Source organism: Rhododendron vialii, chromosome 6a (assembly GCF_030253575.1).
Source record: "Rhododendron vialii isolate Sample 1 chromosome 6a, ASM3025357v1".
NCBI classification, from domain to species: Eukaryota; Viridiplantae; Streptophyta; class Magnoliopsida; order Ericales; family Ericaceae; genus Rhododendron; species Rhododendron vialii.
This window is the reverse complement of record NC_080562.1, coordinates 36,671,594-36,956,878: the sequence shown is the minus strand read 5'-3', so window position 1 is coordinate 36,956,878 and position 285,285 is coordinate 36,671,594. Positions and strand designations below refer to the sequence as shown.

The window sequence follows — 285,285 nt, the reverse complement described above, 5'->3', positions numbered from 1 at the left end:
GTTATGCTTGAGAAGAAAAAGGGCTACATATTGTGTTTCTCCAGAGAAGAAGGGGTGTGTGTGCGCGCAATGCAAAACTTCATTCTATCACTAGAAACCTAGTTGAAGAGAGAAGGAGAGAATGATGATCAAAATGGAATAATTATGCGTGTTGCTAATGTCAAAATTAGTTTTTGTTAAACCAAAATTATAGTGCATAAAAGACTTGTATGATATGCAAAACAATTTTGGCGCTAATTTAACTGATACAAGAGATGCTAGTAGGTGGAATTTGCTTTTCCAGAGGGGGCTAAGGGATTGGGAAGTTCGTCTATTCAATGATTTGCTTATGAGGTTACAACGTGTGATTTTGGATCAATCCAAACATGATATATTGAGTTGGAGATGGGCTTCTGATAATTGTTTCTCTGTAAAATCTATTTATAATAGATGGGAATGATAGGTGTGTAAATTTGCCTATTTACGCCTCCTAACTTAGGCTTGTTATGTCCGTTTAGCACGTTATTTGGGGTTTGATATTTGTTAATTGCGTTTCAGGACTCTCGATGCCGATGAATAATATTTAGAGCTAAAGTGCAATTTTGAAATCTACTTGGTGTCAAAGCAAAATTGGGCCGAGGAAATTGATCAAGTTACTCGATAAATGAAGGAAATGCACTGGAAATCGGGTTATGACTTAATTGGGCAGGCTTCTTTAGAAGGCAGGCCTAATAATTATTTGTAATATGGACTTAAGGTTGGGGCACAAGATTTCAACAATTGCAGTACATGGCTAAGTCAACTCTCGGCCCACAAGGGTCATTATTTACACCCACGAGGATTATAAAGGAGATGAACGGTTTTGATTAGGGATCACTTTTACTTTACACGAAAGAAAGAACGGGGCTTCCGTCAAAAGAAAAAAAAAGACTTCTGGAACGCAGAAACGGGGAATGAGCTCGGCACTATCTCGGCGGCTCACGACTGAAACAGAAGAAGATGAAGGCTTCGGGGTTTATTCTTTTACTATTATTTCAATGGAGTTTCATACTTGCTTGATTATTTGTTCGGATTTTATTTTACAGCTTTAGACGTACGTTCTTTCATTCAAAGTTATTTTCCGTTAAAGTTCTTAAAGTTTTGTTCAATTATTTACCTTCCAGTAATTCGTACTACGTTTTGTTATTAATTATAGTTATTTGTTTGAGTTATTTTGGTATTAATCTTTTGTTTATTTTCTCTTTTGCGTAATAGAACCATGTTTCAATTTAGGGTTTCTTTTGTTTATTGCATAATGATTAGTGAGTAGTCATTTGGGTAGGGTCGCAGGGTGATTAGCAAACCGTGGCTGGTTCGGATGCGTTCTGCTCCTCTTTTGAAATAAAAAATGTAAGGAGAATAATTTTAGATTGGTAAAATACTTCCCGTGGACGAATCTGGGCATTGTCGGAGCCCATGTGAACGGGGGAATGGGGGTCCAAAACTCATTTTTCGCTGCGCATGGGTAAACGGCGACCCTAAGGTTTCGCATCTTGCGGGGTATCTTTTTCAATGTAAAATTGAACGTTTTTAAGAACACTGAATGGAGCAGGTAAATCCATATTGGTTGCGAGTGCTATGAACCCTACGACCATACCTCCTTTAATTATTTGAAAAGAAAAATTGTTTTCTTAAGTTTTAGTTAATCTCAAACAAAACAATAAGGGGTGGCTACCTAAGAGCCCGTTTAAATTATAACAACCCGAGTTTTTAGTTAGCACACATCACCGTCCTTAGTGGATTCGACTCCGGTCTTACCGGATATTGTGCTACGTCGGTCTCCGCCCTACGCTTGGGGCAACCCATTATTTTAGGTCTAGGAATCGGTCAAGCATTTTTGGCGCCGTTGCCGGGGACGGTAACGTGTGTTAAAGAATTCGGGTAGTTAGTTTTATTTTCATTTTTCTTTTTAGTTTTGTTTGAGCCATCATAGGGAGAGGTGTGCAATCCTCCATTGTAGGAAAGCAATCACCTTTAAAGCCTAAGTACTACCGAGACAATACCAGGCGTCTCGTAGCCATTGAGAGAGAGCAGAGAGTAATCGTGGAGGGAGAGTCTTTTAGTGGTGATTCTTTTGATATCAGTGCCCTTTTTGTTGATTGAATAATTGAGCCACCAATAGCAGAACCACCGATGTCGATGCGTGCACACATGCATCCTGAGAGGACCACTCCTCTCGGTCCAATAGTTTTACCAACCGAGACGGTGGAAGCACGTAATGCTTTCACCATTAAACCTGGTACGCATAATGCCCTTCCCTTGTTTTGTGGGAAGGAGAATGAGGATCCGTATGAGCACGTCCGTCATTTCGAGGGCTTGGTGCACACCCTGGCCACCACTACTCAGTGGGAGAATGCTTGCCTTAAGCTTTTCCCAGCCTCGCTCAGGGACAATGCAGATAAGTGGCTACGGATGCAGAAGCCACAATCTCTCACGACGTGGGCTGCTGTCCGAGATTTATTCTACAAGAAATATTTCTCAGAAAGTAAATCGAAATACCTGACTCGCCAAGTCCAATCGTATAAGCAGAAAGAGGGCGAGTCATTTTTAAGGTGCTGGGAGCGGTTCAAGGACTTGCTGTTGTCCTTACCGCATCATGGTTTCGTGAAACACCAGTTGGTGTCATTTTTCTATTTGGGCTTGAATGTTGCTACGGTCCAACAAATGGAGTACCTCTGTAAAGAGGAGGATTTTCTAGATAAGTCCCCGAAAGATGCGTGGGACTTTCTCGATGAGTTGGCCGAGAAACACCGAAGTTGGGAACCTTCCGACCTCGGTGATAGGGCCATGGCTGCACAGGGACCCAGTGGGTCTAGCATTTTTCCTTCTAGTGTGCGAGAGCACAATGTCCAGTCTCAGCTGGACAAGATGGCTAAACAATTAGAGGACTTGAAGCTTAAGCAAGTCCATCAGGCGAATGAGGTGAGAGTCGAAGAGGTGTGTGCGTTATGTGAGTGTCCGGGGCATCTTGTCACTGCTTGCCCTGCATTTCCCATTGTCAAAGACGCATACCATAGTAACCAGGCTGAGGTGAACGCACTTAACCAGCGTTGGGATCCTTATTCAAATACCTACAATCCAGGGTGGGCCCAAAACCCACTTTTGAGTTGGAGGGATCAAAAAGCCCCGGTGCAACCCCAAGCACCACCTCAGCCACAAGTTCAGCAATTCCGGCCTCCTCAAGGCCAAATGACCCAGTTTCGTTACCCACCTCAGCAGCAGCAGGGGTTCGGTCCTTCATCTTTTGGACCACCCCCAGGCATAAACCATCCCCCGCGGGATAAGCAGACTGATGAGATGATGAAAGCTCTCATGCAGTCTCAGTTAAGCTTCACTGAACAAACCAAACAGGCAATTGGTGACATTAGGACCCAATTGACCCAGTTGACGGCGGCAGTTGGACAAGTCCAACAGGAGAAGGGAAAGTTTCCTTCTCAACCTTTAGTCAATGCCGCTGGTACCCATTATGTGGGCGATTCTTCTGGCCCAAGTAATCCGAATCTCAGTCTGGAAGATGCTAAGGCGATCACCACTCTCAGAAGTGGGAAGGTGATTGACAAAGATTTGCCGCCAAAGCAGAAATCGGTGCCACCTCTGGTGCCGGTAGCTATTCCAGCAATCATTCCAGATTTGGGAAGTGTTCCTGAGGTAAAAAAAGAGACGGAGTCTCCTGAAGTGGTGGTGCCTGCAATTGCGGCCCATGCGACTCCAACGCCACCCGTTGCTCCATATCCAAATTGCTTGGTGGCGAAACCTAAGGTCAATGTGAACTTTCAAATGCTTGAATTATTCAAGAAAGTTCAGTTTCCTATCTCTTTAATGGAAGCCATTGACGCAATTCCTCAGTTTGCGAAGGTCTTGAAGGATTTGTGTACGTCAAAGCGGAGAACTAAGAGTCAGGACAAAGTGCTTCTGACGGAGCAAGTGAGCTCCATTCTCCAAACTGAGATCCCCACCAAGTGTAAGGACCCTGGTTGTCCCACCATCCCTATAGCGATCGTAGGCCAAAAGTTTGATAAGGCTTTGCTGGATTTAGGAGCGAGTGTCAACCTGCTCCCCTATTCAGTATACTTAAAGCTTGGCTTAGGCGGTTTGAAAGCCACTCCAGTCACGCTACAGTTGGCTGACCGGAGTGTGAGAATTCCAAAGGGGGTGGTGGAGAATGTTCTAATTCAAGTGGGCGAGTTTCTTTTTCCAGTCGACTTCATTGTATTGGATACATGCCCAATACCAGAGGTCTTTGAAAAGACTCCTATCATCCTAGGCCGTCCATTTTTAGCCACCTCTAGTGCTGTCATGAATTGCAAAACTGGACAAGTCCAACTGTCGTTTGGGGACTTGAAAATGGAGGTGAATGTTTTCAACGTGGATAGCCGGGTTGAGGATGATGAGGAGATATATGAGGTGAGTTTGATCGACACGCTCGTGCAAGAGCATGTCGATAGTGTGTTATACAAGGATCCTCTGGAGATAACCTTAACCGCCGAGGAGGCGTCATTTTTAGATTCTCCAGAGGTAGGAAGTTTAATGGAGATGCTTGCAGTGGAGGATGTGTGTGGCGCTGCTTGGAACCCAGTTCTTGAGCCGCTGGGCGCCCCACTTCCTATAGCTCTCCCATCGTCTGTCCAGCCACCTAAACCAGAGCTAAAGCCTCTGCCGGACACACTTAAGTATGCCTTCCTTAAAGGCGATGATACTTTTCCGGTTGTGATCTCTTCATCCCTTGAGGTAGATCAAGAGGCTAAGTTGCTTACCATGTTGAGAAAGCACGTGGGTGCGATAGGCTGGACAATAGCAGATTTGCAGGGTATTAGTCCAACGGTGTGTACACACCGCATTTTTCTAGATGAGGATGTGAAGCCTACTAGGCAACCTCAGCGTCGTCTGAACCCCAATATGAAGGAGGTGGTTCGGGCTGAGGTGCTGAAGCTTTTAGATGCGGGTATTATTTACCCGATAGCCCATAGTGAGTGGGTGAGCCCAGTGCAGGTGGTGCCTAAGAAAGCAGGAGTGACCGTCGTGAGAAACGGCGAGGGCGAACTAGTGCCGACCCGTGTTCAAACCGGGTGGCGAGTTTGTATCGATTACCGGAAGCTCAATGCGAGCACCCGGAAAGACCATTTCCCTCTCCCATTCATTGATCAAATTTTGGAGAGGGTGGCTGGCCGGGCATTCTATTGCTTCCTGGATGGGTACTCTGGCTACAATCAGATTGAGGTAGCCATGGAGGATCAGGAGAAGACCACCTTCACGTGCCCTTATGGTACGTTTGCCTACCGTCGCATGCCCTTTGGCTTGTGCAATGCTCCCGGAACCTTTTCAAGGTGCATGATGGGAATATTTAGCGACATGGTAGAGAAGATCGTGGAGGTGTTTATGGATGACTTTTCAGTTTTCGGGGATTCGTTTGACGAATGCCTCGAGAACTTAGGAAAGGTCTTGCAACGGTGCGAGGAGAAGCAGCTTGTGCTTAACTGGGAGAAGTGCCACTTCATGGTGACCCAAGGGATTGTGTTGGGACATATTGTCTCATCCAAGGGTATTGAGGTGGATAAGGCGAAGATTGATTTGATCGCAAATCTTCCCACTCCAAAGTCTGTAAAAGACATTCGATCTTTCCTCGGTCACGCCGGTTTCTATAGGCGTTTCATTAAGGGATTCAGTGCTATCTCCCGGCCGTTGTGTCATTTGCTGTCAAAAGACACCCCATTTGTGTGGTCTAAGTCGTGTGAGGAGGCATTCCAGACATTGAAGCAGAGTCTCACTACTCCGCCGATTGTTCAACCTCCGGATTGGAGTTTGCCCTTTGAGTTGATGTGTGACGCCTCTGACTATGCAGTCGGAGCGGTTTTAGGGCAACGACGAGGGAAAGATCCCTGCGTCGTGTACTACGCGAGCAAGACATTGAACGAGGCACAGATGAACTACACCACTACCGAGAAGGAATTGCTCGCAGTGGTGTTTGCCTTAGACAAGTTCCGGTCCTACTTGGTGGGTTCGCAGATTGTGGTGTATACCGATCATGCGGCCTTGAAGTATCTGATGACCAAGCAGGATGTGAAGGCTCGCCTTATCCGGTGGATTCTTTTGCTGCAAGAATTCCACCTCGTGATTAAGGATAAGAAATGGGTTGAGAATGTAGTGGCCGACCACCTGTCTCGTATCGAGTTTGAGGACCCCACCTCTCATCTCCCCATTGTGGATTCTTTCCCTGACGAGCAGTTGTTCGCTGCTAATGTGTGCCCATGGTTTGCAGATATCGCCAATTATTTGGTGACTGGGCAAATTCCACCCCATTGGTCCACAGCTGAGAAGCAGCGATTTTTGAGAGAGGTCCGGCAATATATTTATGATGATCCATATGTGTTCAAGTATTGCGCGGACCAGATAGTGCGCCGGTGTGTCCCCGAAACTGATCAAAGGGGAATTTTAGAGTTTTGTCACACCGAGGCGTGCGGAGGTCATTTCTCCGCAAAAAAGACCGCCGCCAAGGTCAGTGAGTGTGGTTTCTTTTGGCCGAGTCTTTTTAAGGATGCGTACGTCTTTTGTAAGTCGTGTGACCGGTGTCAGAAATTAGGCAAGGTTGGCCCGCGGAATATGATGCCCCTACAGAACATTTTTGTGATAGAGGTCTTCGATTGTTGGGGTATTGATTTCATGGGCCCGTTTTCGGTGTCATACGGTTATGAGTACATTCTCTTGGCGGTGGATTATGTTTCCAAGTGGGTTGAGGCAGTCCCCACTAAGACCAGTGATTCTAAGGTCGTGCTAGAGTTCTTACGAACTAACATTTTGTCAAGATTTGGCATGCCACGTGCCATTATCTCTGATCAGGGCACACATTTTTGCAATAGGTCTTTTGGGGCATTAATGAGTAAGTATGGCATCTCTCACAAGGTGTCTACTGCCTATCACCCTCAAACCAACGGTCAGGCTGAGCTAGCAAATCGTGAGATTAAGGGGATTCTAGAGAAGACCGTGAACCCGAATAGGAAGGATTGGTCACTTCGGTTGACTGATGCCTTGTGGGCCTACCGCACTGCTTACAAGACCGTGTTAGGTGCTTCACCCTACCGGCTCGTTTATGGTAAGGCCTGCCACTTGCCCGTTGAGATGGAGCATAAGGCCTATTGGGCAATTAAAACGCTAAATGCGCGTTTACCTGAGGCGGGTGCCCATAGGAAGCTCCAGTTGTGTGAGCTTGAGGAAATTAGGAATGACGCGTATGAGAGTGCGAGTATTTATAAGGCTAAGGTTAAGGCGTATCATGATAGAAATATTCAGCGCAAAACCTTTAGTGTTGGTCAGAAAGTGTTACTGTATAACTCGCGCCTTCATTTGTTTCCTGGTAAGTTGAGGTCCCGTTGGGATGGTCCCTACGTTGTGCATAAGGTTTACCCGAATGGTTCTGTAGATATTTGTGACCCGAAAAATAATAATATTTCCAAGGCTAACGGTCAACGTCTAAAACCATTTTTGGAATATGTAGAAATAGGTGAACCTAATGAGGTTTTGGTCGATCCTGTTTATTCGGATGACCCTGTTGTGTAGCCGTTGGGCTATATCCTGACGGATAGCTTTTGCGTACCACTCTCTTTACTAAGAAGTGGACCCGGCTCCTAGCGATAGGGGTACCCATCATTGACTTGGGTTTTAGGCACAATATCTGTATACTTGTTCTTTTATTTCTTGTTAATCAATAAAATCCGAAAAAAAAAAAAGTGGAAATTGGAAAAGGAAAAAAATTAGCATAATGGTCTGGTATAGCCACCTGGTCAAAGCTATGTATGTAGTACTTACGAGGTTGGGTCTGACGGCAGGCGCGTAGTTAGCAGCGAGAATTCTGTCTGAACCATCTGACTTTAATGTCCAAACTCTGTGGAGATTGCTTCACAAACGGAGTGATGGGTAAGGAATCTGGCAGCCCCAGAGGGAGTGACAGCCTATTAGATGATGGCACTACTTCTCAAGATATCGTTGAATCCTATGCATACTGTCCTTCCAACAGATAGGGAACCACAGTCTTTGGCTAGGGAGAAAAGTAGTACCCGTGTCTTTCGCGTGAAGAAAGTGGACGGTTTAATTTTGTGTCTTTCATTTTATTTCTTGCCTTGTTTATTTCTTTTAGTTATTATTATTATTATTTTTTTTTTTTTTTTTGCTGTCTTGGAGGCTAACATTTTGCAAGTTGTTTGATCCAGTTGGGGGGTCTTCCTCTCTCTATAGTTTACTCTGTTTAGCCCCACTTTTTCAAGGTGATATCTATCCTCTCTTTTATATTTATGTCCTATCATTATTTTTCATGCTTTCAATGTGGACATTGAATAGTTCCAGTTGGGGGGAAGGATCACTTTGTTCTTTATTTTGTTAAGTTAAAAAAAAATGAAAAAAAAAAGGTGAAATTCTTTTTGCATGAGACTTGAAGGCTGTTGAGATTGGCTCTTAGTTGATTGAGTTTGTGATGTGATAGTCATTGTTTTGATATTGTGGTGGCATAGTAGTTCTTTTTACTAGCCTGTCCCGAAGAATCTGTCATGGCATTTATTTTTAGCACATTTACACTTCACATCTGTTTGGGCTTTGGTTGCTTGTGAGCTGTGACTTGATTATTCTTGATTGCTAGTTTAGTGGAGACTTATGCCCCATGTGAGTTTAGAACCTTATCTTTTCTTGGAGTGGTGTCAAATAAACTCTTATTGTCACAAAAGAGCTAATTTATTGTTGATCTCATTATTTTTGTCGTCAAGTGTTGGGAATATTGCCTACTTATCTCTTGGGTTTGGAAATTGCATGGTTGTATTGCTCATTGGAGAGGATTATAGGTCATCTTTGATATCTTGAGCCAGTTCGTTTATTTCTTTTCATATATTCATCCATTATGAGCCCATTTGAGCCTCATGCATACAGCCTTTTTCTTGTTAAGCTCCACCATCTATATTGTGTCTTGAGAAGGCTTATTAATTATGTGGAGGTGAATTATTTAGAAAAGAAAGGGTAAACGTTGTAAGAATTGAGTTTTACTGATTGGTGATCTTTCCCATAGAAAAAAAAACATAAAAAAAAGAAAAGAAAAAAAAAGTAAAAAGGGAAGACACCAACTTATTGTGAAAAAGAGAAACAACTTAATGTGAGATTGTATTAAAGGTAGAAGAGAGAGATGTGGTGGAGTTGAAAAGAAGGAAAAAATTAAAGAAAAGGGGCACGCATTGTTTTATTTGCCCTATGTGAATTGTTGTAGGCCTATTCTCAGACACTTGAATTTTTATCTAACCTTGAAATACTTTCCCTTACCTAACGTTATAACCGAAATGAAAGTCCTATTTGATCCTAGGGGCAATGGGCTGTGAATTGGTGGATAAAGAGAGTTTCCAATACTTGGCATTCCATTCATGAGATCGTGTGTCCACTTTGTAGAGCTTTCTTTTTGTGTCAACTTGTGCAGAATATTTTGTTTTCAGTTACATAATTTCCGACTGCACATACTGAGAGTAATATGCACCTTGTTTCGAGTGATTTCATTTGTTGAGTGCATGACACGGTGAGATTTGAAGTCGAGACTCGGTCCGGAGAGAATTTTTGGTTATTTTTCACTTGTGACCGAAGCCCTTGTTCACACACGCTAAGTATAGGTGCCATGAGTTATTTTTCTGATTTGATAGTATCTAGAACTGCTTATGCCTGTTATCTCTTTACGATGGCTACATGTTCTTCATTTGAAATATCATTGAGCTGTCTTACAGGTTTTTGGGTTTCATGGGGAAAGGATTCATGGTATTTTGTGGGTAATCACTGCTGAAAACCCTCACGAGACTTCACTCGTTCGACCGGGACCACCCGGGGGTTTAAAAGATCTATCTCTTAGTTAGTTGTTTTATTTTATTTGTTTTTATTATCTTTGCTAGGGACTAGCAAAGTGTAAGTTGGGGGATGTGATAGGTGTGTAAATTTGCCTATTTACGCCTCCTAACTTAGGCTTGTTATGTCCGTTTAGCACGCTATTTGGGGTTTGATATTTGTTAATTGCGTTTCAGGACTCTCGATGCCGATGAATAATATTTAGAGCTAAAGTGCAATTTTGAAATCTACTTGGTGTCAAAGCAAAATTGGGCCGAGGAAATTGATCAAGTTACTCGATAAATGAAGGAAATGCACTGGAAATCGGGTTATGACTTAATTGGGCAGGCTTCTTTAGAAGGCGGGCCTAATAATTATTTGTAATATGGACTTAAGGTTGGGGCACAAGATTTCAACAATTGCAGTACATGGCTAAGTCAACTCTCGGCCCACGAGGGTCATTATTTACACCCACGAGGATTATAAAGGAGAGGAACGGTTTTGATTAGGGATCACTTTTACTTTACACGAAAAAAAGAACGGGGCTTCCGTCAAAAGAAAAAAAAAGACTTCTGGAACGCAGAAACGGGGAATGAGCTCGGCACTATCTCGGCGGCTCACGACTGAAACAGAAGAAGATGAAGGCTTCGGGGTTTATTCTTTTACTATTATTTCAATGGAGTTTCATACTTGCTTGATTATTTGTTCGGATTTTATTTTACAGCTTTAGACGTACGTTCTTTCATTCAAAGTTATTTTCCGTTAAAGTTCTTAAAGTTTTGTTCAATTATTTACCTTCCAGTAATTCGTACTACGTTTTGTTATTAATTATAGTTATTTGTTTGAGTTATTTTGGTATTAATCTTTTGTTTATTTTCTCTTTTGCGTAATAGAACCATGTTTCAATTTAGGGTTTCTTTTGTTTATTGCATAATGATTAGTGAGTAGTCATTTGGGTAGGGTCGCAGGGTGATTAGCAAACCGTGGCTGGTTCGGATGTGTTCTGCTCCTCTTTTGAAATAAAAAATGTAAGGAGAATAATTTTAGATTGGTAAAATACTTCCCGTGGACGAATCTGGGCATTGTCGGAGCCCATGTGAACGGGGGAATGGGGGTCCAAAACTCATTTTCCGCTGCGCATGGGTAAACGGCGACCCTAAGGTTTCGCATCTTGCGGGGTATCTTTTTCAATGTAAAATTGAACGTTTTTAAGAACACTGAATGGAGCAGGTAAATCCATACTGGTTGCGAGTGCTATGAACCCTACGACCATACCTCCTTTAATTATTTGAAAAGAAAAATTGTTTTCTTAAGTTTTAGTTAATCTCAAACAAAACAATAAGGGGTGGCTACCTAAGAGCCCGTTTAAATTATAACAATCCGAGTTTTTAGTTAGCACACATCACCGTCCTTAGTGGATTCGACTCCGGTCTTACCGGATATTGTGCTACGTCGGTCTCCGCCCTACGCTTGGGGCAACCCATTATTTTAGGTCTAGGAATCGGTCAAGCAGGGAACAACTGAGTTTCTCAACCAATCGGGTGATGGGCTTGATTTGGACTAGTATTAGCCCACCCAAGGTGGAAATTTTTTCGTGGCAAGCTCTTCAGAATAGAGTGACTACAAGATTGGTACTCCTCCTCAGAAATTTGATTCCGGAGGGGCAATCGATTTTGTGCCCTTTCTGTTCTTTTCATCTCGAAACTCCGGAGCATCTTTTCCTTCACTGTCAATTTTTTTGAGATGTTTGGTCTTTGATGATAGACTGGTGGCATGTTTGTTGGGTGTGCCCTAGCTCTCTGCTAGACCTATTTACATGGTGGATAGGTAGTGGCTTCAAAAATCTGAAGAAATATTTGTGGGAAACAACATTCCATGTTACAATTTGGTCCGTATGGTTGGCACGGAATGATATTGTTTTCAACAATGCGTCTTGGCGAGTGGAGGATTTTGGGGAACTAATTAAAAAAATAGTAGCAATGTGGGTCAAGATGAAGTTCGATATTAAGGTGCACTCGATGGAAGATTTCAAGGGCTATCTTGAAGGACTGAGGAAGGAGATAATGTAGCAAGTGTAGCTTGCTATGAGGGTTGGTGTGATCCAATTTTCTGTTAGATGGTCCACTGTTTTATTTTCCTGCTTTGTTTCCTTCACTTGGTAAGCTTTTGTGTTTAGTGAGTTCCTCTCTCTATGTACCCGTTTCGAGTCAATAAGATTTTCATTTTGCCGAGCAAAAAAAAAAAAAAAAACACAGTTGCGGTATTACCATTTTGCATAATTATTTGTTGTTCTTTGGACCGATAAGTACTAAACCACACCTTATGACACGGTTGCTTTTCACCCGGTCGCTTTCTAAATTTTCTGATTGTCAAAAAGTTTGATGGCTACATATCTTTCTTCTTTTTGATCGGCCATACATCGAGAAAACCCAATACAAAGATTATTAGGAAACTCGACAATGACTACATATCTTCCTGGCTAAGGAATGAGAATTCGGTTATGAATCTTCTATTTATTGGAAACAGATTTTAGGGTTTAAAAAACAAAAACTGAAGTGCATTTAAATGGCCGGCGCATACACGAAACAGATTCTAGGGTTTTAAAAATGAAAACTGAAACATATGTTTAGAGTTTAGAAAACAAAAACAAAGAAGCAGAGAGAGAGAGAGAGAGAGAGTGCGTGTGTGTGTTCGGAAGAGAACTGCCAAGTTGGTCTTGTCGGAGCGACCAAGAAGAAGAAACATATATGAAAGAGAAATAAAAAAGGATTAAAACAGTCCCTGTATTAATACTAATCCCAGACCACAAAGCGGAAACCAAATGAGGGAAAACATGGGATTGGACGCATTTAGTCAAATCCCAGACACCTAATCCCTGAATCCCTGAATCACATGAGGCCAGTGAGTGTAATTAGGCACAATTTTTTTTTTTTGAAACATCAAAAATGTTATTAATAAGAAACTCGATAATAGGTACATCGAGAGAGTTTAGGCACAACTATTTAATTGAATCAATTGAGCAAAGGAACCAATTTTTATTAGCCAGTATTGTATTTTAATTTAGGACAAGACTGAAAAGCATGTTCGGTTTCTCCACATTGGGTTGGGAATAGGACCTACCACGTCTTCTTGGTTAAAATTTCATTGTAGCAACCGAAGCTTATTGTTTGCTTTGGTTCTCGTTCTCAATTTCAAACATGTATAATTTATTCATCAAATAAAATATACGGTTATTTTCATCTGCAAGAAAAAAAGAAAAAAAAACTTATCAATCTTTGAAATGAATTACAAAGATTGAACGAACTCAGAGCATTATGGCATCACAACGAGTACAAGCATCCCAACTAGGTTGACATCTTCGCACACCGACAGTCATATGTCCGTGTTAAAAAAACAATTACTATGTCACACAGGGCCGGAAAGAAAAACATGCACCACATGGTGGCAAGTTGCGCCAACCTAGCTAAGACAAATTGTCACAGTTTAATGAAATTGGCAGACGTATATCTCCATGATAATGTAAATTCTTATTACTTTAATATTTGATTGTTTTCTTCACATTTTTTGGTTTTAAATATGTATAATTCAAAGTAAACTAAAATACGCTTCATAGATAGATAATATTTCAAATAGGTTTGGATTTTATTTTACATTTTACGAATATTAATGCACTTCATAGATATCATGACAGTACTTTTCTCGAATATCAATTTACTCTTACCTATTATATATACTCCGCTCTTAAAGATAAGGTTAGCATTTTCATAATCAAACAACCAAAATATTATTGCTTTTGGAATTGAAAAACATTGAAAGGCGCGCTATTGCCGTAAACCATAGTAGAATTATTTGTCAGTCATCTGGAGCCTACTTTATCAAAGAGTCTACATTTGTTGAAGGCCAATGGAATTACAAAGCCAAATGATTGGTGAAATCATTTTTAAGAATTCTAACTGTAAAGTGCATTTATGCTTAGGTTCGTTGGAAATTTGTATAGATGAGTCAACATAGGGTAGAATTGGTACGGAGTTGATGCATGAAAAAGGTGACAAATTATTTATAAATTGCCCTTGAAAGTACCTTTTAATATCCAAGGTGAGGGGTGGGGACAGATACTTGGGTGATCAGAGGGCTAATTATGAATTAACAAGATTAGGGAAAACCATAAATAGTCCTTTTTCCCACAGGTTTATTTAAAACTTTAGGGGGTTTTATTAAAACATTACATGATGATTCAATTTTTAAATTTTTTTTTATCGGCAATTCAATTTTGTAATTAGCAAGAGGAGCTTTTAAATTTAAATTCAATGCTTCTTTATGGTAAAATAATTGTCAATCCCGGGCCCACTTCCTCGTTAAAATGGCGACATTGAAGAATAGTATGTGTGGAATTAGACAATTGAATGGTTGGTGGATATCCTTCCTAAATGGGGATTAAATTCTGTCCACCACATGTTGAAACCTAGGGTTTCTGCCACTACCTTTAGATCTAAACGTGTAAACTGAATCACTCATCAATCTTTTAGAGAATGCGGAGTAGTTTTTTGACACAAAAAATCAATTCGATCAAAAATCGTGTACATGGAGAAACTTCCGCGAAATCTACGGAAAGGTTCATTCACAAGCAATGCTATTCACTGCGAATTCACATGAGATTTTTACATACTACGTACTATGTTGTAGTGTGTGCTCGCACTAAGGAGGGAATTTAATTTAGGAGATTAAAGAAAACTTGTGTATCTTTTTGTTTGGCGTTGAATGGAAAAGAAAAGAAAAGAAAGTGGAAAACAGTGGCGCGGGGCCAGGATTTAAATTCGGTGTTTACTTTTCCCTTTATTCTTTCTACTGTTTTTTTTTTCTTGTCTTTCAAACATAGGCTTTTTAGTCCTGTTTCCGCGAAATTTGTTCAAACCATTTGTGGTGATGAGATCAAGAAGTCACGGGGTCCATTAACGGTCTAAAGTCTCGGGGTCCATTTCCACCTCCACAGAGATGTAGACCATTTGAATGCGCAGAAATTTCAAGACAATTTCTTGGATGCCAGTCTTGTACTGTCTCTGTCTTAGATTATACTAACACTTGTAGCAGCGTTTAAATACAATGTGCCGGGACAACCACGTACGTCGGCAAATATTTACGTCGTCTTTTTTAAGCGTCGTATGTATGTGGCGGCTATTGAAAACGCCGGAACATATATTCAGTGGATTGATAGCGCACTCACTTGCCTTATTGTACACGCTAAGCCACTGTTTGTATTGGCGTTGTTTGACAAAAAAACGCACCTTATTGGACTTTTTATGGCATTTCCAAAAAAACGTCGCGTAGCAGTTGAGGGTTACCACTGAATATACGTTCCGGCGTTAGCGTAATGCCGGAACATCCAACAGGAAAGGAAATAGCTGTCCGTCCGAGTGCTCAAAGGGGAGACAAGTGAGTACGCTATCAATCCACCCAGACGGGATTGATAGCGGACCGGACATTTATTTTTTCCTTATTTTGGTGACGGAAACTTGTGAAATGGAGTGACAGCTATTGAGAGGGTGATCAATGGAAGTGAAATTTTTATTGATTATATATATACACACACAGGGTTAATTAATTCTTCTCGTCCGTCAAATGTCATTGCGTAACCATCACAAACTTAATTAATTAAGGACATATAAAAAAATCGCACGCAGATAGTATATATATACATCAAGATTGATACACAAAAGATATTTTATTTATTTATTATTGAACTGGGTAATGATAAACTTAAATACACATCCGCGCAATAAGAAGAATTTAAAGACAACAAAAGTATTACTCTTTCCATCCTAAATTAAATGTCCGATCCGTAAAATGAGAACTTAATGATAATACAAAATTTTCAAAAAAGCGCAAACTTTTTTTCAACAATTTACTAGATATCCGTGAGTTCTCTTCATTTATGAAAAAAGAATTGAATTTTTCCTTGAAGCAAATATATTATTTGGAAGTCATCGTTTTACAGATCAGACATTTATTTTGGAACGGAGATAATATTACAATTAAAATCGAGTTTTGCTAAGATATTGACGCAGTGATTGGCCTCCCGAATCACATGCTTAACTTCCGTTTGCAACTTCTACAGTAGCTAGCGACCCGCAATATTCGCAAATGCAATTCCTGAGCACATATATGATTATCGAGATCAAAGGAAATTTAGACATAGATGTTGGGAAACAAATGCGTGCGGAATAGTAGCCGGATCTACTCGGAACATATATATGTGTCCAAAAGTATTGTCCAATAATAAGTTTAGACCAGGCGGAAGAGCCGCAACGAAGGAGAAGGAAAAGAAGAAGAAGAAGAAGAAGAAGTGGCGGTTAATAACAAGGCCCAAAAAAGAATAGTGAGAGCAGAGGCGATAGAAGCCAGGGAGGAGCAACCGAACAACTTCATCACAAGATGCTGCCGGGAATGACTACTTTTGTTTGTAGCAGTGTCATCAGAAGTGGAGTCATGGATCAGGAGGGCAGAGAGAGAAAAGGCGAAGGCAAAGATGAGAGAGAGTAGAAAGACGTGGAAGGTAGAAGCAGGGAAGGAGTTGAATATAACGGTTGGAACTAGGATTTTCGATCCTCCTCTTTCGTCGTCTTCCTTGTACTCACGCGGGAGCGCGAACAGAATGGCTGCCATTGTGAACGAAGTCACCAAAATGGACTCGAGATGGCTTCTGGAAATTAATAGTAATACCATCGTCTCTCGTTTTCCTATAAGGTGGGAATATTTTAATCTGGACGAGCCACATTGTCTTTAATATGGTAGTAAAACCAAAAAAGGACCCACATGGAAAATGTCGGAGGACAGCTGGTTGGGTGAGAAATTAGGCTGTGGTTGTGAGGCACCGCCCTGTGGCATCCCAACACCCGTTTAACATGGCCTTGGAGCATCAAATTTCAAAGGGGAAAAAAAAAAAAACCCAAAGGCTCTGAAAGGACCGTTTTGCTTTTCAGATAACTTCCCACTTTCAGGCTTGTTGCATCGCAGTGAGGCAAAATGAGGTCTTCATATTTCTTCTATCGGATGGGCCAAAACGTCATTACGGTTGATGGGCCAAATGGAAAATGGCACGGTAAGCTTGGTGGACTGGGGAAGGCTGGGCCAAGGGCTTTTTGCCCCAGCCCTTGGAAAAGGCAGGTTGATTACTGTTGGGCCGAACAGTGGACTAGGCCCAGCCTACCGGTACAAAGTAGTAGTATCATGGGCTTTTCGTGGGCTAAGACCGAGTCCTAGGAATTTTAGCTTCCAAGAGAATATTAGGAACCTCGTAAGTTTGATGAAATTAGATATGCAGAAGAGGAGTTTTACAGTGTCCTTGTGATAGACAACAGACAGAGATCTAGATATATATATATATATATAGGAGTCGGTTCTAGAGACAATACATTTGACAATACTTTTGACAATATATTTTTCGGAGCCCCGCACAAATATGACAAGCACTGCAATTTCTTGGAAGGTTTTGCAGATTGGATATCCACTTTTCAAATCGCGTAATATCTTCTCTTGCGTGCTTGTAGGCTCTCATAAAAGTCCACAATAAAATATACTGTAAAGGCTTTGTTTGATCTTTCATTATTAGGTCTCTACACTCTTTTTCGCTATTTTAAATTGTGGGTAGTCATCATTTTTAGTAAGAATTACAATAGATTATACCGTAAATGTATGAGAGTCCAACGACATATATTCACAATCATACAACTAATTAGTCAGAAATCACAACATCAACAGCTCAAATAGATAGAGACGCAGCCATGATTTCATATACGAGGAAGCCACAACATGATCATAATAAAATTCTGAAATTTCAAGATTCAAGAATTCAAAATACTTAAGTTTCTTAAAACTTGGATCATGCATGTTTGTTGCCAAGGGACGGGATTGCGGGTCTCTTTATTAGTGCCTGGTGCACAATTTTGTATAAGAAGATTCATTTTAGGTGGTTTCCCTAATCAAACTAGAAGTTCTTCTTTCAAAACCCTACCCTACATGATGCTTATTTTGTCCGAAGGACTGAATAATTACAATTATGATGATAGTATATTATTTTTCCCCTCGTTTTAAAGGGTGACACGTAGAGGTGATTGGTTGGTTTTGTTGACTTTTCCTTTTTATAGAAACAAAAGGAGATCTTATAGGAAACCGAAATATTAAAATCTTTAAAAGAGGAAGAAAAAATGAATCAAGAAAATTTTCTTCTTTTTGAATTCTAATTTTTAGCTTTTGAAAATGAATAAATGGACTATTCTTTTGTCAAAAAAAAAAAAAAAACTAAATAGTAACAAAATAAAAGTTTCTCAATGTGTTATCTCAATCATATAAAATTTGGAATCTAATTTTTGTTATTGCTATAGAAATACAAGTGATTCATGTCCTGCTATATGTACCAATCCTGCCTCCATCATTGTTTTTTTTTTTTGGGTTGGATAAGCTCCTGCCCCCATCGTTGTTTGTGTTTGTAGCATTTGTTTTACACTAATTAAAAGATGACAAAGGACTATGATAGTGTCTTAATTACACATTAGAATTGTCCATGGCAGCAACTTTAATTTGTCATCTCTCATTTTATAAAACAGATAAGCCACATGTTGAGGGCCAGGCCAGGGGGACCGCTAATAGCGACACAATGATTAATTACTGTAATTGATTACGAGAGAAAATTCCATGCACGTTAAAAGTGGTCGTTGATGTAGACACATGCACGCACTATTTTTGATGTCTGATATTTATCATCACTCAACGTGCCTTTATCCACAAATATATATCAACCCCCCAAAAGTGTCTTCCACGTGAACACCCCAAAAGTGTCTTCCACGTGAACCGGATCGGCTTTGAAATTCTCGAGGGCTAAGATGAATTTATAAGGGAAAAAAATATTCATATAGAAAAAAAAAAATGGAGGCTTATAAGACTTGAACCATAACCTTTGATATAGAAACTAAGATTTCCACTGGGCTAGCTAGCTTATTTGTTATATAAGTGCTAAAATAAATATATATTATATATCTAGCTATACTTATCTGGAGCTTTAATTTTGATCTAAAATTCGGAAGCTTAAGTCTGCCGCCTTGCTCGTCTCGGTTCAAAGCCGGCCCTGCACATGGGCCATTAGGTATATGTGTATTGAATTTGAACTAGTGGCTAAGAGGGTGTCTCGGAGAGCTTTGGTGGGGCGGGGTGGTGGTAGCGGCCGGTTCGAAGAGTAATTTCTTCGAATGGTAAGGGTAGTATAATAATCAAAGTCTTGTCGTTCATGGTTTACTCTCAGGTGGTTTGGGTGGTTAAGAGTTTAATTCTTTTTCGGAAATTTTTTATTAAAGTTCGGACTGTCAAAATACTTTTAGACGATCGCAATTGGTTGCTACTGTAAAAAACTTATTCACGACGGAACCGTAAATAAGTTTCTCTCAATCTGAAAACTAACGAGAATTAACATATGGGAAGGTGCTAGGAAACCCCCCACCATCATAAATTACGCGGAAACATATAACCCACAGCTCATGATTCACGTTTCTTTTTTGAAATATTTCATGATTCACTTCTTCTACGACCTCCTAAATTTCTATTTGCCACCCATGACTTTCTGAGCACCAAACCTTTAAAATAGTCTGGGGCAGATTACGCGTCTAAATCGTGTACACTAAAATTAACATATTATCCCTATATAACATTTGATTTGGAGAATTCTGAAATAACATCTTGATATTATTTCATAAATAAAAGTTTGTCCTTCCGAAATTGGCAGAAAACAAGTTTCGAAAACTGTCATTTAAAGTATTATCCAAAATAATAGTAATAATAATAATTTGGAAACAACCAAACGACACCTAACTTGAGTTGCATTGTCGCCGGTTATATTGCTTTGTTTCATTAGTCCTGCTTCAGTAAAAGCTTAGCCACTTCTTTCACATTGATCAGATTAATATTCAGAAGAAATGAGTAGAGAGATGGATATAGAAAACAGGTGCTTTCTTAGGATTAGGAGATGCTATATAGAGGGTGGTTTTGGATTAAAAAGTTAAGTTGACTTTTTTTTATTCAAAAAAATTCCGTATTTGTTAGTTTTGCGTCAAATTTTTATGACTTGTTGATTCATTTTGACGAGAGGAATCGGAAAAGTAAAAAATTATGATTAAGACTCATAATTTTTTTCAAAAAGATAAAAATAAGTAAAGAAAAATTGGAACTCATAATTTTTTTAATAAAGACAAAAATAAGTACAAAAAAAAGAAGATAATCTGTTATGAATCAATAAGTCATAAAATTTTGACGCAAAAAAATTAACAAATGTGATTTTTTTTAATAAAAACAAAAAATAAAAAGACTTTGTAATCCAAAACTATAGGTGGGTAATTATCATTGAGAGGATAATACAAGTGTTGCTCTTTTTGACCAAAACTTTTCCTTCACACGAATATTCCGCGATATCCTCGATCGCTTTAACTTCTCTTTCTTCGTTTTTAGATCAAGGAAAGGAAACGCAGTGCTACGGACAAAGGTTTTATGTGGTGGGTCATTTCAGTTGATCCAATTGGCTTCTAAGAACAAATTAAACATTATGTATTTGTTATGATACCTCGATCACTTACCCCTTCAAACTAAATTAAAGAGTCAATACGGGAAAAAAAAACCCCAAAACTCCCTTCATCAGGCTCTCTTCCTCCCTTTCTACTTTGAAAAAATTTTAACTTTGCTATAGTAACTCATTTATTCCCATGAGTCAATGTTCATCAAGTCATCCCTTTATTTTAATCAGCTTCCAAACAGAACAGCGGTAATAGTTGCGTGGAATGGGCGGTGATGTATTCCAAACAGAAAGCTGAAGATGATGAAGATGAGAGAGAGAGAGAGAGAGAGAGAGAGAGAGAGAGATTTTTCAATGGGAAGGCTTTTGGAATCTTTTTCTTTTTCTCTTTTCATCAGAGTTTTTGGGAATTTCAGTCTTTTGCTTTTGAAGCTTGCTGGTTTTGCTTCCAACGGTCTGGTTTTCTCTCTCTTTTTTTATCCGGTTTTGGTTTTGCTGTTTTGGGTTTTTTTTTTTGGAGTTGGAGTTTTTTAAAGTATGAATATTTAATTGAGCAGAGAGTGAAAGTAAAAAGTCTGATATAGTAAATATTTTAAAAGTGAGTAGCTAAAGTAATAAAGTGACATTTTAAGGAGTAATTTGGTCCAAAATGTAAAGAGGCTGGTGCGGATGCTCTAATTAGAGAAACATATTACACTCTCTTGTCCCACTCTAGTACTTTTTTTTCTTTGTTACATCAAATACTAAAAATCAAATAACAGAGATTATTCCACCACTGCCACTATAAAAAGAACGGCTTTGTTTGGTTTCTATCTTTGGGTATTTTAGTTTTGGTAGGATGTGGAGAGAGAAATAAGGTAATGATTGGAGAGATGGATAATGAGTAAAGAAAGATAGAGAGAAATGAAAGTAATAATTAGACAAATAGGGTAATGATTGAAGAAAAAAATTGAGTAATAATTAGAAAACAAAACAAAGTTAAAATGAAAAACGAACAAAACAGTACTTAGGGCCCGCATTAGAAATGTGATAAGAGAGAGTTTCCAGGCGCTTGGGGCCACTTCACTATTTCTCAAATATTTCACAGGATAAAGGAAGCTTCGCAGAAACCTCAGTTGCAGCATTCTTAAGCCTTAAGAATTGCGGACTCAGAGGATCCTGTGGTGCAAGGGGCTACTTGCATAAAATTAATTGTACTAGTTGCCATTAAGTGATAAACAAAATGCAGAATTTAATCTTTTTGGTTTGTGACTTAAAATTTAGAATTACCTTTTACTCGTCTAAACAATCTGCAAACCAAATTTAAAAAAATTATAAAGACTAATGGCTATGATTATAATCAGCTGCAAACTAAATTCAAAATGCAGAATCAGACTCGTGTGGTATTTTTGTCAACCTCGACAATATTTTGAAAGAAATAAAGGATCAAAGGTTATTTATTTCAGCAATTTTAGTCAAAACCGAAAATTATAATTTCAGGAATGTTGAAATCATTGCTTTGATTGTTCATACCACAACAAAGGTGAACCCCAATACACTTGATTAAGTTTCAATGGAATCAGTTTTTTCGCCTCTGGGTCAATTCTTGTAACTTAATGTTGTATTGCTCTCTATTAAATTAAAGAACTAAGCAGATGGCCTTGCCTAAAGTCACATCAGAATGTAATTAACATAGTCTCAACTAAATAAATTATTTTTTTTATCCACAAAGCATCAATTATCATTTTGAGTCATTGATTCTTGACTGGTGGCATATCAATTGGGTTTGCCCTGCTTCACTGATAGATCTCTTTACTTGGTGGCTGGATAGTGGTTTCAAAAATTTGGAAAAGTATTTATGGGAGACAACGTTCCATGCAACAATTTGGTCTGTATGGTTGGCAAGGAATGGTCTGGTGTTCAACAATGATTCATGGCGAGTGGAGGATCTTGGGGAGCTGATTAAAACTAGAGTAACTATGTGGGTCAAGGTGAAGTTCAATATTAAGGTGCACTCGGTGGAAGATTTTAAGGGTTATCTCGATGGAATGAGAAAGGTAAAAGTGTAATTTTTTATGAGGAGTGGAGCGGTCCAATTATCTGTTGGATGGCCTTTTGTTTGTTTTTCTGTTCTTGTCTCCTTTTCTCGTTAAGCGTCTGTGCTTAGTGAATTCCCCACTCGATGTATCTCTTTCGAGTCAATAAATCTTCGTTTTGCCGGGCAAAATAATTATCATTTTAAGATATTTTCATATTTGATCATTAGAGACAACAATTACGTAGAGATATATTGCTTAAAGAGTAAGAATATAAATAGATAGATTTATGAGGAAAATATTCCTCTGTATCTTTTAAAAACAAGAAATGATTTAATAGCTAAAAATTTAACAGAAAGTGACATAACGGTTATAAAGATTGCTTTTGTTTATTACTTCTTGCATGCCTAGAACATTTAAAAAAGTGGCAAGCCACCTTCGCTCTCGTTGGTAAAAAGAGTGTTTTGACTTTTGATTTTTTTGTTGTTGGTATTTTCGTAAGGAGATATTTATTCACGGTAGAGCCATAAATAAGTTTTTTATGGATGAAATAAATCGCGACAGTCTAAAACACTTTTGGATAGTCTGAATTTTAATTACTTTTCTCCGAAAAAGTTTTTTTAACATTCGGACCGTCCAAAATAATTTCAGACGATCGCGATGCACCTTCGTAAACTTTTTTACGGTACACTCCGTAAAGAAGTTTTTCTCATTTTTTTTATTGAGAAAAAGATACGATTAATGGTCGCAGTGGTCCATAAAGAGAAAAAGTTCCAAATTTACTGTCGACGCGCATCTTTTCTCTCCTACAATCCAAAAACTATAGACCACGTACTGATACACACCCAAAAGTATTGATTTTTGGGTGGGACCAAAACGTATATAACATAACATTGAATATCTCTCTCCACCTGAATTATTTCTTATATCCGAGTGCCGTCCATATTCGCCTTCTATATATGTACTCCAAACAAACGGGCAGTAATCTCAACCCCAAGTCAATCACCAGCTTTTCAACGGTTCAAACTACGCTAAAATCGCATTTCGAGTCTATCCGTATTGAGCCCGCAAAATTTAGCATGTTTTTAAGTGTTAAGAATGCGCAAGGGAGTGCGCCTGAGGCGCATAACGATATGCCTGGGGCGCAGTAAAACTTGCTGGTAGACCAAACTTTGCTTGCTTGTCCTGAATGATCTGAAATTCAGATTTTCGTGTGGTTTGAACTATTAAAAAACTTGAGTCCCATTTGGGAGTCCGTGACACTTTTCAATTGATTATATCCTGCAATTTATAATCTTTTAAGTAATTTTGAAATCATCTTTGAAAAGAATTTATTGAGATCTATCAAATAAGATCTATATTGCATACAAAATTACAAACAGAGTTGGAAATTTATGAAATTTTCAGATGAATGAAATCGAAGCTCCCTGGGGCACCTAGCTATATTGCGTATTGATTAATTTTGGGTTCAGGATTACGAGTTTAGGGTTTGGGTTTTTTTGGGTTCCTACTGTTTGTCCAATGTTGTTTTTATCCATTTTGTGACGAGATACAGTTGTCTAATTGGGCACTCAACCATTTCTCCATCTCTTTTTGTTTAAAGCGAAGAAAGAAAATTATTAATATATAATAGAAAAACAAGAATGCACATTGAGCAAGAATTAACAAGGCAACAACAGAGGCATCACAACCAAAGGCAAACATACCCACTAGGTCGATTGGTACCTAAGCCACAACCAATCATATGCCGACCATGTCTAGTACTGGCTACGCCACCATCATACCACTGGTGTCATGTGAACCCACATACCTGCAAATTGTGTTTGGACCCATCTAGAACCTTGTTCATTTGGGATTTCATAGGAGGTTCTTTGAGACCGTGTTCAAGAGTTTTGATTCTCCAAACAAATAATGCTTGATCGATTCCTAGTCCTAAATTAATGGGTTGCCCCAAACGTAGGGCGGAGACCGACGTAGCACAATATCTGGTAAGTCCGGAGTCGAATCCACAGAGACAGTGATGTGTGTTGACTAAAAACTCGAGTTGTTACTTATTTAAACAGGCTCTTAGGTAGCCACCCCTTGTCGTTTTGATTGATTAACTACAACTAACAGATAACTTGCTCAAATAATTAAAAAAAGAGGCACGGTCGTAGGGAATCCAGCGCTCGCTACCCAATCAGAATCCGCTCGCTTTTCAAGGTTCTAAAAAAATGGTTAAATTTAGGGAGAATTAGAAACTCCGAAGGATGCGAATCCTAAGGTTGTCGGTCCCGTACACAGCGGCGAACAAGTTTTGGTCCCCTGTTCCCGCTCACATGAGCCCTGGCAATGCCTCGGATTCGTCCAACGAACGTAGTTTTCACCAACTAAATTATTTAATTAAAATAATGTGCGAAAAATTGCGAGACGAATCCTAATTGGGTCGCGGTGCACCTTTACCCAGCGACCAAACCTCAGAAAAACTACTCACTCATTATTAAAAATAAAAAGAAAGAAACCCTAGAATTAATCATGCTTCTATTACCCGAAATGAAAAATAAATAAGAAATATCAACTAATTAATACCAATAAATAACTTTTATAAAGAACTAAAAATAAAACGAATTATCGAAATACGAATATTTGAACAAGACTTTAAATAACTTGAACGAAAGAAAAACTCAAAAGAAAACTACAAAAGCCTCGGCAGCCTCCGTTGTTCGTGACTTGCGGCCCTTTTTTTCTCTGTTTTTTCCACTGCCAGAACTCCCATCCCAAAAGCTGCCGAAAATAAAATTCAGAAGGAGTCCTCGATGTGCGCACTCGTGGGCCGTGGGAAATATATCCTTTTAATATGTTGCTGATTGCCGACATAAAGAAAACCCTATTTTCTTTTTTTTTGTTTTTTACTTCCAGCGGACTTCTATTTTTCCTTTCTTGGCCCACCATGTAGTCAAACCAACTAATTAACATTGGCCCAGTCAATGGAATTGCAACCTGTTGATTAATTAGTAAACTCTTGACTCCAGATGATCTTTCAACGGTTTGCTTCAAACACCATTTATTATTCTTAATTTTGTGCTTTTTTTTATCAAACCCTTTAAAAACCTACAACACGAGAATAAAAGCATAAAACTCGGAGTAATAATATAAATAGACGTAACAATGATAAATTAAATGACGCGTATGTAAACATTTACGCGCCTATCAAATAACTTCTAAATGTTCTAAAAAATCTAGAGGCTGTGATGCCTCCACCCCAATAATCCAGTATGTTTGAACTTTGGACACGTCATGCTGATACAAAAGCAAACCCCATGCACCCACCTACCAGAAACCTCCGTCTCCCACTCTCTTTTTTCTTCGTTCTTTCACTTTTTCATCAGTGTAAAACTCAGTTAATCAATTGAAATAGAACCGCGTGTAAATCAAACTCGAGGCAAATTCTTTCGAGAACCGAATCTAGTCGATTAAAAAGTTCAAACCTTTTTTTTTTTTTTTTGTGTGCGCAAACTGTAGTATAGATGTTGAGTGACAGACACAAAATTTGCAACTAGCAGGGTCCAATTAAATTACATGTCTTTTTATACTGACAACAAAAAAATATGTTTCACGTAACTACTTGTGAGGTCAATAAAGAGACGAGATTGTGGGTATATGCGTAAATGTCATTTATGTTTATACATGCAAACTAAAAATGAGTGATATCTTGAAATTTTAGGAATCTTTTCCACAAATGTCAGTATTTTTGGAAAAAATTTGACCTAAGGATTTGTATGGGCCAATTCCATAGAATTTTTTAAAATTAACCACAAAACTAATATAATATATATACCTGCATTTTAATCAGACTTCTAGTTGTGGTCGGAGAAGTGTAATTAATTTACTTGTCAATTTTATTATAGAAATATGGTGAATATGACAAATGTGATGCTACAAAATTATTGAGTGACACCACTAATCCCAATTCCTAGAGTCGCCACTGGCCACATCTGTTGAAAATTATCTTACATCGGTTAATTATCTCCTCAAAAACAAGTATATGAGTCTGAGCGGCATCTCCTTTTATTGTCAATTGGTTTTAAGGTTGATGCTTTAACATCGCCTGGGAAAAAAAAGAAAAAGAGGTTGGACAATGATATTTCTCTATATTTTAAATTTACGTCAAACATAAGGAAGGTGTGCGGAAGGATCCGAAGACAAAAAGCAAAATAAACCGCGTTCAGACATGAATTGGATTTTGAGGCCACCATTTTGGTGTTGATTTGAATAATGATATCTATGTAGTATAACTATCTTCGTTTAGTTATGAGAAATTTAATTTAACATGCTCTCATCAATTTAGCTTAAGATACTTGTCTATCTAGTTTAATTACGAATTATAAATTACTTCCTTTTTGCTGGGAAATTAACGAGAATTAACGGTTGGGAAGTTGCTAGGAAATTACGCGCAGCCCAAAAAAAAAACCCCCACAGCTCATGACTCGCTTCTATGCCTCCTACTTTCTATTTGCCACCCGTGAATTTCTAAGTACAAAAGCTTCAAAATGGACTGGGCCAAATTACGCGTCTCAAGTGGGGTTAAATAAGCATAAATTGGGTGTAATCTAGTACTTTTACTTTCTGCATAAATACAGCCTCGGTACAAGCGTTTTTTCCCACTCATCGCCTCTTTTTATTACCACCAACACAAAAAAACAAGCCAAAACCCTAGCTAGGAACTGTAATCTATACTTGTTTGTTTATCTATCTTAGATTCTTAGAAAACGGCAATCATCAAAGCAACGAAAACTGATTTCCCTGATCATTTTCGTTGCGATTTTGCCGTTACTTCCGATCACACGGCCGAAAGCGGAAGAGGGTTCGGGGACCAGCAACGGAGCTGAGGGTCATCCAGCTGACCATACATTGATCCCGGCTCGCGCCCTGCTGGCGTCCTCTGCCGCGCCTCGCGATCATGATGCTGCATCCGCGTCGTCCTCCTCGCCGTCGGCCGGAGGGACGGCGTGTCCCCTCCGACCAACCACTACCGCAGTTAGTGGTAGTAATACTACGAGTACTAGTACTACTAGTGGTTCTGCTGCTCCTACTACTTGTATCGTTGCTAGTTGGAGAGGCGGAGCCTTCAACATTGAGAGACCGAGGGAGGGGCCACGAGACAGCAACGATGCCGAGAGACCAAGAGAGGGGCCACGAGACAGCAACGATGCCGAGATACCAAGGGAGGCGGAGGGGCCACGAGGCCGCAACGATGCCGAGATACCAAGCCGGAAGGGGCCACGAGACCGCAACGATGACAACAACGGTCCCTTCAAATTGGCAAAAACATTTCTGGGCCTGACTTTCCAAGCCGGCTTGGCTCTAATGATTTACCGGGAACAGCCACCGCAGGGCGATTCGTCCACTCATCTGTCGTCACTGTCGTCTGCTCTGCTTTCTACGGTTTGGGCAACCATGCTTTTCGCCTTCGCGTTCACTATGTCGGGGATGATGCTGCAGAGACACCACCCGAACGTGGCGAACTTTTGCAGCTACGCCGGCGTTCTCTTGGGCGCGCTAGGGTTTTTCTTCATGATGGACATATTCGCCGCCGAGGGCCTGGTTTGGTTGGTTTGGGCCGTCGGCGGCGTTCTGTTTCTGGTGTTTGCATATACCCTTCGCAGAGAGCTCGAGATATAATCTCTCGTTCAATTGTTTCTCACAGGTCGATCCAGGCAAAAATGATGATTAATACGTACGTAATCATCAATTGTAATATTTCTTTTATTCAGTTTACTTACATATAGAGATAAAGAGGGAGTGGGAAAGAGGAAGTGGTAGCTAGCGCGCCGGTGGTGGTGGTGGTTAAGGCTAATAGTGATGACTTGGAGGACTAGCCTCGTTGGTTAGTAAAGAATGAGGCTAAAGTCCTCGGGCCTACTGGAGGTCAAATGTATAATCCACTCTTTTTCTGTTTTATTTGTAATAATATGCTTACGAAATGTAGAAATGTCAATACTAATCTACTTAGTTGTCATGAACTTACCTGGGATTATGAATTCACTTATCTTTGTGTTGACAATGTTTGAGTAACACATTTTGAATATCATGTGATGTGTCACTATTGTATTAATAGAATATGCTCGATCTATTTGTCATGTGATGGAGCCGAAAACATTTTTCATACCTTAAATCGCCATGATCGGATACTGTCATACCGGTTGCTTTGATTTCGTAACGCGATTGTCTTGAGATAAATGAGTTTTTATCTAGTGTTGATAACTTTTTGTTCAAAATAAATGGGTTCCGAAATCATATTAACCGTATTCTATCATCACTGATGATAAAAAAAACGTTCACTTTGTAGAGCTCGTCGAGTAGAACAACTCTGCAAAAAATCAGCTCAATCAAATATCATTAAATATCTAATCGAAACTTTTTATCTTGAAGAAATGGATTCGAAACATTGAATCAAATCCATTGGAACCCATTATTGGCAAGTTATATATGTTCCGATTAGACACTTAAAAATATTTGATTGAGCTAATTTCTTGCAGACTTGTTCTGCTTAATGAGCTCTATGAAATAAACGTTTTTTATCATCAAAGCGAGACCGAAGCAGATTCCGCTTGATCAGGACAGCAGAGCCCCGTTCCCATTAAAACCCGCCTCGCCGGTTGCTATTCCTACCTACTAGCCGTCAACCTACTCCGCGACTTACCTTTCTGTATGAGAGAGAGAGGAGGGAGCAGATTGGTCAAAATCCAGGACTTTTAAATCTCCTAATCTAATATTGAATGGCTTTCATTATAGGCTTTTGATTACTTAATTGACGTACGTGTGGACTGGATATAGTATCATAGTATGATAGTAAAAAATAGAACCTTTTATTTTGGAGAAGTGAATCTTTTCAAAAACTTAATTATGCAACATGGACCAAAAAAAAAACATTGGGTAAGAAGTTAAGTTAATCAAGTTATAGACCAAATTGAAAAAAAAAAAAGGCTAAGAGAAAAAATTCAAATAACATTCTAGTGTTTTTATTTTTATTTTTTGTCTTTAGTGATTTCAATCCCCAAATTGAATTCATACTTTTTTATTTTTCCTATCATCCATCAAGACTAAGGCCGTGTTCTTGTAAACTTTTAAGTTCAAAACTTATTTCAGTATTTTTTACTTTAATTTCGTAACTTTTTGTTTAGTTTTTTGTCGTAATTTTTGAATTTAATCGAAGTATAAGAATATGAACCAATGTTGAAAAAAATTCAAATAATATGACACTTTAAACAAATAAAATAGCTGTTTGATACTTTTTTCGTCTTTAGTGAATTTTTTTGTACTTTTGGTCATAATTTTGTACTTTTTAGACTCATCTCACTAAGATGGGTGATTAATCCAGAAAATATCATGCAAATTTAATAAAAACACAAAAAAAAAAACAAATTAAACACACAAAAACAAATAGAAAAATAAATTTACGAGAATGAAGTATTCTAATTGAAGAATATAGTATGTAATCTTCTAAGGCCATCCACAGTGGTATAATCAAAAAAGGATAATCAAAAGTTGACACATCAGCTTTTGATTATTCATTTAAGAGGTTGTTAAGCTTAACAATGTTAAGCTTCACTATGGTCACTTCTAGTCCATAATCAAAATATGGGGTCCACTACAATTTCATTCTCTCTCCCTCCTGTTTTCCGTCATTCACTTCCCTCCATTTACGTTTTTTATGAGTTAAAATATATCGATTCCCTTTCTTAATTTTGAAAAAAAAAATCGGTGACTTCCTTGCCTCCTATTATGATTTTTTCCTTTTTTTTTTTTTTGGGGGTGGGTAGTAGAAACAGGAAAGAAGAGTGAAACACCTTAATCCGGCGACGATGGATTGAATTGTAGATGATCGAGAGATATGAGTTTCACTTTTTGAGGAAAAGAAAGAGAAATAGTTTGTTGGCGAAGTGAAAAAGATATAGAGTAGGGAAAAAGCTTGGCTACATAAAATTTTTATTCTTCAATTTTATTTTTTTAACCAAAAAAAAAAAAGAGTGGGCGAAAAAGGGAAGAAGAAAATACTAGTTGAAACACGTGTGTATACAAATTTTGGAACTAGTTAACTTATGTGGTGTAGGATCTACAAATTTTGATTATTGAAAAAGGTTGTTAGTTTTGGTTATCCAAAGCCCAAAATTTGATTATTTCTAAGGATGTTGCTAAGTTTGATTATACCATTGTGAGTAATCTTTTGCATCAACATTATTAATTTTAAAAATAATTGACATTTAATTATACCACTGTGAATGACCTAACAAAGATTCATAAAAGCCCACAATCGCCTCCGAGCCAAAAGCATTCAAAAGCTAGAGAAAGTCTTCATGCTTATCGGTGAAGCAAAATATGTCATGCTTCGACAGCCGGTCCACGTCATGCCCGCGAGAATTTATTCGCTCATCCCGAATCACCACCTAAAATTTTATTTTTTTTTACTTTTTTTCAAAAATTTTGGAAAATAACCAATTTTAGAATAGAAAAAAAAAAAGTTGACTTCTTTTTGTTTGGAAGTGGTTATTTTTCAAAATATTTTAAAAAATAATATAGTATCATCCAAATTTAATTCATTTTTGTTGTTGAAATAAAATCATAAGACTTCCATTTTATAAGCTCGTCTTAGAGGCTAGGATCGAGCCCGAAAAAAATCTCACTGGTTTCTTCGTATATAATTTCCTAAACTTTGATGTAACATTATGCTTGGAACATCATATATATATATCAAGGAAATCGACCAAACTAGAAAACCTCTATTTTTTTCACTTTCTTGAAACATATCAATTTCATTATAAAACCTAATAAAGAGAAGGTAACTCAGGGCCCACATAAGAAATGTGATAAGAGAGTTGTCGGGGGCTTGGGGCCATTCCACTATATATTTCTCAAATCCTTTACGGAAACAAGAAAGCTTCGCGGAAATCTCAATTGCAGCATTCTTAAGCATTAAGAATTGCGGACCGAGGACCCCGTGGTGCAGGGTTACTAGAACATATAATTAATTGCACTAGTTGCCATTAAGTGATAAACAAACTGCAGAATTTAATTTTTTGGTTTGTGACTTAAAATTTAGAATAAACTTTTATTCGTGTACATAATCTGCAAACCAAATTAAAAACATTATATACACACTAAATGGCTATTATAATCTGCAACCTAAATTCAAAATGCAGAATCAGATGATCGTGTGGGATTTTTTTCGACCTCGACAATCTTTTGAAAGAAATAAGGGATCGATTAATTAAAGGTTATTTCAGCAATTTGAGCAATTTGAGTCAAAATCGAAAATTATAATTTCAAATTTCAAGTTTGATGAATTTCATAACGTTGCTAAACAAGGAGATTTTCGAAGAACTTATTTAATCCTATGAAGACACATTGGCAATCTCCACCCACTTTCACGAGCAAGAGTAAGCAAAACGACTTTTCTTGTATTTTTTTTTTTGGTCTTTTTTGTTACTTTGTTTTTATGGTCATAATTTTGGTTTTACAAGACAAATACCTAAAGATATGCATAAGGAACTTATTTTTATAGTTTTTAATTAGTTTTATTATAAGAAATTTTCTAAATCATGAAACCCACTAAAAATCAAAATATATAAACAAATTTAAAACATGACACGTCTATTAGAAATGGACCAAATAGAACAGCAAACAAGGACACAGTGGCAGCTCCACCAGTGGTGTCAGGCGAACCCACTGGCGTACAAATTGCCATATTTTTCGCCGTATTTTTACTCCTGTTGAACATTTCTAGTGACATGTCACCCCTGAAAAATTATCTTTGAACCCATAGATGTTCTAAAAACAGAAAAGTTTAAGGAACCGACGGTGCCCATATTGACGAGGTATCGATGGCCTTGTGGGACTCACTACTGGTCTCGCATGGGAAATCAAAGTCGTATAATAGTTTAAAAAAAATTGAATGGGCATCGTGAGAAATCAACTCAATTCGATATGTGCAGGTACTCGATCCAATTTTTTAATTTTTTAAAAATCGGCAAAAATTGAAAGATCGGATGAAAAATGGGAAAATTAGATCGAAGTATCTATACATATCGGATTAAACTGATTTTTTGCGACGCCCACTCCGCTTTTATTTTAAAGTTATTGAACGACTCAAGTTTTAAGTGTGAGACCTGTAGTGGATCCTGCGTTACCTTCAGTACCCAATCAATATAGGTACCGTCGGTACCTAAAGGAACTCTTCTAAAAAATCTAGAGGCTGATGCCTCCACCCCCAATGTATTTGGATTTTGGACTGAATTTGGACACGTGATACTTGTACAAAAGCAAACCCCACCGACAAAACCCAACCCCCCCCCCCCCGCCCCGCTCTCTTTCATTTTGTTTTCCTATCCTCAAACTCGTTTCTTAAACTCATTACCAGTATGACTGGATTTTGGACTGAATTTGGACACGTGATACTTGTACAAAAGCAAACCCCACCGACAAGAAACCCCCCCCCCCGCTCTCTCTCTCTCTCTCTCTCTCTCTCTCTCTCTTTCATTTTGTTTTCCTATCCTCAAACTCGTTTCTTAAACTCATTACCAGTATGACTTTGGACCAAATTAGATTATTGAATTCGGAAAAATAACTCAACCTTATCCTCGATAACACCACACACACACACATATGGAGAGAGAGAGAGAGAGAGAGAGAGAGAGAGATTCATTCTAAACTAGCTTAGTTTCATCCTAAGTTCTTAACCGCAATTCAGAAGTATGAAACAATAACTGGATAAAAATTACCGATTCCAATTTTTCGAAACCATAACCATGCTACTAAACCACATAATTAGTCCAAATAGAGTGGTTAGATTCGGATGAGTTTACCGTTTTCTCCGTTTTACAAGTCTGTCATCATGATTTCATGTTTTCAAAAGACAAGTCCATAAAGAAAATACGTCTTTGGTTTCTTTTTGCCCATGTATGTACATATAATTTTCGGAGACATTATATCCATGGTCTATATCTCCATGAGTGGCAAATACGGGATATAAATCATTTAGATATGCTATTCAAGGTGATAAAATATTTGCTTCTGATATTCCGTCGACCATTAGGGTGTGGGTTTTGGTTCCTATTAGTATTTGCCAAATGTTGTTTATATCCATTTTTGTGAAAAAGCATAGGGCGTGACATAATAAACGTGACGGCATACAGTTGTCGGCCATTGAAAAATTTCTCTATCTTTTTTTGTTTAAAACAAAGAGACAAAATTGTTACTAATAATAGATTTAAAAAATAATAATAATAATACACAGAGAGCGGAAACAAGACAACAATAGAAGCATCACGATTGACGGCGAACATCCACACTAAGTCAGTACCTAAGTTGCAGACAATCATATGCCAACACCAAAAATCAATCCACGGACAATCTTATTTTCTCACTACTTTTAACTTCAGAAAAGGGTAGAATCCATTGAGGAGGAACGACAGAGCTCTCAATTTTTTAAGGGATTATTGTTAAGTGTTTTGGTTTTATCTTTGTTTTCTTTTAAATTAAATGATTCTATGTATCTGGAGATTCGGAGGGTTGTCCAATCCATATAAAATGCAAAAGGAGCAATTTAGGAGTTTTGTCATGGTTTTTTTTTTTTTTTTTTTTTTTTTTTTGAGACATATCAGATATTCAGAACAACTTCTTTACGGAAGCACAATCGCGCGAGTCTAGAGTATTTTTGGACGGTCCGGATTGAAAATCAATTTTCACAGGTCAAAATTGAAAAGCAATCTTAAACATTAATTGCGCGAATGGACAGGCGAAATTGCGCGGAACCATGAAGATCTTATTCACGGCTTTCCCAACTTACCATGCAAACTTTCTATTAATACTGAAAACAGTAGCAAAAGATAGCATTACAAATCTTGTACGTATTTGTTAGCATTAATAATTGCACGAGATTGATTTTAGATGAATGATTTTAGAGGAATGATAGGTACAGGGAAAAAAAAACCCCCCGGGAATTACTTTGAACAAAGTATTTATGACAGGTAATAAACCATCGATTGAATGATGATACAACTGAAATGAGATTACTAGAAGCCGAAACAAACCACAAAAACCAAACACCAAATTAACGAACACCCGAAACCAAAAGAAATCGCAGCATCAGAGTGCTAATTCAAAGCATCCAGAGCTCCCCATCAACAAGCATCATCAACACCAGCCAAACAAAAAGACCAGCAAAAGCCAGCCAAGCACAATTAGGGCTATAGACGAGTCAAATCGAGCCGAATATTAGAATGTTCAGATTCGTTTATTAAGTTTTTAGCGAACTCGAACTCGAGCCGAATTCAATGAAAATTATGATGAGCTGAACTCGACCCGAGCTTGCTTAGGTTTGGGTCGAACTCGAACTTGTTCACGAGTCTTAACAACCCAATAATATTATATATTTATGTTCTCATATAGATCTAAAGTTGCAAATAAATTTTTTAATATGTACATAAATACGTTCATATACATATAAAATGATAAAAATATATACATAAGTAAATTTTTAGTAGTTATAAACGTTTAGACTTGTACAAGTTTTAAAATTTTCACTATATAACTATATAAAATTCCCATGATATACATATACTCTAGGTTCGCGAGCCTAATCGAGCCGAATTTTGCTACGTTTATGTTCGGCTCATTTATGAAACAAACCTAAAATTGAGGTTCAGGTTCAGTCCATTTATTAGATGAATCGAACTCGAATGAACCTTTACCGAATAGAGCCTAGAACAGTTCACGAATGACTTAGTTCATTAACAGCCCTAAGCACAATCAATCCAGCAGCAATATATCTCAGCAGATTCAATCCGAAAAACCTGAGCTCAAATACATTAGCCAACCGCAGGATAAGTTAAAAGAAATTTTTTTATTAAAATTTGAACGGTCCAAATTTTTTTGAACACGTGAGATTCATCCATATAAATCTATTTTCATGAAAACCTCCGACATGATTCTCAATATAGACCAAAGCTGACTTCACCCGCACATACAAAACCCCAACCACTCCCAGCTAGCGTTTGGAACAGACTCCAAACTTGTCAACGCTTGACAAGTGGCACGAGAATGCCGAAAATGATTCCGATCACACCATAACGGAGCCTGGGGTTTTCTACACCATATTTCTCAGCTCGGTGTAAATTGTTTGACTTCTCGGTACATCTCAAAAGAATGGAACAGATAATATGGGAGAAATTAATTTCAATTTTATTTTCAAAACAGTACACAATTTCATGATTCACCAATAAGATCATATAGAATAGTGTTAGCCAATACGATTAACTAGTCAATTGAGCTAGCTAGCTAGCTAGCCAATCGAATTCTTCCCAAGAACTACTAGTAAGTTTTCCATAGACTTTCCCATATAAAGATGCCAATTCCAAATTTCACTAGAATTAATCTTGAATTTCATTTCTCACAGTAAGGCCGCGGGACCACACGGAAAAAGGTGGGACCGTGCCCCACTATTAACACCCTCACGCTACCCCCCCTAGCCTCAAAGTTCTACTACGCAAAACACAGCAGCATCTTTTTCCCCCTCTCTCTCTCTCTCTCTCTCTCTCTCTCTAGATCTTCCGTTTGAGCATCTTCCCACCCCCCCCCAAAGATCTTCGGTTTGACACTACAAGAAAAATGAAAATTGGTGACGAAAAAGTGGCGACGAAATTTAATTTCGTCACTAAATGAGTATATTTTGCGACAAAAAAATAAATTCGTCACTGTTTTAACAACTTCCGTGACAAAATAATTTCATCACTAATTATACTTGTTTAGCGACGAAAAAAATATTTTCGTCACCAAAGAGTACCCATTTGGTGACGAAATACATTTTTCGTCATCGAAAGCTTAGAAAAGGTGACAAAATTATTTTTCATCACCAAAGATAATCATTTGGTGACAAAATATATATTTTGTCGCCAAATGAGACCAATTTAGTAACGAAATAATTTTTTCGTCACCAAATGCTTAACTTGGGTGACGAAAAATAATTTCGTCACCATTTTAACGTTTTCAGTGACGAAAAATATATTTCGTCGTTAAATGTGTACCTTTCGTGACGAAACTTATGAATTGCGCTTCGTCACTAAACATATTTCGGACATAACTCTTTACTAAAAACTCCGATTGAGATAATTCAAATTGGGTTTGAACAATAACTCAATTGCCTACAACTTTCATGTTTATCAAAATTGCTAGTTTTAATGTTTAAAGGTTCAAAATTACATTCGAAACATATTTTTATGTTAAACATATGTGTTATATATTAGATATTTCAAATATTTACTGAAAAATGTGAGTGGTGCAGTTGGTCGCGGCTTATGCGAAAAACTCAAGAGACTCGGGTTCAAAACCCGATAGGAGCAAGAAACAAGTATTTTTTTCCCATATGAAAACGTCTTTTGCAACGAAAAATTTCGTTACCGATTTCTTATATTGGTGACGAAAATTTTCGTCACCGATGTGACCCATAGGTGACGAATTTTTTTGTCGTCAAATAGCACAATAAGCGAGAAAAAAAATTTCGTCACCAATTATTCACTTTTTGGTAACGAAATATTTCGTCATCAAAAGGCACTATAGGTGACGAAAAATAGATTTCGTCACCAGGTAGGAATCCTCGACAACCTTTAGTCGACAAATCTTTTTTCGTCACCTATATTATTTGTGACGAAAAACATGCAATTTATGACAATTTTCATTCGTCGTCCAATGTAATTTTTCTTGTAGTGCATGATGTTCTCTTTCTAGAAAGCAAATACTCCAGAAAGCCGAAGCTAAGCAGAAACCATTTCTAAACCCTGGAATTCACTCTTTCACTTAATCAGGTCTCTCTCTCTCTCTCTCTCTCTCTCTCTCTCTGGAGTTTGCATATTAGTTTTCAATTGCTTGTATGGTATGATATACATATAGGTGGAGTATATATGTATGTGCGTTTCTTGATGTTTAAAGTGATACTTATGCAGGGCGGCCCTAGACTAAAACCCGTGGTTTGGCCGTTTTAAGCCTCCAAAAATTAATCCAAAATTCGGCCTCAATTTCCAGACAAGAACTTTATATGTATATATATACACACATAGGATCAAGTCAAGACTCCTGAGATAAGCTTAGGTCCGGACTTTTGATCCTAGTTGTTGGATTGTGTTTTCAATAGTTCGGATCTGCGGAAGGTTTATTAGCAGTCATAATTAACTTTTTTCCAAAAAAATTTCATTAGAATTTGAATCATTGAAAACATGATCCAACAATTGGGTGATTGTCCGGACCTAAGCTAGCTATATATATAAGTTGTTCCTGATGTTGCAAGTTAGGAGTGGCAGCACTGCTGGTTCGATAATTGTTATTAAAGCAGCACTTCCTGGGTTCTACTCTCAAAAGGCCTTCTTTTCGCAAACTAATTATTTTTTATTATTTTCTCTAGTTAGATCTAGGTAGATTTATTTATTTTGAACTATTTATTTATTTATTTTAGAACTAGGTAGATAATGACAATTCTTCCATCACTTGTATTCTAAATTAATTATGCTTAAGTGACTGTAGATTTACTTAAAGCACACGATAAATGTTTTCATAAGGTTTTTTTTTTTTACTTCAGTTATTTCAATTTTATTTTTAACTTCTAATATCAAATTCGCAAATAAAATACTTTTTACTATAAATAAATTAAAATAATTAATTTTCACTCAAAAAACTCTGATGAAAAAAAGATTTAGGCTCCGTTTGTTTGGGCGTAAAATATTTTCCGGTAAAATATTTTATCGATTTTTCGGTGTTTGGTTGTATAAAAAATGAGAAAAATATTTTACATGTAAAACATTTTTCATTAATTGGATGAAAATGACTTATTCTTAAATTTTTCGTAAGTCATTTTCCGAAATGAATTTGCTACCTTATACTGCAATCTTTACTGCTTAATTTCCTCGATTGTCAATCCTGATCCATGTTCAATTTCAATATTCGCAAACCTCTCCACCGTTTAAGCCTCCTGTCACGACCCCGTGACCGGCCAACAAGGCCTTCTTACATAACCAAATGGGCTCAAGAAAAAGTGCTCTAAATAAAAAAAAAAATGAACATTTGAGGAAGCGATTAAGAAAACTTTACTTAAATTTATGGAGTCTATTAATAAAAGTAACCATAAACAAGTTTAAGCAAAATGAACACAACCCATTTGGTCTAGAGCATGCATACATTGATAACTTTCATGATATCATAATTACATTAGTATGAACATCCATAACATTTCCCTAAAATACATATATAGCTTACGTACATCACTTTGTAAAAATATATACCTCCTTGATCATAAGGGAAACAAGTACAAAACACGCCTAAAAATACAAGTATTCTTTCTACTTCCTTTCTATATGCAAAGCGATTCCATGAAGCCCAAACTTGCACAAAACATTGTACCTATAAGCCATCATACTTTATCCCCTGAAATTGGTAATTAAACCGTCAGCTGAAAGCTTAGTGAGTAAAGCTCACACTCTAATTTGGGTTTTGAATATTCAACACACTAGTTACGAACATTTAAAAGAAATCCAAAAGATATTTTACATGAAAGCATAAAGTACTTAAACACATTTACATAGCTAATACCGCCAAGTTTACTACATACATATACATACATGACACATATCGAGATCCCGGTTTATTATTGGTACCCATCGACAATAGCACATACCTGGATATTATGAAACCCTCAAGGAAGACACATACCTGGATATTATAGAACCCTCTAGGGAGGCACATAATGCTAATTATTATGGAACCCACTAGTGGACACATACGATATAAAACAAGGGCATGGCGTACATACTTCATATACTAAGACTTATAACATACATGGACTTGTAACATCTTAAAAAGCACATTGAAAACCATTCCACATTATAACATAACACTTAAATCACGTAGACATATTACTTCATGGCATAGGAAAAACAAACCAAACTTCATAGAAAAAGAAGTTTATAAAATTTCTCATTTCAAAGTATGAGGCTACTCACTTTCCTTTGCATTTCAAGTAAACATCAACTTGTGTACCTTATATACTTTTCTTGTTCACCAAATCCTATATATTATATATGAACACACATCATTTACATAAAGAACTCATAAAATAATACACATGCATGATCCCAAAAAAAAAAAAATGACAAGTTAACCATGACTCGTTCCAACTATTCTTGAGAATAAACAACAATGAACTAGGTCTAGAAAATTTTAAAACATAAAGAGGACTCATATGCACATGGTATCAAAATTTCTTGAGAATTTACGTGACCAAGAACTTCCCTTACAAATTAGAAGAACAAGGAACAAAATTGCATATTTCAGGATTATTACTCATAGAACACAGCTTAGTGTATGAATTGTTTAAAATTATTTTCTTTGAATTCTACTCCGATTTTTGGACACAATCTACTAGACACATATGGGTACCTCACATAAAAGTTACAGAAAATAAAAAGATGAGAAACTAGATCAAACACACCAAAAATCGAAGGCCAAAACAGAGATTCTGTAGCAGTAATAAACAGAGTGCAGTCTAGTGCGAGATTTTTCCTGACTTCGTTTTAAGGAGTCTTAATTCCAAATTTTTACACAACGTTGTAGACCCATAGAGGAACATCCTATAAAAATTTCATAAAATTTGAAGATGATTTACTATGTCTAAAAATTCGTGGCTTAGGGTACAAATCCAATAAATTTCTGGACAAATTTCACTTCAAACTCACTACAAAAAAACTTATCTCTTTTAGGTTTAAACCATAGATTGAGAGAGCTTCAAACACTTGGGTGAGAGATAGGTTTGAGATTGAATCTTGCTACAAGAACTTGATTGAACCCTAGAAGCAAAACCCTAAAAGTAGATGATGAATGAGACTTCTTGATTTTTTTTTTTCTTGAGAAGAGAGAGAGAGAGAGAGAGAGAGAGAGAGAGAGAACATTGGAAGAATGAGAGGGTGGGGGCCGATATTTTTTCTTCCTTCTAAGTCTGGATTTGTCCAGAAGAGGTGTGGTCTAATTATCAAATGAATCATCACATAATTTTATCTTCAAATAAGGACCCAATAATATTTTCACATTGACCCATAACCTTGTTTTATGACTCTTTATGTTTTGTCTTAGGAAATTTGACTCATAACATATAAATCATATACATGGCATATAATTCAAACATAATTTGTGTGTGTCGCATAGCACATAAAGAACACGTAAGCACTTAAAACCACATAATTTAACATTTATAATTAACTTATGCTTAAACAAGCATAATTAGCATACTTAAATACATTGGGTGTTAAACCCCCTCTCTCTATATATTATTTTGTCGATTTCTGAAAATATTTTTCAAGTGCCAACTAAACACCAGAAAATAAAAGTTTAAACTTTGTTTTCTGAAAAAACATTTTACATCGAAACAAACGGAGCGTTAATGTAAACAATTCTCTCATTGCTAAAAATAGCATTCCTATTGTTAAAGTTAATAACATGATTAATTAAAAAAAATGCAGTGTATGAGTTATATTTCGTTATGTTTGATTTTTTGTTTTTTTTGACCCCTTATCAACTTGCGGGCTGAGATGCAGATGATTATCGCGGGACAAGGTACCCACATTGTTGGGATATTGTCTTTGCGTTGTGATATTTTCTCTTGATTTTTTATCTGTACTATCTTTTTCTCTTCTATTTATAAAATTCTTCTTTGCTGTCAAAAAAAAAATTTGTTTGATTTTTTTTCTATTGGTATAAAATATTTTAAAATTTTATTTTAGTTAAATTACGAAACTACCATGTTTAATATTTTTACCTTATATTAAACGCCTATTTTTTTTTTATTAGAAAACCTAAGGCCTCAATTTTGAAAGTCACTTTAAGTCTCTAAATTTTTTGGGCCAACCCTGTACTTATGTTCTAACCAACTATGATTAGTTTAGTTGGTCACTCAAACGGTCCACTTGGCATTTTTTTTATAAATAAGAGGGCAAATATATGTGAGGGCGGATATAACACCACCTCTTCCCATTCGGATTATATCTCCAAGTGACATACAACATATCCGCTTCTTGTATCTCGTCCACAAAGGGACCTCTTTAGAGTGTGGGTTTGGGGTTCCTACTATTTGTCCCAATGTTGCTTTTATCCATTTTTGTGAAAAATCATAGGGCGGGACACGGATCATCAAAGCTCCTGAAAGTGATTCCAATCATGCGGAAAGCAGAAGAAGGATTGGGCGCCAGCAACGGAGCTGAGGGTCATCCAGGCGATATATTGCTCGCGGTTGACGCGCTGTTGGCGTCTTCATCTGCGCCTCGCGATCAAGACTCTGCGTACGCGTTGCCCTCTGCATCCGATGAGCTGTCCGCCGGTGGGACGGTGTCTCACCCACAACCAATCACTGCCACAAACGTTAGTCGTCGTGCAGCTCCTGCTGCTCCAAGTACTAGTCTCCTTCCTACGAGATCAGGTGAAGCCTTGAGCATCGAGATACCAAGCGAGGGGCCGCGAGACCGCAACGATGACAACCAGGGTCCCTTCAAATTGGCGAAAACATTTCTGGGCCTCACTTTCCAAGCTGCCTTGGGCTTAATGATTTACCGCGTAACTCCACAGCAGGGTGATTCGTCTACTAATCTGTCCCCGCAGGGTGATTCGTCTGCTAATCGGTCATCGTTGTCGGCTATTCAGTTAAACACGGTTGGGGCGACCACCCTTTTCAGCTTCGCGTCTACCATGTCGGGGATGATGCTGAAGAATCATAACCGGAAGGCGGCGAACTTTTGCAGCTACGCCGGCGTTTTCTTGGGCGCGCTGGGTTTTTTTCTCATGGTCAGCATATTCGCCGAAGAGAGCTTGGATTGGTTGGTGTGGGCGGTCGGCGGCTTTCTGTTGCTGGTCTTTGCTTATACCATTCGCCGAGAGATGGGGATATAATCTCACGTTTCAATTGTTTTTTTTTTTTTTGATCCGCCACGTTTCAATTGTTTGATCCAGGTAAACAATGATGATTATACAAAAATGCTATTTGCACAACCATTGTGTTGGTTGTGTGCGTAATTTTGACCTTCCAGATGTATTTGGATGGTCAAGATTTTAAATAAACTCTTCCAAGAAAAAGTCTAACTTTTATGGAAAAAAGTTTGAGTGAATTCTGACTATTTATTACAGTAATGGATGGCTAGAAATTAGTTGTGTGTTGTGTTCTACACAACCGTTGTTTGTGTAGCACTTTTGATGATTATAAGAGCATCTCCGATTCTTACCTATTTTATTATTTATATTCAAAATTTGAAGATAAAGTTTAAAAATTCATCTCTAATGTTATACCTATTCGCCTACCTATTTTGAGTTCGACCAATTTTATCACCTAAATTTGAGAAAACTCAAATCCATACCCATTTTTTTCAAAGCATATTTTCACTCTCATTAATTACAAGTTTGTCACTCATTAATTATAAATGTTTCATTCAATAATAGATTTGGGTACAAATATGGGTTTAACGTCGGATATGTCTTACCCAAATTAAACTTTTGACTCAAATTTCTATCCAAATTTGGTGAAAAAAATGGTAAGAATTGGAGATGCTCTAATACTATACACATACTCTTTGCCATTCAAAAAAAGAAAACTCTTTGCTGTTCAAAAAAAAAAATACTACTACTACTATATATATATATAGACACACACACACACACATGTACTCATCAATTATACAATATTTCTTTTATTCTGTATAGGTTTGGTCAAAATAATGGATTGTTGACTAAAAGAAAGACTTTGACCAACCACTTACAAAGTGACACATGGAGGTGACAAAAGAACGGAATACACGTAGTCGATGCTATGATAAGAACCTCAACGCCAGATGGCGCGAGGAGGGTCCCATGCGCAGACATAGCGCGTGGGGGTGGACCTCAAAGAAACCAAGTAAACGATTAAGAGGGTTAAAAGGGGAAAAAGATAGTGAGAGTCATTGCGTAGAGGAGATAGGTCCGCGCAGGCCCCAGGAAGCCAAAGAGCACGAAAGGGACTAAGATACCTAAAGATCGATAATAGAGCGCACCCAGGTCAAAGGCAGGACCAAAGGGTTTAGCGAAGATGCGATCGTTGCGGGTCGCGACCCTGCTTTAATGGGAATTGAGGAAAATCTAGTGGCTCGGTGGCTAAGGAAAGGGGGTCCGTCGCGGGGTGGCGCGCGGGGGCGCGAGCATGATGACGTCACCCTCGCAACCTCGGGAACAGAAAGGACACGTCTCAAGGTTAGATTGGGCTGCCCTGGGAACCAGCTTAGGCCCAGAGGCCTATAAATAAGGGTCCGACATTCCTTTTTTTGATATATATATATATACGCACGGACGGAGACAAAAAGAGGTTTTAGAGGGTATTGGACAAAAGAAGGAGAACATTCTTCTCAGACTAATATCATCCAATCCATCTAGGAAAACCCATATGCGACATACTGCTTTTGTCCTTTCTGTTCCCGTGCCCTTGTCCTTCACGTCACTAGACTATTCTTCTTTCCCCATTCTGTTAACCACTAACCAATTATACCTTTCCAGCTCACGTAAGATCTACACATCAGCTATCTAGCGCAAAAACACGAACCTCGGGAATGACTTCGGTGTCCCCGGTCATTTTGGGGACACCGTAACTTTTGGCATAACAAAATATTATGAGTATAACCAAAATTTATTACAAACATAACAGAACCATAGCAAGGCATAACCAAAATCATAGCAAGGCATAACTTATTTGTTATGCCTTGGTTGGGTTTAGTTACGCCTTGGTTGGTTTTATGGATATTCCTTGGTTATGCCTTGTTTGGGTTCTGTTATGCTTGTAATTGATTTTAGTTATACTCCTAATGGTAAACTTATGCCAAAAATTATGGTGTCCCCAAAATGACCAGGGACACCATAGCATCATCCCATTCTGTATACTTACATTTATAAAGAGAGATAAAGAGGGAGTGGGGAAGAGGAAATGGTAGCGGCACCGGAAAAAGAAGAAAAAAAAATAGAAGGCTAAAGTCCTCGGGCCTAATCTTTCTTCTGTTTTATTTGTAATACAGTATCTCAATATAGTAATGCTTATGAAATGATGAAATGTCAATGCTAATTTAGTTGTCTCGAACTTACGAATTAACTTATTTTTCGGTGACCATGTTTGAGTATCACATTTTGAATACCACATGATGTGTCACTATTGATCATATAATGTGCCATATTTGTCATGAGGTAAAACTCATTCTACAAATGCAGAGGTGACACCTCACATAGTACCTGAAATGTGGTCCTCAAACATGATATTGCTCAAACGAATTTTGGATAAATTACGGGTCAGTTTAGGTAATTGGCCTAAATTCCGAATAACTTCAGCCAATTTAAAAATGCACCATCAAGGAGAGGCCCACACTTTTCTACCTAGACTTGCAAGTAAATAAAAATGGGTCATACTCTTTAATAAAAAAATATTAAGGGACAGTTTTTGGACTGATCCGTAATTTATCCATGAATTTTTCGTTGCTGGAAGATGTTGTAGTACACAAGTTTCTATCTAGGAACAATAATATCATCTCCAGACTCCAATCCATACAATGGACTAGACAGTCTAGTTTCGACCCTTTTTGGGTTCTTCCTAGACCTATTCTAATGATCCAAAACGTTCATAGTTTAGAGCTCTTCGAAAATATTATCCATTTGAAAATCGCCATGATCGGATACTGCCATCTATACCAGTTGACATGAACAATTGGGTTCCGAAACCATATGAACCGGTATTCTATCATTGCTAATTTTAGCTCTAAAATATGAACAATTTGTATTATAAATAATAAAAAAAACCCGAAGGAAATAAAAACAGAACCGAAGAAGATCCTGATCCTTCTATCCGAAGTTAGTATGAAACAAAAAAGCCAGTGGGATCCAGTGCCCCCACTTGTCCTCAACCTACTCCGCCACAGATTCGTAAAAAAGGTAGGACTCTTAAATCCTAATCAAATTGAAGGGCTTTCATTATATGCTTTTGATTGATGTGTGGATATATAGTATCATAGTATGAGAAAATTAGAACTTTTTATCCTGATAGGAACTTTTTATTTTGAAGGAGTATGAAACATGGACAAAAAAATTAACTTTGGGCTTGATTGAAAAGAATAACATTGGGTAAGAAAAATTCAAATAACATTCTAAAGTATTGGTTTTTGTCTTTAGTAATTTCGTTCTCCAAATTAAATTCATACATTTTTTTTTCCTATCATCTGTTAAGACTAATTGAAGAAATACAATCTTTGAAAAGATTCATAAAAGTCCATAATAAAATATACTGTAGCGCTTTGTTTGATCTTTAATTATTAGGTAGATCTTTAATTATTAGGTCTTTACACCCTTTTTTTGCTTTTTTTAAATTGTGGGTAGTCATCATTTTTATTTTAGTAAGAATTACAATAGATTATAATGTAAATGTATGAGAGTCCAACAACATATATTCACAATCATACAACTAATTAGTCAAAAATCACAACATCAACAGCGCCCCAAATAGGTAGGGACATAGCCACGATTTTATATATGAGGAAGCCACAACATGTACACGCATGTTTGTTGTCAAAGGATGGGATCGCGGGTCTATTTATTATTGCCTATTTGTGGTGCACAATTTTGTGGAAGCAAATTCATTGTCAGTGGTTTTTTTTTTTTTATAAGCACCAAAATTTTATTAGAATTCGACAATGGGTATATCGAGGAGGCCGAAACTCAAGCTACAATAAGAACCTTGAAGCAAAAGGGAAGGCCAAAAGGAAAGAAAAAACATCCAATGAAAATTGGATGAAGCCACAGACAGACGAGTGGCATCCACCTAACATCAAAACCATATTGTCACGTTTTCACTGGATAACAACAATCAACTGATTCTTTAATCCATGACAGGTAGGGGTGTCAAATGGGCGGGTTTGGGTCAAAATGGGTAAGTTGCAAATGGGTTGGGTCTTTAATGGGTCATTGACCCATTTAGACCCATTAATTATGAGTTTAATTACCCATACCCAACTCAACCCATTTATTTAAAAGCAAACCCGACCCGCCCATTAACCCAATTACATACTATGTACTAAAATACATATGTAACTAAAATGACCATATTACCCCTATAAATTTAAAGGACTAAAATACCATGTACACTAAAATTACCATAATATCCCTCTACTACAAATGACCAAATTACCTCTATACACTTAATTACCATATTGATCGCTCTTAATTACCGAATCGCAACGTATCCAAGTGGCTTATTTTTTTGGTCATTATTCAAATATTTTTTGCATTTGTTAGTTTTTTGTCAAATTTTTGAGGATTATTGCTTTGTTATGACGAGAAGAATCTAAAAAGTAAAAAATTACGATCGAAATTCATATTTTTTTGAATAAAGACGAAAAAATTGGCTTATTTTTGTCTTCATTTAAAAAATTTAGGTTTCGATTATAATTTTTTACTTTTTAGATTCCTCCTGTCGTGTCGAAGCAATAATCCACTAAAAAAATTAATGAAAAACAAACAACTAGAAAAAAAATTGAATAAGGACAAAAAAAAAGCCACGAACAAGTCAACTTTCCATTCATAAGTTGAATTTTCCATTCGATCAAAATCAAAACTAGCCTGTTGCGAGATGCATATATCTTTTTTGTCTTTATTCAATTTTTTTTCGTATTTGATAATTTTGCGTCAAACTTTCGTGACTTAGTGATTGGTCTTGTTGAAAAAAAACGAAAAAGTAAGAAATTATGATCGAAACTCATAAATTTTTTCAAAAAGACAAGAATAAGTTTTTTTTTTTTGTCTTATTGACTTATTTTTGTCTTTATTCAAAAAATTATAAGTTTTGATTAAATTTTTTTACTTTTCCGATTCCTCTCGTCGAAACGAATCAATAAGTCGCAAAAGTTTGACGCAAAACAAAAAAATGCAAAAAAGATTTAAATAATGACAAAAAAATAAGTCACTTAACTTTTTAATCCAAATCTTATGCGGGACTAAATACCACGAGAGAAACTTAATTCATAGCGGAGCCGTAAATAGTGAATACGCGCAATTTCACCAGTCCATTCGCGTAATCAATGGATGAGATGTGTTTTCAATTATGACTGGTTAAAAATAATTGTTACCAGTCACAATTGATTTTTAATATCGTCCAAAATATTTTTGGACGCGAGTGATTTTGCACAAAAGAATGAAATATACGGTACACAGAGAGAGAAAGAGAGCTCTTCTTCCCATGGGAGAATCTTTTCATTCCTAGACATTGGAGTACGTGAAAGCCATGGATTCCTAGACAATGGAGCTGCCATTCAGCTTTAGTTTTTTTGGTGGATTACTTTCATGACCCATTGGGTCATTTAAGTTAATTCAATTGCTATCCAATTAAAATTCATTTAATAATGGGTTAGTTGGGTTTGGACCCATTTTTACCCAACTAATAAATGGGTTAAGTTGAATCTATTTTTTAGTTAATTGGTATGAATTTGTTAATAGGTCTTGGTTCAATTTGTCATCTCTAATGACAAGCAATATCCATGGCCCAACAACAGAACCAGAGTCATGATGCTCTTCAGATCAAAATCAGCTTATAAGTTCTTCTTTCAAAACCCTACCCTACATAATGCTTATTTTGATAAAGGACTGAATAATTAGAGCATCCACGGTGGAATAGTTAAAAGTTGTCACATCATCTTTTGATTATTTATTGAAGAGATTGTTTAAGTTAGCGATGTACGTAGAGGTCCACAATGGAATAATTAAAATTGAATAATCAAAACTTGTCACATCACCTTTTCAATTTATAAAAATCTAAAATTTGTGACATAAAAAACAAAATTTTGAAAATAGTTTTCCAACTAATAAAAACAAGTTATTAGAAAAAGAGAAAATAGTTTTTTGAAAACTTTGATATAAAAAAACAGTTTTCGGGAAAAAGTTTTAAAAAAACAGTTTTTGAATTTAAAAATAGCTTCTGAAAAAAAAATTAAAAAGAACAATTTTTGGAGAAAAAGTTTTAGTAAATAAACTGTTTTGAAATAAACTATTTTTGCAACAAAAATAAACAGTTTTGGAAAAAAATAAAATAAAATAAAATAAAAGTTTTGAAAAAAAATAAAAACTGTTTTTAAAAGTATTTTTCTTAGAAATATGTTGAATATGAAAGAGAGAATTTTTGTGTAATGATACTCCATAGTGTACTTAATTGAGAATATGTGGAGACAACTAAATTTGGTTATTATCCAAAGGTTACTAATTTTCAATTCCAATTTTTAGGTTTTGAAAATGAAAAAAATGGACTATTCTTCTCTCAAAAAAAAAAAAACTAAAAAGTAACACAATAAAAGTTCCTAATGCATTACCTCAATCATATAAAATTTTAAAATTAATAAGGAAAATGTTAACTTCCACCTATTAGGCACAAGATTATGAGTAGAAAGTGTATCAGTACAAAAATATATATCAATATCCATAAAATGTATTGATATCCAAAATTGTTTGTCATTATATCATCTATTTGGTGACCGGAGATTAGCAAGACCAAATTAATAAAATAGTAGTAGATAATTATACAATTTTCCAAATAGGGGTAGTCCTGGACCCCAAGTCTAACTAAAAAACCGTCTTTGCAAATATGGAATACAAGCCGGCCCTGGTGCTACCTTGCGGCTAGCTTTAATATATGCTCCGGCAAGAAAATCTTATTTGCGGAGCTTTTCTTGAAGAAGATTTTACAGAGCTCAATAGCACGCATCCAGAGTGTTTTTAGACTATTCCGATTGAAAACTAATTTTGAATGGTAAAAAAAAAAAAAAATTTATCAATCGAAATTGTAAAGCAATCTGAATCATTAGTTGCGAAACGTACGAATGTGATTATGGTGCTCGGTGAACGACTTATTCATGACTTCTCTGTGAATGTCATTCTCATGCCCTGGCATATACGTTTGTTACCGCATCTTGTCATGAACTCTTAGAACTATTCTAGGCTGGCAGCTCTACACACGAGTCTCGTGTAGTTTCTCAACAATTCAAACTTCAAAGGCTTAATAGAGCCATGTTTGGTTCTTATGGAGTATCTTATTTGCTTCTTTCTTAAGCAATAGGCACAAGGAAATTAAATTCTGTCTCCATCACTATTTGTGTTCATAGCATTTGTTTTATACTATGGGGGTGTTTTCGATAGTGAAAAATTTGTAATATTTGTGGTTGAAAAGTTGTTAGGTATTTCCGGTAGTGAGACCCCGTTTCAGAAACCTTCTTAAAAAATAAGCAGTTTATTTCACATTTTCAAACTCAAAAATAATGTAAATGAAAAATAAATTTTCATTTTTTTTTGCACCGTTTAAAAGATCTCAAGGAGATCTATCAAACAAGATCCTTATCGCTAGAAAAATTATTTGCTCAAATACATGATTTTTGAGCTTGAAATTGTCTTCTTAAAAAATAAGTACTTAATTGAAATTCTAGAACGAGACCTAAATAAGTTGTTGAGAAATATCAAGTTATTTCCTATCAGGTGGTTTGGCCATTTGAGCGGTCAATATGTTCAAGGTTCAAGTCGTACTAAGGATGCTTCTAGTTCTCGAAATCTGCCGCCTCTTGCAATCACGCCCAGGCCTAGTAATCCTTTCCTCCACCCTTTTTTATTAGCGAAAAAATGAGTGGTCCATAATGCATAATATAGTCACAATCTAAAAGCCCCTCCGTCAAAATTTTGAAAAGTCTGGGAAATTTTGGGCCAATACCCCCACACGATTCTTGAGAATCAGCCTAAATAATCTTACTCCGGCTGGATTTATATGTATATCAGTACAGTATGCACACAAGTAGAGTCACCTAGCATGGCCCCTGCACGGCTGCAGTGCACCTAGCTACACTGGGTTGAATATAACTTAGAATATCCCGATTAGTTTACTCTCCTCTTAACTAATTTTAGGGACTCCAATTCTTACCATCCACCAGCGGAAAGTACAACACTTTTTCCTTGTCACACTGTCTAAAACTCTCCTTATAACCCGAAGTAAATTCGATATTTGTCCAACTATATTTTTCCTCGGTCATTCTCAACTTGATCCCACTAACACAAAATTTCTCGCTCCTCCTGACCTTATAATTTTCATGAAATTGAAGCCAAAATTTCTCGCTCCTCCCAGACCTTATAATTTCCATGAAATTGAAGCCAAATCCCTCCCACAGCCGTTTCATATGCTTACGCATGGGGTGAGGTGGCCCCACTGTTCCACCCTTCTACTACCTATTTGTAATGTCATATACAACGATGAACATAAACCTAACTATGAGGCCATGTTTGATAAGTGTGTTGGATTAAATAGAATTAGTAAGGATGTGAGATTGGTAAGGAGATGTGATTCATAATCTCAAGTGTAATCCCAAGTGGGTGTTTAATTGTACAAGGATTAAATCATGAGATTGGAATACCAAGGGATAGGATAACAAATTGCATTTTCCAATAATACCCATGGGTGAAAAACCAAATTCTTGTGTGTTTTGCCAATGCCACTTCGTAACTTGGTCTCTGCGCATGTATTTTGTCCCTGGTATCTGCATATGTATTTTTCTTAATTCAAGTTCTCCATGATTTCGACTTATCAAAAAAAAAAAGTTCTCCATGATTTCTGCAAGCCACGAGAATGGATCCTAAACTTCTGAAGTTGGTAATTGCTATAATCACCGCACTAAGTCTACCGCACATGTGTGAGGCTCACTCTGGATCTTATAAAAATACAAAAAATATAAATATCCATAAATTTTAAAATATTTTCTTATGAAGTCATGTAAAAAATCAACTCCAACGAATATCGGCAAGTATTTTTTCTAGATTCATAGGGACGAAATTGAGCAATTTTGCAATTTCACTCTACGAATTCAGAAAAACTTCTTACCGATATCCGTTGGAGTTAATTTTTTTATAAAGCCCCATAAGAAATTAAAAATTATAGGTATTTTTTTGTATTTTTGTGGGATCTAGAGTGGCTCCACACGCATGCGGTGAACATGTGCAGTGAGCCTAAACTTTCTGACAAACTCATAAGCTTCCGCCAACTATCCCTAACATGTCTGTAATGCAAAAATGGTGTTCATATGAAGGCAGAAAAGAAAAGAAGCAAAACCTAGGATTTTTGGCGTACAAGTGGGTAAGTACTATTAAAGGTACTACTAGTATTAACAAAAAATATCATGGGCAAGGACGTCTTTTGCATCACAGAGCTTGGGATAGGATTAGTAATTCCTAGTAGTAGATAGTATTGATAATCCCATGAATTGGGAGGGTTGGTAATACCATGGTATTCCTAATCTCAACCCCTATCGTGCAATCAAACAAAGAGTTTAGAAGAACACCAGGATTAACAATCCTATCCTAACCCCTAACTCACTTATCAAATATGGCCTGAGGCTAGATTGGCCTCCCAAAACAACTCAATAGTTCATGCAAAGACTCGGTTGTAGATGTATCCAAAACCATCCAATGTATATGAGATCCTCATTATAAGATGATTTTAAATATATCTGTATTTGAATATGTACATAAATGTCACTGCACAATATTTTCCAGTCACCAAAATACTGGGTTTTCAAAACATAAATATTTCTCTGGCGAAGTAGTCGTAGGAGCGTGTATTGGCCTGGTGTTCTTTAGGCTCAAACGGTAGAATGTGTGATGAAGGTGGTGGGGTCAAGATCTTTGCGAGCTCGGTGTTTATAGTTGAAGCTGTTGCGGTTTTGAAGGCTTTGGGGTGGGCAATGGATAAGGATTGGGTTTCCTTTAGTGTAGATTTGGCTGTTCATTTCGGCACGGATGGCTCAAATTTAATCCGAGCTCCTATTGATCAAAACCGTCCATTGCTCGGATTAAAATCCGAACCGTCAATTGCCGAAATAAACGACCGGATCGGCCTCAGTTCAACTCTGTAGCACTGGCTGCCCTACGAGATCCCCGGATAGATCCAATGGATAAGGGCGTCCTCACAGATTCTTTATTGTTGGTTGCTGGCTGATGTTTTTGTTGAGCCATTTTGTTGGATATCTTGGCTTTCTCTAGGCCTTTTCTTTTTGTCTCGGTGTCGAGTCCTATGGACGGAATGGTTCATGCTCTGGCTAAGTCTGTATGGAACTATGGATGCTAGTTAGGGGAATGTATTACTGTGTTTTGGTGTCGTTCCGCTATCTTTTTAAACTTGTTTTTTTTTAAAAAAAAAGAAGATAATTTCAAGCTCAAATATAATGAACATGAAAAATAATTTTTTAATTTTTTTTCTCCGTTTAAAAGATCTCAATAAGATCTATCAAACAAGATCCATATTAATAGAAAAATTATTTGCGTAAACGTAATTTTTTAGTTTGAAATAACCTTTCTTTTCTAAAAGTTCTTTTTTTTTCAGAATCCGGAACACCCCAAGTTAGTTGAGACGACAATCTCTGATCATTAGTTAAGTTCAGGTAAAAAAACTCTCTATAAAACATGGAGAAAAAAAAAACCCAATAAGTTTTCATTAATTAGCCCATCACAAACTTAATTAAACACAGCAAAAAAATCGCACGCAAGTAGGGGTCTTAATTACAAAACAAAAAGGAGAAATCTTCAATACACACCCCTTTAAGGTGCATATCATATGCACCTATTGTGTGGTCCATATTGTGCCACCTCATTAAAAATTACCTGCTGAACCGGTCATTCATAACATTTTAGGCCTATCGTAACTTTTATACCAAAAATTCGTAACTTTTGATTCATAACCTTTTAGTGTATATCGTAACTTTTTAGCAACAGATTCATAACATTTTTAGAATCGTAACATTTTCAGTTCGTAACATTTTCACTATGGAATCGTAACATTTTAGTCTATTTCATAACTTTTCTAAAATCAATTGTGCAATCAATTACTCAAATCAAAATTTTTTTTTAACGGTAGTTAATCAAATATGTAATCTATTATGTGAATGTTCAATTCCATAATCGATTAGACTTTATAATTGATTTTTCAATTGATTAGACATTATAATCAAATATATAGTAATTGATTACATATTCGATTGGACATCATAATCGAATATGTAATCAATTCTATTATGTTCAATTATGTAATCGATTAGACAATCTAATCAATTTTGTAATTGAATTGAGTACGATTGGATAACAATGTGAAGTCTATTACTCAATCAATTTGCTAATTGATGGGCCTTAATAAGTTCTCTAATCAATTGCGAAATAAGTTAAAAACAACATTGCAATAGATTGAAAAATCAATTGTTCTGAATAACACAAATAACTGATTACATAATAGATTATATTTCTCTGCGGTTTCAATTACGTAATTGATTGGTATTGATAATTCTTGTAATCGATTACATTATCAAATACGAGTATTAGTTATTTGTAATTCGGATGGTTGCACAAATTCACAAAACACTAGTAGTATGTCTATTGACCAAAAAATAAATAGCATGGCCTAAATATTATTGTCTTTTACACATAACTTAAAATGTATTGGTAAATTTATCTCGTCACCATCACTCTTTTGATCACCCATATTAATTTTTTTGTTAGTGTTTCCTACTTATTAATACAGATGATCGACTTCGCTATTCCTTTTAGTTAGACTATTTATGAGAAAGTTTACTATGCAATTAAAAATATTGTGAAAAATATTAATCATAATATTTCAAAAAAATTCAAAAAAAATGGCTACAAATATGAAACACTTTAAAAATCGTGTAAAAAATGCCTTGACTTTTTATTAGATTATGATAATGATAATATCTTTTTCCTTTAGTAATTATCGAGAACCTATTTTAAAGAAGTAAATTATTTTCACTTGAAATAATTTTAGCTTCAAATTTTTTAAAAAATAAAATAATTATTTTTAACATAAATTAATTCTCAAAAATAAAATAGGGCCTAATTTTTCTTTCAGCCCAAACTTATGGCCCAACTGTTACTTAAAATTTAAACCTCAAGTGCACTGAGTTATGGTAACCCCTCGCACTCCTTAAAAAAAAATTAAAATAAATCTTTTAATTGCAGACAAAATTGTCGTCGGGTGAACGCTCCCCCGAAATACGCTAACGGCAGGAGCACTCGCTGCCTTGCATCGCCATTTTCGTCGATGACGGAGGGCGAACGGCGGACTAATAGGTCTGGTTTCGTCGAAGGAAAAGAAAGAGATACACTGGTTGGGAAAAAAGTGAGAAACGGGATTTTCTTTCCATTTTGGTTAATTTACAAGGTTTACCTGTTGCACTGGTAACAAGTTTTTTGTTATTAACCTATCGTAACATTTTAAAGGGTTCAGATCATTTCTCAAGCATCTAATGGTAATCAAAAAGGGTGCATATGATACACACTCAAATAAAAGGTGTGTATTGTAGCACTTCTCAAATAAAAAACAACAACAATAACCACTTAGGCTCCGTTTAGAACGTATGGAAAAGAAAAAGAAAAAGAAAAAGAAAGGAAAGAAAAAGAAAAAAAGAAAGAAAATGAGAAAAATAGAAGGAAAAATTTATTATTCACAACACTTAGAGAGATCTTTATTTTCTTCTCATTTTCTCTTCTAACCAAACAATAAGAGGCAAAATTCTTTAATTTTCCTTTCTGTTCCTTAAGTTCTAAATAGAGCCTTAGTCTCCAATCCTTTACCTAGATCTCAATTATTAGGGATATGGGCGGAAAAGATTGAAGATAGATTTAACGTTTGACAATCATTAGAAATATGGACGAAAAAGATTAGAGACAAACTTAACGTTTAATAATACACGCACAAAGTGACTGCTAATACGATTGAAATAGTGGCCGCCGTGGAGTACACAAACAAAAATTGACACAATTTTAAAACAGTGCGGCGCGCTTGTTCGTTTTGAGATTTGGCCTTTGCGTAGTGAGTGGAGATAGAGAAAAATAAGAGAAAATTTTTATTAAAGACCATACGCAAAGAGAGAAAAAAGTTTGAATCTAAAGTCCCAAAACGAACAGGCTAATTTTTACATAATTTTACCTCTTCTGTAGATCAAGCAGTGATTGGGAGATGCTCGGCGGCCAACAAGCGGCGGCCGTTAACAACAAGGCCCAAGACAAGATGGCGAGAGCAAAGGTGATCGAAGCCAAGGAGACGCAGCCGAACAGCCTCGTTACCAGCCGGGAAATCCTACCTCTCTTACCGTTGGGGTTTTCGGCGTCGTGAATCAACAGGGCGGAGAGGGAAAAGGCGAAGGCGAAGACGAGCGCGATTACGAACGCTTGGAAGGTTGAAGGGGGGAGGTTATTGAAGATTACCGTGGGAACAAGGGTGGGTTTTCTTGTTCTTGTTGTCGTCGTCGTTCCTCCTCTCCAGTTTTCTTCTACTTCCTCGTACTCGGCCGGAAGCGTGATCAGAATTGATGCAATTGTGAAGGACACAACCAGTATGGTCAGCAGATGGGTTCTCGATAATTCCGCCATCTCTCCGATTTGCCAAGCATACTGTTGACACAAAGACTTGCAAGGGGATTATTGAAGGAAGGATCAATCTGACGCCAAAAACGATGAGAGAGAGAGAGAGAGAGAGAGAGAGAGAGAAGGGGTACTCAAAGGGGTCAAAAACGGAAATGATACACCCACCGCACTGTCGACCGCACGCTCGCTGGGCCCACTTCGGCTATCGAACGGTCGATCCGAACCGTCCAAAAAATTTTTAAAAAAAACTGAGTGGGCCCGGTTAGGAATCAACGGCATCCGATGTGTGTAAGTGCTCGATCCGAACTTCTATTTTTTAATGGCTCGGATCATCTAATTTTTGGAAGTTCGGATCGAGCACTTACACATGTCGGATGCCGTTGATTTTCGCTTGGGCCCACTTGGTTTTGTTTTTAGAATTTTTGGACCGTTCGGATCGGCCTTTTGGTAGCCGGAGTGGGTCCAGCAAGCGTGCGATAAGCAGTGCGGTGGGTGAGGTGCGGTGGATGTATCATTGTCTGTTCAAAAAATGATCAAAAGGCATATTAATAATAATAATAAGGTTCCGTTCCAAAAATATTCTTAAAAAATAAGTAGTTTATTTCATATTTTCAAATTCAAAAATAATGTAAATAAAAAAAAATTCAAAATTTTTTGCATTGTATAAAAGATCTAGATGAGATCTCTCAAACAAAATTCATATTTGCATATTTTTAGATTTCAATAAATCCATAATCTTTGAGCTTGAAATTGTCTTCTTAAAAAATAAGTATTGTGTAACGGGCTCTAATAATAATAAGAAAATTATTCATGCGTGATTCATGACGGAAGATAGGAAAACTTTATGCAAAATTTTAAAATCAGCCCATTAAGTAAGTGAGTGAATGTTTATTGAATAGTATAAAAGGCTCAAAAAATACGTATTTTTTTATCTTCTAGTGTGTTTAATGTCAACCTAATGGACTGACAATAGCAAAACCGAAATTTTATCTCTCCATGAATAAGGAAATAACATCACCCAATAATTCCACAACACGCGTCAGCTTAATTCAGCACCTGTCCCTTTCACTTTTTCATCCACCCCCACCCTATCTGAAAGCAAAAGGGCTCAGCTTAATTCAGCACTAGAATTATTGTTCCCGAATCTCTTTCCAGCTGTCCTTTTCCCTTGAAAAATAATTGTGCTCCCACTTGGAAAACTGTGCTCACACCGCAATCATATCAACACTTTTAGGGAAGGCACGCGGAAGGATCCGAAGCAAAAAAAAAAAAAAAGAAGAACAAAATTCTGTACCAACCGATTCTCTGTATTTTTTTTTTATGTAAAATTCTAAAATCAACTTAATGGACTGACAATAATAAATATGTGAATGTATATTAAAGGTCTAAAAGGTACACAGAATTACGTGTTTTTCTTATTTTTTAGTGTACTTATCGTCAGCCCAATGAGCTGACAATAGTAAGACCGTTTTTCTATTACCCACTTGCTCTTTAAAAACGAGAAGTTTTTCGGTGCCGAGTGGGTACCGGCCACGTGGTGCCGAGCATCATTTCGGCCGTCTAAACGTGTTTTGAACAGTCCATATTTGTTTGGGTAAATTTTGGATGTAAAATTACCAACACACCCTCTCAAGCCCAAACATATATGGGCCGTCTAAAATATGTTTAGACGGCCAAAAAGCGTGCTCGTCACCAAGTGATCGGTGTCCGTTTGGCACTGAAAATTTTCTCTTTAAAAACAGAGGTGTTATTGGTACAGACGCGTAATCTCTGTACCAGCGCCTACAAATTGTTTTGGGTAAATTTCACTGACCTCCTTGAGGTTTCTAACACAGACACAGACCTCCCTTGAAATTTCTGAAATGCCACTGACCTCCCCTATTTTTTAAACAATTATCAAGATTCCTCATATGTGAAGTCAACGTTAAGTTTATACCAGAAAATCATGATGCCAATTACCCTTGCAACCGTGGCCAAACAGCCAATGCTTTTTCCTCCGTACCAAATCTGATATTCACCGCCTCTCAATATGAATTTGAAAAGTAAATAGAACCTGATAATTCAAACTATTCACAAAATATTCTTTATTATTCTAAAGAATATTTTGACAAATTATTCACTAATGTTTGTCGATGTTATGTGATACATACGTATGTCAGATAATTATATCAAATATATACCCACATAGTATAGAACTATTTGTTTATACATTGTATGTATTATGAGAATTGATTTTTACACTCTCCGTTTTAGAAAAAAAAAAATACACTTTCAACACTAAAAAAAAAAAAAAAGATTGTGGATATCAAAAAAGGTATTGCATGTGAAAATCAATTCCCTATATTATATACCATCCAAAATTTTAGTCTACTATTAAAGTTGAAATCTTTAATTTTATGCAAAGTACTCCTAAAAAATGATTAAAAAAAACACTACACGCACAAACATGGCATGCATAGACGACTTGTACGGTCCACTTCGAGGTCCCACACAAATGATCTGAACGTTCATTAAATTTATAATTTTTTGAGTAGTTATGAAAAATTTGCTCTATCGAAAATCGAATGACTGTGTAAGTTCTTGATCAAATCTACTAACTTCTCATTTAAAATCAAGATCCTGAATTCTGAATGAAAAGTGATCCTGATTCTAAATGAAAAAGTTAGAAAATTAGATTAAAAAATTTAAAATAATCCAATTGAGCTGATTTTTTGTAAGGCTACTTGAAAAATTAATTTAATTTTATGAACAAGAAGGATTATTTGTGTGGGACTTCGAAATGGGCCCCACAAGTCATTTGTGTACAATCTGTGCACACCATGTCTGTTGCGTAATCGGACTGAAAAATAACTCACATAAGGATCTGTTTGGTTGTGTTTTAATTTCTAAGTTTTTGAGAGGGAAAAGTTATATAGAGTTTCATACTTTTTTTTTTTGTTGCCTTTAATCAACTTGTTTTTCAAATTTTGCCTCTCTCTCTCTTTTTACTTTTTGGGTACAACAAGACTAAACATATTTTAAAAGTAAAAGAATTACAAAAATTTAACTGAAAAAGAAAAAAGGAGCCAATTTTTACTTGCCATGTTGATTGTTTATAGTATCCCTTTCATTCTAGTGAATTTTTTTAGAATATTCACAAAACAAAATCACTTGTTAGATAGAACTGCTTTAGGTATAGCCAAAAAGTGAAAAGAAATTGACAAAATTTTAAAACAATTTAAAAAAAAAGAATGCAAATTAGGAAACAATCAAAGATATTAAAAAAAGGTTCTTTGAGAAGAAAACCGAACATAGCTATTTTCTTATTCAAAAAATAGCAATTTGAAAATTGCAAGATATTTATTAATGAGTGTCGCTTTTTTTTTTATTAGCTACGGTTTTTTTTTTTTTTGGTCTTTTGTCAGTTTTGCGTTAATTTTATGTGGATTGTTAGTTCGTCTTAATGAGAGGAATCAATAATTTACAAAATTAACACAAAACAAATGAAAGTTGAAAAAAATTTGAATAAACAAAAAATCATCCAAAAGGGTTATTAAGCCAAACCTCCCGTATGTGGAATTGGAAATTAGAGATGGAACTACGGTAAAACTAGGATACTTGGCATGGAGTATGCAAAAAATTACTCCATGATTTTTCGATCATACATAAGCATAAATTTATTGCAACAAGTTTGAGGCAATTTATTCAATTGGGCTGTGATGGAGAATATAGAATAGGGTGGTCTTCCATTAACAGTTTATAGTGAAAAGCAATGGACAGAGGGGAGGAATAGAAATAAACATACAAGGCAAATGAGGTGCTGATCATAGAGGGCATTTAGTAAGTCTTTTTCTCTTCAAGACTCACCGTTTATGCTCATTTCATTGGATGGGGGAATCTTGATAATTGTTTCAAAAGTAGGGGAGGTTAGTGGCATTTCAGAAACCTCGAGGAAGGTCTCTGTTTGTGTTAGGAACCACGGGGGAGGTCAGTGAAATTTACCCAATTATTTTTGGGTCTGTTTTGGATTCTAAAAAAATGATCAAAATTGCTCATTTTGTTTTAAGTACTTTATTTACGGTCCCTACAAACAACAAGCTCCATTCGGTATCGTTTAGAGCTTTTACAAAATATCCAACTTTATCTCAGAATACAGGCTTGAATTCTAAAGCAAAGTTGAATGTTTTGTGAATACCTTTACCAATATCAATTGAGCTTATTTTTTGTAGCGGCCATAAATAGAGTGTGTCGAACAAAATGAGCGACTTTGATCATTTTTTTGGGACCCAAAACAGGCCCAAAAATAATTTGTACGAGCTAGTACAGATTATTCATCTGTACCTCTATCATTTCTGCTTCAAAAAAGTTTCCTATGGTAATTCGTGTATTTTTAAAATTTAAATTTTTTTACATATTATTTTTATAATTAAAGTACTCAATGAATATTTTAATTTAGTAAATATATATATATATATATATATATATAAAAGTATATATTTTCGGAGTTTAAAAATACATGAGTTCTTGTAAGCCGTAGGGAATGTTTAAATTATAAGACGGAAGCGGTAGAGTTTCCACTTGTTGTGAAATGATTTTTTTTTTAGAAATGATTTTGTCACTCCATTTTTTGTTAACGTCACTCCCCTACAAATGTATTTTTGATAAAAAAAAATACACTTGCAAAGAAGTGCCATTAACAAAAAAAAAAATTGAGTGGCAAAATCAAAACTTTTTTTTTTAGAATCGGTCTCATCCTCCTTTTTTTTGGTCCCATCCTCCCACCTGTTGTGAAATGGTTGGATAATACGACATCATTGTAATGGGACGTATGGATGACATCATCCCAAATCTTTAGCCAGGCGGTGAATTCCCTGAAGCGGTGCATTTACTGCAATTACACTTTAGCCCCTCAGGTCTCTTATATTACAGGCTTAGTCCCTAAGATTACAACTATACATAGGGACTCCAATTATCCATTTTATTCATTGAGAAAATCAGAAAGATACTAGTACTATTGTAAAAGAGTGAAAATAATTAAGATCAGAAATTCTCCGTACTTTAAATAATATTATGTCAGTCTTGAAAACTAATCCCTCTCTCTTAATAGTTCATGAAGTAATTATGCTTTCGTATATGTTTTCTTGCTCTTTATTTCTTTACTTTTATAGCACTACCCACCGATTCTCTTCTTAATCTAGTTTTTTGGAAAATTTTCAAAATACCCCGAACTTTGACCTGAATGTCTCATATACATCCAAACTTCGTTAAACTTCAATTAGATATCTAAACTATTGGGGCGTTATTCAATTCACCCATTGCCATCTAAATTTGTCAAATTTGTAACGTAGAATGCCGAGTTGGACTAAAAACTCCGTTAAATAAAATATGTGGCTCTTTATTTTCGACACTTGGCGCTACATGTATATTAAAAGATTTGGCATATGTAATTCACATCGAAAAATAACCCGACAACATAGCAACGGAGAAGAAAGATGTCAACAACACGAGGAAGTCCATAGCTTGATTTCGGGGTAGAAAAGTTAGCCCGGTGGATGACTCGATGGATAAGCTAAGCAAAGCGCTTCTGGAGCTCTAGCACCTACGCCATTGGGTTAGTGGCAGTGGCGCCACGCTTTTGTGGAAGACGAGCAAGAGCAAATCATCTCAGCCAACAAATTTTTATAATCAGAATCAACTATCAAAAATTTATAACAGACATCAATTGGTTAGGGTTTGGGGAGGGGAGGGAGGGGGACTGAGGAGGAGGAAGAAGAAAATAGGGTGGTTGTCACTGTGAGAAAGACAGAAGTAGAGAGAAACTTAATTAATTTAGCCGAACCGTTAGTCCAACTCAGCATTTCCGTCATCAATTTGACGAATTTAGACAGAATGAGGTTAATTGAATAACTTCTCAATAGTTTAGGTGTCTAATTAAAATTTAACGAAGTTTAGTGTCTATGAGATATTGATGTCAAAGTTTGGAAGGGTGTTTTGAAAATTTTCTTTTTCGTTTTATAGGAGTATAAGACCTATCCTGAAGGACTGGGGAGGGTAAATGGTAAGGGACAAAGTCATGGTGGCGAATAGATATACTGTATTTAAAAAATTAAAAGATAGAATATGATATGAATGACTTGAGAAAATTTTCAAAGTAATACAATTAAAAATCATTAGTATAAAACAGTGTTGTCATTTGCACATTTCACAGCCTGTAGACGCTTTGACAAAACGCTTCTCTTTTCTTTGGTTTGCTGTAGAGTTGAAGTTTCTACCCTCTTGACCCTAAAAGTAAAAATAAAAGTTCCTATGCCTACCCGATTCCTTTCTTTTTGTGGGGAAAAGGCAATAAATTTAGACCAATCCTATGGTGATCATATTTGAGTATTATATTTTGTAGTATTATGTGAAATGTCATCATTGCATTGATAGAATGTGCTCTACTACATAATGAATGTGGTATATTCTACCAATACAATCACATTGATATAAAAAATGTAGTTCGCAGACATGATCACCAAAACATTATTGATAAATCTATTCTACTCTCTCTTAAAGGACTAGGGAGAGTGATGATTGAATCTTGCCAAATGCATGAGAGTATAAATTGTCTACCAATGAGCTATCCGTTTATCTACAGGATTCTCAAAGGAAAAACAAATGCTAAGTGTAAAAAAAATGGATAAAGAAAAGACCCTTAAAGTGTTCATGTACATTTTAAGGGTCATTTTTTTGTCCCTAGCACAGCTAAAGGGAAAAAAGGAAAGAAGTTTCTAGTTTCCACCCACTCAATTTCAAAAAAATAAAGGCAAAAGAAAAGCTTTCAAAAAGTCAGTGCCCATAGATTTTTTGTTCACAGATTATGCATAAATCACGATGTGGGCCAACTACAGGTTTTACTTAAATGATTCAAGTTGTTCATTACATTTGAAATATTTTTCAAGTGCTCCTGTTAAAAATCAACTCGATAAGAAGTGCTCAATCCAATGTTTTACTAATTTTTGAGCACTTATAATTATTCAATTGAGTTGATCTTTTACAATGACACTTTAAAAGATATTTCAAATTTAGTAAACGATTTGGCTTGTTTGTATGGAATCCAAAGTGAACCTCACGTCACGATATGCGAACAATCTGTTCAAAAAAACTGTTAGATCTGTGAACAATCTGTTCAAAAAAACTGCCAAACATACTTGGGTTGAAAAGCTTTTATACCATTTTCAAAAAAAAAGAAAAGCTTTTATACCCGCTCCACAGTTTCCCGGTTGCCCTTTCAAAAAAAACATTTTCCTGGTTGAAAAAGACGCATAGGGGCCCGCCCGCAATCTATTTCCTGCACAATTATCGCATCTGAAAAGTCCATGAGTTGCGGATAAAAAAAAAAAAAGAGTCGATGAGTTCATACACATAGATACATACGCTGCATACATACGCATTTTGGAACTATATTGGGTTTTAAAAAAATGATTTGAATTGCTTATTTTGTTCAAACAAGTTGTTTAGGACCTCAATGAAAAATAAATTCTATCTGAAATAGGTAAAAACATATATGAACATCCAATTTTTCTTCATAAACTGTGCCTGGATTATGAAGCAAAATTAGATATTTTGTAAACATATTTACTGATATTGGATTGAGTTTATTTTTTACAAGAATTCTAAAAAATTCATTTTGAACAAATTAATTGGGTTGGATCAATTTTTTGAGACCCAAAATAGAAATGCATATATACACGATGTATGTACTTGTGTATATGTGCCTCTAGCAAAGAACATCATTACTAATAGCCCCATCCATAAAAAAATAAAAATAAAAATAAAAATAGCCCCCTCCATAAGTTTGCCTTTTTTGTTTTTTGAATCTGAAGTTTCCCATGATGTTTAACTAACAGAATTTGATGATGTAATCAAGTAATGTTCCGAAAATTTCAAGTAATGTTCCGAAAATTCCAATTTTGCCCTCTCATAATACTTTAACGTAGCATGACCAACATTGCCGGGCATGAACAAGTTTAAGGAACTACAAGTTGGTCGGTTCAAGCGATGGGTGTTTCGGTTTTTAGAAAAAGAAAGTTTTAAAAAAAGAAGGTAATTTCAAGCTCAAAAATTATATGTTTACGGAAATAATTTTTCTACCAATACGAATCTTGTTTGATAGATCTCATTGAAATCTTTTAAACGGTGCAAAAAAAACTATTTCTCATTTTCATTATATTTGAGCTTGAAATTACCTTTTTTTTGAAAAAAAAAAACGTTGAGAAAGAAAGCAGAACGGTGACTAGACATGCGTCTAGTTTCGTTCTAACTCCACGATCGTTTGTTTAGGAAAACAGGTTATTACAACAAAACCGCCGTAAGGCCCTGTTCTCTTGAATTTAACTTAAACTTAATTTAAATTTGGGAGTTGTTATTATTTGAATTTTTTTCGCATTTGTTAGTTTTGCGTCAAACTTTTATAGGTTATTTATTCGTCTCGACGAGAAGAATCGAAAAAGTAAATATTTTTTACTTTTACCCAAATATTTTGAGAAATAACCACTTTTTAGCAAAAGAAAATAACATTTTTGCACTGATTCAAAAGAATTGAAAATTTGAGCACGTAATATTTTTTTAGAATGTTCAATAAGTCTGATTTTGTTTTGTGTAACAGAGTTAGAGGTGAAGTTGGACGGGTGTTTGGAATGGACATGTGGCAGAAGGAAACGGAAATTCTAATCGTAACAAAGATTTGCAGGGAATCACGCAAGAAAAAACGCGTTTGGGCTCATTTCAAGTCCCACAAAAATCTAGAAAAATATCCATAAATAATTGAATATTATTTTATGGGGCCCAGTAAAAAATCATTTTCAACGGACATCGATAAGTATTACTTTTGGATTCATAGGTCGAAACTGCTCAGTTCGCCTCTATGAATCCAAAAGTAATACTTACCGATATCTATTGGAGCTGATTTTTTATAGAGCTCTATAAAATAAGATTAAAAATTTTTTGAATATTTTTCTAGATTTTTGTGGAACCCGTAATGGGCCAAAAAGCTTTTTTCATTGCGTGGTTCTCTGCAAATTTTCCTTGCGAATAGCAAGGCTCGGAAGGAAAAGGGTGGGACAGGGGACTCGGACAAAATTATTCAGATAGAGGATCTGAGAGCTATTCACTCAACTTTGAACACCAAACTCATTTAATATTCGAACACCTGATAGTCTACCAAAGTACCACCTAATCCAAAGCCATTTAGTTGAAAGAAACGACGAATTTTCAGTTCAGAAAAGCAATTGAAGGATTAAAGTTTAAATGTTTATGTCTAAAATCTAATAATTTATGTGAAAAATCGAATGTTTGGTGTCAAATGTACTATACCAAATCAATAAGTTTGTTATATGTGTATTTTTGTTATAATTGATAGCATTTAAGTTACTCTATTAGAGCATTCCCATTTTAATAATCAAATTGATATGGATAAACAAACTTAACAACAATGTTAAAAAAACACCTCACATTGTAATAAGCAAAGTTACAAATCTTTCAGCAAATAACCAAATTTCACTCATTCCATAACCAAACTTAACAACTTTTACCAATAACCAAACTCAAAACTCAATAACTAAAAAATACCCCACATTAGAATCATCTCATCGAGACGAATAATTTGGTGTGGTCGGATGCGTGATTGAAACTCGTTTGCAATTGGACATAGGCGCATTGCGTACTGTGGGGTTTTTTTTATAGGGATGCAAAAATAACCAATGTGGAGGTAAATATTGTTAAGTTTGATTATGAACTAAATGGATAATTAAATACTGACGTGACACATTTTGATTATTGATTTTGATTATTCTCGATGCTCTTATGATCACCCAAAAAAAACATTCTAGAGCCGCCACTGCTTTTACAACCTGATTATTTAAGCTCCTTGCAATATTGTTCAAAAAAAGCTCTGTAGAACATGGAAAAACTTAGACGTTTCATTGATTAATCCATTTACACTTAATTAAAGCACAGCAATTAATTAAATCTCTGATACTACGCTGAAGATTATACTCTAATATTGTTGCTTTGGCCATATGCTGGATTCATGGTGATGTTTAAATGATCCTCCACTTCATAACTCTGTTGCTGATGAGATGATCGATCGTTTATTTCTCCCTATATGGTGAATTCTGATGCAAAATGAATTTGGTAGTAGATGCTGTGTTGCTTCTCTGATCTTCCAATGACCAATATATAGCTTATAAGGACAATACTGCTTGGAGATGCTTTTTCCATGTTTTGGTGTTTGGATGATTCCACCTCTCTTGTGGCATGCTTCATTCAATTTCTTGTTGGATGTATTTTTTCTCCTTTTTACCTTTTTTTTTTTGGCTTCATCTATGATTCGAGTTTCTCTTGTATCTAGAGTTCTATTGCTTTAATGTACCATTTATCGAGTTCTAATAAAATTTTGTTATCTACAAAAAAAAAGAAAAATTAGATCGCACACACAAAGGAGATGACCTAATTAAATCCAAAAAAGAGACTTGAATATGAATATGTTTAACTTCTTTCTCACATGAGATACACAACTTAAAAATATGCCAAGTTCCCTACACAACTACTAGCTAGTATTGCATAAAACACTACTCATTACAACTTTTGACACAAATTTAGACATAGATGTCCGCACAGAATGACATAACTCAAAATGAGTTCGGAGTAGCAATTCCAAACACGAATCCTGCACAAATGGAATCCACACACATGCACATGCACATCAACATCATCGCAGAGGAGGCGGCGGCGAAGAAGTTGTGGTCAATAACAAGGCCTGGAACAGAATCGCAAGAGCAGAGGTGATAAACGCCAAGGAGGACCATCCGAAGCACCTCGTTATTACTACGTGCAGCCGGGAGTAATTGCTTTTATTTCCCGTTCCGTTGTCAGTGCCATGCATCAAAAGGGCGGAGAGAGAAGAGGTGAAGGCAAAGAGGAGAGAGAGTACGAACGCGTGGAAGGTAGACAGAGGGAGGTAATTGAAGATAACGGTCGGAACAAGGGAGGTTCTCGTTCCTCCTCCGCCATCACTAGTACAGTCGCCGCCGTTCTCTTCTGCTTTGTATTCACACGGAAGTGTGATGAGAATTGCTGCCATTGAGAAGGAAATCATCAATATGGACTCGAGATGGTTTCTCGACAAGAATTCCATGCAGCAAGTCTTTTGGGAATTATGCATTCTTGTTATAGCATTAAACTAGCCCGACTCCATATTTATACCAATGTGTATTCTTTATTTTTTTTGTCAAACGGAAAATCATACCAATGTGTATTCATTAGATTCCTTTTGAATTAAGTTTGGTAAATATTTTCCCAGAGAGGTGGTATTCACACAGACAAACGGTGCACAGATCGTGATGTGGGGTTCATTATAGGTTCACACAAATAATTCGAGCCGTTCATTAAATTTGAAACACTTTTTCAAAGACTCCTGCAAAAAATTAGCTCAATCCGATATCTAAAAAAACTCGATCTAATCATCTAACTTTTCATTCAACTTTGAACCTGAATGAAAACTTATATGATTAGATTGAGTACTTGTAGGTATTGAATTGAACTGATTTTTCACAAGAGTTTTTGAAAAAATGTTTAAAATTTAATGAACGACTCAAATTTTTTCGTGTGGAACCTACAGTGGATCTCATTTTCCCTTGACGCACTTTACTTCCCCTCTTTCTCTACCCCAGTCTCCGACCTCCCAGGTTACACCACACGCGCGCACACAAAACCAAGGTCATTTGACTCTTTTTTTTTTTTTTGAAAAAAAGGTCATTTGACTCTTTACTCTTTGTTCTCTTTGCGATTTAAAAAAAAAATTCAAAAATTCCCCCTAGATTTCATCTACTCTCAATTTTTCTCTCTCTATCTCTCTCCACTTATAACCCCTATTATTTTTCAAATTCCAATCCAAACAAAGCATTAATTTCTCTAATTAAAACTCCTTTTCTCTCTTTTTTGTTTTTAGCAATTAAATAATTACAATTATCTCATTTTGTAATAACAACAAAGAAATTGTATTTAAAGGTAGATGCATGATGGTGGATTTCACCGTGCGTTTATTGTAATAATCTGAACCGTTAATTTTGTAGAGCTTGCATAATAGCATATCCACGCAAAAAATCAGCTTGATCGGACATAGATAGGTTTATCAGAAATTGAATTTTGGTTTATAATTTTATATAATGGAGTATAAATCAAAATTCAATGCTTGATATACCTATCGGCTATCGGTGTCTGATCAAGTTAATTTTTATATGTGGATATTATTTTGCGGGCTCTGTAAGATCACGAATGATTTTGAATTACTATAATAAATGCACGGTTGGTCCACAATGGGATAGTGGCATGACGGAAAATCCATGATTTTCTCCGCCAACGTAAACCATTTTATGCTATGTTTGGATGAGTTTTTGAGAAATTTTTGAGGGTCATAAGTGGAGCGAGAAATAATAATAATGATTGTAATGAGTGGAGAGAGATAGATAGAAATGAGAATATATAATGATTGGAAATATAAGTAACGAGTGGAGAATAATGATTGAAAGTATGGGTAATGAGTATTTTTTGAGTTGAGAAATTTTTTTAAAGAAGGAAACCAACAAGGCATTAAACTCATAAAAAAGTTTTAGAAGAAAGAAGTTGTAATGTTTCATGTAAGAGAGAGTATTTATTTTTTTAACCAGAAAAAAAAGGTGGGAGTGGACAACCAATATAACAACTCCCTTGAGTGTGACCATAGGGGCTCTCTACCCACTATGAAATGTTCGGTTCAAGCCAAACCTACTGTCCGAAAGGACAGACCGTTACCACGGCACCACCTAGGTACAAGTGGATATAATGCTTTATCCCATACCACCTGCCACTGACAAGGCTCGAAACCGAGACCTTGCCTGGGGATGAGGGGCATCAGCCCACCAGGCTACCACCCTCGAGATAGTATTTATAACGCGAGAGAGAAGACAAAATGTCGGAAATGGATTCTTTGTTAAGGAGTAGTCGTTTAGAACTTTTACCGACAAGATTCCATGTTTGATTGCGATTTTCCTTCGTGTAGTCCCCCTTAAAACAAATAGCGCCTTAAAATGCGGCTATAGTCTGTTTTATTTGTTTATATCTTAGAGATATTCGGCCCGATTTAGGTGCACTTCAACTGATTTTAGGGGATCAATTCTAACACTCAGTAAACTCAATAATAGTCTATCTTAAACATCCTCTTGTAAAATCTTGATCGTTGTGAATAAAAATTTGGAAAGAGAGCTAGTAAAATTAAGGTACAATTAAAGAAATTTTTGAAAATCCTCCTGTAAAATTCTGGAGAAGCCACTGAAAGACTATATTCATTTTCCACCTTTTATCTTTGATAAAATGTAGCCGAAGTAAACTCAATAATAATCTATCTTGATAAGACATCGACAATCTATAGACTCTTATTTCATGCTATCAGCTTGTTTCTTCATAGCAAACAATACCTTAATAGTTTAAGTTGGGTAGGTTCCAACATATAGTTCTTGATTTTTTATAAGTACCTCATAATCCTTATTTATAGCCAATCAACTTTATATAATTAGCATGTATTTCAAATCTTGAGGTCACTGGAGGTTTGCCCAATTGTCAACTTCAGAATCCAAAACCTCATAGTATAAGTTGGGTAAGTTCCAACATATAGTTCTTGATTTCTTATAAGTACCTCATAATCCTTATTTATAGCCGATCAATTTTGAAAAATTCTAAAATCAGCCCAATAGGCTGACAATAATAAGTGTGTGAATGTGTGTTAAAAGGTGTAAAAAGTACATAAAAATATGTGTTTTTCTTGTCTTCTAATATATTTATTGTTAGCCCAGTGAATTGACAATAGCCAGACTGATGTATTATTAGCATGTATTTCAAATCTTGAAGTCACTAGAAGATCGCTCAATCGTCAAATTCAGTACCCAAAATTTGTGAGGTATGCAAATTGACCCAAACGGACATCTGGCTATAAAAAAAATTTAGCATGCATGTAAATCTACATGTTACTGTTGTTTCCTTAAGCACCTCATAATCGTTACTTGAAGAAACAAGGGGATTTTGGACGCAATTGCTAACGTCAGTGCACATGCACACGCGTTCCATGAACCGCGTTTTGTGACAGAAAAAAACTGAAAAAAGCAAAAGTCCCCGGGGGGACCCACATGAAAGGAAATGTGATGAGGCTCTGGGGTCCTTTTACCTTGGTCCCTCAAATCAAATCCCGACTTTAATTGGAGTAGTAACAAAGCAAGGAAGATGCGTGGAAAAACCTCAAAGCGTAGGGACAACGCTAACGAGTGAGGACCACTGTACACAAAAGTAAAGCAACCCTAATACCACGTTACCCTGTTCGGTTCAGATTTCGAGTCAGTGTTTTTATTAACAAAAATCACAAAACACATAACGTTATTTCATTTTCACTGGTAAAAATGCTTTCGGCATTTTCACATTTCGTTTTCACTTACGAAAAATTTGTCAACAAATACTTTTTTTTGCTAAAGTAATTTTACTCACAAACTATTAACAACTTATTTACTATTGAAAACAACTTGACATTTCTTAACAACTTATTTACTACCGAAACACTTAACAACTTCTCCACTTCAAATAAAAATATACAAATTTTTCACTACTGGAAACACCCCTGAATAGAGATAGATAAAGTAAATCGTTTCCACTAACGAAAAACTTGTCAACAAATATTATTTTTTGCTACAGTAACTTTACTCACAAACTATTAACAACTTATTTACTATGGGAAACAACTTGACATTTTTCAACAACTTATTCACTACCGAAAATACCTAACAACTTCTCAACTATAAATAAAAATATACAAAATTTTCACTACTGAAAACACCCCATAAATAGAGAAAGATAAAGTAAATTAACATGACAATTGAGGATCAAGTACGACAATCATGTCCTTCATAACATAAGTATTCAAACTCTTTAAGATGAGCATCAAAATAAATCTAACGAATAAGATGTCTATTTAATTTCTTCTTTATTAGAAACCGTGCACAAAAATTTTGAAAACTCAAAACGAGCAAGGATTGCGAGGTACGAGTACTTGGCTGTTGATTTGCGGAATGACGATGAAATTTCCACTTGAGGCGGTTCCATGTACCTTCGGCCCGATTACTGCCCCACTCCCCAATCTGCTTCTTAATATTATAGAACTAAAAAATACTCCCTCCGTCTTATAATATTTGTCCGGTCCGCATAACGAGGACGTAAAAATAATATATTTTTTGCAAAAAAAATTTAAATTTTTTTCAACAATTCAATAGATATCGATGAGTTCTTTTAATTTATGAAAAAAGTTTAGATTTTTTCTTGAAAGAAATGCATTATTTTTAAATCATCGTTTTGCGGACCGAACAAATATTTTGAGACGGAAGGAGTAACATAAGATAGTTCATTTTACCCATGTGAACGATCAATAGTTTAGTTTTTACGTCGTTTGCAAATGATGTATGAATTAGGTTTGTGGAATTTGTGGAAAAAATAGATTTTAGTCGTTTCGTTGGATGTACGTTAGAATTCAAAAATTCTAGTAATAAAAAATCATTTCAGATTTTTTTTTTTGTCATTTTTGTTGGAATTTCTTGTGATGAATAAGTTAAAAACAATGAGAATTGATATTCGTGCTCCCTTTTTTGATACAGACGCTCCACTTTTAACGTGATGTTACTAGTAAGTTCATGAACAACGTGAAGCGTTTGCATCAAAAAATGAAGCGCGATGCTTGACGATTTTCTAGTCCTAAATTAATGGGTTGTCCCAAGCGTAGAGCGGAAATCGACGTAGCACAATATCCTATAAAAGCGGAGTCGAATTCACATAGACGGTGATGTGTGTTGACTAAAAACTCGGGTTGTTACTGATTAAACTGGCACTTAGGTAGCCACCCATTGTCGATTGATTAGGATTTAACTAAAACCTAGAAATTGATTGTACTTTTCAAATAATTAAAAGAAAGGTACGATCATAGGGTTCATAGCACTCACAACCAGACTGGATTAACTTGCTCCATTCGGTATTTTTAAAAACGTTCAACTTTTGATTGAAAAAGATACCCCGCAAAATGCGAGACCCTATGGTTGCCGTTTACTCATGCGCAACGGAGAATGAGTTTTGAATCCCTATTCTCCAGTTCACATGGGCTCCAACAATGCCCGGGTTCGTCTGTGAGAAGTATTTTTCCAATCCAAAATTGTCTTTTTCATTGTTTGAAAATAGGAGCAGTGTCCGAACTAGTCACAATGTGCTAATCACCCCGCGACCCTACATATACGACTACTCACTAATCATTGCATATGAAATAAAAGAAACCCTAATCTGAAATATGTTTTTAATACGCGAGATGAAAAATAAATAAGAAATATCAACTAATCAAATATCAACGAATAACTTTTATAAAGAACTGAAATTAAAACGAGTTATCGGATTGTAAATAATTGAACAAAGCTTCAAATAAAATTTGAGAGAAAAAGGGTTCGAAAGAAAACTATCGGAACAAAGAATTGCCTTGGCAGCCCCGCCCTCCGTTCTTGTACTGCGTTCCAGAAGTCTTTGACGGCAGCCCCGTTCTCTCTTCTTTTCCGTGTATAAAGTGATCCCCTCGTAATGAAAACCGTTGATGCTCTTTTATAATCTTTTAGGGTATATTTGGTTGGATGGAATCAAGGTTTGAATGGAATAGTCATTCCAATGACTTACTTATTTCAATGTTTGGTTTACTATTGAATAATGGAATGATGATTTCAAATGAAATTACTATTCACCTTAGTAAAGAAATTGTCATTACATCCAAAAAATTAAGGAATTGTTATTCCATTTCTTTGTTACACCAGAATTACTAGTGACACTCCAATATTCACTATTGTCACTCCAAAAATTACTATTGCCACTCCAAAAATTACTATTACCACACTATTTCATTAGAGATGAGAATGATTATTTCTAAGCACAACCAAATATGAGAATGAGAATGATTATTCCATTCTCAATTCTTTCAATTTTATTCCATTCTTAATTTCATTCATAATTACATTCTATTCCATTCAATCAAATGCACATTTAGTGCCCACCGTGTAAACCTCATGGGCCCACCTTGCAAAGAATGTGCCAATTCCTTTTCTTATTTCACGTTTCGGGCAAAGCCCAATTCAGTCATACCAATTACTACAATAAAACATTTACTTTGGGCCCACCAAATACACGTGTGAATTGGAATATTTTTCTGCAACCCATTTCACTTCAAAGTTCAAACACCGCAGTGCTGCGGAGGAAAAATTATATGGCGCAATTTGCGCTTCGATCGGCAACTAACGTATTAAGCTTCCAAACACTTACAGTACACAAACTAAGCATGAAGCTCCGATTAACAATATAAATAAACTTAACAAAGACAAATTAGGAGGCGCTAATGTGAACATTTACGCGCCTATCACGCGAATATCAATTTCCAAAACGATCTATTAATGGTAATAGATTGTTTTTATTCCGGATGGTCCAAAATTTATTTATGGAACTTCCGTAATAAAGATTTTCTCTTGGATTTTGATTTTCGCGCTCCATTTTTTACTGATGGCGCTTAAAAGTGAAGAGCCATCAATAAAAAGTGGAACGTAAAAATCAATTTTCTTTTCTTTTTTATCTTATATTCTTCTTCTTCTTCTTTTTTGGTCTTGAAAATTCTCACCGCGGGTCGGGGAGCCCTGATCCTTGTTCCTGGCAGGGTCGTCGGAGACTCGGAGGCTTGGGGTGATTTCCCTTTCGGAAAATAGGTTGGGGATGGACGATATTAGGACTGAAGATCCGTCCCCGATTTCTCCCGTTGCCATCTCTAAATATAGAAAGTCTCTATTTAGGGGTAGGACTGTAAATGAGCTGAGCAGCTCGCTCGTTCGGCTCGGTTCAAAGGATAAACGAGCCGAGCTCGAGCTCGATTTTTCGGCTCGTTTGATAAACGAGCCGAGCTCTAATCTAGCAAGGCTCGGCTCGAATAGGTTTGCGAACAGGTTCGTCTCGGCTCGAAATATATAGGTTCGGCTCAGCTCGGCTCGAACATGTCAATATATAGGTTCGCGAACAGGTTTGTCTCTGCTCGAAATATATAGGTTCTGTTCAGCTCGGCTCGAATATGCCAATATTCGGTTTGACTCAGCTCGTTTAGCCAATTTTTCAATATCAAGGCCAAAAAGTTGATGAATTCGAGTCGAGTCGTCTCGTTTATTCCAGACCGAATACTAACGAGCCGAGCTCAAGTTTTGTACATGTTTGTCGAGCCGAGCTCGAGCCGAACTTTTCCGGCTCGATTCGAACTCGAGCCAGATGAATTCTGATCGAGCTGAGCTCGAACATGCCAATATTCGATTCGATTCAGCTCGTTTACACTCCTATCTAGGGGTGAAATCGGTTCATTTTGGTTTGTTTATGACAAATTTTGCAACCAAAACAGGTAAAAAAATCGAAAAAACCAAACCAACTGTAAAACCCCGACTATAAAATAAGCCGTTCGGCTAAATAAGCCACTTGGTTTATTCTTTTTGTCTTTATTCAATTTTTTTTTCATTTGTTAGTTTTTTGTCAATTTTTTGGGAATTATTGTTTTTTCATGACAAGAGAAATCTAAAAAGTAAAAAATTACGATCGAAATCCATTTTTTTATAATAAAGACGAAAAAATTGGCTTATTAACTTATTTTTGTCTTTATTCAAAAAAATTAGGTTTCGATCGTAATTTTTTACTTTTTAGATTCATTTCTTTATGACGAAACACTAATCCTTAAAAAATTGACGAAAAACTAACAAATGTAAAAAAAATTTAAATAAAAAAAAATATCACTTGACTTATTTAGTCGAACGCCAGACCGAACCAAAATATCTAACAAGACTCAACGCGGTGGAAAAGCCCCGAAGTAGCTGGGAAACTTTCGTGACACACTGCGTAACCTGTCTACCCCCTATAGTTATAGTATAACCATGAGTCCAAAGTTTACTCCAATAAGAAGGTATACGAACAAGTTCCATTAGTTGTTTTCATTCATTATTAGTTTTTTTTTTTTCTCATAATTAGAAATGATTACAAAAATTGCCACGCATAGGGTTCTCGTTGTCCTTCTTGTGTTTTTTTTCATCATAATAATTAGAAATGAAGGTTGCTGTACCAATGGAACCATTGAGGTTCTTATTCCAGATCCCCAGTCATCATCCATCCCTTCAGATTTGCTGAAGACGCCCTCATCGGTGACTGGTGATCGCGCCCCTCTCGATGTCGTCGATTCCGAAGACGACAATAATGATCGCTGCGACGGCAGCGATCATCAGGCTACCACGGCCTGGATCTGTCGAAACCACTACTTTACCGACCAATCTCCTCCTCCCGCCGTGACTAGCGGGATTACCACTGAGATACGAACGGAGGGGCGGGAGGAGGAGGACGACGACGACAAGGATTCCTTCACGTTGGGGGATACACTCGTCGGCCTGACTTTCGAAGCCGCGGTTTTTCTAATGGTTTCCAGTTTCCAGCCACGCGGTAATTCGTCCTTGTTAGCTACTTGGTCTCCATCGTGGTCGATGTCTCCTCCTCCTCCTCCTTCCTTGTCGTCGTCGTCGGCCTCACTTCCGATTACTATGGCTTGGGTAGCCATTGTATTCGGTCTCACAGTTAGTTTGATAGCCCGGATGATGTTGCGGAGAGGACACACAACGGCAGCCAACGTCTGTAAGTACGCCTGCATTCTATCAGTTGCGGTAGCATTTTTTTCAATGACCTCTGTGTTTGTCGCCGATCGCTTTGCTTGGGTGCTGTGGGTCGCGGGCGGTGTTTTGTTGCTTGTGTTCGCTTATTCCATCTCCCGAAGATGATGAGGTAAAAATCAGACGAATACCTAATTCCCTTCTCTTGTTTAGTAATTGTTTCCTATAGACGAATACCTGATCCCCTCCACACCCCCCCCCCCCCCCCAAAGTCCCTTTTGAAGTCTTCCACTGAGTAGAAGGTGATGGTTTCCTATTAACATAATCTTTTGCGTCGGATCCCTCTGAACCTCCAAACTCTATTCTAAGAACCCCTGACATCGATTTAATGGCTATGTCTTCAGACACTAATCTGCATCTAGATTTGATTTCCAAATCTTCTCGACTTCCCCTTTTTTACCGAGTAATTATTCAGCAGTAGTTCGGGAGCACCGCCATGTTAGAACCATATATTGATGTAGAATCTATGCAATTAATCGTGCAACCCATGAGGATATCTGCTTGTGTAGTGGTCTGGAACACCACCTGTTGGGTGACTGAATATTTTCACTGTTTTACCGTCTGCACAAGGCACATTATGCAGTTCTTGCTTTTTTCCTTCACAAGCCATGTTAATGAATTGGTTTTTTGGTTTTGCTTTCAATATCCTAAATTACGTGCGTTGTCTTACATTTGCTTTCCTTTTTGGTTATGTGCAAAATGCTGTGAATTTACAATACAAGAGCTATGAATTTAACTTGGATTTTAAGGGTTGCAGATCGTGCACTCTCAAATAACGAGTTTGTATTGTAGCAATTCTTGCAAAGTTAACAAAGTGTTGGAAAAAATTTGAGATCGTAAAAAGCACATACTGGTAGAGGTGGCAATCTCAATCCAAAATAAATTATCCGTCCATATCTGTTCACTTACAACCTATTTAAATCCACCCGTTTCAGAGTTACCCATATATATATCCACCCGTTTCATTCAGTAGGTTATAATTGGGTTACATTGTTAAATTAAAGCGCATTTTACAAAACGGATATTCCTGAGTTACATACGGGCTAATGGATTTTGTACATTGAGTTAACGTATAAGCCGACTTTCCTCTTCGGCAATCCTCTCAACAATCCATTGCAGACGATCTTAAACCAACAATGTCTGACAATCTCGATTTGGTCTTCATAACTCTCTTGATACATCAATCTTTGCACAGAAAAAAGTAGTTTTTGTAATGAATTAACTATTAAGATTATGGGACGAAGAGACTATTTCATAAATTTCCATTTTATGTAAAGCCAACAACATATTAGATTGTGCTTTTCTGCAAATGAGAATCGATCACCTTTCTTGCTTTATTTGCCTGTTAAGAGTTTGAGATTATCTAATTACTTTCTTCCACTTTTTTATGGCCCAGGTTTGATTTCGGGTGTATCACTCCATCGGAGGCGAGGAGGTATTCTGGCATGGGAGTGAGTCTACATGCATGTTGATGGATGGTAAATATGGTAGCACGTACAAATTTGGTGGGACTAATGTCATAATTCCTTAGATGTCGAGGTATAGCTCACGGGTTGAGCTCGCTCCCTTTAGAGCTTCTCCATCTACCAGGTCGGGAGATTAAATCTCACTAATCCCTCCCTAGAATATGATAGCCATAGAATTCGCCTTGTCTACAAGGAAAATATAATAATCCCTTGACTAAGGAACTACTAGCAAAGTTTTGTAGAGTTACAACTGCTGTTTTTCTTTTGGTGTTAAAGCATAGTGGTGTTTTCGAGTCTACGTTGGAATTGTTGTTGTGTATGAATTTTGAAGTGTATGGACCTTCAGCATGCAAATATTAACATAAATTATCTCCCTCTCTGGCGATTTACCACATTTATTAAATTACATATATCAGTTCTATAACAGTCGCGGAGCATTATATATCTACTTTGATGAGACCTAAATTCGTTCTTAGTTATTGCAAACGTATAAGCAAGGGTGGAACTACCAAGAGACTGGGTTGACCTGTAGCCCAGGTCTAGTCCCAGAAAAAAAAAATTATATTTAAAAATTGGAGTCCAAATAATTTTAGCCCAATCTATTTTGTTTTCAGTCCAACCCACCATCCCATTCAGCCCACAAATTGTTGTTGTGTATGAATTTTGAGTGGGTCTGATGTTCTTATATATGACAACCCACCATCCCATTCAGCCTAGTATAAGTTTTAATGAGTGCTGCGATCAAAGAATAAAAGTTGATAAAACGAACCGATCTATGAATTAAGTGACAGATATTGGACTTCTCTTCCAAGAACATGGAGTTATGGTTGTAGGATCTCAAATTCTGAACCCTTGGGCCGTATCAGAATGGCCAATAAAGGGTTATAATAGTTTACAAATGGTGGAAAGACATAAGATGGTTCAAGAGTACTCTTCAACTGGTACCAAATAGGTGGTGGAAAAATGTGCAAGCATCTAATATGATGTGGAGAAAATAGATATGAACAACTTCTTCGAAATGATATTGTTTGCGAGTTCTTATAGTGCTACAGTTATACACACATAGAAAGTGATCATAGAAATGCATTTTGACTTTCCTTGGGAGGAAAATGGGCTATAAAGAAGAGCCAAACTTCTATATGAAGTTCAGGCGACATTGGATTTGGTCAAGGTTCTGATTGACTTCTTTGGCTCGCTCGTTCTTGTCCTTTCAGTCATGCCTCGTCTGTTTTCTATTTTTATGTTCTGTTCTGGAGATGTTTATGGAATACTTCTTGTCAAAATGTAGCCATCTTAGGTAATTGCTACTGATCTTGTTCGGCTTCACATTAACGGGGAGATTGCAGGAGAGATGCCTTTGAGTTCTTCAGCAGTCAATGACTCCAATTCGAATGGTCTAAGAAGTATATATCTTTGGCCAATGGCGATGATGATGGATTTGAGGGTTATGTTCACAGTTTTGAATTCCTGCCTTAAACATCATCTACCAAAGCTCACTTTGTCCCACTTGGAGAGGCTTGATCAAAGGGGAGCACGTGTATAACTCTGGCACCAAGGTTGCTATTAGAAGTGGCATCAACACTTCCTTTTGGCACCAAAACTGGACTGGTCTTGGCCCTTTGAGGTCCTTGATCTCAGGACCTCTTCACAGAGATGAATCTAACCTTACTTTAGAGATGATTGGGGTACAAATGACTGGGACCTCTCTAGAATTTCGTTTACTTTTCCCTCTAGCATTCTCACCCACATGTTCCTCAACCCCAGAGGTTGGATCCCCAACCGGATGTCACTGTTTGGAATTCCTCTCCTAATGGTTTTTCCCCCTCCAAATCTGCTTGGCTTCTCACTAGAAGCTTTGTTTGCACTCCTCCTTTTGATAATTGGACTTGGGTTTGGAAAATTAAAGCTAATCCCAGAATCCGGAATTTTTTTTGGCTTGCTGCCCAAAATAGACTCAAAACAAAGAACCTTCTTTTCACGCGAAATATTACCCAAAATGATCTTCGTGAGATATGTAATGCTGACAGAGAAAACTCGATTCATGTCCTTAGGGATTGTCACGTGGCCATCAGTGTTTGGGAAGGTGTTGGTATCCCTAACAGTGTGCTTCCTTTTTTTTTTTCCTCTCCTCTTTGTCTTTGGCTGAAACTAGACTGTGAAACAAAAACCATACACCGATCAAGAATTCCGTGGCGTGTCATTTTCCCTTTTATCTGTTGGAACATTTGGCTTCTCAAAAAAAAAAAACCCTCTTTCAGAATGAACCAAATCGGGCCAGAGAACACTTTGAATCCACCATTGCTTCTTCATTTGCTCTGGCAATTGATGGAATCATATCGCAATTTCAGCCTTGGAATCTCGAAATAGAAATACTGTGCTTGTGAAATGGTGCCCTCCTGGCACGTCATTTTTAAACTGAATACAGATGGTGCATGCAAGAAGGACCTTACACAAGCCACAGGAGGTGGTTTAATCAGAGATGAAAAAGGAAGCCAGATAGTTGGCTTCCACATATCTCTTTGCCAAATGACAGTTTTGGAAACAGAGTTATGGGCTCTTAGGGATGGACTACAACTTGCTTTCAACAAACAACTTGTTCCCATCTGTGTTAAATGGATGCTCTGGCAGTCATTCAACTGATTATGGGTCCAAATCAACCCCGACACAAACTAAACAATCTCATACATGAATATGATTGCAGATGTTTGATGAGACAGTAGGGAGTGGAAAAGATTGACCATGTCTACCGCGAAGGAAACATGTGTGCCAACTTGATAGCTAATATGTCATTTAATGATGCTTTAGATTTTCATTTATTTGATGTTGCTCCGGTTTGTATTAATTCGCGACTTTGCGAAAACGCAAATGGTGGCAAAGTTAGATTGCATTTCGATAACGTTTTTTCCTCTGTAGGCCATCTATCGTTATACTAATTTTTTCTTTGTTTTCTTTCTGGCAGTACTAATGATAAGGAAAGGTAAGGGCCGTCCTTTCACAGTTTACAAGAGGTTGGGCACATGCGAATTTGTTGCAAGAACAATAGCTGAATGAGCCAAATTTTTCTTCTCGTTTTGGATTTTGTCCTCAAATCAAATGACAACAATAACTGAAGATCACTGTTTAATCGTGAAAATTTTCTCTTTTGCTATCTAAATACTCAACAAGCAAAATAATAGAATTTGAGAAACAATAAACGATGAAAACAAGGATATACGTGAAAAATCCTAGATGGGTAAAAAATCACTGCAAGGAATCAAGCACCATAGAAAACCATCATGAAGTTGCAAGTAATCTTATCCTATGATTTGAATCCTCATAATCGCTCTAAAACCTACCTGTTGAATCCTCGTTTGCAACACCCAGTGTTTGATTGCCATCGCCTTGAATTCTCAAACCTTCCGGATATTTTTCCAGAAATCCACCGAAAGCAACTCTGAATATTTTGAGACAAAGTTTGTGAAGGAGAAGTCTGCCACGTGTACAATTGGTTCTCAGCGGCCACGTCTTTGTGATTAGTTAGAGTAATTGGGTTGTTGTAATTAGTGGGAGGATTAGCTGAGAACCAATTGTACACGTGGCAGTCTTCTCCTTTACGGTTATGAGTACATGTTAGATTGAAGCTTCCTTATTCACACTAGAATTTTCTCTTCACAACCGTGTTATTAGCTTCTCCAGAAATATTTCTACCGAAAGCAACTCTGAATATTTTGAGACAAAATTATGAATACATGTTAGATTGAAGCTTCCTTATTCACACTAGAATTTTCTCTTCGGAAACCGTGCTAGTATTTGCTTCTCTCTTTTTCTCTGTTTTTTAAGCCCACGGGAAAGTCTTTTTTGAGTAAAAGACTGCTATATTCTGTTAAGAAAATAGAATCCCACATTGCTTGAGAGTGGAATGGGTGATCACTTAATAACATCTGGAACCTCTCCACTTATTGCCAATTGGTTTTGAAATGGATATAAAGTTTCTACATGGTATCAGAGCGGGGCCCGTTCCACCCCACATTTTAAAAATTAATAATCTACACCCCAAGATGACAGACCAGCACAAAGGCTGCACGATGATAGGACCCAAAAAGTGGCCACACGTGACAGACCTCAAATGCGATGATAGGACCCAAAAAGTGGCCACACGTGACAGACCTCAAATGCGGCTGCACGTGAGGGGGGATGTTAAGAAAATAGAATCCCACATTGCTTGAGGGGGGATGTTAAGAAAATAGAATCCCACATTGCTTGAGAGTGGAATGGGTGATCACTTAATAACATCTGGGACCTCTCCACTCATTGCCAATTGGTTTTGAGATGGATATAAAGTTTCTACATATTCCTCTTGTGCCCTAGCAGCCAACAAAAAAGTTACTATTTATATTAGCAATAAAAAGTGCAAAAACCCATTGATTACAAGATCGATCGCCCAGTCGATCTGTTTGCTTCCAGCTTTTGCACCATTCAATCAGATTGTTCCGATTGATAACTCGATCAATCCATTCTAGATGAGCTCCCTCCAACCAATTAATTTGAACATGAAGTCATATTGCCTTCGGGTCCTTCGATTCAATCACCTTAATTAAAGATAAAGATCTCTTCCACTCTAATCCTATACAGACTGGTTATGTTTAAAAAAAAGAAAGAAATTACTACTCGATAAAGAATGAGATACAAAAGAAAATACGTGTTGTCTCACTGAAATTGCCAACCAAAATATAGCGCCATTTTTTGGAACTTACAAATAGCAACCCAAAAACCACTGTCTTATTGAGTTCTGGACTGGGGGAGCTGCTATCCCGGCCGAAGGGACCCCGCTCTAGTCTTGCTCCAATCAATGATCGGAAACGTTTACTTTGTAGAGCTCGTCGAGTTGAACAAGTATGCAAAAAATCAACCTGATCGAATATCATTAAGTGCCTGTTCGGAACACATATAAGTTGCAAATAATGAGTTCTAATGGATTTGATCCAATGCTTCAGATCTATTTTTTTCAAGACAAAAAAGTTTCGATTAAACACTTAATGATATCCGATCGAACTGATTTTTTTACATACTTGTCCAACTCGACGATCCCTACGAAATAAACATTTCTAATCATTGAAGTGAGGTCGGAGCAGAATCCCCTCAAAAGGACAACAGCACTTGGCTGTTGATTTGCGGAACAATGATATACCCCATCATGGAAATTTCCCTTTGAGGTGGCTTCATGTACCTTCGGCCCGATTACCGCCCCCTCCGCAATCCACTTCCTATTATGAAAATACTCCCTCCCTCCCAATTTACTTGTTTTAATTCTATTCTAACCGGATAAAAAAATTAGTTATATCTTTAAATTGGTAATAAATTTTATATCAAATATGGATCTTGTTTGATAGATCTCGATTTGTTCTATAATACAATATTTTCAAAATCACCTAAAATATTATAAATTACAAGATATAATCAATTGAAAAATAGTACGAACTCCAAAAAGTGACAACTAAATTGAAACGGAGGTAGTAACATGCTGTCATTTTCCCATATGAAATGTAGTATGAATTAGTTGTGGCCGGAATCGTTGAAAAGTTAGATTTTAGTAGTGGTTGGTTGACTGTATGTTAGGATATAGATATACTATGACTCCCTCACGATAAGGGACGGAACTAGAATTTATCTTAGTAGTGGCGAAATGTATATTAAAAAAATTAAAAAAATAATTTATAATTTTAATAGTTATCGACTCTAGAAAAAATTAAAATAACATAATAAAAACTATAGTAAATGATGTTTTTTCATTTGCACTTGGTGTATGAAAAAATACTAATTTTAATTTTGGATATCGATAATGCCACTTCAATAACGACAACAGAACCCATGTAGTCCCCAATCATTAGGGGTATGAGCGGGAGAGGATTGGAGTCAGACCTAACTTTTGGTAATATGTATAAAACGGATGATCTCAGAATACCACTTAAACAGTAGCCTCCCTTACCTATTTTGCTGCAGAACCATACCCCTCCCTCCCCCCCCCCCCCCAAATCAAAGCCAAATGACATCAGAGAGTGCAGGCCTAGAGACCCAATTCAATTTATGTGCACATTGTCATGTTTCCTTCATTGATGACCAGACCATTGGTATGCACAAAGATAATGACACTCCCTAAATTTATAATGTCACTCTCCAAATCTCTATATGGATTTCTCAAATTGATAAACGCACTCACTTTTAGGAGTAACATTATAGATTTGGGGAGTAGCATTATAATTAAATTCCCTTAATTGTTTAGGTTAAGTTATTTTAGAGTTAAAATTAATGTGGAGTTTTTTTTCTTAATTACACATCATCATTTATATTATTTCATTTTGGCCCATTGAATTTAGTTTTAGAATACTTTTTTGGGTCTCATTTCTTGAAAAAAAAAATTGTAGTAAGATTTATGACTAGTATATAATAAAAAATAAGAAAAAAAATCTAGCAATGGTAAGACTATATAAATTGAGGATAAATTTTTTTTTCACATATAATAATTGAGTTTTCTAAAATTATTGTCGTGGCAGCCGTCGGTACTAGACCCGGTCCCATCCTTGCTCACAACACTTATTAACTAGGAAACATGAGAACTTGCCAAGAAACTAACCTACGGATAAATCCTATAAATACTCTTGACCACGTAATCTGTGTCTTATCATCATCATCCGGAATGAAAACGGCCATGATTGCCGTCGTCCTCGTTCCCTTTCTGGTGGCTGTAATCTCGGCAGCAGCAATCGCAGGTTGTCCCCTACTGCAGGGGACCGATGGATCTGATGAGGTTCTTATTCCCGACAACCAGTCGTCAATCCCTTACGTTGTGCAGACGACGCGTTCGTCGTTGACTGGTGATGGCGCCCCTCTTGGTGAAGTCAATCCTGACAGCAAGGATGATGATCCCTGCGGCTGCTACGGTGATCATCAGTCTCCGGCCGCCGGGATCTGTCCAAACGACTACGTTGCTGGATTTCCGCCTCATCATGTCGATGTTCAGATCGACGCTTGTCCTTGTCCTTGTCCCGCCTTGACTATTGGGATTACCACTGAGATACGAACGGAGGAGTGGGTGGAGGAGGACGACGACGACGTCCCCGATGACAAGTTTGGGAATTCACTCGTCGGCCTCACTTTTGAAGACGCGGTGGCTCTGATGGTTTCCAGTTTCCAGCCACGTGATGATTTGTCCTCATTTCTTAACACCATGGCTCGGGTAGCCATTGTATTCGATCTCACAGTTAGTTTGATAGGCTGGATGTTGTTGCGGATAGGCCACCCAAGGGCAGCCAATTACTTCCGTAGGTACGCCGGCTTATTCTCAGCTGCGGTGGCGTTTTTTTCAATGACCTATACATTTGTCCCTGATTGCCTTGCTTGGGCGGTGTGGGCCGCAGCCGGTGCTCTGGCGCTAGGGTTCGCTTATTCCCTCGCCTTTGGATAACAAAACCAGAGTATTGTGAAGTGAATTAGAACATGAGGGGACGGTATCCTAACACGCCCCAGTGATTGTTCCATGTCATCTATCTATCTCTCTCTCTCTCTCACACATCAACCGTTAGTTATTTTCTCAGTACTACTCCCTCCGTCCCGTCCCGATTTATTTGTCCATTTTCACTATTTGGAATCTCTTACAAAATTATCTATATGTTTCAATTCATAATATTTTTTTATATGCAATATAGATCTTGTTTGATAGATTTCAATTAGATCTAAAATATGATATTTTCTTAATTATGTAAAATATTATAGATTGTGAGATATAGACAATTTTTTAAAAGGCACGTATGTCAAAATTGGACAAATAAACTGAGACGGAGGGAGTACAAAAATTACTGATGTATTTTAGTACCGAGTAGTCATGAATGAATGCATAGAAGAAAACGTGTCTCCTTCACATAATGATAGAGCTGGCAATCTCAATCCAAACTCACCCGTCCATATGTATCTGCTCGCTAACAACCTGTTTAAATCCACCCCTTCATTAAACGGGTTATAATTGGGTAACATTTCTATATTAAAGCCCGCTTACAAATAGATACATATGAGTTCCAAATGGGTTAATGGATTTTGTACATCGGGTTAACGTGTATTATTTTCTCCGTCCCAATTTGTTTATCTCTTTTTTGACCTTTATATATGTCTCAAATTGACTGTCCAATTTCAAAATCAATAGATCAGATTATATAAATTTCCAAATCAATGAATCAAATTCAGTTTTCTTATTAAGTTGAAAACCAGAGATTGGACAAACAAATCGGGATGAAGGGAGTAACACATTGTTCAGAAAAAATGTATTGCCGACTTTCCTCTTTGGCTGGCTCTGATCGATCTAATATTGCTAAATTCAAGGTGAATACAATAAATTGTTTTTTTGTTTTTTTTCCAATGAATAGTTGGCATGGTTTATAGAGTACAGTTCGGATAGTTTTGGTAGATAATCACTGAAAATTTATTAAATTCAATCATAATTCAAGTATGAACAATCTACATTTTAAGCATAGGAAATTATGATAAATGATATTATGCGGCAATGGTATTGCGCCTTTGGATATGATGAATCTTCAATTAATCTTGAAAAATCATCTAGCTACCAAAATTTCTCTCATTGTTTAGTCCCTGTCGACTTAAATTCCTAACTTTGCCATCGGAATGCATATCATGCACCTGTGGATAAAAAAGAGTGTCTTTTAGCATTTTCCTTAATTTGCACTTCCTCCCTATTGTTATGTTACCTACTTCATGAATATTACTATAAATTAGATTTACTAGTAAAAGATTCTTTTCTTGACAAAATGACATATGATAAAGTGACCTAACGAAAAAGCAAGAAGGAATATTTAAACCGCGTGAAAAGATGATCAATCATTCAAGATGTCATCACTTGGAAACCAAGTTGCAGAGAGGCCGGAGACAAAGATGACATGAAATAATTATTGGGCACAAACGTGTTTAACCCTTTAACTCTTCGGATATATATCAGTAATTATGCACTAAAGAAATTACATTATAAAATGAACAACGAATTAAAAAAAAAAATTGAAACACATAGATAACGAGGTTGGTAATGCATGTGTCAACTCCTTGGGAGCCAAACCAATAATGTTACGGAGTACATAAACCTTCATCTCTCAAAGAAACCTACACTAGCCTCTCTTTTTTCACAATTATCTGTTTTTTTTTTTTTTTGGCGACTCTAGTTTTGGTGGTCATGTTGACCATGTTTTAATCTGGGGATACCCCTTTGATTTGTATCCTGTTGCTTTGTTTTTTATTTTATTTTATAATATTATCACTTACCCCCAAAACTAAAAACGTAAATATTAAATATGAGTTGGACATGTGAATTAATCTTTGGTTAGAGAGAGACTAATGGTTGCGCTTATAATCTAGCAAGGTTGGGTCTTCAGTTAGACCGAGGAGAGATAATGTTTGATCAATCCCTATCAATCTTGTTGGAGACTTTACGCAATGACCGCGTTGGTTTTAGAGTTCATCGAGCTATTGTGTCAAGTATTTTTGTTTTTTAAGACCTAAATCCCCCTCTTATGTACCAAAAAATAAAATAAAATAAAATATTCAAGTGCATTGCAGTGTCGAACCCCTCGCACCACAGGCTGTGTTTTGAAGGCTGTCTTGTCTACATTTTCAACAGGGGCATCTTTCATGTAGTGTCCCGACCTTCTCCACAATTACATCTAATAAAATAAAGATAAACAACCATCAACAACTAATAATCCCACCCTTTTTCAATGTGATCAGAAGTAATCCCACTCTTTATGGTGGTTTGTGATACTCCGTGCATGAAAGTTAGTGGCAATGTTTTAAAAACCAAACCGCACAAACCAGTTCCACCAGTTGGCCCGGCAACCGGTCGTCATTCCTGGACTAATCTCCAAAACCACTTCGTCTTGAAAACCGGCCTACTTACAATAAAACAAGATATGTACATTGAAGCAAAGTCCAGAACAACCAAGTCATCACACTGGAAAAACGTACAATTTGGAGCATATGATATCAATCAACCTACTGAAACAGATAAGGAAAATTATAAAATCAACCCAATGGACTGATAATAATAAATGTGTGAATGCGTATTAAAGGGTGCAAAAGGTACAAAAAAAATACGTGTTTTCCTTGTCTTCTAGTGTACTTATCGTCAGCCCAGTAGATTGACAATAGTAAAACCGAACAGATAATTATCTCAATCATTAATTTAACTTCAATTCCTCTGACATTTTCATGGAAACTAATGCAAACATTCATTCAAATTAACTAGGGCCACCTTTGAGCTAAGGATCGAGAGCCATGATCACCTTTCGTTGATAATATTATAGCTCCATATATATACCATGGGGCTTTAATGGGCTAAGTCGATGTCATTGCGAAGATGAAATGGGTTTTTTGCTCATTACGTGAAAGCAACGATCAGATTGGTCGATGATCACCAAATTTGGGGTCGATTGTTAAGATTCTATTTGGATTCATGGATTGGGTTTCCTCCCTCCATCACTAAAGTCACATGGTCTTAACCTTTGCCCCTCAAAAAATTCTCGAGGTCTTTTCTCTCTCCCTGTCTAAAACCTAGCCGCCACAGAGATCTTTCTTCTCCCTTCCCCTTCCTCCTAGGGTTTTCCACCCTTGTATGGTGGGTGAAGGGGAAGGTCATAGTACAAGTTCTAAACATTTTCTTCTATTCTTACCTATGTATTGTGTGTCTCCGTTTACCCCGGTCCACTTCCTCTAAACCTCTAGTTAGGATTGAGTGAATCACCTAGCCTTCACCTAACCTGCACACAAGTAGGCACGACTAAAGAACCACATTAGAGGAGCTCCGAAATGGCCCTTCAGCGTGAGGATGAGAAAGGTACAGAGCAAGCGAAAGGAACTAGGGTTTTGAGTGTGAGAGACGATGTACCCCTTTAGGGTTGCCATCAAGGAGTATTTATAGAATTCTCCTTGCTTGCTCTCCAAGTACGCACATGTGCGTGCCTCGCACGCGTCGGCTGACATCACCCGTGACGTAACTGATAAAGCGGTTAGTATGAGTTGGCACCTCCATGTGAGCTCGTTATTATCCTTTAGCATAACCGTCGGGCGTGACGTCACATACGTCATCCCGGACACGAGGCGGTTCCTCACATGAACATATGCATGCTAGAGTAATGCCGAGCCTAGGAGCTCGGCTCTGGGCAGGCAGCGTTGATTCTAGAGCGGGAGTTCTGGAGATATCCATTGCTTGGGCTCAGTCGTGGCCGAACCTAAGAGTCCAGCGACTTGGTCGAGCCCCACGATAGTCCTTTAAGGATGATCTTCGATTGCCGGCGACTGATACCCGGGCCTAGCCCCAAGCTAAGCCTAAAAGCCAAACCTGTGCTAAGCCTAAAAGCCCAACCTGTGGCCAGACTGGTCTTGTTGGCCCAAGCCATGATATTCGGCCCGCTACACATATTTGTTTTGTTTTTCTATCGTCTCTCCAGATCAACGAATTATGGCTTGATCTGTGAGAGTTTTCTCGCTCGTTTTCTCGAGAGTAGTTAGCCTCGTCTTTGGACAAATATTTTCTCTACAGATTGTGTTCCTTTAGAGACGATATTGTTTCACAATGATATTCATGTCAACAGTGCTCTTACCCTATATAATATTTTGGTAGGGCAACTCGTGATGGCTCATCAGATATTTAGTTTTGAAAATTCATTGGTGTGTTCATACTTAGTTGGAGTCTATCAGATCATTTGGGTATTTATTATTTTTTTGTCTTTGGCTAGCACTTTATCTCTTTTGAGATAGCTAATTCTAGATATGAATTTTTGACAGATTATGAGTGCTTTAATTGCATCAGAGTGAAAGACATCGGCTATTTTGTGTTTTTCTTGTTTTACATTAGATGATTAGTTTAGTTTTATCTAAGATATATTTGTAATGAACTTCGTTATATAAATATCATTAGGCTGCATGTTATTAATAATATTCTTCATTTTATAAAAAAAAATTGTCACATGGTCCCGTTTTCACCTATGAAGTAAAAGTATCACTTCCTTCGTCCCTTTTTAAATGTATACCATAATTCTGCATGTCATTTTCAATTGTCTATACCTCCTAATGTATATTACTAAAAATATGCATTATGGATCTTGTTTGATAAATCTCAATTATTTTTATAAGACAGTGATCTTAAAAACATAAAACATAATATACGGCAAGAGATATAAGCCAACGAAAATGGCACACAAAATCATAATGAACACTTAAAAATTGACAGAGGGCCTACTTTCAAGGAAAGTGTGAAAGGAATATAGAGGTGGACTTTTTCATCTTATTCAAGTTCTTTTCACATTTGTTTAATATTGCATCATTTTTTGGATTAGGATTAAAAGATTTAGATAGGTCACTAAAGCCAAACATAATTCAAATAGACCAATTTTTTAGATTATTTTTGTCTTTCTTCAAAAAAAATTGGTTACTAATTTTTCACATGTTGAATTTTTTTAGTCGAAATGAATCAATAATTTTTAAAAAATTGACACAAAACAAACAAGTGTAAAAAAATGAAAAAAAATATTGATTTTTTTAATTATTAATTGCTGGAACATGCAATTCATAATATTATTTGTCAGCCTTAAACCCACTTTGAGTCAAAAAGTCGACAATGAAGGAAAGTGATATTATACAACTGCATGGTTGCTGGAGGTCATGATTTCAAGACTTAGAGTTGGCAAATGGGCGGGTTTGGACGGATTGAAACGGGTCACATGTTGAAACGGGTTGGATCAAATTTGAGTTAATGATAGGTGGGTTGAAACGGATCGGGTCAAATATGAGTCAAATCATATGCAGACCCGACCTGTTTTTCTTCCTTTTCTCCCCTTTGCAATATAATTGTATCTTTGATCGATCTTGGTGTTATCATTGCGAGTTCACAAAACACAGTTCTTGTCGATATCAGCCTTTGCTTCAGGGAATTGGGCAGAAGCATTCCAACTAAACCTGGTGTTTTTCCTTAAAATCTGCTAAATTATTCGACTGAAAATAGACATAAAATTGTGTAGTTATCTCAAAAGAAAGACAAAAAATTATCAGACAACTAATATTTTGTGTCTAGAGTGTCGGCTAGGTTTTGCTTAATATTCAAAACAACTTATTTTTTTGTCTTTACTCAATTTATTATTTTGTATTTGTTAATTTTGCATCAAAATTTTGTGATTTAAGGATTCATCTCGTTGAGAGGAAAATAAAAATAAAAAAATTTGATTAATGAGTTTTATCAAATAAAATTACTTTTCCAATTTCTCTCGTTGAGACAAATCAATAAGTCACAAAAGTTTGACGCAAAATAAACAAATGCAGAAACATTGAATATAGACAAATGAAAAAGTTAGTTAATTTTATAATCTAGAACCCCAAGTCGTTTTATATATATGAACTCTTTTCAACTTTGGTCTTCATTTTTATAAAGGCATTACTACCTCCGTCATGTGGAGGTAGTCTATTATGAGAAGACATGCAATTTTCAGATAAAAAATAATAGTAATTCCATCCAAAATTTAAAAAAAAAATTAGGAAAAATTAAACAACTAATTGGGACTTGTAATTTCGTGTAAAAAAAAAAAAATTCATGAAAGTACGTACGTGGAAGCTTTGTGGTTTGTGGAAACTGTGTATGTACGTGGAAGCTTTGTGGTTTGTGGCCACTGTAAAGTTTTTTTTTTTTTTTTCAATTTTTGTTCGTGTATGTATTTTTATGAGAACTGTGTATTTTTCTAAGAGAATTGTATATTGAGAACTGTCTATGAAAATTATGTATTTTCTATGAGAACTGTCTATGAGAATTGTGTATTTTCAGCCTTCTTTACTACTACTACTACTACTACTCCTACTACTACTACTATTACACTTGACCAGATTTTAGCTGAGTGCTATGAATTTGTTCAATTTTTGGTACTTCGAAAAATTGTTCAATTTTTGTTCGTGTGCGTATTTTCTATAAGAACTACTGTATTTATTTTCTATGAGATTTGTGTATTTGTCTATGAGAATTGTGTATTTTCTGCAAGAACTGTCTATGAAAACTGTGTATTTTATATGAGAACATTGCATTTTTCTCTAAGAACTATGTATTATACATGAGATATGTCTATGAGAACTATGTATTTTCTATGGGAACATTGTATTTTTCTATGAGAATTGTCTATAAGAACTGTGTATTTTTCTAAGAGAATTATGTATTTTTTATGAGAACTGTGTATTTTCTATAAGAATTGAGTATTGTCCATGAGATTGTGTATTTTCTATGACAACTACGTATTTTCTATGAGAACTGTGTATTTTAGTGTGCGGTTAGGCTATTTGAACCGTGTATTTTTCATTTCACATAGCCATTTTCCATAATTCTCATAAAACTGACTATGAGAATTGACAATTCTCATAGCCAAGGGTATTTTTGTCCGAAATAGTTCTCATAAAGATAGTTCTCATAGGGTCAGTTCTCATAGACAATTCTCGTAAAACAATTCTAATAAAGAGTTCTCATAGCAAAGGGTATTCTTTTAATCTTACATAATTTCTTATTCAATATGTATTTTGTTTAGTAGATATCGTCGAGTAGGTTCCAAAAATATAATTTTAAAAAAAAAAAATATCTACAACAAAAGATATGACTTTTTGAAATTTAAACAATGTTTTAATGGTGCACCAGCATTGGATAAATTTTATACTACTTGTTCTCTAGTTCCTTGCGCTGATGCGCATGAAGGGGTATGGTTGGAATAAAAAATAAAAATAATTGTGCAGGACTAAATTAAGTATGAACCTAATATTTGGGGCCGGCCTAAAATTCTCCATTAATTTCAACCGATTATCGACACTCATAATTTTTTAAAAAGACAAAATAAGTCACAAAACTGTGACTTTTTCGATAAAAAATTTATACTTTTTTTATTTCTTCTGTCGAGACGAATCAATAAGTCATAAAAATTTGCCACAAAACTAATCAATGCAAAAAAAAAAAATCTAAATAAAGACAAACCTTGTAATAGAGCTGGGCAACGGACACGAGACACGATAACACGACACGAACCGGACACGAAGTTAGCGGGCACTACTACAATAATAGATATGCGTCACACTAAGGAGATTCACAAATATCACGGTTTTCAGTGAAAGCGTGATAAAAAGTGGTGTTTAATTTTTTTTATCTCAGTTTAAGTCCAAAGCTGAGATAAAAAGTGGGTTTTAGCGCGAAATAAAAGACCTTACTCTTGCGGCGAGATAGAAGAAAAACAATCTCACCATTGTGGCGTGATAAAAGATTTTAAGGCGGAAAAAAATGAAATAAAAGATCTCACTCTTATGGCGAGATAAATGAGAAAAATCTCACTCTTGTGGCGTGATAAAAAAGAGAAAAGACCTCACCTTTGTGGCGTGATAAAAGATTTTAGGGTGGAAAAGAATGAGATAAAAGATCTCGCCCTTGTGGCGAGATAAAAGAGAAATGACCTCACTCTTGTAGCGTGATAAAAAACTTTAACGCGAAAAAAGTGAGATAAATGATCTCACTCTTACGGCGAGATAAAAGCCTACCTATTTAGGCGCGCAGTCTAAATTTTCACGTGGACGGGTTGGTACTCATTTAGGCAGACTTTGAAAAGTTATGTGAGAAAAGCGATGTCGTTTACGAACTTTGAAAAGTTTTTTTTTTTTTTTTTTACAAAAGGTAAGAAGATAAATCCTAATTACACTCATCCCAAATTTTTTTTATATTTCATCTTCATCTTCACACTCAAAAAGATTGAGAGAGAGAGATAAGGTAAATCTCACAATTGGGTTCCACCAGTGCCAGTTGTTTCTTCGATGACAGGCGGACTGTTTCACTAGTGCCCGATTTTCAAATGGGCGAGCCGTGATCTTTATGGTTTATTGTAGTAGTGGAATTTAGTTATTTCGGATGTCTTCCAATTATACGTTTAACATATTAGGTAAAAAAGTAATTATATTACTATGGCTTAGCCTTATCTGAAAAGAATTAAAATCCAATTGAGAAGCCACCATTAAAATTTAATATAAACACAAAATCCATGTGAAATGGTTAGTTTAAAAAAAAAATCTAAAGTTTGTCTATATATAATATAACAATCTATAGGTTGTGATAATTTTTATAAAAATACAAAGCATACACTACAACAAAAAACACTATTATCTACTAAATTTACTAGCTAAAATTAAATTTTTTGCCCCAAGAAAATCTTTTGGTGACCAACAATTAATTTTAATTGGTAAAAGATCTATTGTCATATATTTAAAATTTTTTAAACAATGTTTATATATGTATTTTTATATATTTTAATATCATGTTAATTGTATTTCAAAAAATTCAGCAAATTTTAAGAAAAAGAAATTTTTTTCTCAATTTAGGAAGTAAGTATAAATATTTTTGTTTTCCGAATATAACAGAAGTTCTTGGCTAGCATAGTGGTAAGGGCATGAGAAATCAACTAAGGGTGCATGAGTTCGAAACTTGGCAATGACAAAAAAAAATGGTCTAGTGATACAAAAAAAAGATCACGCGCAATGATTTTTCATCTCAGTTTATGATAGTGTGATCATTTTGAATTTTCAATCACGGTTATAAACCGTGATCTAAGGCGACATACAATCACACCCAGAAAAGATAAATGATCACGCCCAAGAGAAATAATCACGGTTTATAACCATGATTAAAGAGAAACGATCACACCCAAATCCATCACAGTAGTAGGAGTGTGATGGAAAACTTACAATCACGGCTAATAGCTGTGATTTTTATGGTTTATTATAGCAGTGGGGTTAGAATTGAACATTTCTGACACGAAACACGAAAATGACACAACTCGAGAACACGAATTTTAAATGGGTTGGGTTCGGATTAAACACGCGAGACACGAAATTGACACGACTCACGGTTTACTAATCTGTGTCACCCATTAACACGAACGTATATACATAATATATGGTATATCTGTAATTCTATATAGAGTTGGGTTACAGACACGATAACACGACACGAACCGGACACGAAGTTAACGGGTTAGAGTTGAGCATTTCTAACACGAAACACGAAAATGACACGACTCGAGAAACACGAATTTTGAATGGGTTGGGTTCGGATTGGTTGATTTGTGACACGAACCCAACTAACACGACACGAACACAACTCGATACGACCTGTTACCCAGGCCTACCTTGTAGTAGATTCCAAACCTTAGACTAAATGTTGTTTCCGCGAAATTTCAAAGCCTTTATGGTGTCCAAGTCACGCGGTCCGCGTCCACCTCAAAAGGATATGATATTACACCACTGAATGGTTGGACAACTTCGACGAAATTTCAAGGAAATTTCTAGAACAGTGGGAAGGAATTTAGGAGGAAATAATTTTATGTACACCTTAGAAGGAGATATGGATTTGGGGTAACAAGTGAATAGAAAGATGAAAATTTTGTAGTTTGCCATCCACAGGAGGAGGTATAATGGTTTTGATACCTTAACAAAACAAACCTTTTTTCATTTTACACTTTTGCTCTCGCTCATGACTGGTGCACACACAAGTTCGGGGACTTACTATACAAGTATAATTTTTTTTGTATTTTTTCTTGAATTTTCTTAATAATTTATTCCTCCCAAATTAGTAGTAAATAATAACCAAGCAATCAAGGGAAAAGTTTCCTGTTGGACAAGAGTTTTTGCACTCACTTTTTTATAAATGCACTTCAAAAAACAAAATTCAGTGCGTTTCTGGAAATTATGTAGTGTGTAATTTAAGCACTAAAATAAATTTTAAATACGTAATTTTAAGAAAATGGAGCAGCAATTATTTTCCCCCCTTCTCCAATTAGCATGTAGTATAGTTTTCCAATATCTGGCCCATTATCAAGCTAACAAGTCGGCATTAGATAATTAAGATCATTTCCAAGAAATTGACCACTATATAGACGGCATTGATTTTTCTATTTTACTAATAACAAATTTGCTACGTAGTCAATGACGTCCAAAGGTTAAAAACTATGTTAAAATTGTGGTAGGTATAATTGTACATGTTAGCATTGTGGTGTTATTTCTAGAGCTGGGTTCGACTCCCATTTGCTACAAATTTTGAAGAAGCTTTTTTTATTTCAACCGCTTCAGCATTCAAATAAGAAGAAGAGACGCTGCAAAGTTTCAAACTCGCGACCTCACACATAGTACTCCCTATAGAAGAGACAACACCTCATTTAGATCATGCTCGATTAATTCAAATAAGTACTATTTTTTAAATTAAATGCAATATATTATAACAGAATAACCAATCTCATAAAGTAATTACATGACAAGTAGAGTAGAAGACCTAATTAACGCAAAAAAAAAAAAAAATTCGTACTTGAAGATGAGGGAATCAGACCACATTTGTTTATCCAGCTTCTTTTTTCGTATCTGGATATGTGCCGGAACATCTGTATTCAAAGCATTATCGAATACATTTAGCCCCACGGGTGGAGTAGGAGCGAGGAGGTGGTGTTGGTTGGCCAACAAGAAGAAGTGGCGGTTAATAACAATGCTTGAGCCAGAATCGCAAGAGCAGAGGCGATGGAAGTCAGGGAGGCGCACTCGAAGAACCTCACTAGTACAATACGAACCTGCAGATAATTGCAATTACTTCTCGTTCCGTTGTTGTCCGCGTCGAGCATCAAGAGAGCGGAGAGAGAAAAGGTGAAGGCAAAGATGAGACAGAGGACGAAGACGTGGAAGGTAGGAGGAGAGAGGGTGTTGAAGATGACGGTCGGAATAGGGGTGGTGGCTCTTGTTCCTCCTCCTCCTCCTCCGCCGTTTTCTTCTTCCTTGTGTTCGCGTGGGAGTGTGAAGAGAATTGCTGCGATGGTGAAGGAAATCAGCAATATGGATTCTAGATGGTTTCGCGACAAGAATGCCATCCTTTCTCACAGTTGATAATTTTTTGGAAGCTCGCAGGGTGCAAAACTTCATACTCCATATAACACGCCTAATTTATAGGGCCTGCAGGATTGAAGAAGTTATACATTGAGTTCACGACACATGCAATAGGAACCGGAGAACATGTAGTGTAGGGGTAGACTGCAAGGTTGAAGTGTGGCATCTGAGCCGTTCATCTTGTAATCAATAGTCCGGATTTCATCTCATTGTTTGCAGATCTGCGCTTGCCCATTGTTGAGATAAAATCCAGATCTTTGATTGCAAAATGAGATCACGTATGGGACGGTACAAGAAAATGTGATGTTACACTGGATTATTTTCTCAACCGCTTTTTTTTTACTATCAAAGGAAGGTTCGCGGAGCGGCGGAAGAAACAAAGCTAATTTTCGCACCCCCGGACACACACCCCTTCTCACCCTTTAGCCCATTTGACCAAAATACCCCCAACCCCACCCTTTAATTCCTTTCTTGCTTTAATTCCTTTCTTTCTTTATTTATTGAATTACTTATTTAATTTTAATTTGGTTAACTCAAATTATATTTTAACTAAATTATATATATTTTTACATTTAAATTTGACTTTATGTTAAAGAACTTTATATTATTTTAAGGCTGCTAATTTTGTCACTCTTTTTTTTTTGTTAATGTCACTCACCTGCATCAAAAATACACTTGCAAGAGAGTGACGTTAACAAAAAAGAGAGTGACAAAATCATTTTCCTATTTTAATTAGTTAATTAATTTGTCTTAATAATGAATAATAAATAACAAACTTATAATAAATAATAATAAATTTAAACAAAATTTTATTTTATTATAATTGAGTATATATTGACAATTCATGAAAATATATTAAAACACAAATTCTAATCAATATTTCAACGAGAAGCATTCAGACTCTGTGATCTGGACCGTTGGATTACCGAACAGACGGCTCGGATGATGCACAACACCGTGCTGTGCACCTCCTGCATAGCAACATCGCCATATTTACTCTTACCCAAGAAACATAAACGATAGAAACAAATTTTCGATTAAGAAAACATTGAAGAAGGCAAAATACTACGTAGTTATTTTGACTTTTAAGGATGCAGTTAAGGTCTTGCATTTCTAAGGTACAACGCCATCAACAATTTATACTATCAAGATGGAATAAATACACTGTTTAATAGTGTTTTATAAAGGCACTTAATGATATACCCCGTTTATCTATGAAAATTGAAACATTTTCGGTTCAAACGGAATAAATACACTCTTTATATATTAAAAAATTAAGTTAAAAAATTAAGTACTCCAATTTTCAATTCAGTTGAATTGGGGCGAAAATTTTTTTTTTTCGATCATTTTCTCGTAAATGGTCGTAATGAATTTTTGGCTTTAAGGTCTTTCAACGACTACCCTAAAACTCATTATTTAGTTTCAGGGCTCTCCTAAAGTGTCCATTGAAAGACCTTAGAGCCAAAAATCTATTACGATCATTTAAGATAAAATGATTTAAAAAATAAGATCTTTGCACCGGTTCAAACAGATTGAATATTGAAGCACTTAATTTTTTAACTATATTTTTTAATATATAAACAGTGAAAAAATAAGTGTTTCAATTCGTTTGAACAGATGCGAAAATGTTATTTTTCTGATCATTTCATCAGCAACAATCAAAAATCAGGAATGGGCATTTTATTCCTAGGAATTACATTCTGATTTGTGTCGTTAAGATGAATCAAAAAATCAAAAAAGTGATGCGCAAAACTAACAAATGCGAAAAAAAATTGAATAAGAATAAAACTAAAACAAAGGGAATGATTTTGTTACTCCCCTTTTTTTTAATGCCACTTTCTTTTGTATTTTGATTAGATGATTTATTTTGTGAGAAAAAAGAAATGACATAAAGAGAGCAGCAAAATCAATTTTCAAAAAAAAACACACCAAAAAATCAGTGCTTACAACTGCGCACGCGCACGCGTTCCTTGAACCGCGTCAAGAAATAAAAAAAAAAGCAAAAGTCCCCGGAGGGGCCAGCATGAAAGAAAATGTGATGAGGCAAATCACGACTTTAATTGGAGTAGCAAGCTAGGAAGGTGCCCGGAAGGACCCAATGAAAGCCAAATGCGAAAAACCTCAAAGCGTAGAGACAACGCAAAACTAGTGAAGATACTGTACACAATAGCAACCCTACAATCACGCGACCTTGTATGGTTTGGAGTCTCAAAATTTCTTAGCGCATTTTTTAATAATTTTTTTATCTATTTATCTATCTTTCTTTACTCATAATTTTAAAAAATCTCTCTCAAAATTCAAAGTATATGTTAACTAAGCGAGTCGTTCCTCCTATAGAAAGGAGTATCCTCGCGCGAGCGGTAATGAAGGAATCCTATCCTATATAAAGGAATATCTTTCTTTTTTTTGGGTCAAGCGGAAAATCAATATATAAAGGAATATCATTGCGCGAGTGGGAATTCTTTTCATGCATTATTGTATTTCTTTTCACAAATAGAAATGTTAACAGAAACAGCCACGCCCATGATTCTCGCAGTCATTCTCGTGGCTTTGTCGGTGTCTCTAATCTCGTTAGCGGAAGCACTTGAAGTTTGTGCCCTATCACATGGGACCGATGGAACCCAGGTTGAACCACGTTTGGTGAGAGAGAGGGGTAGAGGGGTTATGTTTGTCTGTATATAATGTGAATATGTATATACATATGGCTAAATTCCACGGACACCCGTTGTTGCTGCTGCCGGCCTAGACAAAGAAGCTGTTATGGGTGACGGTGGCATAATGGGGGAAGCTAACGGAGGTGAAGTCAAGGGAGGCATAAAAGTGTACGTGTAGTCCAGGTTTGGGTTGGGTTTGAGGCGTAGAGGTTTGGGTTGGCTTCTAGGTTAAAAATGAGAAATCGAAATTGGGATGAGGGATTTGGAACATGGGTTTCGAATTGGTTAGTTATTCAAGATGAGGGGGTCAGTATGAGCAATTTTTAAGGGGTAGAATTGTCATTTTTGTCATTCTGTTAACTCACTTAACAGAGTTAGCGATTTTTCCATTTCAATTTCAAGTAGATGAGGGGGTCTGTTTAGGCAATTTTAAACGTTAGGGGGTGTCCTTGGAAAACATGTATAGATGAGGGGGTTTTCGTGTAATTTCACCTTATTTCATTTTTCGCCTCTAAATCTGGATTGCGTTACTTTTTTTCTTTCCTTCATTTTCTTCTTAGTGCATGTCATTGTATTTTAAACAAGAATAGAATAATTGTCCCCTTGTTATGTTCCAATTTAAGATAATTTTGGTACTTTTAAGGGAACACACATTTAATGCACTTCAAGTCACATCAAAAAGCTAGTTTTTAGTAAAATTATCCTATTTCAAATCATCATACTCCTTTGTGGAGGATATTTTTGGAAACTTCAAAGAATTTATCTTTGCCTTCTTAAAGTTGACATGTGTTTTTGGACATCCCAAAATGGAAAGGTGGACAAAAAAATGGGACGTAGGGAGTAGTATGTATGTATAGGTTGGTTAATTTTGTTGATATTGTAGGGGTGTGTTGTTGCATTTCCAAATGTAATGATAACATCCTTTTAAGAGAAAGATCATTAGTGGAGCACAATATGATTATGTTGCTGGAGTTTTCTAGCTAATATCATAAATCTGTTCTCTTCATTTACTAATGTAATGATGTAACTTCTTATTCCGTATATGAGTTGAGTGGGGCCAGTCTTCCTAGTGATCTTCATAGTTCACCCAAAAGAAATCTTTAAGCTTTGGACCTAAGGTTCCTTCTTTCTCTTTTCCTCTCTAAATGTTTATGTTTCTTATATAAAGACAAAAACTGGCCCCTCGCATTTTTGTTGTTAGAATCCTTAATTCATGGTTTTGGGAGGATCCGTGTAGCCTGTTACAGAATATGTTCAAAATGCAGTTCTCTACATTACAAACTATTATTGTTTAGGTCTTTCTTTGGGATCTTATTTACTCAGTCAATTGACTGTTGGTTCTGTTGTTGGGGAAGATGGATGTTCGAGGTCAATATGGTTGATCTTTAGTGATTTATTGTTCAGGAAAATTGATGAAAGTATACTACATGGTTGTGGGACAAGGTAGAACTTATTCTTATCTGTGGTATTTGAAATTATCTGAATATTGGAGAAGTATAAACTATGAACAGTTAACTAGCCCACTAAATTTAGACATCATGGGAGTTCCATTATTAGGGCCACCAATAAAAAGGACCTTTTTTGCCTCCTAATGTCTGAATTCTATTCCATTTTGTTGTATAGATTCCAACTTTGTCTACCAGAATTGTTAGTGACTTGATTTTCTTTTCTTGTTTCAGCTTTCATCTAAATGTGACAATAGGCTCTTCCGCATTAGGTTTGAGATTCCAAAAATGGGGAGTTATCCTTTCTTTGAGGCATTCTTTAGTCCAATTCGTTGTATTTTGCGAAATCGTAGCACACAGATTTCTTCTGTGAAGTGGAAAAGGTCAAATTCAAGTGGGTTGGGTGAGGGATCCTCAGAACTTCTGTACAATATTGTACGTGAAGCAAAATTGAGCCCATCATCAAAACGGGTGAAATTAGGACAAGAAAATTCATTTGCAGCTCGCAAGGCTAATCTCACCATGGACCGAGCTGATGACGAATGCAATTCTCGTGCCTGGACTGCTAACGAGGTATCCCTTTTTGTGATTTTACTTCTTTGCCATAATCATTTGAAAGTACATATAGTTGATCTTACGACTTTCAAACCTTTTTTCTGCCCATGACTGTATGTATGGTGTCAACCATCGGTATGCATTCTCTTTTACATTTGTTGTGATAACATAATTTCTTACGGGCTTACATGCTCAGGTAACTCAATCATCTATAAAGACTATAATGTAGTATTAATATGTTTACGTAGATTTTGGAGTGAATTTCATGTAAGCTAGTATTTAGACATATCTCATGCTCTGGAATATGTACATTTCGTTGGAACATTGAATTTTTCAATAGAAAGTTTCTTCCAAGTTTCTTTCACTTTTTTGGATTGGGCTGAGAAACATGAAGAGCACCCCACAAATTCTCTATTTTGCCTTCTGTTCTTGATTTTATGTACTGCAAGCTACTGTGGGCTACCTTTCAACCAACATCAAATCAACACATTTTTGTGTCTCAATTCATTGTGGTTGGTTGTTATTTGTTAATTGTTTTTACTTAATTGGCGAACAAATTTTTTTCCATCAGAAGCTATAAATGACCTCAATGAGAGAAACCTAAGTCTTGAAAGTTTTGTGGCACATGCTCATTCTTGTTTCTACTAGCACAGTTGTCCATTTTTTGAGTAACCGTGTTTTGGCCAATATTTTCTGCTGTTGTGCTGATTTTTGTCTGGGGGAGATGTCAAAAGCAATAAGAACTGTTTAGCTGTTCATATTCATCAAAAACTGATTGCTTTTAAGCTGTAATTCTCTTTTTGGTTGCATTGATTGTACCCCTGGGGTAGTCTCATTGATTTTGTTGTTGTTATATCTGGTGTCATTGACACCTTGGTCTCAGCCTGTTACCATTGTGAATTAGGACTATAACGCATACAGATCTAGTTTAGATCGGACACCAGAAAACCATGAAGAAATGGACAACTCCCCATCAGATTCAGAGAGTATTGAAGCAAGAAACTCCAATTTTAAGAGCACATTAAGCAATAGGAGTCCAGTTTCAGATACGGCTATCTTCAAATACTGCCTGGGAGGCTTAAATGAGAGGGCCCTTTTGCTCAAGGAAGTTGCGACAGCAGCTTCTGAAAAAGAACTGGCGGACTTTGCACGGCAAGTTTCCCTATACTTGGGATGTTCTCATCATGGGTAAGCTATGCAACTATGCAGTAAACGTGATCTATTTGGCATGTGGTCGGCACATAGTAAAACAAACCCATGTACCATTGTGGACCCTATTTTCACTGTTTGCGAAAACGGATAAATTAACAGTTGTGGAGCCTTGAAAGGAAACATTTCTCTGGTTTGATTTCTCCCTGGGATAACAAAAACTTCTCAGTTTACTATGTCTACATTAAATCTTTTGGTGTTACCATGAAGAATGTTTCTTTCATTTCCTAAATGACATGAATTCTTGCATTTTATGTGTTCTTACCACATACAAGGTTGGTTATTACTGCTTCATTTCTCACTCTGAGGAGATGTAGTGATTAGTCTATTTCAGAAAAAATGGGGAACGAATGGACGATGTGTAGCATTCTTTCTCCAACGTCTTCTTTCTAATTGTGACAAAGAAGCAACAGATTATGTCACATTATTTTGTACGAGTTTGGTGTAAGATGGAACCAGATTTATATTTGGAGTTTACTTCAATCCCTTTCTCTATGTATTTCGTGAGCACCTTTAAAAAATGACAATTGGAATTTACACCATACGTGCCATTTGTTTCATTATCTCGTGAATATGAAGTCTATATTTTCCAGGCGTCAAGTAATGCTTGCGAAGAGATTGGTAGAGGAGGGAACAAAAGCTTGGGATCTGATCTCACAAAACAATCCCCACGTTATTTGGGAGAATGTGGTAGCTGAGATAAATAACCGTTTCATGAAGATTGCATGCTCCAGCACCAGATCTTTGACACTGCAGGTATCTCTCTCTCTCTCTCTCTCTGACACACATATCTCGGACTCCTTGCTTGCTCGCACACTTCTTCAACACCACTCCAACGCATACATGATTATGCGCATTCCCATTTATGCATTTCTGCATGAAGTTTTCGCTATTGTCTTTCTCGAAGCTCAGTTGCCTGTGGCTAATGAATGAAATCAAGTATGGAAAGCCTGGGTTCCTTATCATACATGAAAATTTGTTGAATATTTATTAATCTCCCAGGACTTCGAGATTCTGAGGAGAATTGCTGGATGCCAGGAGTTTGTAGCTCGAGAAAACTTCGAGAAGATGTGGTGTTGGCTATACCCTGTAGCTTTTACATTATCAGGAGTTTGGGTGAATGCAATGTGGAATTCGGCATCTCCTAAGTGGATAGATGGATTCATTACAAAGGAAGAAGCAGAGTCTTCACTTCAAGGTGCAGGGGTCCTTCAAGAGCCTGGAACATTTGTACTGCGGTTTCCTACTTCAAGGAGCTGGCCCCACCCAGATGCTGGAAACTTGGTTGCAACTTATATTGGTAGTGATTATAATATTCACCACAGGCTTTTGTCACTTGATTTCATTTTCAGGTGCATACTTATTGTCTTTCTTTTTTCTTTGACATTGTAACTAACGGAGGAAGTGCAAATAAGTAACTAATCACTGTTAAGTGACTTCTTCTTTGCCTGACTGACACAAATAGAGACCTCTTCTTTTGGCTCATGTAGTTCTGGAGAAAAGGAAATGTCTTCGAGACCATTACAAGATATGCTGCTTGCACAGCCTGAGCTCTCGCGTTTGGGCAGGTAAGATAGCTGGTTCATGTTGCATTGTACTTGCCTGTTGAACTTGATATGTTTCATGATTGGGCAGGTAAGAAGCTGATTAATCTCTTGAAATTTGCAGGATTATTAGAAGTCACTAGTGTTGATTGGTTCATATCTTTGCTTCCCCTTCTAGGATAAAGGTAACTTGTTTGAGACATAAGTTTTCTCATCGGTTCCCTTCATTATGCACAAAGTGTTCTCGACATGGTTAGCAATTAGCAGATAGTTGTGAGAATGTAGAAAGAAATTTGTAACCTTCTATGTAGTTATGTCAATGCATATGGTGCAAGTAGTCTTCTTTAAACCTAAATTATAGATCTCGGCGTGACCTTGAAATATATAAAACATGGATTATCACGCACTGATCTAATTGCTGTGGGTCTGTATAGGTGAGCATAGACTCTAGGCACACCATTTATTCACCTGGGCATAATTTAAGAGCCTATGTGATGATCGTGATTTGCAAAAACTAAATAAAAGTTCTGATGAGCCAACATTACTGACAGCTCATGTTTGCCGAAAATTAGCTTTTGATGGGTGGGTTTGTGGAGTGTGATTGGTATTGTACTATACTCAGCCATGTGATCGCAAATATAAACCCTAGGGTATAACATGCTTTTGAAGTAGTAGTTTGGTACTTCTCTCTTCATTCTACATGATGGGGAACTAGCGTGAAATCTGGAAACATCTATATTTTTTATGCCTTCTTGTGATTTGATTGTTAATACTGCTAGGGTGTGCGCACTTCTCATATTCGTCACACTACAAGCTTGGCCTAACCAGATATCTCACAAGTTTTAGTTGCTCTTTTGGTACTTTAATACCGCCTGTAATTTTTGGCAATAGAACCAACTGAATTAGTTTTTGTACCATTAGTATCTACGTTGAACATGATGTTTAGCCTTTTTAGCAGTTTAGGCCTGTATATCCCTACACCGTTCAGCCTTCCTGCAACCCCTCCCCAAGTCGCTCCCGTCCCTCGCCTTCAACTCTTGCACCTGCCACCTCTCGCTTGGGTTCTATGTTTTTTGTGCCACCAGCACTCCTTTAGCATTGTCGCCTCCCCTTCTCTAGCGTGGTTACCTTCCTACGCTACCCTTCTTACACATCCATCACTCTATCTTGCCTCTTCATTCAATCCTAATTTGTGGCCTAACGTAGTCGAACTCATTGTGCTTGTTTGGCCATCAACATTCAGGCATTTGTCTTCTCTTGGTCGTCCTGTGATTGAATTTGTTCGTGTATTATCATACATTCGCCTTTGGTTTGATGAGATATCAAATCACAGGTACTCTTTTTTGTTTGCACCATGGGACAGCATGGGTATTCGAATTTCGAATTGTGGCGAAGTGTGAAAAAGAGGAGGGGGCCACTGGATAAGGTAGAGTTGGAGTTTCACGAACGTCCATGGTTGTGTGTCCCTATGGGTTATGGAATGGCTTCCTAATAGGACAACGGCCATGGGTTTCTCACGGGTGTTTGTGGCGGTTGTTAGGGTATTAGACTAATCATGGTGGTGAGCAACGGGTGGTGAAGGGAGGGGCGGGGCGGGGCGGGGCGGGGGTGGTCAGTGAGCAGTTTTAGCGGTGGCCACTGGATTGGTCCCGGTGACGGTTGTGTGGGTTAGGACAAAACAAAACAAACAAAAAAAACCCCAAAAAGTGAAGTGGCTTTATTTTTTTGAAAAACTACAGGTAGGCCGTGGACAGAGCTTAATGAAAAAATAAGATTCATGTAGTCGATCCCAATTGATTGGGAACAAGGCTCGGTTAGATCGGTTAGAGCATCCGCAATGGGAATAACCAAAATGTGTTATGTCAGCATTTGATTATCCATTTAGTTCATAATCAAATTTAACAAATTTTATTTCCGCATTGATTATTTTTGCATCCCTATAAAAAAAAAACCCCCACAATACGTAATGCACCTATGTTCAATTGCAAACGAGTTTCAATCACGCATCCGATCACACCAAATTATTCGTCTCGATGAGACGATTTTAATGTGGGGTGTTTTTTAGTTTTTGAGTTTGGTTATTGGGTTTGGTTATTGAGTTTTGGTTATTGGTAAAAGTTGTTAAGTTTGGTTATGGAATGGATGAAATTTGATTATTTGCTAAGAGACTTGTAACTTTGCTTATTACAATATGAGGTGTTTTTTTAGTATTGTTGTTAAGTTTGCTTATCCATACCAATTTGGTTATTACAATGTGGATGCTCTTAGATTAGATTTAATTTGGTTTGGTTTGATTATAAACAAATAACCTGAAATTATAAAACAGGTCAAAGTGAACCACATTTTTTAGCCGAAATGCTACTGGTACATACAATCTGTGCACAGATTGTGCACAGATTTTGTGGTGGGGCCCACTATGGGTCCCACACAAATAATCCAAGCCGTTCATTAAATGTAAAACATTTTTTCAAGGGTTTTTATAAAAAAATCAGCTCGATCCAATACCTATAGGTGCTTGATCTAATCATCTAACTTTTCATTATCCGAAAATCTGAATGAAAATTTAGATAATTGGATCGAGTACTTATAGTTATTAGATTGAGCTGATTTTTAATGGAGACTCTTGAAAAAATATTTTACATTTAATGAACGGTTCGGATCATTTATGTGGGACCCGTGGTGGGCACCACCACAAAATCTGTGCACAATCTGTGCACAAATTGTCTGTACCAGTAGCATGGTTCATTTTTTAGTGATCTTGGAATTGAAAGACAATAAAACTTTGGGTACGGATCCCCCGCACAAACTGTGCGAGGTGGGTGTGTTGGCCCACTCCAGAGCCTCAAATGATCCGAGTTGTATATTCATTTTTAAATAGTTTTCGAAGTATTTTGCAAAAAATCAACTTAATCTATCAAATAATTGTAAGTGGTAAATCGAACTGTCTACTATTTACTCAAAATTCATTTAGAATAACTGATGTTGAAGGAAAAAAAAATGAATGATCGGACCAAGTACTTCCAATTATACTGTTGACCATATTCTTTTTGGGAAAAACTTGCAAAATTGTTTTTAAATCATTAAACGACTTCAATCGTTTATGCAAAACTCTAGGATGAACTTTGCAAACCCATCCGTGCAAGTGGAATCAATACCCATAAACAGTGACGGAGCCACAGTGAGACCCATAGGGGCACGGGCCTTCATTGCAACTTTCAATATTTGTAATTTTATCCCAAATTATGAAGACCATGACAATTTATATCCAAAAATTATAGTATACATTTTCCCTCTAACACTTGCATCACTAGTCAAACAGACTACCCCGAAAGTAATACTCATTCCGTGTCTTTTTTAGAGTCCAGTATTTTTTTTGGGTTGTCCCTTAATAATATCAATTTTGTAAAGTTAATGGGTAAAAGTTGGTGCATTTTCTATTTTTGCCCTTAAAAGTGGATTCCATTTTGAAAAGTTAGTGAGTAAAAGTGTAATGATATGTCTCCATAGAGGGTAAATAGGAAAAGTTAAGGTAAAATTTAATATTAAAGATGTTGTAATGATAATGTCTTTTTAATAAGTTTGAGTTACGAAGCAAGACAATTAAAAAGGGAAGAAAGGAGTACAAAAGGTACGCCACCTTCAAAAATTGGATAGATCTCACCATTGACATCAGTTGGGGCAGGGGGCCCATTGCAATGTTACCCCAAATTATAAAGATCATGACAATTTGTATTGAAAAATTAGTACATATTTTTCACTTTTAACACTTACATCACTAGTATCTTTGTCAAGTTTCAAAAAAGTTTTCTTTTTATGTATTTCTTTCATCCCTTTTTAAATGTTCTGCTTCCTAACTCCAACGTATTAATGAGACATCATCATTACATATTTCACATTAACTTTTATCTCTATTTTTCATACTTACCCTCTATGGAGACACATCATCATTACACTTTTACTCATTAACTTTTCAAAATAGAATATATTTTTAGGGGCAAAATAGAAAATGCACAAACTTTTACCCACTAACTTTACAAGATGGACACTTATTAAGATACAGCCCAAAATGGAATACTGAACTCTAAAAAAGGGACGGAGGAAATATTTGTTTTCCATAAAGACTCGTTATCTATATGTATGATCGGGGCGGTTCCGGGGACACCCAAAAAAACACCTAAAAAAACACCTCATAGTTTCCGATCAAATTTTGATGATCTGAGCCCCTCAATGTGATCAGAACGTGATTTTAAGGGTACCTAATGAGAAATCAGCAAAAAAAATGACAGGTAAGGGCTTGATCCGAACAGTTTCGAACAGTTTTTTATTGAACGGTTCAAATAAAAACTGCTCAAATCAAACCTTTCCCGATCAATTTTTTTGCTAATTTCTCGCAGGCACCCTTAAAATCACATTATGCACACATTGAACGGTTCGGATTATAAAAATTTGATCGGGAACTATGAGATTGAGATTATAGGTGTTTTTTTAAGTGTTTTTTTAGGGTGTCCCTTAAACCGTTCCGATGTACGATGTAGCGAATTTTATGTTTCAAGTAGAACATAGAAAATTCTAAGACCATGTTTCATGGTGCTCCCACCGACTTAAATTTCAGGCTACTGTTTGGGCTAAATTAGCTCAAACTTTGGCAAAATAATTGTGTGCGGGCGTGCCAGAAAAGAATAGAATTCATCTTTTTCAAGTTAGCTCAAAATAACTAATTTAATCAGGCAATTGTGATTATCCGTTCGATTACCTCAACTAAGAGGATTTTCCTAAAGGTATCAATTGATAATAGATTGATGTTCTTCAATAAAAAAAGATAACTGAATATAAACAAGCTTGAATTCAATCAAAAACAAGTTTATATACAATTATCTTAAGATTTCGACAAGAATAATATAGAAATATAGGCACACTTGAATTGAATCGAAAGCAAGCCTATACGTGACTATTCTTTGGCAAGAAAAAGACAAAAAGATATAAGATAACTTGAATTTAATCAAAAGTAAGCTTACATTCAAATAAATCTTCAAACTTGCAAAATATTAAACTATAACTAAATTGTTCTAAATCTTAAATTACTCTAGATCTCTGAGCAACCATTTTGTATGGATTGTCAGATGATGAATTTTTGTCAGAGGTTTTTCCTCCTCAATTGTCTCTTCTATTTATAGATGATGGGTCTGTCTTCAACTTGTTTTCTCCACGTTTTCTTTTAGCACCCAATTCTTCATTCAAATTTGATTTAATATGCCCTCCATGCCCTCCAAAAATGGTTGCAAAGGCCTTCGAACTGCCACTTGACTTGGTCTTCTCAAAAAACTCTTTTCCTTCCACATTTGTTGATGTAAATCGTGGCTAACTTCTAGATAGTGGGTTTCTGTTTTTGTGCAACATGAGTTAGTGCTTCGAAATACTTTATTCAAATGATTCACTATAAGCATAACCGATTTCTCTCATAAAACTGGACTCTAATGACACCGTTGGATAGTTTTAAGAGCTAAATAACAGTTGTGCTTAAATATCATCTTAATACTTATCATTCGATAACCAAACGTGATCGTTTCCAATCTAAACGATACTGTATAGTACTTTAAATAACACAGTAATTAAACCCTTCGATTCTTTGTTTCTTAGGTTTAATTACGATGTGTTTTGATTCGATCATACATTATTTAGTGCCATGCGTAATTTTTTTATTGGGTGGTATATTTTATTAGGAGGTAAAAAGCTACGCAATTGCCCATGGACTGGTTGATTGGAAAACAAGTTGGAAGCTAACACTCAATTGGAATCGTAGAACCCACAATTTGTTGAATTATTTGTCGATCTGGGTCCCAATTAACAGTCATAAAGTTGACATTGAAAGGACAGTAGGTTTAAGTACAGGATTCAAATTTAGGACACTACATCAATTATGAGAGTTTATAAAATAATTAAATTTAAGAACTCAACCAATACGAGAAATAAGCCTCCATTATAAGATAGAAATAAAGAAACAAATGAAAAGTCTTCTAAATGAAGAACACCTATACCTAGGTGAAGAAACTCAAAATGTTTACCTTTTAATGAGATACATAAGTCTTGATTAACTGAATTAGTTCCGATTGGTTAAAAGACTGTCGGTTTAGATAAGTGAATGGTTGGTGAAAGGTCGCTGATTTGATTATTACACAGGAAACTTCCGTGAAATTTACATGAATTCGGTTGTGTTTAGTTGTTTAGTTTAGTTTTGATAGTGGGTGGAGAGAGAAATAGAGTAATGATTGAAGATAGGGGTAATGATTGGAGAAAGATAGAGAGAGTTTATAAAGTAATAAATGAAAAAATAAGAGAATGATTAAAGAAAAAAATAGAGTAATGACTGAAAATAAAACTAAACTAAACGATGAACCGAACAAAGAGGGAAGGTATATTCGCTGATTTTTTCTTTTTTTCTTTTTTCCTCAACCACTCATTAAGAGATAACATTTAGTAATGTTTTTTCCTTTATTCTTTCCACTCCTACTTTTTTCGGACTCGCTTCACCTCCGGTTCCTTTCTCTCCAGTCTCTCCTCCAGTTTGCAATTTGCAGGCCCATGTAGGGTGCAGGTCGATGATCGGAACCGTTCATCATGTAGGTCTCGTCGAGACGAGTGACCATACCAAAAAATCATTCATCGGAACACGTTTATTTGTTAAAAATGGGAAAATGGTGTTGGGCACACTGGATAGGAACCCGCTGGTTGCAAGTTTATATATTCCGATCAAGTATCAATACGAATCCGATGAAAGTGATTTTAGATATGGTCACTCATCTCGACGAGATCTACATGATAAACGGTTCCGATCATCAACGTGGGCCCTACATGGGCCCACAAAACGTAAAACAGGAAGGGATACTGTCGGGAAAAACTGGAGGGGAGGCGAGTCCACTTTTTTCTTGGGCCCAAAGTTCAACTTTAGACTATAGTGCTTTTTAAAAACTGAAGACTTTAGTTGCTGATTCCACGATAGTATTTCGGAAAGCATAATTTGTGGACCAAGTCACGCGTCCATTTTCCACCACAAAAGTGTTCAACTATGAGAGGGCCGACACATTTCCACCTCAAAAGTGACTGGTTGGATAATTCCGAAGAAATTTTGATGAACATAAGCCCCGTCACGCTAAGTAAAATATATACTTATTTTTTAAATTAAATATAATATATAGTGACGAAATGACATATTTCATGAAATGAAAAATAAGTACTATTAACGGAACGTTGCACTTCTTCTGACTCTTTATTTTCTTTCACTTGAATTTTCGTTTCACACCTTTTCTTTTAGTTCTTGTTTTCACGAGTTTCAGTAGTGTGTGGTGGAGATTTGTTGTGAGGTGTGGCTTTAATTTGGGGGACGAGGAAGCAAAGCAGGGCAGAAAAGCATCTCATCCGGCCGGGATTTAGAGCTGTCTGAACGATCATTTTTTTAATCAGGGTCTGAACGATCATTTCAGATAGATATATGAACCTTTTTTTTTTTTTTTGACTGAATCAGATCATCTCAATATTATTAACAAATTCAACCAAAGCAAACACAGTACAATGCACTCCATTTGGAGTTTGATGCTTATTTTGGTGAAAAAAACTTGTAAAACAAGTGCCACAACTGAGAGGGCGATTAGAGAGTGTTCAATCTTTATTTATTCAAAATTAAATGGATTGATCGTTCATTCCTTTCCTCTGTGGGTTAGGTACACAATATGCGGGTGTATCGAAGTACGCGATGCTCTTGTATTTATTTGTCAAACGTTCATCCTAAATGATTGGGTAATAGATTGATTAAATTGTCCAATCTTCATAGGATTATTCCAAAATCTGCCCAAATGAGTAGGAAAATAGATAAAAAGATGCATTGATATTCGAAAAATGTGTATTAATATTTGTAAAAATGTATTAATATCTATAAGATGAGTATTGATATCCAAACTTGTTTGACATTATGTGTATATTAACCTCCGCTCAGTAGGCGGAGGTTAGCAAAACCGATCATAACATACATAACCATAGAACCAACGTTGCATCTCCAATGAACAATGATATATTGAACAATGATATACTCCAATATGTGACCCTCCAATTCATCTAGAAAATAAAATAGTAAGTGGAGGAAATCATGGGAAAGGTCAATAAATTAGTCTATAGACGGAAAGGTTCCAAGAAAAAAGGGCAAAACAGAGCAATTTTTAGATCAGCTGCAGCTGTGATTTCTCTTTCCGTTTCTTCCGATGGAACTAATAATAGGAATCGTATCTTACTCGACCATCTTGAAGAATCGGATGAAGAAATCTTTCAGAAGGCGGCCGAATTAAAGAGGTTGGATCATTAGCTGGGTTTCTTTGGTGTAGTTGCGGTTGGTTTGAGATTGTTTTGGGGTTGTTTTTGGTCATACGTTTTTTGGGGTCTTTTCTTGGGTTGGCCCCTTGTCAGCTCTCTTTCTTTTATTGACCTTGGGTGGCAATTGATTCGGTATCGATTCCATCTTTGTTAGGTCTATGCTCCTTTTTGTGATGCCGTTGTGCTTGGTTTCCTTTAATCTTTGTAGTTATCTTCGAAGATTACTAAATCTATTTTTTTTTTCTATTCAAAACCATAAAAGAGAGAGAAAAGAAGGTGAAGTATGAAAGACGTTACTAGCTCCCAAAACGTCAATTACTTGCCGATGTAGCTAGCCAAAATATTCACGCTTCGATTTTCTTCACGTTATACATGCTTGATCACCAAGCGCTCCAACTCACTCACGAGGAAAGCTATGTTGATCGCAGGTCGAACCGTGACGTTTGAGACTTGCTATACTTTGGTATAAGAAAATAGAATTGTGCTTTTACCACTATCTGTGGTTTTGGTAAGATGGAAAGCTCTTGATTCTACAAGTGGTATCACAGCCAAGGTCGCGAGTTCGACTTTCCTGGATGGCATGCTGCTTGCGGGCAGGTACTGGTAGGGTGCCAGCATCCTGCCTACGCGGGTCGAATTGTGGTGCTTGTAGAGTTGCGCCTTTATGACCTGCGGGTTTTGATAAGATGATAAGTGCTTGATCCTACAAGTTACAAATATGGTTAGAGCCGGTTCCACTTAAAAGAAAAAAAAATTGATCTTTAGTCTTCGCTTCAGACCCCAAAAAGCTAGAGCCGGCTCTGCCAAGGGTGGAGGTTTCCAACCAACCATAACCTTGAGTTTCACAGCGGGAATTGAAGAGGAAGTAAAATATTGCCACTCAATACCACGAGCCATTATGCCTAATGACAAAACCGTCGTGGCTTGATCCGTGTATGGAACACCTGATTAGTTAAGCTCACGGCAACATTGTTCAGGAAATACTCTGCAAAACATGAAAACTCGGAACTCTCAAACTAAATTAAGCCCCGCCAAAAGATCGCATGAAGAGTAGAAGTCTTAAATAACGCCAAAAAAGAAGAAAGATAAGTATTAATTCGGTGAGAGAGGTGGAAGTCTCGAGAGCTTCTCTCTCTTCCTAGAGGCTAGAGTTCTCTTTTCCCATTTTCTTCTCTGCCGCCCTCCCCCTACCTCCTCATTTTATTCCCTCCTCCTCTTCTATCTCTATAATTGTGAGACTCTCGTCATCGAAAGAGTAGATCTCTAACTCTTCATTTTTGAAGACCCAGATCTAGAGTTCTAAAACTCTTGAGTCGATAGGGAGGCAGTGTTCATGAGCTCTCCAACGGTGATGATGAAGGCGTCAAGATGTAGATACAGTAATGATACTGTGGCGGGGACAAGATCCAATTGAGATCCTCAATCCACTTCCACGAGCGGAGTGTTGAGTCCAATATCGGAGCAGAGCGACTTTTCATGGTTATGAGATGGTTGAAACTCACTCTCCTTTAGGAGAACAAATCTCCCACTCTCCCCATTCTATTTGGATTTTGGAGACCCAGATCTTCTAGCTCTTGAATTGATCGGGAGATGGTATTTCTAAGCTTTCCAATGGCGATGATGAATGCGTCAAAATGCAGATCCAGTGGTAATATTGCGGTGGAAACAAGATCCAGTTAAGATCCTCCACCCACCTCCACGAGCGAAATGTTGAGTCCAACATCGAAGTTGAGCGGATTTTCCATGATTGCAAGATGGTTAAGACTCTTTCCTTCGGGAGAGTAGATCTCCCACTCTCCTCATTATATTTGGACTTGGGAGATCCAGATCTGGAGTTCTAGATCTGGGTTTCGGCTCCTGAATCGACTGGGAGACCGTGTTCCTAAGCTCTCCAACGGCGACAGTTGTGACATCCCAAGGCATGACAAAGAGTTCCATATCAACAATTTACTATAAAGTATAGTAATATATATGGAAGCTTAATTAGTTACAGTATAACTTGAGATTAATCTTTTTAGCCGCGTGGTTAGACGAATAGTTAGCAGTTCAGCTGGGGCGAGTCGTTATAACACTGAAGGCGTCAAGACGCAGGTCCAGTGATGATACTGTGGCAGGAACAAAATCTAGTTAATATCTTCCACCCACCTCCACGAGCAAGGTGTTGAGTTCGACATTAGAGCTAAGCGACTTTTGGGTTTTTTTTGTTTGTTCGTGTTGTTGTGTTTTTTGTTCTTGTTTTGTTGCATTTCTACTTGTTTACCTTGTTCGTCGAAAAAAAAAACTAAAATAAGTACGTACAATTCAAATAATTACTTATTTTTTTGAACTAAATCTAATATATCGTGAGAGAATGGCATGCCTCGTAAAATAAAAAATCAGTATTTAAAAAATAATAACCTTAACAAAACTGATACTTTATAAAACAAACATGGTAAACATATTACAAATTACACACGATACACTAGGAAACCATACAGATGTACATCCGTGTCCGGACCTACGTGTCGGGTTCTTTGCTGGAACATTTTATGCGATAAATACAGCCCCGGCGTTTGAGCAGAAGCGACGAAGCATGGTGGTCGGCGCCGACGAAGGAGAAGAAGAATAATAAGCTTCAGTGGCGGTTAATAGCAAGGCCCGAAACAAGATGGCAAGAGCAGTGGCGATGGAAGCCAAGGAGCAGCATCCAAACAAATTCACCACAAGATGCTGGTAGGAATTACCACTAGTTTTATTTGTAGTGGTTCTGTTATGATCAGGGGAGTCGTGGATCAAGAGGGCAGAGAGAGAGAAGGAGAAGGCAAAGATGAGAGAAAGTACGAAGACGTGAAAGGTAGAAGGAGGGAGGGTGTTGAATACAACGGTCGGAACAGGGGAACCTGTTCCTCCTCCTCCTCCGTCTTCCTTGTACTCACGAGGAAGCGCGAAGAGGAACGCTGCGAGCGTGAACGAAGTCACTAAAATAGACTCCAGATGCTTTCGGGCTAATACTAGCATCATCAGCTCTATTTTGTAGTGAAAGTTGGAGCTCATCACCTCCATTTATAGGACTCCAGCTATTGGTACAGAAAAATTGGTACAGATTTTGTACATAATTTTTTGTAGGGTCCACTACGGATCCCACACAAATGATTCAAGCCGATTATTAAATGTAAAATAATTTTTCAATGACTCTTGCAAAAATTCAGCTCAATCCGCTATTTATAGGCGTTCAATCCAATCATCTAATTTTTCATTTAGATTTCAGGATATGAAAAAGTTAGATGATTAGATCGAATATCTATAAGTATTGGATTGAGCTGAATTTTTGCGAAGGCCCTTGAAAAAATATTTTACATTTATTAAACGGCTTGGATCATTTGTATGAGACCCGTAGTGAGCCCAACAAAAAATTTATGTACAAAATCTGTACCAATTTTTTTGTACCCATGGACTTTCTGCATTTATGGAGGAAACTTAGCCGCCCACGTTACCATTGGCTGTTTTTTTGTTAGTAACATATACGTATAATTCTTTAAAATGGTCTGAGCTTTTGCACTTAATTTTTGTTATGCGCTCGCGCTCTTAATCTTTACATTAATAAATTTTAGTTGTTTGGAATCTGCACTTAATTTTTGTTATGCGCTCGCGCTCTTAATTTTTACATTAACGAATTTTAGTTGTTTGGAATTTTCTTGGGAGACGCTTTCACGCTTGCGCTCCGGCACCTGAATGTGCACACATGACTTAGGATGTGTTTCATTAATTAAAATAAATATAATTTTTAAATTAAAAATAATATATTGTCAGAGAATGACAAATTTCGTAAAATAAAAAATATATATTTAACAACATATGAACCTTAACAAAATGGATTTTATGGGCAATGTCCACCGTTCGTTTTTTTTAAATTTTATTATGAGACACCATTCGCTATTGATTGAAAAATACACAAAAAGTGGGGCCTGGGAACGAAATGATCCTCCACTTATTAAAAGTAGTTTGTCCATGACAACGAAATGCTACTTTTATCCGAACCTGATACCCAAAATTTAAGATCCACACGAATTCGGCCCCAATATCTGTCGGGATCGAATATATAATTCCCAAAGGAGCTTTGGTTCTCCATATTTTGCTCGATGTGGGACTAATACACACACTCTCTTTCTCTTTCTCCAACAGCTTTCAATTCGATAAAGAGTGAAGAAGCCCCTTGATAGGTACTGAAAAGTACCCATTTAATTTGTCTAATCTACGTTTTGTCTGTCCGTTTGCATTGTTATTTAATATATTTTAGTATTTTATGGTGTTTGTAGGCCTTAGAGACCGATGAGTACAAAGACGTAAAATTTGGATGGTCTCATGGAGTGTTGCCGCGAAGTTGGGAGATCTTGGAGGGGAGTTGCATGTGCAAATTGGGTTGAGTAAAGAGAAGTTAAAAAGAAGCTGGAGGTCATAATGCATAATGTTTCAGAGTTGCATTGTTAGTTTACAATCCTATATAATGAATCTGACTTGCCTACCTCTGCAGTTAGTTGTGGAATGAGGGCTCTCGGCCGTGGAGGCACGGAACAGAGGACGACGTCAAAACAACACTCCGGTTCCTATGGCCGGCTAATTTCATTCTTTAGAGAGGAGATGAAACACTATGCCAAGTAACTTTGTATATGTTTAGGTTTATGTTTTAATATTTGGATCGATTGTTTAACTAGAACTCGTTTAAGTTTTATGGAATGATTTTAATTTTTTCAATGTATTTTGTATTTATATCCACTGTTTTCAAATACGGAGTTAAACAATAGTATTCTTTAATTATGGTTGGAGTTCTGATGTAGATTATGCTCGTAAGACAGATCATGCCGTTGGCGACCAGACCAGGCTAGTGAGACGGTCTGTGCTAAGGGATAATCTATACCTTTTAATAACTCAATTATCTTCTTGACGATTATCGGAAGAGATTGTAAGCTTTGACGATAGTCTTTAATGATTCGAATGTTAAATCTAGCCTATGCATATCGTTGTTACGCGGTCGGGGTAGATTCGAAACCCTAGACGCTTTTCCAATCAATTAATTAGATATTTTCTTACTTTATTCAACTTTCTCAAATCAAACAACTCAATCTTTTCTCTTTGAATTAATCTAGAAATCAATCGAAATTATGGTAACTTAGCCATACTATTCCTGTGGATCGACACTTGATCTTGACCACTATTCTACGGAGTAATAATTAACTCCAAGATTTTATAAATATTTTTGACACGGTACGACGCGGTCACCCCTCTCTCCTACTCCTCCTACTCCTCCTCCTTCTCACTCTTCCAAGCTACAGAGTGTTCAAAAGAACAAAAAAATAGAGATTCAATCGCATGAATCTTTATAGTAAAGGACTGCACCATTTAAGCGATAGCATATCATTCATATCAACAGAGAGACCAAATACAGCCGGACGAAAAAAAAACAGACCATAAGCTTGTCTAAGGAACCAAATGCAGAAATGGAATTGACGATGTAAACTGTAAAATTTCTTTCATCTTTCTTTTACTTCCTTTCTGTAGAAAATACTTGAAAAGACAACAGCAAAGGGTATTTGGTGTAGGTACGTGTGTGTATGTGTGTGTGTGTGTATATATATATATATATATATATATATATATATATATATATATATATATATATATATATATATAGTCAGTCTCAAATGAGGAAGTCTTTATTTTAGTTCAAATGCGGACCTCCTCATTTCTCCCATTTTCCGATCGAATTTCGATGATCCGAGCCGCTCAATGTGTTCAAAATGTGATTTTAAGGGTACCCGCGAGAAATCGGCATAAAAAATGACCGGGAAGGGCTTCATCCGAGCAGTTTTTGTTTGAACCGTTCGATAAAAAATAAACAAAAACTGCTTGGATGAAGCCCTTCCCGGCTTATTTTTTTTGCTAATTTCTACCAAATACCCTTAAAATCACATTTTGAACACATTGAGCGGCTCGGATCATCGAAATTCAATTAGGAAAGGGAAGTCCGCATTTTATTAAAATGAGGTGGTCCTTACGGGAGACGGACTGTGTGTGTGTGTGTATATATATATATATATATATATATATATATATATATATATAATTTCGTAATTATAGGGTTTCGGCTTGAGGACTGAACCCGTTCAGTTATCTCACATTCTCCGCTACCATACCCGCACCCACGAGGATTTTTTCGGTTATGGTTCAGGGGGAAAATCGGTTACGGTTCGGGTACCCATTGGTTCAATTCATTTTGTCATCCCTACAAATTTCTAAGTCATTATTCTCACATACATTAACTAAAATACAAGTATTATTTAACATAAATAACTTGACAATTATCATTAGCATGTAATCTAATATCATAGCGGAAATGTAGACAAACCTTCGATACCAATATATAATTTTTCTATCAATATGGATCTTGTTTGATAGATCTCATTGAGATCTTTTATACGGTGCAAAAAAAATTAAAAAATTATTTTTCATTTTCATTATATTTGAGTTTGAAATTTGAAAAAAAAGTACTTTTTCAAAAAGAAGAGAAAGTGGAACACCCCTCAACTTTTTTAAAATTTTAACAAACTTTTTTACTTTTTGAATAGAGGTACGCTATATGAATTTAAAGAGTACAAATATATTAAATTTTTGATAGAAATTACCAAAGACGAAAAAACAAGAATGACGAAATAGTAAAATTATTCACTTTTTGGTAACGAAATATTTCGTCATCAAAATGCACTATATGTGACGGAAAAAAATTTCGTCACCAGGTAAGAATCCTCGATAACCTTTAGTCGACAATTTTTTTTTCGTCACCTATATTATTTGTGACCAAAAACATGCAATTTGTGATGATTTTCATTCGTCACTCAATGTAATTTTTCTTGTAGTGGCACGTATGCACAAGCACCAAACAATGTGTGAGAATTTACTTCTTTTCATAGGCCCATCGCAAACATCGAGCATCAAGGACTGCCCATGCTTCGATCGTTAATTAGAGTAAGAGGTTTGGTAGGATACATGACAACTAACTATAGAATTGTTCATAGAAAGGCAATGAACAACTCAAATTCACATTAATATAGCAAGTAGCTAGGTGCATCTGGGCGAATTAAGGCAAGTGGTGTCAATTTACCTTGACAATGTACTACATTAGCACATGGGACATACAGCCCGTGGATTTGTGGGGGTGGGGTTTCATCCAATTCCCTTTCTCTTCTTTTTTTTTTTCCCAGTAAAAGCTAGTCGTTTCCACGCGGTCTCTACGCGTTTTTCTATTTTCCTAGATATTGTTGTAAAATTTTAGATTCAACTAAAAAACTAAGCTATTAAGCGTAGATGTCTGATCATATATGAAGTGATCACCCAAAATATACCCAAATAATATTGAATTTTTTTATTAATCCCACTTTTTTTTTAGAAAAAAAATATTGAATTATATATAATTAACATTAATAACAGTAATTCTCTCTACCTCTTCTTTTTTCTAGATTTAATTACCTCTTTGCAGCATCGTAACTTTCTATATTGGTACTAAACAGTGGTAAAAGCTAGCATTACTAAATAATTGTACTCCAAAGCATTAAGAATTGCAAAATCTTAGATTGTTTGGAGGATTTCAACCTAAAACCAATTGGCTACGTGGAATAATCTATAAAATATATTAATTAAGTTTGGGTAGTTTAAATGAGCGACGTAGAACAAGTATAATACTCCCCCTCAAGTGCAACCGGATGAACGTAAAAGGTGATAGACCATGAGCTGAGCAATTAACTCAAGCGATGGAGATGACAGAGACTTTCTCACGAGAGGTGAAGCCACCTAAAAAGTAATTTGATACCATGTTAGATTTCTTAGAGGGTGATTGATTAGTTCCATTTAGTGGTATTTCATTCAAAACTGGTACGAGGCCGTAGAACAAGGAGGAGTTAAGAGAAACAAAATGCAGCAGATTTTAATCTAATCGATCCTTTTGGTGTACTACCTTTCATTTGTACCATGTAATCGATCTCTTCTGGAATACTAACAAGAATTAACGGATGAGATCTAAAGGCGAAGTTGCTTGGAAATCACGCGGCAACTAATGGAAAACTTAATCTACAACAAGGCTCTGTTTGGTAATGTTTTCGATTTTCAGAAATTAAACTCGTTTATCATCTATAAGTACGGTTAGTCGGTTACAATCTCGCTCACTTTCACGCCATTTTTTCTCTGCAAGTCTCTCAGTACCAGTGTTTTAACTCTCTCACTGCTGCCCTTTGAGAAATGATTTCTCTTATGATCCTCGTTATCATCGTGCCATTAGTTTCGCTACCGAAAGCCGACGATCGTAAAAGCTTGGGGACTAGTAATGGAGCTGATCACGATCACGGTGTTATCAATCCAGACCCAACATTATTCCCTGCTCGTGAGCTGAGGCCGTCCTCATCCGTTCCGTCCGGCCAGGAGGCGGCGCCGGCGAGCTCTCAGAGCCGTTCGTCATATGACGTCACTATTCCGATGGAAGTCGCTGTTCAAGAGCATGCTGAAACCACCGCTACCACAACCAGGGGTAGTACCGAGAATTGTCCCTTCAAGTTGGGGAAAATATTTGTGGTCCAGGCTTTTGAAGCCGCCTTGGCTCTCATGACTTACCGGTTCCAGCCACACGGTTCGTCTCCGGCTTTGTCTTCTTCCATGCTTACCATGGTTGCGGCAACCGTGCTTTTCGGCCTCACCTTTACGGTTATCGGGTTGATGTTGCGGAAAGCCCGGCCGGCCGTAGCAACCGTCTCTATCCACGCCGGCAGTATCTCGGCCGCGCTAGGGTTTTTCTTGATGATGGCCGTGTTTGTCCCCGGGCGCTTTGTTTTGTTGCTCTGGGCCGCTGCCGGCGTTCTGTCCACGGTGTACGTTTATTCCCTCGCCAAACCGTCGTGTAACACAAACTCACCAACTCCATTCTCTCTGTCGAATTGTTAGTTTGTAATTGTAATAAACAAGGCTAGATATGTTGGCCAGATTCCTGAGTAGGAGGTCTAAGGTTCGACTCTTTCTTCCTGCGTTAAGGCTGGTAACTCATTTACAGCTTTGTATTTGTAACGGTTAGATTTATGGTGGCGCTTATGAAAGATATTTATGGTGGCGCTTATGTGGTGGATATTATTATCAAGTTCAGAGTGGCTGTTTGAGTTAAGGGGAATTGCAACCTGTGTTCCTATTCCGTTGGAGATTTTAGATGCTACTTAATTAGATGCATGGGATTAGGACGCATAAACTGTATTGATTGCGGTCTAATTCTCTGTTTTTTTTTTTTTAGTTTTTTTGCGATTCAACTCAAACCTTTTTATTTTTTTGGTACTTCGGAATTATATAAAACAAACTAGACGAAACAGAGTTTGTGCAAGATTTTTTTTTGAACGGCGAAAAAAGGAATTTTATTGATCACAATGATGGAGTACATCAAAATTTAGTGCAAGAAAAGATAGCATCACAACATATGAATAATATCCCAACTAGGTTGATACCCTACCCCACAACAATCACATGCTATTCCTGCTCAAGGATGGACTAGAGATCAGCCTGAGTTTGTGCAAGATGAGTGCGGACATAGAACAACTACCGTAAGCTAGCAGCAAACAAAGATACACAACCTAATCAATTATCTGCATAAGATTAAGGCTATCCCTAATCATAAATTCCCTAATCGAGAGTGGCATATCTGCCGAGACCACGAAGTCTTCATTCTGGTCTGCTCCTACTCTTGCCAAATGTTGCTTTCTGATCAGCAGAAATATTGGACTCGATCGACAATGGGTACAACACCGAGGGAAAGAAACAAAAAATGAAACATCAGAATGCAACATAACATGCGATGAAGAAAGCTAGGTGATGAGACAAAGGACATGGATCCAACGAAAAGTCGGAAGAATGAGACAGAAAAGGAAAAAGATAACTAAAGAAAAGTTAATTAAGAACCAAACACAAAACTGGCCGTGGCACAAAACTGGCCATGGCTCGACTGCAGGGTTGTTCCTCGATTACCAAAAAAACACAAAACACAAAACTGGCCATTCAACTTATTGTTTGAGTGGTGAGTCTGATCCTGGGCACATGATTGGATTGGCGTGGGCCGTCGACTGCATAACTATCGCTTGTTGGCCCTTTCTTTTAGGTATCGTATATAATGTTTCCTCAATATATCCTTTGTCAAGTTTTAATAAAATCTTTGTTGCTTTTAAAATTTCCATCGAACTTTTTTTCTTAGACTCCAAAACACCCCTTAATGTTGTTTCTGCGAAATTTCGAAGCATCTATGATATCCAAGTCAGGGGGTCGACATTTTCCACCTCATAATTAATATTTCATACACGGTGAAGAATGAAAGTCATCAGAGAGAGAGCGCGCTCGCTTGCTTGCTTAGTGAATTAGAGAGAGAGAGAGAGAGAGAGAGAGAGAGAGAGAGAGAGAGAGAGAGAGAGAGAGAGAGAGAGAGAGAGAGAATGCTTATGAAAGTCATGAGGTCGAGAGAGACAGCGCCATGAGGTCAAAAAGATAAGGTTATCTTTTGAATTAACTTGTCAAAGACTCAAAACTATGTATTTAGGACATCATATAGTTCAGAACCATAGAACGATGTCTCCAACTTTTTTCACCAAAAAGGTGAAATTTCAAAAAAAATAAAATAAATCCATGTTTCAATCGAACACGGTGTGATCAAGGAAAAATGGAAGAGAAGATGGATAGAGTGCAATCTCCCGTTCAAAAGAAATTAAAGAGGGGGAAAAACCCATAGAAAAGATAAAAACGGTGAAATTCTAAATCTTTTTTTTTTTGAAACGGCAAAAATATTATTAATAAGAAACTTGATATTCTAAATCACTTTTACACTTCACATGGAGACCTTAACTTACATTTTGCTTAATCAAATTGTTATACATGCATATATCTCTCTCATAATGGAAATTCTTACAAGTATTTCATTAGTTTCGATCTCTTAATTTTTGTCAATTTTTTTTGGTTTTGAATACGTATAATTTACAATACATGCACTAAAATCAAACAGGGCATGGGTTGTTTTCAAAATTTATCCATGCATGCAAAAGTAAAAGCATGTTAATGATAAACCACATTTAAAAGAAAATATAAAAAAATCCAACACATAGATATATTTTGTATTGATATTCACTACCTTTTTCGTCTTTTAACAAAAAAAAATATACATACACTTTCAACACTAAAAAACAAAAAAAGTAGTGCGAATAACATAAAAATGAGTGTAAATATCAAAACACTTTTTATATATTTATTTTTTATAACCTGGTAAATTAAATATAAAATGACCAGAGATTACCAAAAAAGACTAGAGTGATCTCTTGTCAAACCTTGAATAATTTACTTTGGTACATCAAAAAACAAAAAAAAAATCATCGACTCTCTAGTAGAACCTTTAATACTATGTTTTAAAATAAATACGAAGCAAAGAAAAACATATTTGTTTTTTGAACAACGAAAAAGGAATTTTATAAATCTCTGAAAAAAATTAACAAAGATATTTAATAAATTTCTGAAAAGATTTTTTTTTTTTTGTATGTAGTCCTCATATACTAACATCATCTTGAATTTAATTCTTTTTTAATTTTTATTAAAATACCTAGGAACTCCATTTCACAAGCTCGCCTAGAATTCTGAAAATCTCAGGCCAGGGCTGGGATGACCTTGGATTCTTTATATGTTGATGTGTAAATTATTGTATATATCAAGGGAAAAATAGACACAGCAGAAACGCCATTTTTTTCAGTACTCTTTTTTTTATTAATAATCGACAAATAGTACATCGAGTGTCCAGTAAAAGATTGGACGGAACACCAAAATGGCAAAAACCCAAGCGACAAAGTCCGAAAAACCACGAATTCTGAATTTTTTTTCAGTACTCTTTCTTGGAACATATATATATATATATCAAATTAATTTCAAGTTTGATGATATATATGTAGCTGAACAAAGAGTTGTTGGGGCCTCTCAAGTTAAATTATTTCTCCATCTTTTGAATTTGGACCACAGATCAACTTTCACTGCAGGAAGGTGTGCAGAAGGATCGGAAGAAAAAAGCCGAAACTGGTGATAGACATCGGGCGGTTCAACTGGTGATTTTGTTTGCATTTTGCAGAACGCTAAAAAAACTTTTATTTTTTAAGAAGGCAATTTTATACTAAAAAATTATGAATTTATTGAAATCTAAAAATATGCATTATGGATCTTGTTTGAAAGATCTCGATGAGATCTTTTATATGATGTAAAAAATTATTTTTCATTTACATTATTTTTTAGTTTAAAAATGTGAAATAAGCTGCTTATTTTTTAAGAAAGTTTCTGAAACGGAGCCTAATGCATGTTTCGTCAATACTTAAAAAATTGGTAGCTATGAGCCACTTGCAATTAATTTGCACTACAGCAAAAATATGATATTTTGTAATAAAACGTCGCCAAATGGTGTCTTATGGTGAGAAAATTGAATTTCATCTCCAAATTGAACCTTTTTGGCGACAAAAACAAGTTTTATTGTCGAAACATAGGGCTGTCCAAGAAAAACCGAGAACTGTAAAACCGGTCCGGACCAAATCGATCCGTGCCTTTTGGATTTTGTCCGTGGATTAATGGTCCGGACATGAATTCAAAAATTAAAATCCTTGAGATACGGTTTGACTTTCATTTTAAAACCGTGGATGAACCGAACCGGACCGTAAGATATTTAAAAATATATATATATATATATGTGTGTGTGCGCGCGTAATATTTATAAATAATTATAACTTTACTAATTGTTATGAATTTTTCTAACAATTTCACATTAGTGTGACAATATATAAAAAAATGTGGTTGCTGCCTTTTATTTGGTTTCTGCCTTGCTTGTATCTGAATTCTGGACAGGAACTAACTTGCTGTAATGTTATCTAAACTGTGAAACCATCAAGGTTGTAAATACTTATTAGTTATTATATTCCATAACACTAATAAGTGTTTGCACTTTGCATTTTTAGTTGGAAGTAGCATCATTTTATTTTATAGAAGAAAATCCGTGAATAAAACCGGGACTGAACCTTGACTGAACCATGATTCAAGGTTTGGGTTGGAATTGAACCGTGAGACTTTTGGATTAGGATTGGATTACATTTTTTAAAAATCGTGATATACTAGGATTGGATTCATAGGAATCCGATCCAATCTAGACCGTGGACAACCCTACCGAAACAAACTAGTTAGCGACGAAGCTCACAATTTCGTCACCCAAAAGTACCACTTCAGTATCTTTGGGCAACGAATTTCGTCTTTTGTCACCAAATCTAGCTAAGACTAAATAATTTTTATTTTGAAAAAAAAAGCTATTAAAAATAAAATAACACATCATGTATATTATGTTTCCATATAATGCATAGCACAGATTAATTAAATTATTTTCGTAAATGGTAATATATATATATATATATATATATATATATATATATATATATATATATATATATACACACACACACACACACACACACAATTTATTTATTTATTTTTCAATCGATAGTAGAGATTATTTTATATCAGATATGAAATACATAGTACAAATCCTGGACATTACATCAAGTGTGAGAGTCCACGAAATAATTAAGCCCAACAACTAAACTAATACAAGAAATAAGCTCGTTATATGATAGAAACAAAGAAAGAAATGAAAATGAAAAATCATCTAAAAGAAGAACACCCACATGGGAGAGTCTCGTACTCCTGACCTCCTAGAAAAATATAAAGAGTCCTGGCCAACTGAACTAACCCAATTGATTGTACAATTTATTGAAAACACCATCTAACAGGAATTAACGGGTGCGCACAACCTAACAAGAATTAACGTACGGGTGCCGGGTGGGACGGGGAGCAGCTCTCCTCTAGTTTTTTTTTTCCGGTCTACTATCCTTTTTTTTTTTTGAACACATTCAATTCATTTCATAATAAAGCCCGAAGGCAATATAGATTTCATCAAAAAATACAAAAATGAGCCAAAACTACCTAGACTTCTACACAGGCACCCCCTGCAGATGCAAGACTGGCGAAATCGCCAGATGAGAACCAATCAAGGCCTAGATAATAGAAAATCCAAACGGACTGGACCCCAACTCAAACTTGATAAGCGCATATGAAATATGGACGGCGAGAGCCGTTCACCGGAGTAGAAGTCAGTAACAAACCCCATCACCGATAACAGAACCCGGACGAACCTCAACCCACCAACAACCCCAACTTCGGACGATCCTCAATAGGCGCCTGATTATTCGCCCACCTCCTCTTCCACACCAGATTTGGGGGAGCCAAACTGGTACCAAACCGAACTGATTTGGGGGAAACCCAAATCAGCCGATAGAAACCGAGCCAAACGGCCGGAAAAAAAGAAAGACAAAGAAAGAAAAAGAAAAACCTAACCTTGCGCCCCCCACCTCGCCGTTATTTGCAACCCACCACCTACGCCTTTTGAACCGTCAGCCCTGCCACCAGATCTTGAGGTCGAGGAGGAGTTCGGACCAAACCAGACTCACAGGCCGCCGGCCGGAGTCAGGAAGCGAACTTAGCAACACTCGAACCAAAACCAAAATCTGAGGAAAGTCTGAAAACAAACCCAGAGAAAAAAGTGAGGAAGAAAAGAGAGAGAGGTGGGGAAAGGGGAGGTGAAGCTCCGGGGGGAGGCGAGAGAGGAGCGGCGGCCCCCTCCCCCGGAGAAACCAGATTTGGAAAAAAAGGGGTTGGTTTTCTCGGGGAAAAGTGAGAGAGTGTGGTTTGAGCCTTTGTGAGTCCATCAGGGGACTAAAACAATAATCGGAATCGTTCTTTTTGTAGAACTTATTGAATTCATTATTTATGTAAAAAAAATGGCTTGATTGAATATCGAAGAGTACATAATTGAAACAGATTTGAACAAGAAAAAAAAGAAATTTTAAGTTTCGAATTATTTTTTTATTCCATTTACTTGTGCAAATCTGTTTCAATGATGTACTCATTGATGTTCAACCAAGTTAATATTTTACATGAACGACAAACTCTACAAAATAAACGATTTCAATCATTGTTGTAGATCCGTACCGAACCAACAAAGGCCCAAAACTGGATAGTAAATTGGACAAAAATCTAGAGGGGAGCTGCCTCCGGTGGGAATAACTGAAAGTTGGTCCAGAAATTACTCGGCAACATACAACAAAAGAGAAGTACTTCTTTTTGCAAAGCTTTCCGTAAATATAAGATTTATGGCGCTCAATTGCGAGCGTGTTCAAAAATATTTTGAACGGTTCATATTAAAATTTAATTTTGACCGATGTTAAAAAACATATCTTAACTATTGGTTGTCAAAACGGACGAGTGTAATTGCTCATCTTCTTAAACGACTTAGGCCCCGTTTCAGAAACTTTCTTAAAAAATAAACAGTTTATTTCATATTTTTAAACTCAAAAAAAATATAAATGAAAAAATAATTTTTTAATTTTTTTCGCACCGTATTATAGATCTTGATGAGATTTATTAAATAAAATTCATATTGATAGAAAAATTATTTACGTAAACACATTATTTTTTAGCTTGAAATTGTCTTTTTAAAAAATAAGTGCTTATTTTACGTTTCGAAACGGGACCTTATTCATGTCTAGCCGTGAATAAGTTATCAGTTCTACTATAATCGACCCAATGGGCGTATGGAGAGAGAAACCAATTAACAGCTGTTTGAATAGAAAGAGTCCACGTGTAGAGTCTAAGCTTTCTTTTACGTAAGCCTTCTCAGCTGTCTGATGTGAAAGTCTTCTATCTTCATTAGATGACGAATTTGCCATTAAGCTCAAAGGTTTGCTCCTCAGTAACGAAAATGAATTGCTCCCACGGTCCCATCCACTCATTTGTTCCACTTTTAATTAAGTATTTTAATTTTTAATTTATTTGATTGTTCATATTCAAAAAAATTTAAGTATGCTAGTTTTGCAATAAATTTTTATAGATTATTAATTTATCTCGACGAGAGAGATCGAAAAAGTAAAAAATTATGACTTTTATCCAAATATTTTAAAAATATCCAAGATAAAATTCAAAAAGTCAATTTTTTAGGCTTTATCTTGAATATTACAAAAAATAAAAATTAAATAAATTCATTTTTTTGATATTTTTTTTCGAGACAAATCAATAATCTATAAAATTTTGTTGCAAAATTAACAAACGGATAAAAATTTATACAAGGTGTATCTTAATTTCATATATGGTACACCTTAATTTCATACAAGGTGTAACTTATTTGGATCAAAGGAGCAACGGTCAATTATGTTTTTATTTCTTGTGCTTGTGGAAATTTTGCTGCACAGTCCTACTGCAATTATGTTCTTCATTCATTTGGCTGCACAGTCCTCCATAATTATTAATTTCCCCCCTCCCTAAAATAAAATCCCCAAAAGACACCACCACAATTTTCCTTCCAAACGAAACACGTCCTTCCCCATGTATCACGCCCGCCAGACCTCCCGGCTGGCCCCAGCAGCCAGCTCGGTCTTCATTTGGTGGTTAAAGTCAGCAGCCAGACCTCCCGACGAATGGCGATTAACGCGTACAGAATTTTAGAGCTATCGGACCCACTTATAATCACCGGCGGACAGTAGATTTTGCCATTCTCATAAATCATATTAGTAATTAACAAAAATCCTAACCCTCGGCTCATTTACCTCCGTACCTAAGCCTGTCAATGAGCCGGATCCGATAAGACACAATCTGATCCGGATCCGATAAGATTCAAATCCGATAGTAGTAATCCGGATCCGAATCCGAAAAATCCGGATCCGATCCGGAAAAACCCACACCATTGTCAAAATGAGCCGAGGGTTAGGATTGGGCTTTTGGATTTTACCCTATTATGATAATGGTGTGTGATTTATGACGATCGGGGGAATAATAGGGTAAAATCCAAAAGCTCATTTATCCTATTATTCGCCCAATCGTCCTTTCCCACACCATTGCACTGAAAAACCCAAAAGCCCGTCGTCCGATCTTCTCATCGAACCCATCTCCTCAAATGATTTCCATAATGTTTCTCGCCATATTCGTGCCATTACTTTCACCACCGAAACCAGATAAGCCGAGCTCGGCGTCGACCAGTAATGGAGCTGACGGTCTTATTAACCCAAACCCCACGTTAATCCCTGCTCGTGACCTGATGGCCGCCTCGTTGCTGACCCGCCATTCGTCGGCGACTCGCGGTCGTGCTTCTGATTCCGGTATTGAGCTGTCCGGTGGCTACTCATCCGATGGCGACGGGGCGACGACGAGATCTCAAAACCCTAACGTTCCTGAATTCCCTCCTCCTGTATCTGTTCCGAATCTTCCGATGGTGGGTGTTCCTGAATCCCCTCCTCGTAGTAGTTGTACTACTACTCTATTTTTGAAGGGCAAAAATTTTATTATTTATGTTTGGAAACAAATTACAAAGATTAAAACGATCCTAAGCAGCAGTACTACTAGTCCCTTCAACTTGGGGAACAAATCTCTGATCCTGGCTTTCGAAACCGCTTTGGCTCTGATTAATATCCGATTCCAGGCGCTGAGCAATTCGTCGTCGGCAACGTTGTTGTCGTCGTTTCTGGTTACCATGGTTGCCGTAAGCACGGTCTTCGCTTTCATGTTTACGTTGATCGGGTCGATGCTGGAGGGAGTCCACCAAGCCTTCGCAACCGTCTGCAGCTACGCCGGCCTCATCTGGGTCGTGCTAGGGTTTTTCTTCATGTTGGCTACTTTCGTCCCCGAGGGCATTGTTTGGTTGGTGTGGGCCGCAGGCGTCGTCGTGGCTCTAGTGTTCTTTTATTCACTTGCCAAAAGAATGTGTAACACGTCCGCCGAATCGACTCCGTCATCATCTGTTTAATTAATTGCTTCCCATACAGAGATCTCAGGTTGCCTCTTAATTGTATGTAAACTAATAATCGAATTATATGCGTTTTTTTGGTATATAATTCGTGTATTAGAAACTTGGAGGTGTAGTTGGTTTGTAATTAGAGAAAACACGGCGGAGCAATGAATATTTGTTTACAGACCCAATCGCAACCATCTAAAAGTGTTCTGGACGGTCGCGATTGATTACTGTTGTAAAGAATTTGTTTACGACGCCGCCTCAGTGGGAGGTCTACGGTTCAACTCTTACTTTCTGCATGAAGGCTGTCTTGTAATTCACAGTTTTGTATTTGTATTAATTAATAGTTCAACTTGTTATAGTGTTTAGGAAAAGTCTTCAATACACACCCCTTCAAGGTGTGTACCATATGCACTTATTGTGTGGTTCATATTGTGCCACCTCATAAAAAATTACTTGTAGGACCGGTCATTCATAACATTTTATTTCGTATCGTAACTTTTATACTAAAAATTCGTAACTTTTCAACAATATGATTCGTAACTTTTTAGCAATAGATTCGTAACATTTTGGGATTCATAACATTTTAGTGTATTTTAACGAGGGTGCATATGATACACACCCAAATAAGGGGTGTGTATTGTAGCACTTCCCGTGTGTTTATGGAAGTTTTTGAAGTAGAATTTGGTTGTTATTTGAAATGTTCAGCGAGGGGCAAAGCTTCAATCTATCACCAGAAACCTAGTTGAGGAGAGAAGGAGAGAATACGATGAAATGGTTGTTAATGCCGAAACCGATTTTGTTAGTAACAAAATTGCCGTGCATTTCCATGATTTATTTGGGGTTCTTGTGACTGATGAGAATTAAACAACACCTTATCCTTTGACACCTTTGCTTTTTGCTCTTTCGCTTTCTAAATTTTGCAATTGTCAAAAGAAAATTGACGGGTACATATCTTCTCGGCTGAGGAATGGGAAAGGGAAAATTTCAAAATACCCCCAACTTTTACACCAAAATTTAATTAGACACTCAACTTTTTAAAAATTTTAATTTTACTCTCAACGTTATCTTTCGTTAATCAAAAAGCCCTCTTCCGTCCAAATGATTAACAGATTTTGTTAAAAGCTCTGTTAAATAGCGTTCCGATCGAATTTTGATGATCTGATCCACTCAATGTGTTCAAAATGTGATTTTAAGAGTACCCACAAAAAATTAGCAAAAAAAATGATATAGAAGGGCTTTATCTGAACAGTTTTTTTTAAGGGTACCCATATGATTTCCTATATTTTTCTTGTCTTTTCCTGTTTAGCATGAGTGAAAAGTCTACAATATACACTCTTAAAAGCCCGTACCATTTCAATATATTTGGGTGTATTTCCTAACTTTTGTTCTAAAAATTTAACTTTTCAACAATAGGATTCATAACATTAGATGCATCTCATAACTTTTATACTAAAACATCATAACTTTTCAGCAACAGAACTCGTAACATACGTTTATGATTCGCAAATTTTTGCCTAGAATCATAACATTTTAGCACATCTAGTAACTTTTATATATACTACATTCGTAATTTTTCAGTAAATATGATTCTTAACATTAATTTCCACTATGAATTATACCAACATTTGGGGATGCATATATAATACACACTCAAAAAGTGTGTATTATATAGCCTTTTTCCGTAAGTGAGAACCAAACATGAAAGACATAAAATTCACTGTTTTCCCTTTATTCTCTCTACTCTTTTTTTCTTATCTTCCAAAAACAAAAAAGTCTACCCCCACCGTCCCCCACACGCCTTTGTCTATCTCAACACGCCTCTCGATTAATCTTACCGTCCAAAAGTGTTTTATATGCTCTGGATTTTTAAAAAAAAATCAAGGAAGAATTTAAGAATTTTAAAAAACTCTTCCAGGAAAGAGTTTTTTTTTTTTAAATTCAGACCATTGATTGTCAAGACAGACTGTGAGATTAAGCGCGTCGATAAAGGAGCAGTCAAACAGACGGTGGGATAGACTTTTTGATGTAGACCACTGAATGCGAAGAAATTTCAAGAAATTTCATAGACGATTATACAGTTTGTCTCGGTCTTAGATTATAACACTTGTAGCAGCGTTTAAATATAACGTGCTAGGACAACAACATCGGCTAATCGTTATGTCATTTTTTTAAAGCGTCGTATGTCTATGGCTGCTTTCGAAAACGCCGGAACATATTCAGTGGTAAACCTCCACTTCTAGGCGACATTTTTTTTGGAAATGCCGTAAAAAGTCCAATAAGGTGTGTTTTTGGCAAACGACGCCAAAACAAACACCCGCTTATCGTGTAGAACAAGGCAGCACAGTGAATCCGCCCGGACAGGATTGATAGCTGTTCGTCCAAGTGCTCGAAGGGGAGACAAGTATGTGTAGAACAAGGCAGCACAGTGAATCCGCCCGGACAGGATTGATAGCTGTTCGTCCAAATGCTCGAAGGGGAGACAAGTATGTACGTGCTCATTTTAGGGTTTCGTGCTCATTTTGGTGAGGGAAACTTGTGAAATGGGATTGGTGAGGTTGTGTTTGGTTGAGAATTTAGTTTAGTTTAGTTTTGCTAGTGGGTAGAGAGAGAAATAGAGTAATGATTGAAGATAGGGGTAATGATTGGAGAGAGATAGAAAGAGATGTGAAAGTAATAATTGAAAAAATAGAGTAATGATTGGAGAAAGAAGTAGGATAATGATTGAAAAATAAAACTAAAATGACAAACGAACAAAGCCGTTATTGATTAATTATATATAGTGGGTTAATCAATTCTTCTCTTTCGTCAAATGTTCAAATAACAAAACCACGTTTCCAATCATCGTCTTGCTTGAACAACATACTTACTGAAGTTGGTTCCTCATGGGGTACAGGTCTTGACTCTTGAGTTTGAGTCGTCATGCACTCGACTTCCGTTGTGACGAAAATAAAAAAATAAATAAAATAAAATCTTTCTTGCCTGAGAGGTGGCTTCCCCGGAAAATGTTTTGTACCTTAGCTCAGACTTGGTTCAGAGGCTTTATTTGCTGTACCATTCCACCGGTTCACCCAATTTCTTCCCAGTAAAAGCTACAGTAGTAGTTTCCACACGTTCCCTACGTGTACATTCTTAATTAGAAAAATTTTATTAATTATGGCTGTTTTCATAAATAGTGTTTGCGAAGGGGCATTGCAGCCATCGATTTCAGCTTTGGACAGTTTGAATTTAAATGAAACTTCTCTTTTCTGGAAAAATTTTACTTTAAATCACTACAAGAAAAATTGCATTGGGTGACGAATGAAAATCGTCGCAAATTGTATGTTTTTGGTCACAAATAATATAGGTGACAAAAAAAAATTTGTCGACTAAAGGTTGTCGAGGATTCCTACCTGGTGACGAAATCTATTTTTCGTCACCTATAGTGCCTCTTGGTGACAAAAAATTTCGTCACGGAAAAATGACTTGGTGACGAAATTTTCTTCGTCACCTATTTTGCTTTTTTTATGACAAAAAAATTCGTCACAAATTATTCCCTTTGGCTCGTCAAAGGTGACCCATCGGTGACGAAATTTTTCGTCGCGAAAGACATTCTTATATGTGAAAAAAATCTCACTTTCTTGCTTCTGCGGGGTTTCGAACCCGAGTCTCCTAAGTTTTGCACGCAAGCTTTAACCAACTACACCACACAAACTTTTCAGCATATGTTTGAAATATCTAATATATAACACATACATTGAACATTAAAATATATTTTGAACGCCATTTTGAACTATTAAAAATTAAAATTAGCAATTTTAATAAACATGAAAGTCGTAGCTCTTTATGTTATTGTTCAAACCCAATTTAGATTATCTCAATCGGAGTTCTAAGCAAAGAGTTATGCCCGAAATATACTTGGTGACAAAGCGTAATTCATAAATTTCGTCACCATAGGATAAATTTTTCGTCACTGAAAACGTAAAAAGAAGACGAAAATATTTTTCGTCGCCAAATTGGTTCATTTGGCGACAAAATATTTTTTCCGTCACCGAATAGTTATCTTTGGCGACAAAAAATAATTTCGTCTCCTTTTTTACTCTTTTGGCGACGAAAATTTTATTTCGTCGCCAAATAGGAGCTTTTGGTGATAAAAATATCTTTTTCGTCGCTAAATAGTTATAATTTGTGACAAAATAATTTCATCAAGGAAGTTATCAAAATAGTGACGAATTTATTTTTTTGTCGCCAAATATACTCATTTAGCGACGAAATTAAATTTTGTCGCCACTTTTTCGTCACTAAACATACTTTTTCTTGTAGTGAATCTAGACCGTCTAAAATGGAAATAGACGACTGCGATCGTTTAGTTCCGCAAATGGCTTATGCACGAAGGATTTTTGAATAGCCAATCTCTTCTTATATTTACCTGCATTTTGTTGCAAAAACTTTAAATTCAATTCAAAAGCTAAATCAATTGTTAATGTCATGGAGAAACTTCTGCGAAATCTACAGAAAGGTTCATTCCACAAGCAATACCATTCACCACGAATTCACATGAGATTTTTACATACTACTACGGTGCAGTGTGTTCACACTAAGGCTGGAAAACAATTACAAGGAGATTAAAGTGGATCAAAACATACATACTACTACGCTGCAGTGTGTTCACACTAAGAGCATCTCCAACCCATACTTCATTTTTTTATTTTGGAGGAAAAATATTCTCCAACCCATCCTCTAAAACTTCTCCATTTGGAAGGATGAACTTTGATCATCTAAATATAGAGGATGAAGGAAAAAATAGAGGATCTCCTCCAAATATGTGTTAGAGTTGAGAAATAGAGTGTTGGGTTGGAGTTGAGATAAATAGTACAATCCTCTGAATCTACTTTTCAAATAAAATAGATTAATTTCATCCTCTCAAATAGAGATTTGGAGGGTGTTGGATTGGAGATGCTCTAGAGCATCTCCAACCCATGCTCTATTCCTCCATTTGAGAGTATGAAACTCCTCCAATCCATCCTCTCAAGCCTCCTCTATTTGAGAGGATGGGATTTTGATCTTCCATATTTAGAGGATGAGAGAAAATATAGAGGATCTCCTATAAAATCACTTTATGAATAAATACAGGGTTTGTGGTTGGAGTAAATATGAATAGTGATTTTTTCTAAAATCACTTTATGAATAAAATTGAGTATTGGATTGGAGATGCTCTAAGGCGGGAAAACAATTACACGGAGATTAAAGTGGATCAGAACAGTGGTGCTTGACAATTTTCTAATCCTAAATTAATGGGTTGCCCCAAGCGTAGGGTAGAGATCGACGCAGCATAATATCCGGTAAGTCCGGAGTCGAATCCACAAAGACGGTATTGTGTGCTGACTAAAAACTCGGGTTGTTACTAATTTAACGGGCTCTTAGGTAGCCACCCATTGTCGTTTTGATTGAGATTAACTAAAACCTAGAAATATATTTATTCTTTTCAAATAATTAAAAAGAATGTACGATCATAGGGTTTATAGTACTCGTAACCAGTCCAGATTAGCCTGCTCCATTCAGTGTTCTTTAAAACGTTCGATTTTAGTGAGAAAAAGATACTCTGAAAGATGCGAATCCATATGGTCGCCGTTCATCCATGCGCAGCGAATAATGGGTTTTGGACCCCCGTTCATATGGGTTCCGACAATGCCTGAATTCGTCTAACGAATGTTCTTTATTAAAACCTAAAAGTGATTTTCCTTTATTGTTTGAAAATAGGAGCAGTACTCGAACTGGTCACAGTGTGCTAATCACCCCGCGACCCTACTTAAACAACTACTCATTAATCATTGCACAAGAAACAGAAGAAACCCTAATTTGAAAATTCTTCTATTACACGAGATGAAAAATAAACAAGAAATATCAACTAATCAAATTTCAGCAAATAGCTTTTATAAAGAACAAAAATTAAAAACGAGTTATCAAAAAGCGAGTAATTGAACAAAGCTTCTAATAGAATTTAAAAAGAGAAAGAAATTCAGAACAGAGAAAGAAATTGGGGAAATTGCATTTCAGTGGGAGTTGGGGCAAATAATGTCCAACTCATGGAGAGGTTTTTTTGAAATTACATAAATATGGAACGGAGGAGAAAAAAATCCCTAGACATGGAACGGAGGAAAAAATATTCCCCAGACATGGAATTGGTTGTAATTGAATCTGGATTTCCTAAGTTGCCCCTTCTAAGAATCTAAGTTGCCCCCTATATGGACCTAAGTTGTCCCTTCTATGAATCTAGATTGCCCCTTCTATGAATTTCCTGAGTATTCAATTTCTTGAGCATTTCTTCAATCTCCTTACCATTTTTATTATTTTTTGAGAAATTTGAGATTTGGGTTACTTGCAGATTTTGGTGAAACGGACGAACTGAAATTCTCCATGCATGAAACGGAGGAAAAAAAATTCAAACATGAAGTCGGTTTGTAGTCAAATCTGAGTTTAAATCTAAGTTGCCCCTTCTATGGATCTAAGTTATCCATTCTATGAATTTAAGTTGTCCATTCTATGAACTTAAGTTGCACCTTATTTTTTTTAAGAAAAGCAACCAGTGAAGCAAATTGGCTCATTCTATGGATTTAAGTTGTACCTTTTATGAACTTAAGTTGCACCTTATTTTTTTTAAGAAAAGCAACCAGTGAAGCAAATTGGTATTTAGTAGCATAACTTCTTCACATTTTCAAGTAAAATCAAACAAGAAATTTCAAGTTCCAATTCCTAAAATCTAAAAGCAAAAGTATAAAGTGGATGCTATAAACATACATCTTATTTTCTCTATCATTTCTCTTTCTAAAAAATTACCCAAAATATACTAACCTCAAAGTATTTTAAAAACTCAAATCTGCAAGTAACCCAGATCCCAAATTTCTCAGAAAATAATAAAAATGATAAGGAGATTGAAGAAATGCTCAAGAAATTGAATACTCAGGAAGTTCATAGAGGGGGCAACTTAGGTTCATAGAAGGAGCAACTTAGGTCCATATAAGGGGCAATTTAAATTCATAGAATGGGCCAATTGTTTCACTGGTTGCTTTTCTTAAAAAAAATAAGGTGCAACTTAAATTCATAGAATGGACAACTTAAATTCATAGAATGGATAACTTAGATCCATAGAAGGGGCAACTTAGATTTAAACTCAGATTTGACTACAAACTGACTTCATGTTTTGTGAATTTTTTTTCCTCCGTTTCATGCATGAAGAATTTTAGTTCGTTCGTTTCACCTAAATCTGCAAGTAACCCAAATCCTAAATTTCTCAAAAAATAATAAAAATGGTAAGGAGATTGAAGAAATGCTCAAGAAATTGAATACTCAGGAAATTCATAGAAGGGGCAATCTAGATTCATAGAAGGGACAACTTAGGTCCATATAGGGGGCAACTTAGATTCATAGAAGGGGCAACTTAGGAAATCCAGATTCGATTACAACCAATTCCATGTCTGGGGAATATTTTTTCCTCCGTTCCATGTCTGGGGATTTTTTTCTCCTCCGTTTCATATTTATGTAATTTCAAAAAAACCTCTCCATGAGTTGGGCATTATTTGCCCCAACTCCCCCTGAAATGCAATTTCCCCAAAGAAATTCAGAACAAACTCGGTTCGGCAGCCCCGTCCTTTTCTTTTCCTTTTCGTCCGTGGGAATAAATCCCCCTTTTCTAAAAGCTGCCGAAGACCCCTAAAGTCAGTAGGTTAAATTGCTTATACAGGGTTTGAACACCTTAATCACACAAAGGCCCCTTAGATTTCATGAAATAATAAATCAATCAGTCAATTGTGAATCATTTCGCATTTTAATCTCAAATTTCTTTAAAATCTTCTTTTTATCCAAAGTTTCGGACAACAGGCTCGAACAACCTATAAACAACAAAAGAACAAAATAAAAATCAATTAACCAAAATAAATGACTAACAAATGTAAAACAGTAGCGGCAGAACTAGGATTTAAATTCAAAAGTGGTATCATTTAATGGAACATGGAAAATAGTGGCGGCGAAACTAGGATTTAAATTCAGAAGTGGTACTGTTTAATGGAACTCCACTTTTTTTAGCGCATTTTATCTGTAAAAATGTGAAGAGGAAGACTCTTCGTATATTCATCTAATTAAATATTGTTGTGGATTTTTTTTGTCAAATAGAATAGAAGTTACGTCCAACTCTCTTGTGGTCTTCACTACGGTTTGGGTTTTGAGGTGTGGTTTTGGGGTTTGGAGGTGTTTTGGTAGTTTAGGTTCGGGTGTTTCTTTCTCTTTGCCTTTTTTGGTAGGCGTCGTTTGGATCTTGTGTGGTGATTGTCGTTGTGCCCTTGATCCGTTTAATCTTTATATTTCATTTTCAAAGAGTAATAAATTTCTTTTGCCGAGAAAAAAAGAAGAAGAAGCTCTTTAGTGATCTTCAAATGAAAGCAGTAGTGCTATAGGTACCAACACCCGGTGTAGGGAAATCGTACCGACGGCCATGTCGGGCCGTCTCCGGTCACCGGATGGCCGATTCGAGCCGTCCAAAAATTCTATAAAAAAAATGAGGGGGCCCACGCTGAAATCAATAGCATCCGATGTGTTTAGGGTGCTTGATCTAAACACCCTATTTTTCGTATATATATGCACGAAAAATAGGATGCCATTGATTCCCACATGGGCCTCCTCATTTTTTTTTTTTTTTAATTTTTGGACGGTTCGGATTGGCTGTCTAGTGGCCGTCGGTACGATTTTCCTACACCGGGCGTCGACACTCATATCATTTTCGAAATGAAAGCCATTGACATATTTGATTGTGATCCAAACCGATCATTTTTTCTTTCTACTCTTTTTTCTCATATTTCAAACATATATAGGCCGGCTTCTGTTTCCGCGAATTTTCTTCAAAGCATTTGTGGTGGATCAAGTCACGGGGTCCATTTCCACCTTCACAGAGATGTAGACCACAGCTGAATGCGTAGAATTTCAAGAAAATTTCATGGACGACAGTCTTGTCTCTGTCTTAGATTATAACACTTATGGCAGCGTTTAAATACAATGTGCCGGGATGATCACGTCGGTTAATCTTTACGTCGTTTTTTAAAGCATCGTATGTCTATGGCAGCTTCGGAAAACGCTGTAACATATGATAAACCTCAACTGCTACGCGACTGTTTTTTGGAAAAGCCGTAAAAAGTCCAATACGGTGCGTTTTTGGCAAACGATGCCAATAAAAAAATAAAAAAAAATAAACGGCTTATCATGTTGAACGAGGCAGAACAGTGAATCCGCCTGGACAGGATTGATAGCTGTCCGTCCGAGTGCTTGAAGGCGAGACAAGTACGTATGCGTGCTCATTTTAGGGTTTTCTGCTTATTTTGGTGAGGGAAACTTCACTACAAGAAAAAGTATGTTCAGTGACAAAAAATGACGACAAAATTTAATTTCGTCGCTAAATGAGTATATTTGGAGACAAAATAAATAAATTCTTCACAGTTTTGACAACTTCTACGACGAAAAAGATATTTTCGTCACTAAAAGTACCTATTTGGCCATGAAATTAAATATTCGTCGCCAAAAGAGTAAAAATGGAGACGAAATTATTTTTTATTACCAAAGATAACTATTCGGTGACGAAAAAATATTTCGTCGCCAAATGGACGAATTTGGCGACGAAAAATATTTTTGTCTTCTTCTTTACATTTTCAGTGAAGAAAAATTTATTTCATCGCCAAATAGATACCTTTGGTGACGAAATTTATGAATTATGCTTTGTCACCAAATATATTTCAGGCTTAACTCTTTGCTCAAAACTCCGATTGAGATAATTTAAATTGGATTTGAACAATAACATAAAGAGCTATGACTTTCATGTTTATCAAAATTATTAATTTTAATGTTTAATGGTTCCAAATGTCATTCAAATATATTTTAATGTTAAATGTATGTGTTATATATTTTAGATATTTCAAACATATGTTGAAAAGTGTGCGTGGTATAGTTGGTTAAAGCTTGTTTGCAAAATCTAAGAGACTTGGGTTTGAGACCCAGTAGGAGCAAGAAAGCGAAAAAAAATTCACTTATGAGAATGTCTTTTGTTTCGTCACCGATAGATCACCTTTGATGAGCCAAAGGGTATTCGTGACGAAATTTTTTGTTGTCAAAAGGCACAATAGGTGACGAAGGAAATTTCATCACCAAGTCATTTTGTCGTGACGAAATTTTTCGTTATCAAAAGGCACTATAAGTAACAAAAAAATAGATTTCGTCACCAGGTAGGAATCCTCGACAACCTTTAGTCGACAAATTTTTTTTTTTGTCACGTATATTATTTGTGACGAAAAACTTGCAATTTGTGACGATTTTCATTCGTCACCTAATGCAATTTTTATTGTAGTGCTTGTGAAATGGAGTGACACTATCGAAAGGGTGATCAACGGAAGTGAAATTTTTATTTGATATATGAGGGGATCAGACCATATTTGATTGTGTAACTTCTTTTACAGATTACACATCAAAAACAAATTAAATTACATCAAGATACCCCGCAAAAGATTTTTATTTATTTTCTATTAAACTGGTATATAATGATAAACTTAAATAGATATCCGCCGAATGATTGGCCTTCAGAAATACATGCTTAACTTCCGTTTGCTTCCCAGCATTTCCTCTCGATGTAACCTTTCGAGTTTAATAAATTCTTTTTTACCGAGAAAAAAAAAACTTCCGTTTGCAACTTCCACGGTAGCTAGCTAGCGACCTGCAATATTCACAAATGAAATTTCCTGAGCACACGATTATCAATATAAAAGAAATTTAGACATGGATGTCGGGAAACAAATGCGTGCGGAATAATAGCCGGATATCTACGCTCAACATCAGTGTGCGAAGCATTGTCCAATAAATTTTAGACCAGGCGGAAAAGCCGCAGCAAAGGAGAAGGAAAAGAAGAAGAGAAGAAGCGGCGGTCAACAGGGCCGGCCCTGGGGTGAGCCCAACAAACCCCCGAACTTGGGCAACCCCCCACCACAGGGCAACCAAAAGAAAAAAAAATTAACCATGAAATACGTAGTAAATATGTTATTTAGCTCTTTATACTAATAGACAAGGGGGTTTGGCCCAGTGGTAAGGCAATGTGTCCCCACGGACTATGCGCAGGTTCTTTGTAATAAATCTTTTTATGTTTTGGTCAAACTATTTTACTTTTATATTCCTTTTGATTACCATACCTAATATATATAGATGTTAAAAAGTCTATATTGATAAATCTTGCGCACTTATTTTTAACCTTAGTAGGTATTTTTGCTAAAAAGAATTTTTACTTGTTTAATTTTTCGAGAGTTAGTTTAATTAATCAAATGTGTTTCTCAATTGTGCGATTATAAGGTTTTATTGGGAAGATTGTAGTTTCCAAAATGGTATGTGGTTGTTTATCACTATAGTTGAATATTTCGGTTACAGTTGCTTCGGTGGAGAGGAGTTTTTCTTAGTTGAAGTCAATAAAAACTTAACTTTGGACAATCATGGCACGCGAGAGATTAAGTGGATTGCCTATGATCTCAATTAAAAATGAGTGCATGAAAAAGTACGATGAAATGCTTTGTTTGGATTGCTTTTTGAAAAAATAAATTCTTAACTCAAAAAATACTCATCATCCCTACTTCCAATCATTACTCACCTCTATCTTCAATTATTATTCTTGTTTCTCTCTCTATTTCTCTACAATCATTACATCTACTTCTAATCATTGCTCTCATTTATCTCTCCACTCATAACCCTACAAAATTTCTCAAAAACTTATCCAAACACAAAAATCAAAGAATTTGCTTTAAGAAATGCAAGGAGAAGTATGAATTGGGTCATGGTAATCGTAAAGCAATATAATCGGAGTTATATTTTGATTTTATTTTTTTAATATAATTCACGCTTTGACTTACAGGCCTTTTTATTTTTTAAACTTAATAATATGTGGCCGTTCAAAAAAAAAAAACTTAATAATATGTGGACAACAAAGCTTGGAGTCGGGCTTAGGCAACTCAAACATCGGGGCCGGCCTTGGCGGTCAATAGACTCAATAACAAGGCCCGAAAGAGAATAGCGAGAGCGGAGGCGATAGAAGCCAGGGAGGAGCAACCGAACAGCTTCATCACAAGATGCTCATGCCGGGAATGATTACAACCACTTTTGTTCGTAGCAGTGTTATGATCGGAGGAGGAGGAGTCATGGATCAGGAGGGCGGAGAGAGAAAAGGTGAAGGCAAAGATGAGAGAGAGTACGAAGAGGTGGAAGGTAGAAGGAGGGAGGGTGTTGAAGACAACGGTAGGAACAGGGGAAACTGTTCCTCCTCCTCTTTCGTCTTCTTTGTACTCGCGCGGAAGCGAGAAGAGAATGGCTGCGATTGTGAAGGAAGTCCCCAATATGGACACCAGATGGCTTCTGGAAAATAATACTACTACCGTCATCTCGATCGGCTTTCCTATAAAAGTGGAATAACGGAATATACTCCTCCTACATTTTAATTTGGACGAACCAATGCACCTTCCCTTAATATATACTAACACAGAAAAAAAACACAACCAACGGCAATATTACTGAACTAGGGCCCACATTGTAAATGTGAGAGAGACAACTGGTTAGGTGAGAAATTAGGCGGGTCTTGTAAGGCACCGAATTGTGGCACCCCACCGGGCACCGCCCGTTTAACACGTTATTGACGCTGTCCTGGACCATTCATACAAATGTATGGAAATCTCACGAAGACTCCAGACACCCGTCCTTAATTTTCTACTAAATTTTAATTATTTTTTAATTATTTAAAATTGTGGGGGAGAGAGAGGGAGAGAATAGAGAACGTGGGAGGGGGAGAAGAATAGCAACTGAAGGAAAAATTATCGAATGCCCCTTGGTATGGTAGGCGGATGTGCCAAACACAAATGTGCGGCGAGGAGGAGTGTCGTGGTGAGGAGGGTGTTTCGACAGCCACTTGCTATGCCCCATGGGCTGGGCACTGAATAGTCACTCCAAAAACCCAATCAGGATGAGGTGATATAGGCAAATTTCTCACACAAAAATGGTCCACGGACTCTGCGCACCTCTTGATTGGTCTTTTTCTTATTAACTAGCATTGTGCTCGTTAGATGCACAAGATAATACGGGAAAAATAGGATTTTTTTTGTTCTCCGTGCATCGAATAGGAACGACGCTAGTTGGAGCCTAACATTCTGTTTGGAACTTGGAAAAAATAAAAGAATGATAAAAGAAAACTTTGTGGAAATTGCATAGATATTTAATTTTGTGTTTAATTCTTTTCTTTTTCATACATTCCAAAATTTTGACGAGAAATTTTGAAAATTCCTCCCAAATGGTTGAATCCCATAATTTCCCCATAATTTGTAATGGAATATAGGTACCTTCCTAACATAATTGCTCCTTCTGTCCCCATTCTTTTGTTTCTCATCCTATCCCAACCGGATAAAAAATTAATTATAACTTTTAATTGGTAATACTATTTATATGCAATTTGAATTTTCTTTGATAAATCTTAATGAGTTTGTTAAACAATGTTTTCAAAATCACCTAAAAGATTATAGATTACAAGATATTATCAATTGAAAATTTGTACGGACTCCCAAAAGAGACCAAAGAATTGGGACGGAGGGAGTATTTAGTTGGAGTCTTCGCTCCCATTCTAAATTAATTTCCACCCTCCAAGTCTCCAACAAAGTAGTTTTCGCATTCAATTTCGAGGTGCCATTTGCGTGGTGATTTGCAAAACAATGGTATCCGTGTGAAAATTCTTCTTTCGATTTTTCAAAAGAAGAAAACACGGAGTCAGAATTTTTTATTATCCAAAATTCTACCTCCGTACTTGAGACGAAATCAAATTCCACAATCCCTCGCATAGTCACATGTATGTGAGGGGTTGTGAAATTTGATTCTGTCTCGAGCACAGAGATAGAATTTTGAAAAATCAAAAAGCCAAGTGTGTGTACTTCGGCCCCACACGTGTGTGCATGGTGTTGTGTTTGAATTATTGTATACCCAGACTTTTTGAATCATACTTCCAAATTGTGAAATCAAATTCCAGAGCCCTATCTAGTGGACATGCAAATTGGCCTTGGAGCATCAAATTTCCAAAAAAAAACCAAAAAACCCAAAGGCTTTGAAAGGACCCTTTTGCTAAGCTTCCTACTTTAAAACTTGATGCATCGCAGTGAGGCAAAATGAGATCTTCTATCGGATGGGCCAAAATGTGATTACGGGTTGATGGGCCAAACGGAAAATGGCAGAGTGAGCTTGGTGGACTGTGGAAGACTGGGCCAAGGGCTTTTTGCCCCAGCTCGAAAAGGCAGGTTGATGACTTTTGGGCCGAACAGTGGACTAGGCCCAGGCCCAGCCTACTGGTACAAACTAGTAGTATTATATTATGTGGAGAATCATGGGCTTTTCGTTGGCCAAGTCCGAGTCCTAGGATTGCTTGCTTTTGCAAGAATTTCCTCTTTTTCCCTTTATATTTTTGTTTTTCTTATCCCAATCCCCTGGGTTTTGTTGATTCCCAAATTGATTTGGCTTGGATTTAGATTTTTTTTTTTTTTTGATAATCAAAAGGTAAGAGAGGGCAATTAGCGTAGCAACTCTTGGGCATGAGTCGTAACCATATAGGCTCCCTATCCTCTAGTAGAATGTCCGGTGTACTATATTATTAGCTCAACCCAGGATTTGGATTGGCTTTCACAAAGGAAGAACTGGCATTTGGTTTCGCAAACGTAATTTTTTTCTGCCAAAAAAGGAGGTATTTCACACAACAAAATCCAAACCAACTACTGATATGGGAACGAATATCCTGTTTCACATGATTCATAGCATGTCAAGTAGCTCTGTATTTGGATGTTGAAATTGTGAAGAAAATGGTAAAGGAATCAGATCATGACCATTTTTTAGGGACTACACCAATCGGTTTGTCTAAATGTGGGCCAGTTCCACGATCGGAACAATCCTTTAGACCACGCAAAGACCATCAACCATGCCAAAGATGAAAATGATCAAACACCGATAGATATGATTATAGAATGCATTTATCTCGGAAACAACTCTTCGCCATCTGTTGTTTACTAACGTCCATTCTGAAAGGGTTGATGGTTTCGCCAAGATCTAGAACATGAACAATTTTTCGATCATCATATTGGACTAAAAAAGAACTCGTAAACGTACAAAACTAGATGGTCTAGTCACTAAAAAGAAACTAGAGAGGAGCTGCTCCCAAGGTAAAAAAAATTTGATTGTGAAGAGAAAAGAACATATGAGAGATTCTAATATATGAATTTTTTTTTTTCATATGTGGTATGCAGAGCACACACTTTCATCTATGTCCGTAGCATTTCTTTTGGTATGTGATGAACTAGAGTATTTCATTACTAGTATTTTCCCTTCCTTGATTTTATGTTTTTATCCCTCAAACTATTAGCCCCTTTTCTACTTTGTCATTAAACTTCCAAAACACTCATTTCATCCTTAAACTATCCAAATCCCACCCATTGAGTCCAATTAGTCCTTTAATAATGAACTAATTAGTCCTTTAATGAGTCCAAATCCCTTTCTTCGGACTCAATAGGTGAGATTATGATAGTTTAAGGACGAAATAGGTGTTTTTGGTAGTTCAATGACAAAGTAGAAAAAGTGGCGATTTGAAAAAAAAAAACAAAAAACAAAAAACTCTAGGATGTAAATGTAACTGCAAATACAAATCCCTGTCTAGATTATCTTCCATCCCAAAAGGGAAAAGCACAGCTGGTGCTATAAATTCTCAACTCCCACATAAATGGAAAGTACAGGTGGTGGAAAGTACAAGGAGACAGCAACACACATTCACATGCTCCTTTCACACTTTGGATCTCGTAGCTTTTGGAGTAGTTTGGTTCTAGTTGCACCTCTGCTTTACTGATGGCGTTGGTAACTTGGTATTATCCCAATTCCCAAATCTATATCACTATCCAAAAAGTCAGAGCCCCAACCAACCCAGCCACTCACTGAGTAGACTCTGAAATCATCTGGGCAGAGAGAAAACAGACTTCACCACCTTGTTGATATTGATTACTTGCATGCAACAGCCAGCCTAAAACAGAAACTAGAAGGGGCAAAAGACTACTACTAGCACACCCAACAGTTGTTTTCATGCTAGTACTAACGCAATACCGTGCCGTTGCAGATATTTGGTCCACAGAAACGACGAAAACTGCAGCTTAAATTGTTTTAGGTTTGGGTAGCAACTCGTGGGTGGGCTCAACTAGTAAGTTACATTGGGCTAGCTCAAGGGGTAAAGTGCGCTAACAAATTCAGGTGGGGTGTTCAACGCCCTCCTCCCTCTCTTCACTGGCTAATACTCCTATATACTGTATGATGTTCTTCTCTGGAAAAAAAAAAAAGAAGTTAACTTAGATTTCCTTTGGCATGTCATTATAATAGATTCTAGGGACTTTTCTCCATTTCTTTTCGGAAGTTGAAATAGTTCATTAAGGACGACAAAAGGTACAGATAAAAGTTGGAATATTTAGCCATACAAAAAAAAGCCTTAGTGGTGGGACATCCCAGTGGCTAAGGCTTGAAACTTCTCTTCAGGAGGCCTCAAACTAAAATCTCATAGGGGTAGACAAATGGTTAAATTCTTTTCCCAACCCTCCCTTGAAGTTGCTACTCTTGGTTTAGTTCCCAAAATTACGTGATGTGTGGAACATGACCGGGTGTAGTAGACACAAGGGGTGCCGGGGTGCCCTCCCCCTGCACAAGTCCCTAGGGTGAAAAAAATTCTTAAAGTTCCTATATACGTGTGGAAAAAGTCCTAAAATTTCAAGTTATCAACCATCTATTGATAGCTCTATTGATAGATTAAACGCTGGGTATGTATATATACACAATCTCGTAGTAGCAATATATACTTCTGAAACATTCTTTTCCTCGTAAACGTAAAGGTACATGTGGTTTGCACCCCACTAAGTACAAATCTTGCGTCTGCCACTAGACGGGATACTCCCGTGTCCCGTAAATACTAAAAGAACCAGAGTCAACTCAGTTACTCAAGAGGTTCGTAAGTTGTTTCTTTCATACTAAAGTGTATTCAATACGTGTGAAATGAGATCTCATTTGTGAATGTAGCAAAGCTAGTCGGTAGGTTCCAAAGGCAGGACATTAGATGACTCAAATGTCAATAAAAGCAGACGTACAAATATTGCTCCACAACAGTCACATGTGCTTTAAAGTTTGTCAAATTATCAATAGTAAAAAAGCACTCACTTGGAGGAGGTGTCCTTTTTGTCTACCCCTTCATTTATTTCTTCTTCCAACTTTCTTATGTAGATCTATATATACATGCAGTGTATAGACTTTCCAAAAAAAAAAAACTTTCACAACTGAGTCCAGTGGAGCCTTAATGCAAGAGAAGACCATTTGGTAATCTGGGTTGGTATACATTCTTCACTCTGATAAGTTTCTTTCTATTCACCTCATCTCTTTTTCTGCAGATGTCTTCCATTCGTTTACATTGGTTCATAATGTTTTGATTCCACTTTTTCTTTTTCTTTTTGGTAAGCAGAATCATTTGGCTTGATACTTCTCTGGATCATATCTAGTACTAGCTTTTAATAAACCTCCACATCAAGTGATTCTTAAAGCAGGTATTTATCATCAGCTTTCACACATATATATATAGTTTTAGTTTGTATATATATACCAAAACCTCACCCTCAATTCTTTGACTTCTAGAATCCAATGAGCAATGCAAGGGTTTTATCATTCTCCATCACAATATCTGTGGTTGCTTTCGTAATCTCCAAAATAATCATAGCAGTCCTCCTCTACCGGCGGTGGCAGAGAAAACACATGGTTATTCAAGATAGTTTCTCCGGTATAGTACGTCTGAAACCAATCCAAAAACTTCCCAAATTTGGTTGACCATAATTAAGCCTGTACTTGCATGTTTTCAATATTTTGATGGACAAACACAGGAGGGAAGCTGGTCATGTTTAGATCACCAAAGATGAAATCTCTAAAGCACAATACATTCTTGAAGAAGACCATGAAACTGAGCAACAAGGACATTATAGGGTCTGGAGGCTACGGTACCGTATATAAGATGACGATAAACGACTCCATTGCCTTTGCGGTGAAGAGACTCAACAGGGGGAGTGCAGAGAGAGATCAAGGTTTCGAGAGAGAGTTGGAGGCGATGGGAGACATAAAGCATCGGAATATTGTTACTCTTCATGGATACTACACTGCCCCTCACTATAATCTACTTATCTATGAGCTCATGCCGAATGGAAGTTTAGCTCAATTGCTCCATGGTATGCTTCATATCTTAACAGTCGGAATGACAAACTAGGAGAAAAAAGAAAAGAAAGGATTAGGGATGAAAGGAAAGAGAAGAAAAGAAAGGATGGTGATCCCTTCCGTTCTTGACTTTTTTATCTCCACGTTCCTGTTAAACTTTCAAAACAACAGAATTGGGAGAAGAGAGTTCCTGTTCTTTTCTTTTCCCTCCAAATTCAAAACGGGGTCTAAATCTTCAGCATGTCAGGTTTAGTTCTTTCCTCTGAAAGCTGTTGGGATCTTATTTCTGAGGGAGAGAATGATGCAGGCAGTTCAACGGAGAAGAAGGTACTGGATTGGCCATCAAGATACAAAGTAGCAGTCGGGGTCGCAAGGGGAATATCATATCTTCACCATGATTGCATCCCTCACATAATCCACAGAGATATAAAGTCGAGCAACATACTTCTGGATAAGGACATGGAGGCTCGTGTGTCTGATTTTGGATTAGCTACGCTCATGGATCCAGATAAGACTCATGTTTCAACCCTAATAGCTGGAACATTTGGCTACTTGGCTCCCGGTAGTGTTTACTGAATTAATAGACAACGAGAAGTATCTTCCTCAATGGTGGTTTATGGTAACTTACTATATCTGTTTTTGCTTTTCTGCAGAATATTTTGATACAGGAAAAGCTACAGCAAAGGGGGATGTTTACAGCTTCGGTGTTGTTTTGCTTGAACTACTCACGGGGAAGAAACCAACAGATGAAGCATTTATTGAAGAAGGAACAAAGCTTGTGTCCTGGGTAAGCTTTTTAGCTTTGTGAGCATTTCAACAGTATCTGTGGTAATATATCAAATCGCGCGCAAGTTATTTGTGTCAATTTTAAAATTAAGATCATGTGCTTTAACTTTTTCTTGGATTTACACTGCATAATATGACAATATATCTAACAACCTGCACAGTTAGATTAAAAAAGAATTCTTTCGGGTTAAACTTCATTATGCAAGTATTTAGTTTTATGACTTCAGTGAGCTTATTAAAACTTTTTTCATTAAGACGTTAAGACATCCTAACTGTCTCACTGCATGAAAAAAACACAAACGCATATGATATTTACCAACTGATAACATGTGCTGGTATAAGATCTAAGGAGCACCAGATAACATAATTATGAAAGCACAAAGGAAACCAATAGTATCAATCATTTCATTCAAATATAGAAACCTTACCACTTCAAAAAGTATTGATTAGGAAACAAGAAACACGAAATGACATGGATGAATACAATAGTTTTACTTTTACCTAAAGTCTAGAAGGAGAAGGTTTACTACCATCCTAAGAATGTTGGGACGTGGGACAACTCAGACAGCAAAACTGTTCATGCTACTGCCAGCCATTCTTGCCATAAGTTATGACCAGTTTTTGCACAACAACTTCACTCAATTTGTCTGTTAATATATCTTAGCTAAGATAACTATTTCTTTTCTAAGTTGTTGGAAACTAAGTTCAGATGTTCACAAAATGATCATATTTAACTCGTCCATTACCTTGGTTTCCTGTGTCACTGCCTAGGTAGGTTAAGCGTATTTTCGGATTGTAATTGCTTAGTTATTGCCTTAAATGTGAATTAGAGTTTTACTAATTTCATTTTCTGCGGTTCTTTATGTTGGGACAGGTAAAGGCCGTAGTTCAACAGAACAGGGAAGAGCTTGTTCTTGATAGTAGCTTAGATTGTTGTCCGACCAATGAAATAAATCATGTATTCAACATTGCGTTGATGTGCCTTGAGCCAGAGCCATCCAAAAGACCTACCATGGCTGAGACAGTTAAGTTGCTTGAGCAGATAACATCAGAGAAATTTGTAACAGATACTTGATCTTTGCTATATGACTCCCATTTTCCGATCAAAAGCAGTTTACTTCAAACATTTCATCCCTCCATCATTTTACTGACCGACGATGTAGATTCACTAGATTCTTATTATCATTATCGATAAGATGTCAAAATCGCTAGCCACAAACTTATCTAGAAAACTAAAAGCTTAACTTGTAATGGAGAAGCATAATGCTACTATTTTTAAGCTCAGTATATACAAAACGACATACAACAACTCCGTGAACTCACATACATAAAATTTATCAAAAAGATTACTCTATCTCACACATGAAGGAGAAACACTGAAAACAAACATGCAAATAAATTTACTTGAGCATTGTTGCCAACCCGCTGGAAACTGCAGCTTTCAAAGAAGGAGATACCGGATCACTCCCAAAAAATACATCGAATAGAGCCGAAGTTACATTCATTGACTCGATTGTCGCGTCCACGGCAGAAGGTAAACCACCAGATGAGACAGAAACCTGGAGAAAAACAATACAACAGCCACTTTGTTAGGTTCCAAAACTCGAAGATAAAGAACAAATGTGCCTAACAACCCCCATCCAAAAGAAAAAACAAGAAGCCATAAAGTCGTGATTAGCTTATGTTGGGCACATGAAGGGCCCATTTGGTCATATTGCTTATTTGATAAGCAATACGCAAGCAAAGAATAAGCAAATATTATTTGCTTTGAATTGCTAATTTACTCATTGGTTTTGTAAGAAATAGGCAATAGCAATCCAGTAGTGCCAAACAAACGGACCGGAAGTACAACCCCCCGTATTACACAACTCCTCCAATAAAAAGGAATATCTTTAAAGGCATACTTACAAGCATTTTAGTTGGGTCAAGCCAAGTCAAAAATATGTAAGTCCCTTTCTTAAGAGGTCTCCCTTGGAAGATGCTACGAAATGTCGAGAGAGCTGATTCATCAACTGGAGTGGGCGACTTGATTCTTGGTGAGATGGCATCATCCAATGCATCCCAGAACGTTTTACCATCAAGATCTCTTACCAAAACAATCTGCAATGCTTTCTCCAGGCGAGCTGCACTTCACAAAGTTTAAATTAGCATCTTCATTCCTTCTCTTTCCAAAAAGTAGGCATGTAAATCTTACAGCAGTTACCCTGGAATATTGTGTTAAACAAAGATGAATCCTCTTGTATTACTTGAGATGACTGTCCTTTCCATGCATCTAATCCACTTAAAATAGATTGGTTCGTATACAGTCCTGCAGCATAGACCTTAACACCAATAATTGCAAAAACTTTCTCCCTGTATCCTGAAAATATTGCAGACGATGTTATGAACTAAGCAATAAGGTCCAAAATATAGCAGTAATTTGTCTTATTATATTCTGAATGCAAGCATACAATCATTTGAAAATCACTGCCTGCTAGAATTAAGACTACTAACCGGTTCCAAGTAATGATAATAGGCTTGAGCAACCTGGGAGGCTTAATAATGTCAGGAATTTCACATTGGTGGCAGGTTCCTCTGTGGATTCTGGACTTCCAACTACATCCATGATTTAAAGTTAGAAAATAATAGACCTATTATATCAGTGCATAAAATGATAGAATGCGATCACAAATGCCTTCGCTTGTTTGCTACATTCAATTTTTTTTAAAGTACAAATCCAGAGCCTGTTAGCAAAACTTGCAGAGGTTTTCATAAATGTCCATGTGAGATTGAACTGGGGTTTTATAAAACGGCGATTGGTCTGTCCAAAACTTGCACTCTTTTTCGTTTTACAGCACCTCATATTCTTTTCTCCATTCTAGCTTCTGAGTCATGCAAATCATTTGTTACCATTGTGTTGTTATTGTGGTTGGAAAATTAGAAGTCTCAACAAATCTTTCTTTCTCCGATCAATTAAAAAAAATTCTTTCTTTCCTGAATGTAAGAAGCTGCTCTGGGAATCCACTGCAAAAAGAGTTTGGATCTCGAAACGAATATGATCCTACGTACCAACACAATTCCACCAACTATAGAGGCATACATGTTGCCTATAGCAATGATAGAGTCACAACTAGTTTCTTAGTACTATAACACCCCCTGTTTCTCGGACTTTTCTCTTGGCTGGAAAACATGAATAGGAACTATGCATTTAGCACTACCCAAACATAAAATCCCACCTAATGTGCACTATTTAATTACAGAACAATGCATACATCACTGGTATAAAGCTACCTACCCTGCCATCTGAAAATTATTCCTTGGTCCAAGACCACCACGTCGTTTTTTATCCCACCCACTCATTAGTAGCCCGACTCAAACAAAATGAGACCAGAGGTCCCACCTACTCGGTACCCACATATTTTTCAAGTCAAAAGCCTCCTCAGGAAATGAAAAGGTGGGACTTGGGGTCCCACTGTATTTGATGGGAGACTCCAAGTGAATGAGACAAAGAAACAACGTGGGCCAGGACTAAGGAATGATCTAACTCCACCTCAGAGAAACGCAAGCACCCACAACGGCAAAATGCAATTCAAGCTAGCGCATGTTTCCTAATGTGTTGAGACAGCCTACAAATTGCATTCGGGCCAATAACCAATATGGTGGTTAATGCATAGCAAAATTGATGAATATACTGTAGACTTGAACCCCAGATTTTAATCAACACTACCTTCCGCTCATCTGATTTGCCACTAACTTTACCTCACCCTTGCCTGATTAACTTAGCTTCATCTGTATTCCCACGCAAGAGAACCATTCTATCACCAACTCAAAATCGTATACTGTAAGCAAGTAGAGTTAGAGCGCTCTCCTTCCCACTGAAGCCATTAGACTTGTTTAGAAGGAAAGGTGAATGAAGTTTCATTCAAATAAACTAGGTAAGGTGATGATTTACCAAGTAGCAGGATGCTTACATAGTTACATTCCCACAACCGCTTTATTCACATCATTACCGTCATCAATGCACAACTAACACTTGGATTTTTATCCCTCTGATGCTTCTAGTGATAGCTTTACATAACAAACCAAACCAAACCAAACCAAACCGAGCCTTACGTTCCAATCACTTGGGGTTGGCAAAAGAATAATTTTCTACTCAACGCTGGCGATATTCAGGCCCTTCTTAAAGGTAAGTGGCAGCTAAGAATATATCAAGATGCCCTTATCAATAAATGTGTTTAGTGTATGCGAAGGGATCAACATCATGAACATGAACATGAAGCACATAGCCAAAGCAATCTAGAAGCCACCCTTCCCATCACATTAACTCGTCTAGCCTCCAAGTTTCTTCTATCTTTGAGTATTGATTTTGTTTCTGCCTGAGCTTCACTTGTCATATAGTTGTGTAACATAATTTTGAAGTCTTCATCTTTATTTTTCGGTGCCTGAGCCAGCCCAAATTATGCTAATATCACTAGTTTTCCCCAAATTTCTAGTCCAATTTGAAGAACTGATAGGTTAACGACAAGATGAAACACTCAGTTTAACTTCGTTCTGGACTTAGCTTGCGAATATCCCTAAATTTGGTAAAAGCAAATTCAGGTAGGTGTCGGCGCCAACTATGTGCATCTCACCATGATACCAAATCCTATGGTTAAGGACCTTGCACTCCCATTAGAAACATGCAAATGGGACATTGGGAAAGCCAAGCTGCAAAATTCCCAACAACTCATGACTAAATACCAAACTTGATTTGGCATACTGTTGTTTCTTGCACTCATTACCATATCTACCCTAGACTAAGGGAATCTCTCAAACTTAAATTTCAGTAAAAAATAAAAAAATAAAAAAACACTACTCCCTCCGTCCCATTTTGTTGGGCCCTCGTTGGGAAACCAACTGTTTAAGGGAACATAATTACGACATAGTACTTTTATCAAAATGTCCAGTTTTGCCCCTTGATGGAATGTTTCTTGAACTCCGAATTTGTTTTGGAAGTAAGAGAAAAGGAGGGGCAAAATGGGAGTGTTGCATTACTCTTTTGGAAACTTTTCACAATTTACAATCTTTTTGGGACATTCTAAAATAGAATACTGGACCATCTTTGGGGGACAGAAGGGAGGAGTAAATGCCTGTCCACTACTTTACTCAAAACTCAAATCAAGGAAACTCTTTTCTGTACTCCAGTTTTTCAAGGCTTCTTTGTGACTTCCAAATTTTACCACCATGCAATTATTTTCTTTTACTCAACTAAATAAGGGATTAGCCATACGAGTGCCTCATGTCAAATCAATTTCTTTTACTCAAATGTTAATTCTAACCAAGTAAAAATTTGAGTACAGGACTGGAGATTTAGCTAATTGCATATTAGTCAATAATTTTACACAAAATAGTAGGAAAACTCTAAGTGGGATAAGAAATAAACAACAAGAAAACCAATAATCCAAGTTAAAGCTTTCTAAATCCACATTTTCACAGCTGTCAATTCTATTATCATCAGTATGACTATTGCCAGTTGGCCCAGTACGGTTAAAATAATTACCAAACCAAGTTGAATCTACCCACATCCACATTTTCACAACCGTCAATTCTATTATCAGAATGAATAGAATATTGCCAGTAAGGTTAAACGACGCACTCGACTGAGCTCAATACAAAAAATCAATTCATGTAGTCAATCCCAATTCATTCATATTTAAACTCATTTTGGATTTTTTTTTATTCTTATCGATGTCAGTATTGTTAAAATAGTTAGATTAACACCTTAAAAAAGGAGTTAAACTCCATTTGGATTGGTATATTTAGATGTAGGAAAATGCCTTGGACACAGGTGTGGCGCGTATCCGGACACAGGTGTGGCGCGTATCCGGACACAGATGCGTGTAGGTCTTATGTGCGCCTGTATCCGGACACGGCTCTAGTTACACCTGTTTCCGAACTCCAAACATCTGTATCCGTAGTATTGCTATGTTCGCAGGGCTAAGTAAGCACACATGTATTTCAAGTGAAAATGTGGGAGTTGTAAATAATTAAAAAACGATTTTACCTGAAGAAGAAGAAGAAGCAGCAGCAGCAGCTTTGGGTGAGAAGTGGGTGCGGAAAAAGTAGTCCTTTTGGGCAGAAAATGTGGATAAGGGAGGAAAAGAATGAGTCTTGTGCAATACTGATCTAGGGTTTGGTAGGCTTATGCCTGGAAAACAGGTGATGGAGTCGGAATTCAAGGAAATGGGTATGGTGGGTGATGATGGGAATGGGAGCCAAATTGGTTTGGAAGTTGCCACAATCCCAACCATGTTTTCCAATGCCAGTGCAAATCTAACATTCGATTAGCAAATTCCACAGGGATCATTAAAAAAACAGTGGGCCAAATGGGTTAATAAATTTGTGGGTCCAACCTCAAGCAACTCATCAACAAGCATTAAATTCAAGCCTACGATTTGTGGGTGAGTTTCCTGCCCGAGGAGCACTAGGAACAAAAAAAATACTCTTAAAGTGTACATGAACGGTTTAGATTCATTATGCATCTGAGCTTTTTATGTACACTTTAAGGGTATTTCTTTGCTCATTTTCTTTGCACCTAGCATTTTTCTTCCTGCCCATACCCTCTATCAATGATAAATTCTAAGTGACAAGAAAGTTTACCCGGAAATTACCTCGAAATAGCAAATCAATGATAGTATTATCAGGGTTTTTGGTTTTTGGAGCAAAGTCCCAAAGAAAATGATTTCCTACAGATTTTTTAGTTCCCGCGTAGATGACTTGTGTTTAATTGGGCCGGGGTGGGGATTAATTGAGGTGCTTAGGCTTTGTGACCGTCGAAACAAAAAAAGAGCGGTTGTGATCGATAATGCACTTTCTATTTTGTTTTTTTTTAGTGAAATTATCATATGTAATTTTTACACTAAAAAATAAGAAATGAAGTGGATTTATAAAAAAAATGGGTGGAAAAATCATTTTCCGGACGCTATTAACTCATGGTTACGAGGGTAGGGTTACGGTTTCGGTTACTTTCCTCTCTCGTTCTTCTAGACAAGCTTATGTACGTACGTATCGAGCATGTTTTGAGATTAATCTCATCGTGTATAACTCCGGACAAGATTCCCCATGAATTAACCATTAATAACTAACTTTCCATCTAAAAATTTGAGAGGGAACAAATCTATCTTTTTAAAGTCAATTTCTTGATAACAATGCTACTCATACAGTAATTCAAACACAATAATTTATACAACCTTTCATATACACGTGGAGCCCATACATAGTAGTGCGTGTGGAGTCCACATGTATGTGAGATATTGTGTTTGATATTGTGTTTAAATTGTTGTTTGAGTATCATTTTTGTTTCCTGATCACCAGCTTACCCTTTGTGTCGGTTTGGGTTAAACCTCTTGCGGAGGTCCAGTTCCTCTCTACTCTCTAGACTACACTACACGGTGCTGTTTCGCTTTCTTTTTTTTTTTCAAAAAAAATGTAATTTCAAGCTCAAGTATAATAAAAATGAAAAATAATTTTTTAATTTTTTTGAACCGTTTAAAAGATCTCAATGAGATCTATCAAACAAGATTCATATTGATAGAAAAATTATTTGCGTAAACACATAATTTTTGAACTTGAAATTATCTTCCTTTTTTAAAAGTTGTTTTTTTTAAAAAACTGGTACGGACCCTACACTTTAGATCACATCCGCGGAGGGGTTTTGGTTAGGTAGTCTGGTTTGAACTTTGAACCCATTGGTTAAAAACTTTTTTTATTCCCGTCTTTTCTTTCATAGTCGGAAGAAAAAGAATGAAGAACAATCAGAAATTATTTATCCAAAAAAAAAAAAACAGAAATTACACTCTAGATCACTGAAGACAGTAATGTAATTAGTTAAGATACACGTAACCATGAGACCACAAAAAAATCCTTTATCAACAGAGCCAAAAAATCCTTTAGCCTTTTAATTCCGAGTTTTTCACGGTTCATGGTTTGTCCTCTTGGTTTTCGGATCCGTTTTCATTCGATTTGTCATTTTTAGTTTCGGTTTTTTCTTTTTGCCTGCTTTGGTAGTAGTTTGTTGCGTTGTCTGCTTTGGTAGTAGGTTGTTTGGTTGTTTCTTTTGATTTTTTTAGTTTGGGTTCATGGATATTATCTTGCCGTCCTTTGGGGTTGGTTCTCGATTAGCGTTTTACCGGTGTGTCCAAGACCCGTTTATAATCATTTTTAAAGATTAATAAAATCTTTTTTGCTTGGGTGGGGGGAGGGGAACCAGAGCCAAAAGAAAAGTATAGGCACTTTTTCTTTACACAAATGTGTACTAGATCACCAGTCAATATATATGTGTGTGTGTGTACTAGATCAATCCAGACGGCCTCTTTTTTGCTAAGGAATCCAGATGGCCTTAATTGATCTTTCGTTGGCTAATTTCATCAATGGGTATCTAATTTCCTCTACATAGCTAAACTATGTCATGCCAACAGCAGAATTGGCAAAACTGTCCGCATACATCATTGTTTCGTTTTGAAAAAGGAAAAAGAAAAAAAGTGGTGTCTACATTGTTAATAGATATATCAGGGTGGTGTGCTGGTTTATCATCGAAGGCTTTAGTGGAGCTCTTGGTCGGATCTGGACTAGGGGAGATTTGTCCTGCGCAATAAAGAGTTTAACCAGTCGGAGTTGACTGGGAAGGTACTCCCAATGGTTAATGTTTTGTTTGATTTGTGATTTGAGTAATGTTTTTGAATAATAAGTAGAGAGATAAATGAGAGTAATAATCGGAGAGAGGGGTAAAAAGTAAAAAGAAATAGAGTGAAAAATGAGAGTAATGATTGATAAGTTAGATAAAGAAATGAAAGTAATGATTGAGTTGATAAATATTTTTTGAGTAGAGTAGTGAAGTGAACAAGTCATAAGTAAGTAACCGGAGGTGAAAGAAGATTAAGGAAGCTCTAGGGTTAGTATCAACGTACTTCTTTAGGTTTTAGGCTTTTCTCTTGTATAGAACCTCCAAACTTGCCTTCTAAGTATTTACGTGTGCGAGGTAACCGTTTCGGCTAATGTCACATATGATATAAACTGGAAGACGGTTATGTTCACGTGTGTAAACTACCACCTATAAATTACGCAGGTCAGACCCCAGGTCGATTGTAACCAAAGGATACGGTTCGTAAAGGGAGACCCGGTTGCACCGAACAAGATCCGAGCCTTTCAATCCACAGATAAAGGATCCGGGACAATAGGTTTCGGCAAGGACCAATTGTTTGATCAGGCCTAGTTGCTGATTGTTCCATGACCTGTTGCTCGCCAAGCCTCTTTAAGGGTGCAGGGTTCGAACCACCAAGGGTCTGGCGGTTCGGCCGAATCGGCCCACTACAATCATCAGTACGTCACAATCCAGTTGACACAATTCACACAAGTCAAAAACGTCATGCTAGGTGGTTTACGTTAGTCTCGACATCGAAATAGCGTCTCGACAACGAAATAGCCGTTACGATATTCTCAGCAAAGACCTTTTTCCTCTTAAAAGTTCCCACCCACTTTTCCTCATATAATGACCCAAAAGCCAAACCCAAAACAATCACTTCACACTCCCTTGCAAAAACATAGTACAACACTAACCCATCACAAATGGTTAGTAAAGCAGCAGTTCTCTCTCTTTTTCTCCTCCTCTTTTCCTCAATTTCAGGTAACCCTTTTAGTTTCAGTACCCAAAAAGGGCTGGTTCTGCACCCACTACCTGTTTCACTTTCTTGGTTTCCTCTTTACTGACTTCAAATGATTTGCATGTGATTGGATTGCCTGTTTTCAGTTTCCTGTTCAACTTTTTTTAATATTAATTGATACATTCATTTTTTAGATCTGAACTGGGGTTTTCTATAATTCCAATTACTTGATATCAATTGGCAGAGCCGGCTCTGACTTTTAGAGGGTTTAGAGCGACAATGAAAGATGGAACCTTTTTGTTGGACTATTATAAGGGGTGCCCAAACAAGAGGGGCTCTTAAAAAATGTAAATTTTCGGGACCGAGAGCGGCTGGCTGCTTCTCGAATTGTAGCTCAGGGCTGACCCTGTGAATTGGACTTATTTGCTTCAAAAGGATTTGGGTTCCCTTAAATCTCAACTGGGCTGTCTTCAATTCCAATAACTTGACATCAATTGTACTAATTTGCTTCAAAAGGATTCAGGTTCCTTTAATCTCATCTGAGCTGCTTCAATTGCTAACTTTTCAAGGTCTTCTAAAGTTGATTGTCCATATATGTAGTACTAATTTTGTTTCTCTGAGGTGCAAATTTGAGGGGGTTGAACTGGCCCTGCTGATTGCATCAAATTGGTTGTACCTCTTTTGGGATACTGTGCATGCTAAGTTCCCTGGTTTATCAGTTATTTAGACCATGTCTGGATAAAGGATTTGTGAATGGAATTCGTTGACGAAAAAGAAAATGCAAGGGAAGCACACATTGATTTTGTGTAGAGAAGTACCTTACATTCTCGTTTCCCTCATTAACTCCCTGATCCAAAAGCAGCCTTACTACATCTAACTAGCAACTAATGAGCCCCTAAAATTTTTTGCAGGTGGAACTTCGGAATTGGTAGATGAAGAACATGTAAGTTCAAGTTCCTCACGCTACATAGATTACTCCAAATTATTTTGATCTTTCTACACACACACAAGTTAGTTTACATTTTACTCGAACCCTAAATTTCCACGAAGTTGCACATAATCAAGCGGCAACCCTGCATCCACGACTGTAATATACGAGTGGTGTTCCCTTAATGCCTTCTTCTAATATACTACAGTAATTATTTACTTATAAAAAAAAAAAGTTGAATGATCAAACTAGGCCTAAATGATTGTGCCAACTTTTCAATTGGGCAGCCGAAAACTTGGTGTGTGGCCAAGCCACTCGCGAACAAGGAGACTCTTGAGGCGAACCTCGATTACGCATGCTCTCAGGTTGACTGCAAGTTTCTGGAAAAGAGTTGCCCCTGTGCCTCCCCAGATAATCTCATCAACCATGCTTCATTAGCAATGAACCTCTACTATCAGTGCAAGGGGAGGAACAAATGGAACTGTGATTTCAAGGAATCTGCTCTCCTTACCACGACTGATCCAAGTAAGTCATAGTCTCCTTGTGCTTCAACCAGGGTCTCACTATAAGTTCACCTAGATTTATTGCTAAGACAATCATGGACACGTCTAGCGGTGTCTCGTATTCATATTTGACACATCTGGACAGACCAAACACATTTCTAAGTACAGTTTTAGTCGGACACAAAGAGACACATTAGGACACATTGGGGGCATGTTAATGACAGGAGAAGAATTCAGTATCGCAATAGTCATCGATGCTTAATCCTCCAAGATTGATTTGCGACTTTTTTTTTCCCCCTAAGTTGATAGAAAAAATGGTTCAGTTTTTGTGCAAAACTATAATAAGTTCCTGTAGTGTTTTTTTTTTTTTTTTTGTACTCAACATGTCTCCAATGTGTTTGTATCGTGATTTTGAGCTATTGCCATGACCGTATCTGATGTAATCTTATCAGTGCTTCTTGGTGTCCAAGTGGTTGAAGATTGTTTTGTAGTTTGTGCTAAAACAATACTCCTTTCTTCTTGTTGCTATTTCCAGGTTCTAGCGACTGCATCTATATCTATGAAGAGAAGTAGTGAGAGGAGCTGTATAAGCAGTTAAAGGGTTGTGATGTGGTTTAACTTACAGCTTGTAATTTTCTAAAGTTGCATTGTAAGAGGATTCAGAAGGTCAAGCGACAGGGACGTTGATTGCCAGTTGAATATCCTTGTCCTTGACAGAATATCCTTGTTTGAGATGTGTAGCATTGCACATATACAATATAACTCTTTCTCTGAGTGCTATATATAGTTGTATCATGGATGCACTTTTGTTTTACTCTTCTAAATTTCAAATAAAGAACTGTAACGGACTGTCTGTCGACCAAATTAGTTTTAGGTGGATATAGTATGAGAAACGATATGACAAAAGGGCGGAGATCTATATAGAGCGAATATGGTGTAGAATGTTTGTTTGAGTAATTTATAAAAATAGGGGATCTGTGTATGCTTGTTTTGTCTTGGGTGGATATTAGTAGATGGCAATAGAATTAAAAGGAAATGTGGCATTTGCGTAATTAAAAAGCCAAATATGAAGGCTAATATATAATCTGAGGGATTTTATACCATCGTCTTTCTCCGGGTGGCAAACAACGGATATGAGTAGTTCAAATATACTATCTTGGGTAATAGCATATCCACCCTCTTTATCATGTCGACAAACGGGCTGTAAGGGTCATATGGCATTGGGCTTTACATTGTTTTAAATAGGGCTGTAAATGAACTGAGTCATTCGCGAACTATTCGAGGCTCGGTTCGGTAAGAGCTTATTCGAGTTCGATTCGTTTGCTAAACGAACTGAACCTGAACCTCAACTCTAGGCTCGTTCCGTAAATGAGCCAAACCTGAGCCTAACGGTATTCGGCTCGGTTAGGTTCGCGAACCTATACTTAAATTTAATTAATAATTAAATAGGGGTCTATTTGTAAATGTAAAAAATTTTAAGGTTGTATATATAATTCAATACTTATTTTTCTCCCAAATTCCATACGATTAATGAGAGAGTTTGGGTTCGCTTAAGTTTAATGAGCTGAGCTGAATCAAACATGAGTTTTGACGAGCTCAATTCGAGCTTAGATTCGGCTCGGCTCGATTCATTTGAGTTTAACGAGCTAAACTCGAGCCAAGATGTTCAAGTTTGAATCGAACCCGAGCTGAATCCGAGCCGAACTCGAGCCAGACTAGTATCTTAACAAACCCAACCGAGCAGAACCCGAGCCTTGAAAAATTTTAACGAGCTGAACTCGAGCCAAGTTGTTTAGGCTCGAATCGAACTCGAGCCGAACCCGAGCCGAACTCATACCTTAACGAACCCGAGCCGAACTTAACAGGGTTCGGCTCGATTCGGTTCGTTTACGGCCCTAGTTTTAAATGGTCAAACACTAAATGAAAAATTAATGGGTTGGGACTTGGGATGCTTTCTTACTAAGCGTAATGCATAGATTTCTTTTGTTTTTTGGTGGTACGGCAAGAAATTCATTACATAAAATAAGTAGTTTTACAGACAGATGATCAACAAAAACAAAAGAAAAGAAAAGAAAAAAAAACAAGAACAAAAAAGGCTACACTGATAATGTAAAACCTGCACTTGCTCCTCGGAAAAATGGAAGTCGTCATGGGCCTCAGGGCCCTTCTAGCAAGGCAATGGGCTTGATGAACATCCTCGGCTTTTTGTGCTCAGCCTTCTTAATCCTACAAAAGTAAGCTTTGAAATCTCTTGGCTAAGGGAGCACAACAGAAAATTACTCTCAGCATAGTGACACTCATTCTTCTCTCCTATCTTTGTTATAGCATTGAGACAATCAGAAAAATATAAGCAAATTAGCCTAATGTAAACACCATTTGACAGTGAGTATATAGAATAGCAAGGATCACTATATGTAAAGGACTCAGGCTGGAGCAAGAAGATGATAATTCCTGTATGAGAGAAATTCCCAGGCCACTCCAAGAGTTACCATATTTCCAGGCTCCATATGTTAACCAATCTCAGATGGGTAACAGGAGAGGTGGCACTTTGGCATCGTCAATTTTGATGAAAATTGGTTAACATATCTTTTGGCATCGTCATTTTGATAATAATTAATAATAACAAGCGGAGTTGCTTTTAGGACTTATTTTATTTTGTACCTTGCAGTGATTTGTTTATTGTGTCTGATTAAAGTACAAAATAACAAAATTAAATAAATAAGCAGATAAGCGAGATAAACTAATCAGCAATGATTAGAAAATGGATCCATAATATATGAATGATGATTTATGGGTCATCTGACGAATTTAACTTAACTTACATTAATAATTTGAATGAATTATTTTATATATATATATATATATATGTGTGTGTGTGTGTGTGTCAGTTGAGTAGTAAATTACCCTTACACAAATCTCATGTAAAAAGAGGGACCGTGGATTGGTGGTTGGGTGCATAATAAGTGGGGTGGTTATGCACATTAAATGTTGAAGCTCCCTTATCTATTGGTAGGGTTTATAAATGCTTGTGTTTATATAGATGTGAATAGCAAGAAGGCTAGGGTCATAATAGAGAAAACAGTGGCCTTTTGGCCAAGTAATACTGTATTAGTCTTGAAGTAGGAGGTGATCGTGGAGATCAAATGTGGAATCGTATCAGATCATAACGGAATTTTAGTATGTTGTTCATGGAGTTGAGATGCATATATTCAACGGTTCAACGGTCGCGATTGTCATTTGAGGTACCGGAAGTATACAATACATTCTAAGTCTCCAGAGTATTTTTATTCATCATCCCCTACTTGTGTTCTTTTGTTATTGTTGATCTCATTATTGACTCAAGTAATGCCATTATATTTGTGAATGATGGTATATCATTTTTGCGCAGTTGATTATCATGGAACAGACTGGTACATGTGCAAGCCCACTGAGTTCAGAGAATGATTGATTGATTGCCCTACGGGGAATCAGGAATATTGTTGTTTACATGGCCTACGGGCATTCGAAGTTTATTTTAACCTTTGTGGTACTTGGCATGTTACCGAGATGGGCCGGGTATGAGGCTTAAGTTAATTGTCGTGATTATGGTTGATTCGGTTGAAGTTGTAAAAATCGTTTATTGATTCCGCTATGCCCTTTCATTGTCCTCGTATTGTATACTTTCCGCGTAGTTTATGTGACAGTTATGGAGCAAAATAAGGACAAGCATAATTGGAATATTTGAAGAATTCTATTCATTTGGAGATTATTTGGGAAAATCAATTTTGTCGTTATTTTGAGGTTGTATAACACACCATATAATTGTTGTAATTTTTGAGGTTTAGAAGAGATGAGGCCTGAAAATGAATAAAATACAGTATATTTTAAAATTTATTCTAGAAAAAGCTGGGTTGTTACATACTCAATTTTTAAAAGGTTACACCATCCACCGCCACTATCGTCATTCGTCGCTCCTCACCTATGTCCTCCATCGCTAAATACCACCATCAAATCCACCGCCAACCACCACCAAGTTTCGCTGACCACCACACCACTATCAACCCCTTGATCTGGCATTGCTATTGGCGCCGGAGACTTTTGCCACCTACTGTGACCAATGAAACACACCGCTGACCATCAACAACAGCTTACCAACAAGAGAAATTAGTAATTGGAAATTTAGGCTTGGGTCTGTCTTGATTTGGTGATGAAAACTAAAAAGGGTCTCCCTTGATTTGGTATCAACAAATTCCGTAAAAAAAAAGAAAGAAAAGGATTTGGCATCAACAAAGGTAAATGGCTCGAGGTGATTTTTTTTAGTCGGATTTCGAATGAGTTTAGGTTTGGGTAAGGACCTTAGGATGAAAAAATATACACTAAAATTTTCCAAACTAATACTCCCATTTCTTTTGCTGTCCTTATTCAATATATATATATATATATATATATATATATATATATATATATATATATATATACATTCAGTCTCGAATTAGGGAGTTCTTATTTTAGTTAAAATGCGAACCACCTCATTTCTTCCATTTTTCGATCGAATTTCGATGATCCGAGCCGCTCAATGTGTTCAGAACGTGATTTTAAGGGTACCCTCAAGAAATCAGTAAAAAACAAGACCGGGAAGGGCTTCATCCGAGCAGTTTTTGTTAGAATCGTTTGATAAAAAGCAAACAAAACTGCTTGGATGAAGCCTTTTCTGTTCATTTTTTTTATTGATTTCTAGCGAGTACCCTTAAAATCACGTTCTGAACACACTGAGCGGCTCGGATCATCGAAATTCAATCGGAAAAGGGAGGTCCGCATTTTATTAAAATGAGGTGGTCCTTACAGGAGACGGACTGTATATATATATATATATATATATATATTTGTGTTTAATAGTTTTTCTCTAAATTTTTATGAATAATTGTCTCGTTTCAATGAGAAGAATCAAAAAAAAAATTTTACACAAATATTTTTAAAAATATTGGAAAAAAAGTGCAAAAAGTAAAGTTCTAGCCTACAACTTTTAAGTTACCGAAAACAGGGCCTAAAACACTGTAAACACAAAGATGCTATTCACACAACAATTTAAACACAACAATTTACACAACCTTTCACATGCATGTGAGCTCCACACATACTACTATGTGTGAGCTTCACATATATGTGAGAGGTTGTGTAAGTTGTTGTGTTTGAATTGTTGTATGAGTATCATTTTTGCTGTAAAAATTAGAAGGATCTCTTGGGGTCCAACACTTAGCAAAATCCTTTCAAAAAAAAAAACACTTAGGCCCTGTGCGGCTAAAAAAGCCATTGGCTTTCCCGCCAAAAATAAGCCAAACAAACCCACATAAAAACAAAAATAAGCCAATAAGCCACTTTTTTCGTCTTTATTCAAAAAATATTGGATTTCGATCAAAATTTTATACTTTTTAGATTCCTCTCGTCATGAAGATGCAATAATCCCAAAAAAAAATGAGGATAAGCCAAGTGATACAAAAAAAATTTGAATAAGAACAAAAAATAAACCACTTTGGCTTATTTATCCGAACACCCCCTTAGCAAAATCTAAGATACTCCGTATTGATTACCCCCTAGGGACAGAGTTTACTTGGCAACCATTTGACCACCAGCTTCTATGACTTCAAATAGGTTTTGACTTGCCAAGATAAGCCCATTTCATTGCCTCTCTCTCTCCCTCTCCCTTTCATCTCTCACCATAATCTACACATCTCTCACCGTAATCTACATACACCATGTCCTAAAACATTACCGCCTTTTCATTTCGTTTCTTTTGCAAAATCCCGTATTTTGTTATGTGGTCTTCTTGGAACCACTCACCGCAATAGGCTGTTCACAAGGACAATTCACTGACACATCCCAACCACTGGTTGGATTGAAGTTCAACTTTCTTCTCCTTCTCTCAAGTGAATAGCTTCTCAGGTTACGACCCATTTGAAATCTTCGCAATTCATTTGAAGTTTGATACGATACCCCTTACTTTCTCTTTTCATCTGTAATGGCCCCAATGATTGTTTTCTTGGAGGGTTTGTGGTAAAATGGGAAATTAAGCATTTTTCTGAGTTGGGTTTTTTATTTGAGAGAAAACAATTTGGTGTTTCTGGTATCTGGGTATTGCTGAGGATGATGTCAATGACATGGCATAATCTTGAGTTTGTTCGAACTGGGTTGGATTTGGTTTCATGTGGGTGTTCTTCCAATAGTTCATTTGACCGGTTTCCAGTTAGAAATTATGCAAAGGGGGTTCACAGGAGTGTTAGAAGAGGACACGGGGCTCGGAAATTGTCTTGTTGTCGCCGGGATATTGGCCGGTGTCGCGTTTTACCTACAAAGACTCCAGAGACTCTGGTGAATGGTACTTTCTTCATTTAGCTAAGCACAATTTGACTTTGTTTCTGCTTGGTAAATTAGTCCCTCAATGCATATTTATCCTTATCAATTCTGAGTCCGCTCTGTTGAAATTGGCTACTTACATTTTAGGTTCTCCAATAGGGATTTCACAAGGTCCTGCTCCAGTTCTTGATAAGAAGGAAGAGTTTAGAAGCCCTATTTCAGTGACAAATTTGTTTCAAGTGGTTGCTGATGATCTCCAAACATTGAACAAAAATCTACTGTCAGTGAGTACCTCTGTGAAAATATGATGTTGGCTTGTGTATAATATGATGTTCTTATATATTATCGTAGTGAAGAGCATTGAGAGTGGTACTTTTAAACCTCTTGCTTGAATGGTGCTTTGTGGTAAATATTCGGTGAGAAGTAAGTTGATTTGTTGTGGATGAAAGCATATTTAGATGGTTTGGCTATGCATAGTGACTATGAGGAGGAGTGCTTGATTGAGCAAGAGTGTAATATGGTCCTCATTGAGCATGGTTTCGGGATGAGGGAGGACAAATTTGACATGTGAAATGAAAACACTTCTTTTGATATTCTGTTCTGACTGACGAAGATAATTCTCCCCGTCCGAGTACCCAATAGTTTAGAGAAGGCTTTGACGATTTCAGTTTAGTCGTTTTTAAGATTTCAAATTATTATTTTTTCCGTTTCTGTGTGTGTGAAGGAAAATAATTGTCTTCAACTTGGTTTCGGTTTTCATAGTAACTTGTCATGTTAGGCACCAAGGGTTTTGTGTTTTCCCTCGAATTTAATTACTGAATCAACAAGAGGCCTCTAACTAGTGGTTCTAAAAATTTGCTATTGGTTTAGTCTTTAGTTTCAACTCAAATCACCTAGGGTTGTCAATGTAGTACTACTGTTCTTCCTGTCCACTTCATCTTCCTTCCCTTTATCTTCTCTCTATTCCGGGGTATGTGTTGGTGGGCAGAGTGGTGGGGTGTTGTGCTAAGAAGAGATCTGTAGTCTTTTCATCTCATTTTTCCGGAAGAGGACAAATCATTTCGTACTTGCACGATATGTGCCATAGTTGTGTAAAGCATGAGTCTTTTGTATGCCAGAATCTGCAACTTAATAGAGTTAGTAGACCTTGCAAATTTTGGTAACCCACTTTCTTGTCTGTTACTGACAGAATCCCAATAGGAGTCTTATTTTGGTGATGTCCGTTGCCATTTGTCGTGACACAGCTAGGGATGCAGTTCTGTGTTAGATAACGTTGAATTGACTTCTGGATCTTTGATACAATCTTGATGCTTTTCTATTGTTTTCAGAGCTTTGAGTAATGGAGATGCACCTATCCATTTACCCCTTGTCAACTTCAGATGCTTAGAGTGTCATGTTGTGTATACATGTTCTGATTTCCGCATTTTATTTTGTACATGCTTCCCTTCTGATGATTTTTTTTTCTTATAGATTGTTGGTGCAGAAAACCCAGTTTTGATGTCTGCTGCTGAACAGATCTTTGGTGCCGGTGGGAAGAGGATGAGGCCAGCGTTGGTGTTCCTAGTGTCAAGAGCGACTGCAGAAATTGTAGGCTTGAAGTGAGGACCTTGCAGTTTTATTTGTTGAAATATACTTCTCAAGATATTATACAATACTAAAATTTTCACAATACTCTTTATTACCAGGGAACTTACCAAAGAACATAGGCGTTTGGCTGAGATTATTGAGATGATCCATACGGCAAGCTTAATACATGATGATGTATTAGATGAAAGTGACATGCGAAGAGGTAGGCTTTTTCAGTTTTGGCTACTGATCTAGGTTTGCTTAGATTCTGTCAGGATAATTCTGAGAATGCTGATTGGCAATTGCATGAGTTCTCTTATTTTACATTTCAGGCTTTATGGTTGAAAGGCCATCTCTATATAAGACCCTGCTTAGTTTTATGGAAAAACATTACACATGAAAGTAGATTGTTTTGATTCCCGGTAACTGCAATAATTGCTGGAACCATCTGCTGTCATACTCAGTCTTGTTGCTATTGCAATGGAAAGTAGATCATGGGAGAGTAGTTTGACTGGTTTCTATGCTGTTGAATCAGCAAACCATGATATCTTGCTTTGTGGTTTTCGAAGAACTGTCAATTAAGAGGCTTCACAATTGACTCCTCTTAGTGATCACATTATCATATCCAAATTAATATGCTATTCGGTTGGCAATTGCAAATTTCTCTGTTATTTTTTCCCAAAATTTGACTGGCATCATGGGCAATGATGTATTTTCAGCCATTAAAGTGGCTAAACTACCAGATGGTTGAAACACGCCAAGGAACCCTCTCTCTTTGTAGTTTTGTCATGCTCATTCTAAAAAACTTTGGAGTCTTGATTTCTGTTGCCTATTAACTCTCTTACATTTTGGTCTATTTGTAGGGAAGGAAACTGTTCACCAACTCTATGGTACAAGAGTGGCTGTTCTTGCTGGCGATTTCATGTTTGCTCAGTCATCTTGGTACCTAGCTAATCTCGAAAACCTTGAAGTCATAAAACTCATCAGCCAGGTATGCTTCATAAGCCTTTAGATGCTGGTTCTGCTATTTTGCTTCTCTCCTCTTTACTGTTATCTGAACACCATGTCATTCATGTGGTGGAAACTTAGCTCATATGCATGAAGCCATAAAGTACAATGGCATTGTGGCAGGTTATTAAAGACTTTGCTAGTGGCGAAATAAAGCAGGCATCAAGTTTATTCGACTGTGATGTTGAGCTCGAGGAATATTTGATCAAAAGCTACTACAAAACAGCTTCCTTAATTGCTGCTAGCACTAAAGGAGCCGCCATTTTTAGCAGTGTCGACAGCAGTGTTAGTGAACAAATGTATCAGTATGGGAAGAATCTTGGCCTATCCTTCCAAGTGGTTGACGACGTATTGGATTTCACGCAGTCGGCAGAGCAGCTGGGAAAGCCAGCTGGCAGTGACTTGGCAAAAGGGAACCTAACTGCACCAGTGATTTTTGCACTCGAAGAAGAACCAAAGTTGAAAGAGCTCATTGAGTCTGAGTTTTGTGAGACTGGTTCCCTAGATGAGGCCATTGGGATAGTCAAGAGTTGTGGGGGGATTGAGAGAGCTAGGGATCTAGCAAAAGAGAAAGCTGATCTTGCGATTCAAAACCTTCAGTGTCTTCCTCAGAGCACATTTCGATTGGCACTCGAGGGAATGGTGAGGTATAATCTGGAGCGGATTGATTAGGCGGAAAACGCGTCCAAAAATAGCCAGAAATAACACGGCAAGATCTGATACGGGTTGAAAGACATGCCTGGGGTTCGGTCCATATATATAGAAGGTACCGAGATATGGTTTCGACTTCTGTTGTATTCAAGTAATTTATAGCCTTTCCCTTATTGGTTAAGAGGAAATAACTACATTCATGATTGTTTTGCACGCTTTATATATGTCCGAGGTTTTGCGACCCGCAATACTATTCTTTTTGATTCATGGATCAATAAACATGAGTTGAACGAATACCAGAAGCTTATGAGCTTGTTTCTCAGTTAGAGTAAAATTTATTTAGGCACTGGTTAATTTTTCGTATTAGTTTTAATTCATAGGCATGTCAGTGAACTTGGGGATTGGTTAAGTTTTCTTTTTGTGGAATGTTTATTCATCTCCATGTCCATTTTCGGAAAGACCAATAATTTGCGAATTTTTTTGCGAAGTTCCTCTTACATTGTTGTAGTTTCTGTTTTTATTTTTATTTTTATTTTTTATTCTTGGAGAATATAATTGGACTCCTAATGAAAGTTTGAATGCTAACGATCATATTTTCAAACTTTCTCTTACTTTTGCTTTCAATAAAATTAAAACCAAATTTAGATATTCGAGTTCAACCCGTAAAAACTCGTTACTGATTACATAAACAAGCAAAAATTTTCAAGCGTAGCTCAATAAGTTAAGATGCAACTTAAGAACTTATAATAAATTAACTACCTGTTTAGAACTTGTGGAAAGTGGGAGAAAGAAAAGAAAAATAACGAAGAAAGAAAATGTGAGGAAAATGAGAAAAAATTACTATTCCTACTACGGAGTACTATATTTTGGCCTTTCTCTTCTTTCCCTTTCAAACCAAACCAGGGGAAAAAAAACTTTCTAAATTTTTCTTTCTTTCTTTTCCTTTCCTCCCAAACAAACTTTTTATTTTTTTTTATTTTCACTCAATAGATGTCCAGCTTAATTTTAAGGGGATGAAAAGGGTACCGCTACTCCTTACGATAATCGAACCCTTAGCTTTTATGTAAAAGAAGTGAGAAGTGCCATTGAGCTACAAGTCTGCACGTTGGCCCAAACAAAACTTATTCTCTTGGGTTCAACCTTTTTCGCTCTCTATGTGTACGATTTTCAATAAAGTTCTGTCCACAAGCGCATTCTTTCTTCTCTTCCCATATTATCCCAAAAGCATCTCTCAAAACTTCTACTACCAAACAACCCCACTAAAACTCAAATCCCTAGGGTTTCCCAATGACATAATCCAAATTAGATTATCAAAAATTGCCACATAAGCTTTTAGTTATTCTTTATTGCTAAGCTTAACAAAGTTGAATCCATAAGCAAAAATCCATTTTTAACGGAGAAATATAGAGAGAGTTGGGAATAATTGCAAGGGGTGGGTCTATTGATAATGATGAGAGGAGAGAAAAGAAAGAGATCGAGAGTGTTTGGTCTCCTTAAATTTGGTTATCTTAAAAGAAAATGTTAGTTTTGGTTATTCAAATGCCAAAATTTGGTTATTGATTAAGGAATTACTAAGTTTGGTTATACTATTGTAAATTATATTTTGAACCAACATTGCTAATTTTAGAAATCTTTTAGTTTTGATTATGCTATTGGAGACACTCTTATCACCTAATTGACTTGACTAAAGCTTCAATTAAATTGGAAAACAATATGTAGTTTTGGGAGACGGGATGGTGCTGTGCACAACATTGTACTGTGCACCATCCAAGCTGTTCACTACCGAGATGAAATCTAGACTATTGGATTTCTAAATAGACGGCTCAAATGTTGCACAGCACGGTACTGTGCCCTCCTTGCACAACACCCACCCCGTTTTCTTAGTTTTGTACATTAGATGTGTATGACCATGGAGTACTTATTCATTGCACATGTGGTGTGCTTCGCTTTCAAACCTCGCCTTCAAATATAAGGTTGAATACCCCAAGCGTAGGGCTAGGTCGTTGGTAGCATAATATCCGGAAGTCCGGGATCGTACCCACAGAGAATTCGAATGTAGCTTAATCGGATTGTAGGTTTTATATGGTGGATTGTGGCGTTTAAGACGGCCAACTTGGTTTTGCTTTAAACGGTGAAAATTGCCAAGGCAAAAGACTAGGAAAACGCCTAATTAACTTAAAGGAGGCAAGTCTAGGGATCGTCTAACCCTTGACAAAGGATGTTACCGGTTCTCAATATAACTCAGGCGAGAGTCACGACCGCGTGCTCACGCCCGGAAGATTTAGCTTTAATGACTACGTTTATCAAAAGATGTGATTAACCGGAATTGAATCAACCTATTTTTGCTAATGTATCTAACACGTAGGGGGCCACGAGCCCTCAATATGTCGCTCGCCAAGACCGCTTGACTAAACTTCATACCAAGGAGTTAACACGCCTCGCTTAGACCAAAAAGGCTAGATTAATGAAATTCCGAAAATCAAGATTTTAAGCCCGAAGGTTTGAGAACCAAATAACCACCTAAGTCATCGGGAAAGATTACCCCGAGACTTGGCCTATCAACTACTCACACATAGCTAAAGCATGAAAGAAAGCATAAAAACGAGACATGACTTTTAACCGATGAAAACGAAAACAAACTTGATATTATAAAAGATCTAGTCCGTAGGAACAACTTTAATAAACGAGAAATTAACAAACGAGAATTACTTACTTGAGTTCTTAAGAGATTACACTAGAAAAGCTTGAAAGACATTAATGGAAGAAAACTTAAAGCTAATTATTAACTAGATAACAAAGGGGAGAGAGGAGACCCCTATTTATACACAATGGGTTTCTCTCTCCTCAAATATCTAAAAACATACTATAAGTAGCAACTATTCCATAAATGGAAAGTCCAAAAAGTAGCAAAATATCTGGTCGGAAGCTCTCCGTATCGATACAGAATAAGCAAAGTATCGATACCACATCGTTAAGCTGAAAAGGCCAATCTCCCGTAACAATCCCGTATCGATAAAGATTATGGCCGTATCGATACGGGAAGCTCTGCTTGGAAAGGTAACAAACGCGTATCGATACGGTCCAAAATCCGTATCGATACGGGGAGCTTATCTCTGGTCTTCAGGCCAGACTCCAAAACTTGACACCCGACGACCGTTGGCTTGCCCGATGCTCCTCGCCTTCGTTCTTTGGTCACTTTGGCACAAGTTCCACCGAGCGATGAGTCTTGAATTAACTTGGGGGATGACTTTGCACTCAAAATACGCCTTTTAAGGGCGTTTTGCCTGAAACACTAAACAAACTACCTTACGAGCAATATCGGCTAAAAACGACAAATAATAGCTAAAAGCACTTCTAACTAACGGACTTAAGCACCACGATCAAGCAATCTTAGGTGCGTATCATGGTGCTCCAGGCCCTTTCTTTACCGGACATTATGGTGAGATCCACACATTTTGGTTTGAATCCCACACCATAATGTGTGGTAAAGAAGGTGCTTGAGATACCATGTAGTGGTACCACATGATTGGGAGATAGCGATGCCGAGCGGCCTATCCGATCGTTTACCTTAACAATTGACGGTTTGGATCTTCACCGAAAAATGAATGGTTCAAATTTATACGAGCTCTGATTCAATCTGAATCATTCGTGCTGAATGAAGACCGAATGTCGTTCGACACTTGCTTGGCACTAGAGTGCTTAACAGCATCCCGGGTCCGGTACCACAAAGGTATTGAGGCCCCGTTCCAGAAACCTTCTTAAAAAATAAGCAGCTTATTTTACATTTTTAAACTCAGAAATAAAGTAAATAAAAAATAATTTTTTAATTTTTTAATTTTTTTTGCATCGTATAAAAAATCTCATCGAGATTTTCCAAACAAGATCCATATTATATATTTTTAAATTTCAATAAATTCATAATTTTTAAGCTTGAAATTACCTTTTAAAAAAATAAAGACTTATTTTTGGTTCCGGATAAGAGGCTGAATAATTTTTCATGACGATGACTTTTTGCTCAAGTCGGCTACCCGAACCCGCTTAAACCAAAGTCGGTCCTATCTTCGCACGAACAAGAAAAGGCAACTTCCACTTTTCAGAACAGACATCTCTGAATCCAGTAGTTCGAGAGAGAGAGAGAGAGATCAGATCAGATGTTGGGTTCGAAAGGTCAATGGAGAAACATAGCGAAAGAAGCGCTGGATCGAACCGCGATAGTCGCAAAATTCCTCTGCTTCCTCCACGTCACCAACAACTACCTCTGTTCCTCAACCCTTGTATAAGCACTCCCTCCCTCCCAAAAACTTTCCCCATAAAAATTCAGACTTTTTCTTTGATAGATCAGAACAACTCGTTCATATCTAGTAACTAGCGTCAAAAAATTCGAATTTTTTTTCAACAAACGTACATACATTATTATTTTTAAGTACCGGAATGATTACTTGCCCTATCTTCTGGTTAGTGATTGAACGTTGATTCGCTGCGTCTCAGGTGTACGGTCCGAGCATGCTCCCGACCCTGAACCTGACCGGCGACGTGGTCTTGGCCGAGCACGTGTCGACCCGGTTGGGCAAGGTAGGCCCCGGGGACGTGGTGGTTGTCCGGTCGCCTGAAAACCCTAAAAAGTATGTCACCAAGCGGATTGTGGGGATGGAAGGAGATAGGGTTACTTTCTCCGTGGACCCCATCAGCAGCGACCGCTCTAAGACCCTCGTGGTATGCATTTTGCTTTTTTTTTTTTTTCCTTTTCACGAATTGCCCATTTGGGTTTCTGTTTTTTATGTGAGTTTATTCGTCTCTGTTCCTACTTCCTAGTTGTGCTTAGGGCTGCAAACGAGACGAGCCGAGCCGAGTTTTATTATGTTCAAGCTTGTTTATTAAGTTTTTAACGAACATGCAGTGAAAACTTAACGAGTTGAGTTCGAGCCGAGCGGGCCTTGGCTTGACTCGAGCTCGAGCTTGTTCACGAGTCTCAACGGACCAACGAAAAATGTATATATATCCTCGCATAAGCCTAATACAACCAAAAATATTTTGATTGTGAAGGTATATATCTTTCATTTTCCTATGGAGGAGGGATGGTGTGAGTGTGCTCTCGCCTCCCTTGGTTGATTGGAAACTGAAAACGAAAAGAACAAATTATGAAATAACAATAAAAATCCTAAACTTAAGTGTATATACCCCGGCTCGCGAGCCGACTCGAGCCGAGCTTATCCTAGCTTGAGCTCGGCTCGTTTACAAAACGAGCTGAAAAAATCGGTTCAAGCTTGTTCGTTTGACTTCCGAGCTGAGCTTAAACGAGCCATTAACAAGCCGAGTTGCGAGCGGCTCGCGAGAGGCTCGGTTCGTTTGCAGCCCTAGTTGTGCTTGTGCTACTCTGCGTTGGGTTAGGGCTTGTTTGGTACCTATGGAAAATAAAGGAAAGGAAAGGACGATAAAAAAATTTCAAAGAAAATAATCAAACAAAGACTTATGAACAGAATGTTACTTACTGGTACCGGTGAGACACTGGGTACGCGGTTTCGCCTGTATCTTTTTTTTTTTTTTTGACATTGAAGAATATAGCTTGAAAAGAGAAAAAAAAAAAAAAGAAGAAGAAAAGTCTGGTGTACTGTGACTGGTATTGGTCGGTATTTGAGCCAAAATGGAACTACGATTATAGGGTATGGGATTTGCTCAAGAATGGGCCGAACGGCAGTGTTTTGGTATACTTTCGGCCGTTTGAACAGGTGAGAAAATTTTTATCTCAAGATTTTCGTTTTTTAAGCCAATGGTAAAAAATGGACTGGAATAGTGGTACAGGAGAAATTAGGTACATAGGATTGGAGGGGGTGCTGGTGGTGGACCGGTGGTTATGGGTTTTACACTTAAAATGCTAGTATCAAACTCGTGCTATGCACGAAATGATAATTATTGTTACTTTTGGTATTAGCAATGGGGAAGGCGACTCTCCGGTTTTGAACCTGGGTACATGAGCAGGATAGCAGTCAAGTGCTCCGCTTGCATTATTGTGCTACTGTTTCATTGGTCTGCATGGTGTTTTAGTTCATTATATTGCAATCAGGGAATAACTCAATTTGTTATTGGAAATTTGATGCACAAAATTCTCTCTCTCTCTTTTTTTGTGTGGCACGGAACGGTTTTTTCAGGCAAAAAATGAACATCATAGATAATGCATAAAATGCTTTCACATTCCCTACAAATGAAGTAGTTCCTTTTCAACATGTAAGACATGTCATACAATGATTCCTGTCCTCTCCTTTTTTCTCCTTGTGTAACAGATGGCTTATACTGTAGGCAAATTTATTGTCTCGAGAAGACCCTATATCTTGTCAAGGCCTGTTCCCTGTCAGGCTTATTTGGAAATCTTTCATCGATTTTAATCTGGTTATCCTATAGTTATCAGTAGGGACCGTAGGGTACTCTGATGCAAAAAATATTTACCAACAATAACAGATAGGGCAATGGGAGGCAACCTTCTTGTCCATGACAGCGCCCTCCACCCAATGGAACTGTAGGCATGATGCAATCCCAAGTCTAGCATGACTACCCAGACTTTTGTGTATGTGTCTCATAACGAAGAATCTACCTCGGGTCTCTGTGCCTATTAGGATACATTCATAATAAATGGATATTCTTCAATTTGTTTATTGCATCCATCCTATGATTTTCTTATGGTCTGCATACCTCTCAAAATGTGGTCTCTGTTTCTTAACCCAAAATGTCTAGTGGGCTGTAGATAGCGTTGGCTGTGTGAATTGTTGTTATTCTTCTTCTTCTTCTTATATCTGATTGCATAGGTTGCCCAGTATGGTTTTAAACTGCCATGGCTATAACGGGCAATCCGACTTTTAAATAACTATTTCTAAGGACTTCTTTAAACCCTTGCAAGTTGGAGTATAACTTTTCGGAAAAGATTTGTAGGGGTTTTCTCTCCAGCTTTCGTGTTTATGTGTGCTTCTACGACCCGGGGATTACCCATTGTTAATCTTTTTCATTCCAGGTTTTAGAACCCCTCCTTTTAGATACTAACATGTTGATGTTGGATTTTATGGTTGACATGATTTATCTTTTTTGTGTTTTTTATATGGATGTCTAGGTGCCAAAGGGGCATGTCTGGATTCAGGGGGATAATGTTTATGCGTCAAAGGATTCCCGACATTTTGGACCTGTTCCTTACGGGCTTATTCAAGGCAGAGTGTGTTGCAGGGCAAGTATTCTCTTCTCCTCATTTGTTGGATCCTCTACTCCACTTTATATTTTGGCACTACCAGACCTGTATGGTGCATCTGTTGCTCTAGATAATAAGTCTTTGGAATCTATAATAGCTGAATCCTTGAAATTCCCTCACCTTACAGAGCCATGAAATAACTTGAATAAGGAATGTAGGCTTCCTTTTTGGTTTTGAGTTTTCAATCGGCTCAGAGGCTTTTGATTCTCTCCGTCTCTTTTTTAGTAACTATCTTTTAATTTTTGGTGCTTTTGCTCTAGTCTAGTTCCTGCCATCGAGGAATTCAGAAACTGCCTTTGGAGAGGATGTACATGGATTGTTGACACGTATAAGTTGACGGTTTCATTTTTAGGTTTTGCTAGTTATGAACCAGAACTACCTAAATTAGGTTTTAATTCTTGTAGTATAGGAACAAGAAGTATAACACAGTAGAACTGTAGAACGTAATTGATGGATTATTATCATGACCACTTGGTCCCAAAGTTTAAGCTGTCAAAAAGAGGGATAGTTTTTTTTTTTTTTTTCCGAACTTAACCACGCCCTCATGCGTTATAAAACCTTCCTCATAAGCGGGTCGAACACATGAAGATGTTTTTACTATCAGGTTGAAAGGGTCAATACATGTAATATTTTTGGGCCCATCGAAAGAGAAATGGACACAAGTTTTTTTTTTCTTGCCCTCATTCATTTTTAAATGAGTGAGCATGAAATAATCTAGAAGCTTGAGTTATGGCAAATGGTCCAAACATTATATATCAATTAGATGGTGCCCGTCTTGCATGTACCTACTTATAGACTAACTTGAACAAGGCGCATGATCATATGTAGAAATAAAGTACACAATGAAAGAGATAACAGGGTGTCCAGACTTCAACCCTTGTAACATATGAGGGCCAAACACATATTTTTTTCTGCTCTGGTCCCATGATGAATTATGGACCACCAAATTCATCTAAAAACTTTAGCTATTTGAAAATGTGCCCAACAATGTATATCAAGTTGACAATTTACTTTTTTTGGATCCAACACGTAGTTTGCCTGAAAAACAAAAGATATTGTTTTTTATGACCATTGTTGCTTGATATGATTATTTTAATGTTTCCATTTCCAACAGATATGGCCACCTGATGGCTTTGGGCTTTTGGAGTAATGAGTGCAGTAAAGATTACATATCAAGGTATGCAGTATGCACAACTTAGTTATGATCTCGTGTCCTCTACCTTGCACACTCACTCTTTCATATTTTCTGCATTTAACAATAAGCTTCTTTCTTAGGATAGGTCATAGAATTATACTGGGGCCCCAGCTATGGAATCCACTTCTCGAGGGGATGATTGATTGTTACCGAATTGTAATCTTTTATTGTTTGTTCTTCTCTGTATTTTGCGAGCTCTGCAATTTCCCAAGTAAAAGTTATTGTGTACGGGTCGGCGGATAAGAATGTTCTTTAACTCAACTGTTTGCTTTTATCAAAAGGGTCAAACTGCATTAGTTGTCAATTCTCTGTATTTGGAAAGGAGATTGCAACATTTCAAGTAAACACGCAAGTCCATGTGATTATCAATATTTTTGGTGCCATTTGATTAAACCAATGGCAGGGAGGGTTAATATCAAGGGTGCTGTAGCAGATAGCCTGGGCGGGCGTTACTTGGAATAGTGGCAGTGGTGGACCATAGTTACCAATTGGAATTGGTCATGTTGGAAAAATCTGGTAGTCGAATTATTGATGGCAACAGGTAGGCTACAATTCAGGAGCCCCACCCTACCCTCAAACCCAATTGGTAAACCTCGCCCTACACTGGCCAACCACTGCTTGTGAGTTTGATCACTCAGGGACAGTGGAAACTAAAATAAAAATCAGACCCGGTTCAGTGCCTTTTGTGCACGTATAAGAAGGAACCAAAACAGAGGAGATAACAAATTTATCATACTTTTTACCTCCATATTTGGTGGTGGGAGAGGGAGAGAGGAAGAGGGAGAGAGAGAGATAGAGTGAGAGAGAGAGCCATTCTAGGTGTGTCAAGGTCACTTTGATCAAGAGCAATTTAGAGAATCTGCAAAGGAATTTTGATGGGGAGGATTGACTGGGGAGTTTTAGTTTCATCTTGTGAGTTGGGATGTGGTTTGCAGGTTTAGGCATTCACCGTTTCTGCAATTGAATTAGGCTCTCTTGGAAAGTGAGCTGTCTTGCAATTTTGCAGTTGATCTAGGAAGGTGGATATTGAAGGCCTTAGTTTTATGAGGTTCTTTACTTAGCCGTTGGAGAAGCAGTGTTTTCTTTTTTGGCATTTTTGTCGATTGTACATGTTTTTTTTTTTTTTTTTGATGGAAGACTTAATTCACAGGAGTAAGGTTCCTTCTAGTGGGTGGTTAGGGAAGGGATATACAAATTGAGGCCTTACTGTTGAAGTGGAGCATTATGTGACAGCCGCCGACAGCCTCACGCTGGGGGTCAGGCTGCCTCAAACAGGCATTGAACAGCAAGTAAATGACCATATTCATATACAAGTTGAGCTTAATCATATTACATAAGTAGGGTCGAATATAAAAGAGACACTTAACTTGGTTGTTTGGTTTATGTGAAAGTGTTTTGTCTATATGGTTGTGCTTATGTATTTGTGAGTGTGTTATATATTCTGCACACAGATGCTATCAGCTATCCTATATTTCCATGGGCTGGAGCTATTGTGGGATTATTGGTTCTAGGAGTCAACTAGATAAGTTCACTAAAATTTCAAGAGCCTTCTAAATGCATTGAAATTAGAAGAATTTTACCGGTACACAATTCTGGTGGATAGGAAGATTTAGTGTGATGGTTCTGTAAGAAAATATGTTCCAACTTGTACTTATCTCATAGTAAGCCAATGTTAGGTGGTTTTTTTTGTCCCTACCACCCTTCGTGAGTTTGTAGGAATCATGTATGTAGGACATAAACTCAATTCGCTTGAGTGCTTTCCCCACCTACCAGCCACCGCCATCAACCGCCTCCCCATTACTTCCACACAAGCAGCACATGGCCATTAAAGCAATAGTCACGTCCGTTATGGATTGGATTAACTAGACACAAAGTAAAATTGAAGGCTCTAATTACACACCACCCAAATTACAGTGACCAAGAACTTAGATTCAGACATCACAAGAGTGGGTAAGTTCCTCATCAACTTTACCTTTTTTATTGTGAGTGTTCAAATCCCTAGAATATCTTTTGCAAGATCAAATGAGCACCATGTTGGGGTTTGACCGTTAACATAAATGAAGGGGCGTGCACGTAGGATGGAGACAGCTGGAAATAGAAGTGTTTCAAAATCATTGCCAAAGCTATCTTTGCTTCCACTAGTGCAAAGTATTGCCCAATGCATATTCTGGGACCCCCGCCAAATGGGAAGAACGTGACTTGGCCCTTTGTTGCCTTCACAATTCCTTCAGAAAATCTCTCCGGCTTGAACTTTTTTGAATCTTGTCCCCAAATTTTAGGATCATGGTGAATTGCGATAGTCGGCACCATAAGCTCTATTCCAGCTGGTAGAACTAGTCCTCCAAGCTTTGTGTTTTTATGTGTGTAACGGGTAAGAAAGGCAACTGGTGAGTATAACCTCATAACTTCGTTAAGAATCATGGTTACCTGCATATAGTAATATTTAAGAAAGAGATCATGAGAGTTACTTTGTATCTGTTTCTTATTTTCAAAAAACACAGACATGGAGACAATTGGAAAGAGTATTTTATTTTGGTTGCTAAATAGGTTTACACATCTTTGCAAAGCCTTTGTTGGTATTTCCTGTTAAATTATACAGAATAGTTTGCTGGAAATACTTTTTGGGCACAATTTTTTGGAAAAAGATTCCAAACAGACTAAGGTTAATCTTACTAAAACTGTTAGATAGCTTGATATTCATTGTTGGGTCCATTCCTTAACAGCTTAACTTTTCGGGAACTAAACGTGGTATGAGAGCTCTGGTTTTTGAGAAGTCTTGGGTTTAAGTCTCTCCCTGAGCAATTTGTTCACAGTTTGCATTATGCTTCTCCCTTTTGTATTCTATGTCTGGCTGTTTGTGCAAGACGGGATTGCACGTAGGGAAGGTGTTATAGATAGCGTAATATACATTGTTAGGCTCATTCCCTAACATCGTAAGTTTTTGGGACAATTGGTAACTCAACACAAACATAGTTTTCAAGTTGAGAACAATTCCCAAATTTTTTTTATTGGGGAAATACTTACAGTTTTGAGCTGATGTAACCCACCAAAATCTGGTTTGTTATCCCCAAACACTGCCAATACCTCTTCTCTAGCTAGGGCTTGCCACTTTTGATGCTTACTCAACAGGACCATTGTCCAAACAAGCAAAACCGAGGTGGTTTCTTGCCCGGCAAGGTAAAATAGCTTGCACTCCTCAATTATATCTTCAACTGTCATCTTGTTGTTCTTGCTTCCTAGTTCTTGATCAGTAGCTTTCAAATTTGATTTCAACAGTATCCCTAACAAGTCATTATCTCCTTCTCCATTCATTGTTCGCTGTCTTTTGTTGATGATGTTCCGCACTAGAGCTCCCACTTCACTATATATTTTTCTTATCTTCCTGTTAGTCTTTGTTGGTAGAAACCTATATGCAAGTAAATCTTGAGCGTATGAAGACTTGTAAAAATGACCAAATCTGAATCGCAAGGCAATATTAGTTGCAATACTAATTATGAATATATGCGGGTAACGCATATAATGCACACTTACCTCCATCCGGGAATGTATATTGACTGCAAAGGTTGCATCAAAATATCAGCTTGTTCTTTTTGGAGTTCGAATATCTGTTTTCCTTCCTCATAGTCACTGCCAAATGCTGTTCGAGAAATCACATCCGCTGTCAAATTAGAAAGATAAGGCCATACGTCTAGCTCACATGACCCTTTTGTTGAGACCGACACTTCCCATTTGCTTATCATCTCACAGCAACTTGAGTACATTGCTGGTACCATAAGCTATAACAAACACCAAAAGGAGCTGAGAAATTGACTGTAACCGAAGGAAGGCCATGCAAACTTCTTTCATGTGGAATTCGTAATCGTATGATTCAGATACTCTAAAAAAGCAACCCATCTTATGGTAGTATGGAGAGCCAATTCCATGATAGAGAAGCTAACTTTAGCTCACCTTACCCAGTACTATTAGGCTCTCTTTGTTTGGCCGATCATCGGATTGCACTCTAATGTATTTAATCTCATAGGATGAGTAGCTCTAACCGATTGCTGGCACCATAAGCTATAACAAACACCAAAAGGTGCTTAGAAATTGACTGTAACCAAAGGAAAGGCCATACAAACTTCTTTCACGTGGAATTCATAATCGCATGATTCAGATACCCGAAAAAAGCGAACCCATCTTATGGAGAGCCAATTCCATGATAGAGAAGCTAATTTTAGCTCACCTTACCCAGTACTATTAGGCTCTCTTTGTTTGGCCGATAGCCATATTTTACTTTAATGTATTTAATCTTATAGGATGAGTAGCTCCAACTGGCTGATAGTAAGGTCATTATCAGTATATAGCAAACCTACCTAAATTCTCTGTATCTCTATGTTTTACAGGATCTCGTCTAACGGATATCCGGTTATTCCACCAATTACATGCAAACCTTGGAAAAATGGTTCCCTCCAAATTCTGTATTCCAATCACATTTTCTAATCGGTGAATCAGACAGTCCTCAAAGTTTTCACATGATTCTAAATCTTCTTTAAAGTAGGGGGTGAGTAAATCTACGTGGTTTAGAATCTCCTTATTGACAGTGACCCGAATAAAAATAAATGATACATGACAATTTGAAACAACTTTCTGGGTCGTAAAAAAAATCTGTACTTTTCCCCATTCTTTACCCTGCTTTTTGCAACGCTTAGAAAGAGGTTGAGATTTGAGATTACCTTTAGCTTTTCTAGGTGGAAGGCTGGGTTAACAAGGCTTCTGTGCGTAGCCCATTTCTCACCGTTGTAGGTTAGAATTCCTGTCACTAGAAATTTGGCAAGTGGATTCATCACTGGCTTTTGAAAGACTTCAGTGTTTGAGAAGATCTCCTTTATCAGTTTAGGATCTGTAATGTTTACCCTTGGTGTTGGTCCCATCCACGCAAGGTAATTCGTTCCTGAAAATAGTAACCATAGCTAACCAACCAAGAAGCCGGCTAAGTAAAAAGCTTACTTTGTGGATTTTTTTGGTTGTAACTGAACTCATATTAGAAGTTGACGATTGTAAAGCAAAATACAGACTTCAAACTGGAGCTTGTAAAAATTAGCTTTTTTACAACTTTGTAGGTTAGTTTTTGATCCATCAACAGAACATGGAAACTGCAGCAAACATGTGATCAACATTGTCCCAGACAAAAACAATTTGTTAAGTTGTGGTCCAATGGTTCTTTGCAGAGACGAAGGTAGGATTTGTATAGAGAGGAGGCCAAAACTTAGAACCTAGAATTTCACATATTTACACGATTGTTAAACTTTTAAGTTTTTCTTACATATGGTTAGAAATTGAAGCTTGAAATCTGTAGAATAATGTTCTTCAAAAAGAATGTAGGCACTTTCTATTCCCACTGGCAAAACATATACATACACATAAAAGGGAGCAATAATTTTCCACTGCATAACCACTTTTTATTTTATTTTTATTTATGAAAGTAGTAGTTTTTATTTATTTTGTCTTTAGGTAGTTTGGTCCTGATTATCCTCCCTCCTCTGCATTTTGAGGTCCTAATTTTCCACTACATAAGTATTAACTGCAAACTTAAATCCAACATCATCGTTTTCAGGAGACATACATACCATGAAGATTGACAAAATATTGGTGGAACGGTACGACACGTGGCACAATATCGTCGTCGTTAACCTCCATGGGTTTGGATCTTGCTGCTATGATCGCTGGGACGATATCTTTGGAGTCTCCATACAAGAATCTGTAGGGATTTCCCTTGAAACCTTGATCTCTCAGTCTCCTCTCTAGCTGTTTTGGCCTCAACCAAACCCAGTTCACTGCCTTCCATGCACATGTTAGGAAAGTAGCCAAAGCAAGAGAGAGAAGAATTGAGCTTGCTGTTACTTCCATATCTGGTGAGACAATGAGATTGAGAGAAATCTGAACCTTATCTTATGGGGCTGTCGCACACTAGTAGTTCAATAATTTATGATGCCGTGCTGATGTGTTCATATATCTTTTTTGGTATGAGATATGCATCAGGCTGACAATACAAATGATACAGGGAGATACTTTACCTGCATTTTGATACTCCTTCCGTTTCCTTTTTAAAGTTTAGTATTTCATTTTGAGCTGTCTCTTAACAAGTGTCTGTTTTGTAAAGTTAGTGGGTAAAAGTTGATACATTTTTCATGTTGTCCCTAAAAGTAGATTCTATTTTGAAAAGTTAGTGAGTAAAAGTGTAATGATGATATCTCTATAGAAGGTAAATAGGAAAAGTGGAGGTAATAGTTGATATGAAAGGTGTAATGGTGATATTTTCTTAATAAGTTGGAATTACGAAGCGGAACATTTAAAAAATGACGGAAGGAGTACATGTTTTCATGTAAAAAAATTGGGAGCTATGAGCTACTTGCAGTTAGATGTTTTCGGGAAGCACAATCTTTTGTTAGAACTTTATTTTTGTTTCTGGATGTGCGGTGTTCGCTTACAACATGATCGGTCGGTGAGGAATTGTTCACACTAATACGTAATCAATGATGTCGTGCCAATATATTTATATATTACTTCACACTGATACGTAATCGATGATGTCGCACCAATATATTCATATACTGAATTACACTATAATATAGGGTATTGGACGGATCCAACTGTTGACATGTCCACCAATCATGCAGGTAGAGGTTTTGTTAGAAATGTTGTGTATTTTTTTGGTTTGTATAATGCATTTTTTTTTGGTGTAGTTGTATATGAATAAGGATGTACGTACTATCCATTATTATTATGGTTCAACTTGTTTTGTGTGTTTTCGGCTCATTTGTTACGAATGTTACGATATTATTTGTCACATTGTGATTGGATACGAATTTGAGTGTAAGTCAATCACATAATTGTCAAGAATTATTTGACTAATTATTGAGAAACGTCAGGGAGTTTTGTTTTTCTTGAGGACCTTCGGATTGGATTACATGTATCTGCCTCAAACGAAAGGGTTTATATTTAGGCCATTTGAAAATGGGAGATTCCTTCTCAAGCCATCTTCTTAAACAAGTCTACGCATAATTTGGAAGATTGATTCCCAACCCAGAAGCACAAAACATTCTCTGGTTCGCCAAGTGAAAACCTAAGAATGATTTATGCACTTGTGGCAATAAATCAGTAATATATACTTACATTCTCTAATTCGTAAAGTGGAAATAAGTACTTATTTTCCTAAGCAGAACGAGCGCTTAGTTTTGAAGTGGAGCATTATGCTGGCAACCTCAGGCTGCCTCAAACAAGCATTAAACAGCAAGGCAATGACCATATTTCAAATAGAAATTGAGCTTCATCATATAATGTAGGTATATAGTAAAATAAAAAAGAGAAACTTAACTTGGTTAATTAATCAAACATACCCAAACTACAGGGGCCAAGAATTTTGATTCAGCTTACAACCGGAGGGGGCAAGTGTGTCATCAGCTTTACCCTTTGCCGTTGTGAATGTTCAGATCCTAGAATAGCTTTTGCAAGATCAAACGAGCACCGTGTTGGGGTTGGAGTGTTAACATAATCATAGGGGCGTGCATGTAGGAAGGAGAAATCCGGAAAGAAAAGCGTTTTAGAATCATTGCTAAAGCTATTTTTGCTTCCGCTAGTGCAAAGTTTTGTCCAATGCATGTTCTGGGACCGCCACCGAATGGAAAGAATGTGCCTTGAACCTTCGTCGCCTTTAAAATTCCTTCAGAAAATCTCTCCGGCTTGAAGTCGTTTGAATCTTCTCCCCATATTTTAGGATCATGGTGAATTTCCAAAATCGGCACAAAAATCTCCACTCCACCTGGTAGAACAAGTCCTCCTAGCTTTGTCTTTCTATGTATGAAACGTCTAAGAGCGGGAATTGGTGGGTATAACCTCATAGCTTCGTGTAGAATCATGGTTACCTGCATATATAGGGCAATATATATATATATATATATATATATATATATATATATATATATATATAGATATAGACACACACACACCACGGATCAAGTGAGGGATGTTCTTATTTTCCAGAATAGAAACGTAGAAAAGTGTAAATTTCTTTTTTTTTGTTAAAAAGGATTGCATATAATTGAAAACATTATTTTTGGAAGTATCCTGGGCTAAATTTTCCCGAATCTTTTTTAACATAATTTTGCCAATGAGTGTTTGTGTTTGCTTTTACGGAATGAACAACAAAAAAACAAAAACGATAAAATAAAGGTAAGGTGAAAACTTGCCAATCAAGTAAGACCAACTCCATAATTGGTTTATGTAGAAAAATCTTACAATTTTGAGCTGATTTAACTTATCAAAATCTGGTCTGTTGTTGCCAAACACTGCTAAAACCTCTTCTCTAGCTAGAGTTTGCCATTTTTGATTCTTACTCAACAGGACCATTGTCCAAACAGGCAAATCCGCAGTGGTTTCTTGCCCAGCTTGGTAGAACAACTTGCACTCCTCGATCACCTCTTCAGTTGTAAGTTTGATGCTATTTTTGTTTCCAAGTTTTCCTTGATCAATATCTATCAAATTTGATGTAAGTAGTATGCCTAATAAGTCACTATCTCGATCTTCTCCATTCATGTCTTTTGTTGATGATATTGCGCAGTAGGGCTCTCAGTTCGTTGTATATTTTTTTAATCTCCCCATTTGTCTTCTTTGGTAGAAACCTATGTACGAGTAAATTCTGAACGGTTAAATACGACCAAAATTGGACAGTTATGCAATGCACTTATGTGTGTGTGTGTGATGTACATATGACTCACACTTACCTCCATCCGGGAATGTGACTTGACTGCAAACGTTGTATTGCAAAATCATTTTGTTCTCTTAGGAGTTGGAATATCAATTTTCCTTCTTCATAGTTACTACCAAATGTTGTCCGGGAGATCACATCTGCTGTCAAATTAAAAAGATAAGGCCATACATTTACCTCACATGACCCCTTTGTCGAGACTAACACCTCCCATTTGCTTATCATATCACATTAGCTTGAGTACATTGCTGGTACCATAAGCTATAACAAACACCAAAGACTGCGTGAGAAACAGTACCCATCTTATACTAGCTTGCATGGTGATCCAATTTCATGAAAGTTGTCCTTGGCTCAGCCTTACCTGTTAGTATTACCCCTGCTTTCTGTATCAATTCCCAAAATTCAAAATAAGTGAATATGCGAGATTACCTTCAACTTTTCTATTTGGAAAGCCGGGTTAACATGCTTTCTATGCTTAGCCCATTTCTCACCCTCATAAGCCACAATCCCTGTCAGTAGTAATTTAATCGACCAAGAAGCCGGACCCAATTAAAAAGCCTACTTTGTGGGTGTTTTTGTTTTAACTGAACTTGCAGTGACAAATGATTGATGAAAAGCGGAAGCTGAAAAAGTCAGAACAGAGCTTTTTAAAAATCAGGTTTTTCAACAAATTTGTAAGTTCGTGAAAAAAAAAAGGCTTATCTACTTTTTTGGTCCTAAAAAATATGGCCAAGTTTCAAATTCGTCCTTATAAAAATAACAGTTTCAATTTTGTCCTTATAGTATTAATCTCAATTCAATGTCAACCTTGCCGTTAACCATGTAACAGAATTAGCTAATGCGTACAAAGCAAAATCATCTACAGTTAAAAGATGGTATTTACGTGGCACCTATTTGGAGAAAACTATTACTGTAGTAAACCACCTCTACAAAATGACCCAAATCCAGACTTCATCCTCCTCATTTCTATGCAAAACCTCCCAAGTTCAGTCACTTGGATATCGTTTCATCGTATGAGCAAATTAAAGATAAAAGTTTAGGATCAAATAGTACTGCAGCTGGAGGTTTCATCCAGAATTACAAGAACAACCCAATCCTCTTTCAGTGCTTAAAATGTGTAGACGGTCTAGTATTCAAATTTTTGTGAGGTGAGTTCATCAATTAGTATTTAGAAATCGTCCAAATCAACCATCATTTTTTATTAGCAAGTTACCCTGAACTTTAATAAAAGATGGGAAAAAGGGCATTTCTCTCTTGATCTCGCCCATTTGAGAGGTTAATTTTTCCCTCTTGTTATCAAATGCGAGCTGGCTCTTATTTTGTCTTATTTGGCTCCTATGACATGTATTCGATAACCTTAGCCTTGCCATATTAGCTGGACAACAGGCACATTGTGCTTCAATCTTATAAGGGGTTGTGTCAAAAAAATCTTATTGAAATGGGTGATTTGTTAGTGAGAGATTATGAAAGAAGAGATCTATGAAGAACTAAGGAAAATGGTTTTAGAGAGAGAAAAGTATGAGAGAACAGGCCAATGGGCTTGTAGCTCAATGACACATCCTTACCTCTATCACATGGAAGATGAGGATTTGATTTTCGCCATGAGGGCGCTTAGCGGTCCCCCTTCCCTATTTCCGTCCCCGTAGAAGTAGGTTAGACATTTATATCGAGTGAAAGTAGGGGAGAGAGAATTTTTTTTACGGAAACTTTTCACTCTGTTTGTTTTATGAAAGACCATGTGTTGTTCACCGACTAAGGTTATTGCCATGTCTCATATGCCGTCAGATAGATTCTTTGATTCCGTTATGAAATTGACAGCAAGGACACTATTGAATCAGGATTAGTATTACAAGGATGAAATTGAAACAATTATTTTTCTAAGGACATTGTAGGAAAGTCAAAATTATTTTAGTTGACTAGGTCAGAGCTTTGACCACCTTGTCAGAAGAAGACATGTGGCACCTGCAGATGAGTGACACGCGGCACCTGCAGATGAGTTACACGCGACATATAGAGTCGCGGCAGACAAGTTGGCGCTTGTTGCAGATGCAAACAACTTTCAGCAACAGGTAGACTTACGCTAAGCAGACTCGCAAGCAGACAGGCTACCGCGGACAAACGTGGCCGCGGACAGACATGGTCGCGGTAGGCCGCGTATAGACAGGGCCGCGGACATGCAAGGCCACGATAGGCCCGTGGACATGTAGGGCCGCAGGCCCATAGACAGGCAGGGCCGCGGATAGACAGGGTCACAACAGACTCCCGCGATAGGCCCTCGGACGGGCAGGATGGGTCCAGCGGAGGTTTTGGTCTTTGCCTATAAATACCAGTGCTAGTATTTAGATTTGGGGGGAGGACATCTCTGTCACACCCCTCGCGCCTAGAAACACCCAAAACGAATCGTAACAAAGAACAAACTACACCTGCTCTATAACATTCCCAAATTCACATATCAAACTAGTGGAAATAAGACGAATAAAGCAACCCACGACTTTATATAATAGGAAAACTATCATTTGTACAATCTGTTCTGTGATCCAAAACACCTTACAAGCCACACTTGGTTGTACAATATGTTACATAAAACTAAAAAAAAAGAAAGAAAGGCAGGACCCACACACTCGCAAGCCACACCAAGCTAAACTGTACACAGTGAACCATCCCTTCTATCTCGTACCTTTAAGGCCTGAAAACCAAAACCTGTGTGGAGGTGAGCTAAAATCAACGTGCTCACAGACACAAGCAACATATAAATATCACATGTTAACGAAAAACACTTTATCAGCAGAGTTATATCCAAATGACATTCCATAAACCAACCAGTTTATATTAGTTCCAAATCCACCATCTGCATTAATCAAAACAGTCGATATAATCTAAATAGCCACCGATTTGGTCAACTCCCAACCACGTGTCCCACGATACTGTAACCCAAAAGAAAATCACCTTTACGAAAAGAAAATCAAGTTTACTTACACAAAGCAACATATGAATGCATGTCCCTCCCAAATACAAGACTCAAAGTTGTATTTTTAAATACTAATCCGTACAGAGTTAACAACCACGAATTTTTAGGATCAAACTAGACATATAGAACAGCAACTACTCCAAAAATTAAAACAATACTACCTCTTTAGGTCACTCAATCAATTCCACAAACTCAAACCAAATGCTGTGGTCAAACTATTTTCAGCAGTGTCACACCAACTTGTAAAATCCGCCAAGATTAAAGTTTCCACCCAAATGACCTGGGATTTGGTATAACTCATAAGAACACATCAAAGTTCATCCTTGATTTTTCCCGAAATTTTTCCAGTAAGAGAACCAAGTCAGATTCACTCTCAAAGTCAAAAATTCTGTGTAGAAAACACAGTTTTTCAGCAGAGCAGTCTGTGTTCGAATGGTCATTAAAAATCGTGTACTTCATATTTTTTGATGATTCCAACGCCAAAACAACTCCAACTTAACAATCTTTAAGACTCAAAAGGACCCATAACTAATAAACTTGTCTAAGTATAACAAATTTGATGAAAAACGCAGCTCTGGATGCTGCCCAGATTTTCCAGATTTTCTCAACATCAATAGCAGTAGGCAACTTCAAAATTCTACAAGTTCATGCTCATAATCCATCTATATACCAACTAACATGTATCAATCTTGGGTTTCCATGATCAAATCATATTATCCATACCAATTAACAATATTTGAGAATTTAAGATGAATTTGGTATGAAATTATCATGTAAGCACTATAGAACCTTAATTCTTAAATCTCTTCCATGTAGGTCAATTCTATATGAACATATTCATCAATACTCATAGTTTAAGGAAGATTTCTTACCACAAGAAGAGAAATTTTCAGATTATATGTCAAACTTCAAGAGGTTACTTCAAGTTCTTCAAGCCAAACTAGAGTTTTCCTATTCTTTTTTCAATGGAGAAGAGAGAACTCCGAGAGAGAGAGAGAGAGAGAGAGAGAGAGAGAGAGAGAGAGAGAGAGAGAGAGATAAAAACGTAGAGATAGGAGAGAGTGAGAGAGAGACGTGTGAGAGGGAGAGAGATATGTACGTAGGGAGAAACTGAGGTGAAGGCACCTCCTGCTGCTCCTGTAGTGAAACAAGACGTTATATTCACAACAAATTTAACATCTCAAACCAATCCCCATACTTTCTAATTATGCAAAATAACCCATGCAATTATTCTTTTCGAAATTTCATTAACCTCCACACATGATGCATAATGTTACGAATGTTTTTGGGTTCTCACAATCTCTTTCACAGATAGAGACACACACACAGATTTCTAGAGAGAGAGAGAGCACAGATTTTCAGAAAGAGGAAGAGACCATCTCCCCGAGAAAAAATAGAACTACGTTTGACCTGATTCTCTGTACACCAGGATATGTAGGCAGCCTTGATGACTCGGGCACGGTCGCACGTTTTATGTCTCCTCCATCCCTTCGTTCTAAACACTAATCATTCTTTACCTCTCCAGCACATTTTATTCTCATGAATATTTTGGGCTCTATTTTGAACCCTGAGGAGATCAGTCAAGATTTTGACCGCTCCTATAGCGATTATGAAACTTGCCCATATTTCTAAGGACCAAAAAAGTAGATAAGCCAAAAAAAAAAAACACCAAATTTGTAAGTTAATTTTTGATCCATAAACAGAACGCAGTAATTGGAGCAAACATGTGAATACGACTTCCTAGACAATTTTTAGTTGTTGCCTGTTTCTTTTATTGGCTCGGCAAATTTTTTTTATTAATCTTTGAAAAGATAAACAAAGATTGAACAGATCAATAACACAACAGCAATTCACCGCCCGGGACCAAGAAAACCAGGAAGGCAAGACACGAGCCAAAACAATGATGACCAAAAGGAAAAACGCCACAATTAAACAAACACCTCCAAACCTTAGAACCCAACCAAAAAATGCCTATGGCTGCATAGGAAACCAAGCAAGCCAAGCCAAGCCAAACCAAATCAAACCAGAAGAAACAAACCCCAAAAAAACTTGAAACTGAAAAGCTCAAAACCTACAACAAAAACAACCAACCCCGAACCGAAAGAGAAACAGGCACCAGCCTCTCGAGACCTCGAACAAATGCGAAGAACAAGCAACGAAGGTGTTTGTACCATATTTCACCGCCTGTCGATCGACCGAAAGGGGGCGTTTATGGGAATGCTCCCTATTTTATTATTTCGTATTAATAATATAACTAGTTTTTTTATTTGTTTGTATTTTAATAAAGTGCAGGACACTTGGCATGCTCCTATACATTTGGAAGTTAAAAAGACACTTGTCATTGTCCTACACACTTTGAGGTTGAAGAGAAGTTATTTGGACAAGTGGCATGCTCCTACACACTTTGGAGTTTGTGGGAAGTTATTTGGACACTTGGAAGATGATGAAGAGTAGTGAGAAGTTAGGAAGTTATTTCATGCACATTTTATTTTCTATAAATAGCCTCTTTTGACTTCATTGTAAACCCCTTCAACAAATCAACTTTGTTATAAATTTTTGTCTACCAACCCATTCGGGTTATAACTAGGAGTAGGAGTAGAATTAACTTAATTTTCTTACTTTTGATGGGGATCCGTCATTTTTGATTGTAAATCTACCTTGGAAAAATAACAAAGTCCATATGTTATTTTTCTTCCGCTCCATTCCACTTCACTAAACCATTAATCCACTCCGCCCAATCGATGGGTCGATTCCGTTCTTGAAGATTGGCGGGTGATGGTCTTCTTTTACGAGTCAATTCATCACCACCAAAAAATAGCATTTGATTCATTCGCCATTTCTTTTCCGGTGAAGTCCTGAAATACGGCAAGAAACCTCAAATCCGTTTGTGGAGACAAGCCGCATTCGCCTTTACTTTTGTTGTTGGCTTTGTTTCCCGAAATCTCCGTCGATTTCGATCGAGGGAAAAATCGGTAAACAGAAGGCCGATAGGATTAAAACACCAAAAAGGGGAGGCACCATCCTCCCTATCAACAGAAACATCATCCTCCAATTCAGCAATTTCACCCTCATCCATTTTAATAATTTTTTCAAGTTAAAAATTCCCCTCTCTCACTTTTTCTTCCTACAAAGCATCGATATCCATCGCCGTACAAGTTTGCTTTATTAAGATAGAGTTTCTGTTATGAATACCAATTGGGATGATATATAAACAAGAAGAAGATATATATACCTCTATATTTTCATTCTTAAATTTGGCCGCCTTGATCCCAAGATCATTAAGAATTAGTTGCTTCTTCCTAATTTTCCTCTTTGATCCATTCAACCTGCTTTCCGATTTTAATATAGCTCTTGCTGTTGCTCCGGTGCACTTGTTATTTCTTTTACCATTTTCTATCATTGAAAACTTTTGTACTTTTATTTTTTTGTATGTTTTGTTTTTTTAATTAAATGTAACAGGTTAGGAGGGGTAGCAGTTGCACACTAGTTGTATAATCTACACATATGTGATACCGCGCCAATGTATTTGTATCTCACTTTCTACTCTAGGTATGGGGTGGTCAAACTGTTGGCAAGGTCGGCCATTATTAAAAAAATTGCGAGCATTGAGCTACACACAATTACTCTCTCTGTCCCCATTTAATAGCCCCTTTTGAGAGTTTGTGGTTGATCTAGGAGGTTGGATATTGAAAGGCCTTAGTTTTAGGAGGTTCTTTACTTAGCCATTGGAGAAGCAGCATTTTCTTTTTTGGCGCTTTTGTCGAGAGAATGTTTAATAAAATTGCCCGATTATATTGATGAAGTGAAGCATTACGCAACAGCCTCCGACAGCCTCACGCTGGGGGTCGATCGGCTGCCTCAAACAGGCATTGAACAGCAAGGAAATGACCATATTCATATACAACTTGGGCTTAGTTATATTCCATAAGTAGGGTCAAATATAAAAGAGACTTAACTTGGTTGTTTGGTTTGTGTGAAAGTGTTTCGTCTATATGGTCGTGCTTATGCATTTGTGAGTGTGTTATATATTCTGCACACAGATGCTATCAGCTATCCCATGTTTCCATGGGTTGGCGCTATTGTGGGATTATTGGTTCTACGAGGTGGCCAACTAGATAAGTTCACTAAAATTCAAGAGCCTTTGAAATACATTGAAATAAGAAGAATTCTACAGGTACACATTCTGGTGGATAGGAAGATTAGGTGTGATGGTTCTGTAAGAAAAAGATGCTAATTACACAACACCCAAATTACAGTGACCCAAGAACTTTTATTCAGCTATAACAAGAGTGGGTAAGTTCCTCATTAACTCTACCTTTTGCCATTGTGAGTGTTCAGATCCCTAGATTATCTTTTGCAAGATCAAATGAGCACCATGTTGGGGTTGGACCGTTAACATAAGTGAAGGGGCGTGCACGTAGGATGGGGAGAGCTGGAAATAGAAGCGTTTCAAAATCATTGCTAAGGCTATCTTTGCTTCCACTAGTGCAAAGTTTTGCCCAATGCATATTCTGGGACCCCCGCCAAAGGGGAAGAACGTGCCTTGGCCCCTTGTTGCCTTCACAATTCCTTCAGAAAATCTCTCCGGCTTGAAGTTTTTGGAATCTTCTCCCCAAATTTCAGGATCATGGTGAATTGTGATGGTCGGCACCATAATCTCTGTTCCAGCCGGTAGAACTAGTCCTCCAAGCTTTGTGTTTTTATGTATGTAACGGACAAGAAAGGCAACTGGTGAGTATAACCTCATAACTTCGTTAAGAATCATGGTTACCTGCACATAGTAATATATAACTAAGAGATCATGAGAGTTACTTTGTATGTTAACGTAACTAATACTGTTAGATAGCTTGATATTCAGTTTCGGTCCTTTTTCTTAACAACTTAAACTTTTTGGGAACTAAACATGGTATGAGAGCTTTGGCTTCTGGTCTTGGGTTCAAGTCTCTCCTTTCGCAATTTGTTCACCGTTTGCATTATACTTCTCCTTTTGTATTCTATTGCATAAATTCTATGTTTGGATGTTGGGAAAAAAAAAATGTCTCGATGTTTACATTTTCACGTGCAAGACAGGATTGCATGTAGGGAGGGTGTTATAGCGTACTATACATTGTTAGGCTCATGTAACCCAACACAAACATAGTTGTCAAGTTGAGAACAATTCCAAATTTGATTTATTGGGGAAATACTTACAGTCTTGAGCTGATGTAACCCATCAAAATCTGGTTTGTTATCCCCAAACACTGCCAGAACCTCTTCTCTAGCTAGGGCTTGCCACTTTTGATGCTTACTCAACATGACCATTGTCCAAACAAGCAAAACCGAGGTGGTTTCTTGCCCGGCAAGGTAAAATAGCTTGCACTCCTCAATTATGTCTTCAACTGTCAGCTTGATGTTCTTGCTTCCTAGTTCTTGATCCATAGCTTTCAAATTTGATTTCAACAGTATCCCTAACAAGTCAGTATCTCCTTCTCCATTCATTGTTCGCTGTCTTTTGTTGATGATGTTCCGCACTAAAGCTCCCACTTCATTATATATTTTTCTCATCTTCCTGTTAGTCTTTGTTGGTAGAAACCTATATGCAAGTAAACATTTAGCGCATAGTTGTCAAATCGTGAATCGAATCGAAAATCGAAATGGTCATTTTTCGAATCTTGAATCGAATCGAATCGTGAATCGCTTTGATTCAATCATGACTTCTATAATGCATAGAAACCTATGCTTATTGATTAGGGTAACAACAATATATACTACAAATGAAAGATTTAGACCTAAATCAATAAATACTTTCTTCTAAATGATAATTTGATAATAATGTGGAATATTAGGTAAGGGGAATGACTTCGGTGTCCCCGGTCATTTTGGGGACACCGTAACTTTTGGCATAACAAAACCATTATGAGTATAACCAAAATCCATTACAAGCATAACAGAACCATAGCAAGACATAACTTATTAGTTATGCCTTGGTTGGGTTTAGTTACGCCTTGGTTGGTTTTTTGGATATTCCTTAGTTATGCCTTGTTTGGGTTCTGTTATGCTTATAATTGATTTTAGTTATGCTCCTAATGATAAAGTTATGCCAAAAATTACGGTGTCCCCAAAATGACCGGGGACACCATAGCATCATCCGTAGGTAAGTTGCTTCTATTGCTAACTACCAAGAGATGATGATATCTTCCTCATTTTCGATTCACTCTTGTAATAAATCTCTTTTTCTTATTATTTATCCATATAACATAAACAATAGATGACATATAACAATACTAGACCTTAAAAAAATATTTGAACCTTTTTCAAACAACAAAAGAAGCAAAACAAGAGAAAAATGAATTTCGAAAATTTTAAGTGAATCGAATGATTCACTGATTCACTTACGATTCTCAACTATTTCCGATTTGGCCGCCTATTCGTATCGATTACCCACCGAATCGTATCGAATCGTACGATACGAATTGTAAATCACCGATTCACTTACGATTCTCAGCTATTTCCGATCCGGCAGCCTATTCGTATCGATTACCCACCGAATCATATCGAATCGTACGATATGAATCGTGAATCGTATCGAATCGTACGATACGAATCGTGAATCGTACGATTCTGACAACTATGATTTAGCGTATGAGGACTTGTAAAATTGACCAAAACTGAATTGCAATGCAATGTTAATTGTAAATATATGCGAATAACACATATAATGCACACTTACTTCCATCCGGGAATGTACATTGACCGCAAAGGTTGCATCAAAAGATCAGTTTGTTCTTTTTGGAGTTCGAATATCTGTTTTCCTTCCTCATAGTCACTGCCAAATGCTGTTCGAGAAATCACATCCGCTGTCAAATTAGAAAGATAAGGCCATACGTCTAGCTCACATGACCCTTTTGTTGAGACCGACACTTCCCATTTGCTTATCATCTCACAGCAACTTGAGTACATTGCTGGTACCATAAGCTATAACAAACACCAAAAGGAGCTGAGAAATTGATTGTAACCGAAGGAAGGCGATACACACTTCTTTCATGTGGAATTCGTAACCGTATGATTCAGATACTCTAAAAAAGCAACCCATCTTATGGTAGTATGGAGAGCCAATTCCATGATAGAGAAGCTAACTTTAGCTCACCTTACCCAGTACTATTAAGCTCTCTTTGTTTGGCCGATCACCATGTTGCACTCTTAATGTATTTAATCTCATAGGATGAGTAGCTCTAACCGGCTGATAATGAGGACAACCGGAGGAAAACCGGGTCTTATCATTATATAGCAAACCTACCTGAATTCTGTATGTCAATGTTTTATAGGATCTCTTGTCTAACGGATATATATGCACGGTTATTCCACCAATTACATGCAAACCTTGGAAAATTGGTTGCCTCGGAATTCTATAGTCCAATCACATTCTCTAATCGGCGAATCAGATATTCCTCAAAATTTTCACATGATTCTAAATCTCCTTTAAAATAGGGCGTGAGTAAATCTACGTGGTTTAGATTCTCCTTATCGATAGGTACCAGAACAAAAATAAATGACATATATATGACAATTGGAAACAACTTTCTGGGTCGTAAAAAAAATATGTACTTTTCCATATTCTTTACCCTGCTTTTTGCAATGCTTAGAAAGACGTCAAGATGTGAGATTACCTTTAGCTTTTCTAGGTGGAAGGCTGGGTTAACAAGGCTTCTGTGGGTAGCCCATTTCTCACCCTCGTAAGCCAGAATTCCTGTCACTATAAATTTGCCCAGTGGATTCATAAATGGCTTTTGAAAGACTTCAGTGTTGGACAAGATATCCTTTATCAGTTTAGGATCTGTAATGTTTACTCTTGGTATTGGCCCCATCCACGCGAAGTAATTCGTTCCTGAAAATAGTAACCATAGCTAACCAACCAAGAAGCCGGCTAAGTAAAAAGCCTACTTGGCAAAACATACATATACACATAAAAGGGATCAATAATTTTCCACTTCATAACCACTTTTTATATATAGTGTTCAAGCAAGGTTGGTGGAGGTCCGGGCCTCCCCTCCCTTGCACTTCCCTCCCCTGGTTCTTTGCAAAGAAAAGCAGTAGTTTTTATTTTGTCTCTTTAGGTAGTTTGGTCCTGATTATCCTCCCCACTTTGCATTTTGAGGTGTTAGGCTTGAAAAAGAGTAGAACTGCAAACTTAAATCCAACATCATCGTTTACAGGAGACATACATACCATGAAGATTGACAAAATATTGGTGGAACGGTATGACACGTGGCACAATATCGTCGTCATTAGCCTCCATGGGTTTGGATCTTGCTGCAATGATCGCTGGGACGAACACTTTGGAGTCTCCGTACAAGAATCTGTAGGGATTTCCCTTGAAGCCTTGATCTCTCAGGCACCTCTCTAGCTGTTTTGGCCTAAACCAAACCCAGTTCACTGCCTTCCATGCACATGTTAGGAAAGTAGCCAAAGCAAGAGAGAGAAGAATTGAGCTTGCTGTTACTTCCATATCTGGTGAGGGAGCGAGTGGGGTGTGAGTGAGAGAAATCTGAACCTTATGGTCCTTATACGGGCTATTTCCCATATATTTATATAGCTAGGATATACTTTCTCCGCAATTTAATATTTCCTCCGTTCCATTTTGAGAGTTCACCACGAAAAGTCGTGCTATTTTTCAAATCAAAAAATCAACTACTTTCATATATAATTTTTTTTGCACCAAATTAAGTACTAATCGAGATTTTTAATATGGTGCAAAAAAATATGAAAAATTATGCATGAAAGTAATTGATTTTTTAATTTGAAAAATGGTAAGAGAGGGAGAGTGAGACTCTCAATATGAAAGAGAGGGAGTCCTTGTTTTCATGTTAAAAAAATGGGGGCTATGAGCTACTTGCAATTATGTGTCTTCGGGAAGGACAATCTTTTAATTCGTTAGAACTTTATTCTTGTGTCTGGACAATCTTTTGCTAGTAAGTAGTAAGTACGTAATCGATGATGTCGTGCCAATATATTGAGGGTAAATTTCAAAATACCTCCCAATTTTTATACCAAAATTTAATTAGACTCCCAACTTTTTAAAAACTTCAATTTTACTCCCAACGTTATCTTCTGTTAATCAAAACGCCACCTTCCGTCCGAATGACTAACGAATTTCGTTAAAAGTTCTGTTAAATAGCGTCCCGATCGAATTTTGATGATCCAAACCGCTTAATATGTTCAAAAAGTGATTTTAAGGTTACCCATGAGAAATCAGCAAAAAAAAAAAAAAGACCAGAAAAGGCTTCTCATCTGAATAGTTTTTTATTGAATAGTTCAATAAAAAACTGTTCAAATCAAGCCCTTTCCGATCATTTTTTTTGCTGATTTCTCGCGGATACTCTTAAAATCACGTTTTAATTATATTGAGCGGCTCGGATCATCGACATTCGATTGGGAAAGGGAAGGTGCGGATCGATAAGGATTTTGTTCAAGTCTAGAAGTTCGGATTTTGTTTCGGTTTGCACCTCCCATTTTCCGATCAAATTTCGATGATTTGAGCCTCTCAATGTGTTCAGAACGTGCCGTTCGCGGTCATTTTTTTGCTTAATTTTAGAGGATACCCTTAAAATCACGTTTTGAACACATTGAGCGGCTTGGATTATCAAAATTTGATCGAGACGATATTTAACGGAGCCTTTAACGAAATCCGTTAGTCATTCGGACAGAAGGGGGTGTTTTGATTAACGGAATATAACGTTGGGAGTAAAATTGAAGTTTTTAAAAGGTTGAGAGTCTAATTGAATTTTGGGGACTATTTTGAAATTTTTCCTAAAATTTATATATTATACTCCCTCTGTCTTTTTTTTAAAGTCTAGTATTCTATTTTAGATTGTCCCTTAATAAGTATCCATTTTGTAAAGTTAGTAGTTAAAAATTGATATATTTTTCATTTTGCCCTAAAGGTAGATTCTATTTTGAAAAATTAGTGAGTAAAAATGTAATGATGATGTCTCCATAGAAGGTAAGTAGAGAAAGTGGAGGTAAAAGTTCATGTGAAAGGTATAATGATGATGTTTTGTTAATAAATTAGGGGAAAGTCTTCAATACACGCCCCTTTAAGGTGTGTACCATATGCACTTATTGTGTGGTTCATATTGTGCCACCTCATAAAAAATTACTTGTAGGACTGGTCATTCATAACATTTTATTTCGTATCGTAACTTTTATACTAAAAATTCGTAACTTTTCAACAATATGATTCGTAACTTTTTAACAATAGATTCGTAACATTTTGGAATTCATAACATTTTAGTGTATTTTAATAAGGGTGCATATGATACACACCCAAATAAGGGGTGTGTATTGTAGCACTTCCCATAAATTAGAGTCAACGGAGTGGGACACTTAAAAAGGAACGGATGGAGGGAGTACTTCACACTAATACGTAATCGATGATTTCGCGCCAACATATTCATAAATTACACTGTAGTATAGGGTATTGGACGGATCCAACTGTTGACAAGGCCAGTAACAATCATGCAGGTGGAGGCTTTGTTAGAGGAGAAAATCTTTTTGACGGCGGAGCCGTGAGTAGTTGCTTACGGAGCCAATCGCGACCGTCCAAAAGTGTTTTGGACAGTTCGGATGTTAATGAAACTTTTCCCGGGAAGAGTAAAGTTTCACTAACATCCGGTTCGTCCAGAACACTTTTGCACGGTTGCGATTGGTTGCTGCTGTAAAGAACTTATTCACGGCGGGACCGTGAATAAGTTTCTCTATTGTTAGAAATGTTGCGTATTTTTTTTGGTTTGTATTATGCATTTTTTTGGGTGTAGTTGTAAATGAATGAGGATGTGCTATCAAATATTATTATGGTTCGATTTGTTTTGTGTGTTTTCGGCTCATTTGTCACAAAAATTACGATATTATTTGATATTTGTGATTAGTTGCGAATTTGAGTGTAAGTTAATCACATAACTGTCATGAATTATTTGACTAATTATTGAGAAATGTCTGCAAGTTTTGTTATTCTTCAGGACCTTTGGGTAGCAGTTGCACATGCACTAGTTGGCAATGCCCATCGTTAAAAAATTGGGAGCTTTGAGCTACACGAAATTAGGTGCCTTTCGTTGAAAACGTGGGATATGTTTAGTCAAGATATGGATTGACCCAAATTTACGGTGGCCATCATTGTTGACTTGGGGATGCAGAAGATTGAGCATGGTAGCCCCACTTGTGAATTTTGGGAGCCTTGAAGATAAAGATTGTCATACCCCAAAAATAAGACGTGACCGGTCGTGAACCATGAGACTAACTCATGAAACACACAGCCTAAATAAATCAAAGTAACCGAAAATCAAATGATCGCTTTTTGTTATTAATCAAATCCAAAGCCAAATGTGTCTCAATCATAAACATGAGGTATAACCATCCCATAAACCAAACAATATCAAGTGGTCCAACAATAAAAAGAATTTGTTATCTGACAATTGTTTTCAATGCGGAAGCGATTATTAAAATAACTAAGATGAAACACCCTAAGGAGGTCAATAAAAGGAATCCTCGAGACGCCGCCAGAGTTCTTGCCTAACTCTCCAACTTGCCTGAAAAAGAAGTTGGAATAAATCTGTCAGCTGACGAGTTCAGTGAGTAACAAATATGTATATTAAATAAAGTTGAAAGCGGGGATGGAAATAATTTACCATTAAACATAATTTGACATACGAGATGTCCAGCAAAGTAATAAATTAATCAATGAAGCATTTAACCAATAAACGTTTTTAGTGGTAATCAGAACATTAACTCCATCAACAATGGGGAACCATAATCAAACAGTACCATGGCCAAAATAAATCTTATCAAAATTGGATCCAATATTGAACTTAGAGTCACCAGGGTTGGCAGTCCGTGGTACTTTTTCCTAAGACGATCCGGTTAAAGAAAACCGTTGAGCATTAAGGTCACCAGCCTAACACGGTCTCTTCCCCAATGGCCAGGGTCACCAATACGAAGAGGAATAATTTTCCTGGACTTCCAAAATAAATGTTCCCATTAATATCCACTAAGTTCTCATCAAAACGAATAATTACAACTGGTCTCCGAAAATTCATCGCATACCAATCTATAAAACAACTTATAAACAGTTTTGAGTTTCCGAATATCATTTATATAAATTTTCGAAAGAAATAATTTTAAGGGACACAGAGAACTTCCGAAAGTACGTAACATACTTAACTAGTCACCTGGGTCCAAAGCTAAGGCAATCGAACGACACAAAATGATGCTAACTTGAACAAAATAATAAGATACAATCACTGACTATAAAACAAGTACGGAGTATACAAAGCTCAGGCAATCGAACGACACAAAATGATGCTAACTTGAACAAAATAATAAGATACAATCACTGACTATAAAACAAGTACGGAGTATAACTTCTCCATAACCATAAAGACTACCTACGTAGAACAGAACCTACACTAAAAAATCCCGAGCCACCATAACGACAAAATCCAAACTCCAAACTCCGAATCAAAGTGCACACACACCACATCACTTGGTGTTTCCCACGCACAAACCACCTGTCCTCACCACATTAATATATACTATATACAAACTAGATTCTATATACTATAAGCAAAAATATGTGTATTCACCACTCCAATTCACAGCACAGCACACACGCACTTGCACCAATCACCACCTCAGCCATACGCGGCACATGCTCTCTCTCTCTCTCTCTCAAGCCGGCACCCACCAAATCAACATAAATAATTTCCACCCAATTAACTTACAACTGAACCGAACACTGAGTAGTGAAACAATAAGATCAATTCAAAACTTACCACGATCGAAGACAAGTACGAGGACGACCTCGAAATCTTTGACTGCGCTGCTCTTTCCTTCTCAACGATCTCTTAAATGTAACCCTAACCAATTAACCTTATGAATATCTGTTTAAATACAACTCTTATAAACCACCCACTAACAACGTTGCACCCTAAATTAAATTTTACCTGATTAGTTAATTAGAGTTTACGTGTATAAATGGCAAAATAGGTTTTCTTATATTTACTCCTATCCATCTAATACCAATTTATAGAATTACCTTCCAGTACCGCTATTTATCCAAAATCAATCACATACTCCAAATATTTCAATCGTTACAAAAATACCCATAGCGCTTGCAAAATAATTATATGGGAACCCAACCATAACACACATATAATAAATGGTTATATAATTAATTAAATAAATAAAAATGTTAGGCCGTAACACGGACTCCATTAATGAAGAAGAATTCTTATGCGAATTTTCTTCTCTGGCATGGCTCGTAAACTGAGAGCTCAATATTTGCCTATAAATTGAGCTCTCTGGTGTTTGAATGGGTATCTCTCTTGAGTGAGAGACCAGAGTGGAAAAAGAAAGAAAAGAGAGGAGAGAAAAACATGGACTCAGATCCTCTCCGAATGTCTCTCTCTCAACATCTTTCGGATGTTTTCATCACAAGTTGACAGCGCATTAATGAAGGAAATGGAGGGCTCAGAGTAGCCCCAACTTGAAGGCTCCTATTCTTTAAGAAGCACGACGTCGTTTCGAAAAAATCTATTAACAGCTCCATCTCCCTCACTTCCATTCATCCGCCTTTCATATATACACACTCACACACACACACACTCTCTCTCTCTCAACATCTCTGGTCAACTCAAGACAAACCCACAATTCCACACAACAAAATCGTTGCTAAGAATACACGAGAAAATGCAGGAAAGTAAGAATTAATGTGTACGACTTACATTAGATTCCATTTCCATGGCAAAAGAAATAAAATAATTGATTCAATAAATCAGGAAGAAGAAATTAAGTTCATTGAAATTTTTTGTTCCAAATACAGTTCTCTTAATTTCCATCGTGAAGCACGAAATGCACCAAAAATACAACAAAAAAAACATAAAAAATACAACAACTAACTTCCTTTTTCTTTTTCTCTTTTTTGCAGATGGAATGAAAAGGTCAAAACAAAATCCTAATCGGGCTAATTCAAAAAATGAATAAAACTCAAGAATATATCTTTGTGTGTTTTGAAAAAATTCTTCAAACTCGAAACCCCAGACCCAGTAATAATCTCCTCGAAACCAATCAATAGTACTCCATTCTCGCTATTCTCAACCAAAAACAATGGCGTTGTTCCCAACCAAAAACAATGGCCCAGACTCGTGAATTCTCGTCTAAAACTCAACATAAAGCTTTCCTTCCGCTATGTGGACCCCCTGAATTCAGCAAGAAAAACCCTCACAACTCTCAATTCAGTGATTCACTACTTATTTGATCCCAATCGTAGTTCATCAGCGAACAATTCAATTTTGGAACCCTCCATCGACTGCAGAACCATTAATCTCCATCAATTAACCCTAGAAATAGATAATGGAGAGAGAGAGAGAGAGAGAGAGAGAGAGAGAGATTGTATGAAAGGCAGAATTAGAGAAGATGAGTGGAAACTGAGGGAGACAGCGTTTTCACAGGAGCCGTTAGTGGCTTTTTTCGAAACGGCGTCGTGCTTCTTAAAGAATAGGAGCCTTCAAGTTGGGTCTAATATGAGCCCTCCATTTCCTTCATTAATGTGCTGTCAACTTGTGGTGAAAACATCCGGAAGATGTTGAGAGAGAGACAATCGGAGAGGATCTGAGTCCGAAAAACATGGGAACCCCTTTTGGGTTCTCCCCCACCGTGAGAATATGAATAGGAATATGAATATGAATTGAGAGAGTATAGTGAGTTGAGAGAACTTCTTGTAAAGCTTGTCTGCATATCAGAATATGAATTTGTTTCCGTTGTCCGTGGATGCACCCGATTTTGGGAAAAAACGTATATTATGTGTTTGTGTGTGTTTCGTGTGTGTTTGGTTTGGTCCTTATTTCCGCAACAAATGGTATCAAAGCCTAGGGAAACCATATCCGCCGAAACGCCACTTGTTTATTCGTCTCTATCTGAATCTGTGTTTTTTTTTAAACTACTTGGAAAGGCAATCTGATCTGTCCATCTTGTTCGTCTCGTCGAGACGATTCCGGAAAGGTATAATATGCCTCTATTTGACGTTGGGGTGATCCGTATCTGTTGGTCAAAATTGGAGTTTTGGGTTAAAACCCAGTTTTTTCAGTCCGTACGTGGTTATTTGAAGAAGACGATGACATCATCTAGTCAGCACCCCGTCAGCGACATGTCGTCGCCCCGTCAGTGCCACATGGTGCTCTGTCATCCGCCACGTCACCTGCCCAGTCACCCACCACGTCACCTGTCCAGACCCGTTTGAGAAGCCACGTAAGCGCCACGTTAGCTGATGGACTGACTCAGCGTGCAAAGTCAGTAGAATATTCCCTTGGTGGAAGGAATATTCCAGAAATTTGTTTTCGTGATTCCGGATCCATTCGTACTCCATTTTTCGCCCGTGAATAGTCGATTTTGACTATCTTGACGTTTCGAATCCAACCTCGCACTCCGTTTCCCGAGATTTGACTTTGTAAATGATTGATTGGTTGATTCTCTTGTTTCAAGGATGGTGCATCCTCTGTTAGCTGCGGTTTTGGAAGGGAACCTGTTTGACGCCGTTGTGAAGCTCGGTGGAGGTATTTTGGAAGTCTTGGTATGAGCAAGATATGTCTTGGTGTGAGCAAGGCATCGGTTCGACCTCTTAGAGTGTTTGGCGTTCTGTGTGTTGTCGTCGATTCTGTGCCATGGTTACTCAATCATGGATTGTTTGTTCAATAGCAAATTTGTGTTAAACCGTTTGTTTGCGGTTTTCTGAAGACGAAGATTTTGAATCTGTTTGTCGATATTCATCATCTGTTAGCCGTTTTGCGGAGTGGTACTCTGGGATTCTCCTATCTAATATGGTGTAATAATAAAGCGCAATTGGTGCTTGTAGATGCTGATCACATCTATGGGACTTGGCGATAGGTGGAGTCCGTTTGTAATTCATGGTGGAGCCGTCTATGTTCGGTATGGACTGGACTTGTTCAATTTCATCATTGCCATTCGAGACTATGGTGGTCTTAGGTGGCATCTATTATTCTGTCTGCTATCGGAACCTATTTGGAATGTGGTAATCTTGCAACATTGGAAATTCTGTCCAAACAACCCAAGGGTTGAAGGAGAATGGTTTTTAAGGAGGTGTGTCCCCACAATTCTGTCCTTGAACTTTCCAATGGTTGATAGCAAGAGTTACTCGGTTGGAATTTGTTTCTGGGAGTTAGCTTGGAACTTTAGAAACCTGGCTCTTCTGTTTGCATCCGGCGACCCGTATTTCTGTATTCTGTATGAAGAGCTCTGTTCTGTCTGGATACTACCGAATTGGAGCACATGCATTTGAATTGTTTTGGGAAGCAACTTCAGCATGATGCTTGGGGGAGGCAACCTGGAGCCAAGATTGTCTTGGAAAATGTTACTTTTGCTTCTTTTGGTGGTATGTATCAATCTGGTTTGTTAGTCGATGTGTGTTCCACTGCACTTGGGTCTATTTCTCTAAATTTGGATGCATTCAGTTGCATTTTGGCATTGGCGTTGGTGGAGATAGATCATTGGTCGACTAACTTGGTTGTCAGTCATTTTGGACTGATACTTGCTGCAAATCTGTTGAAACTTGTTGAAGCATCGTTTGATGCCTGTGCCTTACGGCAATTGGTGACAGCTTTGGAGATGGTGACGCGTCTCAGGTGTCATTTGTTTCAGTGCCATTGTGTTGGTACTTTGAATTTGTTATCGGAATCTGGTATTTGGAGTTGTTGAGACTTATCTGAATTTGGTTCTGAAGTTTGCTCGAGACTTCAGCTGGCTCTTCTGTTTGAATTATTCTAATAACCTACGTTTCTTGAATTCCATTTAAGAACATGGATATCTATCTGCAATTCTGTTCTATTTCGTCTGTTTGAAGAGAGATCGTCGTTTTGCTTCCTCGGTTTTGGCTCTCTTAACTCTCATTGGTTCGAGCTTTTGGAGAGTTCTGTTTGTTCTGGTTTTCTGTTGTATGGATTGCATTTGGAGATAACATGATTTGTTCGGTTGGTGAATTCGAAAAAGAACATCTGTACCTATTTGGAAGAGGTAAATTCTCGCCAAGGTGGAGATTGTTGAAAACGTGAGATATGTTTAGTCAATATATGGATTGGCTCAAATTCACTGTGGCCATCATTGTTGACATGGGGTTGCAGAAGATTGAGCATAACCCCACTTGTGGATTTTGGGAGCCTTGAAGATAAAGACTCCATTAATGAAGAAGAATTCTTATGCGAATTTTCTTCTCTGGCATGGCTCGTAAATAGAGAGCTCAATATTTGCCTATAAATTGAGCTCTCTGGTGTTTGAATGGGTATCTCTCTTGAGTGAGAGACCAGAGTGGAAAAAGAAAGAAAAGAGAGGAGGGAAAAACATGGGAACCCCTTTGGGGTTCTCCCCTACCGTGAGAATATGAATAGGAATATGAATATGAATATGAATATGAATATGAATATGAATAGAGAGAGTATAGTGAGTTGAGAGAACTCCGTGTAAAGCTTGCCTCCATATCAAAATATGAATTTGTTTCCATTGACCGTGGATGTACCCAATTTTGAAGAACCACGTATATTATATGTTTGTGTGTGTTTCATGTGTGTTTGGTTTGGTCCTTATTTCCGCAACACCATTAGCAAAGACAGGTTTTCAAAAATCTATTTTATTTTCCGAGGGAAATCTGTAATGATTTTCATTCGTCTCCAAAAATCAAATTTCTTGTAGTGACTCCAACAATAACCGGCGAAGCTAGTGTGCACTCACGGTTCGCACACCAGCACCTGCGCGCAAGTGCATGGTAGTGGTCTGTGTGGCTATACAATGTGAAGCTTTAATTGTCGACGCACTTCACACTTAGCAGTGATGTGGCAGTAACGTGTTGCTGGCATGGAACATGCATAGCGTACGTGCGGCGAATGAGTCACACACTTCTAGAAGCCCTGTGGTTAATTAACCAAAGGGTGCACCTGTTAGGAGATGCGATTGCAGTCATCGATCGCGATTCAATGGTCCACGATGGTGTCGATTCACATACCCGTCCGGGTGAAACGTTTGGGTGTGGGTAGTTATGGCACTGGTTCGAATAGGTGCTATCCACATCGTAGAATCTAGTCTAAAGGTCAAGGATTAGTGGGTGCAATCTAGAGACATGACCATGCATCAGGGTCTATAAAAAGGACCCGAATTAAAGCCATTCGGTATACACAAAATTCCAGAACCTCTCCCTCCCTAATTGGTTGCTTTATGTATTGTTATTTCGTTACTCTACAGAAGCGGAATTGATAGTTTCTTGGTTCTATTGATTTGTTTAGACTCGGCATTTTGTCTGTCTGTTTATCCTAGAAACATATATATTTGCTGTAACTCGGTGTGCACTATTTTGTTGGGGACAAATACTGCTTTTGGAAGGCAACAGTATAACGTAACTGATCTTGAGTTCTGAAGATTCCAGATTCTGCACCAACACCCAATTGGGATTCCATTCGAAGTGGGTCAAGATCACTTTAGAGGAGCTCCAATGGAAATTCTTGTGGAGAGGATTGGAGCGAGGAGAAGTATCATCTTATGAGTTGTGATGGGTCTGCCGGTCCAATGAGGATGCAGGTTTAGGCATTGGCAGTTTTTGACAATGTGAATTGGGAAGTGCTACAATACACACCATTTATTTGGGAGTGTATTATATGCACCCTCAGTGAAAAACACTAAAATGTTATGATTCCCAAAATGTTATGAATCTATTGCTAAAAAGTTACGAATCATACTGATGAAAAGTTATGAATTTTTAGTATAAAAATTACGATACGAAATAAAATGTTATGAATGACCGGTTCTATAAGTAATTTTTTTTAATGAGGTGGCACAATATGAACAACACAATAGGTGCATATGGTACACACTTTAAAGGGGTGTGTATTAAAGACTTTCTCGAATTTTTTGGGCTCTATAGGAAAGAGGATTTGGAGATATGCTGAGGAGGGACTTCGGGTTGGTGCAGTGCAGTGAGGTGCACTGCAAGCCGTCGGATCGGATCTTATCTCGGCAACTAACAATCAAGAGCCGTTCATTGCTGAGATGAGATTCGAGCCGTCAGATACACGATCCGATGGCTCGGAGGTGCGCAGCCGAGTGCTGCGCACACCACTACACAACACCATCCCCCAATTCGCTGAGGAGGGGATTCAGTTGATCCAGGGAGGTGGATATTGAAGGCCTTTGTGCTAGGAGGTTCCACACCTAGCCATTGTACAAGAAGCATTGTTTCTTTTACGCTTTTGAGAATTGTTGAGGTTTATTGTTTTTCCGATGGAAAACTTAATTCAAACAACCAAGGTACCTTCTAGTGGGTGTTTAGAGAAGAAACATAGATATTGAGGTCTTTGTGGAGCATTATGCTGACAGAGGCTGCCTCAAACAAGCATTAAACAGCAAGACAATGACCATATTTCATATACAAAAAGAGAAACTTAACTTGGTTATTCATTACACGATACCCAAACTAGATGGGCGGAGAATTTTGATTCAGCTAGAATCAGAGGGGGTAAATGTGTCATCAACTTTGCATACCCTTTGCCGTTGTGAATGTTCAGATCCTAGAATAACTTTTGCAAGATCAAATGAGCACCGTGTTCGGGTTGGACTGTTAACGTAAGCGAAGGGACGTGCGCATAGAAAGGAGAAAGCTGGAAAGAGAAGCATTTTAAAATCATCGCTAAAGCTATTTTTGCTTCCACTAGTGCGAAGTTTTGTCCAATGCATATTCTGGGACCCCCACCGAATGGAAGGAATGTGCCTTGAACCTTCGTCGCCTTTGAAATTCCTTCAGAAAACCTCTGCGGCTTGAAGTCTTTTGAATCTTCTCCCCATCAGTTAGGATCATGGTGAATTTCCATAATCGGCACAAAAATCTCCACTCCACCTGGTAGAACAAGTCCTCCTAGCTTTGTCTTTCTATGTATGAAACAACTTAGAGCAGAAGCTGGTGGGTATAACCTCGTAACTTCGTGTAGAATCATGGTTACCTGCATATAGCAACAAAATATATATGTGTGTGTGTGTGTGTCAAACAAATCGTGAAGGTTATTCTGTTTAAACTTATGTTTGGTATTGTTTTCAAGTAAGAATAACTCCATAATTCGTTTATGTAGAAAAAACTTACAGTTTTGAGCTGATTTAACCTATCAAAATCAGGTTTGTTGTTGCCAAACACTGCCAAAATCTCTTCTCTAGCTAAAGTTTGCCATTTTTGATTCTTACTCAACAGAACCATTGTCCAAACGAGCAAATCCGCAGTGGTTTCTTGCCCAGCTAGGTAGAACAGCTTGCACTCCTCGATCACCTCTTCAGTTGTAAGTTTGATGCTCTTTTTGTTTCCTAGTTTTCCTTGATCAATTTCTATCATATTGGATAAAAGTAGTATGCATAATAAGTCACTATCTCCATCTTCTCCATTCATGGTTCTCTATCTTTTGTTGATGATATTGAGCAGTAGGGCTCCCAGTTCGTTGTGTATTTTTCTCATCTTCCTGTTTGTCTTAGTTGGTAGAAACCTATGTATGAGTAAGTTTTGAACAATTAAATACTTGTAAAAATGACCAAAATTGGAAGGTTATGCAATCCACTTATATGTATGTATATACACACATAGACGACTCAAACTTACCTCCATCCGGGAATGAAACTTGACTGCAAACGTTGCATTGCAAGATCACTTTGTTCTCTTAGGAGTTGGAATATCAATTTTCCTTCTTCATAGTTATTGCCAAATGCTGTTCGAGAGATCACATATGCTGTCAAATTAGAAAGATAAGGCCATACATCTAGCTCACATGACCCCTTTGTCGAGACCAATGCTTCCCAATTGCTTATCATCTCACAACAGCTTGAGTACATTGCTGGTACCATAAGCTATAACAAACACCCAAGACTGTGTGAGAAACAGTACCCATCTTATACTAGCATGGTAATCCAATTAATTTCATAAAAGCTATCCTTGGCTCAGCCTTTCCTGTTAGTATTATCCTGCTTTCTGTATCAATTCCCAAAATCTAAAAGAAGTCAATATGCGAGGTTACCTTCAACTTTTCTATTTGGAAAGCCGGGTTAACAAGCTTTCTATGCTTAGCCCATTTCTCACCATCATAAGCCAGAATCCCTGTCAGTAGTAATTTGGTTATCGCTGGCTTTTGAAAGACTTCAGTGTTAGACAAGATCTCCTTTACCAGTTTGGGATCTATAGGCTATGTTTGGTAGCCATTTTATTTCCTGTTTTCTGTTTTCATTTTCAGAATTTTCAAAATTTTGAACTGAAAGTATGTTTGGTTGCCCAATTTCATTTTTAAAAATTGAATAGTTTTCAAAATTTTTGAAAATAGAAGAAGTGCCAAAACTCAACTTTCACTTGTTTTCAAAAACAAAAATCGGGTGCCAAAAGACCCAAAACCTTCCGCGTACTCCACTTAACCCAGCGGACTCCTCGGAGATCTTTCAAGCGGCCATCAAAATTCAAAGGCTCTCTCTCCCTCTCCCTCTCCCTCTCTCTCTCTATCTCCGGAGAAAGCGAACCCACTAGACAGCTACGCACGTCGTCTTCTTCACTTAAATTGGAAATCCCCATCTAATCTAATGGGATTCCAGTTTTGCGTTCCCACCAGAATTTTATTCATTGCCACTGGTACCCATTGTTATTTTGTTCCACTTCAAAATGTGCTTGGTCAAGTCTTTTAGGACAAGGTGTCCGAGCTAGGATTTATGTTTGTTAGTCATCGCACGAAATCGAGTCGATTGTAGATCGCCATTGAGCGGCTTCCGTCGATTCCTTGCCTTGAGCTTTCGACTGTACTGGTTTTACATGGCAGAGTATAGAATTTATTTCTAATGTGATTGCAAAGGCTAGGATGACTCTCTCTCTCTCTCTTGTGTCGTTGGGAAACTAGCGGAGAAATTGCAAGAGACCAGTTTAGAAAAAGTAAAAGCTGGTTTCAGAAATTAATTTTTTTAAAAATAGGTTGACACAAACAAGTTTTCCGCTTTCACTTTTATTTAGAAAAAGTAAAAACTGATTTCAGCAAATAGAAAACAAGAAACAAAAAAATGGCAGTGTTACCAAACATAGCCATAATGTTTAATCTTGGTGTTGGCCCCAACCAAGTGAAGTAATTCATCCCTGAAAACATTTACAAACAGCATGTGTGAAGATAAATTAAACTCATTTCAAATTACGCCGGTTAACCGACCAAGAAGCCGACAAAATTAAAAAGCCTACTTTGGGGGTGTTTTTGATGTAACTGAACTTGGAGTAACAAATGATTGATTAAAAGAAGCTAAAAAAGTCAGAATGGAGCTTGTTAAAAATCAGGTTTTTCAACAAATTTGTAAGTTCGTGTGAATTTTTTTTTTTTTTTTTTGTAAACATGTGAATACGACTTCCTAAACAATTTTTTTAGTTGATTTTTCCTTGGTTTTTTGTAAGAGTGAGTTCATTTTATTTTTTATTTTTTGGTATTTTGTTCTTGTTTAGAAGTCAGGAGCCAAATGCCCCAATTTTGCTTCAAGAGCTTTAAGACTAATAACCAATTGATAACAACTTAATTAAGTTCCAACCAAACACAAAGTCAACCGTAGGTGAACTCAATCCTTTGGGCTATTGTTTTAATTCAATAGACACACATACCGTGAAGATCGACAAAATATCGGTGGAACGCCATGACACGCCGCACGACATCGTCGTTGCAAGCCTCTAAAGGTTTGGATCTTGCTTCTTTAATCGCCGAGATGAACTCTTTGGTGTCTCCATACAAGAATCGGTACGAATTTCCTTTAAAACCTTGCTCTCTCAAGCACCTCTCTATCTGCTTAGGCCTTAACCAGAACAAGTTCAGTGCCTTCCATGCCAATGTTAGGAAAGTAACCAAAGCCAAAGAGAGAACAATTGAGCTATGTTAGGAAAGTAACCAAAGCCAAAGAGAGAACAATTGAGCTTTTTCTACACTAGTTGTATAATCTACACATATGTGATACCGCGCCAATGTATTTGTATCTTACTTTCTACTATAGGTATGGGGCGGTCAAGCTGTTGGCAAGGCCGGCCATTATTAAAAAAATTGCGAGCTCTGAGCTACACGCGATTACTCTCTCTGTCCCCATTTAATAGTTCTTTTTGGGAGTTTGTGGTTGATCTAAGAAGTTGGATATTGAAAGGCTTAGTTTTAGGAGGTTCTATACTTAGTCGTTGGAGAAGCAGCATTTTCTTTTTTTGGCGCTTTTGTCGTTTGTACAATTTTTTTTTGGATAAAAGACTTACAGTAATTCACACGAGCAAGGCTGCTTCTAGTGGGGTGGTCAGGGAAGGGATATACAAATTGTGGCCTTACTGATGAAGTGGAGCATTACGCGACAGCCTCCGACAGCCTCATGCTGGGGGTTGATCGGCTGCCTCAAACAGGCATTGAACAGCAAGGAAATGACCATATTCATATACAACTTGGGCTCAGTTATAATTAGTAGGAATATTGCCCTGAATGATCATTCGTACCCATTTTGCTCTCTGCTTATGGAAACCCCCAACCATCTATTTCTTCATTGCCAATTTTCTTGGTTTGTTTGGTCTCAAATTTTGGATTGGTGGCACACCATATGGGCATGCCCATCCTCGATCGCAGGTCTCATGGACTGGTGGTTCCACAATAGCTATTGCAACTTGGAAAAACATATGTGGGAAGTGTGTTTTTATGCAACAATCTGGTTCATTTGGGTGATGCGGAATGGGTGTATTTTTAAGAATGCGACTGTAAACACAGAGGAGGTGGTGGATAATATTAAATTCAGAGTGGCTATGTGGATCAAAGTTAAATTCAATATTAGGTTGTACTCTGTGGAGGATTATAAAATGTTTCTGGATGGTATCCGCTTGCTAAAATTGTAATATGTTTTGGCGTTTATCATTCAACTTCGTGCTAGATGATTTACGTTCCCCCCTCCCCCGGTTGAGTAGAGCATTTGTGCTCCTCAGTCTCCCCTCTCGATGTATCCTTTCGAGCTTTATAAAATTCCTTTTGCTGAGCAAAAAAAAAAAGAAAAAATAACATGCATACAAGTTGTATAACTGCTTCTTTAATCATGGGACAATTGAAAACACCCTCTTCTGCCATTTTTTCGTCGATATGGTTGTACTTATGTATTTGTGAGTGTGTTACATATTCTGCACACAGATGCTATCAGTTATCCTATGTTTCCATGGGTTGGCGCTATTGTGGGATTATTGGTTCTACGAGGCGGCCAACTAGATAAGTTCACTAAAATTTCAAGAGTCTTCGAAATGTGCATTGAAATTAGAAGAATTCTACCGGTACACATTCTGGTGGATAGGAAGATTTGGTGTGATTGTTTAGTAACAAAATATTCCCTCCGTCCTAATTTAAGTGCCCACTACAATTTAATTTGGACGGAGGGAGTATATTCCAACTCGTTCTTATCTCATAGTAAGCCAATATTAGGCGTCCGATGCATCAACCCTCCACTGCGTGCTCAAGGCTCAATCTGTATGGGAGTAACGGCAAAGAGTCCACCACATCACATGGGCCCAATATACAATGAATGACCCATATCCACTTAAAAGGCTAAGCCTTGTAAATGGTGAGCCATCCAATTGTATATTAAAGTCCAACTCTTTTTCTATTTATCCGATATGAGACTCAACATTCACACATGTTCTAACACATAACATTACAATTAGCTAAAGACATAAACTCAATTCGCTTGAGTGCTTTCCCCACCTGCCAGCCACCACCATCAACCGTGGCGCCTCCTAATTACTTCCACACGAGCAGCACTTGGCCGTTAAACTAATAATCACGCCTGTTATGGATTGGATTAACTACACATGAAGAAAAATTAAAGACGCTAATTACACAACGTACACCCAATTAATTACAGTGACCAAGAACTTTGATTCAGCTATAACAAGAGTTTGTAAGTTCCTCATCAACTCTACCTTTTGCCAATGTGAGTGTTCAGATCCCTAGATTATCTTTTGCAAGATCAAATGAGCACCATGTTGGGGTTGGACCGTTAACATAAGTGAAGGGGCGTGCACGTAGGATGGAGAGAGCTGGAAATCGAAGCGTTTCAAAATCATTGCTAAGGCTATCTTTGCTTCCACTAGTGCAAAGTTTTGCCCAATGCATATTCTAGGACCCCCGCCAAAGGGGAAGAACGTGCCTTGGCCCCTTGTTGCCTTCACAATTCCTTCAGAAAATCTCTCCGGCTTGAAGTTTTTTGAATCTTGTCCCCAAATTTCAGGATCATGGTGAATTGCGATGGTCGGCACCATAATCTCTGTTCCAGCCGGTAGAACTAGTCCCCCAAGCTTTGTGTTTTTATGTATGTAACGGATAAGAAAGGGACCTGATGAGTATAACCTCATAACTTCGTTAAGAATCATGGTTACCTGCATATAGTAATATATACCAAAGAGATCAGGAGAGTTACTTTGTATGTTAATGTAACTGAAACTGTTAGATAGGTTGATATTCAGTTTCGGTCCTCTTTCTTTAACAACTTAAATTTTTTGGGAACTAAACACGGTATGAGAGCTTTGGTTTTTGGTCTTGGGTTCAAGTCTTTGCTTTCGCAATTTGTTCACCATTTGCATTATACTTCTCCCTTTTGTATTCTATTGCGTTCTATGTCTGGATGTCGGGAAAAAAAAGAAGGTCTCTATGCTTACATTTTCACATGCATGACAGGATTGCACGTAGGGAGGGTGTTATAGATAGCGTACTATACATTGTTAGGCTAAAGAAACTCAACACAAACATAGTTGTCATGTTGAGAACAATTCCAAATTTGATTTCTCGGGGAAATACTTACAGTCTTCAGCTGATGTAACCCATCAAAATCTGGTTTGTTATCCCCAAACACTGCCAGAACCTCTTCTCTAGCTAGGGCTTGCCACTTTTGATGCTTACTCAACATGACCATTGTCCAAACAAGCAAAACCGAGGTGGTTTCTTGCCCGGCAAGGTAAAATAGCTTGCACTCCTCAATTATGTCTTCAACTGTCAGCTTGATGTTCTTGCTTCGTAGTTCTTGATCCATAGCTTTCAAATTTGATTTCAACAGTATCCCTAACAAGTCATTATCTCCTTCTCCATTCATTGTTCGCTGTCTTTTGTTGATGATGTTCCGCACTAATGCTCTCACTTCATTATATATTTTTCTCATCTTCCTGTTAGTCTTTGTTGGTAGAAACCTATATGCAAGTAAATCTTGAGCGTATGAAGACTTGTAAAAATGACCAAAATTGAATTGCAATTGCAATCCTAAATGTAAATATATGCAAATAACACATATAATATAATGCACACTTACCTCCATCCGGGAATGTACATTGACCGCAAAGGTTGCATCAAAAGATCAGTTTGTTCTTTTTGGAGTTCGAATATCTGTTTTCCTTCCTCATAGTCACTGCCAAATGCTGTTTGAGAAATCACATCCGCTGTCAAATTAGAAAGATAAGGCCATATGTCTAGCACACATGACCCTTTTGTTGAGACAAACACTTCCCACTTGCTTATCATCTCACAGCAACTTGAATACATTGCTGGCACCATAAGCTATAAAAAAACACCAAAAGGTGCTGAGAAATTGATTGTAACCGAAAGAAGGCCATACAAACTTCTTTCACGTCGAATTCGTAATCGTATGATTCAGACACTCTAAAAAAGCAACCCATCTTATGGTAATATGGAGAGCCAATTTCATGATAGTGAAGCTAACTTCAGCTCACCTTACTACCTTACTACTATTAGGCTCTCTTTGTTTGGCCGACGGCCATGTTGTAGTCTAATGTATTTAATCTGATAGGATGAGTAGCTCCAACTGGCTGCAAGGACATTAACATTATATAGCAAACCTACCTAAATTCTGTATGTCTATGTTTTATAGGATCTCTTGTCTAACGGATATACGGTTATTCCACCTGTTACATGCAAACCTTGGAAAAATGGTTGCCTCGGAATTCTATATTCCAATCACATTCTCTAATCGGTGAATCAGATAGTCCTCAAAATTTTCACAGGATTCTGAATCTCCTTTAAAATAGGGGGTGAGTAAATCTAGTTGGTTTAGAATCTCCTTATCGATTGGTACCAGAATAAAAATAAATGACATATGACAATTGGAAACAACTTCCCGGGTCGTAAAAAAATCTGTACTTTTCCATATTCTTTACCGTGCTTTTTGCAATGCTTAGAATGAGGTCAAGATGTGATACTACCTTTAGCTTTTCTAGGTGGAAGGCTGGGTTAACAAGGCTTCTGTGGGTAGCCCATTTCTCGCCCTCGTAAGCTACAATTCCTGTCACTAAAAATTTGCCCAGTGGATTCCTCACTGGCTTTTGAAAGACTTCAGTGTTTGAGAAGATCTCCTTTATCAGTTTAGGATCTGTAATGTTTACTCTTGGTGTTGGCCCCATCCAAGCGAAGTAATTCGTTCCTGAAAAAAGTAACCATAGCTAACCAACCAAGAAGCCGGCTAAGTAAAAAGCCTACTTGGCAAAACATACATATACACATAAAAGGGAGCAATAATTTTCCATTTCATAACCACTTTTAATATATAGTGTTCAAGCAAGGTTGTTGGAGGCCTGGGCCTCCCCTCCCTTGCACTTCCCTCCCCTCGTTCTTTGCAAAGAAAAGTACTCCCTTCGTCCCAAATTGAATGTCAATTTTTGATAACCGTGCCAATTTCAATTTCTTATATCTTTCAATATAGATCTAAAAAATATATAATATGGATCTTGTTTGATAGTTCTCGATTAGTTCTATTATACAAAATTTTCAAACTCATGAAAAACATTATAGATTGAAAGATATAAGCGATAAAAAATGACACGAGTTTCAAAAATTGTCATCCTTTTTGGGACGGAGGGAGTAGTAGTTTTTATTTTGTCTCTTTAGGTAGTTTGGTCCTGATTATCCTCCCCACTTTGCATTTTGAGGTGTTAGGCTTGAAAAAGAGTAGAACTGCAAACTTAAATCCAACACCATCATTAAACAGGATACATACATACCATGAAGATTGACAAAATATTGGTGGAACGGTATGACACGTGGCACAATATCGTCGTCATTAGCCTCCATGGGTTTGGATCTTGCTGCAATGATCGCTAGGAAGAACTCTTTGGAGTCTCCATACAAGAATCTGTAGGGATTTCCCTTGAAACCTTGATCTCTCAGCCACCTCTCTAGCTGTTTTGGCCGCAACCAAACCCAGTTCACTGCCTTCCATGCACATGTTAGGAAAGTAGCCAAAGCAAGAGAGAGAAGAATTGAGCCTGCTGTTACTTCCATATCCGGTGAGAGAGAATGAGTGGGGTGTGAGTGAGAGAAATCTGAACCTTATCTTATATTGGGCTGTTTCCCATATATTTATATAGCTAGGAGATACTTTCTCCGCATTTTAATAAATGCTTTAAAAAATTGGGAGCTATGAGCTACTTGCAATTATGTGTTTTCGGGAAGGACAATCTTAATTTTGTTAGAACTTTATTCTTGTTTCTGGACAATCTTTTGCTAGTAAGTACGTAATCGACGTAATCGATGACGTCGTGCCAATATATTTATATATTACTTCACACTAGTAATACGTAATCGGTGATCGATGTTGCGCTAACATATTCATATATTACACTGTAGTTATAGGGTATTGGACGGATCCAACTGTTGACAAGGCCAGTAACAATCATGCAGGTGGAGGCTTTGTTAGAGGAGAAAATCTTTTCAATGGCGGAGCCCTGAGTAGTTATTTACGGAGCCAATCGCGACCGTCCAAAAGTATTTTGGACAGTCCCGATGTTAATGAAACTTTTCCGGAAAGAGTAAAGTTTCACTAACATCCGGTCCATTCAGAACACTTTTGCACTGTCGTGATTGGTTGCTGCTGTAAATAACTTGTTCACGGCGGGGCCGTGAATAAGTTTCTCTCTTGTTAGAAATGTTGCGTATTTTTTTTTGGGTTTGTATTATGCATTTTTTTGGGTGTAGTTGTAAATGAATGAGGATGTACTATCAACTATTATTATGGTTCGATTTGTTTCATGTGTTTTCGGCTCATTTGTCACAAAAATTACGATATTATTTGTTATTTGTGATTAGTTGCGAATTTGAGTGCAAGTTAATCACATAATTGTCATGAATTATTGGACTAATTATTGAGAAATGTCTGCAAGTTTTGTTATTCTTCAGGACCTTTGGGTAGCAGTTGCACATGCACTAGTTGTATAATCAACTCATAGGTGACACCGTGCCAATGCATTTGTATATCACTTTTTACTTTCTACCATATAATAGGTACGGTATGGGGCGGTCAAATTGTCGGCAAGGCCTTTATTAAAAACTAGTTCTTCTTGAAAAATAAGCAGCTTATTTCACATTTTCAAACTCAAAAATAAAGTAAATGAAAAATAATTTTTCAATTTTTTTTGCATCGTATAAAAGATCTCATCGAAATCTTCCAAACAAGATCCATATTCAATATTTTTAGATTTTAATAAACGCATAATCTTTGAATTTAAAATTGTCTTTTTAAAAAATAAGGACTTATTTTTTTTCCGAAACGGAGCCTCAGGTGCACCAACTTTCGGAAATTGAAAAAAAAGTTTAGCCCTGTTGATGCAACAAAGCAGCCATCTTTACAGTGCCCTGGCCTTCATTTCAAGGGAGGCTTCTTGTTGGGTTCTGAGTGTCAAAAAGTTAGAAAAAGTTTAAAAGAGTAGGTGGTAGTCATTGATTGATACACATTTGACTGCAAAGTCAATACGTGGGTCGCTCTCATAATCACGTGCCTCTGAAATTTCAAGCTCACAAAACCACATTCAACAGAATGTGAAAGGATATTTGAAGTCGAAGATCAAAGCGGAAATGGCAGGTTTCTTTAAGCTGCCGAGGCCTTGATGGACGATGCATTTTGATTTTCGTGGTATCTGATGTATGATTTATTCTTTACTTGCTCCTGTCTTGGATTTTTGGTGAAATTCGGAAACCGGTTCCACGTCGAGGTTCTTGGTATTCGAGGTTCTTCAAATAGGATTCCTCCTTTCATCTTGAGCATCTTGTTAGTTTTGTTTAAACTAGTGAGATGCCCGCATCGGTACAACATTAAACAAACTAAGGAATGCGTGTAGTGACTCCAACAATAACCGGCGAAGCTGGTGCGTACTCACGGTTCGCACACCAGCACCTGCGCGCCCGTGCATTGTAGTGGTCTGTGTGGCTACAATGTGAAGTTTTAATTGTCGACGCACTTCGCACTTAGCAGTGATGTGGCAATAACGTGTTGCTGGCATGGAACCTGCATAGCGTACGTGCGGCGAATGAGTCACACGCCACTAGAAGCCCTGTGGTTAATTAACCAAAGGGTGCACATGTTAGGAGATGCAATTGCAGTAGTTGACGCGATTCAATGGTCCACGTTAGGCCTGTCAGATCGGATCGGATTAAATCCGTCATCAATTCGATCCAAAATTTTATTTTTAAAATTTTTTATGTTGAAAAAAAAATGTTTAAGAAGTTGTATTTTTATTTTAAATTTTTTATTTATTTTTTGCTAAAATTTTTGAAGTAAAAAAGTTTTCGGATTGGATTCGAATTTTTGGATCGGATATGAATTTTTCGGATTCGGATAACCACTATCGGATTCGAGTTTTATCGGATTCGGATATGTCGGATTAGGCCCATTGACAAGCCCAGTCCACGATGGTGTCGATTCACATACCCGTTCGGGTGTCGGTAGTTATGGCACTAGTTTGAATAGGTGCTATCCGCACTGTAGAATCTAGTCTAAAGGTCAAGAATTAGTGGGTGCAATCTAGAGACATGACCATGCATCAGGGTCTATAAAAAGGACCCGGATTAAAGCCATTCGGTATACACAAAAATCCAGAACCTCTCCCTCTCTAATTGGTTGCTTTATGTATTGTTATTTCGTTACTTTACAAAAGCGGAATTGACAGTTTCCTGGTTCTATTGATTCGTTTAGACTCGGTATTCTGTCTGTCCGTTTATCCTAGAAATATATTTGCTGCAACTCGGTTCGCACTATTTAGTGGGGACAAATAATGTTTTTGAAAGGCGACACGATCAAGGTGTTCAAGTTCCGAAGATTCCAGATTCTGCAACAACACCCAATTGGGATTCCATTCGAAGTGGGTCAAGATCACTTTAGAGGAGCTCCAATGGAAATTCTTGTGGAGCGGATTGGAGCGAGGAGAAGTATCATCTTGTGAGTTGGGATGGGTCCGCCGGTCCATTGAGGATGCACGTTTAGGCATTGGCAGTTTTTGACAATTTGAATTAGGCTCTATAGGAAAGAGGTTTTGGAGATATGCTGAGGAGGGACTTCAGGTTGGTGCTATGCAGTGAGGTCCACAGCAAAGCCGTCGGATTAGATTTTATCTCGGCAATTAACAATCAAGAGCTGTTTATTGCCGAGATGAGATCTGAGCCGTCGGATGCACGATCCGATGGCTCAGAGGTGCGCAGCATAATGCACAACACCATCCCCAATTCACTGAGGAGGGGATTCAGTTGATCCAGGGAGGTGGATATTGAAGGCGTTTGTGCTAGGAGGTTCTTCACCTAGCCATTGTAGAAGAAGCATTGTTTCTTCTGCGCTTTTGAGAATTGTTGAGGTTTTTTGAGAATTGTTGAGCTTTTGGTTTCTCCAATAGAAAACTTAATTCAAACAACCAAGGTACCTTCTAGTGGGTGTTTAGAGAAGGGACATAGATATTGAGGTCTTTGTGGATCATTATGCTGACAGAGGTGCCGAAAACAAGCATTAAACAGCAAGGCAATGACCATATTTCATATAGAAATTGAGCTTCGTATAGTGAAATGAAAAAGAGAAACTTAACTTGGTTAATTCATTACACAATACCCAAACTAGGTGGGCAAAGAATTTCGATTCAGCTAGAACCAGAGGGGGTAAATGCGTCATCAACTTTACCCTTTGCCGTTGTGAATGTTCAGTTACTAGAATAACTTTTGCAAGATCAAATGAGCACCGTGTTGGGGTTGGACTGTTAACGTAAGCGAAGGGGCGTGCACGTAGGAAGGTGAAAGCTGGAAAGAGAAGTGTTTTAAAATCATCGCTAAAGCTATTTTTGCTTCCACTAGTGCGAAGTTTTGTCCAATGCATATTCTGGGACCCCCACCGAATGGAAGGAATGTGCCTTGAACCTTAGTCGCCTTTGCAATTCCTTCAGAAAACCTCTGCGGCTTGAAGTCTTTTGAATCTTCTCCCCAGAAGTTAGGATCATGGTGAATTTCCATAATCGGCACAAAAATCTCCACTCCACCTGGTAGAACAAGTCCTCCTAGCTTTGTCTTTCTATGTATGAAACGACTAAGGACGGAAGCTGGTGGGTATAACCTCATAACTTCGTGTAGAATCATGGTTACCTGCATATAGCAACAATATATATATATATATATGTATGTATGTGTCAAACAAATCATGAAGGTTATTCTGTTTAAACTTAGGGTTAATTTTAGAAATAGTCCCTCTAGTTTGCATGCAATCTCAATTTCATCCCTCTAGTATTAATTATATCATTTTTAACCTTGTAGTTTATATTTTGTATCAATTTGGTCCCTCTCACTGAAGGTGTTATTAGAACTAACGGAACTTTGCGGCAAAATTGACATTTCACTCGTAGAGGGACGAAATTGAGACAAAATGCAAACTAGAGAGACTGTTTTAAAAATTTTACATTTTATTTTGCAAAGAGAAACTCATACCTAATATATTTCTCACCTTAATTATTTTTCTTTGATTGAATAATCAAAATATATTTGGGGAAATAAAAAATATTATTTTAGAATATAATACAGATAATATTATGAAATTTGAAAAGAATCCCTTAGTTAATAATTTTGCATTGGGTTTTTTCTTTCAATGGATTTATCTTGATTTTTACAATCCCATTATGTTCTTTTTTACACTATTAGAAAAAAGAAAAATATTTCGTAGCAAAATATTTCATCGCAACTTTTTTCTTATTCACCAAAAAAAAATCTTTATTTTCGCTATTAGAAAGAAAGAAAAATGTTTCATATAGAGATTAACAAATTGTTTCACAAATTTTTTTTTTTTGTAATCGCATAGAAAAGAACATATATAACGGGATTGTAAAAATTAAGATAAATCCATTGAAAAAAAAATCGATGCAAAGATATTTAACTAAGGGATGCTTATCGAATTTCATAATATTATCAGTAATATATTTGAAAATAATTTTTTTAATTTCCTCAATACATTTTGATTATTCAATTAGAGAAAGATTGTAGGTGTGAGTTTGTCTTTGTAAAATAAAAAAATGTAAAATTTCTAAAATAGTCCCTCTTGTTTGTATTTTGTCTCAATTTCGTCCCTCTAAGAGCGAAATGTCAATTTTACCCACGAGTTCTGTTAGTTTTACTAACGCCGTCAGTGAGAGGGACCAAATTGAGACAAAATATAAACTTTAGGGTTAAAAATGACACAATTAATTCTATAGGGGTGAAATTGAAATTGCACGGAAACTAGAGGGACTATTTCTAAAATTAACCCTTAAACTTATGTTTGGTATTGTTTTCAAGTAAGAATACCTCTATAATTTGTTTATGTAGAAAAAACTTACAGTTTTGAGCTGATTTAACCTATCAAAATCAGGTCTGTCGTTGCCAAACACTGCCAAAATCTCTTCTCTAGCTAGAGTTTGCCATTTTTTATTCTTACTCAACAGAACCATTGTCCAAACAAGCAAATCCGCAGTGGTTTCTTGCCCAGCTAGGTAGAACAGCTTGCACTCCTCGATCACCTCTTCAATTGTAAGTTTGATTCTCTTTTTGTCTCCTAGTTTCCCTTGATCAATTTCTATCATATTGGATGTAAGAAGTATGCCTAATAAGTCACTATCTCCGTCTTCTCCATTCATGGTTCCCAGTCTTTTGTTGATGATATTGCGTAGTAGGGCTCCCAGTTCGTTGTGTATTTTTCTTATCTTCCTGTTTGTCTTAGTTGGTAGAAACCTATGTACGAGTAAGTTTTGAACAATTAAATACTTGTAAAAATGACCAAAATTGGAAGGTTATGCAATACACTTATATGTATGTATATACACACATAGACAACTCAAACTTACCTCCATCCGGGAATGAAACTTGACTGCAAACGTTGCATTGCAAAATCACTTTGTTCTCTTAGGAGTTGGAATATCAATTTTCCTTCTTCATAGTTACTGCCAAATGCTGTTCGAGAGATCACATCTGCTGTCAAATTAGAAAGATAAGGCCATACGTCTAGCTCACATGACCCCTTTGTCGAGACCAACGCTTCCCAATTGCTTATCATCTCACAACAGCTTGAGTACATTGCTGGTACCATAAGCTATAACAAACACCCAAGACTGTGTGAGAAACAGTACCCATCTTATACTAGCATGGTAATCCAATTAATTTCATAAAAGCTATCCTTGGCTCAGCCTTTCCTGTTAGTATTGTCCTGCTTTCTGTATCAATTTCCAAAATCTAAAAGAAGTCAATATGCGAGGTTACCTTCAACTTTTCTATTTGGAAAGCCGGGTTAACAAGCTTTCTATGCTTAGCCCATTTCTCACCATCATAAGCCAGAATCCCTGTCAGTAGTAATTTGGTTATCGCTGGCTTTCGAAAGACTTCAGTGTTAGACAAGATCTCCTTTACCAGTTTGGGATCTATAATGTTTAATCTTGGTGTAGGCCCCAACCAAGTGAAGTAATTCATCCCTGAAAACATTTACAAACAGCACGTGTGAAGATAAATTAAACTAATTTCCGACGTACCAAAATAAATGATTGATTAAAAGAAGAAGCTAAAAAAGTCAGAATAGAGCTTGTTAAAAATCAGGTTTTTCAACAAATTTGTAAGTTCTGATAAATAAATAAAAAATACAAATTTGTAAGTTTGTGTAAAAAAATATACTCCCTCCGTCCCTAAATAAGTGTCCGACGCGCAAAACTAGGCTTTCAAAAATATGCATTTGTTTTGTTAAAAAAATGAATTTTTTTTTACAAATCAATAGATAACAATGAGTTCTATTAGATTGTGAAAAAAAATTAAATTTTTTAATAAAAAATATGCATATTTTGTAAAGCCTAGTTTTGCACGGCGGATACTTATTTAGGGACGAAGGGAGTATATTTGTAAACATGTGAGTACGACTTCCTAGACAATTTTTTTTAGTTAGATTTTTTGTTGATTTTTAGCTAGAAATCAAGAGCGAATAGGGAGTTAGATTTTTTAATTAGTTGATTTTTCGTTGGTTTTTTTTTTTTAAGAGTGAGTTCATTTTTTTTATTTTTTGGTATTTTGTTCTTGTTTAGAAGTCAGGAGCCAAATGCCCCAATTTTGCTTCATGAGCTTTAACACTAATAACCAATTGATAACAACTTAGTTAAGTTCCAACCAAACACAAAGTCAACCGTAGTTGAACTCAATCTTGTGGGCTGTTGTTTTCAAGAGACACACATACCGTGAAGATCGACAAAATATCGGTGGAACGCTATGACACGCTGCACGACATCGTCGTTGCAAGCCTCCATGGGTTTGGATCTTGCTTCTTTAATCGCTGAGATGAACTCTTTGGTGTCTCCATACAAGAATCGGTACGAATTTCCTTTAAAACCTTGCTCTCTCAAGCACCTCTCTATCTGCTTTGGCCTTAACCAGAACAAGTTCAGTGCCTTCCACGCCAATGTTAGGAAAGTAACCAAAGCCAAAGAGAGAACAATTGAGCTTACTGTTACTTCCATATAGGATCGATGAGAGAGCGAGAGAGAGAGATCGAGAGAGAACTAGTACTCGTAGCTAGTTTATATATTCATTTTATAGTGGTTGTTGAACACTACATTTGTGCTAAAATAAAATTAATCACACAGAACTAGTACTCATAGCTATTTTATATATTCATTTTATAGTGGTTGTTGAACACTACACTTGTGCTAAAAAAAAATTAATCACACAGAACTAGTACTCATAGCTATTTTTTTATATATTCATTTTATAGTGGTTGTTGAACACTACACTTGTGCTAAAATAAAATTAATCACACATTGATAATCACATGATCAAGACAAATTGTCTCACTTCATTTTTTTTGAATCATTATCATCTTCTTCTTTTTTATAACAAATGTTTTTTGACGCCAAAACTTTTTCTTTTCTTTTTTTATTTTTATTAAAAGATCATTTGATTTGAAATCGAAGTGATAAGATCTCGATAGAGCCCACCGAAGTGTACTACATTATGTGGTGAAATTAGCTCATCCCGAGCCAACCTTATATAAATGTTCCCAATTCGGTCTGTTTGACATCTCTACACCCGCCTTCTAGTTCTACCTGTTGTGGTAAATTCCATCCACCTTAGGTGGAAAACTCAGGAAACACAATCAATTTTGGGCTCCACCGTGTGTATATTATAATAATCTGAATCGTTCATCTTGTAGGGCTCGCAAAATAGTATATCTTCACAAAAAATCAATTTTATCGGATATGGATAGGTATATAAAAATTGAAGTTTGGTTTAAAAAATCGACGGTAGATAAGTTTAAAGTTAAACTATCCATATGCGTCTATTTTATAAACTAAAATTTAATTTTCAATATACCTATCGATATCCGATAAATATGATTTTTTGTGTGAATGTAATATTATGCAGGCCCCACAAAATAAACGGTTCAGATTACTGAAAAAAATTACATTGTGGATCCCGCAATGCGTGGTAGAAATCCCATATTTTCCACCCAAGGTGGAAAGAATTTTTTACTCATATATATCAGTCTCCTTTCAATGAAGGATCCCTTATTGAGTTAAGTTAAGGACCTTCCCTTTTTCGATCGAATTTTGATGATCCGAACTGCTCAATGTGATCAGAACATGATTTAAGGATCTTCATTAAGAAACCAGCAAAAAATATGACCGGAAAAGGCTTGATCTGAACAGTTTTTCATAAAAATGCATTTACAGCGTTTTACAAAAAGCTGCTCAAATCAAGCTATTTCTGGTCATATTTTTTTGCCGATTTCTAGCGAGTTTTCTAAAATTCACGTTTTAAACACATTGAACGGTTCAGATCATTAAAATATGATCAAGAACAATGTCAAACTCATGAGGTCCTTAACTTAGCAAGTTAAAGAATCCCATAATGAAAACTCACTATATATATATATACACACACCATGGATTTGTTTTCCGATAATATGGACAGGAGTAGGGCGGAGATATCGATCTCCTTGCACACGTGACTTTTGTTGGATTCTTGTGTTTTCAGAACAATCCCTAGCTCCCTCTGAGCACGGCTTCATGTGTTTGTTGGATTTCCGAGAAGAGAACACAATCAATGAATATTTATGCTGACTAGGAAACTTGTGTTCTGTTCAATTGACCGGCCACCAACCCCAGATTTAAATAAAATGAGCAGCCACGAAAGACAATTTAACCTAAAAAAAAGTACGCCTAAGTTTTGCAGCAACTCTTGGAAATCAACCTGCCGGCCAATTGGTGCAAGGATTTTTCTTTCATTTTTTTTTTTCCTGATGAATTTAAAAAAGAAAGAAAATATAGAGTGGGAATGAATCAAAGAAGAATCTCGGGAGGATATAAGTATAGAGTGGTTTATAGCAACTCTTGTTTTCATTATTATCCAAATGAGATTAAATTCTTTTTATCTTGGGTGGAAAACCCACGATTTCCGTCATCCATTGTGGGGCTCCATCATGTGCTGGATATAGTTATCTAAATAGTTTATCTTGTAAGACTCACAGAGTAGTATATCCATGAGAAAAATCAGTTTGATCGGATATCGATAGGTGTATAAAAATTGAATTTTTCATGGGTTTGGAAGATTAACCCCACCCCTTTTTGGACAGAGATCATGGGTTTGGAAGATTCACCTGCAACTAGAGTGCTAAATGGTCTCTGGATGGGCAGCTTTCATGACTAAAAGACTTCCTCTTTGGTCGCAAAATGGCTAAGTTGAGTTCTGGACTCTATTTTATTTCTTTGGGCTTAGTTTTGTCTTTTCTGAGTTTTCTTTAGTTTTGTGTTTAATTTGTTTGCCTTTTCAATTCGTCTCGATGAGAGAAAGTATATCATCAAGAAAGTACAGGAAATAATAAAAGTTATGAGCCGAAGGTAAAAGAACCACAGAAAAGTTTGGTCCATATTTTTTTACTTTTCCAATTCTTAATTCTATGTGAATCCAGAAAGTTATCCATTCTAAACAAAAGCTACTCCTAAAAAAATGTGTACAGTAACAGCAAAAATAACGCCAACATAATGCCATCGTGAATGTTGGGATTCTAGAAAATCTTTTGCAAGATCAAATGGGCACCATGTTGGGGTTGGACCGTTAACAAAAGTGAAGGGGAGTGCACATAGGAAGGAGAAAGCTCGAAGTAGAAGCGTTTTAAAATCATTGCCAACGCTATCTTCGCTTCCACGAGTGCATAGTTTGCCCCGATGCATATTCTGCGACCCCCACCGAATGGGAAGAACGTGCCTTGGCCATCCGTCGCCTTTGCAATTCCTTCAGAAAACCTCTCTGGCTTGAAGTACTTCGAATCTTCCCCCCATGCTTCAGGATCATGCTGAATCGCGATAATCGGCACCATAATCTCCGTTCCAGCTGGTAGAACAAATCCTCCAAGCTTTGTGTTTTTATGTATGTTACGAACAAAAAGGGCAGCTGGTGAATATAACCTCATAACTTCGTTAAGAATCATGGTTACCTGCATATAGTATTATAACAAAGAGATCACGAGGGTTACTTTGTATAATATTTTGATGCCAATTTTTTTTCGCCGTCCTTTTTATTTATTTATAGCTAAACAGGTTTACAGTTTTTTCGCAAACTTTTTTTAGGTGTTTCCTATGTGAAATTTTACAGAATTGTTCGCAAAAATAGCTTTTGGAGACATTTTATTCTGCAAGTGTTTGGTGTTTTTGTTATGGAAACCGATTCCAAACAGAGTAAAGTGAAAACGTAGTTGACAAGATGAGAACAATTACAAATTTGATAATGTAAGAGATACTTACAGTTTTGAGCTGATGTAACCCATCAAAATACGGTTCGCTATCCCCAAACACTTCCAATACCTCTTCTCTAGCTAGGGCTTGCCACTTTTGGTGGTTACTCAACAGGACCATTGTCCAAACAAGCAAAGCCGAGGTTGTTTCTTGCCCGGCAAGATAAAATAGCCTGCACTCCTCAATTATATCGTCAACTGTCAGCTTGATGTTCTTGTGTCCTTGTTCTTGATCTGTAGTTTCCAAGCTTGATTTTAATAGTATTCCTAACAAGTTGTTATCTCCTTCTTCTCCATTCGTCGTTCGCTGTCTTTTGTCGACAATGTTCCTCACTAAAGCTCCCACTTCATTATATAGTTTCTTCATCCTCCTGTTTGCCTTTGTTGGTAGAAACCTATTCGCAAGTAAATCTTGAACATATGAATACTCGTAAAAATGACCAAAAATAAATCCTAATGCAATACTAAATATAATTATATGCGTATAAGCACATATAATTCCAGCCCAATTAGTATGGTGGGTTGCTTCTATAAGCTACTATCAAAGGTTCAAGCAAACAGCAACCCATTCCTTCTGTGATAGGAGAGTCTCATGCTGCCTTAATGTGGTAAACAAATCTTATATGGAGTGTTGATTGCTAACTAATGATGCCATTGTTAGGAATTGAACTCCTTGTTCAACTCACAATGCCCTACGGATCTTGGAAATTTGGATCACAGAAATCTCAAGGAAACAGAAATAGTGCGTAACGAACAAGAAAGAACGAACACGAGATATACGTGGAAAACCTCAATGCAAGGAAAAACTACGGGAGCCACACCAGTTCACTATGAAATCGAATCAAGAGTACAAGTCTTCTCGCAATCCCTTTGAGACATGGGTTTTCTCTCGCCTCTCTATGTTTTTTCTCTAAAAACACATTAACCTCATTACATAAAAACACTGCAGTGTAAAATAGGTCGGATCCTATGTGGAAATTACACCCCAAGTCCTTGAAATATCGTTTTCGCCGCACAAAAACGATATTCGAAAGGTTGTCTGCACCCCTAACAATACGTAGTTGGAAGCACAAAAATCAAGGGGGTTTGATTTTGAAAGGGCTTATGATTGTGTTAACTGGAATTTCCTCTTAGACTTGGTAGGCAAGGTCTGATTTGGATGTAAATGGTGTAAAAGGATCAAGGAATGTATCTCCACTGTATCCTTTTCTGTACTTGTTAATGGTTCTGCAACTCTGGAACTTAATTTGCATAGGGGTATCAGACAAGGTGATCCCCTCTCCCCTTTCCTGTTTAATTTGGTAGTGCAGACTCTGAATATTATGCTTGAGAGAGTAAGAATGTTAGGTATGATCAGGGGTGCCAATGTGGGAGATAATGGGCAGGTGGTGTCTCGTCTACAATTTGGAGATGACACCATCAGCTTTTGCAACAATGATCTATCAGAAGTCAGAAACATTAGGAGGATTCTTAGATGTTTTTAGCTTATGTCTGGGCTTAAGATTAAATTTTCTAAGAGTGCTTTGTGGGATTGGAATTCAAGAATTGGAGGTTAGTCAAATGGCTGATTGTTTGGGATGCAGAGTGGAGAATTTACCTCTATGTTACCTTGGCTTGCCCCTGGGTGCTAATCCCGGAAGGCTCAAAACTTGGCATCCAGTGGTAGATAGGGTGAAGAAGAGGTTGGCTAAATGGAAGCTAAGATTCTTATCTTTTGGTGGCAGACCATAGACTTGCTTCGGTGAAATCTACTCTCAACTTACCTATTTACTTATATGTCTCTGTATAAGATGCTCATGTCCATAGCTAAGGAAACAGAAAGGGTACAAAGAAATTTTCTGTGGGGTGGTTCTACTGACCGGAAAAAGTTGCATAAGGTAAACTGGGGAATATGACAAGAGGGAGGTAAGAAGTTTGGTGGTCTATGCATTAGGAGATTACTTGATCACCCTTGTAGCAAATTGGTGGAGGAGGTACAACAATGAAAGAAATGCCTTGTGGGCTGAAGTGGTGTTTGAGAAGTACAATTATGATGCTTCTATCTGGTTTCCTCAAATCCAAGGGTCTGCACCATGCTCAAATTTGTCGAAAGACATTTGCTCAGGGGCTGATTTAAATTCTAGCTTTGGCCAGCTTATACAACAAGGTTTCAGTATTAAGGTCAATGATGGAAGGAAAACGAAATTCTGGGAACACAAGCGGATAGGGGGTTCAAGTCTTCAAATCTAATTCCCTAGATTGTTTCTATCCTCAGTGCAGAAGGAATGTTTTGCTTCATAACTGGTTGGGGAAGGTTAGGTGGGGAATGGAATCTGAATTTCAGAAGAACCTTATTTGTACGGGAATTAGAACAGTTGGGACGGCTAAACCAAAGGTGTAGGGAGCAAACTCTGTAAAACCACCAAAAATAAAGCTGCCGTGGGTATGGAATGCAGAGTTGGGAATTCACGTTGTATGCAGCTTTTTGGTCTATACGGAAAGCAAGGAATGGTCTCATTTTTGACAATGTAAACCCGGTGGCCTTTGAAGTTGGCGAGCTGATTAAGGTTAGGATGGCAATATGGATCAAAGCTAAGCATGGATGGCAATATGGGTCAAAAGCTAAGCATAACAAGTGTTCTGTGGGAGACTTCATCAGATGCTTGGAAGGAGTTACAGCAACCAACATTTAGCCTTAGTTGCATTTGCCTTGGCTCTGTTTTTGGTTCTGTTTTCCTTGTCTGTTTTTTGTCATCTTACCTTCTTGTTGGATGTTCTTGTCTTCATCTCCTATCCTCGAAGTACCCCTTTCGAGATTTTTAATATAACTCTTCTTTTGCCAAGAAAAAAAAAAAAACATATATAATTTATGCTTACCTCCATCCAGGAATGTAAATTGACCGCAAATGTGGCATCACAGTATCGGTTAGTTCTTTTTGGAGTTGGAATATCTGTTTTCCTTCGTCATAGTCACTGCCAAACGCTGTCCGAGAAATCACATCCGCTGTCAAGTTACAAAGATCAGGCCATACGTCTAGCTCACATGACCCTTTTGTTGAGACCAAGACTTCCCATTTGCTTATCATCTCACAACAGCTTGAGTTCATTGCTGGCACCATAAGCTATAACAAATACCGAAGCACTAAGAAATTGATTGTACCCCAAAGGAAGGCCATAAAAACTTCTTTCACATAGAATTCATAGTTTTACTATTCAGCCTTACCTGGAAAAGGCAATACGCTTCTTAGAATTCATAATTGTACGATTAAGCCTTACCCAGTAAGATTAGGCTCTATTTGTTTGGCCAATAGCCGTCCAACCGGCTGATAATAACGGCATTATAAATATGTAGCACACCTACCTAAATTCTCTGTATATCAGGATCTGTTTACAGTTAATGGATTCTATATTATGTCTGAATTCTTCTCCCACGACCAGCAAATTCGAAACAACTGTCCTTTTCCAAATACTTTGCCCTGCTTTCTCTAACTTCTTCTGTAACATATTGTATCAATTCGAAAATTTAGTTTAGAAAGAAGTTGAGATATGCGATTACCTTTAGCTTTTCTAGGTGGAAGGCTGGGTTAATTAGGCTTCTGCTCGTAGCCCATTTCTCACCCTCATGAACTACAACTCCTGTCAATAATAATTTGCCAAGTGGATTCATCGCTGGCTTTCGAAAGACGTCAATGTTTGACAAGATCTCCTTTATCAGTTTAGGATCCATGATGTTTAGTCTTGGTTTTGGCCCCAACCATGCAAAATAATTTGTGCCTGAAAATATTACTAACAATTATTTGGTATGATACTGGGGGGAGAATTGGAAGTTGACTTTTGAAACGCGAAGCTAAATTAGCTTTTCATACAACTTTGTAAGTTGTTTTTTGATCCATCAACAGAACAAGGGTAGGAAGTGTAGCAAACATGTGATCAATAGTATCATTTTCAGGAGACATACATACCGTGAAGATTGACAAAATATTGGTGGAACGGTATGACACGTGGCACGATATCATTGTCGTTAGACTCCATGGGAGGTTTGGATCTTGCTTCTTTGATCGCTGAGGCGAACTCTTTGTAGTCTCCATACAAGAACCTGTAAGGATTTCCCTTGAAACCTTGATCTCTCAGGCACCTCTCTAGCTGCCTTGGCCTCAGCCAGACCCAGTTAACTGCCTTCCATGCACACGTTAGTAAAGTAGCCAAAGCAAGAGAGAGAAGAACTGAGCTCACCGTTGCCTCCATATCTGATGAGAGAGAATTACAGAGGTGTGTGAGAGCGATCGATCGCAACCATGCATGACCTTATGAGGCTGTTGCATACTAGTTTTATATGCTGATTGTTAATCCTGCCGTGCTGATTTATATACGTAAATATCACTTTCTATCACATAGGCATTGGGCTGGCCCAAGCGTTGACAATGCAAATGATACTGCAAGGGCTGGTACCTGCTTTTCTCACAATCGGATTACTCCTGGAAGGATAATTCTTGGTCAAAAAACAGCATCTTCTTTTTGCCCATAAAAAAAAAAAAAAACCAACCATTTCGTATGGGCATCGGGGTGGTCCAATGTTGGACAACGTCAGGGGCAGATCACGATTCTTAGTCATTGGAGTAAAAGATACTGTATCTCTTTAAAATAAATGGGATTTCATACTGTATAATGTTGCACCCCATGCTTGAAAGCCCAGAAGTTGTTGATGCCATATATGTTCCTGCTTCCCTTAGGGGGGAAACGCAAGTGGCGTTACCGTTATATTGTCTTGCGCGCAAGTGTATCCTGCATCGGTTGGCTCAGTTTCCGAGACACATCTTGTTTCATCCTCTGAGTTACCTATATCCGATTGATTTCATTTTTAACAAGTTTTATTCCACGCTTCAAACTTTACATAGCGAACCGTTCGTATCATACTTTTGTGCTCGGAAAGAATGTCCATTTTTGGGCATAGCCCCCCTTGTCCAGTACTTTTAGGCACTTTTGTTATCCCAAAAAGATTATCCGAGTTCAAAAGTGGAGGAAAAAAAACTCGATGAGTTTACGATTTTACCCTTCCTTTTTGAAATTAATTACTGGCATCAAGAAATTAAAGGTTATGATAATCAAAGATAAGAAAGAGAAAATCCGACCAAGTTATAATGGCAATTGCATGTATTGCTTGTTTTGTGTATAGTTTCTCCAATAATCAACCAAAGCTCAAGGCGAATCTCAAGCCAGCCTCCCCATTACTCCCACACGAGCAACACTTAGCCATTAAACGAAAAATTACTGTCCGTTATGGATTGATTGGATTAACTCGTCTGTTGGGATTTGTCCCACATCGGTTAATTATCTCTTCCAATACTAGTATATGAGTCTGGGCAGCCTCTCCACTCTTAGCCAATTGGTTTGGAGTTGGATGCTTTAACATGGTATCAGAGCTAGACTTTCGGAGGCTTTTCCCCTTTGTCTGTGCCATAGTTGCACTTTCTTTCATTGTGATCCGTGTGTTCCGGATCCTTTGTTTACCTCTCCACGTGCGAGTTACGGGTTGCACGTGCGGAGGAGTGTTGGGATTTGTCCCACATTGGTTAATTATCTCCTCCAATACTAGTATATGAGCCTGGGGGGCCTCTCCACTCTTTGCCAATTGGTTTGGAGTTGGATGCTTTAACATGGTATCAATTTTTCCCCTTCGTCTGTGCCATAGTTGCACTTTCTTTCATTGTGATCCGTGTGTTCCGAATCCTTTGTTTACCTCTCCACGTGCGAGTCAGGGGTTGCACGTGCGGCGGAGTATTGGGATTTGTCCCACATTGGTTAATTATCTCCTTCAATACTAGTATATGAGCCTGGGCGGCCTCTCCACTCTTTGCCAATTGGTTTGGAGTTGGATGCTTAACATGGTATCAAAGCTAGAGTTTCGGAGGCTTTTCCCCTTTATTAGTGCCATAGTTGCACTTTCTTTCATTGTGATCCGTGTATTCCGGATCTTTTGTTTACCTCACCACGTGCAAGTCAGGGGTTGCACGTGCGAGAGAGTGTTGAAATTTGTCCCACATCGGTTAATTATCTCTTCCAATACTAGTATATGAGTCTGGGCAGCCTCTCCACTATTAGCCAATTGATTTGGAGTTGGATGCTTTAACATTGTTGGAATTTGTCCCACATTGATTAATTATCTCCTCCAATACTAGTATATGAGTCTAGGCGGCCTCTCCACTCTTTGCCAATTGGTTTGGAGTTGGATGCTTAACATGGTATCAAAGCTAGAGTTTCGGAGGCTTTTCCCCTTTATTAGTGCCATAGTTGCACTTTCTTTCATTGTGATCCGTGTGTTCCGGATCCTTTGTTTACCTCTCCACGTGCGAGTCAGGGGTTGCACGTGCGGGGGAGTGTTGCGATTTGTCCCACATTGGTTAATTATCTCCTCCAATACTAGTATATAAGCCTGGGCGGCCTCTCCACTCTTAGCCAATTGGTTTGGAGTTGGATGCTTTAACATATTGGGATTTGTCCCACATTGGTTAATTATCTCCTCCAATACTAGTATATGAGCCTGGGCGGCCTCTCCACTATTTGTCAATTGGTATGGAGTTGGATGCTTTAACATGGTATCAGAGTTAGGCTTCCGGAGGCTTTTCCCCTTTGTTTATGCCATAGTTGCATTTTCTTTCATTGTGATCCGTGTGTTCCGGATCCTTTGTTTACCTCTCCACGTGCGAGTCAGGGGTCGCACGTGCGGGGGAGTATTGGAATTTGTCCCACATTGGTTAATTATCTCCTCCAATACTAGTATATGAGCCTGAGCGGCCTCTCCACTCTTTGCCAATTGGTTTGGAGTTGGATGCTTTAACATACCTCTCCACTCTTTGTCAATTGGTTTGGAGTTGGATGCATTAACATGGTATCAAAGCTAGACTTTCGGAGGCTTTTTCCCTTTGTCTGTGCCATAGTTGCACTTTCTTTCATCGTGATCCGTGTGTTCCGGATCCTTTGTTTACCTCTCCACGTGCGAGTCAGGGGTTGCACATGCGGGGGAGTGTTGGGATTTGTCCCACATTGGTCAATTATCTTCTCCAATACTAGTATATGAGCCTGGGCGGCCTCTCCACTCTATTGAGATTTGTCCCACATCGATTAAATATCTCCTCCAAAACTAGTATATGAGCTTGGGCAGCCTCTCCACTCTTAGCCAATTGGTTTGGAGTTGGATGCTTTAACATGGTATCAGAGCTAGACTTTCGGAGGCTTTTCCCCTTTGTCTGTGCCATAGTTGCACTTTCTTTCATTGTGATCCGTGTGTTTCGGATCCTTTGTTTACCTCTCCACGTGCGAGTCAGGGGTTGCACGTGCGGGGGAGTGTTGGAATTTGTCCCACATTGGTTAATTATCTCCTCAAATACTAATATATGAGCCTGAGCGGCCTCTCCACTCTTTGCCAATTGGTTTGGAGTTGGATGCTTTAACATATTGGGATTTGTCCCACATTGGTTAATTATCTCCACCAATACTAGTATATGAGCCTGGGCGGCCTCTCCATTCTTTGCCAATTGGTATGGAGTTGGATGCTTTAACATGGTATCCGAGCTAGGCTTTCGGATGCTTTTCCCCTTTCTTTGTGCCATAGTTGCACTTTCTTTCATTGTGATCCGTGTGTTCCGGATCCTTTGTTTACCTCTCCATGTGCGAGTCAGGTGTCGCACGTGCGGGGGAGTATTGGGATTTGTCCCACATTGGTTAATTATCTCCTCCAATACTAGTATATGAGCCTGGGCGGCCTCTCCACTCTTTGCCAATTGGTTTGGAGTTGGATGCTTTAACATGGTATCAATTTTTCCCCTTTGTTTGTGCCATAGTTGCACTTTCTTTCATTGTGATCCGTGTGTTCCGGATCTTTTGTTTACCTCTCCACGTGCGAGTCAGGGGTTGCACGTGCGGGGGAGTGTTGGGATTTGTCCCACATTGGTTAATTATTTTCTCCAATACTAGTATATGAGCCTGGGCGGCCTCTCCACTCTATTGAGATTTGTCCCACATCGATTAAATATCTCCTCCAAAACTAGTATATGAGCTTGGGCAGCCTCTCCACTCTTAGCCAATTGGTTTGGAGTTGGATGCTTTAACATGGTATCAGAGCTAGACTTTCGGAGGCTTTTCCCCTTTGTTTGTGCCATAGTTGCACTTTCTTTCATTGTGATCCGTGTGTTCCGGATCCTTTGTTTACTTCTCCACGTGCGAGTCAGGGGTTGCATGTGCGGGGGAGTGTTGGGATTTTGTCCCACATTGGTTAATTGTCTCCTCCAATACTAGTATATGAGCCTGGGCGGCCTCTCTACTATTTACCAATTGGTTTGGAGTTGGATGCTTTAACATGGTATCAGAGCTAGACTTTCGGAGGCTTTTCCCCTTTATTAGTGCCATAGTTGCACTTTCTTTCATTGTGATCCGTTTGTCCCACATTAGTTAATTATCTTTTCCAATACTATTATATGAGCCTGGGCGGCCTCTCCACTTTTAGCCAATTGGTTTGGAGTTGGATGCTTTAACATGGTAGAGTAAAATTACATGAACCAAGAACTTTGATTCAGCTATAACCGGGCGGGTAAGTTTGTCATTCATGTTGTGCGGCGGGCCCCCGAAGGACCCAACGGCAACCCGGCGATTGTTGATGGCCATGATATTGGGAAAACAACAAACCAAACATATCCGAAAAGCAAATGGAGAAACCAAACCAAATAAAGAAAACAAATAAGAGAGAAAAACTGATCTAGACAGCTCCAAAATCGAGCCAAAACACTTCAATTCATCCCTTTACTTTTTTTGATAGTATATGTTGGGATCCTAGATTATCTTTTGCAAGATCAAACGAGCACCGTGTTGGGGTTGGACTGCCAACACAAGGGAAGGGGCGTGCACGTAGGAAGGAGAAAGCTGGAAAGAGAAGCGTTTTAGAATCACTGCCAAGGCTATTTTTGCTTCCACTAGTGCGAAGTTTTGTCCAATGCATATTCTGGGAACCCCGCCGAATGGAAGGAATGTGCCTGGGACCTTCATTGCCTTAGAAATTCCTTCAGAAAACCTCTCCGGCTTGAAGTCGTTTGCATCTTTTCCCCATATTTCAGGATCATGGTGAATTGCGATAGTCGGCACAATAATCTCCACTCCAGCTGGTAGGGCAAGTCCTCCAATCATTGTGTTCTTATTCACGCTACGAAGAATATAGGTTGCTGGTGGGTATAACCTCAAAACTTCGTGGAGGATCATGGTTACCTGTATATGGTAACAGATATATATAGATCATGTGGCTATTTTGTTTGAATTTTCTGTTTCTTTAATTTTGTCATTCTCATTTTCGGAAATATAAACATGTGAAAATTTTGAAAAACTCTATATTTTACCTTTTGGTAATCAAATTTCTTCTCGTTGATGTATGCAGGTATATAGTAGATATTCGCAAATATGTTTTTGATATTTTTGTAGTTCATATTCATCGTAGTATTTGTCAAAAAATACTTTTTATTAGTACTATGTCGTGGTTTTTTTTTTTTTTTTGAATGAAAAAAGAAAACTTGTAAACACTTCCTATCAGAGGCAAGTTGAAAATTTTATTAGTCAAGTTGAATTCATTTCCATAATAAATTAATGAATGAATACTTACAGTTTTGAGCTGATTTAACCCATCAAAAACTGGTTTGTTATCCCCAAACACAACCAATACCTCCTCTCTAGCCAGAGCTTGCCACTTTTGATGCTTGCTCAACAAGACCATTGCCCAAACAAGTAGAACTGCGGTGGTTTCTTGCCCAGCAAGGTAGAATACCTTGCACTCATCGATTATATCTTCAATTGTTAGCGTGATGTTCTGGCTTTCCTGTTTCTGATGCTTATCTTTCAGATATGATTTCAGTATCATACCTAACAAGTCAGTACAACCATCTTCTCCATTCATCGTTCGCAGCTTGTTGTTGATCATATTGTGCAATAGAGCTCCCATTTCATTGTATATTTTGTTCATCTTCTTGTTTGTCTTGGTCGGTAGAAACCTATGAGCAAGTAAATTAATCTTGAACATATGAATACTTGTAAAAAGAACAAAATTTGAACTGCAATGAATTGTATTTGTACACGCACACAAATGTATATACAAATTTACATGTTTCGGTCTTACCTCCATCCGGGAATGTAAATTGACTGCAAACGTTGCATCACAATATGAGCTTGTTCTTTTTGGAGTTCAAATATCAATTTCCCTTCTTCATAGTTACTACCAAATGCTGTTCGAGAAATCACATCCGCTGTCAAATTACAAAGATAAGGCCATACATCCAGCTCACACGACCCTTTTGTTGAGACCAACGCTTCCCATTTGCTTGTCATCTCACAACAACTTGAGTACATTGCTGGTAACAAAAGCTATGACAAATACCAAATAGACAGAAAAACAGTACCCATCTTATACTTGTGTGGGAAGCCAATTTCATCAAAGATAACTTAACCTTAGGTCAGCTTTGCCTGTTACAATCAGCTAGCTTTATTTGATTGGCAAATAGCAAACAAATGTTTATATATATGTACTATCTAACCTTCACAGGGCCGGCCTTGAGATTCTTGGGGCCTAAGTCGAACTTGTGAAACAGGGACCCTATTTTTCTTTAAAAAAAAAAAATTAAACCTCAAGGAAAACGAAAGAAGGGGAAAAAAAGTTGAGAGTTGCTTGGGCTAAGAATTGAACCTTGAATCTGTTGGACATCAAGACTTAAACTTACCACTTGGCTAGCTATCTCCTCTGGTAACTAGAAGCCACTAATTAAATATATATTACGGTTCTAAGTATAGGGGCCCTAATTTTTGGCCAAATTTTGGGGGCTTAAGTCCGCCGCCTTACTCGACTTAACTCAGAACCGGCAGTGAACCTTCATAGAAAAGTGAGGAAGTTGACTCCATCGTGAGGTAGTTGTACTTAGGTACTGCAGTTAGATTGTGAGTTCAACTCTTCAAGAGTAGAAGTTGAAAATCTTGCTGAACAATTGGGTTGGTCAGGGTAGTATAGATCCTTGTAGCATTGAATATGATTCACACTTCCCTAAATTTTCTTTTTGTGGGATCGCTTGTCCAATGGATATACATATATAAGTACTATGCATGCAAGATCGCTAGTCCAACGACGAGATATATAATTGCTGGAGATAAGCGTTTGCTTATTTGTGTAGGGTTTGTGTGTGAGGAAGTTGAGACTTGAAAGACAAAGAGTGTCGTGATTAATGAGAGGGGTCTAGGCTAGTTGGTTCTTGTTTGGTGAACAATTTGGGGGTTGGGGTCGCGAAGGTACGTTTAAGTTTTGTGGTGAATTGTGTGAGATTAATTATGTATAAATTTGGTGTGTATTTGTGTGGTAAGCTTATGGGGAAGGAGAGAGCAAGGAGAGATGAGAAAAAGAGTCGCGGTTCTCCAGGATGAATCGAGATGTGCGTAGATTGTTCCGGGTGGTTAAAAAGAAAAGAGAGATGTGGTCCCCAATGTGTACCTGTGTGTGAGTGAGAATGTGCATGTGCTATTTATGTGTCAGTGTGAAGACAAATTTATCTCCTTCCCATCGTCAATAATCCCTCCAATTGCATCCGAACCATAGAAATATGGTTCTCAGGGTATTTTTCATAATACCCGTTGTCTCGTCAGAAAAAAAAGGGGGTATTTTTCATTACAATAAGTCTCCTCACACAGATCTGTCACGCACAGATTGTGCACAAGAGCCCACTATGGATCCCATACAAATGATCCGAACCGTTCATTAAATTTAAAATATTTTTTCAAGGGCCCAAGCAAAAAAGCCAACTCAATCCAATACCTATAAGTGCTTGATCCAATTATTTAACTTTTCATTCAGGTTTAGGATCGAGCACCCTTAAATGAAAAGAAAGATGATTGGATCGAGCACCTATACGTATAGGATCGAGTTGATTTTTAAGGGGACTTGAAAAAATGTTTTAAATTTAATGAACGGCTCGGATCGTTTGTGTGGGACCTGTAGTGGACCCCACATAACGATTTATGCGTAACAGATCTATGTCAGTAGCACAACTGTTTTCTTCATAATCCTTGAATCAAACATGACGTCCGTACATTTTTCACATGAATCTAAATCTCCTTTTCGGTTGGGATTGAAATTTTTTGCATGATTTAAATTCTAAAACACTCTGATACATGCATATATATATATATATATGACAATTGGAAACTATTACATGGTATTAAAAGACTGTCCTTTTTGCAAAAAATTTATCCTGCATGCTTACTGCAACATATGTATCAATTTCTAAATTAAATTTAGCTTAGAACAAATTAATTAAGTCAAGCTAGATCCGAGATTGATTACCTTCAAATTTTCAAGTTGGAAGGTCGGGTTAACGATCTTTCTGTGCTTAGCCCATCTCTCACTGTCGGAAGCAATAATCCCAGTCATTAGTAATTTGCGAAGCGGATTCGTTGCTGCCTTGTGAAAGACTTAGTAGTTAAAAAAGATTTCCTTTATCTGTTTAGGATCCGTAATGTTTAATCTTGGTGTTGGCCCCAACCATGCAAAGTAGTTCGTCCCTGAAAGCATCGATCGACCATAAATTTCAACAATTCACTTGATATTGACGAGTTCTTTAAATTTATAAAAAAAAAAATTTGAATTTTTTCTTGAAAGAAATGCACCATTTTTTAGTCATCGTTTTGCGAACCGGACAAACATTTTTAGACGGAAGGAATATGATTGTTTTTTTGATCGGCAAAAGAAAATCTATTCAACAAAGCCAAACAGAACCACGTCAAATACAATCAAAGAACAGAAAATGAGTACTGAAAAGCACAAGCCAGCACAATCAAACTCGAGCTCGTCAAAAATCAGCTTTTCCTACTACATTGAAAGTTATTTTTTGACCCGTAAAATGACTGTAGAAACTGGTGCAAATATGTGAACAAAACTTTCTGGACAAGGAAGATTCATATATCGTTGCAGCCAAAAAGCAATAACATTTTCTCATTTATGTGTTACTTTCTATATCATCTAGGGATGGGGCCAGCCCGATTGACCGTTGACAAGGGAAAAATTCACGTAGTTCCCAACAAATTTCTCAACCATACATTTATGTGGGGTCTAGTGCTATGTGAATGGTCCCAACATGAATTTGTAGTGAAAAAATGTGTTGAGACACTACGTGGCAGTACTAGATCACTGAATAATTATTTTCCAAGCAAGGTTAGACATGCAACAGGGTGTAAATACGTCGCTTAGCAAAAAAAAAAAACGGGGTGAAAATACGTCTAAAGTTAGACAATGTTAGTGGCTGAGCCAGAATTGTTACTGATTGGCGCTAAACTTATACGGTCAAATTTACTTTTTATGGAGTCACGTAAAAGATACAGCATCATCATAAAATAGTAAGTGGGAAATCACATTTACTCATTGATGACATATGGAATATGGACACGATTTTACAATACCTCATATATGACTCTTCATGTTGATCTCAAGATGGACTCGATTTTACAATAGCTCATTGATGACATATGGAATATGTACTTGATTTTCACACTTTCTTATTTTATTATGGCACTCTTTTTTATTTTTTTTAGTGAAACTTTTGTGTGCATTTTGTAATTAAAAGACAAGAAAATGAGTGTCATAATAAATAAATAAAAAGTGTGAAAATTATTTTTCTTTTAAAACAATAAATAGGGAAAATGACGGACAATGACGTGTTTTGATAATTAATACCCGCTAAAGATATGTTGAGAACATTTATTAATACTGAAAATATCCTTTGCGGGTACTAATTATCAAAATACGTTATGGACCGTCATTTTCCGCAATAAATAAGTCAATTCATTGAGTCTCTTTTCACACTAATAGTCTCATTTATTGTTTTTGACCAAGTACACGAGCATGCTGTCATTGTTCAAATGATTCTCGGTCCAAATTGCGGAAAATCTATTCTCACAATCTTCTCACTCCATTTTTTTGTCGGATTGGGAGGAAAAATTATCCTATGCCTCTGGGGCACTACGCCCAGGCTCCTTCTCCACAACATATTATTATGGAGTCCAAGAGAATGTTTATGGACCCCACTGCAATGTGCAGTGGAGGAGCTTGGAACACCACGTTGCGGCCGGTGCCCCTGGTGCATTGAATTACTTGGTTGAGCGAGGTTTTTGAAGTTGAGTGGGGTGGCATCGTACTATTCATATACATTCCCCTCATGCCTTCGATAATGCCAATTGTACATGACTTTGTTAGAAATGGTACGTGGTCTGTATCATGCAATTTTTTGTGCAATTACGAATACATGGTTAGTTACGAATTTTAATTTTTATGTGTCATGCACCCCTATGCTTGAAAGCGCAACAATTCTCGATGTCATGTTCCTGCTGCCCCAAGCAATAAGCGCGCGCAAGTGGCTTTGGTTTTGTTCCATCTTGGGAGCGGATCCTGCATTGGGTTGAATAGGGCTCGGGATTTTAATGGTTCTATTAATTTATTACGTTCTTATATAAGATTAGAAATTCAAAATTGGAGTTCAGCTACCGCAAGCACGTTCTAAATTAACAACTGCTAGCTAGAGTTCATCATTTAAGTTGGTTTCGGCTGAAAGCTTTATTAGTCATTAACCAAACAAAGGAACTTGATACAACACACATGCAGCCTAAAAGAGAAAGAAAACAATTACACCATTCTCAACTACCTCTTCAGTTTTGAAAGGTAAGAAATTGAGCAGTCCTTTAATCCTTGAAAAGCTTTATACATACAAATATAGTTGAGCAAAGGGTGTGACTTGTGAGACCATATTTTGCACAAAATCAAGTGAGCTCCATTTTCCGGTCGGAGAGTTACAACAAAGGTGCATGGCCCCTATCTTTCTAATTTTTGTAATCGCTTTCGAAGAATAATAAAATCTCTTTTTCACTGTTTAAACAATGGTTTTTACGATTAATTCTTCAAACTACATATATTAATCTCTCACTACTACATCTATCGTTTATGGTTTCGTTATTATAGTTCTTGAGAACTTACAACTTTGAGATGGTTGAACCTGTCTAAGTCCATTTGGTTGTACCTCTTGGCTATAAGGGGAAGATTTGGGGATTCGAGTCTATAGAGAGACTTCGATGATCATCCTTTAGTTGTTAACTTAGATGGTTCAAGCAGTCTAAGTTCATTGCATGTTTCCGACAACTTGCCAAACCTCCTCTCTTGCCTGCACTTGCGTTCTGGGTAAATACTCAGCAAAACCATAGTCAACAGCAGCAAATTTGAGGTGCTTAATTTCTTGGCCAGCAAAACAGAATGCTTTGCAATTCTCAATCACCTCTTCCAAATTCATTCCAACCTTCCCTCTGCTTCCATTTTCTAGTACTTCCTTTAGATTGGATTTCAGTAGGATACCCAATTAGTCACCGTCTCCGACTTGTCCCAATAAGTCATCATCTCTATCTTTTTTGGTTTTCTCGACGTGTTTTTATCTTCTCATTGCTTGGTCTGGGTTGTTTGTAGCAGGAGCGTTGGTGTTTCAGTTTTGGTTTTCTTCTAGATTGTTGGTGTTTGGGTTTCAGGTTCATGTTCGTTGGTTGATGTCTCGCTTTCCTCTTTTTTTTCGATTTTGGGTGGCGCGTTTCACTTTGCCTTTGATCCGTTTAATCTTTGTTTTTTCTCTTCAAAAATTAATAAATTTCTTTTGGCAATAAGGCTGACACTCGGTAATGGCTTCAGCCGTCCTTCTCCCTTCCTATTAGACTTAGGACTGTGTTAGACATAGCCCAGCCTGGCCGTATGGGTCAAAGGCGGTCAGAATGAGTCCTTCCGCCTACAGGAGTCTCTTGAGGCGGTGGGCTGGTCGCCAATTCATTCCCATACCGTTCTCCTTATTTGTCCGTGTCCGAGCAGGGGGGTTCTGTGTCCTAATAGTTGTTGTAAGGTCCGTGGAGAATTGTCATGTCGTCGCTTCTTCCCAGTTCATCTTCGGCCTGCTCTTGCGATGAGAAGGGTCTAATTACCCTCTTGGTAGCTCAGCTTCTCTGCCTCGTTCTCAGTCTCGGAACCTTCTCGGCATTCTTCTCGGATATATGAGCCAAGTGAAAATATCCTCATCAATCAAAACGTTAGAAACAAAACGTTAGCAACCTTGGCCAAACTTATTTGTTTAAACGCTAAACAAATATTTCAGTTAAAACAAATTTTCGAGGGTCTAATTGAAATAATTTGTACGAAGTGCATGCGTAAGATTTGTAAGCAACAAAACGTGCCCAAAATTTTCAACACGAACTCATTTTCTACTTCAGGGTCAATACCCAATAGCCAAAATCATCACCAACCTTGGCCAAGTAATCATTCCCTGGCTTCAGGACTATGCGAACGTCGATTGAAGCCCTTGGCACCGACAGCAATCCCCTCGTGGCGATCGCTCCTGCTCTTGAACAGTCGTCGTTGCATTGGATCACAAGCTCATCCAACACTGTGGCATTAATAATCAAGTAAGAAACAAAGCTGATTTCGAGATCTTTCCCACGAAATCCTATAATGCGAACGACCCTGAGTTGGCATGAGATGCTATCGAACCGCTCCTTTAACGCCCAAAACATGTGCTGAGGGCACGAAACAACTAAACAAGACTGGGATTTATTGAATCTTGGTAGGCTTGGTCAGGGTCTTGCTCCTGATGCGAAAAAAATAAAGAACTATAATGACAAATGTTCTAAAACAAATTAAATTGAAAAAAATTGGAGCTTTTTTTTTTTTTTATAATAAACTTACCTTATTTGTGATCTGAATTTTGTATAGGTGCCTGCTCACTCTCAAAATGTATGAAAGTATGATTCCGTGTCTGATACTGTTCAAGTCCCAATTGGTGCACAACACCCGCAGATTCTCGAAAGGAACTTTGTATGGATCATGGGGGACATCGTTACTTGGATGATCGCTTTCCTAGAAAACAAGAATCGGAAAATATTAGTAAACATGGATGAAAAACAAGAAGCAATGCTACAAATACAGATGTCGGGCATATATAAAATTTGACGCGACTCATGTCTTCGAGAGAGATTCCTGGTGCACGTAGAATCCACAACAATCCGGATCTCTGTCCAAAATATTTTCCAAATAAGTAGTAACTGTAGAGAAATTGATCAGTTAGCATGGGATGATGAGATAGGTAACAATTTCATTCAGGAAAAGAATCAAGTTACAGTGCTTGATTTTATATATCCCACGAAAATGAAGATGTCGTGGCTTATAATTTCATGAGTATATGGCTGCAAATTATTGCGATCCCTTCGTTACAAGATAAAAGCTACAGTATGATAAACAAAGGAAAATGATCCACATGTCATATTGGGTCTTCTCATAAACTTTTATGCGGTTTTTCCTTCTTTTTTTCCCAAGCGGTAGACGATTAGCATTCATAGAGCTAGCTACAACGATGAGACATTACATCAATCTTGTAAGGTTTGCAGCAACAAGATCAAGCACGATACCCTATAATCCAAGAAATAGCCTTGTAACGAGAAAAAAATAACCTAACAACGAGTGACTCCTCCATGGGAATCATTTGGATTACCTCTTGAGCTCCCAGTAGCGAATGTTTAAGAATGATCAATTAAGTTAGTCCTATTTGGTTCGCCTTCTACATTCTTAGAATAAACTCTTCTAAGCACACCAATGAGATGTTTATCATGGAAATCTATTAATTAGCCCCTCAGAGTTCAGTTTTTTTGCTTGGCTAACTAGCATGGCTAGGCAGGATCAAATCTTTTGATTTTTTGGGCAGAATTTGGGATATCAAGTAATCGAAATACTTTGAGTTATAAGTTTTGTTGGGAGTTTCCAGAATAAATGCTCTGCTAATATGCCCAAAGGTTTTGGGGTTTTGGTCCTCTATCATCAATTGGTGGGGCTTATCATGGCTAATTTATAACCTGGTTCTTTTACTGCTCTGATGGAAAAGTGGGGTGCTTGGAAGTTCAAAAGAAATTAATAATTTGACCCTCCTTGGTAATTTTTGGTTTGCCATTCCTGTAACAGCAACAGTGGCGTGATCAATTTGGACGGTACGTAATGATTTATTGTTTAGGGAATTTTTTAAATATGCACCTGAACTTTGACATGAATGTCTCATGAATACCTGAATTATTTGATTCTTTGAAAAGAAAAAAAAACCCACCTAAAGTTGACCACTGTTATGAAATTGGGCACCCGGGTCCAATTTTTGTCTATTTCGTGATGGAAAATGCACAACTAACCCATTTTTACGCTGACTTAACACTTTATAGCTGGAAGGACATCTTTTGAAGAAAAACCAAAGCACACAATTTCATTTTGGAGGGAAAAAGGACACTTTCTATCTCTTGTTTCCCTCCCTTTTCTCCTATATCCTTCCCCCCCTCCATTACACGTATAAAACTTGCCCTTCCCAAAGAGAAATTACCCTACTTTTCTCCTCATCTCCTCTGCACTTTCACTCCCCACCATGAACAGTAGCAACAACAACAATAGCTCCAACTCGAACATTGAAGACAGCCTCTGCATCTTATGTGGAAGACAATGTGAGGTTCAAACCTCATGGACCAATGCTAATCCTGGTCGGAGGTTCAAACCTCAAGAGTTTTGTGGTCATGTGCCTCTGCATGTGATTTGATTTCCTTTCAAAAGATGCTTTCTTAGCTAAAAGAGAACCAAGTTATCATAAAAATTGGCCAGGTGTGCATTTTCCATCACCAAATGGATAGAATAGGACTCGAGTGCCCAATTTCATAATGGTGGTTAACTTCAGGTGTCCTTTTGAAAAATCAAATAGTTCAGGTGGTTATAAGACATTGAGGTGAAAGTTTAGATGCTTATTTGAAATTGTTCTTATTGTTTAACCCGGAACAACCTAATTGGGAGGAGATCTATGAGATAATAAAGTTCAGGTTGGCCTATTGGGCATCATATCATTGCAATCTAATGGGTAAGATTGTTTAATCAATGAAATGGAGATCAACTTTCCAAGTATATAAGAGGGGTATGATTGCCAACAGGTTAATTTGAGCTTATTCGGCCAGTACCCTATTAATTACTCCTACTTAATCTGTGTGGTATGAGAAATGTAATGAAGTCTTGTTGTAATGGTGGCTTGGTCATGACGTCTTGTGTATGCTGTGAGTGTTAAATTGCTGATGCTGCAAGTGGGAGGTTTGGGGTCTTCTGCTGATTTGGGGATGCTTCCTGGTGGGGAGATATGCAGTAAGAAGGAAGTGGTCAGGTCTTTTGGTCATGATGCTGCATGTAGTTGGGTTATTCTTGCAAGAAGGAAGTGGTCAGGTCTTCTTGCCAACTTGTTGTATTATGTTGTTTAGGGGGTCTTGAGTGGCATATAAATGTCGGGGTGCGGGTGACAACCTATTTGGGATGCACAGCCCTCGTTGTGCTACCGTCGTGCTTGCTTTTTTAATCTTTGCACATTATCTTCGAAGACTTATAAATTCTGTACATGATGAGTTGTGGTATTTGTTACTAACATATTACTCCCTAGCCAAGTGGAGAAATAAAGCCAATCCAAACCGAGCTTTACGTCCCAATCATGGAGTCAGCTAAATGATATTCTTTTTTCTCTATTATGCTCTGACAATGACTACTTGTTTACTCAAACCTATTAGACTCATATCTTTACGCACAAAAGCATCTAATGACAATTTAGGTCTTCCCCTCCCCACACTGCAATGCTGCTACCCAAGGCTATCATATCCGCTCTCTTAACTATTGCATTTCCAAATCTACGGTAGACATGTAAGTGGGGAAATAAATTTTTAGACTACATCATTCTGCATAAAAGTTCTCCAAAATGCTAGCTAGATGTTTAGCACTCCTATGTAATTATAGTGTGGGAGGAGAGAACTTACCATGTAAATACCAGAATACCTCACAAGATGATCAATACTAGAAGTTCGGAATTCTGAAAGGTTTGGGCAGTCAACTACCATTCTTCCATTTGGGCACGAAAGTTCATTGACCACCAGAACCCTAAGGCCCTTTGCACGCAACGTGAAGTAACATACACGAATCCCACGAACCTCCAAAGACTTCAAGTTCTTGTCACGGATTCTGATCCAAGGAATTATACAATGTCTCAGGCTCAGATCCTCCAAGAACATGCAGTTGAATATTATTTTCTCCAGGGCGTCGTTGCATAATTCGACCCCGTTCAGCCTGAGGGATACGAGGTTCCCACAACGCTTGAACGGGGACTCGCTTACGATCAGATAATTGCTGAGTTCCAAGACCCTGAGGGTTTTGCAACGGAAAGCGCTAGCCGGTAATGCAAACATCTCCTCCTCCGCCGATGAAGAATACCCCAGGGATTCCAGAAAGGCGTAGCCCAGGCAAGTCAGCGACAGCTCTCGAATCCCGCCCCCTTTTTTCCCGTCGAGGAGGGGTTCGATCCATTCGAACACCTTATAAAAGTGGTTTGAAAAGTGTGAAATCCTGCAAGCGGTGATCGCGTTCTTTGCCAACTGGCACGAGAGCACGTGAGATATTATAGGAATGGCTAACAGAATCTCATCGGCCAGCTCATTTTCCTGTTTTGAAAGATGATTCCGGGGCTTCAAAAGGGCTCGCTGGAATCCGTCTCGGATTTGTTTGGTCATGTTGATGGGATTGATGTGGAGGCGAGAGAGGTACCGCCACTGGTGTCGCCACCGGCTCGATAGAACGCTGGTGGCCACGGCGGATTCAAGAGGGAGGAAAGAGATGATTGAGCATAAGAGGGAGTCCGGGAGCGCGCTGATGCGGTCCGGGGGTTCTCCTTGTTTGGAGGCCATGGTTGTTTTTCGTCTCTTCCTTCGGGGGTGGGTGGGCATAGGGTATTGCCGTAGAAGAATGGATGAAAACCTAGTTAGGGTTTGCTAATAAGGATGCATGGCATTGTCTCGTATTTCGAGCCTATTAGAGGGACAAACGAGTTTGAAGAGGTGTCGATCTCAGGGAGTCATAATCCAATCCAATCTCAAAGACTAAAACACGGGTCTCAGTTTCTAAAGTAATGGTTCGGTCCTCGAATTCTTATAAAATCGAACCAATCCAAAACCAAAACGTGTTCACCAATTTCACGTTCTCAATTCATTTCTTTATCTATCTTGCTCCGAAGAGTAAAATGGGCTAAAAAAAAATATAATCTGGTTAATGGATTGATAAATTTTCCTAAAATATAACGACAATTTTTCTCTCTTAAATGTGGTACTTGGACCACAGTCTTATTCTTCTAGGGTTTTGAAAGCTCTACGATGTTTTTGAGAAGCCACAGCTGCCTTACTTTTCTGCCGGGGGGAGGCGCCCCTCTCCCTCTCCTCCCTCGGGCTCCTCCTCCTCCATTTGCTCTCCTCTTTCTTCCCCCTTTTTCCTATGGTTTTTTTTCTTTTCGTTTTCTCCTCCTTTAGATCTGACCCTCTCTGTTCGGCGGCTCCGCCGTCACTGGAGTCGTTTGTCCGCTTGTAATCCGTCGCCGGAGCCCTTGTGGCAGTAACGGTGGAGGCAGTGAGGGTTGCGATCCGTTCAACGGTTTTTGTCTCTCTTTGTAAGAGTTGTCTTTCCTTGTGATCGAGAGTAATAAAGTTCGCATTTAAGTGATTTGTTTACTATTTGGGCGGCTTGAGAAGATTAGTATGTATCTATTGCTGATTTGCTAGAAATTCATTAGTGTGTTCATTTCTGATCGAAATTCATCTGATCGTCTGGGTTCTTGTTGTCTTTTTTTAATTCTTGGGTAGAATGTATATCTTTTTGAGACAACTATAGGATATATGAATTTTTCACTCAGTAGAAGGTGCGTCAAGCGATGCCTTGGCTAGGGATAAAAGACATTAATCACCTCGTTCTTTCTCGTTATGTATCAGTTAGATGGTTAGTTTGGTTTTGTCCAAGTTATCTGTAATGAATTTCGTTATGTAAATGCCGTTGGACTTTATCAATGCAGTACCTCACTTTTGTCAAAAAAACAAAATGTGGTACTTGGGTGTATGATGGACATTAAGCCCAAAATACAATGGAGTTTGAAGATGATAAAAAAAAAAACGTCCGTAAGCAAAAAACACTGTTTGAGGTGGTCACGGCGGAGCGGTTTGGCTGGTGGTGGTCATGGGCGGCAATTTTGGATGTTGGAATGCGAGGTGAAAGCGGCTGGCATCTCTCGGATTGATTTTTGGGACCGGCGATATACGGCAGGTTCACGGCAATCCTCGTAGCGGCGTGGCAGATCGGGTGTTAGGTGGCAGTTATGATTTGTTTTTCGGAATTGGGGGTGTTTTAGGATTTTGTTAGTCTTTGACTAGCGTTTGGGTTTTGGGTTCCTTTGGAGATTAAGTAATTTTAATTTTTTTGAACCCTTGTCCTTTGAATTTTTGAAATTTTTGAATTCGGAAATTAATAAAATTCTTTGCTGATCCCAAAGAAAAAAAAAACACTGTTTGAAGTTAAACGATTTAGGTGTGTTTCTCTGGAATGATCTACGGTTTCTCTCTTCAGCTGGGGCTTGCACTGCGATTTTTCATTCCACTTGCGGGTTGAACTACGATTTCAAATCTGCATTTGGTTTCAAAGCAATTCCGTATGCATTCGATCTCGGTTTCTCTCTCCAGCTGCATTCAGCAGTTCGAAATAGCTTTGTACATTGATCTCTCTAGCTTTCATGAAATTTCTCGATTGGCTATGAGGTTACAAATGGACGGATTCGGCCATTTTTGATGCTTTAATCTCGTAAGTCATCTCACTGACCTTTTAGCTTTGCTTTAAAAGTTAGCGAATACACACTAATTTTTCGGGCATGCCCTGCCTGTTTTTGTGGAATTCATGGAAGTTAGTGAAATAAAGTGTATATTGATGACTAGCCGAATCAGACAATAATGTTAAAAATATACATGATCACCATAACCGAATCAGATAGATTAATAATTAGATACACAACAACGTAAAGCTTCTTCTTTCCCTTTGATCGATGTGTTTTGGTGACCTCATGGCATATCATGTGATTTTCAAATGCTCTTCTTCTCTCTTCCTCTATGTATCCATTATCTGTTGGCATTTTCCTAGCCTAGCTAGCCTTGAATTTTAGTGGAAAGAATAGCAAAAATGGGGGCAAATAATGGCTGGCCCAAAAAACAGTAACAGTAGCCGTAGGAAAGAAAACAGGGGAGGAGAAATGTAAGGCTCTGTATCTCACGAGATGGGGGCAGCTTTCTCTCTTGCCCTACATTCCTTACATCTCACTTTAAATACTACTAGGATTCTTACATTCAAAATGGATACGGGCTTTCCCAAACACTTGGGTCCATTAAACGAAAGAAAATAAAACAGCCCATTACAAAATAACATTTGGCCCAAACACAAACATAACACTTGACCCAATTACAAACAAAAGATAATAGCAAAGCATTAATTTTAACATTATCGAGTTTTCTTCAATATATTTTTTCCGTTTAAAAAAAAAAACCCTTAAATCTCTTCGAAAAAGAGATTTCGAATCAAACGCCAACTTCTCAGACTAATCCATCAACGTCAGTCGAGAAACTCTTTTACTTTCTTACTTCACCAATCGAACTGATCCCTACATGTATGTAGTAGATGCAATGTTCAGAGTCCGCATCAGTAATTATAATATTGCGGCACCACTATAATGATCACAATGGTTCCAATGACAGCCTGCACATTCCAAATCCAAAAAAATAAAATCGGCATTTTACATAGGAAGTTAACGGCATCACTAATTAACCAAATCGAACCTTACGTTCCGATTAAAAAACCACCACTTACAGCAATTACGCAAGCAATGAGTCCGGGTTTCTCTCTGTTGTCGTAAGTTTTGATACAAAATAACATGATTGCTCCAATGTACCAGGGGATGACACCGAAGAAGAAACCAAGGATGAACCTTCAGGCAAAGGCATACAGATCAATCACCATCAACCAATATGACTTCAGTAGGGAATCAAGAGCTCAAGTTCTTTGTGCCGGTTGTTTGGTATACCCGTTTTTTCTATAGCGAAAATCCTTGGATTATATAAGTTGAAATTTTGAGAGATGGGAATTTTAAAACGCAATCCAAGGGCAAGTAATGCACAAAATGGATGCCGACATATGCCAAAATAAGGTATAGAGAACTTGAGGTCGGGGGATCAGGTCCCCTCCATCCTTTGCTACCAATGGTAGATCATCCAAACAATTCTTCTTGTAGTTTTTGCAGAAGAGAACATCTTTGCAAAATTCCAACTTGATCGGACATAAATATGCACAATAAGAAAAGATGGCATATTGTACAGTTCTACGGAAAAAAATTACTCCTGTGTTTTAATTCTTTTAAATATGTCATCCATTGCTTTATCTATTGCTGCACCAATTGATGTCCAATCAAGCTGTTTATTACTACTATATATTTGCAAAGACATTATTTTCTTCAAGGACTATGAGTTGAACGATTTAGATCGTTCGTTGTGAGCCTGAAATGGAACTACTGTTTGAAGGAATATGGGCTGTTGGGCTATGGAGATTAGCTCATCCCATGAAACTCCCAATCTATTAAATCATTTTTGGACAAGAGAATATGATAAGACTTACAATAACCAGCCAAAACCACAACCACAAGGAAGGGGGTCCTGTCCTCTTAAAGTAGGTATTCCTTCATAAACTGGATACATCCACCACAACCACAACCAATCAAACTCCCTTATATAGAGTTAAGAATTATATTCAGCAAATACGAACATGAGAGGGGAAGAAAAGAAGAAAGAAAAAAAAAAAAAAAAAAAACTAAACCTTAAGTAAAACCAAACGAGGCGTTAGTCTGTGTTTGAAAGTTCTGGAAAGAAATGAAAAGTTTAAAGAAAATCCTTTTTTCGTTTGGTTGCTAGCTAGGAGAGAAGAAAGAAGAAAAAAGAATGACGCATAGCAAAATTTTCTATCTTTTTCCTCTTAATCATTTTTCCTTCCTTTCTTCGATGTCCAAACAAACCCTACCTAACTCCAGCGTATGTGTAACTTCCTCAATTCGTTACGACAGAAAACTAAACTAAAAACAGATTGTTATGCCTGATATTGGAACATCTCCCCCTCTTTGAGGGTGTGTAGCTCTGAAGTTTGATTTTTGTTGTTTTGTTTCTCTGTATTTGATTCAGTCTTGTGGGCAATTATGCCTTTTTCTTTTCTTTTTTTATTCTGGGGTATGCCCCTTAGCTCCTACAATGGATTTGTTTCAATAAAATCTTAATTATCCACACTCAAAAACGTGAATTTAGCAAAAATTTAGAAAAGGCGAAAAAAAAAAACGTAACAAATCAATCAATGTCAAAAATTTAGAGAGAGTACTGAGACCTTGACCAGTCTGATTGCCATGGGCATCGGGCTGAGGTAGTGGCGGAGGAGCAGAGGAATAGGTGGCGTTAGATGGCTGACATGGTTGAGGAAAGCCCATCTCTGACCGTGGAGGATAGTTTGCAACTCCTTGGAACATTCCATCCTGAGGGGGCCCGTCGCTCATTACTTCTCTCTCCTTCCCTTCATTATTCATCTTTCAGTTTCTCCCCCCGAAAAAAAACTTCAAGATTACAGGGTTCATTCAGATGTTGTTGATAAGCACAACCTTCTTGTTTTTCTTCTCCGTTCAATGATTATTAATTCATCTCGGGGCACAGTTACCTGACGTTCTAATAGACTCCACAAATATGTAAGTTCATATACCCTTAGAAATAGGACCCTAAAATTATGCACTTGACCAACATAGGACCAACCAAAACAACTATTTTCCCGTTGGAGCTGCCTGTTATACCGCATTAACTAATTGTGGCCGTACGTGTGATATGATCTATGACTATCGAATATGGTAATCTGCATAGTTATAAAGGCACTAATATAAAATAAAATAAAAACGAAGAAGAAATTATTTTCCTTTTTAACCAACTACTATCAAGTTTCTTAATAAAATGCCAGTACTTTTGTTGATAAAAAAAAAATACCATCGCATCGATCTCTCTACATCTATTCTCGTGAACAAACACGTATCTATTCATACAATACAAGAACAGCCTCCAAAACTATCATCCATGAATTTTATAACTTTTTCTTTTTTATTTTATACCGGCTACATGTACGTGTGTGTATATATATACGTATAGTAGTATAGTACAACTAATATTTGTGTTTGAAACATATGCTGATTAGAATCAGAACAGAGGCTTTACCTAAAAACTAGAACAAGAATAGCATTGATTGAGATCTATCGACATGTTAATTTAGTGAGTCAGGATAAACAAGCAATTAATTGGTGTCTCATGCTAAAATGTCATTAAACCACATCAAAAAAGTTTAGGCAAAAAAACAAACGAACAATTGATTGCTAATCAAGTGCCAATAGAAGTAGGGGTATATATAAAACTGCGAACAGTTGGCGGATTGGTCTGGTTCAGTCCATAGGATTTTGGTCCGGACACGATTTCTTCAGTTTCTAACAACCGTGAGTAATGGTTTAGTCCTCAGATTCTTGTAAAATCGAACAATCCAGTCCTTGTAGACCAATTTCACGTTCTCATGCTATCTTGCTTCGAAGAGTAAAATGGCTAAAAAAAATATAATGTGGTTAACGGAATTGATATATTGGGCTTTTAGGCCTTTTAGATTATTGTGTTGCGTCCCATTTGATCTTCATTGTATTATCTAGGCTTTGAGGTCTTTTAAGTGTTGGATTTAGGCCATTGGGTTTTTCTTTTTGATTAGCATCTTGCCAACCAAAGTTTGGGTTTCGGACAGGCACTTGTTGCATTTTTCCTTACCCTTTTAGTCTTTGTTTTCCTTCAAAGATTAATAAAAAAAAATCGCCATTCAAAAATAAACTTTCCTAAAATGTTGTACTTGGGTGTAGGATGGACACTTGGCCAAAAATACAACAAAGTTTGGTTTTTTAGGCGTAGGACACTAGCGTCTTTTCTTAGGGTGTTTCTCTGGAATGATCTACGTACGATTTCTCTCTCCAGCTGCAGCTTGTACTGCGGTTTTTCATTGCACCTGCATGCAAGGTTAAATTACGGTTTTAAATCTGCATTTGGTTTCGAAGAAATTCCGTACGTATATTGGATTTACAAAAAAAAAAAAAAAAGAGTATGAAAATCGATTTTTTGCAATTCAATGGAGAATCGTTTGAAGAATGCCAGCTTGCTCATGTATTTAATTATCCAATATAAAGTTAAAAAGAAGAAGATAAATGAGTCTGCCAGTCGTTGTTTTAAAAACATGACAAGTGATTATGAGCTATTGTAAATCGACTCTACATGTCATTACTGAATATATGTGATCTCATACTTATTTGAAAAAGATAATATCTCGGCCGTCCTATCCTGTATATGGCTTGGCTTGGGTTTGACCACTCATCAACCCTTGCTTAATTTGCTCCTCTTAATTGTTCTCTTTATTTACTCATTATTAAATATATTTTCCTTGCCAATTGAGAAGAAAAATATACAGATACAATATCTTTTGAAGCATCCGTAGAAAGTCAATTGTGTGACTAAATAATTAGTTAATCAGCCACACCCCACAATTAATTAAAAATTGGTAGAATTTCAACACTGTTAACAGCTGCATAATTTATTCAATAAAGTGTATGAACTAATATATACCATTGTGTAGTATGTTAGAATGTCACATTGAATGTGCCCTGAGACGAGTGAATAATCACTCCAGAGAAGAGAAAGAAGAAGAAGGATCGAGGTTGTGATTTTCACGGACATCTGACAAAAAAATCCTTTATTTTTTGAAGTTTTTCTTTTTGGGGGAGAAAATTAAAGGATGAATATTGAAGAAGGGAAGGAAAGAGGAGCAACCAGTGGCAATTCCCCTCAGCCAGGAGCTGCAAACTATCCTCCACGGTCGGTGATCTGGTTTCCTCAACCGATTTTGCCATCTGCTCCTCCGCCACCACCTCAATTCTATGCCCACGGGTACCAGACTGCTCAAGGTCCCAATTTTCTCTCTCTCTCTCTCTAGATCTCTCTCTCTCTCTCTCTGTGCGTTTGCGTATGCGTTGAGGGTTTTTTTTTTTGTCTTTCCAAGGGTATAATTAGGGTTCTAGTTGAGTTTAATTTTTTATCGTGTCAGAAGTGAGGAAGTAAGACATATGAGGTCATATCCAATTGAGATATTTCACGGGTCTGTTTTGTTTGGACATTGGAGAAAGGAAGAAAAATGATTAATTAAAGGAAAAAGATAGAGAAAGTTGAGAAATTTTATGGTCTCTCTCCTTCTTTATATTTTCCTCTTTCTTTGCTCCGCAACACAACAAAAGAAGGGAATTATTTTAATTTTCCATTCCAATCCATTTATTTCCACAACTTCCATACACAACCTAACACTTCATTTGGTTTTACTTAAGGTTGAGTCCGTTCTTCTTCTTTCTTCTTCTTTCCCTCTTATGTTCGTCTTTGTTGAACATTTTTAATTCTAAATAAGATTTGTTAAAACTTTTATAGTTCATCTCGACAAGAGGAATTAAGGTTTCTTGAGGTTTCTGATTGCCAGTTTTATAATTATAACTTCTATAATGAAGGTTTATCCTAACTTAGATTATTAGGGAATTATTAATTAATCAAGGCAATTTGATTGGTTGTGGTGCATGTCCAGGATATCCAGTTTCTGAAGGAATACAAATCGTAAAAGTAGATGGCCCACTTCCTTGCTGTGGTATTGGTATCGGCTGGTTACTGTAAGTCTTTCATATAGTATTATGCATGCCTCCATAATGAGATTCTACAGATTGGGAAGTTCATGGGATCAGCCAACCTCCATGCCCCCAGCACTTCATATTTTGGGTTCCATTTCAGGCTTATAACGAATGGTCTAAATCGTTCAACTCGTCGTCTTTCAATATATAGTAATAAATAGTTTGATTGGACATCAATTGATACATCAATGGATAAAACTCATGGATGCTATAATTAAAATCTAATTTAATAACTGTTAATTTTCTTTTAGAAACTGTAAAATATGCATCTTTTCATATTGTGCATATTTATGTCCGATCAAAGCTTAAATTTTCCAAAGATGTTCTCTTCTACAAAGACTACGAGATGAATAGTTTGGATCAATCGTTGGTAGCAAAGGATGGAGGAGAGATGATCTCCTGACCTCAACTTCTCTGTACGTTATTTTGGTAAATATCCTATTTGTCCTTGGATTACGTTTTAAAATTCTCATCTCTCAACGTTTCAACTTAATCCGACGAACAAAAAAACACAAAAAAAATGCCGATATACCAAAAAACCGGCACAGAGGACTTAAGTCCCTTGTTCCCCACTTAAGTCATAATGGTTGATGGTGATTGATCTGTATGCATTCTCTTGAAGGTTCATCCTTGGTTTGTTCGTTGGTGTTATCCCCTGGTACGTTGGAGCAATCATACTACTCTGCGACAAAGGCTATGACAAGAGAGAGAAACCTGGACTAATCGCTTGTGCAATTGTTGTGAGTTGTTATTTTTTAATTGAAACTTAAGATTCGATTTGGCTAATTAGGTTTAGTCCTTTCTTATTTCCAGTCATGTGGCTTTATTTAGCTCAATACTGAGGCCGTTACCGGATACTCCATTGTTATGTAAAGGCTGTTTTTTCATCTTTGTTTTTGGGATTGGAATGTGCAGGGTGTCATTGCTACCATTGTGATTGTTGTAGCCGTGGCGATCTTTTATCATACCTAGATTCCAACTGATGTTGTTGTATCATCGATCCAATAAGCTGGTGGTTTGGTTCAAAATAGCCCAACTAGCAAGGTATCTGATTTAAGAATGTTGTCATTTTCAAAGAGATCGATCTTTTGTATTTGTGTATCTAACATGTTTCGATCAGTCATTGGTCGGTATCCAACGAACTTGATTTTTCTCATCCTTAAAAGAACTTACCGAGCTCTAAAAAAATGATCGATTTCCATCATTATTGTGATTCTGGGATGGACGCACAAATATTGAAACTAGACTGGATTGGATGCTTGTCAAAAAAACTGGATGAGTACGTCCCTTCTTATAGCCATAGGCATGATTGGAAAGCAATTCCCTGTCAAGCTATTTCTACTAGCATCCTGTGAGCAATTGCTATTTCTTGAATCTGTATGAAGTTAAGAAATTGTATGCCTAAAATTACCCTTTTTTATGTGATGGGCGATCACCGGTTGTTGAGGATAGTCTGCAACTCCTCGGTGATCCCTTTCTTATGTGATCGGCGATCACTGGTTGTGAGTTCTTTTAATTAGTTGTCAAAAAAAAATAGTAGAATTTAATTTGAACAAATGTAGCATTGAGTGAGATCTATCGATCGACATGATTAGTGAGTCAGAAAAAACAAGCAATTGGTGTCTCGTGCTAAAATGTCATCAGACCACATCCCTCAACTTTAGGCTCAGAACTCTATGTGATTAACGAGCAAAAATACAAACAAACCATTGATTGCTAATGATCAAGAGCCATCAGAAGTAGGGGTTAAAACTGTGAATGTTTTGCAGATTTGTATGGTTCGGTCCATAGGAGTTTTGGCCCGGACACGGGTCTCAGTTTCTAACCACCATGAGTAATGGTTCAGTCCTCGGATTTTTATAAAACCGAATCAATCCGGACCGTGTGCACCAATTTCACGTTCTCGATTCATTTTTGTAGCTATCTTGCTTCAAAGAGTAAAATGGCGAAATGGGCTAAAAAAAATATAATCCGGTTGACGGAATTGATAAATTTTCCTAAAAATATAACGACAAATTTCTCTCTCTCTTAAATGTGGTACTTGGGTGTAGGATGGACACTTAGCCAAAAATACGTTTTCTACTTAGCTTGATCGATCAGTAGTTCTCTCTAGCTTTGTTCTCTCTAGCTTTTATGAATTTCTCAATTGGTTTTGAACTTATGAGGGTTACATATCAACGGGCTTCGGCCGTTTTTGAAGCTTTTTAATCTCAAAGTGAATTGGCACGTGCGTTGCACGTGGTATATGTGGGTAGTATATCATTAGTAGATGATGAAATCAAAATACATGATTGTCGAAGTATAAACAAATGTGTGTAATTGTCGTTTGAGGAAAGGGAAAGAAAAAGGAAGATGTTGGATAAATAAAAAAAAAGCATATGAAATGAAAATACATGGTTTGATGTAGCCTTACAAACATCTGTGTAGAATTGTTGTTCTTCAAAAACGGGAAAAAAAATAAAAAACAATGTGTAGCATTGGTCCAAAAGTTTCCACCCAAAAGAATTTTGGCACCGGGCATTTTTTCTTTTTGTTCTTATGTTCTTAAAAAACATAACGTCAATTGGCTCCGTCGCTAAAACCATCTCCAACAGAAAACATCAAAGCTGAGATGACATCTCCAACGGTTACTTTTGGCATAAATGGACAATCCAATAGATATGCCTTCACTCATGCCAAAGCTGAGGTGGCTTTAACACCTCCCACTCCCATGTCAATTTTGACATCTACCTCTATACATGCCAATTTTCAAAAACTACCTTTGGAAGTTCAAAAACAATTTTGCCGTTTCAGGTTTTCTTATTCTTTTTTTTTTCCTTTTAAGTTTGAGCTTTATTTTTTTGACATAAGGGCTGGAGAGGGAGAGTTTGATGTCAAATGGAGATGTCAAAATGCCATATAAGCCTTAAAAAAAATTTTGACATCTCCGGTTGAAGATGTTCTAACTACTCCAACATCAAGGGTGCATTGGATCTGAAAAATCAAGGATTTTATCTTCCCACAGCAACAGGAAGAAAGCTGTTTTTAAGTTTTAACCTGTGTCATACAAGGAAAAGGAAGAAAGCTACGAAGGCATAAACGGTTTGAACCTACGTCAAGCTCATTCCTCCAGCATTGAGACTTCTAATCTTTCATCCCAACAGAGGAGCATCGCACTGCAATGAAAACTGAATAAACAGAAGAAATTATCAAAATGCAAAAGTGATGTAATATAGAAGTAATTGAAAATTATGAACCTGAATAAAACTGAATTTTGACGGGGTTTCAATTTCAACAAAAGCTGAAAGAACAGGCATGGATATCAAAATCCGGAAAAATAACTTGCCAGGAAATAAGTAGACGAATTTCCTCTTCACTTTTCCCATGGATTCTTCATTTTTCTGATTTACTGCATGAAGTGCAGCTCACGTGATTCACAGAAGCGTTTATTTTTTGCTTTTAAGACTCAAATCTTAAATCAGGACACAAGTTTTTAACGGAAATACCCCAATTGGAGTTGTTCCTATGGCTGAACAAGGAGTGCAGCATATTAGTTATCAGGAGTCTTGCAACTGCAAACTAATGCTTTATAATGGCATAACTCAAGAACCCAGCTGGCCCAGATCAGCGGCAAAACTGATGCCGGCAAAACCCCGTTAGCTATATAGGAAAAAACTGCAGCCTCAGTTGGGTTTCACATTTTACCAGTTTAACCAACAACCAGAGATAGTAAACAGAAATGAAAAATAACCAAATTAAAACAAATTAAGGGAAAATGCTAGGATTGGGAAGTGTCATGAAAAAGCAAGGCGGCACAGGAGGTTTAAGAAACAAGAAAAATCACTCCTCATTATTATCACGGATCATAGCAACCATAATAGTGTCGCACTCTATGTTTATGTCCAGAGTTTGAGTGCACTATAATGTCCCGTTCATGTGTGACATTTGCATTATTTCCTTCTATCCATATTGCAGCCACGTACCCGGTCAGCCGATGGGGAGTTGTAAACCCTTTGGTCGAGCTTGACATCAGTCCTTATGTGTATTCTATATGAATCCAATGAACTTTGGTCTAGTCTCCTAAGAAACAGCTAGCAATAGAAGAGTAAGATCAAAGACCAAAGTTTGGCTTGCATGATTAAGAGAAGACATACCAGAAGCTTAGATTTCAGAGGGCAACAGATTCAATGTGAGTGCAAGAGCTCAAATGAAGGTGCTAATACTTCTTTTTCATTCAAGCCCAGTACAATCATCTGCACTCAAAACAAAATGTATAGATACATCCACCAAACAAAGGTAACGCGAATCACCATACCACTACAACACTGAATCGAAGATTAGAAAACCAACACACACAATTGGAATAAGTATTTCTTTTGACAACCAGATTTTGGTAATACAGAAAACAAAAAATAAATGATCAGCACGACAGAATACCCTATTAAATGGTAAACAAAAATCACCCTTGAACTTTTACATTAAGTCCCATTAGATGTGATCTATTTTAGGTGACCGTAAACCATAGATGAATAGTACAGACACGTCACAATGGTAAAAGCAGATGAGTCTAACAAAAGCAAGCTGTATAAACTAAGAAAAAATGGAACCATCTTATTCCCCCACAACCCCCGTCAGCGCCCCTTTTGGGGAAACTATGTTGCAACTCCAGGCAAAGTCTTGCCGTATTCCATGTCAAATGCTGGAAATAACTATTGATATCTACTAAAAGATTAGGTGTTTAAGCAAAACAGAACATCGTGTTTGTTCTACCTCAACCTCCATGCCATAAGCTGTTTGGACAGAAAGCCTGGGACCTCCGACCACATATTCCAATAGTTTCCCAGAAGATGCTCCAAATGCAACAGTGGCAAACCTATAACAAATAGGCTAGAAGCATGAGATAAGGGGTAAGAGTTACAAACAAACTCAATGTCAATATGTTGCGAAACAAAGTGCTTTGTATTAGAAATAACTCCAGGATACCTATAGGGAATACCAAAACATGCTATGAGTCTCTGGTAATGTTTTCGCGATGGTTCATGGAAAGGTAGAAGTTTCAAACAGTCATCATATGGTTTTTGTAAAATTAGTTGGAAAGGAATAGATGATATCGCAGCATTTCCATAGTGTGAATTCATAGTCATTTTCTTTTTCTTTTTTTTGTGTACACGTGTGTCATTGACATGATTTCCTGACTTCTGAGTTGGAAGTTTGGTACATGTAATCTGCCTAATGTGAGAGAAATTCAATGGACAGTGTCTTAAACATATGATGCATAGTGTTTTTTTTTAAAGGGGATTTGTTGTCTTCTAAAGACCCGCTTTGTTGTAAACTTTTTTTTCCCATTTTTGATTGCTAGTATACACCGAGGCAGGCCAGAGTCTACCCTTCTTTATAATTGTGATCAAATGACTGAGTCATCTCAATCTAAGCCTCTCTCTTTAAATAATGTGTAATGGGGTACAATACGTAATCCCACTCAATAATTTTTGCACATATACACTGTCCACAAGCATGCCATCTAGGGAGGGCAGTCAGTGGTGATGAAATAAATAGTCATTCAAAACGCGCCTACAAAAACAACTTGTTTACGCACCTATCTTTGTCCCAGTCAGAATAATTTTCTGGAGACATATTCTTCTCTTCAGGTTCTACTGAATGGTATTTTTGGCAAGTGTCTTTACTATTCAAGTAAAGTCTTAGTGTATCCTTTCACCTTACTTTTTTTAAAGCATCCGAACTTCTATTATTATTGTTGGTGTGCGTAATTATGGTCTACAGAATTGGCGTCATTGGCAGACGAAGGGGGAAGGGGAGAGTCTGGTATTCGAAGGGACATTTTTGCCACTAGTTGGTATGCATATTTACAGAGGTGGACAAAGGGGAAAGGAGAGAGTGTTTGCAATCAAAGACGGGGTGGAAGTTTGAATGCATGACTTACTTGTCTTGGCCTCGTGTTGGGATGCACTTGGGTTCTGTCCGGTACGTTGTTGTTGTTGGAGTCTTGGTTGTTGTTGTTGGAATCTTGGTCGGAGGCTGCCGGAGTAATTAAGCAGGAGAACGGGGTGCCAGAAGGATGGTGCAATTGTTTTTTGGGAGGCCAGGGGAGTCGGAGGTGAAGGGGCTTCCAAAAGGAGAATGGATTGGTTTTGGGCTAGGGGAGGCAGTTGTTGTTGTGTGTAATGTTTCCGTTGGGGTGTTGCACTGTATCGCTTGGAAAGAACTGTTCATTGGAGTGTTTCACTGTTTCGGTTGGGAAGAGGTGTGGAGTGTGCAGGGATTAATTACAATTGCAAGGGGAATTTGTGGAAATGAAAGAGTAGGAAACATTTTCGTACATTTAAAAGAAGTAGTATAGATAAGTCATCTCACTAACCTCTTAGCTTTGCTTTAAAAGTTAGCGAATACACACTAATTTTTCAGGCATGCCCCTGCTTGTTTTTGGGAATTCATGAAAGTTAGTGAAATTATATAGTGTATATTCACTAGCCGAATCAGATAACAATGTCATAAAAATACATAACCATAACCGAATTCCTTCGTTTCCTGTTTTCGTTGTAGGGGCTGGGTGGCTCGTTTTTTCTTCGTAGGTGTGGCTATGTCTATGGTGTTTCTTTTTCCTGGTTGGTCTATTGCCAACGTTTCTCTTTAGGTATAGGATTAACATTGCTTGCCCTTGCCCTTGCCCCCTTTAATCTCTATATCAATTTCAAAGACTAATAAAATTTCTTTTCCCGATTATAAAAATTATTTTTGCTTGAAGTGATGAAGCTTCTTTTAATTTTGCGAGACAAATAAAGGCCTAGAACATGGCCAAAAGCTACATGACGAAACGTAGACGGGTTAAATTGGAAGATAGGTTTTTTTTTTTTTTTTGCTTTTAATCCCTTTTTATCTAATGCAGATTACCATATTTGATAGTCATAGATCATATCACAGGTACGGCCACAATTAGTTAATGCGGCATAACAGGCAACTTCAACGAGAAAATAGCTGCTGGTTGGTCCGAGGATGGTAAGAGCATAATTTTAGCGGCCTATTTATGAGGGTATGAACTTACATATATTAATTCATAGAATTTGTCAAAACGTCACATAACTGTGCTTAATTTTAGGGGCCTATCTCCAAGGGTATGAACTTACATATTTGTGGAATCCGTTAGAACATCACCATGACTGTGTCCCGAGACGAATTAATAATCACAATTGACTTTCTATGGATAACTTAACAGATATTGAATGTATATTTTTCTTTTTCGATTGGCAAAGAAAATATATTTAATGAGAAAATAAAGAGTACAAGAGGAGCAAGCAAGGGTTAATGAGTGGTCAAACACAGGCCAAGGCCTACACAGGACAGGACGGCTAAGATAGTATCTTTTTTAAATAAGTGTGAGATCACATATATTCAGTAATGACATGTGGAGTCGATTTACAATAGCTCATAATCACTTATCTCATGTTTTTAAAGCAACAAATGTTAGACTCAGGGACGGAGCTACCTAGTGGGTGCCACACGAGCAAGCCGACATTCTTCTTTTTCTTTTTTATATAAGTATACACGAGCAAGCCGACATTCTTCTAATGATTCTCCATTGGAGTGCAAAAAATTGGTTTTCACAAAAACAAGAAACGAGGTCATGAAATTATAAGATCAAGCTCATCTATTAATTAGGGTTTGTCCGTGCCTGAAGGCACGGCGGTGACAATTGTGCAATTAATATTGTTTGAGAGAGAAAGAGAGAGAGAGAGGGAGAGCCGTAGAATTTATGAAGCAAATCAATGGTTAGAATTTATAGAGAGATAAGATTCAAAAACCGTTCTTTTTTATTATATAGAGATACAGAGGACAAGTCCAAATATGATTACACAAAGTAGGCCCATGAAATGACCATTCTTTGGGGATGTGTACGTATTCCGGGATGCAGGTCTAACAAGAAACAAGTTCATAAAGTTGATGATTTCAATTGCTATGAACCGAGTAGAAAATCAAAACCTACTTTGTAGACACAGTTTATTTTTTATCGGCAAAAAGAATTTCATTCATCATTAGAATGAAAAAATAAAATCAGTACGACAAGAAAAGAAAAACAATAGAGCCTCGCTCGAAGAGTGTACAGTACTCTACTTGAACTACTACTCGCAAATTCTGAGCCTATCTCCCGGCCAGCCTCTGATCCATACATGTATGCAGCAAATGCAGCCAAATCCTGCATCAGTTATGATAAAGGATCGCCACGGCTACAATGATTGCAATGGTAGCAATGACAGCCTGCACATTCCAATCCCAAAATATAAATAAATAAAAAACAGCCTTTACATAATAGTTATTAAGCCACATGAGTGGAAATGAGAAAGGACAGAACCTAATTAGCCAAATCGAATCTGAAGTTTCAAGTAAAAAACAATTACTCACAACAATTGCACAAGCGATAAATCCAGGTTTCTCTCTTTTGTCATAGTCTTTGATACAAAGTAGCATAATTGCTCCAACATACCAGGGAATAACACCAAGGAAGAATCCAAGGATGAACCTTCAAGAAAAGGCATACAGATCAATCACCAGCAACGGTTATGACTTAAGTGGGGGAAGCAGGGGCTCAAGTCCTCTGTGCCAGTTTTTTGGTATACCAACTTTTTCAATGAGTTTTTGATCCTTGGACTAAGTTGAGAATTTTAAAACCTAATCCAAGGGCAAATAAGATATTTACAAAAATAAAGTATAGAGAACTTGAGGTCGGGAGATCAGCTCCCCTCCATCCTTTGCTACCAATGATGGATCCAAACTTATTCATCTCGTAGTCTCTGCAGGATAGAATATCTTTGCAAAATTTCTGCTTTGATCGGACATAAATATGCACAATATGAAAAGATGCATATTGTACAGTTCAAAAAGAAATTTACATTTATTATAGTATTAGGTTTTGAATATAGCATCCATGAGTTTTACAATACATGCATTAGGAGAGACAATTTTTTTCTGCGAAGACCACGAGTTGAACGATTCGGATCATTCATTGTGACTTGTGAGCATCCCACGAACCTCCCAATCTATAGAATCTCATTATGGACGCATAATATGATAAGACTTACAATAACCAGCCAATACCAATGCCACAGCAAGGAAGGGGGGCCGTATCCCAAGGAAGGCGAGCCATATCCTCTAACAGTTGGTCTTCCTTCAGAAACTGGATATATGTCCTGGACACGCACCACGAGCAATCAAATTGCCTGATTAATAATTCCCGAATAATCTAAGTTAAGATAAAAACAATTGTAACTAATGAAACCCAGAGGTTAATTTGTAGGGTGATGGTCATGTGGCAATCAAGGATCTCAAGAAACCTTAATTCCTCTTGTCGAGATGAACTATAAAAGTTTTAACAAATCTTATATAGAATTAAAAATATTCCGGAAAGATGAACATAAGAGGGGGGAAAAAGAACGAACTAAACCTTAAGTAAAACCAAATAAAGTGTTAGGTTGTGTACGGAAGTTGTGGAAGGAAATGTAAGGAAATGGAAAATTAAAAAAAATTCCCTTCTCTTGTTGGGTTGCGGAGCAATGAAAGAGCAAAATATAAAAGAGGAGAAACCATGAATTTTCTCAACTTCCTCTATCTTTTTCCTCTTAATCATTTTTTCTTCCTTTGTCCAATGTCCAAACAAACGTAAAATATCTCAATTTGATACACATGTCTAACTTCCTCAATTCAAACACAACAGGAAATTAAACTCAACTAGAACCCTAATTATACACTTGGAAAGACAAAAAAAAAAAACCCTGAATGGTTACACACACACAGAGAAGAGAGAGACTTGGACTAGCCTGGTACCCGTGGAGATAGAACTGATCGAGGTGGTCGCGGAGGAGCAGAGGAATATATAGGTGGCTAAACTTATTTAACCACACAATTGAATTTCTATGGATGACGTAAAAGATATATTGTATCTGTAGATTTTTCTTTTGGATGGGCAAAGAAAATGTATTTTTAATGATAAAATAAAGAGTACAAGAGGAGCAAAGCAAGGGTTGATGAAGTGGTCAAACCCAAGCCAAGTCATACACAGGATGGCCAAATAAATGTGAGATCACATATATATATTCAGGTGGAGTTGATTTACAATAGCTCATAATCACTTATCAGGTTTTTAAAACAACAAGTCATAGACTCTTCTTCTTCTTTTTCTTTTCATAAATACACGATCAAGCTGGCATTCTTCAAATGATTCTCCATCGAATTGCAAAAAATGGGTTTTCACATTCCTTTTTTTTTTTTTTGGGGGACAATTACCAGTCAATGGTGGTAGAGACAAGGAAGCAGTGCCGGTTTCATGCCTCAACACTTAAAATCCCCAAAACATGGTGGCAAACAAGCACTCTGGGTTAAGGTTGTGATGTTGAAGTATGAGATTGGAGGCAATTTCAGGTTGCCACTGTCACCTGCTGTTCGAAATGTCTCAGTACTTATCACAGACGTATCATGCCACACATGAAAGGCACAATACTAATTTTAGTATTCTATATCAGAAATATCGTGCAATAATATGAGTTTGAGAACAATTTCCTCTTGATTGTTCTCGAACTTGGATACTGGTACCGATCATGAGGTACTGATACTATACTGATGGTTGTGTGGGCCTCACTCTTAGTTCGCACATGAATAATTAGTGTCGTTCATTCACAATATTATTTTTAAGTTAGTGAATGGGCCGGGTCATTTGTGTGAGACTCCCCATGTAATCATGGGTACAATATCGACACCCGTGACCAGTGTTGCCACCCGAGACTAACGTAGGCAAATGAAGCCTGGAGCCTGGGCCGAAATACCTTAAGCCCAACACCAAACATAACCAGCTCTGCTACAGTTCAGCTGGGCTTTGTCAGAGCGCTAACCCACTGATTTGGTGCACCCTAGCCTAGGGTCCCTAGGTCACATAATTCTCCAGTAAGTCCCACCATTTTCGCTCTCACAAAATTATGCACGGGATCTAGTTTCTCGCTGCTAGAGAGAGAAAATACTCCGAATCCAGATATGGGGGAGGGGGCCTCTGTCTCCCTCACCCTCCTCCCCCCATTTCTCCCACCTACCTGACATTCCTACCATCGTTTCCTCCCCGTTTCCCCCTTTCGTTCGCTCGATTCCGATCTCTGTGTCTTCTCCGGTGGTTCGGCACTTGTGACGGGGTTTCGTCTGTTTTGCTCAGCGAATCTGGTGCAGCTCAGAGCTGGGCAGGCGTGGCGTGTGGTGGTCCGGCAAGCGGCGGGCGTCGGTATGGCTAATAAAGGTGAGGCTGGTAGTTAGGGTTTTTTTGTAGCTTTTCTTTTCTTTTCCTGGTTGTCTGGCCAGTGGTTCTCCGGTTGGTTTCCAATCCGGCTTGTACTGGTCTAATTTTTCTAGATCCAATGGGTGTCGGTGGTGGGTTAATAATTTTAAGTTTAGCGTCAGTGGGGTTGCTTGGTCGGAGTTTTCATCTGCGTTTGGGTTTCGTTGCGTGTCTGAGTTGTGCCGGCAGTTTGGTCGCGCGATTGAGCTGCAGTTGGAGGTTTCGGTGTTCATCCAAATTTCATATGTGCTTTCTCGGGTTTGAGCTGGGATCCGTTTGGGTTTCTCTACTACTTGGACATAAATTGGTTCTTAATCTAGGCGTTTCGTCGGTCTTGCTTCGGCAGGGGGTGCCTGTGTCGAAGTCTTGGTAGTTTTGGTTCATTCATGTATCTGTTGATGAAATCTGTAGCCTTCGGGCTTTAATATGAAATGAAATTGACATTTTCAAAAAAAAAGTATAAAATATGTACTGTACAAGTTGGTCGGTACCCTTATAGTATTTTTTAATTTGATCCCATCAAAGGGAGGCTGGGCTCGTACTCACTTTTTCTATTTTTGATATCTCAAGTGTCCGGGTTAATTTACACATCAAAAATGATAGAGGTACAGAAATTTTGGGACCGAATCCGGACCGACGGCCGCCGGCGAGCCATCTCCGGCCACCGGACGGCCGATCCGAGCCGTCCAAAAATTCTAAAAAAAAAAACCGAGGGGCCCCACGCGGGAATCAACGTCATCCGAGGTGTGTAGGGTGCTTGATCGGAGCACCCCTTTTCGTATGTGTATATGTATAGTCCGGATTCGGTCCCAAAATTTCTGTACCTGTAGTGTTACTCTTTACACATATCTCAATAATCTTGAGAGTTTTTTCATATCTTGATAATCTTGAGAGATTAATTCACCGTCCACTATCGAAGATATATCATTTAAAGCCAAAGAAAATTTTTTGTACGGATTGACCCCAAAAGAATTATTAGTATTAACACTTTAGAGATTTTGAAACTGTGACCATGATGACGCAAATCTTTGAAGTCACTAAATAGCCTTGAGAAAACAAACTCCTATCTCGAAAGCCTCACCACTACTTCATTATCTTCGTAACAATGAACTTGCTATATACCTTGAATTCCCATTGCTTTTCATCTATGTTCAGGGTGATAAATTAGACACGACAATGTTGAATGTGGACAATAAGCTTAAATCATTATGCAACTTTGTATGAACGCTTCAATAAACTCACAAACTTAGGCTGAAACTGAATCAACTTGTTCACTTGGGATTCTTAACCAAACCTCTTTCTATTAACACGGTTTCTTCATGAGTTTCCTCTCTCTCTCTCTCTCTCTCTCTCCAATAGAAAGAACCTGCTCAACCATAGACGAGATCAGCCGAGAAACTTCGCAATGCGCAGTAAAAATGCAATATTCAAGGTCTTCGCTATGGGCCCGTTTGGATGGGGTTTTGGCAAGGGGGATTAGTTTTGCCCCCTTTATAAGACCCGGGGCCCAGGCTATGCCCCCGTTTGGGAACCACAAACTGAGGGGTTTTCAAGAACACCATTTCTTTGCTAAGACCAGAGAAGGAGGGAAACGGAGATATTATTTTCGGATAGGATTTGAGATCCCCATAAATTATCCCCCCTAATCCCCCTTGAAACTTGACGATTTCACCCCTTCTTATCCCCCTTCTCCCACCCCCAGCTTCCTATTTCTGCCGCAACTCTAGTTCTGCTTTTGTTCGAAGAGACGAGATGGAAAGCTGAGCAAAAGAAAATTAAGTGTTTCAAATTTCAATCCGTTTAAACCATACGAAAGATTTTAGTTTTCTGATCATTTTATATTAAATGGTCATAATTAAATTTTGGCTCTAAAACTCTCGTTGATTAACCCTAAAAAAGTTGTATAATCAAATACGGAGTATCTCTTAGAGCTAATCAACGAGAGCCATACAGTCAAAATTTAATTATGACCATTTAGAATAAAATAATCGAAAAACTAAAATCTTTCCACCGGTTCAAACGGATTGAAATTTGAAACACTTATTTTTTTTTTTAAAAAAAAACCAAATTTTATTAAAAAATAATAATAATAATACTAAAATCGTTAATTTGTTAGTAGAAATAAATAGTACGACTTAAATTGTGAAATAATAATTACATTTGCAATTACATATAAAACGTAATACATAATTAATTTAGGGACTGCATAAGGGCAAAAGAGTCATTTGATAGCTTTTTATATCATTTACCCTTCCTTATACCCTCTATTAATCATCCCTCCAAACCAAGTATTATTTAATTCTCTTTCCTTAATACATACAAACAACCTACTATTTAATCCCCATTTCATAAACATCACATCACATGGGACATCTCTTATTAACTAATACATCATATTATCTTATCTCATTATTAACTAATACACTTAATTCTTTCCTCGCATCCAAACGGGCCGTATGCGGTAACCGAATTAGTCGCACTCGCTGTCGCTGTGATTTTTCCTCATCACTGCTACAACAACGATCAGAACAGTACCAATGACAGCCTGTGCATTTGAATAAAAAAAAAAAATTAAGCCTTTACGTAAGAATAAGTTAAGGAAAGCCACATGAGTGGAAATGAGAAAGAAGTGAACCAAATTAACCAAATCGAATCTTGTTCTTGCATAAAAAAAAAATCTACTCACAAAAATTGCGCAAGCGATGTATCCAGGTTTCTCTCTATTGTAGTTCTTTCTTTTGACACAGAATAGCATGATTGCTCCAATATACCAGGGAATAACACCAAAGATGAAACCAAGGATGAACCTTCATAAGAAAAAATGTTGTTCAATTAACATCTGGCAAAACGACTTAAAGGGGGAATGATCATGGGTTCAAGTCTGTTGTGCCGGTAGTTTGGTAGACCCGCTCTTTCTGACTTTTTGATCCTTAATTGGATTAAGTTGAAATCTTGAGAGATGAGAATTCTAAAATGAGATCCAAGGGCAAATAATGCACAAGAACACTGATATACTGTACTAAAATACGGTACAGAGAACTTGAGGCCTGGGGATCTGCTCCTCTCCATCCTTTGCTATAAACCATTCATCAAGTAGTCTATCCAAGAGATAATCTTTGCAAAATTCCAGCTCTAATCGGATATTAATAAGCACACTAAAAAAAATTGCATATTGTGCAGTTCTAAAAAAAAATTAGCTTTTCTTCTAATATATTTAAAATATAGTGTCCTCAGAAGACGACAGTTTCGGGACCGTGATTAAAGACATATGATCATAGCTAATAACTGTTATTATTATCTTTTTTTTGTAGTATTGTGTCCAATCAAACTACTCATCATTATATATTTGTCTACAAGGACTACAAGTTTAACAATTTAGATCTTTCGTTGTGAGCCCGAATTAGGATCCATAGATATCGTTTGAAGGAATATGAAGAGGTGGGGCCTGTTGGCATGGAGGTTATAGCTCATCCCATGAAACTCCCAATCTATAGAATTATTTTTGGACGACAAAATATGATAAGCGAAAATCCTATAGGTACCGATCGGTACCGTAGGGAAATCGTAGGGACGGTCGCGCTGGGCCGTCTCCGGCCACCGGACTGCCGATCCGAGTCGTCCAAAAATTTTATAAAAAAAAAAAGAGGGGGCCTACGTGAGATTCATTGGCATCCAACGCGTATAGGATGCTCAATCCAAACACTCCATTTTACGCTCTGATCGACAGTCCGATGGCCGAAGAAGGTCTGGTGCGGCCGTCCCTACAATTTCCGGTCAGTACCTAAAGCAATACTCATACGATAAGACTTACAAGAACCAGCCAACACCCAAACCCCAGCAAAAAAGGCGGTCAGGTTCCTTTACAGCTGGTGCAGCTTGAGAAACTGGATATCCTGGGCCTGCAACACACCCAATCAAAATACCTGATTAATAGTAACAGCTCACTTTGTTTGGTTGAGCTTTTAAAAAGTTATTTTTGAAAGTTGAAGTGGTAATGAGTGAAGAGAGATAGAGAGAAAGATTTATTGAAAATTGTGTCGAGAGTTGAAGGTTACTCTCAAAAAGGCCAACCAAACACAGCTGAGTAATACCCGAATAATTTTAGGTTGAACAAAAAATAATTTTAGGTTGAACATAAAACTCAAATTTTGACAAACAAAAAAAAAAAAAGTTAAACCTCAGAGGTTGGTAAAGCGATAGTTACCTTGCGGTCAAGATCTCAGATAGTCTTACACATTCTCCTTATCGAGATGAACGAAATAAATTTAAAATAAATTATCTAGAATTATAAATAAATAACCAGCAAAGGCAAATATAAGAGGAAATAAAAAAGGAAAAAACTGAACCTTAAGTTAAACCAAATGAAGTGTTAGGGTGTGTTTGGAAATTGTGTAAGAAATGAAAAGATTGGAAAATTTTCAACAAATGAGTAGATTCTCTCCTTATGTTTGGTTGCTAATTAAGAGAAGAAAGAGGAAAATTAAACTCAACTAGGTACATAATTACACCCTTGCAAAGAGAGAGAGAGAGAGAGAGAGAGTTGAGACCTGGACCGGCCTGATTTGCGTCGGCATAGAACTGAGGTGGTGGCGGAGGAGCAGAGGAATAGGTAGCGACAGGCGGCGGACCCGATTGAGGGAACCCGACCACAGGCTTTGTAGGATAGTCTGCAACTCCTGGTTGAGGGGGATTGCCAGTACTGGTTACTCCTCTCACCTTCCCTTGTTCAATATTCATCTTTTATTCTCTTCTCCCCCAACAAGATAAACTTCAAAAACAAAAGGATTTTATTTCAGATGTCCGTGAATCACAGCAATTCTCTTCTCGCGCCCCCCCCCCCCCTACAAATAACACCCCCACCACCCCTTTGACTGTTCTAACACACACACACACACCCCCTCAGGTTGTTTTTTTTTTTTTTTTTTAACTTTTATTTATCTAACTATTTTTTTTTAAAAATTTCATAATTCTGTTATATTATTTAATTATTTTATTTATTTATTTATGTAACATTCATTTATTTTTTTGTCTTTTATTTATGTATATGTAATTAATTTTTTATTTAATTTCTTAATCCATTTAAGTTATTTAATTAATTACTCATTTATCAATTTATTTAGGTCCTTTTATTTATATATTTTACTCTTTATATTTTTTAATTATTTAATATTATATACATGAGTAAATTTCTTTTTTTTTAATTTTATAATTCTTTCATGTTGTTGAATTTATTAATTTTGTATTTATTTATATATTTTATCTATTTTATTTATAACCACTTATTCAGATTTCTTTTTATCTTTTTATCTTTTTATCTTCAATTATAACCACTCCTTTAGATTTTCTTTTTATCTTCAATTACAACCACACATTCAGATTTTTTTTGTTATCTTCTTATCTTTAACTATAGCCATTCATTCATCAGCCATTATCCTTATATATCCAGCATTATCCTTCCAAAATAACCCCATCACCTCCCCTCTCCCTGTTTATCCCTCCAACATCACCATATTTTCTTTTTTTTTCTTTTTCTTTTTTTGCCGATCGATAGACGTCTAGTCTACTCCTAAGGGGATGGGGGAGGGGTACCTCTAAGCAGCATACGAGTGGAGCAAACCTAAAGTGCATCATCCACCACACCAAGTAGCGAGAATCAAACCCTCTCCTTCTTCTTTGGAGTGATTATTCACTCATCTTGGGGCATGGTCACGTGACGTTCTAACGTACTACACAATTATATGGTGATCAACATTAATTGTCAAGATTACAGAAAGTTGAGGAAAACGTTATTAAAAAAATAAAGGATAAGCATCAATTTTCCCTTTTGCCATGTTCTGGGCCAAAAATAGTTTTTCAAAATTAAAATAGACTAAAAAACCCTTCAACCAAAAAATAATTAACTCCCTAAATTAAAAGATTCCATCTCTCTACATTATTATTTTTTTTTGGTAAAACCATCTCTCTACATTTGCTTTCGCATAAATGTACATGTGTCTTTACACTATACACAAATGTAGTGAGTGATTTTTCAGTGCGGAACGGGTATATCTTACGTGGTATCCGCTCGGCACATCTAAGCCGTCCGATACACTTTTAGACGGCTCGGATTGAAACTCTCTCTCTCTTCTCACCCCAACACTTTCTCTCTCATTTTTTCTCTCTTCAAAGCTGAACCGTTCGAACATATAATGGACAGCTCAGATGCGTGAACGGACACCACGTGGTACCCACTCGGCACTGAAAAATTTTCCGTGGTGACAACTGCCAAGTCTCCAAACTACTCTCCAGGAATTTAAGATTTTTGTTTTTCATTTTATTTTATAAGCTTTACGTGGAAAATTCTAAAATTTTAGTACTAGTAGATTTAAAAAGTAGTGATGTCAAACCTCAGGGATTGCAAAAAAAAAAAATAATAATGTTACAGAATTTGATTTGTAGGTAAGTAAAAAGTGTCTTAGAATTTCGATTCCACCCTGACTTTGTAACAATAGTATTGCATTGGTTTACAATTTTGATCTATTCATTTAACTCTGATCTACGGTAGGGTAGCCACCTGCCCATTAGTATCGTCAAGAGGATAAGCATAATCATAAACGACCAAGCCTATCTTTGATTAGCACGAATCATCTATGCTAAACAAACACCAAACTAGGGCCATAGGTACAATCCGTCTTGTCGTCGCATAAGTTATCTCATCCCTCTATTGTACTTTTTGTTAAATAAATAATTTAAAAAAAACTATTGCATAACGCTAATGTTTGAAATCACACAAACCAAACATGCACCCAGTTTTGGATACTCAGAACAAAATACTCCAGTATTTTAGCAAAATGAAACAAAATTGTTATACAACTGAGTGAATAAATTTAAAGGAAACCAATACTAAAGAATTTTGGCTTGTCTGCAATCCAAGTTTGCACTGCAAGGGTGCGCACGGTCAAAGTGATCGCAACCGTCGAATGATGTTTTTAAAATTTAGACCATTAAATGCAAAAATGAACGGCTGCGATACAAACTGCAGAGACTCTCCGACTGCATAGAAGCCACGTCCAAACTAGTAATACGTACAGTAATAACTAAAGTCATTTGGCCATGAATAAAATGAGAGAGGATTTCGTACGTCCAAGCTGGCTCCTGTCTTGGAGCAGTACTAGCTGCTTTCTTCCCTTCTCTTTAGGTTTAGGCTTGCTTCAGCTGCAGTTCTCCCCTTCCCATTCTGCTCTGTCTCCCTGGCCTCCTGCTTCAAAATGCACAAGGCTACAAGCAAGTGATCGTTACTTCAAATTAAGATGCACGCAAGTGGTACAATACCAACCTCTGATATAAAAACTATATACTATATTATTGGGTGGGACCGTGGGAGCTAGACAAGAGTCAGTGGGAGTAATAAAAGAAAGAGAGAGGAAAAAACAGTGGCTGCTCCAAGATTTTGTAATAGGGTGTTCAGAAATCACCTTAATTCTACTTGCTGATCTATTAACCAATAATATAAGTATAAAATGTCATATTATAGTATAAATAGTGCAGTTAAAAAAATAATCTTTATTCTAAAAAAATTGACTATGAGGCGAAATGATAACTTAAGAATATATACTTGAAAGCTGCGTAGTAGATAGTTTTTTGAGAATGGAGGAGGATTTTTTTTTTACAATTGTCCTAGATGAGATCTTATATTTTGTGCCAACATTTAATCGGTGTATTAATCTACTAAAACACTTTTGAAAGAAACTGTAGCGAGTGTGTTGAAACTGACCTTCTCGAAAATATGATGTTCTTTAGGATAACATGATGAGATTTAATTTTCTATCGTAGTCTGAAATTTGAAGGAATATTATTCAAGTTAATAGGGTTTGCAATGTAGTTGAATTTTTTTTTTAAAGTTTTGTCCGTAATTCTATTAGCTAATAAGACAAAAACAAATAAAGTACAAATAATTGTCATGAATGCGAAATTAACACATTTAGACCATCGACAATAAAGGTGGCGAGATAACGCATAGCATAATACTTACACCAATATATTCTTCCTTTTTCAATTTTTTTATTATGATTATGAGTTTATTTGAAGTAATTAGTGTGTTAAATGTTCAAATATGAATTACGTGGATTGATGAGCCGTGATTGGGTTATAATTGAGTGTTCAACTAGTTTTTAGTCATGCTACTTGCACATACACTTTTACACATATCTTGCACATACACTTTTATGGGACCCACCTCGGGTCCCACCAATATGATCTAAACCGCTCATTATTTTTAAAATAATTTTTTAAGAGTTCCTATAAAAAAAACTTGATAGGATATAGGTAAGGGCTTTTTCAAAAATCATAAGGTGAAACAGTCTGATTCGCACTACGATTTCTGAAAAAACCCTTACCGATATTCTATCGAGTTGATTTTTTACAGAAACTCTTAAAACATTATTTTAAAAATAATGAGCGGTTCGGATCATATTGGTGGGACCTGAGGTGGGCCCCATAAAAGTGTATGTGCAAGATATATGTACAAATGTATGTGTCCTTAGCATTTTTGTTTAAATTGGGTGTTCAAAAAAAGGTTTGCTCATAATTTATACATGTATTCTAAAAAAAAAAATTGTTTGAATTTTCAGTTGACCATGAAAGGCTTTATGTAGAGTCGCCTCTGAAAAAAAAAAAAACAGCGGGGAAAGACTTGTCATTGACCCTTCCACTTTAATACTATCAAATAATAATTCATTCATGGACCACAGATAGGGTCTAGTCAAATAAAAGAAAGAGAGAAAAAAAACAAAGAAAACAGCGGGGAAAGACTTGTCATGACCCTTCCACTCTATCAAATAATAATTCATTCATGGACCACAGATAGGGTCTGTTCAAAATAATTCATTCATGACCACAGATTAGTCGTTAGCTTCCACTTTACGCCCAAGTTTTATACTCCATAATTATTAAGCTTCCTACCATAACAAAAGACATTAAATAAGAACAATAATCAAGGACACAATTAATGTATATTAACAGGCTTAGGCTAAAAGTTCAACTAAGATTTTTGGATTTTTTTTAGAGTTTTGGTCATTATTCAAAGTTTTTGTGCGTTTATTAGTTAGTTTTGTGCTAAATTTTTGTGACTTTTCGGGTTTTTATCTTGGATATTTTAAAAAATATTTGAATAAATGTAAAAAATTTTGGGTTTTCCGATTTCCCTCGTCAAGACAAATAAATAATCTAAAAAATTTGGTCCAAAACTAACAAACGCGAAATTTTTTTGAATAAGGACAAAACATGAAAAAGTCCCAACAAGCTAATTTGCAGTAGCCTTAGATGTGTATATTTCTGTACAATTCTAGTCTAGAATTCTATTACAAAATCATCCAAACAATGAGTCTCAGAACAATTTTTTCTTGATTTTTCTCAAACTCGACAATGGGTACTGACCATGAGGTACCCCTGTACAGGTGGTTGTGTAGGCCTCGTTCCACAAAAAATCTGAGTTGTTCATTTATTTTAAATTTTTAGTATGTTGTGTAATTCAAGGTAAAGGTTCGCAATTAATCAAGAATCACAACAAAATCCGTCCTTTTTCCCCTCTAATTCATCTTCCACTTTTTAAATTGTTGTTAAAATTGAGCAAAAAAGTTTTTCTTTTGAAATTCAGCATGCGTACGCTAGTGTTATGTTGGAAGTTTTTCTTTGATTCGTGTTGCTCTTCCCTTTTTTAGAATTACATTCCAAAATTTGTTTTTACTCCATAATTCGTAAAATTACTTAACACGAGCATTAATAGATAATTTTTGAAGTACAAATATAAAAAAAAATTAGAATGCAAAAAATCACTTTCCTATAGTAAACATTTGTGGTGAGTACCAAAGAGGATCATTAGGGATGACAACTGTGTCATTCGGTTTGATAAAACTAAAATCGAAACATATAGCTAAAACTAAAATCATACCAAAGTCTGATCATTTTATTTAATCCATAACCAAAACTACGATTATCAGTTTGGTTCGGTTCAATTTTTCATCGAGATCGGTGATCAACATTTTTAATAGAGTTAGAGACAGTAAATATCCAACAACAAAATTTTCAAAAAACTACAACAAATTAGTACATCAGAGAGAGACGGGAGGAAGTGAGAGTGGAAATCTAGAACTGGAAGAGGCCCCAAGAATAGGGATGACTTAGGCCTCAATTCGCTAATTAAAATACGTACACATTTTTTGAATTAAATGTGATGCATTGTTAGATAATGACATGTCTCGTAAAAAAAAAAGTTTGTAAGAAATAAGAACTTTAGCGGAACGGGTAGAGTTGAAATCGTAACTAAAGTTTGAGGTATTTATAAGGGTATTCACGTAACTATCAATCAGTTCTGTTACGATTGCAATTCGGTTGTGTTTTCAGTGTGATTATTAGGGCTGCTCAGCAGATCAATCAAACTGTCGAAACCGACCAATCCGCCAAAACCGATCTGTCTGTAAACCAAACTGAGAGGTATGTAACGGATAGATGCGGATGGAAAAAACAACAATCCGCCGCAAGCGGATCGAATGCGGATTGGATCTGCTCAATCCGCTCAAAGTAAAAATTAAAAAATTGTGAGAAAGAGTTAAACCCATTACAATAAACTATTAGCCCCACCAAAATAGTACTGGTAAATTTGATATTACTCTATATACCATGCTACTTGTTATTGACATAGAAATTTCAACGATATGTCAATACGAAAAATTATTAGCTAGCCTTGGAGCAATACGGAGTGGTATGATGTTTTATAGTGCTACTATACTTTTTAAATTTTTGGTATTTATAAAAAATAAATTACAGGCTTAAATCCGCCCAAACTACATCCAAACCGATCCGACTGAACAATGTTCACAGACAGGTGATGGATGAGGTAAATATGAATGTGTGTGTTTTGCTATCTAATTTTTGGGTTTCAAAGAGCATTTTAGAGCAGATATAAACGTGTTTAATTTTAAAAAATGTTACTTGAGTAATGTAACATTTTTACGTATGCAAAGTTTTGGAAGCTTTTTAGATTTTTTCGAAGTATTTAGACTGTTTCAAATCTGCCCAAGCCGACCAAGCCAAATCGCCTAAACCGTAAACCAAACCGACCAAATCATGAAAAACTCACGGACGATTGCGAGTAGAGAAAACAACAATTTGGCGGATGCAAATCCGCCTAGGGACCGAACCAATCTGCCTAAAACCAAACCGCGAACAGCCCTAGTGATTACAAAATCAAACCGGCCAGTTTTTCTAAATCTAAAGCCAAAATCCTGATTACAAAACCGGTTGCCGTCAATTCGATACGATTCGGGTAACCATCTTTGATTCTTTGGTTCATTGGTTCATTTGCCGACACAGGTGGCCCAAATCATACGATGCACTCGCTCACAACAATAAGCGATCCACTCTAGTCATCCAACGGTTCATTTCCGCCGATCACGAAGCTGTTGCATAATCCAACAGTTCATAGCTAATCCATCTCGAGTCCTTCTCTGGTTACGTCCACTCTGAACCATAGCTTAATTCTCATCTTTAGCAATAATTGCACTTGAAGTGGCACAGATATACGCCAGTATTTGTAATTTTTACTTTTTCGGTTTATTGTTTAAAGAGAGGAGAAAGAGAAAGAAACAATTAAACAAAAAAAAGTATGAATAATGCATAGGTAAAACGGTCCGTCTAAGAGCATGTACACCAATGGTAATCAAAATACCTAATAAAAAAGGTACAAAATGTATTTTACCTATCCACATTTTCTTTCCATCCTACACCAATCTCTCTCAAATTCTCTCTATTCATTAAATATGAAATAATATTAACAGATGAGAGACAACAAGAGGTATGAAAGAGAGAGTAATGGGGGGCACCTGGTCCAAAAAGTAATAAAATATGTATTGCTTGTGAATAGTGAATCGCTAGAAATACAAAGGTTTGGGAGCCGGAGCAATTCTGGCGCAGTGTTAACCGACTCTGGTGCATGCGAACTTTCTTGTTTTCCATAGCTAAAATAGCTTAAAGTGCATGTATACCTAGCTTGGTGTACATGCTCTAAGATCAAGTTTATCAAAAGAGGTAAAATAGCTCTAAAGTACAATCTTCTCCAAAATAGCTCATGCGCGTCTCTCCCTCTCTCTCCCCACCATGTACGCATTAATGCATTCACACACACTCGTGCATTTAACGTATGCCCCTCCCTGGTACATTGTACATTGACGTGTATGTGCATATCTCTCTCTCTCCTCTTTCTATTTTAAATCTTAAAATACTTATTATTATTTATTTTATATATTCAATTTTTATGAAAAATATATATTTGCAATCTACTCGACGAAATGTATCAAACAAGTACCACATTGAATATGAAATTATGTATATAAAAAAAATAATACTGTTAATTACTCCATTCGTTCTACTTTAAATGTTCCTTACGGAGTTCGTGGATTTTCAAACTTTCAAAAAATATGTTTCTACATATTATTATTCATTTATTTTATACCATGTTAAAGTACTCAATTTAAAAAATACTCCCCCCGTTCCATTTTGGTTGTCCATTTTCGTTTTTCGTGCCGTTTTTTCAACGTTTATATCTTCCAATCTATAATGTTTTTCAAAATTTTGAAAACTACTTTGTATTATAGATTTAATCGAGAATTATCAAACAAGATCCATATTGCATATTTTTTGAGATTCATATTGAAAGATATAAGCGTTGAAAGAACGACACGAAACACGAAAATGAACAATCAAAATGAGACGAATGGAGTAATATGTAAAACTATGTTTTTTGAGGTTTAAAATTGTATGAATTTTCATAGGGGACATTTAAAATAGGATGGATGGAGTATTGAATGTCAATTATTTAATTAACACTATTAATTAATAATAAATTAACACTGTTAATTATAAATCTAAATTGTTAATTGTTAAATTTTAACACTATTAATTCTTGATTTGAAAACTTTGTATTATAGATCTAATCGAGAACTATCAAACAAGATTCATATTGTATATTTTTGGAGATTCATATTAGAAGATATAAGCGTTGAAAGAACGACACGAAAAACAAAATGGACAACTAAAATGGGACGGATGGAGTAATATGTTAAAATATGTTTTTTGGGGTTTAAAAAAGTACTCCCTCCGTCCCTTTTTAAGTGTCCTGCTTCGTAACTCCAACTTATTAAAAAGACATCATCATTACACCTTTCACATCAACTTTTTCCTCCACTTTCCCTACTTATCCATCATCATTACACTTTTACTCACTAACTTTTCAAAATAAAATCTACTTTTAGGAACAAAATAGACAATACACTAACTTTTACCCCCCTAACTTTACAAAATAGACACTTATTAATGGACAGCCCAAAATGAAATACTGGACACAAAAAAAGGGACGGAAGGAGTATGAATTTTCATATGGGACATTTAAAATGAGACAGATGGGGTATTGAATGTCAATTATTTAATTAATAATAAATTAACACTGTTAATTATAAATCTAAACTTTTAATTGTTAATTTTAACACTATTAATTATTGATTTTAACATTGTTAATTGTAAATTTGGACTCTTAAGTATAAAAAAAAATAATGTACAAACAAAAGTTATAAACATTAGGTTTTAAGCTTCAAAATAAAAAGGAAAATTCTAAAATCAGCCTATTAGGCTGACAATAGTGAATGTGTGAATGTATATAAAAGAATATAAAAATGCACAAAAATATATGTTTTTCTTGTCTTCTAGCGTGTTTATCGTCAGCTCCATGGGCTGACAATAGCAAGGCCGAAATAAAAAAGAGGGAGAGATGGAAAGGAGAAAAAGCGTGGGAAGTAAACAATGAATGGTCACATCATGGGTACCACTTTCCTTTTCTCCACACTGCTTTTGTACTATCAACAAGAGAGAGAGTTAGGCTCCGTTCCAAAAATCTTCTTAAAACATAAACAGTTTATTTTATATTATTGAACTCAAAAATGATATAAATGAAAAATAAATTTTTCAATTTTTTTTTTGCATAGTAATAGAGATCTTTCATATTGCATGTTTTTAGATTTTAATAAATTCATAATTTTAAGTTTGAAATTACGTTCTTAAAAAATAAGAAATTTTTTTTCGTTGCGGAACAGGCCTCAGTCAATGGAAAGAGAGAGAGGAGAAATTATTCGTTGCCCTTGAGGCAAGGGCAACGACAAGTGGTGCCTCCCACCTTTTGTTTTTTTGTTTTATTCGCAGGTGCCTTTCACCTTAAATATTCACTAACACGCGTTTTCTTCTTTTCTGTCCTACTAGACACAGCATTTTCTCTAAAATTAAGTGTTTCAAATTTCAATCCGTTTGAATGAGTGAGAAGATTTTATTTTTTTATCATTTAATTCTAAAGGGTCATAATTAAATTTTAACTGTAGGACTCTCGTTTTCTTTAAAAAATATGGTTAAAAAATTAAATGCTTCAAATTTCAATCCGTTTGAATGGGTGAGAAGATTTTATTTATCTGATCATTTAATTCTAAAGGGTCATAATTAAATTTTGACTATAAGGCTCTCGTTGGTTAGTCATAAGAGATATTTGATTCTACGACTTTCTTAGGGTTAATCAACGAGAGCCTTATAGTCAAAATTTAATTATGACCCTTTATAATTAAATGATCAGATAAATAAAATCTTCTCACCCATTCAAACGGATTGAAATTTGAAGCACTTAATTTTTTAACCATATTTTTTAATATATAAACTGAAGGTTGAAAAATTAAGTGTTCCAAATTTCAATCCGTTTGAATGGGTGAGAAGATTTTATTTATCTGATCATTTAATTATAAAGGGTTATAATTAAATTTTGACTCTAGGGCTTTCGTTGGTTAGTCCTAAGAGATATTTGATTCTACGACTTTCTTAGGGTTAACAACGAGAGCCTTAGAGTCAAAATTTAATTATGAACTTTTAGAATTAAATGATCAGATAAATAAAATCTTCTAACCCATTCAAACAGATTGAAATTTGAAGCACTTAATTTTTTAATCATATTTTTTAAAGAAAACGAGAGCCCTACAGTTAAAATTTAATTATGACCCTTTAGAATTAAATGATAAAAAAATAAAATCTTCTCACTTATTCAAACGGATTGAAATTTGAAACACTTAATTTTAGAGAAAATGCTGTGTCTAGTAGGACAGGAAAAAAGAAAACGCGTGTTAGTGAATATTTAACGTGGAAGACACCTGCGAATAAAACAAAAAAACAAAAGGTGGAAGGCACCACCTGTCGTTGCCCTTGGGGCAACGAATAATTTCTCCAACAAGAGAATGAGAGTCAGTCAACGGAAAGAGAGAGGGGGGTCCACACTGCTTTTGTATTACCAACAAGAGGGAGAGAGTCAGTCAACGGAAAGAGAGAGAGGGTGTCCACACTGCTTTTGTACTATATATATATAAACAGAGAGAGAGAGAGTCAGTCAACGGAAAGCCGGGGGCAGCAGTGTTACAGTTACCGATCGCGTGTGGGGTCCACTCCGGGCCTCGCACGAATGATCCGAGCCACTCAATAATTTTTTAAAAAACAACCGAGTGGGCCTCTTATGAAATAAGCTCAATCCAATGTGTGTACATGCTCGTTCCAAACTTTCATTTTTGAACGGCTCGGATCATCTGATTTTGGAACGGCTCGGATCGAGCACGTACACATATCGGATTGAGCTTATTTCACACATGGCCCACTCGGTTTTTTTTTAAATTATTGAACGGTTCGGATCATTCGTGCAGGGCCCAGAGTAAACTCCACACAGGGTCGGTCGGTCACTGTAGTGTTTGGGAGGGGGGGGGGCGGGGGGCGTGGGGAACTCCGACAGGACAACCGGACAGAGAGGAGAGAGAGGAAGATTGTGCGCGCGTGCAACAGGACCCCAAGGGAAAATACTTTGTGCATATTTGTGTGCAAGAACTTCTAAAAAAAATTGAGGTGTTCCAAAAAAATATCTTGGAAATGCCCAAGGCCAGTGCTTTGTGTCCGGGCTGGCTCTGCCTACCCATGACAGGACAGCCAAATAATATCTTTTTCAAATGAGTGCGAGATCACATATACTATTCAGTAAGAATTGTGCTACACACACAGTAATTTGTGTACACATTTTATTGTGGAGTCCATCACGGGTTTCACATAAATCATTCGAGCCGTTCATTAAATGTAAAATATTCTTTCAAGGGTCTCCGTAAAAAAAAAACTCAATCCAATACCTATAAGTGTTTCATTTAACCATCTAACTTTTCATTCAGATTTCCGAATAATGAAAAGTTATATGATTGGATTGAGTACCTATAGGTATCGGATTGAGATTATTTTTTACAGAGACCCTTGAAAAAATATTTTATATTTAATAAACGGCTCGGATGATTTATGTGGGATCCATAGTGGGTTTCACAACAAAATCTTTGCACAATCTGTGCACAAATTATATGTGTGTGTAGACTTTCTGATTCAGTAATGCCATGTGAAGTCAATTTACAATAGCTCATAATCAGTCATCATGTTTTTAAAGCAAGGAATGTTAGACTCAGGGACGAAGCTAGCTAGTGCC

At 37.3% G+C, this 285,285-nt stretch overlaps 21 protein-coding genes, 3 long non-coding RNA genes and 2 pseudogenes across 44 annotated transcripts; 9 read left to right on the top strand and 17 right to left on the bottom strand.

Moving 5' to 3' along the window:
* Positions 1-37,155: 37,155 nt before the first annotated feature.
* On the top strand, positions 37,156-42,586 carry LOC131331456 (uncharacterized). The gene is made up of 2 exons (XM_058365404.1): positions 37,156-37,253; positions 41,601-42,586. Exon 2 carries the CDS (start codon positions 41,644-41,646, stop codon positions 42,367-42,369), a length of 726 nt encoding a protein of 241 aa, XP_058221387.1. The 5' UTR covers positions 37,156-37,253; positions 41,601-41,643; the 3' UTR covers positions 42,370-42,586.
* LOC131331458 (uncharacterized) lies at positions 37,735-40,356 on the bottom strand. The gene is made up of 2 exons (XR_009201393.1): positions 39,438-40,356; positions 37,735-38,862 (listed from the first exon to the last, which is right to left on the bottom strand). It is a non-coding gene; the product is annotated as an uncharacterized LOC131331458 (long non-coding RNA).
* A 23,805-nt stretch (positions 42,587-66,391) lies between the features above and the next one.
* Positions 66,392-142,204, bottom strand: LOC131331457 (uncharacterized). Its single transcript, XM_058365405.1, has 2 exons — positions 141,827-142,204; positions 66,392-66,697 (listed from the first exon to the last, which is right to left on the bottom strand). Exons 1-2 carry the CDS (start codon positions 142,202-142,204, stop codon positions 66,650-66,652), a joined length of 426 nt encoding a protein of 141 aa, XP_058221388.1. The 3' UTR covers positions 66,392-66,649.
* On the top strand, positions 74,866-77,547 carry LOC131331455 (uncharacterized). Its single transcript, XM_058365402.1, has 2 exons — positions 74,866-75,819; positions 77,104-77,547. The coding sequence occupies exon 1, from the start codon at positions 75,024-75,026 to the stop codon at positions 75,813-75,815; it is 792 nt and encodes a 263-aa protein (XP_058221385.1). The 5' UTR covers positions 74,866-75,023; the 3' UTR covers positions 75,816-75,819; positions 77,104-77,547.
* On the bottom strand, positions 83,172-83,265 carry LOC131331664 (small nucleolar RNA snoR100; annotated as a pseudogene).
* LOC131331454 (SH2 domain-containing protein B-like) lies at positions 99,193-104,949 on the top strand. Of its 3 annotated transcripts, XM_058365400.1 has the most exons (7): positions 99,193-100,796; positions 101,683-101,966; positions 102,581-102,743; positions 102,990-103,339; positions 103,478-103,555; positions 103,656-103,716; positions 104,865-104,949. In XM_058365400.1, the coding sequence occupies exons 1-6, from the start codon at positions 100,512-100,514 to the stop codon at positions 103,672-103,674; spliced, it is 1,179 nt and encodes a 392-aa protein (XP_058221383.1). In that variant the 5' UTR covers positions 99,193-100,511; the 3' UTR covers positions 103,675-103,716; positions 104,865-104,949. The 3 variants fall into 3 exon arrangements, with proteins under 3 accessions (XP_058221383.1, XP_058221382.1, XP_058221384.1); XM_058365399.1 differs by lacking the exon at positions 104,865-104,949 and having other exon boundaries at positions 99,195-100,796; positions 103,656-104,099; XM_058365401.1 differs by lacking the exon at positions 104,865-104,949 and having other exon boundaries at positions 100,656-100,796; positions 101,662-101,966; positions 103,656-104,099.
* Positions 142,205-147,077: 4,873 nt separating the features above from the next.
* LOC131329465 (receptor-like serine/threonine-protein kinase At1g78530) lies at positions 147,078-149,959 on the top strand. 4 transcript variants are annotated; one of them, XM_058362585.1, is made up of 7 exons: positions 147,078-147,194; positions 147,328-147,409; positions 147,498-147,639; positions 147,740-148,078; positions 148,312-148,626; positions 148,718-148,851; positions 149,725-149,959. In XM_058362585.1, the coding sequence occupies exons 3-7, from the start codon at positions 147,504-147,506 to the stop codon at positions 149,923-149,925; spliced, it is 1,125 nt and encodes a 374-aa protein (XP_058218568.1). In that variant the 5' UTR covers positions 147,078-147,194; positions 147,328-147,409; positions 147,498-147,503; the 3' UTR covers positions 149,926-149,959. The 4 variants fall into 4 exon arrangements, with proteins under 4 accessions (XP_058218568.1, XP_058218569.1, XP_058218571.1 ...); XM_058362586.1 differs by having other exon boundaries at positions 147,082-147,198; XM_058362588.1 differs by having other exon boundaries at positions 147,085-147,194; positions 148,372-148,626.
* A 139-nt stretch (positions 149,960-150,098) lies between these two features.
* On the bottom strand, positions 150,099-155,278 carry LOC131329466 (fatty-acid-binding protein 3, chloroplastic). 2 transcript variants are annotated; one of them, XM_058362589.1, is made up of 5 exons: positions 154,873-155,278; positions 151,344-151,445; positions 151,054-151,209; positions 150,759-150,973; positions 150,099-150,409 (listed from the first exon to the last, which is right to left on the bottom strand). In XM_058362589.1, exons 1-5 carry the CDS (start codon positions 155,117-155,119, stop codon positions 150,251-150,253), a joined length of 879 nt encoding a protein of 292 aa, XP_058218572.1. In that variant the 5' UTR covers positions 155,120-155,278; the 3' UTR covers positions 150,099-150,250. The 2 variants fall into 2 exon arrangements, with proteins under 2 accessions (XP_058218572.1, XP_058218573.1); XM_058362590.1 differs by having other exon boundaries at positions 151,344-151,447; positions 154,878-155,278.
* A 3,079-nt stretch (positions 155,279-158,357) lies between these two features.
* LOC131329367 (major pollen allergen Ole e 10-like) lies at positions 158,358-160,712 on the top strand. The gene is made up of 4 exons (XM_058362464.1): positions 158,358-158,490; positions 159,379-159,410; positions 159,683-159,920; positions 160,434-160,712. Exons 1-4 carry the CDS (start codon positions 158,433-158,435, stop codon positions 160,469-160,471), a joined length of 366 nt encoding a protein of 121 aa, XP_058218447.1. The 5' UTR covers positions 158,358-158,432; the 3' UTR covers positions 160,472-160,712.
* Positions 160,713-162,924: 2,212 nt separating this feature from the next.
* Positions 162,925-163,656, top strand: LOC131329293 (uncharacterized). The gene is made up of 2 exons (XR_009200706.1): positions 162,925-163,140; positions 163,287-163,656. It is a non-coding gene; the product is annotated as an uncharacterized LOC131329293 (long non-coding RNA).
* Positions 163,657-165,499: 1,843 nt separating this feature from the next.
* Positions 165,500-169,775, top strand: LOC131329467 (solanesyl diphosphate synthase 1, chloroplastic-like). Its single transcript, XM_058362591.1, has 6 exons — positions 165,500-166,250; positions 166,376-166,512; positions 167,699-167,826; positions 167,914-168,017; positions 168,658-168,785; positions 168,926-169,775. The coding sequence occupies exons 1-6, from the start codon at positions 166,019-166,021 to the stop codon at positions 169,472-169,474; spliced, it is 1,278 nt and encodes a 425-aa protein (XP_058218574.1). The 5' UTR covers positions 165,500-166,018; the 3' UTR covers positions 169,475-169,775.
* A 3,702-nt stretch (positions 169,776-173,477) lies between these two features.
* Positions 173,478-183,556, top strand: LOC131330922 (mitochondrial ATP-independent inner membrane protease subunit 1a). Of its 6 annotated transcripts, none has more exons than XM_058364684.1 (5): positions 173,478-173,727; positions 173,942-174,166; positions 176,550-176,660; positions 177,796-177,858; positions 183,470-183,556. In XM_058364684.1, the coding sequence occupies exons 1-4, from the start codon at positions 173,605-173,607 to the stop codon at positions 177,829-177,831; spliced, it is 495 nt and encodes a 164-aa protein (XP_058220667.1). In that variant the 5' UTR covers positions 173,478-173,604; the 3' UTR covers positions 177,832-177,858; positions 183,470-183,556. The 6 variants fall into 6 exon arrangements, with proteins under 6 accessions (XP_058220667.1, XP_058220668.1, XP_058220665.1 ...); XM_058364685.1 differs by lacking the exon at positions 183,470-183,556 and adding an exon at positions 182,976-182,999; XM_058364682.1 differs by lacking the exon at positions 183,470-183,556 and adding an exon at positions 180,156-180,291.
* On the bottom strand, positions 179,702-184,100 carry LOC131330917 (cytochrome P450 72A397-like). 4 transcript variants are annotated; one of them, XM_058364672.1, is made up of 5 exons: positions 183,483-184,100; positions 182,589-182,806; positions 181,408-181,652; positions 180,901-181,282; positions 179,702-180,303 (listed from the first exon to the last, which is right to left on the bottom strand). In XM_058364672.1, the coding sequence occupies exons 1-5, from the start codon at positions 183,760-183,762 to the stop codon at positions 179,875-179,877; spliced, it is 1,554 nt and encodes a 517-aa protein (XP_058220655.1). In that variant the 5' UTR covers positions 183,763-184,100; the 3' UTR covers positions 179,702-179,874. The 4 variants fall into 4 exon arrangements, with proteins under 4 accessions (XP_058220655.1, XP_058220657.1, XP_058220658.1 ...); XM_058364674.1 differs by having other exon boundaries at positions 182,589-182,825; positions 183,483-183,620; XM_058364675.1 differs by lacking the exon at positions 182,589-182,806 and having other exon boundaries at positions 181,408-181,513.
* Positions 184,101-184,866: 766 nt separating this feature from the next.
* LOC131330921 (cytochrome P450 72A225-like) lies at positions 184,867-186,992 on the bottom strand. Its single transcript, XM_058364681.1, has 2 exons — positions 186,151-186,992; positions 184,867-185,777 (listed from the first exon to the last, which is right to left on the bottom strand). The coding sequence occupies exons 1-2, from the start codon at positions 186,445-186,447 to the stop codon at positions 185,349-185,351; spliced, it is 726 nt and encodes a 241-aa protein (XP_058220664.1). The 5' UTR covers positions 186,448-186,992; the 3' UTR covers positions 184,867-185,348.
* Positions 186,993-193,847: 6,855 nt separating this feature from the next.
* Positions 193,848-198,116, bottom strand: LOC131330918 (cytochrome P450 CYP72A219-like). Of its 2 annotated transcripts, none has more exons than XM_058364677.1 (5): positions 197,793-198,116; positions 197,234-197,451; positions 196,297-196,541; positions 194,778-195,159; positions 193,848-194,358 (listed from the first exon to the last, which is right to left on the bottom strand). In XM_058364677.1, exons 1-5 carry the CDS (start codon positions 198,070-198,072, stop codon positions 193,930-193,932), a joined length of 1,554 nt encoding a protein of 517 aa, XP_058220660.1. In that variant the 5' UTR covers positions 198,073-198,116; the 3' UTR covers positions 193,848-193,929. The 2 variants fall into 2 exon arrangements, with proteins under 2 accessions (XP_058220660.1, XP_058220661.1); XM_058364678.1 differs by having other exon boundaries at positions 197,234-197,470; positions 197,793-197,995.
* A 10,933-nt stretch (positions 198,117-209,049) lies between these two features.
* Positions 209,050-211,203, bottom strand: LOC131328704 (cytochrome P450 72A397-like; annotated as a pseudogene).
* Positions 211,204-211,344: 141 nt separating this feature from the next.
* LOC131328703 (cytochrome P450 CYP72A219-like) lies at positions 211,345-213,001 on the bottom strand. Its single transcript, XM_058361612.1, has 4 exons — positions 212,979-213,001; positions 212,260-212,522; positions 211,693-211,752; positions 211,345-211,427 (listed from the first exon to the last, which is right to left on the bottom strand). Exons 1-4 carry the CDS (start codon positions 212,999-213,001, stop codon positions 211,345-211,347), a joined length of 429 nt encoding a protein of 142 aa, XP_058217595.1.
* Positions 213,002-214,454: 1,453 nt separating this feature from the next.
* LOC131330919 (cytochrome P450 CYP72A219-like) lies at positions 214,455-217,999 on the bottom strand. The gene is made up of 5 exons (XM_058364679.1): positions 217,660-217,999; positions 216,865-217,082; positions 215,958-216,202; positions 215,457-215,838; positions 214,455-215,034 (listed from the first exon to the last, which is right to left on the bottom strand). The coding sequence occupies exons 1-5, from the start codon at positions 217,937-217,939 to the stop codon at positions 214,606-214,608; spliced, it is 1,554 nt and encodes a 517-aa protein (XP_058220662.1). The 5' UTR covers positions 217,940-217,999; the 3' UTR covers positions 214,455-214,605.
* Positions 218,000-221,450: 3,451 nt separating this feature from the next.
* Positions 221,451-225,495, bottom strand: LOC131330920 (cytochrome P450 72A397-like). The gene is made up of 5 exons (XM_058364680.1): positions 225,141-225,495; positions 224,186-224,394; positions 223,774-224,018; positions 223,270-223,660; positions 221,451-222,049 (listed from the first exon to the last, which is right to left on the bottom strand). Exons 1-5 carry the CDS (start codon positions 225,418-225,420, stop codon positions 221,621-221,623), a joined length of 1,554 nt encoding a protein of 517 aa, XP_058220663.1. The 5' UTR covers positions 225,421-225,495; the 3' UTR covers positions 221,451-221,620.
* Positions 225,496-227,802: 2,307 nt separating this feature from the next.
* Positions 227,803-232,991, bottom strand: LOC131330916 (cytochrome P450 CYP72A219-like). Its single transcript, XM_058364671.1, has 5 exons — positions 232,634-232,991; positions 232,228-232,445; positions 231,549-231,793; positions 228,703-229,087; positions 227,803-228,395 (listed from the first exon to the last, which is right to left on the bottom strand). The coding sequence occupies exons 1-5, from the start codon at positions 232,914-232,916 to the stop codon at positions 227,967-227,969; spliced, it is 1,560 nt and encodes a 519-aa protein (XP_058220654.1). The 5' UTR covers positions 232,917-232,991; the 3' UTR covers positions 227,803-227,966.
* A 4,210-nt stretch (positions 232,992-237,201) lies between these two features.
* On the bottom strand, positions 237,202-245,270 carry LOC131328702 (cytochrome P450 72A397-like). Its single transcript, XM_058361611.1, has 5 exons — positions 245,004-245,270; positions 243,890-244,051; positions 238,822-239,066; positions 238,312-238,696; positions 237,202-237,923 (listed from the first exon to the last, which is right to left on the bottom strand). Exons 1-5 carry the CDS (start codon positions 245,268-245,270, stop codon positions 237,495-237,497), a joined length of 1,488 nt encoding a protein of 495 aa, XP_058217594.1. The 3' UTR covers positions 237,202-237,494.
* Positions 244,810-249,651, bottom strand: LOC131329503 (putative F-box protein At1g67390). Its single transcript, XM_058362646.1, has 3 exons — positions 248,565-249,651; positions 245,443-245,613; positions 244,810-245,344 (listed from the first exon to the last, which is right to left on the bottom strand). The coding sequence occupies exons 1-3, from the start codon at positions 249,522-249,524 to the stop codon at positions 245,291-245,293; spliced, it is 1,185 nt and encodes a 394-aa protein (XP_058218629.1). The 5' UTR covers positions 249,525-249,651; the 3' UTR covers positions 244,810-245,290.
* A 2,426-nt stretch (positions 249,652-252,077) lies between these two features.
* On the bottom strand, positions 252,078-254,349 carry LOC131329445 (large ribosomal subunit protein eL20z-like). The gene is made up of 4 exons (XM_058362550.1): positions 254,023-254,349; positions 253,270-253,339; positions 252,469-252,586; positions 252,078-252,357 (listed from the first exon to the last, which is right to left on the bottom strand). Exons 1-4 carry the CDS (start codon positions 254,216-254,218, stop codon positions 252,301-252,303), a joined length of 441 nt encoding a protein of 146 aa, XP_058218533.1. The 5' UTR covers positions 254,219-254,349; the 3' UTR covers positions 252,078-252,300.
* Positions 254,350-256,340: 1,991 nt separating this feature from the next.
* LOC131329527 (large ribosomal subunit protein eL20z-like) lies at positions 256,341-258,623 on the top strand. The gene is made up of 4 exons (XM_058362693.1): positions 256,341-256,657; positions 257,320-257,401; positions 258,042-258,159; positions 258,335-258,623. The coding sequence occupies exons 1-4, from the start codon at positions 256,489-256,491 to the stop codon at positions 258,389-258,391; spliced, it is 426 nt and encodes a 141-aa protein (XP_058218676.1). The 5' UTR covers positions 256,341-256,488; the 3' UTR covers positions 258,392-258,623.
* Positions 258,624-259,982: 1,359 nt separating this feature from the next.
* Positions 259,983-263,752, bottom strand: LOC131329330 (uncharacterized). 5 transcript variants are annotated; one of them, XR_009200724.1, is made up of 6 exons: positions 263,340-263,752; positions 262,169-262,271; positions 261,553-261,723; positions 260,905-261,034; positions 260,741-260,807; positions 259,983-260,586 (listed from the first exon to the last, which is right to left on the bottom strand). It is a non-coding gene; the product is annotated as an uncharacterized LOC131329330 (long non-coding RNA). The 5 variants fall into 5 exon arrangements; XR_009200722.1 differs by having other exon boundaries at positions 260,741-261,034; XR_009200723.1 differs by lacking the exon at positions 259,983-260,586 and having other exon boundaries at positions 260,603-260,807.
* Positions 263,753-265,328: 1,576 nt separating this feature from the next.
* On the bottom strand, positions 265,329-273,582 carry LOC131329037 (large ribosomal subunit protein eL20z-like). Of its 2 annotated transcripts, none has more exons than XM_058362073.1 (4): positions 273,272-273,554; positions 272,536-272,623; positions 265,814-265,931; positions 265,329-265,669 (listed from the first exon to the last, which is right to left on the bottom strand). In XM_058362073.1, the coding sequence occupies exons 1-4, from the start codon at positions 273,459-273,461 to the stop codon at positions 265,613-265,615; spliced, it is 453 nt and encodes a 150-aa protein (XP_058218056.1). In that variant the 5' UTR covers positions 273,462-273,554; the 3' UTR covers positions 265,329-265,612. The 2 variants fall into 2 exon arrangements, with proteins under 2 accessions (XP_058218056.1, XP_058218055.1); XM_058362072.1 differs by lacking the exons at positions 265,329-265,669; positions 265,814-265,931 and adding exons at positions 270,949-271,269; positions 271,411-271,531 and having other exon boundaries at positions 273,272-273,582.
* Between the last annotated feature and the right edge of the window lie 11,703 nt (positions 273,583-285,285).

Excerpts from the sequence above, each read along its gene's own strand:
- LOC131328702 (XM_058361611.1), bottom strand. The coding sequence starts at position 245,270 with ATGTTTTGGGCGTTAAAGGAGCGGTTCGATAGCATCTCATGCCAACTC. Across the intron at positions 244,052-245,003 it reads GGAATGATTACTTGGCCAAG|GAAGTACTAGAAAATGGAAG; the intron begins GTTGGTGATGAT and ends TCCAATCTAAAG. Across the intron at positions 238,697-238,821 it reads ATTTACATTCCCGGATGGAG|GTTTCTACCGACCAAGACAA; the intron begins GTAAGACCGAAA and ends ACTTGCTCATAG.
- LOC131330916 (XM_058364671.1), bottom strand. The coding sequence starts at position 232,916 with ATGGAGGCAACGGTGAGCTCAGTTCTTCTCTCTCTTGCTTTGGCTACT. Across the intron at positions 232,446-232,633 it reads ATATTTTGTCAATCTTCACG|GCACAAATTATTTTGCATGG; the intron begins GTATGTATGTCT and ends TAATATTTTCAG. Across the intron at positions 229,088-231,548 it reads ATTTACATTCCTGGATGGAG|GTTTCTACCAACAAAGGCAA; the intron begins GTAAGCATAAAT and ends ACTTGCGAATAG.
- LOC131329503 (XM_058362646.1), bottom strand. The coding sequence starts at position 249,524 with ATGCCCACCCACCCCCGAAGGAAGAGACGAAAAACAACCATGGCCTCC. Across the intron at positions 245,614-248,564 it reads GGTATTCTGGTATTTACATG|GAAAGCGATCATCCAAGTAA; the intron begins GTAAGTTCTCTC and ends CTTGTTTTCTAG. Across the intron at positions 245,345-245,442 it reads AAATTCAGATCACAAATAAG|GAGCAAGACCCTGACCAAGC; the intron begins GTAAGTTTATTA and ends TTTTCGCATCAG.
- LOC131329527 (XM_058362693.1), top strand. The coding sequence starts at position 256,489 with ATGAATATTGAAGAAGGGAAGGAAAGAGGAGCAACCAGTGGCAATTCC. Across the intron at positions 256,658-257,319 it reads CGGGTACCAGACTGCTCAAG|GATATCCAGTTTCTGAAGGA; the intron begins GTCCCAATTTTC and ends GTGCATGTCCAG. Across the intron at positions 258,160-258,334 it reads TAATCGCTTGTGCAATTGTT|GGTGTCATTGCTACCATTGT; the intron begins GTGAGTTGTTAT and ends TGGAATGTGCAG.
- LOC131329465 (XM_058362585.1), top strand. The coding sequence starts at position 147,504 with ATGAGCAATGCAAGGGTTTTATCATTCTCCATCACAATATCTGTGGTT. Across the intron at positions 147,640-147,739 it reads TATTCAAGATAGTTTCTCCG|GAGGGAAGCTGGTCATGTTT; the intron begins GTATAGTACGTC and ends GGACAAACACAG. Across the intron at positions 148,079-148,311 it reads TTTAGCTCAATTGCTCCATG|GTTTAGTTCTTTCCTCTGAA; the intron begins GTATGCTTCATA and ends TCAGCATGTCAG.
- LOC131329037 (XM_058362072.1), bottom strand. The coding sequence starts at position 273,461 with ATGAATATTGAACAAGGGAAGGTGAGAGGAGTAACCAGTACTGGCAAT. Across the intron at positions 272,624-273,271 it reads CGCAAATCAGGCCGGTCCAG|GCCCAGGATATCCAGTTTCT; the intron begins GTCTCAACTCTC and ends GGTGTGTTGCAG. Across the intron at positions 271,270-271,410 it reads ACATCGCTTGCGCAATTTTT|GCTGTCATTGGTACTGTTCT; the intron begins GTGAGTAGATTT and ends TCAAATGCACAG.
- LOC131330919 (XM_058364679.1), bottom strand. The coding sequence starts at position 217,939 with ATGGAAGTAACAGCAGGCTCAATTCTTCTCTCTCTTGCTTTGGCTACT. Across the intron at positions 217,083-217,659 it reads ATATTTTGTCAATCTTCATG|GAACGAATTACTTCGCTTGG; the intron begins GTATGTATGTAT and ends TACTTTTTTCAG. Across the intron at positions 215,839-215,957 it reads ATGTACATTCCCGGATGGAG|GTTTCTACCAACAAAGACTA; the intron begins GTAAGTGTGCAT and ends ACTTGCATATAG.
- LOC131331455 (XM_058365402.1), top strand. The coding sequence starts at position 75,024 with ATGATTACAAAAATTGCCACGCATAGGGTTCTCGTTGTCCTTCTTGTG.
- LOC131330922 (XM_058364684.1), top strand. The coding sequence starts at position 173,605 with ATGTTGGGTTCGAAAGGTCAATGGAGAAACATAGCGAAAGAAGCGCTG. Across the intron at positions 173,728-173,941 it reads ACCTCTGTTCCTCAACCCTT|GTGTACGGTCCGAGCATGCT; the intron begins GTATAAGCACTC and ends GCTGCGTCTCAG. Across the intron at positions 174,167-176,549 it reads ACCGCTCTAAGACCCTCGTG|GTGCCAAAGGGGCATGTCTG; the intron begins GTATGCATTTTG and ends ATGGATGTCTAG.
- LOC131331457 (XM_058365405.1), bottom strand. The coding sequence starts at position 142,204 with ATGACGGTAGTAGTATTATTTTCCAGAAGCCATCTGGTGTCCATATTG. Across the intron at positions 66,698-141,826 it reads CTCTCGCTATTCTCTTTCGG|GCCTTGTTATTGACCACAAC; the intron begins GCCTTGTTATTG and ends ATTCTGTTCCAG.
- LOC131329467 (XM_058362591.1), top strand. The coding sequence starts at position 166,019 with ATGATGTCAATGACATGGCATAATCTTGAGTTTGTTCGAACTGGGTTG. Across the intron at positions 168,018-168,657 it reads TGAAAGTGACATGCGAAGAG|GGAAGGAAACTGTTCACCAA; the intron begins GTAGGCTTTTTC and ends GTCTATTTGTAG. Across the intron at positions 168,786-168,925 it reads TCATAAAACTCATCAGCCAG|GTTATTAAAGACTTTGCTAG; the intron begins GTATGCTTCATA and ends GCATTGTGGCAG.
- LOC131331454 (XM_058365400.1), top strand. The coding sequence starts at position 100,512 with ATGGGGAGTTATCCTTTCTTTGAGGCATTCTTTAGTCCAATTCGTTGT. Across the intron at positions 100,797-101,682 it reads GTGCCTGGACTGCTAACGAG|GACTATAACGCATACAGATC; the intron begins GTATCCCTTTTT and ends ATTGTGAATTAG. Across the intron at positions 102,744-102,989 it reads CCAGATCTTTGACACTGCAG|GACTTCGAGATTCTGAGGAG; the intron begins GTATCTCTCTCT and ends TTAATCTCCCAG.
- LOC131329445 (XM_058362550.1), bottom strand. The coding sequence starts at position 254,218 with ATGAATAATGAAGGGAAGGAGAGAGAAGTAATGAGCGACGGGCCCCCT. Across the intron at positions 252,587-253,269 it reads TGTGGTTTTGGCTGGTTATT|GTTCATCCTTGGTTTCTTCT; the intron begins GTAAGTCTTATC and ends CTTTGCCTGAAG. Across the intron at positions 252,358-252,468 it reads TCATTGCTTGCGTAATTGCT|GCTGTCATTGGAACCATTGT; the intron begins GTAAGTGGTGGT and ends TGGAATGTGCAG.
- LOC131328703 (XM_058361612.1), bottom strand. The coding sequence starts at position 213,001 with ATGAGGCTGTCGGAGGCTGTCGC. Across the intron at positions 211,753-212,259 it reads ATATTTTGTCGATCTTCACG|GGATGAATTACTTCACTTGG; the intron begins GTATGTGTGTCT and ends AAATGTTTTCAG. Across the intron at positions 211,428-211,692 it reads AAACATTATGGCTATGTTTG|TACAGTCGAAAGCTCAAGGC; the intron begins GTAACACTGCCA and ends ATGTAAAACCAG.
- LOC131329367 (XM_058362464.1), top strand. The coding sequence starts at position 158,433 with ATGGTTAGTAAAGCAGCAGTTCTCTCTCTTTTTCTCCTCCTCTTTTCC. Across the intron at positions 159,411-159,682 it reads AATTGGTAGATGAAGAACAT|CCGAAAACTTGGTGTGTGGC; the intron begins GTAAGTTCAAGT and ends TCAATTGGGCAG. Across the intron at positions 159,921-160,433 it reads CCTTACCACGACTGATCCAA|GTTCTAGCGACTGCATCTAT; the intron begins GTAAGTCATAGT and ends TGCTATTTCCAG.
- LOC131330917 (XM_058364672.1), bottom strand. The coding sequence starts at position 183,762 with ATGGAAGTAACAGCAAGCTCAATTCTTCTCTCTCTTGCTTTGGCTACT. Across the intron at positions 181,653-182,588 it reads TCCACCTAGAAAAGCTAAAG|CTTATGGTACCAGCAATGTA; the intron begins GTAATCTCAAAT and ends TGTTTGTTATAG. Across the intron at positions 180,304-180,900 it reads GGTTACATCAGCTCAAAACT|GTAACCATGATTCTTAACGA; the intron begins GTAAGTATTTCC and ends TACTATATGCAG.
- LOC131330918 (XM_058364677.1), bottom strand. The coding sequence starts at position 198,072 with ATGGAAGTAACAGCAAGCTCAATTCTTCTCTCTCTTGCTTTGGCTACT. Across the intron at positions 196,542-197,233 it reads TCCACCTAGAAAAGCTAAAG|CTTATGGTACCAGCAATGTA; the intron begins GTAATCTCACAT and ends TGTTTGTTATAG. Across the intron at positions 194,359-194,777 it reads GGTTACATCAGCTCAAGACT|GTAACCATGATTCTTAACGA; the intron begins GTAAGTATTTCC and ends TACTATGTGCAG.
- LOC131330921 (XM_058364681.1), bottom strand. The coding sequence starts at position 186,447 with ATGAATGGAGAAGATCGAGATAGTGACTTATTAGGCATACTACTTACA. Across the intron at positions 185,778-186,150 it reads AGTTAAATCAGCTCAAAATT|GTAACCATGATTCTACACGA; the intron begins GTAAGATTTTTC and ends CTATATATGCAG.
- LOC131329466 (XM_058362589.1), bottom strand. The coding sequence starts at position 155,119 with ATGGTTGGGATTGTGGCAACTTCCAAACCAATTTGGCTCCCATTCCCA. Across the intron at positions 151,210-151,343 it reads ATTATCATTACTTGGAACCG|GATACAGGGAGAAAGTTTTT; the intron begins GTTAGTAGTCTT and ends CAATATTTTCAG. Across the intron at positions 150,974-151,053 it reads GTTTAACACAATATTCCAGG|CTCGCCTGGAGAAAGCATTG; the intron begins GTAACTGCTGTA and ends TGTGAAGTGCAG.
- LOC131331456 (XM_058365404.1), top strand. The coding sequence starts at position 41,644 with ATGCGGAAAGCAGAAGAAGGATTGGGCGCCAGCAACGGAGCTGAGGGT.
- LOC131330920 (XM_058364680.1), bottom strand. The coding sequence starts at position 225,420 with ATGGAAGTAACAGTAAGCTCAATTGTTCTCTCTTTGGCTTTGGTTACT. Across the intron at positions 224,019-224,185 it reads TCCAAATAGAAAAGTTGAAG|CTTATGGTACCAGCAATGTA; the intron begins GTAACCTCGCAT and ends TGTTTGTTATAG. Across the intron at positions 222,050-223,269 it reads GGTTAAATCAGCTCAAAACT|GTAACCATGATTCTACACGA; the intron begins GTAAGTTTTTTC and ends TGCTATATGCAG.